The sequence below is a fragment of the Sinohyriopsis cumingii genome, chromosome 5, assembly GCF_028554795.1.
Source record: "Sinohyriopsis cumingii isolate HCF-2022 chromosome 5, ASM2855479v2, whole genome shotgun sequence".
NCBI classification, from domain to species: domain Eukaryota; kingdom Metazoa; phylum Mollusca; class Bivalvia; order Unionida; family Unionidae; genus Sinohyriopsis; species Sinohyriopsis cumingii.
In genome coordinates, this window is record NC_142965.1 from 62,319,982 (window position 1) to 62,608,339 (window position 288,358).

General features: G+C 36.7%; 5 protein-coding genes across 8 annotated transcripts; 2 read left to right on the forward strand and 3 right to left on the reverse strand.

The window, feature by feature from the left end:
* Positions 1-2,530: 2,530 nt before the first annotated feature.
* Positions 2,531-33,090, reverse strand: LOC149799298 (monocarboxylate transporter 13-like). 3 transcript variants are annotated; one of them, XM_089958605.1, is made up of 6 exons: positions 32,803-33,090; positions 13,149-13,214; positions 11,104-11,315; positions 7,993-8,136; positions 6,673-7,407; positions 2,531-6,320 (listed from the first exon to the last, which is right to left on the reverse strand). In XM_089958605.1, exons 3-6 carry the CDS (start codon positions 11,312-11,314, stop codon positions 6,067-6,069), a joined length of 1,344 nt encoding a protein of 447 aa, XP_089814731.1. In that variant the 5' UTR covers position 11,315; positions 13,149-13,214; positions 32,803-33,090; the 3' UTR covers positions 2,531-6,066. The 3 variants fall into 3 exon arrangements, with proteins under 3 accessions (XP_089814731.1, XP_089814732.1, XP_089814733.1); XM_089958606.1 differs by having other exon boundaries at positions 13,149-13,258; XM_089958607.1 differs by lacking the exon at positions 13,149-13,214.
* Positions 33,091-48,167: 15,077 nt separating this feature from the next.
* On the forward strand, positions 48,168-80,505 carry LOC149799299 (uncharacterized). Of its 2 annotated transcripts, none has more exons than XM_089957051.1 (5): positions 48,168-48,361; positions 52,876-53,038; positions 76,011-76,162; positions 78,891-78,987; positions 79,722-80,505. In XM_089957051.1, exons 1-5 carry the CDS (start codon positions 48,307-48,309, stop codon positions 79,930-79,932), a joined length of 678 nt encoding a protein of 225 aa, XP_089813177.1. In that variant the 5' UTR covers positions 48,168-48,306; the 3' UTR covers positions 79,933-80,505. The 2 variants fall into 2 exon arrangements, with proteins under 2 accessions (XP_089813177.1, XP_089813178.1); XM_089957052.1 differs by having other exon boundaries at positions 78,875-78,987; positions 79,722-79,856.
* Positions 80,506-87,567: 7,062 nt separating this feature from the next.
* Positions 87,568-176,604, reverse strand: LOC149799300 (cilium assembly protein DZIP1-like). Its single transcript, XM_089958609.1, has 23 exons — positions 176,495-176,604; positions 160,479-160,754; positions 157,965-158,036; positions 155,378-155,443; positions 153,065-153,202; positions 151,715-151,942; positions 149,379-149,465; positions 146,159-146,368; positions 141,143-141,250; positions 136,892-137,002; positions 128,626-128,691; positions 123,913-124,027; positions 123,309-123,369; positions 121,438-121,570; positions 117,154-117,231; positions 116,520-116,625; positions 115,778-116,124; positions 111,794-111,984; positions 106,080-106,266; positions 103,408-103,500; positions 102,436-102,503; positions 100,536-100,627; positions 87,568-96,933 (listed from the first exon to the last, which is right to left on the reverse strand). Exons 2-23 carry the CDS (start codon positions 160,752-160,754, stop codon positions 96,824-96,826), a joined length of 2,943 nt encoding a protein of 980 aa, XP_089814735.1. The 5' UTR covers positions 176,495-176,604; the 3' UTR covers positions 87,568-96,823.
* Positions 176,605-176,945: 341 nt separating this feature from the next.
* LOC149799301 (dnaJ homolog subfamily C member 3-like) lies at positions 176,946-210,503 on the forward strand. Its single transcript, XM_089958610.1, has 11 exons — positions 176,946-177,130; positions 182,392-182,499; positions 184,337-184,461; positions 185,727-185,801; positions 188,332-188,475; positions 190,265-190,446; positions 191,456-191,681; positions 195,940-196,060; positions 200,321-200,453; positions 203,341-203,486; positions 206,294-210,503. The coding sequence occupies exons 1-11, from the start codon at positions 177,046-177,048 to the stop codon at positions 206,428-206,430; spliced, it is 1,482 nt and encodes a 493-aa protein (XP_089814736.1). The 5' UTR covers positions 176,946-177,045; the 3' UTR covers positions 206,431-210,503.
* A 1,644-nt stretch (positions 210,504-212,147) lies between these two features.
* LOC149799302 (uncharacterized) lies at positions 212,148-228,274 on the reverse strand. Its single transcript, XM_089958611.1, has 5 exons — positions 228,005-228,274; positions 219,486-219,536; positions 218,349-218,418; positions 215,830-216,621; positions 212,148-214,402 (listed from the first exon to the last, which is right to left on the reverse strand). The coding sequence occupies exons 1-5, from the start codon at positions 228,041-228,043 to the stop codon at positions 214,260-214,262; spliced, it is 1,095 nt and encodes a 364-aa protein (XP_089814737.1). The 5' UTR covers positions 228,044-228,274; the 3' UTR covers positions 212,148-214,259.
* Between the last annotated feature and the right edge of the window lie 60,084 nt (positions 228,275-288,358).

The window sequence follows — 288,358 nt, forward strand, 5'->3', positions numbered from 1 at the left end:
CAAGCACTAATAAAGCATATTACTGACTTGATACAATCTACAAGCACTAATGAAGCATATTACTTGATACAATCTACAAGCACTAATAAAGCATATTACTTGATACAATCCACAAGCACTAATAAAGCATATTACTTGATACAATCTACAAGCACTAATAAAACATATTACTTTGTACAATCTACAAGCACTAATAAAGCATATTACTGACTTGATACAATCTACAAGCACTAATAAAGCATATTACTTGATACAATATACAAGCACTAATAAAGCATATTACTGACTTGATACAATCTACAAGCACTAATAAAGCTATCTTAATGATTAATGCTGGAAGGTAGAACATATTGACTTGATACAATATACAAAAACTAATAAAGCTACACATGATTCGTGAAGTAACCATGCATAGGTATAGTCTGTATCACCTATATATTGATACCACCATGCAGAGGTATAGTCTCGTATCACCTATGTATTGATACAACCATGCAGAGATATAGTCTCGTATCACCTATGTATTGATACAACCATGCAGAGGTATAGTCTCGTATCACCTATGTATTGATACAACCATGTAGTGGTATATCCTCGTATCACCTATGTATTGATACAACCATGCAGAGATATAGTCTCGTTTCACCTATGTATTGAAACATTCATGCAGAAGTATAGTCTCGTATCGCCTATGTATTGATACAACCATGCAGAGGTATTGTCTCGTATCACCTATGTATTGATACAACCATGCAGATGTATTGTCTCCCATCACCTATGTATTGATACAACCATGCAGAGATATAGTCTCGTATCGCCTATGTATTGAAACATTTATCCAGAGGTATAGTCTCGTATCGCCTATGTATTGATACAGCCATGCAGAGATATAGTCTCGTATCACCTATGTATTGATATAACCATGCAGAGGTATAGTCTTGTATCACCTATGTATTGATACAACCATGCAGAGGTATAGTCTCGTATCACCTATGTATTGATACAACCATGCAGATGTATTGTCTCGCATCACCTATGTATTGAAACAACCATGCAGAGGTATAGTCTCGTTTCGTCTATGTATTGATACAACAATGCAGAGGTACATTCTCGTATCGCCTATGTATTGAAACATTCATGCAGAGGTATAGTCTCGTATCGCCTATGTATTGATACAACCATGCAGAGATATAGTCTCGTATCACCTATGTATTGATATAACCATGCAGAGGTATAGTCTCGTATCACCTATGTATTGATACAACCATGCAGAGGTATAGTCTCGTATCACCTATGTATTGATACAACCATGCAGATGTATTGTCTCGCATCACCTATGTATTGAAACAACCATGCAGAGGTATAGTCTCGTTTCGCCTATGTATTGATACAACAATGCAGAGGTACATTCTCGTATCGCCTATGTATTGAAACATTCATGCAGAGGTATAGTCTCGTATCGCCTATGTATTGATACAACCATGCAGAGATATAGTCTCGTATCACCTATGTATTGATATAACCATGCAGAGGTATAGTCTTGTATCACCTATGTATTGATACAACCATGTAGTGGTATATCCTCGTATCACCTATGTATTGATACAACCATGCAGAGATATAGTCTCGTATCACCTATGTATTGACACAAAAATGCAGAGATATAGTCTCGTATCACCTATGTATTGATAGAACCATGCAGAGCTACTGTCTCGTAACACCTATGTATTAATAAAACCTGGCGCAAAACTTATAACATCAAAATATGTGCAAATAAAGCGATATACCGATACGTGCCATTTTTATTCTTGTTCCTTTCAGCGGCATATTTAGCACATTAGAGGCTGTACTATGCCAAGGAAATGGGAGTTAAATGCATTTCCTAAGTAAACATCGAGGCAGACGACCAGGGATGGTCTGGGCAGGTATAATCCACCTTGCAGTGGTTTGGTCTCATCTCACTTATTCACTTATGCAACCAGTCACAACTCAGATTAAATCAATATATATATATATATATATATATATATATATATATATATATATATATATATATATATATATATATATATATATGTCAAGATCCAGAAAGGGAATTGACATTAGCTCTTCGTGCTTCGCTCAGGATACACTTTGAAAAATTCATAATAATGAGTTTGGAAACATATTTCTTTCATGTTATTTTTTTTCGGTATTTCTCAAAGAGAAGATTTTGTGGGTATTGTTCTATTTTTGAAAGGGATGGGGATGTTCTGCTCATTCTTCAGCCAATTTGAAGGTAGGACATTCTGGCCTCTAACTTGGCTATACAGAACCAAAATATGAGAGTTTGTACGTATTGCATGTACTGTATATAGTCACAACCGTCCGGGTGCCAGAGTTGTCCGTCAGACAAAAAAGCAGTATGTAAAGGTAATGTCTGTGTGCTCTTAGTCGAATTGGACAGCGGTACGTTGGCATCAGCAATAAACAGTAATTGACTAAATGTTCTCTATAGGTCAATTAAGGAATCACAAGTCAGAACAAAATATATTCTTAAATACTGCATTTATTTAAGACAAAACTATATGGTAATGACAACAAGTGCAACTATGGTCTACTTACAAATCATACAAGAGTGCAACAATGGTCTACTTACAAATCATACAAGAGTGCATGATTGGTCTACTTACAAGTCGTACACGAGTGCATGACTGGTCTACTTACAAATCATACAAGAGTGCATGACTGGTCTACTTACAAGTCGCACACGAGTGCATGACTGGTCTACTTACATGTCGTACACGAGTGCATGACTGGTCTACTTACAATTCATACAAGAGTGCATGACTGGCCTACTTACAAATCATACAAGAGTGCATGACTGGTCTACTTACAAGTCGTACACGAGTGCAAGACTGGTCTACTTACAAGTCGTACACGAGTGCAAGACTGGTCTACTTATAACTCATGCAAGATTGCAAGACTCGTGTACAAGAAGTAAAATACCAATCTACATGCGTACGACAAAAAAGTAAGAAAATTCAACGGCTGCAACGATGAAAAATATATAAATATCAAGCTAATAATACTAATACTAATAATAATAATAACATTAGCAACAATAATAATAATCAAAACATAACCATTACAATACAATAATAAAATTCAACGACTGTTATGCATATTTTGAAATATGTCATTCTTCCATGATAAAAAATATCTCAATACCAATGTAATAATAATAATAATAATAATGATAATAAGTATTATTATTATTATTATTATTATTATTAACTACCATTACAAAACAGCAATGATACAATATATATATAATACAACAGTGATATATATATATTTCTTTTTCTTCAGCAATGATATTGTATCTCATCAACAATTTTCTAAATAAGAACCAACATATCTCAATAAATATATCAATCTTTAAAAACAAAACTTGTCAAATGAATGAGAAAAACATGGACGGTTTTTAAATATCTATGTAAGGGAAGATCAAAAGACAGGTTTTCTAATAATAACAACATTAGTACGTGGCGCACAAACTGATTCGAGACGGAATGAAAAGTGGCAGGCCCCCGTTTGACAAGGAAACTGCAAAGAAAATGCAAAAAAGACAGTCTGAAATAGCGTGGTGTTGGCTATTTATGTTTACAACGGTAAGGACTTCAAACTTTGTATTCCAGCTTTCGACTGAATTTGGTTTGACCACCGGATGCCGCCGATCAACATCGGATTAATTCGAAGACGTGAAAAATGGCAGGGTTTCTCACTTCTAGGGAGAAAATACATGGCTCATACTGAGATGAAACGTTGACATTATCTGGTTTTAATGGAACCCAACGATACCAAGAATCAATCTTTAAAAATTCAGTGTTCAGATGATTTGGCATATACGACTTTCTTGACATAACAGCGCATTGGGGCTTTAAACAGAGTGGTCTACATATATCATTGAAGATTTACTTTACTGTTATTTTGTTCTTCAGTTATGAAATAAACACATTATATTTTATTCAACAATTTACACACAATGCATATGCAACGCGCTTCCCGATTGGTCGATCGACCCATGCAACATACAGAATCTGAACTTGCTCAGCCTTTCCATAAACCTCGAATGTAAATGATGGCCTTATGCCAGTAGTTGTCATTATCTCATAATAACTTTATGACGTCACAATGACCATATGACTTGTCATCGCCAACACAACGTAAGCAACAGTTTCGGATTATTTAAACCGAATGTTTATTTTCATTAATCACACACTTGCAGGAATAACATTACAAATTAAAATCCATGTAGTTCGTTAACTGTTGAAACGTCGATTATTATTTTCAACACTTATCGTTTTAGAAAAAATCTTTTTTTTTACATCTTGCTTGCCCGTCCGCCAAAAACTTACAAATTACGGATGCATCACTGCCTCCAAGTATCTTTCAGATTATCGAAGTTAATTCGACTCGCATCAGAAAGAGATGAGAATATTCTGATTGGCGCATAGACCTAGTTTTTAAATATATAGGGAAACAACAAAATTGCTACAATGGACAATGTCAATTTATTTTAAAGGAGCTAAACCACCATATTTTCTAAGTTCAATAAATGTGAAGAAAAAAGTCCTTTCATGACAACAAAAAATTACAGCAATCCGTTTCTAGGTCCCATGGGAAGTAAATCTTGCGGCAATAAAGAAATACATTTCTAAGCATTTCCTAAATTTAACAAACAAATAAGCAAACAAAAACAATACTGAAGACCCATAATAGTCAGATTCCATATGCGGGAACGAGATATACATAGTCTGACGTGAAACGATCCAGGCGACATAGTATCTCAGAGTATATGTGATATATTTGGCTGTATATCGGCTGAATTTTCCAAAACATGGGGATTGGCGTTTTGCATTTGTTAATTTGACCTCTTATTATTGTCGTAAATATCCGTGTTACCAGCTATGTGATGTGTCACCGATGAAACTCAGTTTGCAAAATTAAAACGGCTATTGAAGTCATCAAATAATCAAACCACAAGGCCGTTATCTACTAAGTAACGAATCGAAATTGGAAATTCGTTCTAATTTTCGTTCCAGCAGACATCCGAAGGTCATACCCAAAAGTGTTAATAAGCTGAACCGGTGTCAATATGCAGAGACCACAAATAGCTCGATGTAGTTGGACTGTCAAGAGTGTTTTATGCACATTATTTTTTAAAACAAAAAATATCTTGTTTTTGATCATAAAAGCCCGGTCATCCGGGTACCTGTACCTGACTCTGTTAGGGGACTGAACATTGGTATGCCTCCAAAGTGTTGCCAGAAGTTGTAGAACGCTTCCGGATAACCTGTTTGTGCACCGTACCTGAGGTGTCCATCTACTCCATGACAACGCACGGCGCATAAATCCGTCGTCCCGACAGACTTTCCAAAGAAGCAAAACATCTTTACTTTTCCACATCTTATACATCCTTGATTTAGTCACATGTGATTTTCAGCTGAACCTCGTTTTCAGAGATTTGCTGAGGGGCCGACGATTCAAAAGCCACCATGCGGTTGAAAGCTGTTATCAAGTTTATAAACAACATATGAAAATGTGAATACCAAATCACTGAATGATTTGATAATGAAACTTTAGAAATTGTTTAGAGATGCATGGGGAGTGCTTTGTGGATTACACTAATGTACTGTTAACTAATAAATAACCTGACAGCGCACTAATATGTAAGACTTATTTTAAATACCTCTCCCGTGTCTTGTGCATTACCTAAACATTGACATAGGAATTAACTATGGCTACAAAACACCGGTATTAGTAAATCTCGAGTTCACAAAAGTACACTGTGTTTGCTTGGCCTTAACAAATGTGAAGTTACATGTAATGTATGTGATCAGCATAGTTTTCATTCAAGTGAAATACGGATAACTAGCTGGACAACCCACATGAATTTAGGAAACCGATAAAACGTTTTAAAAAGTATGTCAGGCCAATGTGTTGGAGAAAAACCTTTCTACTGTCTTTTAATGCATTAGTCCTACCCCCCTCCCCCCCTCTCTCTCTCTCTGTCACAACTGTTCATGCTGTCTGAAGCAGGCTTCCAGAGTTTACAGTATCTACTTTGTTGATTTCTTGTGACTTTTCGTTGGATTCATTCACCAGCATCAAGCTGCCATATTTCTCCATATTTTGTGTGATTTCAGGATCTTTTGTTTTAGAAGACGATCTGGATTCGATAATCGGATATATCATGGCGAGAGAGCTTAATAAACAGAATAGGCCGCCGATGTAGAAAGCCATCGAGTAGTCACCTGTTATGTCGAACATAGCGCCTGAAATATAAAGAAACAATTCACATTCCTTATCTTCAAATAACCTTTTTTCCCTTAATTTAAAATTTAGAACAAGTTCACATTCAACACGTTTGGAGCAAAAACAATCTAACTTACCCACTTAAACAAGGAGAAGCGATTAATTTGATATTCACGAGAAATACTATCTCAACAGATGCTTTTCACTTAACCACCCCACCCCCCCAAGTTTTTAGCGGATAATCCTGAAAATGTGAAATGATGTATCTCAACACACACCTATTTGTTTCGATCAAAGTTAGTACCTTCACGTTACTTCCTGAATGATAGTAGAAATGTATTATATTTAAAAGAAAAAGCTGTAACATCGTACCTGCTATTGGACCTCCTATCATTTGTCCAGCAGCCTCAAACAGCAAAAGGCATCCGTATCCATTGGCAAAACGGTGAAGTCCAAGGATTTCCACAAGAATTGAGACCAGAAGTGTTCCGAAACAGCCGCTGAATAATCCGAATAAGATAACCATGATCATCAGGCCTATGTATGACGTAATAGACGGAATGATGAAAAAGGTCACACCAGCCAATGCAAAAGAAACAGTATAGATCACAGTGTTATTCAGACGGTTGTAGTGTCCTACAATTCCGTAAAGAAGCCGACCAATCAGATTAGACACTCCCATAGCCGAGATCAAAAGAGCACTTCTATCTTCATCAATACCTATGTCCTCTGCATAGGCGCTGATATGTACGTAGATTGCAGAGATTCCGCAACAAAAGAGGAAATTGTTCACAGACAGCATCCAGTATCCCTTCTTCTTGAACGGTGTTACATCCAAAACTTTGGGTTTCTCTTTGCTATAGTCAAATGTGCTGACAGGACGTATTAATGCGCCACACACAATAATATTCAGATTTAAAGCCGAGAGAACGAGGATACTGGCACGCCAGTTATACAAGTTACTCAACCATCGGATCATGGCCGGAAACAGAAAGGTCCCGACACCCACACCTGAAGCAGCTATCCCTGCTGCCAACGTTCTTCGTTTATCAAAGTAGAGAGACACAGCTGTGATTGCGGGAATGAACACAAGTCCATATCCAGCACCTAATATAGAAAATTAAAGTTTGTTTTTTTATTTCGTTTAAAGAAAACTTATGTTATTCTAGCTTCTATGGACAAAGAAGGGTAATTCACGATCTTCAGGCGTTCAATGTTTTAAGACAGACTTCACAAAATCTATTCATACAAGTCCAAAATTACGTATTCAGAGATATTCGTACTAAACTGCATCGTCCACGTAATATAACTTATATTATACAATGCTACCCGAGGGATGATAATTTCAAATTAGTCTATGTTAAAATATAGTCTGGTTTGCTGATACATTTAAATAATGGATACATGAACGACCAACAAGCTCTAAAACTGTAGACTATCTAAATATTTTTTTGGGGGGACCGATCCTTCTCTCGGTTTTTGACAAGTCCAGCTAATTAATATAAACTCAAAGTATGCATTAGTATTTTGAAAGCTTATAAATGATTAATTCGCCGATTGAAGCATCATGATTATCAAATATATTCAGACAATTTCTCCTCGATACAGAAAACTAATTACCTTACCACAAAAGTGATAACTAGGTCAAATGAATTACAGTGTAACCAAGAGAACAAGCAAAACAAAATTTACCAGTTACGACTCCAAACGTGAAAAAGAGGACGTAGAGATTTGGTGAAAAATTACTTCCAAGGAGTCCGAGAGAGGAAATGATGCCTCCAAGAATTATGACGACCCGACAGCCGTATTTGTTTGTCAGCATGCTTGCTATTGGGCCTGTAAAAAAAAAAAAAAAGCCATTTTGCTTAGAAACGCATACGATGTAAATATAAAATATGCTACTAGGATAGACTGTTTAACTGAGATAACCATGCAATTAGGTCCTAGTCAAATATATATATATATATATATATATATATATATATATATATATATATATGCAAACAGGCAGACAGCAACTAGAAGGTAACAAAAGCATACATACATGGCATCTCTGGAAGAACCTCGAAAAGTTAATGGTTATTTCAAATGACCACCCAATGAAGAAAAATCATATTATTCGGTCATTAATCGTATAAGCTGGCGCTATCGGTAAAATAAAGCTAGTATCGAGAAAAGCATGGTTCCGGTTGTAAATGTTTATTGTTTTATCTTGTATGTTATATAGTATGTCTTCATTTTACTTCCACCACCCCTTATCACTAGTTTTCAGTCGAAACAAATATACTGAGTCGACTTTGTTTTTACACAGCGAAATGTGTTTTCAAAAAAGAAGTTCATATCTCTACACGCAAATGTTGGAAAAAAAGAATTATTCTCTCAAACCTGTCCATCTGTGTGTATGTATGGTAGTCCCACCCCATAACAAAATAAGCCATACAAGTATACCATGATACAGACAAGGGCGTTATATACTGATATATACTAGGCAAGTATTTTACACAAAATTGCACTCATCGGTAGAAATATATGTGTAACACAAAACTGAAACATTGCACCCATTTTGCTTTTGATCGATTTCCTCGAGGTTTATTTTGTCTTATTTGTTCCAATTAATTCTTTGTTATTCTAAAATCTCTAAAACAGTATGTTCAGCAGAAGTGTAATTCTCTTAAGACCGTATTTTATGCATGAATTCTTGTCCTTATTTTGTTTAACATTTCTGTTTATATGAAGCATATGAAATGTTTTGACCAAGAATTTCCATCAAAAGAGTATCTAGAAAAAACGAGTTTGATATGGTGCTTCATATACTTTCAAAACCTCCATCATATTCTAATGCAGGATATTGTAATTTTATTTTTTTATGCAGTTTTTATTTCATTTACATATCTAGTGTCTTGAAGAAGTCTGTTATTAAGTTTCCACAAAGTGTTACCTCTTATAAAGTCATTTGAACATGGTTTAATATTATTATAGAGTGGTCCGATATATAATTTGGGCATATTGTTCTATTTCTACTGTTTGGCATGACAGGCTCTATCATAAAAAAGAAATTAAATATAGCATGTTTCAAAGGATTTTTTTCTGCTCTATGTATATCTCTTTCAGTGAGGGTTTAGTTTTCTAAATGGGTCCGCAAGACCAAAGGTATCTTTTATACTCAAAATACTTTTCAAGATCTATGTTTAAAAGATTATAATTATAACAGTCTAGTTCAGGATTTTGGAACAAATTGAAATAATCACAAACTATAATGGAATCATTATCATACTCACTTATAATATTATTTACCATAATGTATCAATCTTGACAATCATTATTTGGCCCACAGATATTATTTGTGAGAAAATACATTTTTTTTTTTGGTCTTTATGTCAAGTGCAATCAAGTTGACATCAAGATCCTTTTTACAATCTTTATATTGTATTCAAAAGTATTTTTAAACAAAATGCACACTCCTCCTGAACTGGGCCAATAAAAGTTTAAGAAACATTCAAAACCCCGTTGAGCTCTGATATATTATATGTTATCTTTAGCGAAATGTGTATCCTGTAAGCAATATAAATGACACTGTTTTCTTTCAATGTAATCAAACACATCCTTGTATTTTTCACTATCTCCTAATCTCCCAATCTCCTAATACCCCACGGTTTTCAGATAATATTTTAAAGTTTGCAGTTTCCATTTGTTAATTTAAAACAGTGTAAACTCCTGACCAAGTAAACTATACATGTGTGTCTTACCACACACTACTTTTAATAACTGATGACTTTTTACAATAATTTCAGGCAAACCATCTATATCGTACGTACAAAAAAATACATAAATTCTATACACATAAAATAGAAATCACCCCTCTAACTCGAACACAAGAGTAAAATCTACAAAGAATGAAAAGAAAACACCACAAAATTTTTTTTTAAAAACACCTTTTGTTCAGATATAGGTTATTGTCAAAACAATTTTTTCTTTAAAATATGCATTTAATTTGACATTCATTATGCTCAGTGTTACTTCAATAGGTCAAAAGAAACATGAAATAAACAGCTTCCTACTAAATGTATGTAACCAATTTTGACCAAAATATAAAGATATCTCGGACCTGGATTTGGATATGGCCTGCCAGATGAACGATTCCATGTCCATCTGGGCTGCTGTATGTGTGTTGGAGACAAACAGACTGATGAAAGTTGGTGACGTGATGTACCTCGATGAATAAGTACTAAACGCGGGTTACAAAAGTATATCACTGTGATCTGTATTTCATGATTTGCTGATTTCCGCAATATTTTGTCTTTGAAGTTTATTTCCCAAGCTTTGTTTTTGATCGAATTATGAAACTAGATGATTAGTTTAATCTATATTAGTAAGATTTCCGTACCACAAAAGAATGTCACTGACCTATATTTCATATTTACTGTGTTTAGTCCACGACCAAAGAGGTTTATTTCAGCAGCCTGATACATACTGTTAAACAAAGACTCGTGAAATTTGTTGAGGGGATGTATCTTTATGCGTTCTACACCTTCATCACAAACGATGGTCACCGTCACCCATAATTCATGCTACACTACCTTCGGTTCAGTCGCAATCACTGCCATGCAATTATCGACCTAGAAGACTGTATGCATTCTTATTACTACTACACCCTTACAACAAAAGGCAATTGTGACCTACATTTAGCATTTTTAACTCTGATCGACAGCCATTGGGCCTCATCAACTTACACTGCCGAGGGTGAAATTACCAGGCAAATTATAGTTTCCTCTAATTAAAGGCAACTAAATAAGATGTACTTACCAATACCGTACATAACAGCTGTAGTCAGCGATCCCGCCCAGGCTGTTAGTGATTTGGTCTCCCTAAATTCATCTAGAAATATGGTGTTGTAGACACCCGTGCTCCATGCCATTCCGTAGGTCAGAGCGTGTAACACGAACGACGACGCTAACACCACCCACGCCCATCCTCGATCTACGTCACTGCATCTCTTTGTCATCAGCTTGCCCATTCTGTGGGAAAGAATTCTTACAGTGAAAGTTGCATTGTCTAACACTCCTTAAAAGCAAGATATGAAGATGATTAGTTAAATCAAAAAAATTATTCATTAACTTTATCGAAACACATCAACAGAAGTAAAACTATTAGAAAAGTTCAGATTGAATAGTTATTAAGTTTGCTAAGTTACACTGCATGTTAGGTTAGTGAAGTTGATTTATCAGTGCTCTTTGTTAAACTGACGTATTTCATCTGCTATCTTGGAGACCGAGTATTGTATCATGACAAGACACTGAAAATATTAGGACTGTTTTCAGCCTGTAAAAGTGACACAAAATGGCTGAAAATGATCTGGTGATTCGAGTATGCAGTATTTGCTAAGCTATCAATTCGTTGCGAACTTATTTCACAATTGTAAAATACAATACTGTTTAGACAATAAATCTAGCTACTTGAGCTAGAGGTGTTTATTTTATCCTCAAAAGTTGTATGGTAAGGAGATCTGGAACATAGCATCATTAAAGGCGTCCATGAACCTGACGACGCTCATTTTAAAGTAAATATTCAGCGTAAAGGAACAATTACTTCATAGCAGAAGTAAAGAGAAGAAATACATTTTCCCACACTACGTTTATTTATTTTGGGAGTAATAGACGTAATTGGCGTCTCTAGTGAAGAGATGCATCTTGATGAAAAGTACATAAAAACAAGAATACGTCAATGTGACCCACATATCATGCTACGTTGACTTGGGTTCGATCTCAAGAACTGTCTCAGAATCATCAAACTAAATGATAGTATGTATCTATATTTCAACAATAACCTGACAAGAAAAGGTAATTGTCACTTATGTTTCACATGTTCCTTTTGCTCATGATCATAAAGGTGTCCTTTGCATCCAGTATATATGCTGGTACACCTATATTTATGAAGCTTGGTAAGGGAAGACATCTTTGGGATTACTATGTCGTCATCACAAAAGTGGGTCAGTGAGGCATATTTCAGGCTTAACTGTCTGATTTAATTCTGAATTTTTACTTTTCTTTTTCAAGTTCTGTTCGTGCTAAAACTATCAACCTAAATGGCAATATGCACCTCCAGTAGTATCATACCATCAGCATAAAAGCGTCACCGTCACCTATATTTTATAATCTACTGACTTAGTTAAAGATTTTGCGTTTAGATCATAACCAAACTGGTTTTGGCACACTGTATAAGCATTGTTATACCTAGATTAATGGTGATGGGATGCATGTTGATGTGTTCTGCACCATCATTGCATAAGTACGTCAATGTGACCTTTATATAACATGTAAATGTGGTATTAGACACTGGAAAGGATGTTCTTTTTATCCTTTAACCATTCAAGTATCAATATTATTAAGGACAATAGTTACATATATACCATTTATGAATTTAAACAAGTTAACCATGAAGAAGTGAATAAAACAATAAGAAGTTTAAATTCAACAAAGCTACTGGAGGGTATCAAATTCCTGTTCAACTGTTAAAAGCTGGGGCACCAGTCCTTGTTAGCTAATTAACAAAACTATGCTATCAAATATTTTTCCTGATCGTCTGAAGGAAGCTCAAGTAGTTCCGATTTTCAGAAAAGAACAGTCCTCTTGATAAAAGTAACTAATGACACGTCAGCATTTTGCCCTTTATATCCAAATTGTTTGAGAAAACAAATGAGACACAGTTTGCATAAGTTTTAAAAATAATTTTACCAAATATCTGGTTGCTTTCCGTAAAGGTCATGGATGCCTGAAGACTGGAGGAAGACACTAAATGAAAACAAATATGTAGCAGCAAGGCTCGGACCGTCTCCTTCATGATATTCTTACCTTCAAGTTAAGTGCTTATGCTACGTCAGATGACTCAGTAAGGCTCTTGTTGAGCTATCCGTCAAACTGAAAGAAGGAAAGTAAGTTGCAGTTTGTCTTCAGTAGTTCGACTGAAATTCAAAATGGGGTTCCTCAGGGGTCGATCCTAGGACTATTACTTTTTAGTGTTTTATTAATGATATCTTCTATTTTATTAAATATGGATAGTGATATAACTATGCGGACGATAATCCGTTATCCTCACTATATTTGGACACTCTGATTAACATACTTAAAACAGGGTCCGGCATTCCGACTGACTGTTACAATGCTTTCAAAATGCAAGACAGTCCTAAAGAGTTTCAAGCACTGTCTGTGGGTAAAAAGATAATCGGTATGAAGCCTGTAAGACATATAAGGAGTGCTGTCATAAACTGTGAAGAAATTGTTAAACTGCTAGGAACTGACACTGACTATCAACTGAAATTCGATTCACATCTACAAATATCTGTAGGAAAGCTTCAATACAAGAATATATCTTGAAACATATTGACCAGAAGCTAAATAAACTCAACTGACAATCATGCATATCTTTATCCTCTCCGATTTCAATGTATGTCCCTTAGTCCGGCATTTCTGTAGTGATATGATTACTACTAAACTTTAAAAAATAAAATATAAAAGCGTGCTCTGAGATTTGTGAATGACTTCACAAGCAGCTTCATAAACTCTTACTTATGGCAAAAATGACAACTCTGAAGGTGCGCAGATTTCGTATTATGGCCCTCCAGTCTTTCTGAAGTGGCCTGTTCCCAGATATTGGGATGACTTAATATATTTTAAGCACAATAAATATAATTTTAGATATTCAAATATTTTCGATGTCCAGAGAATTAAAACAAACATTTAGCAAAAATGTCTTTTAGATACTCAGCTGTCAGTTTATGGAATGAGCTACCGAATAACTTTAGAGTGCAATCACATTTTAACGCATTCTGATTTTAATTATATCATGGAATTGTAAAGACTGTATATGTAATCTCTGTAAATAATACTCTCCCAACACCGTCGCCAAGAAGACGACAGTTAATATTTAATATTCTCGTTCTTTGTTTACCTGTCCTTGTTTATGTACTAACAAGCGTTACTGTCAGATCCTTTCTTTTTCAGCAAGGCATACTTTTGTAAACAATAATTTGGTACTACTACATTTAATATAAAATTCAACCTTTACCAATATTTCTTTTCATCCTAAATTGTGGTTTTAATTTATCTAGATACTAAATTTACTTTTAATCGCTGTCTTTTAAAATGCTTTGCTTGCTCATGTTTCATGTTGTGCACTGTGTGTTTTGTCTAATTGTATCTGTGTACACGTATAATGCTGTGATTTTATGTCTTGCAAATCATGCTTGTTGTAATGACTCATTTGTTTTATGCAATGTCGGTAAAAAACAACTCACTCGAGCTTATGTTGAATTGTTGTTTTGAATCATGAGGACATTAAATAAATCTTACCTTATCTTATATCTCCCTTTCTGATCAGTGCAGTTGGAAAAAAAGAGTATTTGTTGTTATGGGTTTAACGCCATTTTCAGCAAAAATTGTCTATACACTGACGCCAGAATAACTGGTGAATGAAGAACCCTGGGAAAACCCGATACAGAACCACTGGTCTACGACAAGCTAAGGGTAATATATAATTCAGTATAGGTGGGTGGGGGATGGTATTCTGAAGAATAAAAAATGACTAAAAACTAATGGTAATAGTTCAGTCCCATTTCTTTCAATTAATTATCCTGCAGCAGTTGGCAGTGAGTGTATGAAAATTTAACCTATAATTTAAAAAAATATCCATACCATTTTGTCCTCAAACTTTGATGCAGTGTACAGCAATATCGAGTCTGTATGTAGTTAAAAACGGATGCCACTGACAACTATGAATAATCAATTTAGTGGCTAGGAGAAGTGAATTTTCAAAAAGAATTTGGAGAAACTGAACATAAGCTGTTTTTTCTGCACCTACTGTTAATAAAATGGATTTCTGTTAGTCCTGAACAACTCTGACGATGGAACGTTCCAGAGAAAAGGTAGGAAGGCATGTATTGGCCATGAGTAGCATTTTATGATGAAAACAAGAACACAATTCTACATGTATTTTGGTAATAATAATGACAATATTTTAACAAGAACACAATTCTATATGTATTTTGGTAATAATAATGATAATATTTTCAGTCACAAACACTACGATGATGCCCAAAATGAACAATCTGGAACAGTTTCATATTCTCTGCTGACTTGACTTTATGTACATGCTGTATTATCTATTCCACCACAACTGGTAATTCACTTTTCTATACTTAATTATTTAGTCTTGATTCTAAATCTTTACCCACTTTATTGGTGTCATAGAAATGGGGTAAAGGCAAAATGTACAACACTTAACACTTTGGTTTAATATTTCCCATTTATGTAGACAGCATCCCAATTAAACCCCATCCTTGTATCCTGCTTTCTATTGCACCCTATCATCACATGTCTTTGCAAATGACTACACTGTACGATAGAAACTAATTTACCCAGTACTCAAAGGCCACGTAACTATATTAAAAATTATTTATCACAAATACCCAAAAATGTCATTAAACCACCACTAATATTTATGTAACTAATTGTACAAACTAGTGTCAACTCTTTACCTACAGGTGCCCTCTTCGACACGCCGAAGAATGCGCTGCAGAAAACGCATGGATATATCCATGTATATGTCATAGTCGACGTCACTAAGCTCGCTGCGCTATATTAGCAAGAACTGTATACAGTATCCTATTCGAAAATTTGCAACTGCTTATATTTCAAACCTGATCAATTTGTAATTTTATTAAAATTTGTCTTTTTCATAATTTGACCACACTCTTAATTTGCGGGAAAGTGCCTTCTCACATGCTAGCGGAAACATATACCACAATTCAATGGTTCTAATACTTGCACGCAAATACGTTACATATTCCATTTATGCACACACACACACACACACACACACACACATATATATATATATATATATATATATATATATATATATATATATATATATATATATATATATATATATATAATGTTTGTTGCGGATAAGTCGATAATGGCAAACAATGTTCATTATCGTTAAACGGATATTAAGAACAAAGGACTGATAATACCCGAAGATATAAACATCGGCAGAATATTTACAGAACTACATGCGGTGAAAGAAAAGATGGAAAAAAAAATTCAATGTAGACAAGTCAATCAGTGATTTCGTAGTATGTATTTCATGACTGTTTAGGGATATTCTTCACTAGTAACACTATTGCCCGCAACCGTCCTTTCAGTATGGACCGTTTGATAGCCATCAGGTTACAGGAATGCATGTAATACGCCTGTCAGTCAAGGGACCAAGTTGACTAGAAAAGGACCAATACAGCAGCCCCCAGCACATGTCGTCATGCTGTTTGCTATAAACATTGTAAGCAAGGCATGTAACGCTCTTTGCATCTTGCTTAGTCTCCATGCAACAAAATAGTTACAATGCAAAAGCTCAATAATATCTTAATGCCGTGATTTATTGCGCATAAAATGCAATAATGCAATATCAAGTCGCCTAATTTCAGCTCATATCAATACTTTTTCCACCTGCACATATAAATTACATGGGTATTTTAAGCTAATGATTTTTAGCTAATGATTTATAGCTTTTCACGTTTTGATATAGAGCCTATCTCGCGCATAGAACTGCCTTTGAACCCAAAACAACAACTCTGGTTTATGCAGCAGGTGCGAGGCCGGACCAGGATGAACTATTCTGACAAATGTTCGTTATGAGTTACAATGTGCTTCTCAATGTGGAGCTTCAGGTACACGAAAACTCTATTCAAAACCCAGAGTCATTTTGATTTCAAACTATATTAAAGAATTGTCAAAACGTAATTAATTTTTTTTCCGAGTACATTTTTTGCATGTTTCATTAAAAGTGCCGTAAAGTTTTGAGTACGTGGTGTCAAAACAGCTCTAATATGTGTACTTTACGTTGTGTGTGTGTGTGTGTATGTGTGTGTGTGATTTGGATTTTTAACGTAGCTTGCACACGTTTTCAGTCATATCGCTACGATATCTGCAGTTTAGCAGTTTACACTGATGTCTAGCACTGGGGCATCTAGTCCGAGTTTCCTCTGACCCTTGCCACGCCATTTTTGATATTTGCACATTTATGTTGGGGTGTAGGGTCAGAGTCCACTTCCTATCGAAAAGATGGAATTCACCGACACCATTCGGTGTCGGCATAGGGTAGCCGCTTTCTAGCCGGCCTAGTAAACTTGAACAACTTTTCATCGAGATGTACCTGCGTGAAATCGATAGGAATATGATTTATTTTCTCAAAATTCGCGAGCATAGCATTCGTCAGATTTTTAATCTGCTGGCAGACGAGATGAAAATACGTCGTTGCTGAAATGTGACCTGGATCTCGTTATTTGCATTCCAAGTCACATGACTATACAACTCTCGCAACCTACATGCCAATGACATCAGAGGTCATATAGTCATGTGACAGCACCACCAATAGATTATTTCTTTCTGAAGCTATTAGAATAAAGTGCCTTTCTTATGGACAAACCAGAGTAGCAAATCCCAATCTGACCCTGTGGTAAGATTCGAAACCGCACATCTTCAATTGCGAATCCGACGAACCTAATCGTAACCTGAAATGTATTTAAACGATACATATTAATGTACTGCCACGCTCCCAATCAAGCGACACGTCCAAAGATAGACCGCTCCGGTGGTCTTGTGGTTAAAGCGTCCGCCTCCTTTCCCCAAAATGGTCCAGCCTGTTGGGCAAAAGCCCATGCCACCTAACTTTAGAGTTCATGACCTTCCCAATGCTTCCTTTTTAACAAACGTAAGGGAAGAAGAATTTGCTAACTTAACGCGATTTTCTTCATGCAGCATCTGGAATGTTTAATATTGTGCAACACGTTAGCTAGAATACACGTGGAATCACGGTAATGTAGTTATGCATTATTAAACGTATTACGTCGCTCAATCACTACAAACTACACCTTTATTAAAATTGCATAAATTTGAGAAATAACAACAACAAAATTGAACTTATGAAAAATCTTAGAAAATTCAGTCGTAACAGGTGTAATTGGCAGAATAACACAGACCCTGATCTGTCGGCGCATAATGCAACGGCAAATTAGGGTCTGTTGTTTGCAGCTGGACACCGCTTCTAAGCAATTACCTACGCCCAACTCTTTTGATAACTACAGTTTACGCGTAACCAAGATCAAACCCAATTAACTCTCCCTAAGTGCAATTCATATAAGACTTGTTTGCAGTTTTATTAAGCCATGCGGTCAATACGTTTTACTGGTTCATGTAAATCGATTCTGTCTGTTGATAACGCGTAAATGATATATGGTAAAAACAGTACAAACGTCGAGCATGTTGCTAAGGTACAAGTACACTGTGGTGTGTTTTTAGCTCACCTCCACGAAATAGGGGATTTGTTTTTGTTCGTTTTAACGCATATCTTCTATATCATGCCGAGGTAATTTTAGGGAAACTGAAGTTCGGTGCTTTTGGAAAGGACACGCAGAGGCAGGCGACCTGCAAATCACGTTTTAAGTGTTCGTTTTCTAAGGTAATCGCTATTCAAGCTGAAATCTTAGAACTAATGATGATATGCATCACTGCCACTAGAACACACATATAACAGAATAATCTCATCGTTACCTTTATTACATATTTTATATGATTTGGTTGCATTTTGTTTCGTTTATGTAGCGTCGGACTCGTAATCCAGGGCTCGCTGGTGCAGGCCACTTCGTGTCGGCTTTTCCTTTGTGTCACTGTGATCGGCGTACGGTTCCTATTTCCTTGGCATGATATTGTCAATATTGTCTTAAAAAAAACCCCAGCAAAACAAGGTAGCATAAACATTTGTTTTTATTTGAGTTCACAACTTTTGTTTCTTTCGCATGTTATAAGTCACTGTGATCTGTACTACATGCTTCAACGACTTTACATAAAGTGTGTTTATTGTTCGGTATGTTGGAGTGTTCTTACGTCCTAATCAGGAATTCTGATAAATGAATGCATCGATTAGTACTATTATTTTACCCATGTAGCCAAATAATTTGAGGATTTTAAATTCCTTCTAACACCACCTGACCTAGTGTTTTGAGAAACTTTATTGTTTCAGAGATTTGAACCATGGCGTACTCTCTCTCTCTCTCTCTCTCTCTCACACACACACACACACACACACACACATGGACAAACAGTCAGACAAAGAATATACATGTTGCTAACACTCATCAAGAAAAAAAAGCGTTACTCAGATTACAAAATAATACATAAAAATACACATATCTATAATAGTTACATTGTTTAGAAGTGATGTTCTACAAGTTGTTAAAGTTTTTTTCAAATCATTTTTTATACACGTGTAAAAAAGGTTTTACATAGCTTTGATAAGTATTTTTCCACCATTTTCAGTAAGAAAACATTACTCTTGTAACTTTGAATGTATTGTCTTTTCTAAGGACAGTGAAACATATCCAATGAATTTGTTCCAATCACAAAGCAAAAAAATAAATAAACGGATCATTAAATTTCCGAAAAAGTCTCTCACTGAAATCTTAATACCTGGAATATTATATTCTAATCTATACAATAAATGATTTACAAAACTCTTAAACAAGACATTCATAAAATAAGTGTTCGACATTTTCGACTTCTTGTAAACGAAAAAATACGCGCTTCGTCTTCACTGAAATTATTTTTTTTAAAACTTTATTCTAACTCTGTGCACGAAATTAAACTGAAAGGCAAATAAATTTAATTATTCGTAAGGCTGCTTCCCTTGTCTATGTAAGTTTTAATTTTTCGTTTCCCGTGACCAAATATTTTTGAAGTAATTGAGAAGTATTCAATGAAATTATATAGCGTGAGACTTTTGACCTAGTGCTTCGATATATAAGTATGATCTTTAAATATCAAAAAAGATGTTGGACAATTGCTATTTCCATTTTACCGCCATTTGGTATAGAAAATGGAAGTTATTAATACCAGCAATATTAAGAATATTCTTTTACAAGTATTCCTTCACTTCTATAAAGTAAGTACAATACAGAGTTTCTACACACACGACGAAGATAAGAAAGAGACAAAGAAAACAATAAAATAAAATGCTGGTAAGGTCACTAATTTCAGTACATCCATTTGACATAACACATCATTTGTAGATAACATAATACTAATTCGATTAGACTTCATCCAACAATAGCATGCAGTTCTCAGGGTTTCTATTTGCTTAAACATATTTTATTATCCTGACTAATGGGGTCGGCCAAAAATTTAATGCAATTTACAATAGACCTTTTCCCTGCAATCTATTCGAAATGTTAGTTTAAACCATATTTATTTGAGAAAATGCAATTAAAAACACATGATTTGGGTAATTCAGTACAAAGCATCAGCTTATTAGCACCGTCTCCCCAACAAGAATTAAAATTTAACATCAAAGATCTCAAAGCCGGTACCAACGGTTTTACAGTAAATATGCATACACCGTCATACAAAGCATGACAATGAATAAAACTAATTAAATGCAATTCAAATGCTTGTGATTGCAGTCAGTTAATTAAATATCTTAGTCATCCTTAAATAATTTCTCATCGTTAAAAATATTTGTTAGTTTCTACAGTTAACGTAGGATTGACAAATAATAATGTTTCAATCGTAAGAGCCAAAGGAAGTGTGTATATGATTTGATCAATGTATTTGAACAGTCTAGAACAAAAGTGTTTTGCATTTTCAATTTTACCAAGAGCAATACTTATTAATAGATATATGATTCGTATATAAATCATAATTAAAATTACTGCAATTTGTTCTTAGCCTAGCATGCATGATCTGTGATATTCCATCACCAGCGTAGTAGTAACATGGAGTGGTTTCTTTATCGCGATTCAAATAGGCCTTACAATTATGTACTGAAGGGTTGTTTCTCACTTCAACAAGTAACAAGTTCCATATTCGATTTGTAGAAGGTAGGAATCAATTGTAAAATAAGGTCGTTCTTCACAATGGGGCCGAAGATCGTTCAAGGATCGAATGGAGTGGGTCTTATGTTCAGTGATAACGATCGAATCAAGTCTGGAAGATATGTGGGAGCTAGTCCGTGGTAAATTTTAAATAATTGAAGCAGTGTATGTTTGTAACGGCGATAGTTTAGGCTTTCCCACCTAGTTTTAGGATACGACTGTGACGGAGATGCACTATTGGTTGTACCCGTTATTATTCTCATCATCCCAACGGTTACTGTGTCTACGAGTTCTTTATCAAGCTTTGTACAATTGTCATAGATGTGGTCAGCATAGTAAAAAATTGAAATAATATATAATTTGTACATTTTTTCCAAGGATAATCGATCTAATTTGAATCTGAGACGTTTTAAACAACTTAATTTCCCTCAGGCTTTATCGCAAATGTAACTCATATGTGCTTGTCAAGTGGCATAACTGGATAATATAATGGCCAGATGTTTGTGCTGGGAATCCTCTTGTAGGGTTGTTTCGGCCATTCACAATATAGGATGATGGTTCTGGTTCCATTTTTGTGTTATTAGCATTTATTCTGTCTTGTCTGGATTAAATGTAACTAACCAGCGTCTGGATCATTCATGTATCTTTTAAATATCGGTGTTTAAGATTTCACCAGCTGTGATCTAGTTATCAACTATTATATATATATATATATATATATATATATATATATATATATATATATATATATATATATATATATATATATATATATACACACACACACTCACATAATAATGTTACTATTATATTAGCAGTATATAATACATGTTTCCACATGCATGAAATATTTTCACTGTTTACATTCTGTACATTTCACACTTCAGAGAGATTCATTAATTGATTGATATGTTTAAAACATACGAGTAATCGCAAAACTCGGTATAGGCAAAATGTGTGCATTCGCATATCAGATGTTCAACAATGATCTGCAATTAAAAACTGCGGGAAAATAAATTTACATAAAAAGTAACTGGTGAGAAACAAACTGAAATAAACCCCAAACACTTCAATGCCTCTAAGTCATTCCTGGAAAATGGTTATAATTAAGATTAGAAACTTATCACAATATAAAATAACGAATTTAAGATCATCACAAAAATCACAAAAAACCGCTGCGGTGGCCTAAGTGGCAAGAGCGTCCATCTCATATATGGGAGGTCGCGGGTTCCAACCTCGACCGAATCATACCAATGACTTGTAAAAATAATACTAGCAGTTACCTTGCGCTCAGCATTAAGAGGTTAGTGTTATGCCTGGTCGGCAGGGTGCCATGATAATGTGACAGTAGGATATGATGCTATACCATGTCTGTTAGCGTTATGACTGTTCGGCATGGTGCCAGGATAATGTGACAGTGGGACATGATGCTACAACATGTCTGCGGCATGATGTCCCGGTGCTAGACATCACTATAAATTGCCACTCTGCAGATGCCGTAGCGATATGACTGAAAAATTGTTAAAGCTACAGTAAAAATCCAAATCATACACACACACACACACACACACACACACACACACACACATTTTCCTTCCCAAGTTGGTTACTGACTTACGCTATATGTAATAAAACACAAGTATTATGTTACGTTACGGAGGTAATGTCCTTGGAAACAATTTCTTAAATAATTCATGTTACTGACTAATGACTTTACACATTTTTCATACAAAAGGTGTTGATGTGCTCTACGAAAACGCATGTAAGTATATATCTGGAATCGAGAATGAAATTTTGGCCGTTATGGAGGGACTTGTTTCTAGAATAGACGAAATTATCTTGTCAATTACATTCGTAAGACATTCGTTATTATGTGTCTGGGGAAAATAGCACGTTAGATGTTATTTGGCGACATTAAAGAAACGACAGTAGACCAAGATGGTACTGGTGCATTTAATATTCGCCTTTCTCCTACGAAGGAGGTGGCAGAGTTGTTTTTCGTACAGGAGTGTCCACAAGATGCAGATGAAATATTACAATAAAGGGTGCTGCCTATACACTCCAAAAAACAAGATTTTGTTAAGAACATTCCCTTCACCTGTTAACGCAGGTGTCTTGCAGGTAATTAATGAAAATATGCATGTGTGCACCGGGAATAAAGAGTGGGACTTAGATTTATATAACACATGCAACATACAACATACAGTTACTAACACTTATACAACTGACTAAACAAATTGTATGGGCAAAAAAAGCAAATCTTTTCGAAGCATATAAGTTGCCCTGAAAAGGGCCTTTGGGTTCTTTTATTTTCTCCAGTTGTTCCACCAGCTCCTCACTTTCCCAATGACTCATTTCTTCTTCTTCTTCTTCTTCTTCTTCTACTACTTCTACTTTTCAGTCTGTTGCATCCAGTCAGGATGTCCCATGACTCTAAATGTTTCCTGTACCTTCGTCCAGTTTTTATTTTGTTTGTCAAAGTCCTCTTTCTTCTTTCTGTTGTCTTGTTCCTTTCTCTCCTTTGTCCATGCATCTTTAATCTTCTTCCAGCACTTTTCTCATCATTTCCTCTGCTTTCTTGAGTTGGTCCATTCCGTATTTTACATAGGACCACTCTGTCCTATACAATGTGTCCTCTGGAAAGCACCTGATTTCGATTACATTATCAAATGCCTCCTTCAAGCGTTCCACTCTCACATATTCTGGTGTAATGAATTTTCTTAATTTCTTCACTTCCTCCTTCCTCTATCATACCTTCTACCAGGTCTTTGGCTACTTTTAGGCTGGTCACAAAGGCCAGACTGCCTAGAAACCTCCATTCCTTATTAAGCCTTTCCACCGAATAGGTGACATCCATCATCCAGAAATATCTGTGTCTCAAACTGTTAAACAAATGTGAGGCTGCTACCCATCCTCTTCTTTGGTTATTTAATGTTGAATGGCGCAAATCACGGACGCTTGAGTTTATATCTGTCAAGCACGGACGTGAAGGAAAACATCTCTTACACTCACTTCTCATATTATCAACTATCCACACATGGGAAGAAGAAAAGAAAAAAAAAACAAATCACAAATATAATATCCACACACGGAAACGAGCAAAAAACAAAACACAAATTACTATCCACACGGGGGTCCCGAGTGGCCGAGTGGTCTAAAGCGCTCTTCGTTATGGATCACTGCCATCTCACCTCTGTCTGCGTGGGTTCGAGTCTCGGATTCGGCTAATGTGGATGTGTGAGAAAGCTTGCCAGTAGCTTCCCATGGGTCGGTGGTTCTTTCCGGGGGTTTTTCGGGTTCTTCCTCCACCATTAATACTGGCCGCCATGTATAGCCTATCGTGTGCTGAAAAATGGCGTTAAACCCTACAATAACAGCAACAACAACAACAACAACAACTATCCACACACGGGAAAGAGCAAAAACAAATCACAAATATATTATTCACACGGAAGGAGCACAAAAAACCCTAACATACCATCCACACAGAAGGGAAGAAAAATACCACACACTCTACTGTTCACACAAACGAAACTGAATGATTACAAACCCAAAAAATTTACTATTCACATCAGACATTTATCGTGTTGAATTTGACTGGGATGATCGTTTTGAAATACATAGCAATCTTTCTTGATCAATTCCGTGATATTTCTGCCAGATGTTTGGCAAAACAGGAGACCAAATGTTGTTCTTGTTCTGGCCATCTGGATTTTATCACTATGTCCTTTTCGTCTTTGTCTTGCGGTTCTGTTTCCACGGTATACTCCCATGCAATTTCCATAGATTCTCCTCAATTCAAAGAGGGATTACAGTCTTGGTTACACATTTCGGCACAAGTACGGCACAAGGGAAACATCAGCTTTCCTTGACAATGGTGAGGTAACACGGGATGGTACAAGTCCGTGGAAGGCAAGACTTTGCACTTGATCAAGCCTTCGTATTGTCGAATGTAGTCCAAGTCAATATGTTCCGTCAGCAATTGCGGGTGCCCTGAAGGAAAGCGACAATATTTTCACACGTAAGGATACAGCGAACAAACGTCAAAGTATCTGATTTCTTCTCCTTTCTCTTCGTCGTCTTGGTACAACAAACAGGTGGCATTTGTCCTTCCTCCGTACAAACTATCCCGTGGGTTCAATGGGTCCATCAACCTGTAACTTTTCACGATGCGTTTAAACTAAGGATCGGTTTTCAAACGGTGATCTTACTCGAGTTCCCACATTTCCACCACTTGGTATCCTTGTTGTTCTAACTTCAAGTGCCGCTGACAAGTGGTCTCGTACAAGTCTTCCATGATCCGTTGTAAAAACTGACTTTTAGTACCACGTTCAGGGTAACAGAGGAGACATCTGTGAAATAAGCATCCGTTAAACTCGTACACAATCTTGGGGTTTTCTAAGTTTCAGCCATCCACGGAAAACGTTCCGATGGTCTTTTCGCCTCCTCCATTGCGCGTGTGCTGGATTCATTCGTCTTTTTTGTCACATAAGTAATGTAGCCAGCGTAGGGCTTTGACCGAGTACTGACGTTTGATAGTCGTTTGAGGGCTAATGACAGCCAGGGTGTTTTCAGACATGAATCGTTGGTGGTACACTAAGGAACACGCTTTGGCAATGGTGCAGGCTTCTTTCAAAGGATCTATTCCTCCGTGTTCCATGAACAGTTCTCGAAATTTTCCACAGCAATGTCGTAAAATGTCCACGTCGGAACGACAATACTTTAACATTTCTTCCTCAAAGTCGAAGGGGTCCGAAGCGTGAGCCTGGTACTAAGCGTAGAAAGCTTCTCGTTGTTATGTACGCATGTTGTCGGGGTCATAGTCGTGAGCCTCGTGCAAATGGGGTAAAACGGCGTGTTGATTGGCTTTGGTATTGAAAAAGTGCGAACAATAACCTTTGGCCATTTTTGTCATTCCAAACGTTTTAGGCATTCGACTCAATGGCATGGCCAAGTAACTCATCGAATCTTTAAACTGCACTTGTCCCACTTGCACGGAAATGGTTTTGGCTACGTTCAAAGTCACTTTCGGAAGTTCGCTGTCTTGTTCCTTATAGTATCTCAAAAGAAACTGTCCATCGTATCCCAAGAATTTGTGAGCTTTCACTGTGGCATGGCGATGACAATCTCCGTAACGTTCAATATCCTCTTGACTCCACGTTTCGTCGATGGGGTCAAATATCCATCGGGCGAAATCGGCCAGCGTGTTAGGTTCCCGAAAGATTTTTTCACGGCCTCCAGGAATTTTGCTGCAGTGAGGGCAATGACTAAAGATAGGCTCTTGGATGCACTTTTCGCACCTTCGATCAGCCACAGAGAAATTTGGAATGTGAATGCCAGTCTCTTGCGTGCATTCGAAATCGAAAAAGATGAAATCCCCTTTCTTCTGGTCATCGTTTTTCTCTTGTTTGGAATGGTAATTTTGAATGTAGCATTGGTGTTCCAATTTCACGATTTGGTGACAAATGTGACATCGTTTCTTTCCTGAGCATACGTGTGCCTTGGCATTATTGCTACGTATACCTTGTCCACAAGTAGGGCACAATCTCAGGAGTTGACAAGCACTTTTCTGCGGTGAACCTTGTATCTTCAGATGTTGTTAAAAGGTTGGAATAACAAAAGTACGTTGAGAAGCAGAGCAATGCGCTCGTTCGTGTCCTTCGTCCAGATAGGGTTGAGAGGCCAAACATCCTGAGCATTCGATCCACACTGCTTGTGTTGCTCTCGATTTTTATAGCCATAGTCACATTTCTCACAATAATAACCGTATCCCAAGAATGCGGTGATACTGGTAATGGTATCGAAATGTCCATCGTGATGATACACGTGAATGTATTTTCCGTCTTTTAAATATCTGCCTCGAAACAACAGAGGTCCGCGCACTTATTGAGGGTGCACTTTCAATGTGTAACGTGGAGCTAGGACATCTTGCAATTTTTGCATTTCAGGAATGCCACAGGGTGTGTCTTTGGATAGTCCCGCTTGCTGTAACATGAGTTCTGCTTATCTTCGTTGTTTGGCTCGGTCCGATCGTTAATTAGTTTTCCAGGCTCTTTTCCATTCTAACGTGTCGTTCCTGTCGGCATACGTTCGTCCCACCACGATGGCACGGGCTAAATACATCTGGTCTTGAGAATTGTTTATTCGGACGAGGCTCTTTTTGGTACTACGAAGGTCGTCCACCAAGAACACCTTTTTGCGTCCTGTCCCTTGGGGAAGAGACACGTGGGTCATGAACAGTGTCGCTTTTCCATCGGTGATATGAAACTTGTCGTTGGATTTGTTGCACGTGTTGAATCTTGTCGATAACTTTGGAAGGTGTCAGTTCTGCTGGACTGATAAACTCGATCCAAACTGAGGACTTCAAACTGTCATAATGAATGGAAAGTCTCAAGCGATCGTCTTTTTTGGCTCACATTATCATTTCTGTGTGGTTAACAAAGAATCCCACACCTCAGTGATGAAGCCCTCTGCTTTCTCCAGTGGTATATTGGACTTGAAATCTTTAAACTTCACCGTGTACGTGTAAGCCGTAGTTCAAAATTTTCTAGAGGAGCGCTTTTCCGTCTCTCGAATGTGATAGTAGTTTTCAGGGGTTACTAAACGTGGTGAACTTTGGTTGCGTGTAGAATCTCTAGGTCTGTATTCTGATTCACTCGTTTCATTTTCAAAATCACTGGCATGAATTTGTTCCAAGACTTCAGCTACTGTACGAGGCGATAAATCACGTTTTTGCCTATTACTTTCTTCTCCTTTCTCTGCGATACGACGCGATCGTTTCATCTTGATTGTAAAAAGTCAAATGACTACATTTTAAACGCTATGGGTCACTATATATCCATGTCAGACCAACGTATATATAAAGGGTGTGTGTCTTCGCTTCCAATATTCATTTCACTCTCAAACCGAGCAGAACGATGGAGGAGCCCACACAGATCGAACTTCTGATCAGAGCTTTGCGAGGTGTCATAAGAAAATTTTCTTCAGACAAACCGACAGACTACTCACCCTTCTTTCGAGATAAAAGTCAAGATACTTGCTATATCTGTAAGAAGAAAGGATATTGGTCTTCAGAGTGTATAGACCGTCAAAAAAGCAAAACAGGTGCTAGAAGAGACAAAAGTCAAGATACTTGTTATCGTTGTCAAGAAAAAGGACATTGGTATTCAGAGTGCCCGAGAAAACAACAGGAGCAAGAAGAAGAGAGGGATTCCGAACAGGAAGAAGAAGAGGTACCCGCCCCAAAGGAAGAAACCAGACACGTGCAGAAAGAGAAAAAAATGAGAAGAAATGAATAAGAGGAGAAAATAAGGAGGATGAGGAAAAAAAACTTGTGAAAATGACAAAATTAAAAAAACAGAGATAGTGAACACAGACACAGAAGAAATCTATGAACTTTTTAAAGTGTTGTGTTGTGCATTGGATTGTAAAATTTGCACCAGAATAGACCAGACAGAAAACGTAAGTGCCTTTTGGTTTTGATTTTTAGAATATGGACATACAGTCACGCACTCACACACGTACATCATGGGTAAAAAAAAAGACTTTTGAGTTTTAAATGATTTTGGCAACTGAAATAATATCTCTTTTCGAGCGAAGTGGATGGTCCTGAAAAGGACCGTTGGGTATTTATTTGTTTAAAAACAAACTCAGGAACGGGACGTTATCACCATTAACTGCCTTAAGCCTTTGCAACGGCCAAAGCCTACTTCTGGACTGGCTCCTGTCGATGATGATTTGGTAGAAATCACTAGGGGTGGTATCGCAGGCGTAGTAATAGGGCTGGGTTGTTTAGCTCGGGAAGGTCTTTTTCTCTTGGGTCGTAATAAAGAAGTCCGATACATCTGTTTCAGACTCCTTAACTCTGCTCAAATGTCTAAAAGTACCGTTACCGTGTGGCTTTCACTATTCTTCTTCTCTCCTAGACCTTGTTTCTTCTCTGCTGCTTCATCCTGTCGTTTCTTTCTTGCCTCTTCTTCTTCTCGCTGTTGTTGTTGAAGGTGAAACGCTTGTTCTACTTCCTTTTGCTGTTGTAAAAAGTTCTCCAATTCTTCTTTCTGTCTCTGTTTAAAATCCTCAACCTGTGGTAAAGAAGGAGAAGGTGGCGAAGGTACTTGTACCGGAACAAATTCTTGCGAAGAAAGAAAAATCCACTAAATCCCAATTAAAATCGACCTCTTCTGGACCTAAGCCTGTGTTGACTTTGGTAGCCACTGCTATACCATTGCTTCTCGTCTCCGTGCCTGGTGCACCACAATTCATTGTCTTCTTAGTTTCTGTCATGTTTGAAAACTGTGTCACATGGATTGACTGCGCACAGACGCTAGCGCCTCTATATAGAGAATGTCACGTCACAGGTCGCTCTCTTCGGATTGGAAGACTGGTTCCGTGTTGTGACTGAATATGTTTGGACTGGTGAATAAACTCAATCCGTTTCGATCCACCCTTCCCCTATAAATAACCGCAGTTCGCTGCATTCCCTTCCCCTGTTCTCGTCACAAGCTGTGGACATACGTAGAATCATCTACTCTCGTATCGTCAATGCTGTTCCGTACGGACTTACCCGTGTATGTGAAATCATGTTGGACAATTATCCGAATCACCGATACGAGTGTTTGGAAAAGAAGAATGTATGTGGAAAGACAAGGCTCTTTGAAGAGAGTCCTTAACTACAGACCAGCAGTCAGAAGAAGTTTGAGGAAACGAAGACCTATGCGATGCCCTCTATGTTAACGGAACAATGTTAACATAAAAACAAAGACCCTTTCAGGGCCACTCATAGGCCTCGAAAAGATTTGCCTTTTTGCCTATATTTAATTTTAGTCAGTTGTATAAGTGTTTGTGACTGTATGTTGTATGTGTTATATAAATCTAAGCCCCACTCTTTATTCACACCTGCACACCCGCTCTTTGCTCCCTATTGAAGTCGCCTCACATTGTTACCAATCTTCAGTACTGTGACGTCACCTCACCTGTTCCTATACCGCCATGTTGGCCTATTCTGCGCGTCTGGTAATTTTGCGCAACGATACGTCATTTCTGTAAACATTTGATACGTGCAATTTTGGGTCAAAAATCGATTTTGTATCCAGAAAGAAGAATCATACTTTAATTAAGAAAAGTGATATTCATAAAGTGTACAAAAATATCCCAAATTTAGACTCGAAATGCACCTAAAAATGTGATTTCTAAATGGCAACGTGAAGACCCACTCCATGACCTTCTTGAACCGGTAACCCAGAAAATTCGATTTACTATGCATATTTTAGTATCATACAAATAAATACATTGTATAAAAGATGGAAATGTGTACCTTAAAACAAAGCTATTTTAATCCAAGTTTCCAATTTTGCAAGAATTTATCCCACACGTACAAAACTGTCTGCTATCCAACGTGTCTACTTGCCGTTACAACATAAATTCTCAACAAATTACCCGGCGTATAGTCTGTTTCTAACTTCTGTAGTAATTGTTCCCCATCAACAAGTCGATGTAAACACATTACATCCTATTCATTGTTATTTCTCTTCCATGTAATAGCTTATTTTTCAGAAAATGTTGAACTTAACTAACTTTTTTACAAGATCGGTTTAGTTTGCTTAATATCTCTTGCCATTTATTGGCATTTTTACGTTGAATTTTGTAAAACTAGCTATACACCTGACCTAATTACTCGACTGAACTGCTGACAGAAATAGTCCAAAGTAATATATTTCATTCTATAGCAAGATGGATACACATTACATCTTTTTAAAGCTATGCGCAGAATAGGCGGACATATCGCGAGTCAGAAAAACAGGGGGGGTGGTATCCCCTGTGTCCAAAATTAATATTATTTTGAACAGAATACTCTGGTGACAATTGCATCATTTCAAATGGTAAGCATTGCTGTATTTTATTTTTGTCAATCGCTCGAATTCAGTATGCGTTTTGCTTCAATATTGGAAACGAAAATCTTAGCTTCGCAGAAATGCCCGATAGCAGTGTATTGTTGCAGCATTGTTACCAATCTCCCTTACCGCGACGTCAGACGCTATACAGACACAACTTTCCCTTGTCCATAAACAGCCCATATTCCCATGTTCAATTTGCCTTGTCGCTAGACAGTCCCATACGCTTGTCGCTAGACAGTCCCATTCTTTTTTGTCGCTCTATAGTCCCATCCATGTTAAATTTCCCCATGTAAAATTCCCCTTGTCGCCAGGGTACAACCCTCCTAGTTTAACATTAAAGTCACATTGTTGCTAGGGTATCCCACTTTACTACTGCCAACAGTCTTGATATATCGCACAGATATAATCAAACATGTCCTTGAATGAACTGACAATAATCCAAAAATAGTCTTTTAGTCCAAAAGTCAATAAGCACTTTAACTCAATGAATAATTTAAATAAATCGAGGTAGCAAACCAGGGCTACCCAGTGCGGGTAACGAACCCTCGGACCTTAGATTACCCGTGTCAAATTATACCAGCGAATCTACTGATGTTCTCTTCTCATCAGAATAGAACTTCCCTTCTCTGAACCGTAATGATATGAAGGGGTGAAAAAAAATAATTAAAAAATAATTAAATAATAATAATAATAATAATAATAACAAAACAGCAACAACAAAAAAAACTTGTCTCAAAAGCATTATGCAAACTTGTTCTCATTAATTTTAGGGATACATGTTACATTGTCTTAATTTGAGTGGTATATATATATATATATATATATATATATATATATATATATATAGTGGAAGTTTTTATTTGCGTCCGCCTTGGATGCAGGAGGTGGTGGGTTCGATCCCCGGCTGAGTCATACCTAAGGCTTGCAAAAATGGTACTAACAGCTGCCTCGCTTGGCGCTCAGCATTAAGAGGTTAATGTTAGAACTGGTCGGACTGGTGTCAGGATAGTGTGACTGGGTGGGGCATCATGCTGCATGTCTGATAGATATCACTATAAACTGCCAAACTGCAGAGATCGTAGCGATATGTCTGAACAATTGTGAAAGCTACGTTAAAAATCCAAATCACACACACACACACACGCGCGCACACACTCAAACACACAGATTTGCAATATCACTGAAACAAGTTAGGGATATAACCCAAACAGAATTATACAAGGCTTATTATGCCTTGCATTCTATTAGATTACAAAACTGAAGAAAAACGGCACAGTTCTGGTAGCTTAAATTACATGCTTTTGTTTTCTTTACCTAACTTCTGAGAGAAAAAAAAAACAATTTTAGAATAAAAATACAGCGCTGCCGGTTGTTCTTCCTTTGATATTATTATTATTATTATTATTATTATTATTTGCTGCTGTGCCGAGTGGCCGAGTGGTGTAAAGCGCTCACCGTTACGGGTCACTGCCATCTCACTTCTGTCTGAGTGAGTTCGAGTCTCTGGCTCGGCTAACGTAGGTACGTGAGAAAGCCTGCCAGTAGCTTCTCGTGTATCGGTGGTTCTTCCCGGAGTTTTCCAGGGTTCTTCCTCCACCAATTATACTGGCCGCCATGTATAGCCAATCCTGTGCTGAAAAATGGCGTTAAACCCTACAACAACAACAACAAATTGATGATGTGACTTACCTTAAAAACGAGTTGTCCCAGACAGCTGTGTGTCCTTTGAGGGTTTTCTCTCACGGACCGATTATAAACACTATTTAGGCCTAGTTCTATGCTCAAAAGCCACCAAGTTATGGATTGGTCCTGGGTAAGGCCAAGACTTAGAATGCCTTTCGCCATTGAAACCACTCCATTTCAAATGCACCATTACGCGAGACAGTCATCGCGTACGAAGCTGATATAACGTGTAAATTTGGCACGGTAGTAGAATGTTGTTTTTGTCAGTAATTCATCGATCCGTACATTCTGCATTAAGGCCGCTCACATGTTACGGAAGACCAATCATGCCAACATATTTGGTGGAAACTTCTTGTGCCCGAACACGAATAACCGGAGGAAAATACTGTTCATTTTTTGTTAATTTTTTTGCGTATATTAAATCACCAGGAAACGTTTGTATAAGCTACCCTCGTAGATTTCCATGAATTATATATTTAGCGCTAGGTAGACATTATGATCAGGATGTGCATTGTGTGATCATCACAGTTACGTCCCTTTACCCAAATCCTTGTAATAGAGGAGAATTGTTGACTTACGAACGCATTCGTAGCTTGATGGTAACTTTATACATTATATTATATATAAACTAAATAACCAGCTTTAGAGTTTTATTTCCTGCCAGTGTCCATCGGATTGACCCTAAAAACAATTCGAATCCATTTGAAAACAAAATATGGTACATCCGAAATAGAATCATATATGTGAATGTAAACTGGAAGATATACCTTTCAATGAATATTTATAAATGAAGCGAATTGTTTATGCAATCTACAGGTGATATTCATGTGATTATGTATAAATGTAACAGTACATCAGCAAAATCCTGACTATATAGTGCCGAGTAAATTTAGGTATAATAAAATACATAGCAAAAATAGATAATGGCAAACGAGGATAACATACTTAAATATTGTCATGTTTACCCCGACCCAGAGTAGCCCAGCTGAAACATGTATAATCAAGGTAATTCTTACAAGCTATTGTTTGATGTCAAACATTGCCGAAGGCTAGCACTAATCCGTTACGTAAGTTGTTGTTGTTGTTGTTGTTGTGGGGTTTAACGCCATTTTTCAGCACGATAGGCTATACATGGCGGCCAGTAGTAATGGTGGAGGAAGAACCCGGAAAACCCCGGAAAGAACCACCGACCCACGAGAAGCTACTGGCAGGCTTTCTCACATGCCCACATTGGCTGAATCTTAGACTCGAACCGGCGCAGACAGAGGTGAGACGTTACGTAAGATTGTTGTGGCTAGAATTGAAGAGCCGGACATCGGAGTTGCGAGGCCGCCCGATAGCCAATTATGAAGGCTAGCACTAATCCGTTACGTAAGATTGTTGTGGCTAGAATTGAAGAGCCGGACATCGGAGTTGCGAGGCCGCCCGATAGCCAATTATCACCTAGGTGTCGAAATGTTTTCCAAGATCAAAAGAAGTTGCCTGAAGAAGTGGGAGTGTCTTAACTTCTTTCCCTGCAAACAGACAGACAGGTTGAACTGGCCGCTAAGACGATTGGACAGGGGCACAGCGCCACCCAATCAGAATCGAGATGGGGGGAGACCTTGATTTGGGTAGAATGATATTCCCGCGTCTTCCGGCAAGAGTTAGTTCGCTGAGAGAAATTACCCAGAGAAGAGGTTAGCGTAACTCCGAATAGCCATTCGTTATTGGCGGGAAAATCTTAGAGCAGGAAATTCTAAGTAGAAAGCTTCAAATAAGGTCAGTAGGATATTTGTTCGGTCTTTGTGGAATGCGACTGCATTTTAATTGTAGGTCGTATGTATACTTTATTATTACTAGAATCGTAGTACGAAGAATTACTTTGTTTTGTTAATATGTTTGCATATTTTGAAGAAATGAGTTGATATTTGTAAAGAATTATATAGCTTGCTAGCCGTCGTAAGAGTTAATATTGTACTTTGCTATGTGGGTATTTTATAATAGACTAACACATATGTTCATATGATTATAGATTTTGCCATTGTTGAATATTTGTAATGTACAGACATACGTCTGATTGTTGTCAGATTGTAGTACGATGAGATTAAATATATATGTGTATATACTGACGTGACGCAATGTATTGATGTCTGTATAACAATTCGCTGATACCGTGTTATTACGCCATTGTTTGCCCTGCAAGAAATGTGTGGGAATTTCGATGTGTATGCATGCGTGACCGAAAGAGTGATAGCTATCTGATGATTAATTGTCGATATAGTGTGAGGTGAGATTCGATAAAACATATGTTAACGCCTTGTGGGTTTTCACAGGAAGCTTTGAGGGACAGACCAGTTATAGTTTGGTCCCGTAGTCTCAGATAGAGAGACGGAGGAAAAGAGAAGAAAAAAGAGAACTCAGGACAAGTTGAAGTCTAGGAGCGAGTTGGAGGAGGAGATAGTAGAGACGGAGGAAAGGAAAAGAAAGGAGAGAAGTCAGGAGAAGTTGAAGTCTGGGAGCGAAATTGTAGGAGGAGATAGTAGAGAGGGAAACGGAGACAAAGGAGGAGTTAGAGGAGCGGAAGCGGAAAGAAGGAAGGAATCAGCGGGAAAGAAATAGATGAGTAGATGCAAGGACAGGGGGAAAATCGAACTCACACTGTAAATCACGGGATGAATTAGGCTGTCACTTGGTCGAGGGAAAGACGAGTGATTGGAAGTTATCGTTTTAAATTATCACATTTATTAAATTGTTATTGATTGAGTTTCATCTTAGTGTTCTCTATAATTTAACCGTCGGCATTGCTCACTGGGGGCTCAGAGCTGTAAAACTACCTCGTCACTAATTTAACTTTCTAACCTCACGAGCCAGGGTGGAACTTTCATCATAATTTAATTAAATTATATTGGAAGAACCCCGCCCCAATACGTGCAAACGTCACAAATATACAGTCATATTTCTTACATTAACCGCACAAACACTTTTTAAAAAAATAAATATTCTCAGCTGTTAAATTATCACGGAACATATCCCAAGCACATAATAGTTTCCCGCCGTCAGTAACCTTTTGCGACTTGCAGGAGAGCTTATCCAGCATTTCTGAATCTCCGAGCCTGCAAGAGGGTCCAAAGATGATATAATATTTAACGCCAGGGTCTAAAGCAGCATCAGGTACCATGGTACCATCCTGGCGAAAAAAGAGGAATATTGACCTCTGACCATGACCTAGAATTATCGAATCTTGTTTGCTTCAGCTATATTTAAATATGATACATGGCTTGATTGCAGATCTAGCTTTTCCAACACTAATAACAACAACATCTATCTTTAAACCGGACTAGTCCTAACGTAGTTTTCATGTATTGCAGTGCATACAAGTTTTGCACACTTGTGTTCTGAACGGGTTTCCGTAGTGCATTTTTCCCCATAATTATTATACAATGTTGAAAACAAACTGGTGAGATCCAGTTATGCCCGTATTGAAGCAGGTTTGGTTATTCATCCGTGTCAAAGCTAGTTTACCTACGGACACAGAAAATGTATGCAGTTATTTCTGTTTATAGATATTTCATTGAAGGATTTTATTCAGAGTGCGTCCACAGCTAATGTTATACATTTGTTGAATCTAAGCTGCGATTGTTATGTTAACCAGTGACGTAGCAACCGTCCAAGCACACTCCGCAACAGCGGTGACGGAAAAGCAGCGGAATCTAGCTAGCTATCTATCCAAGAAATATGTTCTACGTGTAGGGAGAGCGGAATTTCTTGCTATGCAACTGACATTAACAATTGTTACAAATAGAAAGTGTGAAGTGTGTGTGTGATAGTAGTAGTAGCCGTTTCCAGCCCGTCGGCAAAATAGTGGATACACAGTGCAGCGTGTATATGCGGTACGGAAGAACTTAGAACGATAACAATGCTATCACCAGAAGTGCACACCTTCATTGGCAAATCGCTTTCATTTCTGAATTCAGTGTACGAAGTTGAAAGACATTCAAGAAATGTTTACGTCGTGCCTGACACGGAAAAATAACCCGTATCAAGAGTTGTGTTTGTATGCTATATTGATGATATCTACGTTTTTAGTTTATGCATGGCAATATTTCACATGGGTAGTAAAAACATTGTATTTTCACGAGGGTCGAAGCCACTCCAGACAATAAAAATGTTTCCACTGCACGAGCGAAACATAATATATGCTCACTTGGCATTGACGCTCCACGGACGCATGACAATAGAATAATCTCACTTGGCATAGTCAGCTGACCTAAAACTTATTCTGAGAAAATACGGTAAAAGTGCATGTTGTTTAAGGTGATGATGACGGTGACTTGGCAATACTGACTCTAAACTTACCGCTCAGTGTCTCCACCAACTTGCAGCTCCCTATTTAAGATATGAACTCGCCCGCGTTTCTAAAAGTGGACACGACTATCAATTTTCACCTTGTTAGTTTGCTTTGTTAAACGATGGCGTGACACAATTAATAGTTTTTAACAGTTGATCTGTTCAAAGAGGATAATGAAACTAATTGTGTAACCAAAAAAAATTAATAAAAAAAATACATGTTGCTTATTAACGGCACTCATTTTAGAGTACGAAATACTCCATTTTGATTTCGCTTGTGCCATATCAAACTCATCACTCAAACATTAAATATTTGTGTAGCTGCACATATTTTAATGGTGATGGAATATTCTGGGTCGGACATTTACCCTTACTAGAAATGACATTATAATATGTCCAGTCGTTAGTTTTTATCACGGTTCAGCGAATTCCATTTTCTGAACAGGGGATGCGCTCTAACCCCACCTCAAGATGTTATGAGGGTACTAGCCCCAGGTCAAAACCTCTGCAGACAGTGACCCCCTAGGACAATATACCTTCCCCGTACAAAAAACTAAAGGTCACTGACCTACTAGGACAATAACCCCAGAACGAAAACCCAATATCAAATATTGTAGCACGTCTCTGCTGGCAAACTTGCTAGCTTGACTTCGCTTGCGAAGATTTAGGAAGGGGGATCAGATGTCTATGTATATTACACACGGGCTGGTGCCTGATGAGCCCAATACGTGACAGGCGCATCCGTCCACAGAGGATGCAGGGTAATGTCTGGGTTTTGGTGGGTGTTGCCGTAGTGTGTGTGTGTGTTGTTGTTGTTGTTGTTGTAGAGTTTAGCGCCGTTTTTCAGCACACGAAAGGCTATACATGGCGGCCAGTATTAATGGTGGAGGAAGAACCCGGAAAGAACCACCGACCCACGAGAAGCTACTGGCAAGCTTTGTCACATAACCACATTAGCCGGATCAGAGACTCGAACCCCGTGTGTGTGTGTGTGTGTGTGTGATAGTAGTAGTAGTAGTGGTTTCCATCCCGTCAGCAAAATAGTGGATAGATAGTGCCAAGTATGTATGCGGTACAGAAGAAGAACTTTGAACAACAATATTGTGCGTGTTTTGGGATTTTAAACGTAGCTTGAACAACTGTAGTCATAACAATACGATGTATGCAGTGTGGCAGTTTATAGTGATGTCTAGCATTGGGACATCATGCCGCAGACATAAAGCATCATGTCGCATCCAATCTCATTGTTATCTTGACACCAGATGGACCAGTCCTAACACTAACCTCTTAATGTTGAGCGCCAAGCGAGGTGACTGCTAGTACCCTTTTTTTAATAAGTCTTTATTATGATTCGTCCCTGGTTCGAACCCTCGACCTCCTGCATCCGAGGCGGACGCACTAACCACTAGGCCAGCAGAATGATCAAAATGATAATAAAAAATTGTACCAAACTTTAGAAAGATAAAACCAATCCGAATAAATGTAAATATGAAGTATAGCAAGATAAAATATAAAACTTCATAACATTCTGTGACATGTATATAATATAAAAGATCGAAATAAGCGCGTGTAAACTTTTAAAAACCTGCGGTTAAAATTTGTTATATAAGGACTCGAAGGCTTTCTCGGGTGGTTCATCATAAAATTTCTTCAAAGAGTTCGCATGAAAATGTATGTCTCGCCGTGTGGTAGTGTACACACTCCACAAACAGGGGACACGGACATGTTTTACACTGTGGTCGATGTTCACTCTAGTGCAAGGTACATCTCTGGTCAATATACGCGATCGGCACAATGCCACCTCAGCTTTGCCATCTTGCTCCGTACGAATTTGCCCATCTTACACATGGACTCGTTTCAAACAAAATTAAAAGTATCTGTCAATGGCTTTCTGGCTGGAGAGGGGGTTACAAGTTGGACACCTTCCCACAAGTCCCCTATCCATTGACAGATACTCTTCGTCTTCTTTATAACGAGCCTCTCCAATAGCAGAGTTGATGTTCTGTGAAATTTTCATTCCACATGTTCCCATTTATGACGAACATGCTGTTTTATACAATATTTGAAGTCAGATATTACGGATAACAAAGAATGTGAAACAATGAGACTGTGATATATAAATCTGTAAGTTAAAGACAACATAATATGAATCATAATTAGATATAAATGCGTTACCTTACCTACTGTAAGTCCCCGCAGTGATGGATCTATTTTAATGTGTCATTTATGTTAATGGTCTTGCGTTTTGTAGGCACAAACCATTTTGCCAGAGGGTGAAGGTAGGGTTGGAATTTATTTATTTTTTATTAAAAAAAAACTATCGCAGTCTTATTTGCTGGATCTGTTTCCTCCATAATAAAATCAGATCTAAATTTTCGTATGACCTGACATGATTGTCTTGTTCATACTTGCAGGATGTCGGCAGCTTAGTTAAAATATAAAAGACATGCACATTTTAACCAATAAAACAGATGTGACCGTACTAAATAAGCGGACAGGTGATTCGTGTGATTCTTTAAGAGAAAATAAAAGAACAAAGTTTATTTGTCTGATTGTCATCTTGGATAACAAAATATTTAAAGTTAAAGTCATATTAAGATAAGTTGGAATCTTACGTACACTTGTACTTATTTTTCCACTCAAAGCTCTCGGCACCCTATTTATTTTGGGACTTAAATGGGATATGCATTTGTTTCAGTTAGAAAAATAATAAGTGGATTTCAGCGGGCCTTTACATGGGTAAGAAGAGACCTGTCAATGTAATTAAATTCGAGATCTCCAACATAATCAGTTATAAGTAGATAGTAGGTCACTGAGGCCAATATTTCAAGCTTTACCGTCTTGGGCTCAAGTGCGTGTTTTAAGTATATTTTTAAACACTGTACATGCTCGAATCATTCAACAAGATGATTGTAAGTATCTTTATTTGTACCACGTCCTCTCAATAAAGGAAGGTCAGTTTGACCTATATTTAACATTTAACTGGCTTTGATTGCGTTCTTTTTATTTAATTCCTGACCAGATAGTATCTTATGCATCCAAGACATATATTATTATGCCTGGAATCATCAACTAGGCGATGAGTAATATACCAGCATCACAAAACTAGGTCACTCAGACTGATATGTCATGATTCATTGGCCAAAATTCATTTTTGTTTTTATGTTCTCAAACACTTTTCACGCTATGTTCATCAAACTAGTTGATTATATGCATCTTTATTAGAACCACACCACTACGATCAAAGAAGGTAACTGTGACAAGCATTTCTTTTTACTGCTTATGTTAAGTTTTTGCATATAGGTCAAGAACACACAGGGGTGTGTTATCTGCATCATGTGTGCAGGTTGAATTACCTGGAATCACGAAACTTGATGAGGGGATGCATCTTGAGGAAAATTACAGGCTTTCCATAAAAGTAGGCAGCTGTGACCCATATTTCATACATCTCTGATTTTGGCTAAAGTTTGTGCTTTAACTGGTCATACGAGGATAATTGAGCTAGATGGTTGTATACGTCTGATACATGATCTTCTTTTCACATTTCACTGGCTGAACTTTCTCATTTAGCTCATGGTCTTTCCTGCCACCATCTATTGCCTATCTTGTGCTGAAAATGGTGTTACACCCTAAAACAATAACAGCAAAGATCATGGTTATGAATCTTGATGAGGAGATGCATGTCTCTTTACAAAATTAGGCCACTGTAGCCCATGTTTCACGTTGTTGACTATGGGGTGAATTTTATGGTAGATGTTTATTTTTCAGGCACTGTTCGTACTGTGGTTGTGCAGATGATGAGTATTTGCATCTATACTAGTACAACAGAGATAGTACAAACGTAGGGTTACTATATTTGAACTTTCAAAAAAGAGGACACTCCGGAAAGGAGATATATCTGTACCATATATCTATATAGATTTAAGGACTGAAAAGGATGACATGCTCGGGAAAGAGAGGATGTATGGCGACCCTAACAAAGAGGTAATACTGGCATGAAATTAAAATTTTACTTTGTTTTGTTTTGCTCCTGACAACTGGAGTTTTTTTGGCATGTTATGTGCATTCTTTCATACGTGGAATAATTTCTTAGTCTTCTATTCACCCGAACCCTTACCCTGGTCGTATTGAATGTGGCAAGGAGGAATCTGCTGAAGATTTTGGACTCGACCTTAATCCGGCATGTTTTCACATCCCATTACAGACAGACGTTTTGATTTTGAATACCCACTACCAGTAAGGTATGAACTAAGTGGATCAATAGGGAAACAATACTGTCAAGAGAAGTGCACATCTCCATTGGCAAATCACTTTCATTTTTGAATTCAGTGTACGAAGTGAAAAGACATTCAACAAATAATGTTTACGTCGTGCCTGACACAGAAAAAGAACCCGTATCAAGAGTTGTGTTTGTAAGATATATAGATGATATCTAAGTTTTTTTTTTACAGTTTATGTACGGAAATATTCCACAAGAGTAGTGAAAACATTGTATTTTCATGAGGGTCGAAACCACTCCAGACAACAAAAATGTTTCCACTTCACGAACGAAACATACCATATGTTCACTTGGCATTGATGCTCCACGGACGCACGACAATATAATAATATCACTTGGCATAGTCAGCTGACCTAAAAGCTATTCAAAGAAAATACGGTAAACGTGCATGTTGTTTAAGGTGGTGATGGATGGTGACTTGACAGTATTTAATCGAAAAGTACCGATCATTCGTCTCCACCAACCTGCAGCTCCCTACTTAAGATATAAACTCGACCGTGTTTCTAAACATGGACACGACTATCGATCTCCACCTTGTTAGTTTGCTTTGTTAAACGATGGCGTGACTCAATAGATTTTAACAGTTGATCTGTTCAGAGAAGATACTGAAACTAATTTACAAAAAAAACCCAACATGTTGCTTATTAACGGCACTCATTTTAGAGTACGAAATACTCCATTTTGATTTCGCTTGTGCCATATCAAACTAATCGCTCAAACATTAAATATGTGTGTAGGTGCACATAGTTTAATGGTGATGGAATATTCTGGATCGACATTTACCCTTACTAGAAATGACATTATAATATGTCCAGTCGTTAGTTTTTATCACGGTTCAGCAAATTCCAGTTTCTGAACAGGGGATGCGCTCTAACCCTACCTCAACATGGTATGAGAGTATTAGCCCCCAGGTCAAAAGCTCTGCAGGCAATGACCCTCTAGGACAATATTCCCTCTCGGTACACTAGGTAACTTACCTCCTGGGACCATAACCCCCAGAGCGAATACCCCAAATCAAATATTGTAGCATGTCTCTGCTGTCATACTTGTTGACTTGACTTAGCTTGCGAAGATTTAGGAAGGGGTGGTGTCCACGTCTATTGCACGCGAGCTCGTGCCTGACGAACACAATACGTGACAGGCACGTTCGTCTACAGAGGATGCAGGGTAATCTCTGGGTTGTGGTGGGTACTGCTGATGGTTCCCGCTTTTATATATCGTTCTAGGTGCCCCTCTATCACGGTGGTCAGTGGACAGCTCACCATACAGTGCGATATTAGGCAGGCGATGGTCCTTCATCCTGGACAGTCCTGCCCAGCTTAGCTGTATGTTCATGAGCGTTGCCGCGGGGCTGGTGAGACCTGCTTGTTTGAAAACTTCAGTATCGGTGACGAAGTCACTCCAGTGGATGTTCAGGGTGTTGCGGAGGCAGCGCTGATGAAAGCGTTCAAGGAGGCAGAAGTGGCGGCAGTAGGTGACCCAGGATTCGGCGCATATAGGAGAGTGGTCAGTATGACAGCTCTGAAGACACTGATCTTTGTATCTCTCTTGAGACTGGCATTGTACCACACTCGTTTAAGGAGTCTGCCGAAGGCGCTGATTGCCTTGGCCAGTCTGTTATCTATTGCTTTGTCGATTTTGGATTCAGACGAGATCACACAGTCCAAGTAGATGAACTGGCGAACTACATTCAGCTGTCTGGTGAATGAAGATGTTTGGTGGCCGGTACCTCAGTTTTCTTTAAGCTGACCTCAAGATCAAAGAGCTGACAAACTTCTGCAAAGCAGGATCTTACGCGCTTAAGGCGGCTTCCTTGTAAGCAACAAGGGTAGCGTCGTCTGAAAAGAGAAGTTCTCTAATCAGTTTTACCAAGGTCTTGGTGTAGGCCTGAAGTCGCCTTAAGTTGAAGAGGCTGCCATCAGTACGAAATAGGATATAGATGCCATCTTTGTCATCAAGTTCTTCTGCTGCTTTTTGGAGCATCATGCTGAAGAAGATTGAGAACAATGTATGGGATAAAACTCAGCCTTGTTTCACACCATTTACGACGGACAAGTCGTTATTGTTTCTGACTTGACCAAGCTGGTCTTCATATAGCTGGATGACCATGGTAAGAAACTTTGGAGGACAGCCGAGCTTTTCAAGGATTTGCCGCTGTCCAGTTCTGCTCACCGTGTCAAATGCGTCCGTCAGGGCCACAAATGTGACGTACAGTCCTTTGTTTTGTTCTCGGCATTTCTCCAGGATCTATCTCAGGACGAGTACCATGTCAGTTATACCCCTATTGGCTCTGAAGTCGCATTGACTCTCTGGAGCATGTTATTCTGCAACGGTGGGTACGAGCCTGTTCAGCGACACTCTAACAAGGAGTTTGCCTGCAATGGAGAGCAGAGTTATCCCACGGTAGTTTGAGCAGTCAGACTTTTCATCTTTGTTTGTTTACAAGGTGATAATGACTGCATCTCGGAGGTCTTATGGAAGTTTCCCTCGCTCCCAGCAGCAAATGAATAACTCATGGAGTTTGGTTTGCAATGCTGGGCCTCTCCTCTCTTCCATATCTCTGGTGGGATACCATCTTTTTCTGCAGCCTTTCTAGTCTACAACTGTTCTATGGCTTTTACAGTCTCTAGCAGCGTGGGTGCCTCTTCGAGTTCCATCTTTGGTGTATGTTGTGGTATGAGGCCAATAGCTGCCTTCTGGACTATGAGACTAGTGCTGAAGAGAGTGAGGAAATGCTCTGACCAGCCGTTCAGGATAGATTCCCTGTCAGTGAGTAGCTCTTGGCCATCTGCACTCCGTAGTGGGCTCTGTATTTGGAAGGAAAGACCATGCACTGCTTTCAACGATTATCAGAACCCATTGTTGTCACCAGTTTCAGCGTACAGCTGGGTTCTTTTTCAAGCTTTGTCCACCATTCATTTGTATGTCACGGAGCCTGCACTGGATGGAGCTGCAGATAAGGCGGACGGCTGCTTTATACTGTGGACAGGATGGCTGAGCGAGATGGGCATGGTACGCTGATCTCTTTTTGGCATGCAGATCTTGGATTACTTGGTTGTTTGCATCAAACCAGTCTTTATTTTTCTTAATGTTGAAACCACAGATTTCTTCTTAGTCTTGCAGAATTTCAGCCTTGATGTGATTCAACATCTCTTCCAGGAATGATTTCTTCTTGGAGGCAGACGTGAGAGATTTGGGAGATGGATGAGGGCCAGTGTGTCCGTCCACTCAGCGAATTCACCTGCCAGACAACAAAGGCACTACCTCTATTCAGAGCCCCCTGTAACTCTGGTTTCACCATCCCCCGTCTGTTTTCGTGGACATACTTAAAAATACAAAAACAAAACAAAACGAAATGTATACTTGCTTTTGCTAAACTTCAGAACATAGAACCACACACTTCCAGCCAGTATCGGCCGTAGCAAACGCGGAGACCTATATGGATCATTTTAGTGGGACCCCTGGATTTACGCGCGGAGTCCATGTGAGTACGACATTTGGAAAAGAAGAAAAAAACTTTAAACAAGTTTTATATGATATTAAACTTAAAATTTCCTTCCATACGAATAATCAGGGAGTTTGGGAAAAATCATGCCAAGACAAGGCAAGACAAAAAATGCAGTGTGTGCGATAGGGATGATATAGGTAATGAATTTTCCAATATATTTGTCTATCCTCTTACTGAAAAAGTATGTAAATTCTTACAATCTTATTATTGTACTAATCCTAATGTAATAAAGTTAGGAATTAATCACAGTCTAATAAAGTTTGGTACTAGTCCTAACGTAATAAAGTTTGTACAAATTCCAATGTAATAAAGTTTGGTCAACTCGTTTCATTCAGAAATTGCTTAGTATTAATAAGTCTTACTAAACTTATTGACATACAAATTAGATCGCCGACTGGATGTGCATATGCATATATATATGTGTGTATGTATGTATGTATGTATAATAATAATAATAACAATAATAATAATAATGAGGACTTTATATAGCGCCTGATCTTTAGAAGCTCTAAGCGCTTACAACATTAGACAACACCTGTAAGATAAAAAAAAAAAAACATATAATGATATGATCACAAAAACAAACACCATGAAATTGGAAAACATTACAAAAAAACATGTTGAGAATATTTAAGGTAGGAAACATTATTAGGTCTTTAAGTTTGTTCTTGCAGTCAAAATAAGTGAGTTTTGAGAGCCCTCTTGAATGTGATCACTGTGTCTTCGTGTCTACGTTCATGGGCAATTCATTCCACGTTGCTGGGCCCTGGTATGCAAAAGAACACTGTCCATGTGACTTAGTTTTCATAGTGGGAATAATAAGTATACGATTGTCAGAAGTGGAGCGTAAGTATCTTGCTGGTGTGTACACATGGGTGAGGTCGGATAGGTATATTGGACTAGAGTCCGACAGAGAAACGTAGCACAGAGAACAAATTTTGTGTTTGATTCTGGATCGAATGGATAGCCAGTGTAGGGTACAGAGCAGCGGGGAGGTGTGCTCTGATCGTGGTACTCAAGTATGATCCGAGCAGCTGTGCTTTGAACTTTTTGAAGTTTCTGGAGCAGATATTGAGATGAACCAGACAGAATTGAGTTACAATAGTCCAGTCTTGCAACTACTAATGAATACACAAGTGTTTTAGTGGCATAAACTGAAAGATATTTGCGAATTGAGCTGATGCGTCTCAGCTCAAGATATGCAGCCTTGCATATGTTCATGACATGTTGGTGCAATGTGAGAGTACTGTCCAGAGTAACACCTAAGTTTCGTACTAATTGTGTGAATTTAATCTTGGTGCTGCTGATATTTATTGTTTGAGGTAAAGGATGTGAAGGAGAAAGTCTTTGTGTTGTGATTGGAATGGCCTCAGTTTTATCATCATTCATCTGCAACTTGTTATGTGTCATCCATGATTTCACATCAGAAATACACCTCTCTACACCTTGGATGGTAGCATCAACTTCAGTTGAGTGGCTAGATTTGTATATTTGGGTGTCATCAGCGTACAATTGGCGAGACACTGGATGATGATCTATGACACTTGAGAGCTACGGAGTGTACAGAATGAAGAGAACATGTCCAAGAACAGACTCCTGTGGAACACCACAACATAGATCAACTGGGTTCTTCCTCCACCATTTATACTGGCCGCCATGTATATCCTATCTTGTGCTGAAAAATGGCTTTAAAGCCTATAACAGCAACAACTACGTTATGTTTTACATGATGCAATAGTAATTCACGCTCCATGTTGTCATATATCTTTTTTTACCTTAAAATATGTAATAACTATACATACTGCCATATAACATATCTAAGGATTACGTTATTCTTATAAGCCGCTTGTTTGTGGCTTGAGCTTTCAATATCAAATAAAGATTCTGTTCTGCTCTGTTCCCTTCTAAACTACAACAGTGGTCAGTATTGTGAAATTCTAAGCCTGATTGCTGATATCGCTACTTTTTTTGGTACACAAATAAAGACTCGAACGGCAATTTTGTATTTAAATATTTGCGAAAACTTATTTTGATTTAAATTTTTAGTGGTTCGTTTCAGTGCAAATGTTTAGAAGTACAATGACAATGACTTTTTGGGGGGAGGGAGGAGTATTCACAGCAAGTATTTATTTATTGCATGTTAATATCATTTATTTATTTAGAATTACTTGTATAAATACAACATTTGCAAACATTAAAAATATATCAACAACAAAATCATAATATGATTTTTAACATGGACAAAACTATTATTACAGGTTCTTTAAAGCACATTTCTGGTGGTCCTGGAAAGGGGGTAACTGAAAAAGACAAATCTAGCACAAATCTGAAACATGTGTAACACTTAAAACTTCTAACAACCTCAGGAAGAGTTGCTTCAGGACTCTGAGATAATAAAGAGTCATTATTTACATCTATGTAGCTATGAGAAGAGAAAGTTATTGACCTTAGAAAATGGCCTCTACCATAAACAGACACACAGACAGACATATAGAGTGATATATAGATAGATGTGTGTGTGTGTGTGTGTATTTTAAACATACCTTTACGACTTGAGTCAAATATCGGAACGACGTTTGCAGTGTGGCAGTTTATACTGATTGTCTAGCACTGGTGCATCATACTGTAGATGTGTAGGATCATGCACCACGTAGTCGCATTATCCTGAAACAAGGCCGGCCAGTCCTAACATTAACCTCTTAATTTTGAATTCCAAGCGAGGCAGCTACTAGTACCATTCTATAAGTCTTTTTATAAGTCTTTGATGTGACTAGGCCGGGGTTCAATACCGCGACCTCCCGCAGCCGAGGCGGACGCTCTTACCACCTAAGCCACTGGAGCGGTCTGATAGATAGATAATGGTGGAGGATATAAAAGAAATTAATGTTTTTTCTGATAGAATCTCTCCTGTTCACAAACCAAAAAGGGTATACTTAATTCCGTCAACTAATACAAGATTTTTTTTATCACTGACTTTATATAAATTATCTAATAAATATAATCAGCTCCTAATTAAGATGCATTTGTAGAAGATATGGCAATTTTATTTGTTGACAATATGTATATATTTGACCTGATTAAGAATAGATATGTAGATTTGTACATACGTACGTCCCTACATTGATACATCCGTTCGTTTACATCGATAACCATGCCTACCAAATTCTATCCAATCCACATTATTGAAACTAAATAAACTCAAGCGAATATAATATTCCACGACAGGTGTGCAGAACGCAAGGCTATCATCCGTTGTGAATTTTTGAAAAGACTGCACATTGGTTGACTAAGCAACTGTAACTTAAGGTGTCTTTCAAGTGCATGCCAGTACAGGATAAATCTTTAATTTTATTTGAATAATAACTTATATTCGTCTATTTGATGTACGTATTTTATGTACAGTCTGGTAAGAATGGGACTTATTCTTTGGTGTTGGATCATTCTTTGCGGTAAGTGACATATGCAGAAATCTACCCATACATTCCATTCAGTTAAGTATCTGTAACTAAACTTCACGTGACATACGTCAATAAATAGCACAGCGCTGTATTCTCCTTGTATTTGAAATCGGGAAGAAATTTGAAAAAGCAACCGGTAACAATGGGTCTTGGCCATTATTTGTTTTCATATTCCCCTACCGATCCACTGTTTGAAAATCGTTTAGAATTTGAAAGGATTCTAAACCCGTTGTTAGTTCATATTTATGCGATCAACGCATATTGGGCATCTAACAAACAAGAACATCAGTTGTCATATGATGAACCGGTATATCAGGAGTTACACCTCTTGCTTGTAATGATCAGTGTATACTGAGCTGCCAACACATTAGGTACGACCATTTCATTATTGGGGTGAAACAAGATGGTGGGGTAAGGGACTGGGGATGTTTAGTAACAGAACTTTCTGCTCCTCCCAAAAAACATTAACGTATCTATTGCAATAATTTAGGATACATACTATGACATTATTATTTCATCTTATAAAGTTAAAACAAGATTACGTGATTATTCACGCCGTTCTCACTCCTTTTTTTTTTTTTTTTTTTTTTTGAAGAGCGCAGGGGAAAATGACTATGACATTTCAGTAGGAGGTTCTACAAACTAGTGTAGATAGATATGCATTGCAATTTTTACCCAAGCAAGTAATGATAAAGAGAAAACTTTAAAAGATGGAAAATCTGTGCTACCAACCATCGTCCATTCCTCACCCCCATCCCGCTCCAATACCGGTAATAGGCCTAAACCAACTGAACTTTCCAGACTTTCTTTTATTTTTGTTCAGTTGTTGTTCATGCCTCGTAAATATACGCATGCGATAATATATACATTCATACTTTTACGGAGCAAACCTCTATCAACTGCCTGGTACCCCTAGGACAAGTTCACTATGTCACGGCTGGTGAATAAACAAAAGGAAAAAGAATACAGACTGAATGTTACAATTAGGAGGCATATATTTATCTATCCCACCCATCAACCTACTGGACTAGGTCAACGAATGGGTCGATGCACGTGTATACATTCAAGTTCTGATACTGACATAAATTATAATGGAGTGTCAATTTCAAGAATTTCAAACTTGAGACCCGAGACTAAACTTTAAATTATCAGGGTTTTATTTTCTGTATAATGGTCCAATTAAGAGCGCAAACAAGATGCGTGTGTGTTTATAATCCTGTACCAAATTTACTTTTAAGATTTTGTTTTAGTGATGTTGTGTATTTTTATATCTGTAAATGTGATTGGGTGACCTCTCGATTAGAAGTTAGTCTGTCAAAAGTGTTATAAACTAACTCTGTATCATAAATATATTTGTTTGAGGGGGAGGACCGTCATTACACAATGGCGTGTGGAGACAATTAATTGTCAACAATCCCCGATTGTATGGTGTTCAGTTTAGTGCAATGGTGACACGAGGAACCGAATATTTCTTTAGGCTACGTCCATATTAGTATTATAGGGCTAAATTTAGTTATTTCAGGTGCTATGGTATTTATATAAGTTTTAGAAGAGAAGATATATATTTGTGTTAAATTTTCTCTACATAAATTTAATAACAATATGTCTATAGTAGAGGAGTAACTCTACAGTCTGCTGTTAGATATAGAGGCAGAGATTTGGGGTCAATACTATGTTAGCAGCAGCTATTCAAATGATATGGTGTCAGGTTACAGTGCTGAGAAATTGAAACAAAGGAGTCAGTAGGACAGTTGGATGATGTGTTTGTAAAGCTAATTAAAATCAATTATAGCAAGTTTGCCTTAATACTTGAACATTAAAATTAGTGACCAGTTGAAGGGAAATTTGAATCTCTTTTAGTAGGTATAAAGTGCTTAAAATAGAGTTGAGTAGTCATAGTTTAATTTTGAATTAATTTGCTCAAATAGGATAAAGTTTACAAGTAATTTCCTACTCAAAATAATAGTTTTGGAAATTCTAACGTACAATATCAGTGTGAAAAGAGTGTGTATGGCTTTATTTAGTATTAGATAATTTAGATTCTGTGCATTTTGATATGTAGATTAGAGTTAGATAAAAGGACTGTAGTACCTAACACAATCAAACCAGAAGTTTAGTTCTGGAATAGGTCTTCAGGGAATGCTCTCTCTGAAGTCCCCTAGGATTGTTTAAAAAGCCATGTCAAACATAATGCAGTGAGTCAGCATGAAGAACTAGAGGTAACATAATTCCATTTAAAATAGAAAAGAAGAAACCCTCTTGCTTGTGACTAATTCCCCCATAGCGCAGTTACATCAAAAAGGCGCTACAACATTAGGCCGCAGAAGAGTTTCGGTTATGTGAAGATGAAGTTTATTGAAATGAAAGTGGGAAAGAATTAAGACAAGTCAAATGCTTTAATTTCAAGGATATTTTGGTTTGCTGAGTTTTCATTCTCGTGAACATGCTGAAAATGTTTACGGTAAGGAAACATTATTAGGTCTTCATTTGTATAGTGGGAATAATGAGAATACGAGTGTAAGAAGAGGAGCGTAAGTATCTTGCTTGTGTGTACACATGGGTGAGATCGGATAGGTACTAATATGTTGGACTGGAGTCTGTCAGTGAAACGTAGCACAGAGAACATATTTTGTGTCTGATTCTGAATCGAATGGATAACCAGTGCAGGGTACAGAGCGGGGAGGGGTATGCTCTGATCGTGGTACTCTAAGTATGATCCGAGAAGCCGTGTTTTGAACTTTGTGAAATTTCTCGAGTAGATATTGAGACGAACCATACATAATTTGAGTTACAATAGTCCAGTCTTGAAAGTACTAAGGAACACGCAAGTATTTTAGTGGTATCAACTGTAAGATAATTGCTAATGGAGCTGATGCGTCTCAGCTCAATATATGCAGCCTTGCATATGTTCATTGGTGCAATGCGAGGGTAATATCGAGAGTAACACTTAGGTTTTTCGTACTGACTGTGTGAATTTAATGTTGGTGTTGCTGATATCTATTGATTGAGATAAAGGATGTGAATGTGAAAGTCTTTATGTTGCAACCAGAATGGCTTCAGTTGTATCATCATTCATCTGCAGCTTGTTACATGTCATCCATGATTTCATATCGGAAATGTACCTCTCTACACCTTGGATTGCGGCATCAACTTGAATTGGGTGGGTATATATGTTTATTTGGGAGTCATCAGCGTACAATTAGTGAGACACTGGATGATGATCGATGACACTTGAGAGCGGTTGAGTGTACGGAATGAAGAGAACAGGTCCAAAAACAGTCCCCTGAGAAACACGAGAACATAGATTAACTGGGCTGGAGTGTATTCATTTACGGACACAATTTGTGTCCTGCTGATCAAGTAGGACTTGAACCACAGTAAGGCTGTATCATGAATGCCAAGTACATGCTGGAGACGGTGAAGTAATATATCATGGTCTATTTGTCAAATAAATACTGCAGACAAATCAAGGAGGGTGAGGACTGTACTCTTTCCGCTATCCAAAGCAGAGATAAGGTCATTAACTACTTTCAGAAGAGTAACTTTAGCACTGTGCAAGGGCGATGTGCAGAATGTACATTGCTAAAAAGACTTAGTTCAGATGAGATACAAGTTGGGACAAAACAACTTTTAAACTATCTTTCTTGTTTAAGTCATAAGCGTGTCTTGTATTTACGAAAAAAATAGAAGTTCAAAAAGTAAAAGAAGTAACATATCAATTAGCAAAGGAGAGTTCAATTTGTTTTGCAAAATGTTAAGAACTACGTAGCGGACACACTGGACAGGGCTGTGCAGAGTTCATTGATTCTGTCAAAAAACAGTTGCCCGTAGTCAGTCATAACTGAGTTGGAAATGAAAGTATATTTATTAGCATGTGACATAAATAAAATATATGTATAGTAAGTATGTACGCTGCATCTTTAATATATACTATCACTGTATAAACGTTTAAAGAAAAGGAAATTCGGCAAGCATAGTTTCCTTTTTAGGAAAAAATGTATACATTTTGTAGTATGTCAGTTATACAGCGTACATATTATATATATATATATATATATATATATATATATATATATATATATATATATATATATATAAGAAACATTAACTCATTAACTCTTTGGCTTCATTTTACCGGCTGTATTTATAATTTATATTTTAATCATCCATGAATTAAAATCATTCTACCTGACAAGATTCTGCTTTCTATATAATCGCACACAGTGTTAAAATACACGTTTGTAAGGGCTGGTCAATACACACTTAAGATAATCCTCTTCCCCCAATGTATACATTCTATTAAAATTTCAATGCAAAGAAGTCACCTTACGTGAATATAGTATACTATATCTGTATATGCTGTGCATTAAGTACATTCGTGAAAATAATGGCTAGCCAATACTTCCTTATGATACCATTTACATATATGACGATTTTAAATATACAAGGACAAGACAATGCAAAACATAGGCATATAGACAGATAGACTTTTATTTTTATTTCAGGGATGCAAGTGAAAATAATTTGGGCGACTGACTGCAATGACGAATATCACACGCAATGGATGACATGCCTAAAAAATTACACCTATTCTGTGGGGAAAATTATAGAGAACAATTCATCTATCATGTATCAACCGTTAAAATTATTTAACGAGTTTTGTCAAAGGTAAGTCGTTTTACATACTGGTAAGAAACACGGATTAATAAATATCGTCCATGATCCGGTAAAAAAATCAGGATTTTTATCATTTTCATGTTCTGCAGATTTAAATTGACATTGCTGCGCGGTGGATCAATTTCATCAAAACATTTAAATTAAAAATGACAAAAGTGTCACAAGTAAAGGAAGACCTATGGCAACATATGGGTACAACAAACATTCATGCGTTTGAAATAGGTTGCCGGTTATCATGGAAGAGTTGGACACTTAATTAAAATAAAGAAATATTTAAACCATCCGATTTATCTGTTTCTATTTCTAAAAACCTTTACTAATACATGCCCAGTCAAGATGCAGTATGTTTGATATTAGAGCACCACATTCTAAATTAAAAAGAAATTCTTTTCCACGGTATACTGTGTATTTCTTGTGTACGATCTGCTTTATAACATGAATTTGAAAACAATAAAATAATATTACAGTAACCAACCACAAAGGGGCTTGACCTGTAATACGTGGTGACATTGTTACATGTGGCAGACCTCAAATGGGGTTTGACCTGTAATACGTGGTGACATTGTTACATGTGGCAGACCTCAAATGGGGCTTGACCTGTAATACGTGGTGACATTGTTACATGTGGCAGATCTCAAATGGGGTTATGTGGGGTATCAATGTTGGACATTTTATGTTCACATCACTCGTAGGAAACATTATATATATTTAACATTGAAATGGTATTGATAATTTTTACATAAGGGCTACAACAGGTTTGGTTGCCAGATTCCGGTAGGTGAAAATTTGGGTTTACTATGAGCTTATTCTTGATCTTGCCTTCAAAATGAAACTGGAAAAATCTTGGGAACACATTTCAACATGCTAATGGTTATAAATATTTTGTTTCAAAACAAAAAATAGCATGCAGAAAGATTTTCGTCGCCATCAAAGACAAGGTCTTAAAGGATAATAAAAAAAACCCAGAGACAATCATTACTCGAAATAGTCAGATAGAGGTGTTTGATTGGTTGAATACCAGTGATTACGTCAGATTGAAATTATCAGTTATAATTAGTATCCGTGGTTTTAGCGCCATTTTACAGCTCATGGTAGACTATACATGGCAGCCAGTATAACTGGTGGAGGAATAACATAGGGAAATCCCGATAAGAGGTACCGACCAACGGGAAGCTACTGGCATGCTTTCTCACATATCCACATTTGCCGAGCCTGAGACGCCAAACCCACGCAGACAGATGTGAGATACAGTGATAGGTAAAGACCACTCGGCCACCCGCAGCCCTGACTAGTATTATAGCCACAAATCATTGAAAGATTGTAGCCTCAAATAAAAATTAACATTACGTCGTAGGTTTGAGACCATAGCGTTCCCCTCACGTTAACTTTGTTGTCTTAGAATTACTTATAAACACACACACACACACACACACACACACACACATGCACACACACGGGAATAGGTAAAAAGGGGTTTAAAGTCTTCGTTGTCACCAGCATAGGCAATTACAAGTACGTATGTAAACATACGTGCATCTCTCTTTTCTAGTGATCTGGATGACCCTGGAAAAGGCTGTTTGCTTTCTACAATGTCTTAGCATTGGTTGCACCTACCGAATCGGGTGCCGCAGGCTGCACATATTTTTGCCTATGAACTCTTTTTTGGAGACCACTAACCTACAACTAGGTTCATCGGCCTCCTTCCCCATGTCTTCCTTCTCCTCTTCTGACATCCAATCGGGATGTCCCTTCCGGCCAAATGTTTATTGGTTCTTCATCCAGTTTGTATTTAGTTTGTAAGATTTCCTCTCTCATCTCCTTCTCGTTTTTTCATTTTTACATTTCATTGTGTAGCATTATTTCAGATATGTGTTGTGGAGGCAGCACGCCAACTCATAAACCCGATCCAGGAGGTGGCACTCTCTCCATCAAGCTGATGGCCTCCATTACCCACCTTGCATGTTTGTTTTCCAATATTATTCTTCTTTGGATGGCACGAGTGTTTTAGGTTTTATGACAGGCTCGACAGTTGGTCATGTACGACTGGTTAACAAGTGTGCACACAGCGCACTATTTAATTAATTGCGAGGTTGTTATTCTCAATGTCCGTGTGAGGCCAATTTTGAGAAAGGACATATTCAAAGGCGCAAAGACGGAAGAAGAATACGAGTTGAATATTGGTGATTCATTTTTAATCCAAATCTTCCCATTTAACAGAGTCAGGCTGTCCCTAACGGCCAGGTATGTGGTAACCACACATTTATTGGATAATCATTGATATAGTTATATTGGCGTTGAGGGGTGTGTCATTTGAAAATATTTTAACAATGTTTTCAGGGGATTACAGCTCTTAGTAGTCTTCCACCCACTGCCTCATTTGCTTGTCGTTATCGTTAATAATCTCCCCTTGCTTGTCGTTATCGTTAATGTTCTCACCTTGCTTGTCGTTATCGTTAATGATCTCCCCTGTAGCTGATTGTCGGAAGATGTCTTTTTAAAATTGTACCTATTGCCTTCGTGATACCATCCTACACGCCATAACATATTTTTAATAGCTCCTGTGTCTGTTGGGCATTCCTGTAGGGCCACTGGTGTGGAGAGCTTGCTTGTTGCAGGTTTAATATTCTTTATGACGATAATGGCGACAACGACGCTCCTACCAGAAATTAAAGTTCGCTGTGTCATGAAATGACATAATGACCCAGACACATGTATCAAATAAAAGAATATTAATGTTTTGCCCGAATCCTCCTCCAAAATTATCGGCAATAGAACACGTATACTTACGAACTGAAATGCACTGGAATAGCGGAATCTTTTCACTTAAAATGTACAGTTAGCTGTAGATGATTGTTCTGTCAGATAATAATAATAATAATAATAATAATAACATTTTGAAACCACGCTTGATGGGCATGGGTACAAACGCTCACGTTGCGTGATGTCATGGATAGGTGATACAATGTGTCTTGTACGTGTAGGCCTACTTTGTTTAAAGACGTGGTCCAAGCTGGAATTTATTTTTGACGTTCCAACTGACATTATCGTTGTAATAATACTAAGAGCAAAAATCTTTGAGATTGTACAGTACATGCTGAATATATCTCATGACCAAGAAAATAATCTGTACTGAAGTTGAAGACCAATTACTCCTGTTTACATGTTCCATTCCGTAACACTGTTGACACAATACTATGGTATGAATTTTTTCATTCTTAGGGACCGACCATATATTTTTTAAAAACTAATATACTGGATATAGTAGAGACTTATCTTTTGGCATTGCAATAACTCAGAGCAAAGCTATATTTATCAGCAGTTTGAGAGCCGGACATTTGTGAGCGGATCACGCTTATGTTTTACATGCTAATCTGCAAACAAATTGTTAAGAAAACATAATGAAGATACTGAATCCTTTAAAATTACGAAAAACTTTTATATCGAGCATTTCATCCAAATATACCAGTTTACCGTTCCTGTCGTGAGCACGTTACTATGTTATCATGGAAATTTGAACAATAACAATTATCGTGTCATTCCATCGATACTGCGTGCACGTTTGAGATGGAAGTATTGCATCACTCACTTAAAGAGAGCCAGGTAACCAATGAAATTAAGGCATCCTGAAATACACTTAGTCTGAAGAATTTAAAAACAAACGTGTATAATATATGATGATTAAGACACAGTCTGGTATCGTAAGTTGATTCAGGCATAGTCTGGTATCATAAGTTGATTAAGACACAGTCTGGTATCATAAGTTGATTAAGACACAGTCTGGTATCATAAGTTGATTAATTGGCGTTGTTGTTGTTTTAGGGTTTAACGCCATTTTTCAGCACACGATAGGTTATACGTGGCGGCCAGTATTAACAGTGGAGGAAGAACCCGGGAAAACCACCGACCCACGAAAAGCTACTGGCAAGCTTTCTACATACCCACATTGGCTGAATCCGAGACTCGAACCCACTCAGACAGAGGTGAGATGGCAGTGATCCGTAACAGAGAGCGCTTTAAACCACTCAGCCACTCGGGGTCCCGATTATTTGGCGTTGTTCACAAAATACGCCATCGGATATAAAAAAGTAATGGAGAATAAAGAAGCCACGATTGGTTCCAGGGAGTTTAAAATCCATGCATTCAAATTTTGTTTAGAGTTCTGAAATAATAATAATAATAATAATAATAATAATAATAATTTATATCATGTGGTGAAAAAGAAGATACCCTTCCATAGTACATGTACTATGTCCTATTTAAGTCTTAAAATGTTGGGTTTCTCGAAGTGGTCGAGTAATTAAACTTTTAAGTATTTTGACACTGTAATGAAATAAATGACATTGAATATTCAATCCACCACTTTTTAAGCTATACCATTATCATCTCCTCCATGCATGAGAGCCAGGGATTGTATCATACTTATAGGTGCAAAGACACTTCTGTTCCGTGTAACATTCCTCCTCCACATCTGCTTTGCCAAGAAACAACCACAAAAGTGTTGGCAAAGTCTATGCCAGTGAGAAACGTCCACTGTACGTGGACATCACCTCACATCCAGCAGTCCGCTTGACTTCGAGAAGCAAAAATCTGGTTCGGCTCGTTACCAGAGGATATGACAGCTAATTCGGCGTGGAGTGTCGAGTGGTCTTCAACAGATGTAAATCACTCCCTCATAGCTGAGCCACATGTCTGCCGTCCTGGTTTCAACCTTCTACGTCATATGTGGACCACGCTGAACCGACTTCGGACAGGACAGGTAGCAGCAGGAGGGCTGAATCCCACAACTTTTAGAAGCCTCCAAATGCCGAAATAAGCCCTTTAAAAAAACGCGTTGACGCGATGACGAAGTCATCACTGTAAACGTAATTGGCTGCGTTTTGTTGTCGTTGCCGTCAGAAGGGGCTGAATCCCACAACTTTTTAGAAGCCTCCAAACACCGAAATGGAGGGCTAACCCTACGCCGTTGTTGTCGCCGTTGTTGCTGCGTTTTGTTGTCGTCAGCCCTCCTGCTGCTCTCTATCCGAAAATTTTATCTAACCCAGCCGAGGATATAAATTAAAAATTACTTATACGAAATAATGGTACACTCAGAATATTACACAGCCAGGCTGTCTAGGGAGCGAGAAGAAGCACTTAAAAAATATATCCCGGTGAAGGAAAAGTTTAAAAAGGATGTGCAATTACAACAACAAGCACAAGTTGAGTATGCAGCTGAAGCAAAAGAGTTATTTCAACCTGTTACTGCAATCACTGAAAAGGTTTTAACTGCTATTAGGGATCCCGAAGAATAAAGAAGTCTTACTCAAATATTGCGAGAAGAATCCGCGTTGCAACGTGTTAGACGAAAAATTATTGATCTCAAATCAAGATTTACCCCCGAGGGTATAAAAAAAAAATCGAGGAATTAGCAGCTGCTCACAGTAGAAAGTATAATTTTGGTAGGATTGCTGCCGAAAATTATCAGAGTAGAGCTCAATATTTAAAACCCGAGTATGTCAAGGGTGTAAAGCAAGATACTTGGGGTGATTGGTTGTATAAAATAGCTACAAACGATTATGCCATAAATAGAGAAGATATTGATTATCCATTTTTTGCTAGTGTGATGAAAGACTACAATACAGAACAAGAAACAGCGCGTCAGCAGCAACTGGCGGAAAAACAAGAAAAACAAAGGATAATACGAGAGCAAAATAAAAAGAAAAAGGAAGAAAACAAAAAATTAGCACAAGAGCAAAAAGAACGAGAAAAACAAGAGAAAAAACAACAAGGAAAGAAACGTCAAAAAGACCCTTCTCCGTTGCGAACAGAACACCTTTCACTTCGTGCGCCGTTGCAACAAACAGAGAAAAAAAAAACGAGGAAGACCCCAAAAAGCGCCAGAAAAAACATTAGTAGTACCACACGTAGATGTAGCTGATCCATCTTCGCCGTCGCTAGCTGATTGTTAAAACCTTGATCCCCCCCCCCCGGCGTTTGGAAAAATACACACCTGATCCATCTTCGCCAACTTATGATTTAATGTTTGGTCCGCAACAAACATTACCATCCCCCCCGCCCCCCGCTACTCATCCGACACAATCTGGAACAATTCAATTACCGGGTAAAAAATCTCAACCTATTCTTATTTCTACCTTGCAGGGACAACCACCGCCGACTGGCAGCGGTTATGGAATTCCTTGCCCTGATAATATTTTCAATGATGTGTCCCGGCTAGAAGTTCTTACCGGAGAAAGACGTGCCGGAAACAACTCCCGGGAAATAATTAATGAAGCCGCTGATATTTGTCGGCGATTATTTCAAGGTGGTGTTATGGATGCTTACATATATCAAGAACTCGTTGATGAGCTTGTTGAAAGCGATTAGATACATGACAATAAGCATAATATGGTTATGTACAACAGTCACTATGCACCTGTGCAAGTCAGAGCAGTAAATTCACGATTACCAATCTATAGAGCAGCTTACGGAGACGGACTTGGCGATACCGCTCAAAAATTATTTGCAGGTTTAGCACCAAAGTTGGGCCCTTTTGCAAAACAACTATCAATGAAGGCCATTAATGTTGTTGGTGAAAAAGCTCCTGGGGCAATTGTCAGCGCTGCTGGCAAAGCGCTCTCGGCAATCAAAGAAAGATTAGCGCGACTAATAAAACGTAAACCGGTGAAATTGCCAAGTACCGAAACTATGCCGCGGAAGTTAGTAAAATAATAAATCAAGCCGCAAATCAAAAACTAACGGCGTTGGAATCTGACGCGCAAAGAAATATCACATCAAATTTAATAGCAGGAAGCGGACTGTCATCCATTTGAAATCACGCGCAGTAGTATAAAATGTTTAAACCGATATCCGATACAGCATGTGCTATAGATGCGCCGGTCCCCAGAGACAAATCGGTGCATGATTATCAAGTTTATTCCTATGATGTAAGAGATCCAAATCAGCGAGGGTGTATTGAACTTCAAGTTCACGATACAAGTAGATATTTCTTGCCATCTGAGGCATTTATTGAAGTAGAAGGCAATCTTGTAAAGGCAGATGGTACTAACTATGATCCCAATGACCGAGTTGGTTTTGTCAACAACGGGATCATGGCATTGTTCGGCAGCGCCGCATACATGATTGATGGAAAAAATATCGAATCGATTGAGAATGATGTCGATGTTGCCACAACAATAATTGGTCTAGCAAGATATTCTGACGACTTTACAAGATCGTCCGGTCCATCAATGATGTTTGCCAAGGATATCACCGACAGCGCTGATCACATTCAGTATACTATGAGAATACAAAAAAAACCCTCAAACGCTGCTCAAGACGCAGATGTGGAGCCGGTAGTTTTTGGTACTAGCGCGACTTACAACCTGGGATTTGCAACCCGCCGAGCAATGCTGTCAGGAAATACCAGAGATTTTTCATGCGCGATTCCACTCTCTCACATCTTCGGATTTTGCAGAGATGTCAGAAAAGTCATCTTTGGAGCCAAACACACAGTTGTGCTTCATAGAAAAGCTGATGATAATGATGCGATCTGGCGAGGAGCTGGTGCTGCCAATCCTGGTATGGTAAGAATAACAAAATTTTCACTGTGGATGCCAGTGCTAACTCCATCGGTCACAGAAGAACCGCGACTGCTCTCTTTTATGAATCAAGGTGGTAAATCATTGCTATCATGGTTTACAGTAACCACAGACGCCATTCAGAGTCAAGTCAGGGATGTGTTTACTTGGCATATAGCATCACAACAAGGAGTTTCTGCGCCACGACATATCTTTATTGCGCTGCAGGATATTTCCCGGACGGGTAATCAGCCAAAGTCTCATATGATATTTGACAAACTTGACGTTACTTAGGTTTCGCTAAGAATAAACGGCCAACAAGACCCATCCGACGATATATCCCTGAGCTACACAAATAATCATGTGGCGCGCTCATATCATCGTTGGTTGACATTCCTGACGCGTAACCTAAATATAGATACTGGGACGCAAATATCACAGTTTGATTTTACAAACTTGTACCCGATTTATTACTTTTCACTGGAGCATCTTGACTTATCCATGCAGTCTGTTGTTGATATTCACTTTCGAGCTCGTGTCGGTACGTTGCCAATTCCCGATCCTACTGGTGCGGAAGGTGTTTTCGGTCCCTACAGAGCAATCGCTGTCATACTTTCCGATAAAGCAATGTTGCTTGAAGGTATTAGTGGTCGAATGAGAATCGTTGATGCACCAGTGGAAAATATGTAGCAGCAACGCAATTAGATCGATCACGTTAATTATAAAAATGTCATACAGTCACGTTAATGTCACTCTGACCCCTGGTCAGGCTAAGAAATTACAATCGAAAAACGCAAGCACATGTGGGGCAAAAATAACTTTAAAACACGATCAAATTACTGGAGGTCCAAACAAGTTATCGTTGACTAAAACACAATTTAATCATTTTAATAAAGCAAAGCAAGCGAAGACTGGAACCCAGCTTGATTTTTCTTCAGCCGCGATCAAGAACATGGTTAAAACCGGTGGTATATTTCCTCTTCTCGCAGCAATACCAGCATTGATAGCTGCTACTGCCCCCGCAGTCGCAAAAGCAGCCGCGTTAGGAGCTGTTGGAACAGCTGCTGGAATGGCACTGAAAAAGGCGACAGGGAAAGGATACAAAAAAGGGATGCGGGTTAAGACTTCCAGGAACTCCGCCATCGTGGTACCCAAAACGGTTTTGAAACCCACACCGATGTCCAATTTTGATTTTCTTGATGCTGTTAAATAATTAAATATAAAAAATTTCAGAGGCGTCTTTATGAGAGATCAACTACCACGACAACCGAATAATCCAGAAACCGGAATTATCAATCTCGATAACAGCGATGGTCCAGGAACTCAATGGGTTGCTTACGCGATCGATCCACGTGGAATCATCTATTTTGATTCGTATGGGTTAGCACCGCCAGTTGAATTTCTCGAATACACAAAAGACATCCCCTGTCAAAGACAGGGCACAAAAGTTTGGTACTCAACGCTACCAACACAAACATTGACCGATCCTCCGATATGTGGTCAACAAGTATTGAATGTTCTCGATGCGATATCAACGGCAACCAAACCACCTCACAAAGTTGTGCACGAGTAAACCACGGGTCGATTTAAACAGTTTCCTATTAAATAATGGTTGATATTTACGGAAGATCTCTCCTCAACAGAAAAGTGAAGCGCGCTGATAAAAATTTATCAAAATATGCAACCAAGGATGAAATCGATAATCTTTTAAGTCTGACCGGGATAGACCCAGATGAGGTTGTTATTTTTCAGGACCGACACGGAAAACTAAAAACCAGCGATATCAAATGGCATGAAATAATTCGTAGGGTTATTGGAGCTACTCCGGGTAACATCCCTGTCTTCACTGACAGCGGAAAAATCAGAGATTCGCTGATATCAGTTGCGGCGCTTCGAGATGATACGCAGAAAGCTGCAGGGGAACGTGTAAAAAAGACCGGTGATATAATGACAGGTGAACTCTGCATGAACGGCAACAAAATAGCTGTGTTAAGAGATCCAACATCCCCGGAAGATGCCGCAAACAAACAATATGTTGACGTCATTGAAGGTAAACTAACCACGTTGCGAGCCGAGTATGATGTTCATGTAAACGCGTTCACAGGACTTCGTAGAAACTTTCAAAAAACCGATGAGACTACAGATAAGTTCTTTGGAACTCCTCCTGTCATCGATATGAAGCTTTCTGATAACAAGACCAACATTGACACAATCAAACAAACACAGCAGGATATCGTAGCGGGGATTCTTGATGTCGTTAACAAAACCAGTTTGATTAAAGTCCCCACTGGAGTTACTCCCGGGCATATTGCCAACATAGTATACACAGTATCATCTGGATTTGCAACATGGTCTAAACAAAACAATACTATCCAATATACAGCAACAGTCACTGGAGTGTAGAGGTTGTCTGTGTTCAGTGCTGCTAAATTTGAAATCTTCACAACATATCCCTGGAGATATTCCACTGACAAATATTCCGGGGTTGTGAGTATCATATTAAACAAGGGAACCGAAGAAACATTTGTACTGGAATCCACCGACAAGAAATTAACCGCAACATCTTACTGGTGGTGTTTGGAATTTGTAGCTGAAACGCCTCAATTGGTTACTGCGTAAAATAATAAAATGGCGTTAAAAAATAAGTCAGCATCAATGACAACACTGGATGCTCAGCAATATAGGTACGATCAAGTACGCGAATGGCAGTCAGAGTTAAAAAAAATACCATCAACGAATGTACAGCAAAGGTAAAAAAAATACAAGCGGCGTGTAATCATCCTAGACACAATAGTGTATTCAGTATCCGCGATAGTTGCATCTATGGGAGAATTATTATCAGCGCTAACACCAGTGACAACTGCAATAGCGGTCACAATTACAGTTTTAACATCAACGACAATTGCAGGAGTTGCTAATATTTTCGCGAAAAAAATATCCTCGTGCGCGCTAACAAAATTGCACGAATATGAAAAGTTAAACAGCGCGGCCACGAGCACCTACTCGAAATTGTCGTCGCTGATATCATCCAGTCTCGATGATACAACAATATCAGATTCCGAATTCGCCGAAGTGGCAAAGATGTATGAAGACTACACCCAAAGTACAAAATACTTCGAGCTGAAACAACAAAAGATAAATAATGACGGAATTACTTCAAAAGATAGTCGCAAATATAAGCCCGGCGCGAACTTCAATGATAACAGTAACCTCAACTAAGCCAGAATTCAATATTAATTTTCCAACTGCGATTCCAGTAAACGAGATCGCGTTAGCACAATTGCGAGTATATCACAGTTTGCCCAATATCAGATCAAGATCGTTTGGTGGATTGCCAGGAAATAATTCGTTTGTGTTTGCATATAAAAATAAACCCGATGGCACTCCCGACTGGAACGTCATTGGGTTACCAACGGGTCTTATCAAATCGAAGAAATCAATGAAGAATTACAACGTCGAATAAAAAATATCACAACAAAGGGATCTAAGATAACTATAACTGTTCATGAGCCAACGCTGTCTTCTGCCATCGAAATAAGCACCCCAGACTACGCCGTGGATATATATCAGAGTTCGATCAGAACAGTGTTAGGATGGCCTGAAGTCGCTCCACCGGCGCCACCGATACTATCAGAACCTAAAAAGTCTGATTATATCACTGACAATAAGTCATATCACGATCGGTATCTTATACAAGAGTCAGCTTTGACTTTGATTGCTAGTACTCCAAAGTGGCTGCGGGATATAAGAAACACATTCGCCATCGATAGATTTTTTAATCACATTAGTCAGGGTTATAAACAACAACTTCAGCAATTACGGCAGCGCTTCCAAGAACATCTTTCTGATACAACAAGTTCACGCAGCGAGATCATCAAACGCGTAGAAATATTAAATCAGCTTGCACATGACATGGAATATATTAATATACGATTTATTCAAGCTGTATTAGACGCCAAAGAGGGCTTTGTTAGAACCGAGTTTGCAGATGTGCATAAAATACACGTAGAAGATATTTCAACATTTAAACTTCCCGGATATGTTTCTCCAGCAGAGAATAAAAAATCTGTCAATGATCTAATCAATGAGTCCTTTGATGACATATTTGCACAACACAGGCGAACACTACCGGAGCCAACTATCCTCAGACACAACAATAGCCCAACCGGAGAAGGCCGGCTTGTATCTCCGGGCATCGTAAATATAACCGAAGTGGTCGCGGTCAATCTTGTGTGTGATGTCATTGATGGCAGTTACAGCACGGACACGACAGTATCAAATCAAGCCCAGCAAGGATTTGTTCTTTATTCATTTACTCCGAAAGATGTACCACCTGGATTTCTGATTGTGCAAGAGCCGATCAATCCGGTCTATCTACGATGTCATAATCCGTGGCTGACCAGAATAAATTTCGCGCTGACAGACCAGCGTGGCCATTTTCTTGATTTTCGAGGTGAAACACTACATATTAGTCTACTTGTGAAATCCTAGGGATTTTTCAGTGAAAAATTAATTTTATTTTATATTTTCTGTAACGCTGACAAATTCACTGAATTTTATAGGGCAATTACTAGTAAAAATCACAGAAATCGACCAATTTCTCAATTTGGAAAGGTAATTTACTAGTAAAAAATCACAGACATCGACCAATTTCTCAATTTGGGAAGGTAATTTACTAGTAAAAATCATGCGAATTTAGTAAAAAAACAAAAAAAAAATATATGAAATAAAATATTTTTACTGTAAGACCGAAAATCATTTACGATTTCACAATTAATCAAGCAAGTATTATATAATGTATCACCGCGTGAAATGTTTCATGCATAACAAAGAACTTCTTGATGAAGCTGTCAGTGTTGGCAAAGTTACCCCGGAAAAAATGAATACGGCAATGACGATTTTATACTGACTGATACGCAACTACAGCGACTATAAAAAGATCATATTGTGATCGCGCATTGCAGTATACATCAAATTTTAGAATATATACGCGTATTTAGATCTTAGATTAGATATATATGTACCACCACGTAGATGTTTTCGTGTATGACAAACAAGCGCTCGAGCAAGCAGTTAGGGCTGCATTTGCACAAGAAGAAATTAACGTTAAATTCATTATTGGCGAATACGGAGACGAAGACTTCTTACTAACACAGCAACAGTTAGATAGTCTCAGACGCGAGCATATTATTTCAATTGTGTGCGACAGATATCAAATTCTCAATTATGCTCACTCTTGCATTAAACCCCACCGACTAAGAGCAATAACTCTTATATCTAACTCAGACTGATGCAAGTAAAAAAAAATATATCATTTATTTTACTTTCAATTTCACTTCCAAGTCCTTGATTTCATCAAGGTGACTTCATCAAGGTGAGGTATTTACTTCCTTGACGATCAAATCAAAATGAGATATTTACTTCCTTGATTTCGTCAGCCTTGATTTCGCCAGCCTTGATTTCAGCGGATATACAATTCTTTAATCTTCTTACACGAGTATTTATTATCTTCCTTGTTTCATATTCTTGAGCTAATTCCAACCTAATCTTTTCAATTGCACGATACAATGAAACAAATTTATTTATTTGTGCTTCTTCTACTGTAGCCAGTGATTTATACAAATTGGTCTGGATCGTCTTTATAAATCGGTACTGAGCAGGAAGAATATAACGCCCTGCGCATTTAGCTTCATGTAGTGATTCAAAATCAGGGTTTAGTGATATATTAAATCCGCGCTCTTCTAATTTTTTTTATAGCAACAATCACATCATTGATATTTTCGTAATTCATATATATAATATATTTAAAAGAAAAAAATAAACAGTAGCCTGATGAGCGGTTATCAATCATGGCCTATGTGTTTTACGAGGTCCTTTCAGACTGTCTTTTTTACTTCCTTGATTTTGTCTAGGTGATTTTTTCTCAGTCTTACAGAGCTTTTCTGATAGCTTCTCGGCATCCTCGACTTTTTGACCCATGTGACGTAGAACTTTCTGCATCCAAGGCTACTGTTTATTTTTGGGGGCTTCAAAGCGAAAATGAAACTGTTTGTGTACATACCCCCCCAAATCGAATTCCCAGGGGTGAAAAACACACCACCACGATTCGACGTGGAGGAGATATGTACACAAGGCCCCTGCTGGAACCCCCATTTTATTATAAAACCCCAAATGGGCACCGTCGACAGTATGTCCGTGACGAGGATTTGAACATGGCATCTGATAAAGTCGGGACGAGAGTCAAACGCGCTACCACTGTGCCACTGTCTAATCTGATAATACAAGGTTTAAAAATTCTTATATAGGTAACTACTGACAGTTAACAAGTTCTGAACTCAATTTAAATTCTGAACTGGAATTTAAACAGTGAATCTAAATTTTAACACAGAATTTATATTACTTATGAAAAATACCTGTACTCGTAAACGCGGAAGTGTTATAGACTGTAACGCAATTGTAAAAGAAATAATTGTATACCGCTCTTGGTATTGCACAATCTCAGGGAGTGTTGCGCAATCACCTTGACAAAGGGAGGGAACTAATTGCATGAGATATACTTAACGGAGTTATCTCCCATTTACAACTTCAGGATTTTAGTGAAGTAAATAATGAAAAACAATTTTTTCTTTATTTTTTTTTTGAAATGGCGGATTTGTATATTTTTTCTGCGACTTTTCGTACTGAGGGTTCACAAATATCAAAATACTTGGCAGCTGAGTTCATTGAGTGAAATATTTTTTCTTCACTGGTACTTATGTTGAAAGATTTAACTGCCATAGACTCTCTCTTTCCCCCAGCATTCCCACGTGCAACATTTCGGCGTTGTGTGATAGCCTGTAAATTTTGAAGAGAATTATCAAGTTTGTTGTTGTTAATATGATCAATTACAAGATCGTCTTTGATCTTTCCAAAGAAACACTCAAACACGAACCTGTGATTGTGATAATGTTTCTTTCCAACAGTAAATCTAAGATAACCAGCATTACTAACAGCACCAACTGGTTTTTTCAACCTACAATTTCTAACTATTCCCTCACGATTCGCTTCGTGATTCTTAATGATAGGATGTGGGACAAATTCTTGGCTCATTTATATATATAATATATTTGTCTAATTTATAATTTGTCTGAAAACTTAGTTAAATAATCACGCTCACATTTTAGCGCAACATCGTTATTTTTTTGGTTATAATATCTTTTAAGTTCACGGTATCTCTTTCCTTCGCAACTTGCACATAACTGTGTTTTTTTATTCTTGACCCCAACACCACATCGCAGACACGGTATTGGTCCTAAACTCCCCCTTCGGACGCTTTGGAAATGTCCCCCGCAGAATTCTTTTCTGCAGGATTTATTACAAGGAATTACGGATCCAACTTGAAGCCACTTGCATTTATTCATTATATATAATAGTTCTTATTTAAATGTTTATCTTAAATATAATATGGAGGAGTTTGAAAGATTATCTGCCATTGGCACCGGGAAAGCTTTTAGATTCGATCTTGACAGACGAACCCCTGACTCGCGGAGACGAGCCCTAACTGATCTGTTTGATATTATCAGAAATGCCAAAAAAGAATTTCGTAACGACGGTGCATCTCACGTGTGGTCCACATTTAAAATTATACGCGACACTAACTCTGTCAATGTTGACTCTGTCAAGAACGCTACAATGAATGATGCACGAGCGAAAACAATTATTGATTACCTTGATATTCATCAAGGTAATCAGAAATATTTTTCAGAATAAAATTTATTGTGCAAGTAGATTCCGATACGTGGATTATCCGTGACAAAAATGACCCTGTCCTTGCTAATGGAAAAACCATTCTGTTAAGTAAAGATTTCAAACCCGGAATGCTGACTGAGATTGATAGACCATATTACGCTCGAGCATATCATGTGACCGCGGTCATTTATGGAATCTATCCGATAAAAAACCAAAAATCAGTAAACTCACCCCGATGAGATTGTCAAGGCTGAATTGTGTAGCGAAGCGAGTAATGGAACATTTTAAAAATGCGATGCGCGGAAATGGTCTAACTGATCTAAGACGTTCCAAGATAGCAGCGTGGGCTGAAAAGGTCAAGGATACAGGAACGTCAATAAACGATGTTGCTGAGCTAGAAAAAGCATTAAGATTTCCCATAACCGTAACAACGATAACAGAGGAAGTATTATACAAATCGAAATATAATCGATACGGAGCTCCAATAAATATCATTGATCATAACGCTCACGCTTGGACTCACGCAGTTACGATATTTCCGCGGGATCGTGTTGTGAAATATTATTCGGGAAATATATTTGATTTTATTTATCAAATAAACAAAACCGACCCTGTGTCGATGTGGTTGTTTAAAAGTTCCGAAGATGGCGAGTATGATCAATTTGTAAGACCCAGCGGTGAATTATACCGGACGGAATCTCTCCAACAACAAATGAAAAACCTCGCAGAGAAGTATGTGAAACTCGAAGATTTTGAAAACACTGAGCAGTTATTAACTAATTGTTTTACAGTTCCAAGTGTTGCCGCTCATACCGCGCGAGAGAGAAATTCGTGGAGACCAACACGAAGTGAGTTTCTCGAAGACATACAATTGAGTTGTGTCAAGTATGGACACGGCGGTTTGCGGAATACCGAGTATGATCACAGCGAGATGATTTCCGTGGATATGATTGCGTGTTATCCGGGAAGCTTTCTTGGGATGGGCGAGTGTAACGAATACTTTAAAAGATTTGGACATCCCACGAACTCGATGACACGAGTTGCTATAAACGGTCCTTTACCCGATTTTCCCCTGACAGGATTTGCTCGTGTGACGTCGTTTGAATTTGCTGAAAAACTTCATCCGTGCTGTTATGTTTGGCTTGGCAGACACTTTAGTGAAAGGCGCTGGGCACCAATAGTGCTATTGCTACATATGCTTGACAGCCGAATCCTGGTATCGTTGACTGTTAGTGAAACAATCATATCATATCGACCGCAGAGTTTAGTTTGGTTACCAACACCGGAGCGTATCAGTCTCGATGAAGTCACTGAAGAGTATGCACGAGAGAGTCTAAATACTCCCATGGATGTCATTGTCGGTGAGGATCCTAAAGTTCTTAAGATTAAACTCAGCAATAGTGAAAAAACAGCAAAGGATCTCGATAGAAGAATAATCGGTAAATTTACTGAAGGTGGTGCATATGATCGTAAACGACATCACTCACGATTGATTATCGATGACGCTGAATTAAATTTTATAATTGCTGATGCCGCTGCGAGAAATATATTTTGTAATCGGGAGGACGCTTTCTTGTCCGACGGGAAAAAGTTAGGCACAATTGTAAGTTATATTAATGGAGAATCACCTCAATACATACATTTAAGATCTTCGATGCTGGATTATGTTTCTATAAACTTGCTATCAATGATAAATCGATTTCCTGACACTGCAGTTAGAGTTGCAACGGATTCATTTTATATCAATAAAAGATATTCAGAATCACTGGCTCGTTTTACAAGTAATGATGAATCATGGAGTTCGTGGAGAATAAAAAAGGAAATGTTACATGGATATTGTGAATCCGCTGATGTGGCTATCAAAGATAATTATTGTAAATCAGAATTATCAGAAATGTCTTCTGCACCATCTGTGAATGATCCAATCACCAGACACAAAACCGTTTATTTGAACGGACCGGGTGAGTCTGGTAAGACAACTCGAGCGATTGAATTATTTCGTGGAAAATCGAAGATTTTCGATTCAGATATGATTGTATTAACACCTACACACAGACTTGCCAGGGAGATGAAACAACGACGAGTCAATTCTTGTACCTATCACAGCTTTTTCAAATCCAGCGGCGGTGTATGGACTACTGAACGAATGGGAACAAAATATATTCCGCGGAATATTATTTGGGACGAAATAGACACAGTGTCGTTAGATATATTAAAATTGTTCCTGGATTGGTTGCTAACAAAAAATACAGGTGAGATAATGTGCGGCGATCACGGTCAGCCAAGACCTTTTGTTTGTCCATCTCCGCATTTGTGGTTAAAAGATTTTGTTGATTATTATGAAGAAGTGTCTGATGATCATAGAGCATTTGATGCAACGTTGAAGGAATTTAAAACATTAATCAGATTTCAACCGAATAAAATTCAATGTGAAATCATGCGCGAGATGATTCCTGAAACTTCAATGAGCGACTTTTGGAAAATGTGGAAACCAGACGATTTGATAGTGGCAAGTAGAAAGATAGTCAGAGACACACTTCAACAGCAGTTATTTCAATTACAACAAGAAAAGTTTCCAATGCTGTCAACGCCGCTGTGTTATAGACCAGCTGATACGCGGTTACAGAATATACATGTTGATATACCAGGACGGACCGAGAAACAGAATTTAGTATTGAATGATATTGTGCTAGTTGATGTCAATGTTGTCAAAGATGCACTAAGCATGAATAAATCCCCGTAGACGCTAGGATATGCAATTACGATACATTCATCTCAAGGACTGACTATCAGTGATACAACTGTCTGGATCGTTGATGATCGAATCGAGTGGTCAAATTTAGTTTACTTGGCTGTGTCCAGAGTCAGAAGAATATCTCAACTGCGAAGAATTGTCTTGGATGAGTCAAACGCTGATAATAATGAAAACAACAATGACATAATAAGAAAAAAATAGCTGGTTACAAACAGAGTGACAAAACAATAATCACGATTTCGACCTTGATGTTGAATTTATTAACGCGTTAAAACAACAGCAGAATAATCACTGTGCGAGCTGTAATTGTATAATGTTGTGGCAGTATTCGAGTAAACACCCAAAACAATTCACCGTAGACAGAAAAGATAACAGTCGCGGTCATACACGCGATAATGTGATGCTGGCCTGTCTTGAGTGTAATCGACGTCGGGGTGCAGGCACCCTTGGTGTTAGTTAAGTGATCGGGGTGGTAATTGTGTGTCCTCGGGAATTACTTGTAATTGCTCACGTGTGAATCCACGTTGAGGAGCAGTCGAATCCAGCCTGTAGATTGCTGGTCTACCAGTAGATCTAGTTATGTTAGATATATTGTGTGTGGTAATACTCCAAATGGGATCAGTCTTTTTTTACCACCTTCAAGTTCACCTGGTTCATATAAATATCTCACAGTGACATCACCCAGTATTGGTCGTGCTGAAAAACTACGTCTTTGTACAGGTATATGTTTTTTAGTGACCGCGATGGCAGGTTTCATGTTGGTTGTTCGAGTAATTTCATTATTTAATGCAGGTATCACGCTTGGTAATCTTGCAACCCATTCGCGCGATCTCTTGTCCGGAATGAATTCCTTCGCGTATTGATATCCAAATAACCGCTCAGCAAGTGTTCGATTAAATCGTTCAACAATTGCCTGATCACGATGAATTGCGGTATGTCCTCGTCTGATGGTGACGTTATGTTGCTTCATCAGCAATGATACTGCACCCTGAAATTCTTTACCAGGATCAACTTGTAATAGATTTGGCCATCGTAGAGGTCCTTGTTGATAAATTCGTTCAAACGCAGAAGCAACCTCAGATGCTGTTTTAGTCGTTAACGGTTCTGCATCTTTGTATTTACTTGCAACATCAACTACAGTTAACGCGTACTTGTATGTTCGACGACGAATGGTATCATGTGGCAGAAATAATATATCAGCTAGGTGAACTTCATTTGGCACACTAACATTAAAATGTGCAAAGTGAATTTGTTTAGGCGGTGGTTGGTAAATTTGCCATATTGCTTGTTTGGATAACCAATCCGCTGCAGTATCATGTGTGACTTTTGCTGCACTGGCAAGTTTACTAATTGCTGCGCTACCTCTCCAGTATCCTCTTGGGGAATAATAATTTGACTCCATTATAATTAATAACCAGCGCTTAATACAAGCTTAGATTTCATTGCAGATTTTATTAACCAGCTAGCTAACTTTTCTTTGAAAGATTTATCAGTGATGGCATTTAACGCGTGAATTAATTTCACATCCGCGAGATGTCGCTGTTGCAAATCCTTACTTCGGTAAGCTACATGATGAACATGGCGTGCTTTATCGATAGCATTTATCGGATACTCACCTGGATTGGACTGATTTAAGGCATCAAGCCTGATATCAAGTCTGGTTCCAGGACCACAGTAATTATATCCTGGGAGATGTTTTTCTCCTGGGTATTTAGCCCACGGAGCTCCTGGTAATTTTGCTAACTTGGCGGCAATATCACCTCCTTTTTTTTGTTTTCGGCGCTCCACTGGAAATAAATTTAAATTTCTTTGTACCACATCGTTCACACTTGCCTGTAAGCGCTTGTCGATTATTTTTTGTTGTAGTGGTTGTTATGTCTGCAGTTGGAGGACTTGCTCTACATTTCACACAATATAAATCCATATTCTTTTATAATATATCTAATGGAGATCACTGACTTTTCTGCTACAAGGAAACGAGAACCAGTTAAGCATAACGCAGCACTACCAAACTCTGTTCGTATGATTATAATTGGTCCATCTGGGAGTGGTAAGACGCAGTTGTTACTTAATTTAATAATGAAGTGGATGAAGTGGGACAAGTTGTATTTGGTAGCTCCATCTGTGGACGATCAGCGATGCTACGAAGTGTTAAAAGATTTTAATAAAAGTGCAAAATTGTTAAATGAAAATGGTGATGATGTTGTTAAATTTACAACTGACATTAATGAAGCACCATCTATAGATGATATTGATGGATTCATTAATAATTTAGTCGTGTACGACGATGTGATGCTGGACAAACAATCAAATCCTGCCAGGATATTTTCCAGAGGCAGGCACAAAACACTGATGTGATTTATGTAACCCAACGATATACTCAAATTCCTAAAGTGATCAGGGATAACTGTAATATTCTTGTTGTGTTTAACGGAGTTGATACACACACGTTACGAAATATACATCAGACTTGGTGCAGCGGTGATATGGACATAATTAAGTTTAGAAATTTATTTAGTCATGCCCAATCAACCCCGCACGGATTTATAACAATAAATTTACATGATCCTCGGACACGGTATTCGGTCGGGTTAAATAAAATTTTTGGATAGAGAGCAGCAGGAGGGCTGACGACAACAAAACGCAGCAACAACGGCGACAACAACGGCGTATGGTTAGCCCTCCATTTCGGCGTTTGGAGGCTTCTAAAAAGTTGTGGGATTCAGCCCCTTCTGACGGCAACGACAACAAAACGCAGCCAATTACGTTTACAGTGATGACTTCGTCATCGCGTCAACGCGTTTTTTTTAAAGGGCTTATTTCGGCATTTGGAGGCTTCTAAAAGTTGTGGGATTCAGCCGTCCTGCTGCTCAGGTTCGTTGTGTAGTCAACCTTGTCCGATGGGGCCAGGCCACTGACTCTTCGTGTTGCTGTGGAGCTCTACAGACCATGTCGCATATTGTGAACAACTGTCCACTGACAAAGTTCCCCGGTAGACTGCAGGCTATTACATTGCTGATGATTGCTTCAGTTAAATGGCCGAGCATGCACTGCACACGATAATAATAATAATAAAGTGCTAAAATAGAATGTCAGCGCATGGCCGTAGTTTTTGTGCTACACTCTTGCCCTGCGAGATCTTGGACCAAGGTGAACATAATGATCGTTTGTGATTGTTCATAAAAGTCGCTTTTATATTTTTACATGGGAGGTACTTTTTTACCCGTCATTTGCCGCTATATTATTTTTATTTATTTATTTATTTATTTTTTAAATTTTTGTTTTAAATTTTTTTTGTAGAGCTCGCTTCGGCATAAATTCAGCTTCACCACTATTAGATCTGTATAGGTCAATGTTTCAGGGTGGGTATCATAGCACTATATCTTCGCGAGGGGCTAAAGGAGTAACTTTGTACATACATTATTAATCAGGTATTTGTGTTAGCTCACGATTTCTGCAAACATTATACATACTGTTATACCTGTAATCTGTGGTGAGGAAATGCATTTTGAAACGTTCTACACCTTCATCACAAAAATAGGTAACTGTGACACATATTGCACGCTTCACTTGTATGTTATTAATTTGTTGTACATTTATTCTTCGAACTCGTGATAAAGGCATCAAACTTGATGATTATATTCCTCCCTATTAGAATAACACACTGACAACAAAAGAAAGTAAATGTTGCCGTAATTTTACATTTGACCTGCTTCTCTTAAATTTGAGCATTTAGCTAAAACAAATAGGTTTTCGCATGGTATGTATAAGCTAGTAAATCTAGAATTGGTATGATTTGTGATGACATGCATCTGACTTTATCATTTTGAAGGCCAATATTTTACGCTTTTCTGACTATGTTTTAAATTTGGCATGTTTGATGTTTGTCTCAAAGACAATGCAGATGTTGGAATCGTGAAATTGATGACGATCTGGATTTCTAGCTGTATCACATCCTTACAACAGGAGAAGCTCATTGTTACCAACGGTTCGTCATTTACCACCTTTGATTTGCGTTTTGCTATATATCCATGCTATCCTTCCTAGAATCACGAAACCTGGTGACTGATTACACACATGTTGTAAAAGAGGTTTACATTGCATATATGTTATGCTTCACTGACATGGTTGATAGTTTGTGTTTCAAGCTATTTTATTTATGCTTTTTCAGAACTGAATCATGAAACTTGATAATCGGACGCATTTCTGTTAATGTTACACCCTTTCATCAGAAAAAGGCCACTCTGACATATAATTTGCATTTCGCTTCCATCGGTTAAGTATTTCTGTTTAGCCCATGACAACTTAGACTTGTCCATGAACTACACAGAAAGCACCTTCCGACCAGTACAGTTGGAAGTATAAATAAGTAGGTTTCTCCTATGGTAAACGTTCCAAAAAATGAGTAGCCCCGGGCGGCCAAGTGGTCTAAGGCGCATGTCATTGCATATCATTGGCATCTCACTGCTGATTGTGCGAGCTGGAGCATTTGTTCAGCCAATGTTGCTATGTGAGAAAGCCTGCCAGACGGTTCACGTGGGTCGGTTGTTCTTCTCAAGGTTTTCCAGGCTTTTTCTCCACCAAATATACTAGCTGCCACGTATAGCCTATCATGAGCTGCAAAATGGCGTTAAACCTACAAACCCTGTCCGAGCACAGTAAGGATATATGCTATTTAAAGGTATGTCAGCACAGTGCTGGATACTTGGTGCCAGATTAAAAGTTAGGTTATAATGTAATGATGAAAAACTACAGACCCCCACCCTACCCCCACTCCAATGTTTGAAATGGGGCCAACATTTCGCAGTTCAGATCACATTAATCTCAGTTTATTGTCAACTAGATAAGTAATGTATAGGATTCTAGTACAAGTTTCGTAGATGTGAGCTCTGGAAACGTTTATTACGCTCTTTCTTTGTTTCAGGAATGACATCAAGAATTATTTAATTTGTTTTGCAAATGGAATTCAAGTGTGCGCTGAGAAGGTGACCGATCTGAATATTCCGCTGCATACATTGGAAGAGATGAAAAAATACAGCTTTACAAACATTAATTCTAGATGCTACCAACGTGAAGGTATTTATAAGTTTAAAGTAATATTTCCACTCATTTCACGACGAAAGTACTAAAAATACTATAAAGCTCTGGCCATCTAAGAGCTGGAAAATACGATAAGGCTTTGGCCATCTAAGAGTTGCAGAATGCTATAAGGATTTGGCCATCTAAGAGTTGCAGAATGCTCTAAGGCTTTGGCCATCTAAGAGTTGCAGAATGCTCTAAGGCTTTGGCCATCTAAGAGTTGCAGAATGCTCTAAGGCTTTGGCCATCTGAGAGTTGCAGAATGCGAAAAGACTTTGGCTATCTAAGAGTTGCAAAATAATATAAGACTTTGGTCATCTAAGAGTTGCAGAATGCTCCAAGGCTTTGGTCATCTAACAATTGCAGAATGCGAAAAAACTTAGGCCATCTAAGAGTTGCAAAATGCTATAAGGCTTTGGCCATCTAAGAGTTGCAACATGATCTGAGGCTTCGGCCATCTAGGAGTTGCAGAATGCTCCATGGTTTTGGCCATCAAAGACTTGCAAAATATTATAAGGCCAAATGCTATAAGGCTTTGGCCATCAAACAGTTGCAAAATACTATAAAGCTTTGGCCATCTTAGAGTGGCAGAATGTTATAAGGCTTTGGCCATCTAAGAGTTGCAAAATACTATAAGGCTTGGCCATCTAAGAGTTTTAGAATGATGTAAGGCTTTGTCCATCTAAGAGTTGCAAAATGCCTTAAGACTTTGACCATCTAAGAGTTTCAGAATGATGTAAGGCTTTTGCCATCTAAGAGTTGCAAAATACTATAAGGCTTTGGCCATCTAAGAGTTGCAAAAGACTTTAAGGCTTTGACCATGTAAGAGTTTCAGAATGATGTAAGGCTTTGGCTATCTAAGAGTTGCAAATTACTATAAGGCTTTGGCCATCTAAGAGTTGCGGAAGGCTATAAGGCTTTGACCATCTAAGAGTTGAAATATGCTCTAAGGTTTTGTCCATCTAAGAATTACAACATATGGCTGACTGCTTTAGAGACTAGTATTATTTTTCAGCTTCAAAATAAGTTTGATAAATTAATGAAATCTTTGAAAAATGGTTCATACCTTAGACACGTAAATGCTGTCAAACCTGTTCTGATATTTTCGCAAGAGAAACTTAAGTAAATTCAATTTTAAAACACCCCACACAAAGTTCCTAACTTATATCCGTTACTCAGAATGGTAAAATGGACAAAATATTCACATGACAAGGAATATCATAAACTTTATAACAATATAAATAATAGTTATTAAAAAAATTCAGACACTGGGTAGTCAGCGTGATGTTTTGTTTCTCTGTTTTGTTTGCTTGTTTGTTTTTCTTTTCTTTGGGGGGATTAGTATGCCATTGGTAAGATTAAAGTTTGTTCAAATCATTTTTGGAATTATTGTAAAAAGTGATCAGGCAAAGAATCCATTCCATTATGTTCAGCCTTCACATTGTTATCCTTTGTGGAGTAAATACTCATAATATGCGAAACCATGTTTGGTTTTTTAGGGTGTGTGGCTGACACATTTACTCTAATGCCTTTTGAAAAGGAGACATGAAACATGGTTACCTTCCACGTCAGCCAGGTAACTGCTCTCCTGTCACTAATGCCTTTTGAAAAGAAGACATGAAATTTGGTTACCTTCCATGTCAGCTTAATAACTACTGTTTTGTCACTAACGGTTTGAACAGGAGACATGAAAGTTGGTTTCCTTCCACGTCAGCCAAGTAACTAGTGTTTGTCAAAGGAAGCAAAGCCAGGTCTCATTATTTGAAGAGAAGTGCGGTGGTGTCAACGTGTTGTGGTGTCAAAGTGATGTGATGTCAACGTGCGGTGGCGTCAACGTAAATAATGTAAAATTTCAAACATTTGTGAACCTTGATGCTAAAGTCGTTTATTGATGCTTGAACACACACATTATTCTACTCTATGCTGTTAATTATGGTGTATTGATTTTAGTTTAAAGAGTGATTCGTATGCATTGATATTGGAGCAGCATGGAATAAGCGTAACGACTGAAAACCCCAAAGGATTCTTATGCATTTAACCCCAAGGATTAGTATACATTTATATAAGCAGTAGCATAGAATAATCTTAAGGACTGAAAACGCCAAGGCTTCGTATGTATTTATATAAGTAGCAGCATGGAATACGCTTAAAGATTGAAAACCTCATTGATTATTATGTATTTACATAGGCATTATAATCGAATAAGCTGCTCATGTGTTTTAGTTAAGGTATTCATATTGAATCGGGTTTAATAATGGTGTGGGTCAAAACCGCTAATCTCAGCCGGAGTATTCTCAAAATGTTTGGTGTTAGATTAACATACATATTCAAAGAAACCACTGAAAAACGAATTCCAAAAGCAGTATTTCCGTGAGTCACAATTAGTTCGCTGTGTTTCAAGTTAACGATTTTTACTTAATTTGAGTATGTTTACACTTTAATCACATTTTACACATATTTTTGTGATATATATTTTCCAAGTAATCACAATAAGGAGAAAGAACACAGACTCACTGTTGTCTCTTATCATTTAAAAAAAAATGTTTTCAGTTTCTAGAATTTGCTTTAAATTTAACATATATGTTATAATTGCTCTTTTCATGTACGAATTCTATTATCTTTACTTTAGAAGATTTTTGTTTATAGTAATTCAACCATGCATTAAAAAAGTATATTAAAAAATGTTTGATGGAAATACATTTATTTCAGACTTTGTATTTTGCAGTACTGGAGAAGGAGTGGCCATGTCTTACTTCCTACAGTTACAAGCCTTACTTTGTCTGTATGTCAAAGACCATCGTCATATCCATGCCATTCTGTAGGTAAGTAACAAGCTTTTTTTCAATCCCATAGCTACAGTCTTGTACGATCTCTTGTGCAAGTCCCGTTGTTGTCATTTGTTCTTATGGTAACTAATGACAACTTTTAGGTTATACAGCTTCGATCAAATTGTGAGATAAAATTTTACATTTGTGTAGGCAACAATGTCCTTGTTCTGAAATTTCTGCATTACTTTTGAGGAACACTACCAAGTCAAGTCTTTTGCGTTTAGTTTCCTGCTAGCATTATTTCTAGCATTTCTATTTGAATTCACTCTGATAAACTGTCCTCTCTTTCATTTCAAGAAGTTGAATAGGTGTGATCTTTATTTAAATTTGGCTCCATATTCATATAAATGTATTTCAGGTTTTATTACACAGGAAATAAAATCACCTTGTGGACTATGATGTAAGCATCACCTAAGCTCATTTGCATAAGAATATATTTTCATATATATTTAAAAATTATGTTTTACAGATATTTTACTTAAACTAAAAACATAAAAAGAATAATTATTAAATAAAGCTCAGAATACATTTCAGCTATATTTTCTGAGTTAATTGATCCCCATAAGTTTTCCGTATATTAGCTGTGTTATTCGGTTTGCAGCAATATTTCCCACAATTTTTCATCATATAATATTGAGGTCTTCCATTACCTGCAACTTGTATGTAATCCAATAATTAGATGTTAATTAATATTCATAAACATGTCGGAAAGTCAATTTTCACTACAGGTATTACATGGTGCAGCAGGAGTGTATCAGGAGTACGGTGGGGTCTACATGTGGACAAACAGCGGCGGATGCCTATGAGATGTGGTTATATTCCGATATGGACGTGCAGGATTGTCAAATAAAACCTGTTAACTACGTAGAAATTATAAATTATAAAATTGGCAATATAGTTGGGATATATTTCGTAATATGTATTATATTATATGATTGATAGTCTTTGCAGTTCCAATTTTAGTATACACAAAAGTATTACCGATAATTGTTTTAGATTAAATAAAATATAGTTCAAAAATGTTACTGATAGTACATACCACATGACCTTCCGTGTTTTAGTGGCCAGATTCTGACTCATTTTGGCAGAATGAATGCGACTGCAAGAATTGTTAACACCAATGATTCCGTTGTTCTGAATTGATAACTTCTTCCATTGCATGCCTCGGATGATCATTACCCAACTAAAAATAAATAAGTTTGGTTACAGACCAAGTTACAGTATATAATGTGATGATTCCAGTGTCTGTTTATATCAACATTCTTTTGTTAATATAACAACACGTGAATATTTTTCAGTAGATCACTTATATTTTAAAACGAATGAGTTGTTTAAAATGTCAATCGAATTTTTATATTGCATTAATTCTTGTTTAAAAGTTGTTTCTAACTGCAAAGAAATAGCATTTGGATCCGATACACAGCTGAAACTATTTAAATACAGATTTTCAGTAAAACTTTGAAGCCATACAAATTTTGTATTATTGAACAATGATTAAAATCTATGACTGTTTTTTTTTATATAAATGTAAAACATTTTCCAATCCCCATATACCCTGAAAAAACGTGCTCATGGTCCTGTTTGTAGGGGGAAAAATAAAAAATTGTATCCATAAAAAATATCCTGTTTGGAAAGACACCACGGGGAAAATTAAATGCTACTGCTCCAGACAAACAGTGATCTCACTTTCCTGGACAAATACTGGATTTCATCATTGATTCCTTGTCAAATGTCATGCCTACATTTCCCCTCCCCCAAATAATTCATCAAATTGTAAGACCGTGTGTCAATTCATAACATACATTTCTAAAGAGGCATGCCAAATCGGTAAACATTTCCCATCCCCTATGTAGATCATCACGTTGTCAGACCATGTGTATACCAATGCACCACTCAAATTCCTCTTAAAGTAGGCCCAATATGTACAACAGTCTGCTTCCTTATGCAGATGAAAACAGTGCATTTCACGTGAGGTATGCAAAATAGTAATCATGCTCTGTAAATGAATATACACTAAATAAACACCAAATCAAACAATATTGTCCCACTTTGTTTATTCCTTTCTGTATATAGTCGTACCAGGAGTTTCTTCTTCAAATACGTTACCCAACCATAATACATTAAGAGAACTACTACTACCTCGCGAATCCAGTCCTCTCAGATAAAAACATTTAGTTCAAAATACTCAACCTTTTCTGCCCACCTAGGTGGTTTTCAGTAAGAGTGATCTCCTCTTGCCACATGGATTTATGCCTAATCCCGTGAATATCCCAGTTACTATATTCGCTCGTCCAAAAGCAGCACGTTGTCAACAGTGGTCGAATAATTTCCAATTGCCAAGTTTCTGGACGCTTAACACTTAAAAGTTGGAGTAGTTTTCACTTTTAAAGGGAAGATTACGCCAGTTATTATTTCCAAATAATTTTTCTTTCTATGCCGGCAAAGTTCTACCTTTGCAAGTTGTCACTTTGCCGTCATCACACACTTACTATTATTTACGTACGTGCACGGGTACCCTATGCAACGCCTCACATACTTATGGCCATAGTTATATATTATATGTGCGTGCAAGTCTGTTGTGGGATATAGAAAACTCTTAGTATATGGATAATTCCGCTTAGATTGGGTACATACATTAAGTTTTCTGCACCAAAGTAAATTTCGCGTCCGTGAGCCAAACTTCACTGAATTTACATGTACAGACCGTCATTGAGCCTTGTAACAGGTTACATTATTAATTAATAATTCATTAGATCGTTTCCTAGATTCATCATATTCCAGATAAACATTTTATTTGGTATAGCTCTGCACCAACAGACTTTAAAAAAAACAAAAAAAAAACAGGTGCAGTACTATACATGTTTATACGTTCTGCTCTACGTGTGTTACAGATTAGACCCTGGTCAAAATCAGAAGTAAACTTCGCAAAAGCTGGAAGAATGTTACCGAGAATCTCCCCACTTGTGTAGTGTATTCCAGCTGTGAAGCTATTAATACATGCGAATTATGTTCGGCATGAACTGAATGTCAATGAAATACTGTACTTGCGGACGGCGTGAAGAACGAAGAGGCAATAAGTATACAAATCGACGTGGCGTCAGTACTGTAATTTCTTTCCGAATTTATATATATATATATATATATATATATATATATATATATATATATATATATATATATATATATATATATATATTTAATTCGGAAAGAAATATATATATATATACCCATGGTGCATCAGCAAAAGAGGAAATCCTTATTGGCGACACTGATGGGTTTTTCCATTTCAGAGTTCGACTCATATAAATTGATTAGGGGCTAGTCTAAGAGCACACCAAATAGCCTTATTACATCTTCGTACAGCAGATGCACGGACCGACTGCGCAGATCAAGCATTCCGCACTCCGTCCCAACAGCATGAATTGGACAACGTCATTCCCACAAAGATGGTCCACTTCTGTTACGACCAGATTAAGCCATATACACGGGATTACAATGGACTACGAGAATAACAGATAATGCATTATAAGCCACCAGAAGAGCACCTGTTGTCCAGTATTTAGAACCCTGTCTATACAGGCACTCACATGGATCACCCTAACCCATACAGTGTTTCTGGACACTTACTGCATACAGTGCCCAGCTTAGTACCTCAATATTCAACAGATGTCGCTTTGTAATATTCTCAAATCTTTGCCACTCAAAGGAACCTCTAATCAGCGACCTCTTGGAACTCACATTATCCAATTCAGGGCACTCCACAAGTGTAATGAGCAGTAGACCTTGACACTCACCCACAGCTAATTCACAGGTAACACAAAAGTCATACTCGCCACATGCAAACAAAGATGAGGATGCTTAGTTCCAAGTTCTTTCGTCGTTACTAGATTATATGATGACCCTGGAAGACTCAAGCTTTCATTGTTTCAATTTCCGGCTTTTACCATCGGAGTTCTGTCCTCCTACTCCCACTTCAACAACTACCTGGATCAGAGTCCCTGCATCATTTGATATTTTGACTTAGGAAGAAGAATCTAACTTTTGAATTACTTCCGTAGTCTGGCAAAGTTGCTGACATTTTGGATCGTCTGCAACGTCAGTTACAACACCCAAGCATCAACCGGCTATTTTTCTCGCAAATGCGCCTTCATTCGAATGTTCGCCGGCGGTTTTACAGTTCCCGTACCCCAATATTTCAGATGGACACCCTAGCATTCCACTGAGATATCGCAGCCTTGCGTATGATTGGATGTTTTTTATCGACTTAGTTGCTATGGCAATCTTTCAACTGGCCGAACACTGCTTATCTTCTCTCACACCGAACAACACAGGACATACGTGGGAGTCGATTTCCAGAATCCCTCGAGTATTAAATACAGCTACTCAACACACCTTAGTCAATGCCTTAACAGCAGTTGCGAACTTACAGATGGTGGAAACAGATGCAGTAATCTCTATCTCCGTCTTTCTTAAGGATTACCAAAAGGCCAAGCTATGTTCGCAACCTTTATATTCTAAATCGTCAGGTTGTCGAAATCCGTAAACACCAAGGAGTCCAATTTGCCTCCCCACAACATCAGCGTCAGCGTGGAGACATTCAGGGAAATCGACATGAGTCCAGGAATGCCCATAGGACACAGACCTCTGGGAGCAGTCCCACCTAAGTTAAACCCGTCGAAAACCACAATCATTGATAACAAAATTGAATAAGAGACACTGAGAGTGATTGTTGTCGCCAAAATTATCACCATGAGGCCCACAATTCTAAAAACAGACATAATCTTCACGCCGCCCTTACCATAGATCCCGGTAGGAGGAAGGCTCCAATGTTTTGCTACCGAATGGAAAAGATTTACCGCGACGATCAATGGACTCGACAAGTGGTTTTCGAAGGAATCATCATCACATTCAGCACACTTCCACTGTCCAGGGTCTCTTCAGCTACAAACGTCACCACAGACCCAATCAAAGCCACCACCATTCAGCAAGAAATGAGTGACCTCCTCCAAGAAAAGGAGACCACTATGGTGGACTAAGTGGTTAGATCATCCACCTAGGATGCGGTAGTTTGCCGGTTCAAACCAGAGCCAAGTCATACAAAATACATAAAAATGGTACTTTTAGCTGCCTAGCTTGACGCTCAGCATTAAGAGGTTAGTGTTTGGACTGGCTGGACTGATGTCAGGATAATGTGACTGGGTGGGACGTGATGCTACATGTCTGCGGCATGATGCTTCAGCGTTAGATATCGCTATAAATTGCCATACTGCATACATCGTAGTCATATGACTGGAAAATTGTTAAGGTATGTTAAAAATCTAAACCACAAATCAAACACACTAGAAACGGGTGGTAGAAATCATTCAAAATATAAGTTTATCTTTTTATTCAAGACTATTTTTGGTCCCAAAGGCAACCGGCCCTCTATGCCCTGTCATGGACCTAAGCGTCCTCTATCAGTTCATTCGTGCCCCTTGGTTTACGATGGAAACACCATGATGGGTTTTGAATACCTTTCCAGGAGGGAGACCTTGCAATCAGTGTTGACTTAAAAGACACACATGTTCACGTTCCCATTCACACGACTTCCAGGAAGTTCCTGAGATTCGACTACAAATACGTAGTGTATCAGTTCAGGGCGCTTCCATTTGGACCCAACGTCAGTCCCTGGGTCTCCACCCTCATCTCATCAACAGAGTAATGGCTCATATCCAGACCATATCTACGGTGACAACATCAAACTATCTTTACGACATTCTCCAAAAACATCGTTTGAGTTATATATTATAGCACGACATGATAACCCTCGTTATTTTGCTCCTTAATATGGGCTTTCTTGCGAACAACAGACAAATCCAATCTAGTTCCGTCTCAACAATTTGTTCACCTAGGTATGAAGTTCAACACGTGTAAACAGAATGTCTTCCTCAGGAACAGGCATTAAAAATATGTACCATGGTAGTTTCTTTACTTATAAAGAACACTAGCCGCTCGAGAATTCCTTCACCTACCAGGGCTGCTCAATGCGGCAGCACACCTCATCATCCTAGACTGCCTTTTTATGTTCTCATTACAAATGATTCTTTTATCACAATGGAGGCAGAAAGTTTGCCCACTGGACCAATCTTACGTTATCTGCACAAATATCAGGTACCGTCTCCAGAAATAAAGCAACCTCACTTGGCTCAAATTGGGCATACTTCTGCAAGTAAAACGCCAGAAATCAGTCTGTACAGATTAAGTCCAGAAGGGTGGGGAGCACACTTAATACCATATTTTCAGGAAGTCAGTCAATTGTTGTCTCCTCAAAAACGGCATTTACATATCAATATTCTAAAGCTCAAAGCCTTTCATTGGCGGCAGGAAAACTTAAATAGAAAGGGTGATTTCATTCTGTCCAAAAACTCCACGGTGGTGACCTATCTCAAACGGCAATGTGGAACCAAGTCCCCACACCTTGCATCATGGTGTGGGATTTTCTTAAGTGGTGTCTTCAGTGACAAATCTACGTCCATGTTCTTCACATTATGGGCTGATTAAACGTATTAGCAGATTCACTGTCCCGGAACAAACAACTAATATAGACAGAATGGTCTCTTCACCCCTCAGTTTTCACTCAGATATGTACCTGATGGGACAGACCATTTGTGAACGTTTTTGCAACAAGGTGGAATACCAAACTCCCAACCTTTGTCTCCCCAGTCCCAGATCTGAAAACTGGGCAGTCGATGCTCTTTCCATAGATCGGAATGGATTGGATGCATTTGCTTACCCTCCAACATCTCTGATTCCAAAGGTGATACAGAAAGCAAGATAATCAGAGTGTCACTTCATCTGGATTGCTACACTCAGATGAGAGAAGTCGTGGATCAACTCTCTCATCAATCACTCAACGAAAATTCCCATGAAAATCGAGATATTCCCTCATCTGCTCAAACAATCACAATGGCAGTCACTTCATCCCAATCCAGAGCTACTGAACCTGTACGTCTGGATTATATTAAACAAGGTCTCAAATATAAACAGTTCTCTCAACCAGTCATTGAAAGTATCTCTCAAGCAAGTTGTCTCTCAGCCAGTCATGGTAAGTATCTCTCATGCAAGTTGTCTCTCAGCCAGTCATAGAAAGAATGTCTAAAGCAAGTTGTCTCTCAACCAGTCATGGTAAGCATCTCTCAAGCAAGTTGTCTCTCCACTCTGAAAGCATATGAAAGGAAATGGCAATTTTTACACAGTGTTGTACAAAAACACATTATACCTCCACAGGCATCAATACATTGAATAGCCAACTTCCTCATCTGGGTCTTCAAAGAGAAAAAGTTAGCACCAAGTACAATCAAAGGTTACCACTACATGATCGCTGACACTTTGCACCATCATGGAAGAGAGGATATCAGACAAAACAAAGAATAATCCAACCTTCTCTCCAATTTTGGTTATACAAGGCCAAAAATGCTGGCTCTGTGCCCAAAGTGGAACATATCGTGGGTACTAACCTGGCTAAACAAGACACCATTTGAACCACTTTCAAGGGCATCATTAGTTCACCTTTCATTAAAGACCTGCTTTCTCACTGCATTAGTGATGGCAGGCAGTGGACCCAAACTACAAGATGGGTCAGTTTAACTTGTGAGGGCACCACATTTCATTGCCAAGAACAGGCTCCAGTCCAAAGGAAACCAGACTTTTGTAATTAATTCATTGTCTACTCTGTACCCTTCAGTTCAAGGCTACCTACATGGAGGGAAAAATTCTTAATCTTTCAAACATTCCCCCACATATGGAGTCTATTTTCCAGTCAAGTTATCTAAGAGCTGTCTTACATATCTTAGGGGACCAGATATAGTCTCTCCATGGTATGGAATACATCTCCCTCTACCTCTTACCTATTCTCCAATGGTATTATGATTGGGTATTCTAACTGAAAAAGAAACCAAGTTTTCTAGTAGATTTCTTTGATAATACTTACCCAAGCATAATAAACATAACCCTTCAGTCTCCCTGGAGTTACATCAATACAGAGAGCATGACTTTCACTCCAGTAGTAACTGAGATATTCACCAATCCCTGTACCAAGGGGAGATCATGCTTACTGACTGCCACCTAGGTGGACATAACTTTTGATGTCTTTAACTAAAGTTTTTATCTTGAAGGGCTGGATATGCAAAGTAGCAGTTATTCTCCTAAGGTATTATAAATTGGCAAGTATTATCGAAGAAGCATAATTTACTAGAAAAATTGGTTTCATCCTTTACTAATGTACCTTAATTTATTTACAATTTCACCAACACCACCTAACCCATTTGTCTACAGCACTACTCTCTCCTATTTAATCAGTGACAACAATTCCTGGAATTTGCTTTTTACATTGATCTTCAATAACTGGGCTCGATATCAACAGTAAAGCATGATATTTAATACAAATCTACCATTATAATATAAACTGACCCCAGGCATATTAAACATTTTTTTATATATGCTTTAAACATAATAATCAAGTAATCCATAAATAAGATATTCTCTGAACTGAATTACTATTAGGGTGTAAAAATAAAACAACATAATTTGCAACAATAAGCATTTCACATGAACTTTATTTAGTATCTATAAGATACAAATCTACAATCAGGAAATATATTGATTACCAGCCTATGACCTACATGTACAATGTCAATGAAATCAATGCTAAGACCTAAAATATCATTCTACATTAATACCACATACAACCTATCTGCTTTACAGTTCTACTGCAACTAATACTAAATAATAACAATCTGTAAATAAATATTAACTACATTTAAGATACATGTATTCTGGACAAGTTGCTTAGGAAATAAGTACATTCAATAGAAGCATATTTTGGACAAGCTAAACGTTCAACAGTAGCTTTTAAAAAAAACAACAATTTCCACATATTCAGTGGAAAAACAATTAATGATGAAGGCTTTAAATGTCTGCCCCCCCCCCCCCGCCAGAAACAACAACAAATTATCAGTTCAAGACTGAAAAATCGATATTGTAACTGGTTTTTTTTTTTACAATATTTATCATGGGCGGTAAATAAAGATAAGATTTATTAAAGAATAACTTAAAAGTCACTAATTTTGGTCTGCACTTTTTTCTTTATTTATATTTAGTGCTAATATATATATATATATATATATATATATATATATATATATATATATATATATATACACACACACACACACACAACAGATAGATACAGACTGACAGATGATCACCTACTTTTGATTAATTCATATTATTACTTACCATTTTCGATTACACGTAAGTCATAAGTTTAGTCGCATCACAGTCAAAGGTTTGAGTTCAATTTTTACATTTCAAAACATCTACTAATTTAGACAGAATCAAAAATATTATCAGGCCTTCACAATATTCTTTAGAAGCTGCTTTAAATGGAATCGACTCTACAGTATCATATAGGTTACTTCCCTTTCTCGCAAGGAATTACATCCCCAGTGTTGTTAGAGAAACAAAAAGACAGGTGATAAAACATTATGTGAAGCACTACATAGTTATATTTTTTCATTTATATATACAATTTTATGTCAACTGATCGAGAACTATTTTTCTTTATAATCATGTTCAACTCCAAAATATGTTCTTTATGCTAAATAATTTACAGTAAAATTCCATTTCTGGGGAGGCAAGCTATTACCAGAAGGGATGTAACTTGCACAATTCACAAAAGGAAAATGTGTACACTGAGAAGGTAATTTGACAAGCAAATAAATAAAATCACTGTCTCCAGTAATTAATAAGACACCAAACAGGAATCAATTCCCTGACCCTGGTATTAATTCTGTCAAAAATAACCATGCAAGATCATTAAAGCAGCTTGCCTGCAATGTAAACATTTATTTTTTATGTCTACTGTATTACACATAAAGTTCTCTCAAATAATATTCAGACTGGACAGTATATGAATGCAAAGGTGATCTGACATTTTTAAAGTGAATGCTGCTGTTTTCTAGAGCTGAAACGAATACAAAATTTTTCTATTAGAATATCTGTTGAATCCATTCAGAAAGAATTAGGCATAATTAAAATATTCATTGATATCAATCAAGTTATCATGTCTATGTTCTTCTTCTTTCGAATTTGGTCTACTTTCAGTTGTGGTTACATTCAATTTGGTCTACTTTCATTTGGTACTTAGGGCATAACCCCTAACTACCTGCTAAACTGCAATGAACACACTGAGCCATCTAAATGTAAGTGATGTTTGAGAGGTCTTGAGAAATAGTTTTGGTGGGGGGGGGGCAGAAACTTTTTCCCTGTTCAGATTCAAAATAAAGTATGATAAAGTGTTTGCTTACTGTTGAAGACAATTTATATGTAAAGAAGGGTGGTAATTTGTAATTGCTTCTAGAATGACACTGATTCAAGCTACCTTTTAAAACAGCACATGAAAAATTCAAGACTACTGTTATACACAGTGAATGACTGAATGTGCTATAAATAAAAGAATTAAATTTTGAAATATTTCTCAATAAAAATAAAGGCTTTATTGAGACTGATCTGGCTCCTGTTCTCTATCAAATTATATACTACACTTTATATTTTCAAGAGTGCCTGAAAGACAGTGAATAAAAATGGCAATATTGTGAGCAATACAACCATTTTGACATTATGACTACCTTGTGAATGAGTTTTAATTTCAGGCGATTTAGCAAGTTGTTCCTCTGATTTACAATAACACTGCATAGTTTATATTCTGCATCAACTCTTTTTTTTATAAAATGGTAGCAAACACCTCTATGGAGATCCATGGACAGCAATGCTGAATGCTTACAATGGATGCAGGTGCTAATAATCATTTGATAACAAACAAATATTCGAATGCTGATCCTGTTTTATTTTCAGCTCAACTGTTCACAATGACAATTACTTTTACTGAATATACTTGTTTAGAAGCTGAGTCAAAACTGCACATACCTGGATCTGCCATCACATAATGCTCAGGTAGATCTGGGTCTATGCAGTTTGCTAGTAGTAGTCAGAAGAACAAACAAAATATCTGATTACTTCAAACAAACTGCATAGACCCAGATCTACCTGTATATTATGTGACATCATATCTGGGTCTGTGCTGCTTGCAGTTGGACTCCACTTCTGAGTAAGTACCATACTTTGGGAAAAGTTCACAGCTGCTTTATTTTATGACCTCGTTGATAATACAAAAGTGCATTATTATAAGACATGGCATGTAAATCTAAGAATACATTATTATGGTACATCACAGATGGAAATGTATTCCACTATTTTGGACATGTGTGCAGCTAAGATGCAAGTATTTATTTCATACATGGTAATATCATCTATTCAATAATAAACAAAGAACTACTTGTATAAATAAAATGAGTTTCAAGTACAACAGCAAAAATTTAAAAATATGTCAACAACAATACCATAATATGATTTCTAACAGAAAAAATTATAATACAGGTTTCTAGAGCACAATTTGTGTGGTCTGGCAAAGAAAGGAAACTGAAAAAGATGAATCTAGCACAAATTTGAAACAATATGATACATCTATGTAGCTATGATGTATCGAACTCAAGTACAATTTACATCTGTGTAGCTATGATGTACTGAACTCAAGTACAATTTACATCTACGTAGCTACAATGTAATGAACTCAAGCACAATTTACATTTATGTAGCTATGAAAAGTATGGAACTCAAGTACAATTTACATCTATGTAGCTATAATGTATCAAACTCAAGTACAATTTACATCTATATAACTATGAAAAGTATCGAACTCAAGTACAATTAACATCTATATAGCTATGAAAAGTATCAAACTCAAGTACAATTTACATCTATGTATCTATGATGCATCGAACTCAAGTACAATTTACATCTATGTAGCTACGATGTAATGAACTCAAGCACAATTTACATTTATGTAGCTATGAAAAGTATCGAACTCAAGTACAATTTACATCTATGTAGCTATGATGTATCAAACTCGAGTACAATTTACATCTATATAACTATGAAAAGTATCGAACTCAAGTACAATTAACATCTATATAGCTATGATGTATCAAACTCAAGTACAATTTACATCTATATAACGATGAAAAGTATCGAACTCAAGCACAATTAACATCTATATAGCTATGAAAAGTATCAAACTCAAGTACAATTTACATCTATGTATCTATGATGCATCGAACTCAAGTACAATTTACATCTATGTAGCTACGATGTAATGAACTCAAGCACAATTTACATTTATGTAGCTATGAAAAGTATCGAACTCAAGTACAATTTACATCTATGTAGCTACGATGTATCAAACTCGAGTACAATTTACATCTATATAACTATGAAAAGTATCGAACTCAAGTACAATTAACATCTATATAGCTATGATGTATCAAACTCAAGTACAATTTACATCTATATAACGATGAAAAGTATCGAACTCAAGCACAATTAACATCTATATAGCTATGAAAAGTATCAAACTCAAGTACAATTTACATCTATGTATCTATGATGCATCGAACTCAAGTACAATTTACATCTATGTAGCTACGATGTAATGAACTCAAGCACAATTTACATTTATGTAGCTATGAAAAGTATCGAACTCAAGTACAATTTACATCTATGTAGCTACGATGTATCAAACTTGAGTACAATTTACATCTATGTAGCTATAATGTATCAAACTCAAGTACAATTTACATCTATGTAGCTACGATGTAACGAACTCAAGCACAATTTACGTGGTTATGAAAAGTATCGAACTCAAGTACAATCGACATCTATATAGCTATGAAAAGTATCAAACTCAAGTACAATTTATATCTATGTATCTATGATGTATCAAACTCAAGTATAATTTACATCTATGTAGCTATGATGTATTGAACTCAAATACAATTTACATTTATGTAGCTATGATGTATTGACGACATGAACAGTTAACTGTCAAATATTGAAGATTATTAAAAAATACACTGAACGATATACCCAGATATTCTATAAGAAACTAAATAGTTTATATTTTAATTTAGTTTTACAACAAGAAATATTAAACTTTACGATCTGGAACTTATCATATTTACATTTCTACCTAACACTTGATAACAAAATGCTTGGAAGTTCTCTTTGCAAATCATAAATGCATTTTTGTTATGTGAATTTTCTTCTTTTTTTAAAAATTACAAATCACAAAATTTGGGATAAAACTCAACAAAATGCTCACCCCAATCAAAAACGTTAGTGTCATAAGTGAATTATAAACAAAGCAAAAGAGCCAACTTAACTCCATGATTATAATTTAGATATTTAACTTCCAATATGCTTTAAGATACAAATGACTACTACTGTATATACTGGCTTACAAGTCATATTCAAATGCAAACAGCATAGATCCTGACTTGCTATTGCATAATGTGCTGGCAGATCAAAGTCTATGTTTGTTCTACTGATTACTCCAACCTAACTGCATAGACCCAGATCTAACAGTGCATTATGTGATGGTAGATTAGAGTCTGTGAAGTTCACAGCTGGATCTCACTTTTATGCAAGCACATGCAGTATATACAAAGGCAAATTCAAGATCAAATTACAGAAAATAAAACCAAAAACCTTTCCCATTAAACTCAAACTTCCAATGATTTGAATAGAAGCAAATAATAAAACATCCACAAAATCATTCAATGATTAAAAACTTGATAATATTTCAATGTTTTCTAAAATAAATCAGTCAATGTTTAACTGGGTTAGGGGAAATAGGTTACAACATGCAACATGCACTGTACATAAAGTTTTAAAATGGACGCCACTATTCTTAAATCTCAGATAAAGAGTAAAATAGTCTTTATTCACATCACAAATTTAGCATGTTCACAACTAAGATAATGAATATAAAGAAAAAAATGAACTTCTTGATATGTATTAATATGGACATCAATTAAAAGCTTTGTTAATCTCAGTGAGTTGATAAAATTAAGTGGAACTGTGCATTAAATTAAGTTCCAATTCTATGAAGTTAATCAATAAAAAATATCAAAATTTCAGTCAGGACGGAAGGTCAGAGAAAAACTGTATGGTAAAAATTTGAATACAGGCACAAAATGGTAACAAAGACATGCTATTAATTCTCGATATATCCAACCTGCTTGCATAACTTCCTGATATGTAAACAGAAAAAGACATCACAAAATAACCTCTCTAAATATAACACGGTGATCACATTCATTTTATAACTGGATTGTTAATTGCCACAAAAAGGATTATTAAGCAATATAAGAAAACTATATATATTTTACAAACAGTACTGAATGCATTCATTCAGATTTGAAATCTGTTCTTTAAAGGGACCATTTACACATTTTATTAAACCTTTTACATAGAAAACTAAATAAAAATAATGACCCAATTCTAAACATCATATAAAGTTATGAGTTTGTGTTAATTACACACTTATAAAGTGCACTGTGGCAAAGTTCTAGTGCTGATAAAATGAAAATTTTTTGTTCTGAATCGTGCTTGTGTCCGATGTAAATGCTGGAGTATGTTTTATTACCCCTGGTGCAGTCTAAGAAATCAAATAACTAGCATGTGAATCCATGACATGAAGAAATATTAACATTTATCTGTAACCAGGAAATGTGATAAAATTTTCCAACCTGAAAAGAGGAATTTCGATGGATACTAAATGACAGGTGTACAAAATGTCTTGTACATTTCCCTCGCTGATATTTATAATAACATACAGATAGCATGTATTGCATATCAGTTCATTGTTCATTTCCTTCCATGTAGGTACTGGAGAAAGCATCAACACTGACATTGGCTATCAGTAATGACAAAATACAGGTTACTTTTTTCAGTTGAATTGATTAGGTCTTCTCAATACCCTCTCTTTGCCATCGTGCACTTTAGTATGTGTAATTACAGAGAACTGATAACTTTGTTGGATCTATCTACAGCTAACAAGGGTCCCACAAGCTATGCCAGAGTTCTTTAAAAATACTTGACAAAAGTCCATTCAAAACCATTATAAGTCTATCTTCATCTTATTTACTTTTTATAAATATTAAAATTATTCCAGTGTAGTAGATTTGTTTCCTCTTTTCTTATTTTACAGCATACACTACTTCTAGCCAATGTATGTCGATGACTAGGTGAAAAAAAATCTCTTAAAACAGAAAGTTAAATAAGACACATCTGAATAATTGCAAACTTTTTTTCTTGCTGATCCATAAGATGCTACAATAAGAAAGTTTTTATTACAATATATTCTTGTTTACAAGTTGAATCAAACTACAAACTGCACAGACTCAGATCTGCATAATGAGCTGGCACATCTGGGTCCAAGTAATCAGTAGAACAGATAACACAGACCTTTATCTACTGGAACATAGTGCGACTGCAGATCATGATCTATAGTGTTTGCAATTGGACTCAACTTATATGCATGTATGAACAGTACTTATGTACATCTATGTACAGTACTTGTATACTGAAAATATTTTGCACCTATTCTTACTACACATAGTATAATGAATTAATCTGGGTATTTTACTACCTCTAACTTCTGAAACAGGTGTTTCTGTACACAAGTGTTTCTGTACACATTTCTATAACTATCTTCATTTAAACAGGTGTTTCTGTACACATTTCTAAAACTATCTTAATTTAAACAGGTGTTTCTGTACACATTTCTATAACTATCTTCATTTAAACAGGTGTTTCTGTATGCATTTCTATAACTGTCTTCATTTAATTGCTGGAAAAAACTGGAAATAAACAACCACATCATAAACAACTTCGAAACATACAAGACGGGAGAAGGAAGAACTTTGCAAAAATTACTTTCAGTATTCTTTCATTATAACTCTGCCTATGGGAATAATAGAGTATACTGCTGAATGTCATGACTGCCTTATAATGAAGTACAATTTACATTCAATTTTATGACAACCCAATGAAATGGGATCCATGACCATACAATTCTAATCATAGAAATCTGTGTTTTAATGAAGGACTTTACAGTAAGGGAAGGCTGTGTGTTGTACAAAAAAATGAGTTATAGCACACATGGCATATACAGTTTACAAAACAATATATCTCACAGAATGGCTTAAAATTGTATAGATATTAAGTTCAGACTATCTATCTACACTTACTGGCAAGAATACATGTGATATTATAATTATGACCAACTTTCACTTTCCTGATATACATACAGCCAAGAGCTCTTTGGGCAAATGCATGAATAACATTTTTGCCTAATTCACTTATTGATTGCAAAAATTATTATGTGATAAGACCATGCTAGAATTCATTTTTATTCAACTGTAATATATGGTGTTTCAAATTGTTTTCATTATATGTAATATTGGAAAATTAATTCTTGAAATAAATTAAACAAATTCTCATAACTAAATAGCAGTTGTACTTTATATGCAAAAATCTGATGTCTTACATGTTGCTGTATCTCATAGCCAATTTGCATTGATGTCCCACATTTCACTGTCTCTCATAGACCATTTGTGTTGATGTCCCACATTTCACTGTCTCTCATAGACCATTTGTGTTGATGTCCCACATTTCACTGTCTCTCATAGACCATTTGTGTTGATGTCCCACATTTCACTGTCTCTCATAGACCATTTGCATTGATATCACACATTTCACTCTCTCATAGACCATTTGCAGTGATGTCTTGCATGTTGCTGTCTCTCATAGTCCATCCGCACTGTTGTCTGATTGTCACTTTCTCTCAAAGCCCATTTGCATCGGACCACATGCTATAAATTATTGCATAGCATCCTGAGAAAGGTTTGTTTAAAAAAACATTTTGGAAAAGAATCATAAACAGTTTTTTTAAAATGTCTGATAAGAACTGAAATCAGCTGTATGCTTTCTTTGCTTTATGTAAATGTCCATGGTGCATGTTACCCTAAAGATATGCAGCCATAACATGGTCTACCGAGATTCAAATTAATATCAGTCAAAAGTTTTGGTATATCACACTATTTTGGTATGCTCTGGCTTGTACACAGTATGGCATGATGAATCCTCTGGCTTGTACACAGTATGGCATGATGAATCCTCTGGCTTTTACATGGTATAGCATGATGAATCCTCTGGCTTGTAGACAGTATGGGATGATGAATCGTCTGGCTTGTACACAGTATGGCATGATGAATCCTCTGGCTTGTACCAATTATATCATGATGAAATATTTTCCAGAATGCAAGTTTAAACCGTGAGGTCCAGGACTCCTCTGGGTGAGACACATCTTAACATGAGAACAATGTTCTTGCTATTTGAGATAAATGTTCTGGCAGTTTTCCTTGCCTCGATGTGGAAGAACTGTGTTAGTGAACAATGTTCTTCAACTAAGAACTTGTACCATCTCTGAAGCAGGAGTGGATAAGAACTAAGACAGTGGAAGATGTTGAGTTTGGTGCACCATATTTATTGTTTTGAGATTAACTCCAGCTGTTAAGGCAATTTTGAATGTGCACTTCCAAGAACATCTAAGAACATGAACTTGGCACTGGAGCAGTCCCAAAACCATTTTGTCCAAAGATGGTCTAGGATTTCAAAATCTTTCCTCAGTGTTCCAAAAATATTTCAAGCATGGCATCTCTGATTATTATTTTTCTATAATCCATCACCCCATCAATCACATGTTAATAACTATTGAAGAAGAAATTTTTCCTTAAAAATAAAACTATCTTCAATCAGTGTGTGAAATTTGAAAATTAAATCCAGCTGACATCATAAAATCATGACATGGATTAAGTACAAAATCTTTTATCTATATATTCTCCAAGTCCAGGTCTTCGTCATCACTGACATCTGTAACACTGACAAAAGAGCTTCTGTTAGAGGTACCTCTGGTCCCACCTGGATTGACAGTACTGGCCGCTGAAATACATATGAAACTTCTAAATAGCACCTTCTCACTACTTACTTTTAAGGTTTAGCTGGAAACACACAAATGGCTAGGTCATAAAACTGCCAAGGAGACAACTTTCTCAGAATGATTTACAAAAAGTATTAAATATGCTTTTAGAAATGATGGATCATGCCTATGTTTTATAAATTTATCTTTAATACAGACCAGTCTGAAAATGGAAATTCATGTGGTGTGACAAAGAAGATGTCCTGGCAGCATCATTAAGAGCACTGGTAAAACAAAGGGGTTTGCCAGGAAGCTGTAAAATACCCATTATGGCTGGAGAATCTATGTTGGGGTTTACACTGAGTCAAGGAATTCCTAGTCAAGGGGTTACATTACATGTTATAGGCATAGTCTTGTGGGGAGGCAAATGATGTAACCCTATGACTGGGATTTCCTTGTCTTGGTACAAACGCTGACATAGATGACTTTTCTCATCCAATCTTTTCCAATTAAATTAAAATAACCCTGTACTATTGCAATATAGTTAGCTGATTCAAAACAAAGTATTCATCAGATACCATTATTGCTTCCCACTCAATATAAATGTCATCAGGTTTAGCAGTCTTTATGAAAATCTTAATAGCTATCCAAGTAGAATCTAGCTGTATGTGACGCTCTTAGAAAAGGAAAAATAAATGAAGAAAAAAGTTATAATTAGGTGTTGGAAGTATTGCACAATCAGCGTCTCAAGCAACGTGCTACTGTTATTCATTTATAAAAATATGTTAATAAGGGCAATGGGGCGACTTGTCAACCCTAAGTAAAAAAGTTTTACATATAAGATAATAGAAACATAAAACCAATAGATATTATTACTGTAATATCACATTTAATCGATGGATGTCAATGAAAATGGCAATAAGTAATTAATATCTTTTATACAGAGAACTGTCAACTTCATCAGTTCTAATTGGGAAAAAGTGTTATGGTAGGCTGAGGTATGATATATTGCAATACTGGGTGCAGTCTACCATTCAGTTCTAACTAAGTGTATGGTGATGGAGGAGATTTCTAATTCATGATATTCTTGGAAGTTAATATTTTCTTTCGTGGAAAGATGACAAGTGTTGCTATTACTAGACTAATGATAAGCAACATGGAAATCTTTTGCAATAGTGTGTTGACTGATGAATGAACCACTCTGATTGGTAAATGCAGAAATTTTAATTTGTTTACAATGTTTGATTAAAATGGGGCTGTTTGGGGGTGTCTGACAAACCTTGAAGAACACAGGTCTGAAATAACACATTTCTCGTTTTTGCTGTTTTTCCAGTAGCTCTTGAGAGTTTTGATATTTAGCCAGTGATGTGTGTAGCCTGGGATGCATGTAGCCAGTGATGTGTGTAGCCTGTGTGTCTGAAACAGCCTCTATACAATTCATTCCTCATAGCATCGCAAATTTTATCCTACCTGTAGCTCAGTAAATTTTCATGTCAGCATCATTAAACGTAGCTAACAGTAATGAATTCGTTTCACGACACATTTAAAACTATGTACTTTTAGCAACATTTAATGATGCTGACCTAAAAATACACTGAGTTAGTCCTACAGATAAGGTAAAATACCAAATAGCTCGACTTCGTGTGCGTGTGTGTGTCTATCTGAAAATGTTTTGTATGGTGTGTTAACAAAGTTGGCAAGACCTTATTGTCATAAATTAGTGATGGATTAGATACCATATAGCAGGTTATTTTCCATGATTTAGAGCAGGAATATATTTGCTTGTAATCAGACTGGAATATTCTTACTTGTAATCAGACAAGAGTATTCTTGTATGTAACCAGGCATGGAGCATTGTTGTATGTAAGCAGGCTGGGAGTATTTTGTATGTAATCAGGCATGGAGTATTTTTTTGGGTAATCAAGCATAGAGTATTTTTGTTTGTAAGTAGACAGGGAGTATTTTTGCTTGTAATCAGACAAGAGTATTACTTTTTTGTAATCAGGCATGGAGTATTCTTGTTTGTAATCAGGCATGGAGTATTTTTGCTAGTAATTAGGCATGGAGTATTCTTGTTTGTAATCAGGCATGGAGTATTTTTGCTAGTATTCAGGCATGGAGTATTCTTGTTTGTAATCAGGCATAGTGTATTTGTGTATGCAATCAGACAGGAGTTTTTTGTTTGTAATCAGGCAATATCTTTGTTTGTGAGCAGGCAGTGAGTCTTCTTGTTTTTAATCAGAGAGTATTCTAATTTGAAACTGAACACAGTGGTATTCCTACTTGTAATCAGTCAGGGAGTATTCTTGTTTATAATAAGGCAGGAGTACTTTTGTTTGTAATCAGACAGGGAGTATTCTTGTTTATAATGAGGCAGGGAGTATTCCTGCTTGGAATCAGGCAGGGAGTGTTCTTGCGTTTAATCAGGTAGGGAGTATTTTTGTTTATAATCAGGTAGGGAGTATTCTTGTTTGTAATCAGACATGAAGTAGTATTCTTGTATTCAGGTTAAGTTGATACTATTGTTCCAATTTTAACAAAACACAATGATATTTTTCAGACAGCAAGCTGTGTTCTTGATGTTTCCTTTGCTCAATAACAGGTCAGCTATTCTGATCTGTCCTCAGTCAAGTTTTTGTGCAGAGAGATATTTATCATAGTATAAAATACAAACATTTTGCTAGCTGTAGAAAAATCTGCTGGTTGTCCTGCTAAAATACCCCAAAATCTGCAATCACAAAAAATAAAAGTTGCTGAAACTGAAAACTACTCCTTTTGGACAAAAGTGCCAAATGTCATATCTGTCCAAATAATCACCTATATAGTAAATACATCATACTTGTAACCTTTCATATGATTATTAATACACTGGACTTGCATGGCAGACAATTAAATAAATTCTTATTTAATTATACTTTCATTGCTAAATGTATAGCAAGTGATGTTTGTGTGGTTTTAAACTGGTGGTTTTAATTTAGTTATATTCATGATCTATCTGCCTTCCAAGAAATAAAGTATTCATGATTTTTAAAAAGAATAACAAAGTACAGGAAGGAATGTCTAATGAATGGCAACAGCAACAAAAAAAAATAGAAAATGAAAAGAAAACCCACTAACAAAACATTATTGAGATCAAAAGAAAGAAGATCTGGCATTAAAAGATACCCAGCTATTCTGTATGCAAGAATACAATTAGCTTCTTTACATGCTCACGTCTGAGATATAGAACAGAATTTAAATTTAGACTTTCTACAGTTTTAATCTGGTTCATTAGAGTTACAAACTAAACAATTTGGGTACCATCAAGCTGATCTTGAGTTTTGTGCTCACAAATTTTTATATACTATCAGACCAAAACTCAAGCCTCAAGTAAAAAATGACTTTCAGTAACTTTACTTCATGTAAAGTTAGAATTCAAGCTCAAAGTCCAAAGCAACTTTCTGTAACTTTACTCTGTTTAAGTTAAAACAAGAGGACTTCATCAATATAACTCTGCTTCTTCTCTTTGCCAAGAAAAATTTCCAAGAGAAAGATGTATCCAAAATACTGTGGCCAGGTATGGATGTTTCTTAGTATGAACTTCCAGAATACAGGGCCAGATATGTGACTTAAATGTCATTCTTACTTTTAGCAGATCCTCCCCACTGGCTTGAGCCATAGGTGTTTGTTGAGAAAGACGTACTGGCATGACTTCCACGGCTGGCAGGTGTTCCTTTTCTGGAATACAGGAAAATATACCATACAGCAAGCATTTTTGACATAAAATTTAGTGTAACAAGAGACCAAAGTGGGCTTGACCTTTGCCCACTTGGCTTACATAACATAACAGTTGACCATTTCAAACAGCAGACTTATGTAGTAATGTATTTTATGTAATTTTTTGTACTGTTTAATTTTTCTTACACTATCAAGTTATCAAAATAGCAATTCAACAAATGCATCATGTTTTTTCATACAAAGAGCTTTATATTTTTTTCAAATTCTTTACATTTTCACACAAAGAGGCTGTACTCAAAAGATTAACATTTGCAAAAAAGAACATATTCACATTTAAAAAAAGAGGTTATAATCATAAACAATTAAGGTGACATTTGCTGTTTTTTCTCTTTGTGTAACTTTTAACCTCATATTTTGATGTGTTTAAACTGAAGAGAGGTTCCCATATCATACAAGGTATATCAAAGTACAATTTAGATATGTCTAATGAACAAAGTTATGTATTGCCAAGTACAGGTTATAAATATTGATTAAAATTGGTTACATTATGAATTCAACTGCACCTGCCACACTCCTGCATTATTTTTTTCCCCCAAAAAAGATATTTTCATCAAAAAGAAATCGGGGAAAATTCATTTCATTTAACAAAAAACGTTTTGGAAATTCTCCAGCATGTAAGACCAGAAGTGCGCAGAAGTTCTTTGAAAAGCATGCAAAGTTGAATTCATATGTTTGGTGATCTCTTCTACATTGTCTAAAAGAAAGGAAGATTCAGAAGATGGAAAGTGAAAAAAATATAAAACTTCTTTCCAAGCTTCTTATAGCCTGGAATTTCCATGCCTGACTCATGGAAGTGTTAAATATATAGCATTTTGCAAGATGTGCAATCCATGTTTCTTTGTTGCCAGTGGCAGGCACGATTGTTGTCAACATCTCAAGTAAAAAAATTAAGTTTTTAATTGTACTGTTTATTTGTATGGCCTTAATTGTATGCTGCAAATTGTAATTTGAGTGCCAGCATGGAAATTATGATTATCTTTAGCAAAATTAGGATACACTGATAGATCGGTTAAATCAAGTACAGTTGAATAAATGACAATTTAATTGATACATTCAAGCAGATTATGGCCATGTTTGTAAAACCTTCTGCCATGATCTACAAGGACACAGAATCTGTTGACTTCTGGATTGGATACAACATCAAGAATGATGAAGAAATAATGATTGGTCAAGCAGCTTGGAGCTTCATGAAGGAATGTAAACTTCCTAAAGAAAAGGCTGACCCACCTTTACCTCTATAAAAGCTTTCTTTACAACAGCATGTAAATATCTAATTAAGCATGGAAATATTTCAGAATCTCATCTTAAAAATGCAGGGGGGACCCAGAGTGGCCGAGTGGTCTAAAGCGCTCTCCATTACGGATCACTGCCATCTCACCTCTGTCTGCATGGGTTTGAGTCTAGGATTCAGCTAACGTGGGTATGTGAGAAAGCTTGCCAGGAGCTTCACATGGGTCAGTGGTTCCTCCCGGGGTTTTCCCGGGTTCTTCCTCCACCATTAACATTGGCCGCCATGAATAGCCTATCGTGTGCTGAAATAAGGCATTAAGCCCCACAACAACAACAGTAAAAATGTGGTTGTAGCAGATGTGACAAAGAGGCCCTTCATCACCTTCACAATGCTGGAATTCTTTGTGAAGCGGTTGTATAACCAGGGGGTTTATAAGGAATTGTCACCATAAGTGGATTACTGGAATTAAATGCCAATATGTTGTACAAGAAATAAGACAAATTAATTTTATTACAACCTTTGTGCTGATTTATTTTCTTCCTCTTCCACTGGAGATACATCCCAATCACTGTCTGAGTCAAAATCCTGAAAGCATCAGAACAATTCATGTCAGTACCACAAAGAACAATTCATCTCATTACCACACAAACAATTCATGTCATTACCACACAGAACAGTTCATGTCATTACCACACAGAACAGTTCATGTCAGTACCACACAGAACAGTTCATGTCAGTACCACACAGAACAGTTCATGTCATTACCACACAGAACAGTTCATGTCATTACCACACAGAACAGTTCATGTCAGTACCACAGAGAACAGTTCATGTCAGTACCACACAGAACAATTTATGTCATTACCACACAAACAATTCATGTCAGTACCACAGAACAATTCATGTCAGTACCACACAGAATTAAAAATAGACATAAAAAACTAAGGTAAGGAGGCATGTTTTAGTATACCTTGTTTTTATCTAAAACTATGGCAGCATGTTTTAGTATACTTTGTTTTCATCTATATTTTTGTCTAGAGTTGATTATCCTTAAAACATTTTAAAAAAATTAATAGCAACTGATGTGCATTTGTATGTATCAATAGTGAGAAAAATGAGCCGACTGCTGAAAAATTTAAATTTTATTAATTTTGCATTGAAAATGTAACTATCCCAGACAAGTTCTACACAGTGCTCTCAACGGCGAAGATTTTAGCCTTGATTAGTCTTAGATTTTAAAATGGAAAAGAGCATCTGGGTACAACACAGACCTAAGACAAATGTTCCATACAATGGCATATGTTCAAGTCAATATATCAAACTCAGCAATCTTCTGAATACTACTTTTTAAATTTGTGAAAGATTTAAAATCTTTTAGACTTAAAATTCAGATTTTGTGCTGCCATACTTCTTTTATGGCAAGAAAAATATTATAAATGAACTCTCCAAAGAGGCTGACAAGTAGACATGAAGCTGCATAGAGACTGACCAGTATATCTCCTACTGGTACTTTCTTCTTGGCATCTGCTGCTGGACCCATCGTATCAACTCCTCCAACAGGTTTACCTCCTGCATTCCTTCCCTATAATTGAATACACAAATATTTACAGGTACACTGCAGTACAGATAAGCAGATATTCAGTAATTAAATTTACATTACATCAATTGCAATGATCACAGACACTAACATAGAAATAATGCAAAACATAGTCCTGAAACAATCCATATATTTGCACTAAATGACCTTATACCCTGATCTTATGATTGTCAACAAGGATCAGTAATGTCTTCTGATGAGGACAGTTTGATTATAACCCACTGATCACAATGCCTGAGGCAAAGAGATGATATAACCATTAAAAGAAAATTCAAGTAAAAACCTGTGCCCAGTGAGACAAAAAGAAAGATGGATGAACTGCTGGAATGCCTTTGCAGCTTTTGCCACAATGTCTTTACATGAGGAAAAAGACAACTTAGTGGCACACTGATGACCATGACACGAACAAATACAAACTGATGACTTGCAGGCATGTATGTCAGTGGTGTTCTCAATCAAGGTGTCTAGGCTGTGTTCAGATTTCTGAAATATGGCCATCCATACCAAAATGACCATGGAGCTAATTGGTACTGTAATGTGATGCAAGCCAATTGTTACATGTTGAGAAAAGATTTCTTGTCCATGCAAACAGATGCAGGTTTCAAGATTCCCAGGCATGTAATACGTCTGTTAATTGCCAGGAGTTTAGTACATGAAACCAATGTGTCTGTTGATTGCTAGGAGTCTGGTACAGGAAACTAATGTGTTGCTGACTGCAAGGGTTTCAGTATAGACAACCAATTTGTCTGTTGATTGCTAGGACTTTGGTATTGAAAACCAATGTGTCTGTTGATTGCTAGGACTTTGGTATTGAAAACCAATGTGTCTGTTGATTGCTAGGACTTTGGTATTGAAACACAAACTTAGTAAACCAATGCACCTGTTGACTGCTAGGAGTTTGGTATTCAAAAATAAACTCAGAAACCACAATGTGTCTGTTGATTGTTAGTACTTGGTAGAGAAAACTAATGTGTTGTTTGCTAGGACCTTGGTATGGAAAACCAATGTGTTGATTGCTAGGACTTTGGTATAGAAAACCAATGTGTCTGTTGATTGCTAGAACTTTGGTATTGAAAACCAATGTGTCTGTTGATTGCTAGGACTTTGGTATTGAATACCAATGGGTTCATTACTAAGACTTTGGTACAGAAAACCAATGTGTCTGTTGATTGCTAGGACTTCAGCATAGAAAACCAATGTGTCTCTTGATTGCTAGTACTTGGTATAGAAAACCAATGTGATGATTGCTAGGACTTTGGTATAGAAAACCAATGCGTCTGTTGATTGCTAGGACTTGGTATAGAAAACCAATGTGTTGATTGCACGGACTTTGGTATAGAAAAAAATGTGTCTGTTGATTGCTAGGACTTTGGTATTGAAAAACAAACTTAGAAAATCAATGTGTTTGCTGATTGCTAGTATTTGGTAGAGAAAACCAATGTCTTAATTGCTAGGACTTTGGTAAAGAAAACCAATGCGTTGATTGCTAGGACTTTGATATAGAAAACCAATATGTCTGTTAATTCAGCATACAAAACCAATGTGTCTGCTGATTGCTAGTACTTGGTATAAAAAGCCAGTGTGTTGATTGCTAGTACTTGGTATAGAAAACCAATGTGTCTGTTGATTGCTAGTATTTGGTTTAGAAAACCAATGTGTTGATTACTATGGTTAAAGTACAGAAAACCAATGTGTCTGTTAATTACTAGGACTTGGTAAAGAAAACCAATGTGTCTGTTGCTAGGACTTCAGCATAAAAAATCTATGTATTGTTGTTTACAAGTATTTCAGTACAGAAAACCAATGTGCTGTTGATTGCTAGGACATTGTTATAGAAAATGAAAATGTTGATTGCTGGGACTTCACTATAGAAAACACACTGAATTATGGTATAACAGCATACCAACACAATAATGGCTAAATGGTACTGATCAAAAGTAACTCTAAAAATGTTAATATATTGAATTGCACAAACCTTTAGGACCATAAAAAGTGCTTGCAAGAAAATATAACATATAAGTACAATAAAATAAAAGATTTAAAGGTATTTCTATTTTATTATGTAATGTCGGTCATATCTAATTATCAAATGGCATCATTTCAAGTGGTTAGAAGCCAACAACATGTCTGTTATACTAATTTAAAACTTGAAAACTGTTTTAAGTCATTACAAGGCAAAACATACACAAACACTGATAATCTGAGCTGTTGTAAGCAAAATATAAAAAGACAGTAAATCTGTCTTAATTATGCATGTTTATAATATTTTCTCCCACCTGTTAGTTATCATGACATTTCAATCCAACTGTTTTTCTATTTTTCCCAACAGATATAAAGCCAAATGTAAAAGCTAACTGCTGCAAAAGTAGACATAAAAAATGTCTTTTTAACTGATGTATCTAAAAGATCAATCTCATTATTTAAATGTTAGTTTTCGGATCTGTTGTGCTGATAAATGTCTAAACGTTATTAATTTAGCTGGCCATGTTACTTATACCAGCTGTTTTTTCAATACAAAGTCATGACAAGTTGTACATCTTTGCTCAGTAACATTTTATACTTACACGAAGCTGCAGCTCTATTGATCGAGACAGTTGTGCAACATTCTGACCTTTTGGTAGGGGTGCCGAGGTAGGCCTACCAATAGATCTGTTTACTGCCGGCTTTCCTGGACTGACCTCCATAGGTGTTGAGGTAGGCCTACCAATAGATCTGTTTATTGCAGGCTTTCCTGGACTGACCTCCATATCACTTAAATACACAAGATATGAAACATTTATTTTACGGCTGTTAAAAGCCTTGTCCAACATTTTGTTTTACTTAACTTCAGCATACCTTGGAGAAATAGAAGTGTTTCTTTTATGAACTTTTCCAAGAATCTTACCAAAGCAGCTGTGTTAAAATGATTTTGATCTAGAAATCTGTGCATATAAAAGATGTATTGATGCCCTTCCCAACACTGACATCCAACATGCAGCTTGAGTGCCTTGGGAAGGTCCTTGATGGTAATAACTGCTCCAGGGGCAAATGTCAGTGTGTAATGACTACCTGAGGGTCAAATATCAGCTGGGTAGGTCCCTGAGGGTAATGACTGAACCAGGGACAGTGTCAGTTGGTTAGATTCCAATGGGTAATGACTGTCCTAAGACAAATGTTAGTTGTGTGGGTTCCAATGGGCAATGACTGTTTTGGGGGCAGATATCAGTTGACAGGTCCCTTAGGGTCATCACTGCATCATGACCAAACATTAGTTGGTCATATACACTTGTCATGTTATGTTCATGAAGTATGGTTACTGGGAATGGATCTCAGTTTGTACATGGTTTTAGGGTGGGGATCTTAGTATGCATATGGTTATAGGGTTGGAAATCTCAGTATGCACAAGGTTATAGGGTGACCTCAGTAAGCATTTAAATATGGTTACAGGTGTCAGGATCTCAATAATTATGTACATAGTTACAGGGTGGGATATCAATAAGTCTGTACATGGTTATAGGGTGGATCTCAGTAAGTATGTACATGGTTATAGGGTGGGATTTCAGTATGCATGTATATAGCTATTGGGACGGGCATCTCAATAAGTACATGGCTATAGAGTGGTGACCTTGGTATGTATGTACATAGTTATAGGGTGGTGATATCAGTAAGTACTTGGTTACAGGGTGGGATCCCAGTAAGAATGTATATAGTTACTGGGATGGAGATCTCAGTAAGTACATGGTTACAGGGTGGGATCCCAGTATGTATGTATATAGCTATTGGGATGGGGATCTCAATAAGTACATGGCTATAGAGTGGTGACCTTGGTATGTATGTACATAGTTATAGGGTGGTGATCTCAATAAGTACTTGGTTACAGGGTGGGATCCCAGTAAGAATGTATATAGTTACTGGGATGGAGATCTCAATAAGTACATGATTGGTTATAGGGTGGAGATCTCAGTATGTACATGGTTACAGGGTGTGACCTCAGTAAGTATATACATACATATAAAGTGGTGATCTCAGTATTTACATGGTTATAAGGTGGGATCTCAGGATGCAAATAATTATTGGGATGGGGATGTCAGTATGTACATGGTTATAGGGTGTGATCTCAGTAAGTATATACATAGTTATAAGGTGGTGATCTCAGTATGTACACAGTTATAAGGTGGGATCTCACTGAATATATACATAGTTGTAAAGTGATGATCTAATAATATACTTGGTTATAAGGTGTAAACTCAATAAGCATGTAATAGGGCTGGGGATCTCAGTACACCGCTCCCTCGATAACTCGCACCCGGATAACTTGTGATCCTGTTTATAACGAGGTGTCCATCTTGGCTCCCGATTTTTTCCAGAGAAAATGTATTTAAAATATCTTTAAAATATGCTGAACATGAAAAAATTACGATAAGAATAGATAAATTAAACCTTGATGCATTGCTCGTTTTATCATCGAAAATGGTGATTAATGCCCGTAAAAATATAATCCATATTTTGAAATTGGCAAGTTCTAAAGAAGAATTAATTTCAGAGATCTCGAAAACGCTTAATTATGCGTATTTGGACGCCAATGTTTTGATCTGGGACACACAAAATCACTGAGGCAGGAGTCCTCCGTACGCATGTAATAGGTGCGCGGGAAAATTCAAAGATTTGCCGGTCCTGTTTCAGCCACCTGGTTTGTGGGAAAATGTGTTGATCACTTAACTGTGCTGATATTTACAATGACAGAATTCAGTGACTGAAAGACTCTTTGATGTATTGCTGCCATTTTATAAGAGTACATTAAAAAAAAAAAAGAACATAATGCAACAGCTAGGCGGCTAATTCAAAGGCTTTGACTGATGGCCGAGTGAGAAAATGTACTGATGTTTAGTAACTGAATTCAGAGGCAGAAAGACCCAGTTTTAAAATCCTAGCGAGACCTCTGTTTAAAGATATCATATATTATGTAAGTTTTTATGATAAATAGTTGTCAGTATACTGTAAATAAACAGTCTGGTGAAATAGCGATCAATGAAAACTTCTGGTAAATGCTAACAGGTGGCAACAGAGAATGAAATAAACACCAATTAAACGTCTTCCTGTGTGAAAGTCACGTTCTAATCCTTTAATTCAGTTTCAGTGTAAACATTATAATCACAACATATTCTGTTCATTGAAAACATGAAAAGAGTCAATCGACCGTCACATCGAAACCCATGAGTACTTCTGTGAGAACCTAATTACATGTACATGCCGGCTTTGTTTTGATCAACAACTCGGGGAAGTGTTTGTTGCATAAAAAAAAAATCGATTACAAGAGACCTCGGGTGCTGGATTAAGGGTCTTGGAGCTGCCTTTGACGTAAAGCAAAACAGTAATAGAGACAACGATGATGATAGTGACTTCGAATGTTTCAGTGAAACTGATATCATTAATGCCGAGGCTGTTTGGGAGAAATTCGTACAGACTCATGGTCCTGAGATGGGCATTTCTCTTGATGATATGGAGGAGTGGATTTGTGCTGACAATGATTGCCCCACAGCCGAATACATGTCAGATGAAACTATAATTATTTCTATAGTGAACAAATTTGCAGCAGAAGACGATTCTAACTGGAGTAACACAAGTGTTGAAAGTGATGCAGATGCAGATGTTGCACCCCCCACCCCTCTGCACAGGAAGCAATCAAATATTTTGATATTGTCATAAGGTGGCTGGAGACCCAAAATGTTGACTATGTAAAGCTCATGCAGTTGAGAAATCTGAGGGATTTTCTCGGCAGCAGAGAAATCAAGAAGTAACACACACAAAAAAAAATAACTGATTTTTTTCAAAAAGTGAATTGATAGTTGTCAAGCGTGGCACAAACGGCAAGTATTAACTTGTTCTAATTTACGTTGTTTTAAATTTGTAGACCAATTAAATATGTTCATACTGATTAACCCTTGTTTTTTTTGTTTTCCATTTTACTTCTATCGCATTCAAATCTATCTATCTATCGTTCAATCGACACTGTTTCTCGAAAAGAGTCAATCTTTTTGTATATAAAAAAACGTCTAATTTGGATCAAACAATAAAACTAGAATGTATCCAATTCAACATAAAAATTAGTGACGTAGTACACAATGTGTGAAGTGGTACACATGTTAAGCGAACGGAAACCACATGGAATAATGTTTTCGATGATTGCCTCAATACACTGTAATTTATCCTGAAATTAATGTTGTCCTATGAGGAAATAATAAAGTACACCGTTATGAAGAGATATTTATTAATAGTTAATCTCAGAATGATTATAAAGTGAGTATTCAACAGTATAATCTGCCTACCCCCCCCCTTATTTCTCCGTTATGTCATCAATCACTTTATTGGTTTGGGGCTTATTGTATAGGTCCCTCGATAACTCGCGCCTCACTTATAGTGCGATCGATGTTTCTGGACCCCGATGTGCGCGAGTTATCGAGGGAGTGGGTGTATGTACATGGTTACAGGGTGTGATCTCAGTAAGTATGTACATGATTATAATGTGGTGATTTCAGCAGTTTTCAAGTTATGAACCATGGGATAAATAGCCCTGGAGTGTCAAGAAGGACCCTGGAGAAAATGTCAATGGTCTTTACAAATTTTTCTTTTTATGCTTAGTAAGTGCACAGACCCTAAAAAAAATAATTTTATGAAATATGCATTTTACTGAAATTTCCAGTGATGTCTGTGTTTTATCTATCCTCTGACTTATTACCACTTATGGTCTCAGAAATGCCTTCTGACTCTGAATTGATTGCTTTCACCAATAAATTCCATATCATTTTCACTCTTTTGGAATGAATCAGAAATACATTTACTGAGGTCAGGTATTTTGTTTTCAAGAGTGTTAAAAGGAGAAAATGATACTTTCATAAACTGACTGATTAAAAAAGTGTGATTTATTGAAATAGACAATGCATAAAATGAACGAGACAGCCATCAAATTTACAACAAAAAATACAAGTAAATTAAGTAGAAAATTATAGCTGTTGAGTATTCAAAGGCAAATTCTATTTCTTATTTGGTTTCTTTAAGAAAAGATTGCACAGAAGTTTCTACATCATGGTCCAGGGGGTTGGGAAAATCTTAAGGACATAATGGGGGAGAAGAGGCAAGTGTAACATGTACTGACACATGGGTCACTAACCAAACATCTACACATTCTCAGGCATATCATACAACAACTCAGGAGTTATTTTGAACTTGTCTAAAATTGCCGCGCCCGTCCCCCCCCCCCCGAGGTGAGATTAAAATTCCATAAGTGCAGGCATAATATATACCCTTGTGCTATCTTTAACTCCAGTTTCATACTTCTAGCCTTAATGGTGTAGGAGAGTCCAAGATCATTACACATGTATAACCATATGCTTGCATATGAAGAAATGGGATAATTATATGATTATATAAAAAGGACTTGTTTTTTATTTACATAAAATGAAAGAAAAACTAATTACAGCATTAAACAAGAGTTCTTTTAAGAGAAAGACACTCTACTGGTAAAAAATAATTCAAGATAAAACCATTTCTTCTTTTTAATTGCTGACTATTGAAACCTCTGATATTTTTTACCAACTCAAGAATTCAAAATATGGTAACAAAACTATCTTATTCATGTGAGTTGACATGTTATTTTCCTCACTACTCTATCATAGTTGAATAATTCACTTTACTTGTCTGACTTTATCTTACGATACACATGTTAGTGCCATTTTAATTACCTGCCATGTCATCTATCAGAAATTATAAAAACTGTAGTCATTACCAGTGTGAGAAAACTTAAAATGCTCCAAAAGAGAAAAAGCACAAGTAAAACTCAGCTTTGTACATTCTCCAAAAAGAGTGTGCTCCCTAGCAACAAAAATGGATAGGAAAAAGAAATGAACAAATACAGCCAGAACTCGCATCCTACACACAGATCAATTTGATGATCCTGAACCATGCCCTAAAAGGATGTTTAAAAGGCATGTTAAATCCTTATATTTGAAAACAGCTCACATGTCACATTCCTCAAATTAGCAGGCAATGGCAGGACTATATAAAAATAAGCATTAATATTGGTGTTCTAACCAATAAATACCCATTTTGTGATAAAGGCACTTGCAGAATAAATAAAACAAGTTTTTATATCCTGATTCCACTGATCAACATAAAACATTCTGAATCATCTGGACTTCTGGACCAACCATAACCTCGTATCTAATTAAATACTGTACATCACTATCAACAACTCACCAATCAAAATCCATAATTCTGGAAAAGCATTATTTAAATATCTTACCTTAAAGAGTCATCCCAGTCATTGTCATCATCATCCTCATCGGCATTTTTACTTTTCAATGGCTTGGAGACAACTGTCTTGACTTGTGGTTGAGATCGAGGAATGGTTGAGGCTGAAGCATTCAAGTTGATTGACTGCCCCGAGAGCACTGACCTTGCAGGAGAGACTACCACTGGCCTGACCTGTGGGACCTGAATTGTATTTGTAAAATGGTCAATTTTGGTGTTTATGAACAGAAAAGCAATACTGAGCTCTAAGGTTCATTCCAAATACAGAATTATGGAACGACCATGGTAGGTATCATTCAAAGGGAAAAAATTTATACATTTTTTACATTCAAAAGTTAAAACTTTTGGGACTTGATTTAATTCCAGTTTTGAGATTTTTGGTTTACAGAGTGGATTGCAGACTGATGTAAATAAATATCTTTTCTTTATATATAAGTAGTTACACAAGCAGATCATTATCGATGCCACCTTAAATTTAGGATGAAAAAACAATATTTTTAAAACAAAATATTGTAATGTGATTAAAAGTAAATTTGTTAAAGTGTCCATGTGTGATAATTTGTAAGGAAAGCTCTTATGTGACTTGAAAGAGAGAATGTAATTATGATAGAATATCTGAGACTCTGTGCGTTCATGTGTAAGCAAGAGTACAAGAAATAAAAAAGCTATTTGCTGTTTTAACATTTAATAGAAAATTAGCTGAAAAACATACATTCCTTCTGAATAGTATTTTCTCAGTCTCTTCTGTCAAAGTAAAATTGATACTGCATGCCTGGTTGTTAAAACCTGGATACTTAACTATCTTTTTAATATCTCTTCTGAAACCTTAACATAAAGCCCCAACTTTTTTTCCCCACAACAATATAACATTTATATATAGACAATGACGAACCTGACATGACAAATGGTCATGTCATAAGAGGCATTACTATCTTATTTGTCATGCCAGAGCGGTTCCCAACAAAATTATAAAATGCTAGACTTGTCCTGTAATTTTCACAAGTTTTGAAGCCTTCATACAAATATACATACATATTCTCCTCTGGCATACATAAACACACATAATACAATTAATGTACATGCAAAGAGAATTAAAAAAATAAAAAATCGGTGAAAATTATGCAAAAGATCTGAGTATAATTGCTTGTAAGACTCGTAACATTTTAATTTTTTTCTAGTTTGCACATGAATATGCTTCATGTTTTTTGTTTAATAGATCAAAAAATGGTTCTTTAGGAATTTTGAATAAACAGGCAAGTGTGCTTTATTATTTCCCATCTATTTTTCTGTCTTTTCAAAACAACAGTCTCTCTCTCTCTCCTTCTTACAATTCAAATTACTACAAAAGTAAGTACCATTCTTGAAACAATGTGTTGAGTTGATAGTGAATATTGGAAAAGCATACAATGCTTATTAGTTCTGAGCAGGGACTACGAGACATATGGTGTAGTAAAAAGTAAATGCATATAACCCCAAAGTCTTGTTCTCTTTCACAATTACATTTTTATACCATGTTACTTATAATGATTGAATATAGTGTAGCATGTTATTTTCTAACATAGACAGAGGCATCACACTGTGCAAAAGATTCATGTAAATGTTTTGGTAGGGTAGCGACCAAAACATGGATGCAAATGAGAATCAATTTTTTGCAGAATACTTCGTTTTGGCAAATACATTCACTTTACTTTTTACCTTCATCTGTATGATTCATTTTATTCATGCTTCAAATTCCAGATGAGTCAAATATGGTAACTATAATTAGAGACATTTAAACACATTTGCAATGTGTATCCCTGATATAATAAACTACATACCTAAAAATGTTTATTTTGTGTCTTTCTAAACATCAGCCTTATAATCACCTATAACCATGTCTATCTTTTATGAATTCTCTCTCTTTCTCATACACAAGAATGAAATGCAGAATAAGTCCCTCACTGCAAACAAATAAACAAATCCAAAACATCTATACAGCTTGTTTAATCTCGTATAGTTTAATTACTTCAAATACAAAACAAATCACAACTTCAGACAAGTCAATCACTAATCGGTTTTTAGCAAACACTGAAGTAGCTGTCACATTCTTTGATAACCTTCATTTCTGAAAAGAATGTGAAAAGTTCTAATAAACATTTTACTTAAAAAGAAAAATCTCCCTGTATAAAATGTTAAGATTGAAATAGTTTCAATATTCTGTACATGCAGTAGTTTTCTTCTGATGGAAACAACTTAGGAAATCAAAATTCCTCCAGATTCATTTCAACATTTTATGATCACATCTGAAATGCATCCATTAATGCAGGGTTGAACTTAGTAAGTTTTGGCACTTTCCCCCAATAAAGTTGAAAAACGGAAGCCAATTGGAAAAAAGGGTATGATTGTGTCTTGGTTGGGGCCTCTCAATAAGGCATACAAAATATCCCCCCACCAAAAAAAAATAAAGCAGAACAAGACTGAGTGGTATGATGTATCCCTTTTTGAACTGTGGTAAAATATAAAAATGAAAATGTTCTCTTTCTTTAGCACATGTTTCAAAGTTTTTTTTCACACCTGCCAGTAAAGAAAATGTATCCAGTCCCCATTTCCAGCACAGTCAGCCATTCATGTGTCCATCCTTAAGTTTTGAAACAGCACTGAATTTTTTAACTTTTCTGTTGTATGAAAGTTCAAATGAAATGAAGAATCTCCAAACAACATCCAGTACGTATCTGTTCTTTGAAAGCATGACATGGAGTCAACATACAACATAATGCTTTACATCATGGATTATGTACAGTATTAATAACATTAGTGACTATGTCAATCATATGGAGTCAGCATACAACATCATAATGCTTTACATCATGGATTATGTACAGTATTAATAACATTAGTGACTATGTCAATCATATGGAGTCAACATACAACATAATGCTTTACATCATGGATTATGTACAGTATTAATAACATTAGTGACTATGTCAATCAATCAAATTCATCAACGGTGCAAAACAGCATAGTTTAAGATCTACTGATGCAAAATATAATGGCAGTCCAACAATATAAGCCATTGACCCTGATATGTATGGGGGGGGGGTGCATCTTAATGCGTAATAATCAATGCATTGGAGCTCTGATCCGAGAGCATCACCTAGACAAATGGAAGCCAAATTTTCAAAACAGCTTTATTCATACCACATTTATAGTGATGCCTTTTTCTTTGCTGAGTAGATTCAGGTACAATCTATTGGTTGCATTTTTCAAACTCTATTGGGGGCCCAGAGTGGCCAAGAGGTCTAAAGTGCTCTCCATTATGGTTCATTGCCATCTCACTTCTGTCTGCATGGGTTTGAGTCTCGGATTGGGCCAATGTGGGTATGTGAGAAAGCTTTCATGTAGCTTCTCGTGGGTTCTTTCCGGGGTTTTCCCAGGTTTTTCCTCCACCATTAATACTGGCCACCATGCATAGCCTATCGTGTGCTGAAAAATGGGGTTAAACCCTACAACAACAACAAACTCTATTGACTGCCATGATAGATCTTGCTGAAGAACTATAGTACCTATGAAATGCCATTTGAACTAGGGGTTCAATTTCATTAACAAACTGAATAAGTCTAATCACATTCAGCCTAATATGACTAGACACAATTTGCTTCATTAAAGAAATTTAAATCGTAATTCAATCCAATATGGCATTTCATGGCTACCATTACTCTTCAACCAAATGAAATAATGGTCCACAAAAGCAAAAGTGTACATGAGCAAAACGGGAAATTTTAAACAGATCTTGGTAATAAACTGCACAAGTCATGAAGATGTGTGCCCATGTATTACCCATGTATTACCCAAATGATCCCATTGACATATCACCCTCTGCAAGACAATCAAAAGATGATCTATTCTAAAACAAAAATCATTTATACAGGAACAAAAATTACACGAATGTTAAAGAACCTTTTTAATCTGAAATTTCTGTTTACCAAAGTTATCTGACCTTTTTAAAAGCTGGCTCATCATCAGAGTCCTCTTCATCATCATCTGAGTCCCACTGTGTACTTGTGTACTCTGCACTAGATCCCGTTTTACGGAGTGGGCTTTCTGCTCGACCTGGGCTAGCAATGCGAAGTTTAGGACTTTGAGAGCGAGGCACTGGTTTAGGAGGAGAGCTCTGAATGGTGCGTTTCTGTGGCTGTGCTGGTGAGGGACGGGGCTGGGGGCTGGGAGCTTCACGTTTAGGGGAGGAGCCTGCAGAGGGATTGGTTAGGTGTCCACTGCTACCAAAACCCGAGGTTGACATGGTCTGCTGACTACCTGAGACTGGCCTTATGGAAGGTGGGCGAGCTGAATTACACAAATTAACACAAGATATTACTAACATACTGTTTCAGTATCATCTCATTTTTTGCCAGCAATAAAATAACATGATATTGCAAGAAATATGAAGAAGAAAAAAATTCACTCCAGAAAATACCAGAGCCTAATCCACAAACAGCTCACAACTTCAAAACCATGCGCTGGAAGAGAAGCCACCAGGTGATTAAAAAACCAATGATATTAGGTAGTAAATTAGAAATTAATCTGTCTTTTGGTGGGAAAAAGAAATTTATATGAACTTCCTAAATTGATCAGCAAAAGACTGATATTAGGAAGGTCTTTCCATTACGTACATCCCCAAAAAAATCCATATATTTATTGATATTAGAATGACAAATTAAAAATGTTTCTAATAAACTTACCTGAAGCTGTAACTGGAGATTTCTTGAGAGCTTTCAATTTCTCTTTTGCCTGTTGAGCAGCATACTGATCAAACTGCTTTCGAAATTCAGGAAACACTGGATACTTCTGCAAAACAAATTATATACACACCAAAGCCTATTTTTATATCACAAATAAAGAAACAGTGCCAGCTTTTTAGTCATCTGTAATGTGTAAATAAAAAAAATCAATGTAAATTTCCCTGAATATTTAACATTGTTTGAATATTTAAAAATATGTGTCATAAATGCTTATTTTCCATAACAAAAATTGTCAGATTGGTTTGTCATCAGTGTCTGCATAAGAAATCAAAGAAGATGTTTCTGGGGTGTCAATGTTCTGAAATAACAACCACGTGACTGAAGAGCAATGATGAAACCAATAATGAATTGCCTAAAGCCAAACTGACAGGGATGCCAAACCCAATACAAACATCAAGATGAGTGAAATCTGGAACTAAATCTTGTCAAGAATGAACACAAGCATCATGAAAAACTGCTTTCTTTCTCTACTGAAAAGGATACTGAGCAAAAAAATGTAGCCACATATTTTAGAAAACATTAAATGTTTAGGTAAGAGTTGAATGTGTATAATCAAGTGTCAATCTGAACTAACCTGAATCAAAGTCTGTCTTCTATTATTCATATGTTCTAATTTGCTCTGCAGCACCTCATCTGGTATTCCTCTTGTACCCTAGATAAGAAAAACAGCATTGTCTATATTTAGGAATTAGTAAATCCTTCACTTGCGGACTTCAAAACAGCATTGTCTATATTTAGGAATTTGTAAATCCTTCACTTGCAGACTTCAAAACAGCATTGTCTATATTTAGGAATTTGTAAATCCTTCACTTGTGGACTTCAAAACAACATTGTCTATATTTAGGAATTTGTAAATCCTTCACTTGCAGACTTCAAAACAACATCGTCTATATTTAGGAATTAGTAAATCCTTCACTTGCGGACTTCAAAACAGCATTGTCTATATTTAGGAATTTGTAAATCCTTCACTTACGGACTTCAAAACAACATTGTCTATATTTAGAAATTAGTAAATCCTTCACTTGCGGACTTCAAAACAGCAATGTCTATATTTAGGAATTTGTAAATCCTTCACTTGCGGACTTCAAAACAAATACAAAGCTACTGATTACAACTAAACATTGTCAGAAATGTATGGTCATTAACAAAGATTATATCTTTATGTCAGTGTTTGATGTGCACAGAAATATATGGTCATTAACAAGGATTATATCTTTATGTCAGTGTTTGATGTGCACAGAAATGTATGGTCATTAACAAGGATTATATCTTTATGTCAGTGTTTGATGTGCACAGAAATGTATGGTCATTTACAAGGATTATATCTTTATGTCAGTGTTTGATGTGCACAGAAATGTATGGTCATTAACAAGGATTATATCTTTATGTCAGTGTTTGATGTGCACAGAAATGTATGGTCATTAACAAGGATTATATCTTTATGTCAGTGTTTGATGTGCACAGAAATGTATGGTCATTAACAAGGATTGTATCTTTATGTCAGTGTTTGATGTGCACAGAAATGTATGGTCATTTACAAGGATTATATCTTTATGTCAGTGTTTGATGTGCACAGAAATGTATGGTCATTAACAAGGATTATATCTTTATGTCAGTGTTTGATGTGCACAGAAATGTACGGTCATTAACAAGTATTATAGTGTGACCCCGCTATAACATGGTAGTTGGAACCCATAAAAAATTACATTATATTCCGAACCGTCAGCTGAAGAAAATGTACCCCTCCCAAGAAATAAAATTGGGGGGAGTGTGGGTAATAAATGTGGGCAGTAAAATACATGCTTTGTCGGAACAGTTACTATCTTGAATTGATGCATATTAAATGAGAAATACACCTGTAGTGAAAACAGAGAAGACATAATAATCTTTTTTATTTAGAGAATCATGAATGGTACATATACGTGAATCCTATTTATATATAAATGTCTAATGTATAGTACATGTTGCTCAACGCGAGCGAGATGTTGAGAAGAATAAAAATAATCTAAAGGAAAAAATCATACAGAGTGAAAAAATACCTTAGATTACCCCCATGACCCATTCTGACATAGGACCCTCTCTATCATAATATATATGTATATATTATAGAGAGGGTCCCATGTCAGAACGGGTCATGGGGGTAATCTAAGGTATTTTTGTCACTCTTTATAATTTTTTTCCTTCAGATTATTATATTTTTTTTCTCAGCATCAAGCTTGCGTCGAGCACCTGTGATGTATAGCATGAACAGACCATATACTCACCTGCGAACCTCATCATATATATTGAATCCACAATACACGTGATTCCATTAAAAATATGCACACACAGCTTTAAAATATTCATTAATTTTGTAACAGGTCATATTGGTCTGAATTCTGTGGAAAAACATAGCACAATCACCTAACGAATGACGAAGCACATTTACTTTAAAGTATGTTCCAAGTCGGTAAAAGTTAGTTTGCGTTTTAAGCCGCCGTTATAAACTCTTTTTCCTACAAAAAGAAAACTGTTACAGCACAGTTAACGTGTTCCAGTCACGTTGGAAAATGCAAAAATCCATCAGATTCCATCACTTTTATTTAAGTTTGGTACTGACTTCCTTTCAGGAAAAGTTCTTTGCTGTTATTGAAAGATTGTAGTCGGCTTTCTTTGATGAAGGGTGCATGCAATATTGAAGTCACCGCTAAAACAGCTTTGGAGAACCAAACAAATGCCCATTTCTTTTTTGTGGCGGCAACATCAAATAATTGTATTCCAAAATTGAGATGTATTTTTTCCATTTGCTGAGCATGTTTTCATAACAGTCGGTGCTTCAAAGGTAATCTGTTTCCTTTGAAATTTCAGCAAACTATTTTATCTGGGTACATTTTTAAAAAAGGAACTGGCCATCATTTCAACTAGTTAGTGTCCCTCCATGCCTGCTGAATAAACCAATAAGTATGATTTTTTTTGTTTTTTTGTTTTACATTTGTGGAGCAGTGTGATGCTGCCTTCCACGCATGCGTCTGAAAATTAGCAAAGTGTCAACGGGCGATAGAGAAGCAGGTGTTCTGATGAAAGGGATTTTTACAGAAAACGTGAGTGTTCTGAAGGATTTAATTATGAGTAAAGCAAAGAGGAATTTTACTTACCATCCACATACAAATGTCAGTCTTTGTAAATATATTAATTACCAGCGAGCAGCCAAAAATCCGATGAAAGATATATTATGAGACAATGCCTCGTCCGGTTGATCTCCGTTACCAGAAATGTCAACAACAAAAAAGTGGATATTTCACAACACACAGAACTCATGCCAGATGTCAGGATAAGCGGATTATGATATAACAATGCACTGTTTAGATGGTTTGTCAGTATGGACAAAGAATTTGTTTATGTAACAATAGATAAATTTCAGTGCATTTTATATCCAGTTTGTGGCTTCCTTTCATGGGGCCTCTGAATTTTTGCACTCAAAAACAAATGGTATAAAAAGTTTAAACAGCCAACAATGTCGCCAACAAATAAAAACAGCCATATGGCATGTTTTGCAGCCAATAAGGAAAAACAATCCAAGTTTGCGACATTGACGAAGACCTCTGCGATCCCAGAATAAACTTTTATGTGTTTTTTCTTCTTCTTACTTTTAAAAAGAAGAAAAATACTTTTTCGTGTACGAGACAAATACATATAAAATTTAAGGAGCAAAGCCATGATCGTCTTGCATTATTCATACGCGACCTCTTCCCCAAAATGATAAGCAACTTTTTACGTTTTTTTCATACTTTTTAAGAATTTATTTTGTGCACAAGAAAAATACATGTATATGAAATTTCGGGAGCCACGCCACGACCATGTTATATCCAAATTCATGTTATAACGGAGCACGCTATAGCGGGGGCACACTGTTATCTTTATGTCAGTGTTTGATGTGCACAGAAATCTATGGTCATTAACAAGGATTATATCTTTATGTCAGTGTTTGATGTGTACAGATTGACAATTGCTAATCAGAATTTCTTTTGAAAGTCTTATGAAATTAAGATATAATTAAGTTAAATATACATATAAAATTGCACATTTGGGCAGACACCTAATTGAATTTCCAAAAGACTGATGCTAATATTTGGCCAAATTACTACATGTCTGTGGCAATATCAGCATATCACACTCACAACCTGTAAATGATGTATCCACAACAAAACTTTTTAAAGCAATTACAATAAAATGCAACGCAGCTTATTTTTTAGAAAAAAGTTTCCTTTTTGGCTGCACAACATAACAATATGGGACTAATGAGACCATCTCATTTACATCCATTAGTACCTGTAGGCAACAGTGATACAATCAAAAAACGGTTTAGGTGCTTTTCTGAAAAATTACATCTTTTCTGTAACCCAGTCAGCAACAATTGTTTAAATACAGTATTTAATTTATGAACACACATAGGCTGGTTCCACAGCTCACAGATTAGTTGCATGTCACCATTAAATAAATAAAAAATTATGTGGTTTAAAAACTGATCATATATTTTCCCTAATTTTTAGCACTTCCTAATGTAACAATGTGATTATTATGTTGTCAGCATTTAAATATCAATGCTTAGATTTGCAAAAGATTTGCTCCTTTTTATATTTCTTCAACTCTCCTGTCAGTTGACATACATATGAAGTCCCATTGCCAATCTATGATAAATCCGGAATAATTGGCATGGACTGGTGCATGCTGTTTTTTGATGACCTTGGATGGTGAACAAATGATGTATTTTGATGCTGACAAGTGGAATAGATGACAACAGTATACATCTTCTTGGATGGCATGTACATATTTTACAAGTGTTACTATTTCAGTGATCCGTTTCACCCACTTCCCTTACCCTTGCAATGCCAATCTTTTCCAAGTTTTCCTCCAACACTTCTGCTAACTGATCTCTCATGATTTTCAGTGTTGGGTTCTTCCTCAGTTGGTCCAGGAATTGGGTTGTCTGTAGTGTCAACTCTCCACTAGTTCTGAAAAAGAAGATTGAACAATTTATTTTTCTGATGTTTTGATGCATATTAAATAAAAGGAAACCTTAATCAAAGAACCTTATTATATTCTCTAAAAACAAAAGTTAAATATAGATCCTGCAAAAGATGGACTTAAAAAAAAAAATCCTGCAAAAACACAGCTATATAAAAATGGACTGATCTCACAAGCAAAAAAAATTTGGAGAACCATGTCTCTTTGGAATACTACTCAAAGTCAGAAAAAAGTCTAACCATGAGTATAGCAAATGACACCAACCTCATGACTTTTCCTTAATAATGAAGCTAATATTTAAACTAGAGATTTGGCTATTATACGGTAAGGTGTTGACCTGGGTAAAGTTTCAGTAACATATCTGTAACCTTAACCTTCAAGCAGGGGTGTGATCTGAATATGCAAGATGTCAAGTTAAACACATTTGTGGAAATAGGTCACACATTTATATTTTACATTCCTGTGACCTTGATCTGACGCAGAGACTTGGCTATGGTATATGATGTACTGTCAGAGTATATAACTGGTCAAAGTTACAATAACATAATTTCATCAGTTCAAAAGGTGTTTCATTTAAATAATTTCAGCAGTTCAAAAGGTGTTTCATTCAAATAATTTCAGCAGTTCAAAAGGTGTTTCATTCAAATAATTTCAGAGCAGTTCAAAAGGTGTTTCATTCAAATAATTTTAGAGGTCCACCAGCTATATCCAGAACAAGGATACACAATACAAAATGAGATTTTTTCCTGCCATTATCCTGACCTTGTGACTGGGTGCTGGCCATGGCATGTGGCACACTGTCTAGCCATGCTATATACATGGACAAAGTGTACAGAACATTTTTTTCAACCACTACAAAGTTATGGACCAGACAAGCAAATATTATTGAATGGATTTAAAGATATTTACAAGGATAAACAGTGGCATCAAATAATATGCCAGACTCAAAATGGGTGTAAAAAATAGGATCCATACCAAATTAGGATAATTAATAAAAAATCTATTTATAATTTTTTTTTGATCAACCAAGAAGTTAAATAAATTGAACTTTACATAAGGATCAATGAATTGTCGGTAACACACTAACTTTACACCTCTGCATTTCCAAGTCTGATTTCCATTTCCAAAATATGTAACCTGCATAAGAATGGGGTTGCCTTTAAAAGGTCAGTGGTTTCCTGCAAATTATCTTTTTTTCCCCCTCAATTTTTTAAATGTGAATACAAGAATGATCAAAAACATGCTTAAAATCGTAAGAAAATGCAGTAGAATGGACGTTAAGTAAAAATTAAATTGATTCATTTGTGGGCTCAAATTAAATTGATGAATGAAATTAAACTTTAAATATGAAAAGAAAGTGAAAAATCCTAACAACTTAACAAAGTTCATGCAAAAGAAAAATATCAAAATGGACTAGTAAAAAACATCATAAACAGTCAGTTCACTTTTACCTGAAGAGAAAAATATTTTTGTGGATCTCCTAGATGCCACAGATATAAAGAACTTGTGAACAATGGTCATCTGTAAATACAACAGGATCTCCTTTCCCATTCACCAAAACCATAAATGTGATGAACAATAAAAAATTTATTTTCTGCAAATCCATAAAATTTGGCGTAATAATTTACATTTATATGATTGTGTAGAATTTAGAGACCATCATGTGGTAAGCATACAAATAAGAAATAACTCTTTAGGGAATCAATACAATGTAAAATTTCTTACCCAAGAGTGCTATAAGGTGTCCTAGGTCCAGTGAAACTTCCAGTACCTGTTCCTGTGCCCACTTTAAAAGAAACAAATTACATAAATATAATTTTTTTCCAAGTCCATAATGTTTGTAGAATCATGAAAAAACATAAAATGATGTAAAAAAACATAAACTGGTTTGTTAAATGTCCAATAAATTAAAGTTTCCCCTTCATCTGCAGAATTCGTTTATATCTATATAATATACATAAATTTGTCATACTATAATTACAAATTGATAATGGTGCTAAAACTTTTATGTAACTACTAATAGTAAAAGACAGAAAAAACAAATAACAAAGAATAACAAAGACAAAGATTTACATTTAGTAATGCTGTATAAATTTAACTAAAGTAATCACAAGCTGAAATATTAATCTTTATTGTCAGATTAAAGCAAAGATATCACCGCTCACAAATCTGTTAAAACGATTAACACCATTAATAAGACTTGTCTGAATGTTTTTCCAATAGTATTTGTAATCTATATCAATAACTGATGGCAGGCATGCTGAAATTATCAAATAAATAATGATAATTTATGGTTTTTATATGTGAAGAAAAATTTAGAAGACTGTACATGTTCCATCCTCTTCATCACTAGGTTCCATGGACAACATCTTAACCGATGTTTCAGCTTTGGTAACAGACTTGGCTCTGAGATCTGGCTCAGCTGCAGCAGTAGCTGAGGATTGCTGGAAACAAGATGAGAGATCTATACAGTTTTCTTTTAAGATAACTAGAGATGGCAGCAATGACAATTATGTAGACTTTCATCTCATCAATTCACCCCATCCCAGCCTTAAAGACCCCAGGGCTGCATCTATAATCCGGATCCTTCATCGTCCCATCAATCCACCCCATTCCAGTCCTAAAGACCCCAGAGCTGTATCTACAATCAAAATCTTTTATTGTCCCATCAATCCACCCTTTTCCAGCCCTAAAGACCCTAGAGCCCCAAACCTTCACTGTCTCATCAATCCACCCTATTCCAATCCTAAAGACCCTATAGCCCCAAACCTTCACTGTCTCATCAATCCACCCTTGAGCCCCAAACCTTCACTGTCTCATCAATCCACACTAAAGCTCCAAACCTTCACCCTATTCCAGCCCCAAAGACTATAGAGCTGCATCTATAATCCCAAACCTTCGCTGTCCAATCAATCCACCGAAGACCCTGCAGCTGCATCTATAATCCCAAAACTTCATTTTCATTGCTCTCTCAGTCAACCTTGATGTTGCATAAATAAATGACTGACATATAGAAGGGAAGACGAAACTGATGTTACAAAGAGATCTGTCTGACTAACAGACAGAATGAAAGATGGAATTCATGTTATAAAGAGAATTAACTGAAAGACAGATGGAAAGACATAAAATTAATGTTACAAAGAGAAATGACTGACAGATAGACGGAAAGATAACATTTATGTAGAGGAGTGACTGACAAACAGATGGAAGAATGGAGTTAATGTTATAAAGAGAACTGACTGACAAACAGAAGGAAAGAATTCATATTACAAAGAGAATGGGCTAACAGACATGAAGACAGAATTCATGCAACAAAAAGAACTGACTGAAAGACAGTAAGATGGAACTCATATTGCACATACAACTGACCAACAGACAGAAAGGAAGATGGAATTCATGTTACACAGACAACTGACTAACATACAGAAAGTTGGAATTCGTTACATAGACAACTGACTGACAGACAGAAAGTTGGAATTTGTTACATAGACAACTTAATGACAGACAGAAAGATGGAATTCATGTTACACAGAAAACTGACTGACAGACAGAAAGATGGAATTCATGTTACATAGACAACTGACTTAACAGACAGAAAGTTGGAATTCATGTTACTTAGACAACTGACTGACAGACAGAAAGAAAGATAGAATTCATGTTACACAGACAACTGACTAACATACAGAAAGTTGGAATTCGTTACATAGACAACTGACTGACAGACAGAAAGTTGGAATTCATGTTACTTAGACAACTGACTGACAGACAGAAAGATGGAATTCATGTTATCACAACTGTACTGTATTTACATAGGGATTATTCTAGGTTATCACAACCATACTTTATTTACATAAGGATTAGTCTAGCATACCACAACCATACTGTATTTACATAGGGATTATTCTAGGATATTACAACCATACTGTATTTACATAAGGATTAGTCTAGCATACCACAACCATACTGTATTTACATAGGGATTATTCTAGCATACCACAACCATACTGTATTTACATAAGGATTATTCTAGCATACCACAACCATACTGTATTTACATAGGGATTATTCTAGCTTATCACAACCATACTGTATTTACATAGGGATTATTCTAGCTTATCACAACCATACTGTATTTACATAGGGATTATTCTAGGTTATCACAACCATACTTTATTTACATAAGGATTAGTCTAGCATACCACAACCATACTGTATTTACATAGGGATTATTCTAGCATACCACAACTATACTGTATTTACATAAGGATTATTCTAGCATACCACAACCATACTGTATTTACATAGGGATTATTCTAGCTTATCACAACCATACTGTATTTACATAGGGATTATTCTAGGTTATCACAACCATACTTTATTTACATAAGGATTAGTCTAGCATACCACAACCATACTGTATTTACATAAGGATTATTCTAGCATACCACAACCATACTGTATTTACATAGGGATTATTCTAGCTTATCACAACCATACTGTATTTACATAGGGATTATTCTAGCTTATCACAACCATACTTTATTTAGATAAAGATTATTCTAGGATATCACTATTATACCGCATAGGAATTATTCTAGGATATCACAATCATACTGTATTTACATAGGGATTATTCCTGGAAATCACAATTATACTGTGTTAATAGTGATTATTCTAGGATACAAACTACTATTTAAAAAAAGGGAAACTAAAAAACAATAAACCGCTTAAAACTGTGAATTCTGCATGATGTTATATACATGTGGTATTATGGAACTACCTATTTTGGACTGGTGTATATATTCTGTTCTTGAGTAGCAGTAAATAATTTGTACTTACTAGATGGAATAACTAGATGATGTCTCCATTGTAAATCATCTATAAACCTTATACTCATATACAGAAACAATTGCAAATATATGCATACTTATATTTGTAGCCTTCTAACACAAATTGGTATTGAAAGACACTAAAAGTTGTCACTTTATTTTTAAGTATATCTGCTGTTTGTTTCAACATCTTTGTTAACTTTCTCAAGCAAATCCTGGTCAAATATGACTTGACTTCTGATTGGAAACCATTCAGTTGCTTTGTTATAAAAGAACTATCAGTGTATCCCCCAGTTGAGGGTAAAAGAAACCCATTGTCAAAACTGGAGGTCAAATAACAAGTGTGGAGGTCAAAAATGTACTGACAAATTTTCACCTCACCCATACTTTTTCATTGTACACATTTATCCAAAATCAAAAAAGCTAATGATTAATCTTCTTTCTAATAAGTTACATTTGAACTTTAAGATCTTTCTTTTATTGCAGCAAGTTAAAAACCAACAAAATCTGTAGTGACCCCCCCAAAACTTTGTAAGCCAAATAAGGCATTTGTCCCTGCAAGCTTACTGATTTCTTTGTTGTGAAAGAATGCCTTGGGTGACAATGTGTTCTCCAGATATCTTGTGGCGAACAAGGGCAGATTTTTTAAGAAAAATTCTTAAACCCTGCCATGAAAGGATTATTCACTTTTGCAGCCTCTGCAATCATGCGATCATAAGTCATACTGGTAATCCTAACGGATGTGCCATATTCCAGTCAAGAGAATTATTTTCTTCATTTTTCATTAAAGTCAGATCCACAGTTACTCTTCTGTGTTCTGCTTCTTTCACTTTCTTCGCTAATGATTCTTAGTCCACACTATTTTAATCTGGTGATCACTTTCTCGTGCAACAAGCATTGATGTTAAACATCTGGATGACATCTTGGTGAGCTTGATGGAATTGCGGAGAGCTTGCGAGGTTAGGGGAACCTACTCCATCATAACATTGGCTATGCTAGTCTGGTTCAATGTTTCATATGCTCCCTGTGTTGCACTCTGCTACATGAATAGTGGAGTGCAATGCAGGGAGGCATGGAACCAGACAATGCATATACTCAAAGTATACACGATGCCATCCCTCATCCAAAGCATTGGATATTAAATAAATCCTGATTGCATTATGTGAATCCTTTGCATAAAAAAATGCATGGCAACAAAACATGTGCATAAATTTTCTCCATTGCACACTGCTAATGCACAAATGTGCATAAAGGGAAACACTGACTTATGTATGCCTTATCAATGAGAATTATAACCAGACATTACAAGCATTTAAGCTATTTAGATTGACATCTGTGGCTCATGTTATGCATATAATATCATCTGACCAGAAAATCAGAATCTGACAGAAGTGAATATAATGGCTTAATTTGAAATCATAAATACATATAATTCCACTAACATCAAAATTGTTGGCATCTCTGCAATTGATAATTACCATCCCAAGCCCTACTAGTCTGAAGTACTGTATCTAAGCCCTACTAGTCTGAAGTACTGTATCTAAGCCCTACTAGTCTGAAGTACTGTATTTTAGCCCTCACAGTCTGAAGTACTGTCTTTTAGCCCTCCTAGTCTAATGTACTGTATTTTAGCACTACTAGTCTGAAGTACTGTATTTTAGCCCTCACAGTCTGAAGTACTGTATTTTAGCCCTCCTAGTCTAATGTACTGTATTTTAGCACTACTAGTCTGAAGTACTGTATTTTAGCCCTACTCGTCTGAAGTACTGTATTTTAGCACTACTAAAGTAATTTTAGCCTTAATAGTCTGAAGCATTGTATTTTACCCCTAACAGTGTCTGAAGTACTGTATAATAGCCCTTCTATTCTGAAGCACTGTATTTTAGCCCTAATAATTGCAAGTACTGAATTATAGCCCTACTAGCCTGAAATACTGTACTTTCGCTGAATTAGTCTGAAGTATTGTATTTACTTTAGATCTTCACACTGGTAGTCTATAAAAGTTAATTTGTTTCCTTATTTTTGTTCCAGACACCTTTTTCTGTCAAACATTTGCCAACTGCTAATACCAAAGAAAAATGATCATTAAGTTTTTTTTCTATAATATTTGTAACTTGACAAAAATTTATAAGAAATGTAAACAAAATTAAAACAACACTAAAATATCCAAGGTATAAACAATGCATGTACGGCACAAAAAAACTGCAACTTACAGGACGAATCAAATCTTTAATAGTTGATTCTTGACTCTTCAACATTATTTCTTGTTCTCTAGATTTCTGAAAATAGAGACACAAGTATCTGATCAAATATCTTCAGGTCCCATGTAAAACTCCAATTTTTTCAACATGTAGAATTAACAAGCATAATAAGTATACACCTCAAAGCAAACAAAATAGGATATTCTTAAATTTGGAAGTGTCCAACTCACATGATAGATCTATTAATATTTTCTTGCTACTACTGTTGATGTAATGTATCTTACCTTTGGATCCATCATTTGAGTTTCTTCTAAATGAGTACTTCAAAAAAGCAATTAATCATACCCCACAAGTGTCATGCTCTCTAAAATTAGCATACCTCATGACAGAAACAAAACTATATTGTATTCAATATAAATATACATGTAATTATGATGCAATAACAATTATACCATATCTAAACATCATCTTAATACCTTGGACTGTTTTCTGTTTGATAAAGATTCATCAAATGTTGTGTGTGTCCACATTTTACAGATCTAAACTTTACAAATAGTGTAACAGGTCAAATTAGTGTTGGGGGATCTTAGTTGAAATTTAAAGACTGATGACAGACTTATTATAACCAATGAACCACTGATTTTAATTGGCTGGAATGATTTTCAAATATTTTATGGACACTGTCATTGTCACATATTTGGTAATGATTAAGTTGTTATGTCAGTGCTGCTAAACAAAGAAAGGGTATATTATATGTAATTCATACATTTTTTACTTTTTAAAACCGGCTGTAGAGAAAAAAAAAATCTTCACCATTTAATATCTAATTATGGAAAACCACTGTATAATGCTTTGACATTCAACTGTATGACCAATCTTAAAATATTCTGACTAATAATCAACATCCAAGAAACATTAAATAACTGACCGAAATTAAAAACTGTAGAACCTTCCAATAAAAGGCAAATTTCAGGAAAATGTGAGTTAATAATTGGGTCGTTTTTTAAAATTCAGACTGCAAACATTATTATGTTAAATTTGTTTAATTTAAGATCATTATAAACAGGTTACATGTTGACAATGTGCTAAAAACAAAACAAAACTGACAAAAGCCATTTGCTGGATTTTTCAGCTGCTACGTATATTTGATTTAATTGTATTTGATTTAATATAAATTTATTTCAATTTAATTGTTTTTCACTTTTACATTTTTATTTTTTATTTTTCATTACATGATATTGTAAATAAATTTATTCACTAGAGATGATACTTTTATTTAGAAAATAGTTTGACCTTGGCTGAAATTTATAAACACCTGGTGTTGATCTAAATCCTGATCTTGTTTCAGAATTTTTAGCAACCTTCGTAAACAAGTTCTATTTTATTTTAAAATGATTGGTTGTTTCCAAGGTCATGATGGGACTTTGTCTTTAAGATGTAAACACAAGAATATCAATCCTCCATTTCATCATTATTTATTAGAAAGTAACTTTCTTATCCACGCAGTTTTGTGCAGATACTTGTTATTCTTCCTTGCAATTCTGTTGCATATATATACAGTCTCTGGAAAATAAAGTTTAGCTGTCTATTTCTCTTGAAAAAAGGACTAAAATTATCAGACAGTGATTTAAAGTTCATTGTGACAGTAAATGAAAACTATCCATGTTATCCCTTTTACAAATCAGACAAACAGATCCCCATTCTGGACTAAAATTGTCAATGCCATATTGTATGAAAACCAGAAAGTATGCTGAACCTTTTTCTAAATATACCATTTGATATGTATAACACACTTTTGATATCTATTTGCCATATTTTATTAGACAAGAATATCACAGCAATGAAGCTGACAACATGTCACATACATTCCTTGTAAAAAAATTACATTTCCTGAATTGTAGCTACATTGTTTAGCAAACTCAGTTTAGTCTTAAATAATGCCTACAGACCTTGATAGTCTTCTCTGACTATATATGTAAAACAAATGACTTCATTTTACATCACTGTTTAGTTTTCGTTTTATGATTCAACCAGAAATACTAAAAAAAAACAGGTAATTTGTTCATTACCTCTGTGCACAATACTGCCGTATGGTCAAATTTATTTATATCATGAAACTAAAGAATAAGACAATCTATTCAATTTGCAATTTGATTTTTGCAAAATAAACTTGTTTCTATACTCTTCTTCTCATCTTAAATCACAGTATTGAATACTTCTTTATGACCATACCATGCTCAATGACTCGGCATGGTTTTCTTGAAAAGGTATCTATGTCAGGTAAAGTTCTAATGTGCTGAACATAATTACAACAAAACTGGGTGGATGAATTCAAGATTAGACATTTAAAAGGTGTCACACTAGACTAAATAGGTGTATCTTGTGTTCAGTCTTGTATCTGAACAAATACTGAATGAGAAAATATAAATGCAAACCATGCAAGAAACTTCTAGATAACCATTATAGCTATCTACAAGTATTAAACACTGATCACAAAGAAGATAAATGGTCCAGAACTGTTTTATTGTAAACCAATCAAATATCATGTGCAAATGATGATCAGTGCATTAACCAAAATGGTGGAATACTGTTTCCTGATGAAAATGGAGTGAAATCTTCAAGATTTTTAAATGCAGAATATCAAATGCCTGATACATGGCAGAAATAATTTTTTTCACTTCAATGAAAAATCAGGGTGCACATTACAGACTATTGCATGTTATTCACAACAAATATACGTTTGAAGCTCAGGCAACCACACAACCTTGTTCTTTACTGTTCTCAAAATTTAAAATATGAAAACCATCACCTTGTTGTACAAGCCAAGGAACCAAATAATACTACTTTGTGTTGGACAATGTTTTAACATTAACCATCTGACTACCAAAGCCAAATGCTGAGCACTTAATTTGTGTTGGACTATATTTAACATTAACCACCTGACTACCAAAGCCAAATGCTGAACTGTGCTGAATTGTGTTCTAAACATCAAAACAGCTGACAACAAATAATCAGGTGCTGTTGTGAACACATGAATTCTACCGACCTCACCCATGTGGCCACTGTCACTGAGACTGCCTAAATCCAGACGGAGATCAGACTTTGATGTCTACAAAATGAGACATGCATGACGAGTAAATACATAGGCTCTTTCTCCATGTCAATTTTTAAATATCTTGTATGAGATGACAATAAGGGCTTAAGACAGGAATAGGAAGTGAATCAAGGTTTATAAAACTGCATAGCATACTATGCTACACTGTACAGTTGATATCACAAACCATCCAAAGTTCTTTTGTTCAAATTTTCAAATAGAACATGTTCTATTGTGAAAATCAATGTTTAAGATGATTGGTCATTCAGCTGATCTATAATCTGACCATAAATATTACAAATGCATTAACTTTGAAATGTCACAATGTCACAATGTCATGTAGTAACTGCCAGCAGCCAGAGAAAAAGGAGCTTAAAATTTACAAAGGATCAATATAAATATATATCATAAAATACCTGCAGGGTTGCACGAAGAGGCATTGTTGGGGCTAGGGGCAGAGGCAACCAAGTAAAGTGGGTTTATTATGATAAACTTCTGCACAGAAAAAGCCTAAATCCTTGTGCTGCCACTTATATATAATGCGCCAATATTGATTGCATGTACATTTTTATCATCCTAACATTGTGTAAATTTTTATACTTGTTTAAACTGTGTTACAGAAAAGCAACTGAAAACCTTAATGTGACTTTCATTTTTGCAATACTCACTGTATCAAATTAATTGCATAAATCTGTCCCCTGTCCCAAAATAATTTCATAAATCTGTTCCTTGTCACAAATTAATTGTACAGAACTGTCCTTTGTCCTAAATAATTGCATAAATCTGTCCTCGCTCCAAAAATGATTACACAGAACTGTCCTCTGTCCAAAAGAAATTGCATGCATCTGTCCTATCCAAAATAATTGCATAAATCTGTCCTGTCTCAAAATAACTGTATCCTTCTCCCTAACTAATGAAATAAAGAAAACTTTTAACTCTTTGCAGCCTCTACCCTTTGACTACCTGCATCCCCATCTTCTTTATTTCAATCACCCCTAACTATTGTTTCCTGCATCCTCTACCCCATTATTTCATTATAATGCTTTAACAGTCAAAGCAAAATGTTTGCTTTTGTGTCAGTTTTCACATGAAGAAGGAAGATGGAATGCTAGAAAGAAAGAAAAAATAAATTTTCATTCCATGTAGTCAGATTAGGTGTTAATTGGCTGATCATAATTGTCAGATATTACATTTCATCCAAACCTTTACACAAGACTCCTAAAAATAATGTTAAAAACTGAATCTATCTGAGCTCAACTGAAGTGAATAATGACTTGATAGATATATTCAGGTCAATTACTAAAAAGATTAATCATTTAATCCAATATTAAAGCCAATATGAAAAGATTACTGGTACTATGGGAAAAATGCCAATTTTCTAATATAGCCTATTTTCAGCATTGCTGTTTGAAACAATAGCTTTGTTACACACCATCGTGATGCAAAATAAGACCAATTTTAATATTTACAGAATTTTAATAGTATATTTTTATAGTACATTTTTTATATATTGCTTTATCCAATGTTTGTACCCATTTTCCTATATTTGTAACATTATATGAAAAGAGAAAATTAAGACTGATGATGACAACTATGAAAATTATGTTTTGAATTTCTACACAAACTTCTCACAATTTCTGCCAATTTCACTTACATTTTGGCTGGAGAGAGATCATTTTACACAAATATTCTAGTGTGGCCAAAGACATATATTACAATGAATACTGATTTAAATAGTTGAAGAAAAAAAAAGGTATTTCATTAGCATATTTCAACTTCATCACTTTGCCCATCGATTTCAGTTATAACTATCAAATGACCTCCCAGACACTGAAACGCTTACAGTTTAAAAGTGACGCAGGATGACTTAAACGGTTCGTCAAAATAAAACTTTTGTTATTTCAAATGGGTTTTGTAGTATTTACAGCTCATAAAAAGTACAATATCTTAACACAAGAAAATGAGAATGTGAATTAGTTTTGCAGACCAATTTTGAGGAAACAGACTCTGTGAAGTCAATTTGAGCCTATATATAAGCTTTGAAAGACATCTCCATTTTCCAGATTCAACAAAACTTTCAGTCCTTTGTTGAAATAATCTTTCCCCAAAAATAAAAAATAACAAATATACAAATTGTTTGGCTTTCTCATCAGAAGGTACAGTTTTTGCAGTATATTTAAAAATTTTGTAGGAATTGTACCACTGCACATTCTAGATGTAGTCCTGGACATGTGAACATCCTGCTGAATGTGCACTAATTATCTGTTTATATAATCAAGTGTATCTTAATTAGACTGAATGTACGAAGATATTTGGTCTGTAAGATATAAATATATGTATACTCTATTAAGAGTTTAGCAACACATCAGCACATTACTGGTTATATAGTGTGAGTTCAAAGTTTTAAGAGATGTACACATATACATGCATCTAAAATAGCTGGAAAGAACAAGGTGTAGGCATTGTTTATATGAAATTTTTTTTAGCAGAACATAGAAAAATTGTTTTCATCTAAACTTCACTGTATTAAAACATGTATTCACATATTTGGCAATGTTAATTCTGCAATTCTGTCTTATTTTGTGAAGCTTCTACCATTGACCAATTGTTTTATGGTGCCAATAAAAAACAAACAATTAACTACTTGTTTTTTTTCTCCAAAAGGCTCACATGAAAGACTAAATAACTTTAGTTTTCTCAAGAGAATTCATTACTTCTACAAATATACCCTGAAAATTTCATTCAGAATCATTACCATTGCTACACATATAGCTAAATAAATCTCATTAAAATTCATTACCACTTCTACATAATTTATACACCCCGAAAATATCAATAAAACTCACTGCCAATGCTACACAAATACCATATAAATCTCATAAAAAATTCATTACCACTGCTATACATACACCATTCAAATCTCATCAAAATATTCATTACCACTGCTATAATGCATACACCATTCAAATCTCATCAAAATATTCATTACCACTGCTATACATACACCATAAAAATCTCATGAAAAATTCATTACCACTGCTATACATACACCATAAAAATCTCATGAAAAAATCATTACCACTGCTATACATACACCATTCAAATCTCATCAAAATATTCATTACCACTGCTACACATACAGCATAAAAATCTCATGAAAAAATCATTACCACTGCTATAATACATACACCATAAAAATCTCATCAAAATATTCATTACCACTGCTATACATACACCATATAAATCTCATCAAAATATTCATTACCACTGCTATACATACACCATATAAATCTCATCAAAATATTCATTACCACTGCTATACATACACCATAAAAATCTCATGAAAAAATCATTACCACTGCTATACATACACCATAAAAATCTCATGAAAATATTACCACTGCTATACATACACCATAAAAATCTCATGAAAAAATCATTACCACTGCCATACATACACCATATAAATCTCATCAAAATATCCATTACCACTGCTATACATACACCATTCAAATCTCATCAAAATATTCATTACCGCTGCTATACATACACCATTCAAATTTCATCAAAATATTCATTATCACTGCTATAATACATACACCATTCAAATCTCATCAAAATATTCATTACCACTGCTATACATACACCATAAAAATCTCATTAAAAAATCATTACCACTGCTATAGATACACCATAAAAAATCTCATCAAAATATTCATTACCACTGCTATAATGCATACACCATTCAAATCTCATCAAAATATTCATTACCACTGCTATACATACACCATAAAAATCTCATGAAAAATTCATTACCACTGCTATACATACACCATAAAAATCTCATGAAAAAATCATTACCACTGTTATACAAACATCATTCAAGTCTCATGAAAATATTCATTACCACTGCTATACATACACCATAAAAATCTCAAGAAAAAATCATTACCACTGCTATACATACACCATTCAAATCTCATGAAAATATTCATTACCACTGCTATAAATACACCATAAAAATCTCATGAAAAAATCATTACCACTGCTATACACACACCATAAAAATCTCATCAAAATATTCATTACCACTGCTATACATACACCATAATAATCTCATGAAAAAATCATTACCACTGCTATACATACACCATTCAAATCTCATGAAAATATTCATTACCACTGCTATAATACATACACCATTCAAATCTCATCAAAATATTCATTACCACTGCTATACATACACCATTCAAATCTCATCAAAATATTCATTACCACTGCTATAATACATACACCATTCAAATCTCATCAAAATATTCATTACCACTGCTATACATACACCATAAAAATCTCATGAAAAAAATCATTACCACTGCTATACATACACCATTCAAATCTCATAAAAATATTCATTACCACTGCTATACATACACCATTCAAATCTCATCAAAATATTCATTACCACTGCTATAATACATACACCATTCAAATCTCATCAAAATATTCATTACCACTGCTATAATACATACACCATTCAAATCTCATCAAAATATTCATTACCACTGCTATACATACACCATAAAAATCTCATCAAAATATTCATTACCACTGCTATAAATACACCATACAAATCTCATCAAAAAATTCATTACCACTGCTATACATACACCATAAAAATCTCATCAAAATATTCATTACCACTGCTATAAATACACCATAAAAATCTCAAGCTGATGTTTCTCATCCATTGCAGCTGTGTTTTTTATACTGTGTAGTTTTATTATCAGGTAGGTGTATTTTAAAATTAAAAAAGTTTTGTTAGATTGTCTATGTAAAACCATTATTAAAATGCACATAACAAGAATCTGAAAATTCCTACCTGCTGATTCAGCAGTGATTCTCTCTCCCCACCCACCCCAGAACATATGAACCAGATATAATAATAAGCAACATCTGTTCCGAGACTGGCTCACAATGGAGAATAAAACTGGGGATTCTATTTTCAAGGTAGACTTATTTTTGAGTCCAGATTGACTTTCATAAATTTGACCAGACTAGAAAGCTTGTGTTGCTGCTAAAGAACTAAATACTTTGGAATGTAAGGGATATTTATGATTCACACACAGAATAAAAATATAACAAGAATCTAACAAATTATTTAATTTTCTCTTCATGATAACTTACTCTTATCAATTCCTCAACCTCTTCACTTTTCACTCTATCTAAACTGGACTGAGATTTACCACGTTTGGCAGCAGCCAACTCTACAGCTGTTTTTTCTAGTGCATCTGAAAGCTAAGACAGAAAAATATTTTCGACAATAAATGAATATAAAACAAATTTCATAGTAATTCATAAACACAGCACAATGGATAGAGCAAGATTATACCATAGGTTTTAACACTGTTCACTAGTTAGACCTACAGGGGACATAACTTAACAAAGAAGAAAACAGTGGCAAGTATGAACATCTTTGGTGAAAACTCATTTCCATGTCCAAATGGCAGTACAGTTTCTGTTTAATGCTCACTGTAACAACACAATAATTGTTCTTGCTGTCAGGATAACTACTGTATGGACATGCATTGATTATTTGATGGCACAATGTTAAATTTCATAGTGTTTGGTTTAAATTGCTTTCACCTGAACCAATTATATTTCCTTAAATTTTACAGAAAAAATGCTGTCATTTGAAATCTTCATAAAAATAATTGTATACATTAGAAAAGATACCAAAAAAAATTAATAAGCATAGCTTCTTGCTTGTATTCATCCCACGTCATGATGATATAAACCCATTTATGAACAATAACATATTCACTAACATGTTGACATATTCAGCCAATTATGCGCAAGAATCACATTGTTTTTAAATATGCATGGATCAATCGGTCTTACTTGCAACTGTACTCATGAAATGTCTAGGCAATTTACTCATGCAATGTCTAGGTGATTTACTCATGTAATGTCTAGGTGATTTACTCATGCAATATCTAGGTGATTTACTCATGCAATGTCTAGGTGATTTACTCATGCAATATCTAGGTGATTTACTCATGCAATATCTAGGTGATTTACTCATTCAATGTCTAGGTGACTTACTCATGCAATGTCTAGGTGATTTACTCATGCAATGTCTAGGTGATTTACTCATGCAATATCTAGGTGATTTACTCATGCAATGTCTAGGCGATTTACTCATGCAATGTCTAGGTGATTTACTCATGCAATGTCTAGGTGATTTACTCATGCAATGTCTAGGCGATTTACTCATGCAATATCTAGGTGATTTACTCATGCAATGTCTAGGTGACTTACTCATGCAATGTCTAGGTCATTTACTCATGCAATGCTCTGGTGATTTAAGGCATTTTTACCAAGTATGATAAAACAATTGGATCTGACGTAGTCACTGGAATGGTAACAAGTGCAACCAAACACATGTAAGATAACCTCAGTAATGTGCATGTATTGCATGCATTATGCAATTCATGTATTGCATGCATTATGGAATTCTTGTATTGCATGCATTATAGATTTCATGTATTGCATGCATTCTGAATTCATGTATTGCATCGATTATGGAATTCTTGTATTGCATGCATTAAGGAATTCATGTATTGCATGCATTATGGAAATCTCGTATTGCATGCATTGTGGAATTCTTGTATTGCATGCATTATGGAATTCATGTATTACATGCATTATTGAATTCTTGTATTGCATGCATTATGGAATTCATGTATTGCATGCATTGTGGAATTCTTGTATTGCATGCATTGTGGAATTCTTGTATTGCATGCATTATGGAATTCATGTATTGCATGCATTATGGAATTCTTGTATTGCATGCATTATGGAATTCATGTATTGCATGCATTATGGAGTTCATGTATTGTATGCATTATGGAATTCATAAGAGATCTTGATCAAATAACCATAATTTTGATGTTTGATAAAGATCAAATGAAAAATATGGCTTCCAAAATGACAAGTTCAGCCAATCAGATGCAAAATCACTTTGATAATATGCATGGATCATTATCATTATTAAATACATCCAAGATCTTGAAGACACTATTCCAAGTCTGATCAAAATCAACCAATATTAATGACTTTACAGGTATTTTACAAGCTCAAGTAACTAATACAAGATTATTCATTTTCTAAGTCTGATCAAAATAGAATAATAAATATGACTTTACCAGTATTTACAAGATCAGGAAACTAATGTTCTTATCCATATTCCAAGTCTTGTTCTTACTAATATGAATGGGGTTCTCACATATGAATTTGTCCAAAATCTTGAGAGTATAAGCATGTCTTTCAAGCTTGATCAAAGTCAGATCAGAAATATGGCCTCCTGTTGTAAAAAGTTATTTTTTGAAGCCATCTAGGGGTCTCCAATATTTTTTGAAGCCATCTAGGGGTCTTCAATATTTTTTTAAAACATCAAGGATCTTCAATACTTTTTAAGTCATCTAGGGGTCTTCAATACTTTTTCAAGCCATCAACAGGGTCTTCAATACTTTTTAAGCCATGTACGGGTCTTCAATACTTTTTCAAGCCATCTATGGGTCTTCAATACTTTTTCAAGCCATCTACGGGTCTTCAATACTTTTTCAAGCCATCTACGGGTCTTCAATACTTTTTCAAGCCATCTATGGGTCTTCAATACTTATTCAAGAAATCTATGGGTCTTCAATACTTTTTCAAGCCATCAACAAGTCTTCAATACTTTTTCAAGCCATCTACGGGTCTTCAATACTTTTTCAAGCCATCTACGGGTCTTCAATACTTTTTCAAGCCATCAACAAGTCTTCAATACTTTTTCAAGCCATCTACGGGTCTTCAATACTTATTCAAGAAATCTATGGGTCTTCAATACTTTTTCAAGCCATCAACAAGTCTTCAATACTTTTTCAAGCCATCTATGGGTCTTCAATACTTTTTCAAGCCATCTACGGGTCTTCAATACTTATTCAAGAAATCTATGGGTCTTCAATACTTTTTCAAGCCATCTATGGGTCTTCAATACTTTTTCAAGCCATCTACGGGTCTTCAATACTTTTTCAAGCCATCTACGGGTCTTCAATACTTTTTCAAGCCATCAACAGGTCTCCAATACTTTTCTCAAGCCATCTAAGGGTCTCCACCAATATTTTTTCAAGCCTTCTAGGGGTCTCCAATATTAAAAAAAAAATTAAATCCATCCAGGGGTCTCCATTACTTTTTCAAGCCATCTAGGGGTCTCCAAGATCATTTCAAGCCATCTAGGAGTCTCCAATACTTTTTCAAGCCATCTAGGGCTCTCCAATATGCTTTCAAGCCATCTATCAAGGGGTCTTCAATATTTCTTCAAGCCATCTAGGGGTCCCCAATATTTTCTCAAGACATCTAGGGGTTTTCAATACTTTTTCAAGCCATCAACAGGTCTCCAATACTTTTTCAAGCCATCTAGGGGTTTCCAATATTTTTTAAGCCATCTAGGGGTTCCAATATCTTTTCAAGCCATCTAGGGGTCTCCAATATTCCAACATTATTTCAAGCAATCTAGGGGTATCCAATATTTTTTCAAGCCATCTAGGGGTCTTCAATACTTTTTTCAAAACAATTTCCAGGCTCACCAACTGTGAAAGTTAAATGGTTGGCCCCTAATGCAGAAAATGAAGAAAATCATAGTGGCTCAGCAGATACCAAGCCAGATTCATGACCAAAAGGTTGTGGGTTCAAATTCTACCTCAGTCCATCCAATTACAATGGTGCATCCTTGGATAAGGCACTTTACTTCAATTGCCTCAGCACTATGTAACATACTTATGTTGCAGTGCCATAAAACACCGAACCAAACCAAACCAAGAGAAACATATGACTTACTTCTAGTCTCTAGATATCCTATTTCATGAATTACTGATAATTAATTACAATTTTAACAATGTATTAAAAGTAGCCTTTTTGCAAGATAACTGGTTGACATAATCTTCATATATACTACCATGCAACTTTGAATTGTATTATGATCTTTCTCAAAGAAGGAGGAACTGAAGAAAGTAAATTGGGGATTTGGGGTCCAGAGCCACATCAGAGCATAAACCTGAATAAATCAACAGTATCTCTTCCCTCTAGTTACAATAATAACATTTTGGGAGTAAATTAAGTTGCCCTTATAAATATTTTCAAAAACTTGTAAGCTAAGTTATATGTTACAAATGACAGTTATATATACTGGATATTTTTTAAATTTATATATTTTGTGATTTGTTTAAAAACTGAATTTTAATTTTAGTTACATTTTAGCTACTGCTGATCAAGAGAGATGTATATATTTTGGTGGCGATTTTTCTGTGTGATTTTACACTAAGGTAAGAAACTTTCTACAATGTTTGCACCGCTAAGAATTCATGCCAAATGGCATCCCCTTATAAACAAAATTACCTCTTTTAGATCCCCAGCATGTTGTTGCTTTAGTTTCTGCACCTTCTTGTTCCACTTCATATCCTGGCTGTTTAACTTGGAATTCACCATATCCTCAACTTTGCTCAACTATAAATATGGAAAGGTAATAGAGAAAAAATTAAAGAAGAACAATGGACCCAGAAATCTCAAGATTTGTGGGACTGAGTTTGAGCTCAAGATTGTTTGTATTCAGCAGCCAAGAACTCCAAAATGTACACATTAATTGTCAATCAGTCAATGTAAATGTTAATTATCAAGCAGTTGTTGTTGTTGTTGTTGTTGTGGGGTTTAACGCCATTTTTCAGCACACGATTGGCTATTCATGGCGGCCAGTATTAATGGTGGAGGAAGAACCCGGGAAAACCCCAGAAAGAACCACCGACCCACGAGAAGCTACTGGCAAGCTTTCTCACATACCCGCATTAGCTGAATCCGAGACTCGAACCATCAAGCAGTTAATGTAAATATTAATTATCAAGTAATCAGTATTAACAATAATTATTAAGCAGTCAATGTAAATATTAATTATCAAACAGACAGTATAAACATTAATTATCAAGCAGTCAATGTAAATATTAATTATCAAGCAGTCAATGTAAACATAATTATCAAGCAGTCAATATAAATGTTAATTATCAAGTAATGTAAATATTAATTATCAATCAGTCAATATAAACATTAATTATCAGTCAATGTAAATATTAATTATCAAGTAGTCAATGTAAATATTAATTATCAAGCAGTCAATGTAAATATTAATTATCAAGCAGTCAGTATAAACAATAATTATCAAGCAGTCAATGTAAATATTAATTATCAAACAGACAGTATAAACATTAATTATCAAGCAGCCAATGTAAATATTAATTATCAATTAGTCAATATAAACATTAATTATCAATCAGTCAATGTAAATATTAATTATCAAGCATTCAATGTAAATATTAATTATCAAGCAGTCAGTGTAAATATTAATTATCAAGCAGTCAGTATAAACAATAATTATCAAGCAGTCAATGTAAACATTAATTATCAAGCAATGTAAATATTAATTATCAAGGAATCAATGTAAACATTAATTATCAAGGAATCAATGTAAACATTAATTATCAAGTAGTCCATGTAAACATTAATTATCAAGCAATCAATGTAAACATTAATTATCAAACAGTCAATGTAAACGTTAATTATCAAGGAATCAATGTAAACATTAATTATCAAGTCCATATAAACATTAATTATCAAGCAAAAAATCAATGTAAACATTAATCATCAAGCAGTCAATGTAAACATTAATTATCAAGGAATCAATGTAAACATTAATTATGAAGGAATCAATGTAAACATTAATTATCAAGGAATCAATGTAAACATTAATTATCAAGTAGTCAATGTAAACATTAATTATCAAACAGTCAATGTAAACATTAATTATCAAGGAATCAATGTAAACATTACTTATCAAGTAGTCAATGTAAACATTAATTATGAAGGAATCAATGTAAACATTAATTATCAAGGAATCAATGTAAACATTAATTATCAAGTAGTCAATGTAAACATTAATTATCAAACAGTCAATGTAAACATTAATTATCAAGGAATCAATGTAAACATTAATTATCAAGGAATCAATGTAAACATTAATTATCAAGTAGTCAATGTAATCATTAATTATCAAACAGTCAATGTAAACATTAATTATCAAGGAATCAATGTAAACATTAACTATCAAGTAGTCCATGTAAACATTATTATCAAGCAGTCAATGTAAACATTAATTATCAAGGAATCAATGTAAACATTAATTATCAAACAGTCAATGTAAACATTAATTATCAAGGAATCAATGTAAACATTACTTATCAAGTAGTCCATGTAAACATTATTATCAAGCAGTCAATGTAAACATTAATTATCAAGCAGTCAATGTAAATATTAATTATCAAGCAGTCAATGTAAACATCAATTATCAAACAGTCAATGTAAACATTAATTATCAAGGAATCAATGTAAACATTACCTATCAAGTAGTCCATGTAAACATTATTATCAAGCAGTCAATGTAAACGTTAATTATCAAGCAGTCAATGTAAATATTAATTATCAAGCAGTCAATGTAAACATTAATTATCAAACAGTCAATGTAAACATTAATTATCAAGGAATCAATGTAAACATTAATTATGAAGGAATCAATGTAAACATTAATTATCAAGGAATCAATGTAAACATTAATTATCAAGTAGTCAATGTAAACATTAATTATCAAACAGTCAATGTAAACATTAATTATCAAGGAATCAATGTAAACATTAATTATCAAGGAATCAATGTAAACATTAATTATCAAGTAGTCAATGTAAACATTAATTATCAAACAGTCAATGTAAACATTAATTATCAAGGAATCAATGTAAACATTACTTATCAAGTAGTCAATGTAAACATTAATTATGAAGGAATCAATGTAAACATTAATTATCAAGGAATCAATGTAAACATTAATTATCAAGTAGTCAATGTAAACATTAATTATCAAACAGTCAATGTAAACATTAATTATCAAGGAATCAATGTAAACATTAATTATCAAGGAATCAATGTAAACATTAATTATCAAGTAGTCAATGTAAACATTAATTATCAAACAGTCAATGTAAACATTAATTATCAAGGAATCAATGTAAACATTACCTATCAAGTAGTCCATGTAAACATTATTATCAAGCAGTCAATGTAAACATTAATTATCAAGGAATCAATGTAAACATTAATTATCAAACAGTCAATGTAAACATTAATTATCAAGGAATCAATGTAAACATTACTTATCAAGTAGTCCATGTAAACATTATTATCAAGCAGTCAATGTAAACATTAATTATCAAGCAGTCAATGTAAATATTAATTATCAAGCAGTCAATGTAAACATTAATTATCAAACAGTCAATGTAAACATTAATTATCAAGGAATCAATGTAAACATTACCTATCAAGTAGTCCATGTAAACATTATTATCAAGCAGTCAATGTAAACATTAATTATCAAGCAGTCAATGTAAATATTAATTATCAAGCAGTCAATGTAAACATTAATTATCAAACAGTCAATGTAAACATTAATTATCAAGGAATCAATGTAAACATTAATTATCAAGTAGTCCATGTAAACATTATTATCAAGCAATCAATGTAAACATTAATTATCAAGGAATCAATGTAAACATTAATTATCAAGTAGTCCATGTAGAAATTAATTATCAAGCAATCAATGTAAACATTATCAAAATTGTGAACCATGGTCTGGAGGTCCTCCCCCAGCAGACGCTAAGGGGCAGCAACCATGATCAGGAGATCCTAGAGTCTTTAGTGCTCAAGCCTAAATGCATTTTATACTTAGGAAGCATACAAAACTGCTCCTGGTAAACCTTATTATCATATGTTGAAAAGTTGTTACTTCATTCCAATAACCAAATCATCCGGAAAATAACAAAACTTACCCAATTGTAAGCAATAATTAAAGAATTTCAGAATGTTCATTGTCACATCAACTTGTTCTAAAATAATATTAGTGCTTAATTTATTAATGTGCATATCAGTGTTTGCACAGTAATTCATTCACAATAATTTGTTAATTTTTGCAACATATTACATGTATATCACAATTTTCTCATTAACTAATCTCTTTCCTTTCCCCTTTCACTGTAAGGATTTTTAATTATCTACATCAACTGTACAAAAATATTGACATAAGTTCACTTTTTTCTTCTCCCATTGGACACAACCTGTGCATACAGATGCGCTAATCTTGCTTTTTTGCAGCCTTTTGGCAAATATTTCTTTTGCTTTCCTTTTGGAGCCACTGTTTTTATGGGCACAATGTTCAAATTTTCCTTTTCATTCTCAACAAGAGTTTTATTCCTTTTAAGCTCCTCCTTGTATTGTCTGCATGCAGTATGCATATCACATATTCTAACAAAGGGCTGCATCTGCCCTCTCATGTAAGAAATCTCTCTTAAAATACCGTATTGCACTTTTTGCTGATGCCTTTAGACCTTATTTTATGTTCTGTACTGAGTTGCAGGTTTCTATGTTTATCTGCCTTGATTTGGAATCACTGATCTCATTCATGACACCAAAAGATGGCTTTACTTGTGTGGCATAAAATAATTTGTGAAGACATGACCATCTTTAACAGGCACAGGTATCTGGCAACAGTATCATTACTTCCCCACCTGTGATCTATACACTGTTCCTTTTTAAATTCTGGAAGGGAATCAGTTTGGAATCTTCTAACTTCCAAATCATATTGGTCCAGCTCTTTATTACACAGATTAGATGTAGAGTTGGTAATAGTAGTTCAATAAAGATCACAAATTACAAATTGATCAACTACATTCCCATTGGCTTTGCGTTCAAGCCATTCCCATTTTATTGATAATGAGCGATGCCATATTTGGCATCATGCTTATTTCCTTCTGTTTCTAAAACACAGATATTCACTGGAGGAGTATAAACTTTTGACCAATCAGAATGCTCTTTACAATGATTGTCTGTTAAGTAACATGAAATAAATATTATTACAAGAATCATCTTTATACAGTTAAATTATTGTGGAATGGGGTTGGACAGACCATTATATAAAAACTGGATTGGAGATGACAAAAACAAATCAAATCAAGGAAAATAAGGTTCAGGTCAAGAGAAACATGCTTTAAAATGGAAAACACGATCATCACTGTTCATCCAAGTTCAAAGATGTGAGAAAATGCATCACAATAAATGAGTTGACTTTGTTTTGAATAATGAGACATAACTAGAATGAAGACAATAAATAAAGGGCTATGTAACATAAAAAAACCAAAATATTTCCAAACTTTTTAACAAAACTGCTGACAATGACTGCCATGTCATGCTTTTCTATTAATGCGAGCTTGACAATAAAAGTCATCATTCCAGTTTTTTTCTGAACATTGGAATTTTAAGACAAACCTGGTCCTTCAGCTGTTCTCGTATCATTGCCACCTCTTCCCGCTGTTTCTGCAGCAGTTCCTTCTCATTATCCACATCATCCTGAAGCTCTCCAAGGTTAGACCGTCTCCCATATTTTATCTCAGCAATTACTTGCTCTGAAGCTTGTAGCTTCTCTGACATCTCTTTTATCTCCTTCATGAACATCGCTGTTGTTTTCTCTTTGTCAGTCTAAAACAGAATTCAAAATTTATTGCGATTTGTCTCTATCCTTGATGTTCAGCACATGTCTAATCAAAAGTATGAAATACAATATACTTTTTCAAATATCTTCAGAAATTGTGAACAAGCAATCATGTTCTTGATATTATTAAAAGAAAACTAAATAATAAATTAAATTGGAGTCTATCTGGTCATTCAAATAAATTTTAAATTAAAAATAAAACAAATATTTCTCCCTACATTAATACTCAAGTTAAACAGGTGCAACAGATCTGTCGGATATTACTGGGAAATAAAGGAAATTGGAGTCTAATATTGGCGATTCCATTTAAATATACATGGTACCCAGCGATGGCAATTTTTAAAACGTGTGCTAGGCTACTCTGATTACTCAGGGAGTTCATAAGTAAATGATACAAAATTCTACATCTACAGGTGACTATTCCACACTGAAAGTACCTTCCCTGGGTCCCACTCTGATTACTCAAGGACTTCATATCAAGTCCCAGGTATATTTTATAGGAACGGACTTAATCATAATGTTGGTAATATAAAACTCTGAATCAAAAAGAATCTGACATTCAACACCTTTCATATCCATTGTGATATTGTTATGCAAACTCTTTTAACAAATCACCAATTCAAGAAAGTTTACATTCTGTCATTTAAACTTTATGTAAAAAAAGTTATTTGTCAACTGCACACTGAAATTTACTTTTTGATATAACTAGTCATGAAATAAAAGAAAAAGAAAATTATGAAGCATGGACAAAAATAATTGCTTTTCTCATATGATAAGAATAATACTTCTTTTCTGTTTTAATTTAAATGCAGTAAAAAAGAAATTGCTTTAGTTTTTAATGTGAAACCTGTCAAGACCAAACTCCATCAAGTCAATATTTACAATTTTGTGGAATTGTTTATTTACCAGTTTCTTTACATTTATCTAAAAATGAGAGATGTGATTATGTGCCCTCTCACACACATGGTAAATGTTTATATATCTATTTTAATAACCCACCTAAAGACAGGTAACTTTTACAACTGATATCTGTGAAGATTAAGACTAAAACGTATTACCATGTGTTTCTATTTTGGGTTTTATTTTACTCAACCTGGCTAAGGCTGGTTAAAGACCACTGGCCAATCACATGCACTAATTAAATTTTGGAATTTTTTTGGGGTCATTTGGTGTTTAAAGACCACTGGCCAATTACATGCACTAATCAAATTTTGGAATTTTTTGGGGTCATTTGGTGTTTAAAGACCACTGGCCAATTACATGCACTAATCAAATTTTGGAATTTTTTGGGGTCATTTGGTGTTTAAAGACCACTGGCCAATTACATGCACTAATCAAATTTTGGAATTTTTTGGGGGTCATTTGGTGTTTAAAGACCACTGGCCAATTACATGCTCTAATTAAATTTTGGAATTTTTTGGGGTCATTTGGTGTTTAAAGACCACTGGCCAATTACATGCACTAATCAAATTTTGGAATTTTTTGGGGGTCATTTGGTGTTTAAAGACCACTGGCCAATTACATGCACTAATCAAATTTTGGAATTTTTTGGGGGTCATTTGGTGTTTAAAGACCACTGGCCAATTACATGCACTAATCAAATTTTGGAATTTTTTGGGGTCATTTGGTGTTTAAAGACCACTGGCCAATTACATGCACTAATCAAATTTTGGAATTTGTTGGGGGTCATTTGGTGTTTAAAGACCACTGGCCAATTACATGCACTAATCAAATTTTGGAATTTGTTGGGGGTCATTTGGTGTTTAAAGACCACTGGCCAATTACATGCACTAATCAAATTTTGGAATTTTTTGGGGTCATTTGGTGTTTAAAGACCACTGGCCAATTACATGCACTAATCAAATTTTGGAATTTGTTGGGGGTCATTTGGTGTTTAAAGACCACTGGCCAATTACATGCACTAATCAAATTCTGGAATTTTTTTGGGGTCATTTGGTGTTTAAAGACCACTGGCCAATTACATGCTCTAATTAAGTTTTGGTTTTATGGGGGCTCATTTTGGTGAGGACTGATGTCAAACTGACATTTGAGCCCAAACATTTCTTGTGGTTTTCAGAGTAAACTAGTTTCAGATGTTGGAGTTAAGGTCCATTACAACTAAAAAAGTATATAAAAAGTCAGGACTAAAAGAATGATTCAGTTTTTAGATTTTGGTTTCCTGAGATTAAAGTATTTAAAGGTTTCACAATGTTTTATCCCTAGACAAAGTAATTCTGTGTAGTATCACTGTGAATGTCTGTTTTATCCTTAGACAAAGTAATTCTTTGTAGTATCACTGTGAATGTCTGTTTTATCCTTAGACAAAGTAATTCTTTGTAGTATCACTGTGAATGTCTGTTTTATCCTTAGACAAAGTAATTCTTTGTAGTATCACTGTGAATTCTGTTTTATCCTTATACAAAGTAATTCTTTGTAGTATCACTGTGAATGTCTGTTTTATCCTTAGACAAAGTAATTCTTTGTAGTATCACTGTGAATGTCTGTTTTATCCTTAGACAAAGTAATTCTTTGTAGTATCACTGTGAATGTCTGTTTTATCCTTAGACAAAGTAATTCTTTGTAGTATCACTGTGAATGTCTGTTTTATCCTTAGACAAAGTAATTCTTTGTAGTATCACTGTGAATGTCTGTTTTATCCTTAGACAAAGTAATTCTTTGTAGTATCACTGTGAATGTCTGTTTTATCCTTAGACATAGTAATTCTTTGTAGTATCACTGTGAATGTCTGTTTTATCCTTAGACAATGTAATTCTTTGTAGTATCACTGTGAATGTCTGTTTTATCCTTAGACAAAGTAATGCTGTGTAGTGTCATTGTGAATGTCTGTTTTATCCTTAGACAATGTAATGCTGTGTAGTGTCACTGTGAATGTCTGTTTTATTTTTTTTGTGGCTGAACATGACACAACAAACAGTAAAAAATTAGGAAGTGATAAAACTAACTGTAACTTGCCATGTCCATACATATATCTTATACCTTTTCCTCTCCATGCACTCTGACAACAGGTGTCTCTTCCTCCTTCTGTACAACTTCTTGTCTGGTTCTTTCATCTACATCAGGGCTCTGCATTGAAAAAAATAAAATAAAACTAACAAATAATTTCATTTCAAAGTAATCAATTTTTATTATTCTAAAAAAAAAACAACAATCATTTGAGGGGTACTACAATAGCCGAGCAGTTGAAAATGTATGTAGCTGGCATCAGCTTATATGGCAATGTAGGTATAATCATGCCAGTTTCAAGCAACCAGAAGGACCTTGAAAAGTGTCTGTTTAAGAGAGGTTATTCATAATACAAGTGAAATTTAAAGCAGACTGGACTTTATAATCAAATAATACATCTAAATACAGCATAAAGTCTGACACGATCTAATGCTCATTTAAATTTTTTTATCAAAACAATATCACTGGCCACGTCTCTTACTGCTTTTATTACTTTCTTATTGCTCCCTCTCATATGTCTTGATATAAGTTAAAGAACTTAACATAAAACATGAATTTTAAAACAAACAACCTAAATTTAGGATAGTTATATATCTGCTTCACCCTGGAGTGGAAAGAAAACAAATATATGTTCCAGCTTCAATGTGTAACATTATAACATAGTCAGTGTCTATCCAGTCATTATAACTTTGACCTATTGTCTCAAGGAACACATATGTCATATCCTATTTATACAAGTTAGATGTCGACGACAGAGACTAGGAGTAGTTGTACCAGTTTCCAAAACCTTCAATGTGGATTCAACATAAAATGACTGGAAACAGACACAATGTAAATTAATAAAAACTGACACAATGTAAAATGACTGGAAACAGACACAATGTAAATTGCTGAAAACACACAATGTAGAATGACTGGAAACAGACACAAAAAACCTACTAGCCAAAGTAAATGCTTATTTATGTAAAATGAATAGAAACAGACTAAATGTAAAATGACAAAAAACAGACACAAAAAACCTTTTAGCCAAACTGAATGCTTATTCAATGAAAACAGACTGGAAACAAAAAAAGTTCTAGCCAAAGTGGATGCTTATTCAAAATAAAATGACTGAAAACAGACACAAAAAGCCTTTCAGCCAAGCTGGATACTTATGCAATGTAAAATGACTGGAAAGAGGCACAAAAAAAATGACAACAGTCTGTGATACTTATCATATGCAGTTATTTCTGGATTACTGAATAAATTAAGAACAAGGATTCCAAGCATGTGACATGACCTTGAGAAAACGGAAGGCAATGCCTTTGAATTGATGTTGCCAGAAATGACATACCTGCCATTGCAGACAAAGCTTGAAATGGTTCCAGAGCACATAGATGCCCCCACCAATATGTGGCAATTGATTGGAAAAATTTAATGTCAAACAGTAGCCAAAACTCAAATAATTTTTGTCAAAAAAAGGTGAATATTGAACCTGACCCAGGTCTCTTCTGAGTGAATCCATATGCCATATTTTATTTTAATCAATGAAATCCTTCAAAAGTTACTGAGAGCAGAAACAAAATTTGCAACCAATGGAACATGATGTAATATAATACAGAAATGGGTAACACTACATGGCTCACAGCAGATTTGGTGGGGACATAACAAAACTAAAGTCATAAAATAGCGACCCAAAAGGGCCTGATATCACTCACCTTATGCTTCATATATGTCAACCTCACACACATATTAAAACTCTAATGGAGAAAGAAAAACTCAGCACATAGTTGATACATTGTCTGCTAATGCAGATATTATCTTCTTTCAAAGACCATACATATAGGAATAATATCTTGCCATGAAATGACATGTCATTTACACAACCAGTATTTTCCCCTTGATCTCTCACTGCCTTGGGATTAAGCCCTGATTCATAACTTAGAAATTGTTCATTGCACCATTCATACACATATTCATTTGACATGATAAGGGCAGTTGATCTGTGCAGTCAGCATGATTATTTGGCCCCTCCTTGCCCCATGCTATAGAATTGTAGTTTGGAACCCACTGAGATCCTGGTAAGTGGATGTTGCTCAGTAATACAGACTTGCATACCAGATCAGATAAAAAATGTGGCCTCTACGGCATTCACAAGTTCAGATCACCTCAGTAATATGCACTGACGTTGCTCATGAGTAAATTCATATGCAGTCTTGATAATTTAAGCTTACATACCAAACCTAATAAAAAATGAAGCCTCCAGAATCATCACAGTCAAGTGTTTACAGACAGATGGAGAATAGATGATGTATAACAGACAAAAGACTACATTAAATGCTCATCTGACCTTTCCTTTGTGAGCTAATAAAATAAGTTGCTATATGCACCCTTCTCTGCTCTGATCTCCTTGCCCTCCTTTCCTCTTGGAGCTGAGATTCTCTCATCTTTAGTTTTTCCTTAACCTCCTGAAGCTCTGCTTCAAGCTCTCTGTTAGGTGAAAACTCTCTTTGGTCTGAGGATGGAGAAATGTGACTACCAAAATATTCGGCATGTCTTCGGTTTATGTGTGAAGTTAGGAAGGAACTGTTGAGGAAGGCTTTTGTACAATATGGACACTGCAATGAAAATATCATTAATACATACCCATTTGTACAAGATGGACACTGCAATGAAAATATCATTACTACATACACATTCATACAATATGGACACTACAATGAAAATATCATTACTACATACCCATTTGTACAATATGGACACTGCAATGAAAATATCATTAATACATACCCATTTGTACAATATGGACAATAGAACGAAAATATCATTACTACATACCCATTTGTACAATATGGACATTGGAATGAAATATCATTATTATATGCCCATTTAATATTAAATGACTGATTTGCCATTGGATATGAATGTTTAATCAATATTTCCATATCACACTCACAGATTGGAACTGGTTAAGCATATCACAGACTTCTGTGTGCTGACATTCTTTTATGTGCAAATGGAATGTTCATAAATCCCATTTTATCTGTAATTCCATTCACTCTGTTTAATATCTAAAAATGTTTCCGAAGCATTCAAAAGGAAGGTAAATAAATACAGAACCCAAATAAGTGATTTGTTTAAAGTCAGGAAAAAACGTGTTTGATATGGTGAATGAATAAACCTTTGCCTGTTGGCCAAGAAATATCCCTACACCAAATCAAGCTTGCTCTTTCTGCTAACTCCAAACAAAACATGCATGTTCTTTCATGCACATATCAAACAGTAGTCTTAAAGTGCAAATTTATGTTATATATCTTCAAGTTAAAAATTCATCTTTCTAGAAGACTATTGTTAAGATATAACACACACACACACACACACACACACACACACACACACATATATATATATACACACACACACACATACACATACACAAACATATACACCAAATTACTGGCTGAAGAAGTGACACATGGGCTTCAGTGGTGATAGCCATGATAGGGGAGGAACCCATTACTTCTTTTCTTCTTTGTATTCTAATTATTTCAGGTGAAAATTAAACTAAAACAAACTCTGAAACAGTGAACTAATTCATAAACACTATGTTTATTACAGGATGTGTGATTGCACATTATATATTTTTCTTTAAGGTTACAGCATAACCTAATATTAACAAGCAATATTGTATTAATAACTCATTAAAAAAGTTTTCTTAGTTAGTGACTATCTTCACAGACCTTATTATAACTTCCTGAGCCAGCATGAATTAGTTGCTGTTGGGCAATCAATAACTTCTTTCTCTTGTGGCTTTCTTTCTTCACTTCTGTCAACTCTCTGTTGAGGTCTTCCACAGTCTTTTTGGTCTTTTCATGATCCTAAAATAAACAGCCAGAAATGAGATATTTTCTTTCTGAATAATTGCCTGTGTGGTACTATAATTTTGCTTCTGTAATTATCACACACTTCTCAATATATCCAACAGACTGATGCCTGGGACCCCTCTAATTTAGATCAGGACCCTCTCGTATTATCAGCAAGGTGACCATCAGGCTTGAAGAAAAAAAAATTGCCCAAGAAAACTTAAATCGCACTGATGAATTGTGGAAATTTATTATACAGATGTTGAAAGACTAGGAAGTTATTAATATTTATTCCCATTTATGCCCCTTACCCTTATAAAGACTATCTACTTATCATACTTCTATCAAACGCATACAACTTTGTGTACAAAGCGAAGCATGTAACCTATGATGGAGGAACAGAGTACCTGGGTTATAATTATTGTTCATTTGGCTTTAACATACTAACAGAGGTTGGACAAAATACTGTTTTGCATTACAGAAACCAGCAGAATCAGTCTAGTGGGTACCAGAACTATTCCCGCAGTCATTGCAACCATTGCAATGACATGTGTCCTAGTAATGAAATTAAGGCTAGCATGTATAAGAAACAAGCAGTAAATGGAATACTGTATTGTCGTAATCTGGAGAGTTTAGGCCAAATTCAGGATGTTTTTCGAGGTATTAAAGTAAAAGAATTAGCAAATGTCGATTATGATGGCTTTTGAGTCTTTGATTATAAATTCTTTTGATGTAGATGAGCTAGAAAGAAAAACTGACTAAGAAATACTTATTAGTATTTTGATTTCTTTGTCATGTTTAACTGCTATTGTGTTGTTCAAGAAGTTTCAAGTTCAAGCTTAATGAATAATAACTGACCTGTCCCATGTTCATGCTTACAGTAGTGTAATGCAACACTGTACAAACATATTAGGCAGTACCAATGAACAACATCAAAAGTGTAAAGAGGAGGTGAATGAAAACATTGATTGACATAAAATATATTGAGATACAGATAAACACACAAGTCAATTTAATATAATTTTGTTTTTATCTTTTCACATTTTAAGTAATTGCAATGTTGTGTGACAAATAAGTAAAAAGAAGAGGGTAATTTTGGGCATATGGAAGTTTGAGTCTTGCCTTGCGAAATTTGAGTCTGAGCTTGTGAGTTTTTAAAAATCATTAGCCCTGGTCCTCTGCTTAAAAATGTCATTTTTCTTGAGCACTGTCACAACAAAAATACACTAATCTGTTACTCAGACTTTTTTGTAACTGATTCGATATTACATGTACACAATATGAGCAGCTGTTAACCTCTATAAGAAAATGCCAGAGTCCCCTTGATTGGGATAAATTACGCAGAAGTGAGTTACAAACCTCAATGCATTATGATTTTCTAAATGTTTGTGATATACATATGTTTGTACTATCGTGCAAATATGTAAGGTGTGTTTATTTTGAAGACAAATCTACATATGAAAAGTTTAGCAAAAGAGCATGTCTCACCATGAACATTACTAGTGATGCTACTGTAAGCCTCAAGCTGTATTGTGATATTCTCTAGTGATGCTAGCGCAGGCCCAAAGGTGTATGGTGATATTAACTCTAGTAATGCTAGTACAGGCCTCAAGCTGTACTGTGATATTCTATAGTGATGCTGGTGCAGGCCCAAAGGTGTATAGTGATATTGACTCTAGTGATACTAGTGCAAGCCTAGAGGTGTATGGTGATATTAACTCTAATGATGATAATGCAGGCCTAAAGGTGCATGGTAATATTGACTCTAGTGATGCTAGTGCAGGCCTAAAGGTGTATGGTGATATTGACTCTAGTGATGCTAGTGCAGGCCTAAAGGTGTATGGTGATATTGACTCTAGCGATGTTAGTGCAGGCCTAAAGGTGTATGACTCTAGTGATGCTAGTCATGGATTCCATTTATGGCATGAACGTAGCTTTGCTCTTGAACCTACCTTGGTACAAGACAATGCTGCTTATAATGCAACACACATTTATGGCTGTCAGAACAGCAATAGAGAGAACACCACTGCTCATAATGAAAACGAAAGTGATAGCCATGTCACACCATGTCCTAACATAAGTGAGATGAACATGAACTAGGACCAATGCTAATCAATGGATTCTGAATGTGGTTAAGAATTATTATCTCATATCTTTCTCCACCAAACCCAGAGAGTAGTCACCATGTACCTCATTAGCTGTTTTCACTTTATCCTCCAGAGCAGTCAGCTTCAATGTGAGAAATTCTTGGGAATGCTGAAAAAAAGATAATTTATTAGACCACTATCCATTTCCGCTTTCACGTCATAAACAATTCCACAAGAAGAACTTGATAATTCAGTAAGATTTTTTCCCATCTAAAATGTCTTGCATTTCTCTGAATCTGTTATGTTTTTAAAAACATAAGATGCAACTTTATATCTTTCCAGTTACTGACAGGCATATAATTCCTGTCACACAAATGTACATAATTATCTAAAATAAAAATCATTTTTTTAATATAAAGGCTGCAGTTACATGTACTTCCACTCTCTCTCAAGTTTACATTTGTTATGATGTGACAGTCCTAATTTATCATAGATGTACTTTGACAAACTAATGTATGTACCAGAAACACATCCCCTAACAGAAGTATTTGAAAAGGGATCAAAAGCAATTGATGGATAAAGGGTATGCACTGTAAATCATCATTCACACAACAAATTAGAGTTAGTGCAGAATAAATTCACATACCTAAAAAAGTATCATATTTACATTTGTTGCAAAGATATGTAAAATCACTTAATACAACAAAGTGATTATGGGAATCCTCACAAGACTGATATAAACTTATACCACTGTACAGCTCTTCTTTGTTCAGACATGAAAGACTGAAATAATGAAAAAGGCAAAAATAGACCAGGTGTCCCGGGGCCAGCTAGACCCTAATATGGGGTCCATGGACAAGCCTCTGGTGGGAGAAGTGTGGGATTGCGGTGGCGAACATCTTTGAGTCTTCTCCATTAATTTTAACTCTTCATTCCATTCTTAATCTGTCCCATGTAAATTCCCGTTTTACATCCTGTTCTTTTTCTTCAATCAAAGAGCATCCAGTCATCTTCAAATTTTATGTTATGTAACACTAAATACAGGCAAACAATCAATTATATTGGCCAATTAATTGATATTAACCAATCAAATGAGTACTTTGTAAAGAAACAGAGTTATTACTGAGGTCGATTTGATAGAACTAATCTGACTGCTTCAACCAATCAAAGGAGCATATCAAATCTTTCTTTGCAAATTTAGTCAAGACAGGTCTAAGTTTTGTTCCTAAGCAAAACCACTCAAATATGGTGGTACTCTTTTATATATTTATATAAAGATGCAACATTACCATATCTACTCACTAATAACCTGGTTCCAACTGCACACAATACTGACCCTGAACTGTTGTCACATAATACAATACCAGATCAGGGTCTATATTGTTTTGTTCTAATGATTACTTCTAACAGACTGAATATACCTAGATATGCGCATTATACACTAGCAGATCTGGGTCTATTCAGTTTGCAGTTGGTCCTAGTTTAGAAGCTACTCTGGAGTAAAAACTACATCAACCATTCTTAATTGTTCTTTAAATATTTTTAAATGCAAAAATACATGGTCATAGCAGTATTAAAGCCACACATACAGACTTAGGCAACCTTGCAAGTAGGCTGAAAACTTCACAACCCTCACACTGGAAGGTTGGGTCTGGACCTTTTTATGAATGTTCTGGAAGTTCAATAAATTAACCAGTTCACAATAAAGTTTTAAAACTAACCATACATATTTGTTTTTTATGGACTGACCCAAAGCTGATATGGCAAGTTCAATCCTATCTTTTGGATGTTCTGCACCTTAAATGTCATCAAAAGTCTTCCAGATAAATATTATTTATTACTCTGGACTTTTATAATGGTGGCCAGGTACTAAACTGGGTCAAGAAAAGAGGATGTTGGGTCAATCTTAACAAATAACAGGGTAAAACAAAATTGTTTTTAACATGAGCAAATTCATTTTGACATCACAGCACATTACATTTAATCCAGTTTGTACTGGATCACACATTTAGATTGAGCTCCATGTACTTTATTATTGATTTTGCCATTTTTTGATAACGAGTAAATAATATCCGTCCAAAGGAATATGGATGTAGGTGGATCCAAATAAAGTGAATAAATGTCATTTAAAAGTTATGTATAATCAAATTCTAAAATGTAACATCCATTATTGAAATTGTCAGTTCTGAATGCCTACATCACCTCTATAACTTTTTCTAAAATTTGTTCATTTATCATCAAAAATTCAACAAAGATACAAGTATTTTCATTAGACATTTCTCACAGGACATTTTGTAACAGTTCACAGTTAAATGGCTGCAAATCAGGTGATGTTTTCATGAAACTTCAAGCACAAAGCAAAGTGCAACAAAAGAGTAATGGCTATTTCCCACATTGCTATGTTTTTTATCCAAAGTAAATGAATTAACACCATCTTAATTTGCCACAGATAAGTGATTCTCAAACATATTTTTAAAAATAAATTCCCAGTAAAAAACAATTATTGGCTGGAAAATATACACAGAGTTGCTTAAATGTACAAGTCACAAACTATGGATGTGGGAAAAATAAATACTGATTCCTTCCACTTCATCTCTTGGAACAAATGAAGGCGCAGTTAGCAAAAATTATGGTAGATAAGATCATCAGACCAGTGAGTCAAGTCTACAAAATGCAACTGTAAAATTTACCAATAAATATTCGATTGTCAGCTGAGCTAACTTGAAAAGCTTCACAAAGTTTGGATCCACAAATCTTGTATCCTGTAATAGACAAACCATACAAATTTAAATAAAAGTGAATCTGAAACTTATTTTTTTAAGATAAAAAGAGCTTAACATAAACAGCTAATTGTAAGTTAATGACAAGCCTTAAAAAAAAGTTCAGAAGACTACTAACATATGGAACAAACTAAAGTCACAAAAAGATCAAATTTTAACATATTAGATCTTATTAATCTAACTCTATTTGGAGAGAAATATTAGAATCTACTGAAGCAATCATTAGCAAGAAACAGATATTCTGTTTGGCAACATTCTGTCAACATAACTTAGAAATATCACTGTGACATAAGATCCATGCTGAATTGTACAAATGACAAATGTAGTCTAAACCAAAAAGAGCAAAATATATTTAGACTCCCTGCATGTCTGTAAGATTGAAAACTGGGTGATGATAGAAAAGAGAATGAAAAAGGGCAGAAGGATGACAAGACAGCTACACTAATGGCAACAAGATAGAACCATTAAAGTACAATGTAAAAGCTAACTATTCTTAATCAATCAAATAATTATAATTTGTGTCTGGGTTTAAAACCATTGTTCAGCACATGATAGGCTATATATATGGAAGCCAGTATATAAGGTGGAGGAAAAATCTGAGAAAACCTTGGGAAGAATTACTGACCCATGGTAAGCCACTGGTAAGCTTTCTCACTTTTCAACAATGGCCAACCTGAGACTCAAACCCATGCAGAAAAAGGTGAGATGTATTATAAATTGGTGAATATAACATGGGTCCAAGTATAACATGCCTTCATTTATTACCTGCAGTATTATGTTGTGTGTAAAAAATATCTTAGATTAGCCTGGATGTACATAACCCGCAGGGTTTCATAAAGAATAATAAACTACCAAATTCTGTGTTGGCTTGTTTGCATTATAATCATTCTCTTTGTTTACCATTGAAACACTAAAGTTCAATCATTGTGTGATAAAGAGACATACTGTCTAAAGTTCAATCCTTGCTTGATAAAAGGACATACTGAGCAGAGTTGTGAATCAACCAAATTTCATAAATTCAAAATTAGTTTCCTCACTATAAGCCATCACAAACATTCACGATGACACCACATGCACATTTTTTAAATGCTGGAACAAAGAGGCACCTATCCATTAATTCAAAATCAATATAATAATCACCTGCATGTAAATGATTGCCTTCTAATTTTACAATAAACATTTTAGCTCATCAATTAAGGCATGGCAACTTGGGCAAGAATAACACAGCTTGGGTAAGAATAACACCATGACAATTCACAATGGATTCCGTAAATGGGAAATTTTTCTGGAAGTCAACTTGTATAGCTCTGAATCTGACTAAGACAGTGAGTCAGACACATCATCACAGACTTCAACCTGTCAATAAAGCATGCCTAGTCAAGATAATGGATGCTTTTTAAGACAGGGAATATGCCGAAATTCTAATTAACAATATTTTTATCATGCATTTTTTAATATTACTGACACTAATAAACTGAAGTTCATATTCAAAATTATATCAATGGCAGTTTAAGATTTTGGTAAACACAACAACACTGCAGCTCTTCATAAATTAGTAAGTTATTAAATTGAAGATGCTGATTTTATTATGTTGATTTTGTCTTCTTGTTATTATATTGACTAAAGCAGAACAATTTAGATGAAATGAAATACATAACCATATAATTATCATTAGACTCATTTACTATTTCAAATTTGCTGCATTGTTTCAAATAGGAAATGAGTTTCATTAAAATAATATTACAACGTGGCAATACAAGTAAAAATCAAATTGTATGATACACGGACAATGTATACCCTGCAGGGGGAGAGTGTGTGTGTGTGTGTGTGTGTGTGTGTGTGTGTGTGTGTGTGTGTGTGTGTGTGTGTGTGTGTGTGTGTGTGTGTGTGTGTGTGTGTGTGTGTGTGTGTGTGTGTGTGTGTGTGTGTGTGTGTGTGTGTGTGTGTGTGTGTGTGTGTATGTGTGTGTGTGTGTGATTAGGATTTTTAACGTAGCTTTAACAATTTTTCAGTCATATCACTATGATATCTGCAGTGTGGCAGTTTATAGTGATGTCTAGCGCTGCGGCATCATGCTGCAGACATGTAGCATCATGTCCCACCCAGACACATTATCCTGACATCAGGCCGACCAGTCCTAACACTAACCTCTTAATGCTGAGCACCTAGTGAGGCAGCTGTTAGTACCATTTTTGTAAGTCTCTGGTATGGCTCGGCTGGGGTTTGAACCCATGATCTCCCGCTTCTGAGACGGACACTCTAACCACTAGCCACTGAAGCAGTTGCAGCAGGGGGAGTGTGTGATAGGGAAAAACTTGGAAAACGTGTATGTTACATTCACTAACTTACTGTAAGTGATTTGTAAAGGTGAGCACCTTAGACACATCCACCCAAGACCCCCCAATCAATCAATGAAATGCTTACCAGTTCTGCCTCTATGTTACAAAATGTAATATTTATTATATTCTCTTGCAGAGAATTGAAGTCAAGTGTTCTAGACACATTATCAATGTCTAAGGATGCAATCTTTCTCCAGTCCACTCTCTCATATCTCTTTCTAAAGGCAAAACTTTTTCCATTGGTGCCAGGGGCAACAGGAGGCTGACTGGCATAACTGTTGGGATAGCTGCTTTCCCCTCCATAGTACTGAGATGGTCCCCCAAAATGCATCATTGGAGGCTGCATGTACTGTGTAGACATCTGAAAGTATGTATAGTTGATGTAAGGTAGTGAAAAATCTTGTAATACGGAAAAAGATGAATGACATGCAAACATTACTAGTTGTAAGACAGTACTGTTTACTTGTTACATATAAAGTAAAATTTGCCTTGAAAGACCACTTTAGTAAAAGAGCACCTGTCAAGAGAGACCAATCTCAATGCTCAGATTTGAATTATAGTGTAAGGATCTGTCTTGGGAGACAGTACAGTTTCTCAATATACAAGTTTATTAATTATACAGAATTAAGATCTGTCATGAGATCACCTGTCTTGAGAGATCAGCCTCAGTGCACAGATTTGTCAATTACTGTTTTGAGACCTGTCTTGAGAGACCACCTGTCTTGACAAGGCTACATATTTTCAAAACACAGATTATTGATTATATAGACAGAGTAACAACCTGTCATGAGACCACATGTATTGAGAGATAGTGTGCTTTGGACAGATGAAGTGGCCTTTATGACAGGTTCTACTTTGTAATCAGTAATGACTTGTGTCCTTAGTTGATTTACTTTGTACCAAAGATTTAACAAATTGCAATTCTGAAATGAATATCTGTAAGTACAGTATTATAAGTTCTTAATATGCTGTATCTGCAATTAGACTGGAACAATTTTTAAATAAAAATGGTCATGTTCCAAGCAGCAGACTCTTCCATAGTTAGTACCACATATACTTTGCTGGTATTTATTGATAAGATACAAATACACTAAAGTATGGTATCTCTTACAGTCTAATATGGAAATTTGCTTCCTCTAAATGATCTGCTCTGACAGAAGTCAAACCTCATTAATTGATCACTTTTGCCAAAACACTATTGATCAAAATAAAATTAACCAGACAATGGAAGCTTAATGGATGAGATCAATCAGCTAAATGAGTGACTTTGTTTGGTCATCTTTATTACCATGATAGATATGATTGCTGCACTGCCCCTCCTGAGCACCCCTGATAAGTAGCCACATGTAATTTATGGCCAGAATCCCTCTCCATCAATGATATTACTGGTATGGTCAAATTTACCCTTCTCGGACAGCAACTCCTTTAACAGGGTCAGCATACTACAAAAATAATGTTAAATTTCTGCCCCTCAGTGTTTGGGGACAGTATACCAGTGTGATGACTGTTATCATCAGTAATGAAATCAATGCTTGGGACCAATATACCATTGAAAAGACTGTTTACAGTGTTTGGGTCCAGTATACCAGTGTAAAGACTGTTTACTGTACTTGGGGCCAGTATACAAGTGTGAAGACTGTTTAAGCACTTACCAGTTTGTACAGTGAGCATTTATTCTACCTCATCAACTGTTGGATGTTGATAGGTACTGAACGCAATAAATAAACACATCAATTAACCTTTAACAAGATAATGACCCACGTATTTTTACATCTGACACAAGACTACTTGTTAACTGTTTTGATAATGAAGAGCAGTAATGGATTACCAACAGCAGGATTTTTAGTGCTCCATCAGAAAATCACTAACTGTGGGTTAGTGTTAACTTAAATCATTGATTCCAGTACATGATAAAGGATACATGGTACTAAGAGTATATATGGGTCTGGATGGCCAGGATTGGTTGATAATGAAAGTTATTTTGTAGGAAAATGAATCTTTTGAGAGCCTATCTTAGTTGTAACTGAAAAAAATAGAGACATTGTTCTCTGGATGGAATTTCAGTCCTTTAACAGTCTTGAACTTCAAACACTCACTACATGTACTGAAATTAGCACCTGACTTTTTGGTGTGGAATTGAAAACACATATTTCAAACTCAGGTTGGTCCAGAAAATGCAGCAGCTAATATCCTTTTCTCTACAAAGAAGCCGTCATCCAGGCTTCATCTATACTGATAAAATATATATAGGTCTTATCAAGAGCACTCAGAAATTTAAAGTATTTGAATTTTTAATATCATGGAGTTTGCATAGGTTTATTATGAGAACTGAATTAGTACAGTAAGTCCTAAAGGACTTAACTCTAATCCATACAAAGTGTCAAGCTACAAATTTGGTTATCCAAACTGCTATACATTCCTTAATGGTCAGGTTCTGACATGTTAATAATTACTGACTCTATTCAAGTCTCTTATTATCAAGATGACAAATGCTAATGAAGGAGAAAAACAGATTTGTTCAGGTTAACAGCACTCTTAAGTTGTGACTAAAATGTCTGCATTTGTAACTCAAAATTCAGGATTGGTCAGAGAAAATTGTCAACTGGTCTAGCTTTACAACCATAATGGATCAACCAGGAAATTACATCTACACATCTCATTATGAGTACATATCATATTAAAAACAGACGAAAATGAGTTCACAGGCTGAGCCATTTTCGATTTTGAGATTGCCTTTTTGACATGTGACTAGTTTGTTGTTGTTGTTTTGGGTTTAACGCCATTTCTCAGCACAAGATAATCTTTATATGGCAGCCAAAATCTATCCTTCATTCAGAATGCTCAAGCATCTAATTTTTCATAACTACATGTAGTTTACTTGACACATACTGTGCATGTCTTGATATGTTTTAGTAGGCATGCATACATGCAATTCATTATATAAGAACTGTAGATATGAAAAATACAAAACTATCATACCAAAGTTTCAAATAATTCAAAAGTAATTATCCTTTACCCACACATATTCCACAGCACAAAATACTTATGACATGGCAATTACAGTGCAATACTTTAAAGTTTAGCCTGTTCTCAGTTCTTATTTAATTCTCATTTCTTATTTAATTCTCAGTTCTTATTTAATTCGGAAAATTTGGCTGCTACAGTTTTGGGTGGTGTCTTCATTTTTTTCTTTTCTCCAGTGACTAACAACCCTTGCAAATGGGAAAATTGAATGGATAGTCCAAAGGCAATTATTATCAGTCATATCATGACACTGTTCTTGCATCAGTAGACTCATAAACTTCAAAATAATTTTATTTATAAAAAATGTTTTATAGAAAATCTAGTATTATCACTGTTAAGAACATTTTTTTATGCCCTCATACTTGTTCAAGAAAACCTTCCAATTAGAAACCTGCACATCTTTAGCAAAGACATTTGATGTTTTTGTGGTATGGGAGCAAAACTTTGTGGAGTCATTATCAATTTCCAGCTAATGAAAGTATTATGTTTGATTTGAAAATCACTGCTTATAACTGTATTTAGAATTTGCATCATCCACATTTCCTTTTTTAGCCACTTTTTTTTTAACATACTGCAAATAAATGATCATCATGTTCAAACTACTATTAGCCCCAATTATGTAAACTGATTGACAGAACAATATAATTTAATTTAAATATATCCTCACCAGCTAGTTGATACTTTTTACTCTGACAAAATCATGAAAAGCAAATATTTATAGTTATTTGTTTCTCAAAGAATGAATACCCAATCACATTAACATTAGGAATATAAATCAGTTACCTCCCGAATTCAGTCCAACTAAAAGCTGAACATTTGTCTTTTCTAAGTAGATCATATAGACAAGGGGCAGCAAGTTTTGCCCATCACCTCCCCTAGACATGGCTTGGTGTTGCCATGTTTAAGCTGAGAAAGCTACCGATAAGGATGCTTGCATTGTGTGGTGGTTGTCTTCAAGTAATATTGTCTGGTAAGTATTCTTGGAGAAACATATTTACTATTTGCTTTCTCCTTTGAATATATTCCCTGATCACATTAACATTAGATTAAGAATTGGTAATAGGTGGTTATAATGACTTAACATCCCTCATATCCTTCTAGGGAAGAAAGACTGGATTCCCTATGTGAATAATTCCCCATTCTCTTCTTTAAAGTAACACAGTCTATGGTCATGTTATCCATGACAGTGCTTTATCAGGTTAAGAAGATGATTCTTTTAATCTTCTTACCATCAAAATTAACTGATGCATCCAGTGAAGCTAAGAGGTTGTGTTAGTTAGTTTAATTGGTTCTGGTAGTCATCTTGGTGGTAGCCATGTGACCGACCAGATTGAGGCTTTAACTCTGCAAAGCTAACCCTTGAGATCAAAACTTAAGAAGACTGACTCTGCATGCCTGCCAACAACTTCTATGTATTTGATCAAAACTGCATAAGTTGAAACCCACGAGTTAATTTTGATCCTTTGAGATGTTAGAGTATGACAAACATAATAACCCACCTTATCCATGAAGACTGGGCTTGAGAGATGATATCATGCTTTTATGGCTTTAGGGGGAAAACAAGTCTTTTGTGATTACCGCATCTGCAGCTTTGGTTGTTCAAGATGATTGACTATGCTGTAATCTTCCTGGCAAGGTCTATCAAAAGTTAAGTAAATTTATTGCCCAAGCGCCTGGGTCTGGGACTGGTATGACAAAAAGTGGACAGTTTGTGGTTTCACCTTGATACAAACAGGCTGATCATCAGACGCCCCACAATGTGACAAAAAAACTGATGGATGAATGGACCATTACGTAAAAATTAAATGACCTTTTCTGGACTGAACACTGAGTCAGGAATGTGCCTGATTTACTTGTCATTCTTAAGAGCTAACACTAAGAGAGTGGCCTGAAAAATGGGTGCCAAAGATATTTGTAATGGGGGCATATAATGGTAGCAGGGATGGTCCTGGCTTTTAAAAAGCTGTCGCCAAAAAAATCGCCAACCTCAATATTTTGTCACCAATTTTCAAAAAGTGTCACCAAAAAAAGTAGTGTACATTTTTCCAAGTGTTAATTTAGTCTATTAATGTAATAGGCAATGAAAATTACAAAAGATGGATTAGTTAATACTTTAATTACAACAAGCATTAACAAAATGTTACAAAGTGTTACATGAAGATCCGTCGCGATTTTAGGGCTGCCCACTTGTTGAATGCAGTTTCAAAGTCTAATTTTTCACATCTGTACATGCTGATTCTCATTAACTTCTCGAGAGATGAGATGCAGAGCTTATTTCTGATGTCAGTTTTTATGAGGTTCATCTTACTGAATCCACGTTCACAGTCCTCAGTGCTGACAGGTGACACCAGTAGTCTCTCAGCAGCCCCCCCATGGCTAGCTTCACAAAGCTTGTAGCGAATTGCTTCCTAAATCCCAAGAATGATCACTGAATGCTGTATAAATTTTCTTGACAAGAAAAATAGGATCTCCATTCTCATGAATGAAACTTACACGAGTCAACACCTGGCAATATTGGACCATATATATAAGCATAAATTCAGACCCAATTTAGGGATTCTTTCACTCCCGTATTTTGAGAAATAAATAATTATTATTAATTATGCAAAACTGTTTTTTTTGCTATTTCTTGTTGCGGAGTTTAAGTCTCTACAGCCATAACACAGGACTGATGGCAAAAGGAAAAGATCAATGAGTAAAATGCTGCACTGGCGACAGATGTAATTGTGATTTAGATTTTTTCCATTTGCTTTGTATTTATACACAGTAGTTGGTACTTCAAAGCTTATCAGTTTTCTATGAATGTTCAGCAAAACTATTGTATTGGTATATGTATAAAAAAAACAGAAGGATTAGCCATACAATTAATTGTATCTGTTCTATTCGCATCTTCAGAAGTCGGTCAGTTGTAGGTATAGTGTGGTAGCATGATTGACTGTATCGCAGCATACAGTACTCAGCTCAGATGTCATCATAAGCAGATTATGATGTAACAATGCACTGTAAAGATGGTGTTGTCAATAAGAACAAAGGATCGTTTGTGTAACAGACTGATTCCAATGCATTGCTTAGTCAAGTTTGTGGCTTCCTTTCGTTCTGCCTTTTAATTTATCCATTCCAAATCCATGATTGTATGTACAAATTAAATAACCAAAAAGTATGTTGCCAAAAAAATCGCCAGATGGGATATTTTTGTTGCCAATAAGGAAAAAAATCGCAATTTGCGACATTGGCGAAGCCCAGGACGATCCCTGTGGTAGCCAAGTGACATCAGAATCACAGGCACATTGTGTAACTTGAGTTGTTGGAAATGGACTCTACAATTTCAACGATCCACAAGGATGAAGACATGAAGAAGATGGACAAGACTGAGATTGGTTATAAATTCCCTACCCAGGTGGACAAAACATGGGGATCGATAAAGGTCGGACTTGTCACCAGTTCACTTGGAAACTGAGACGATTCCTTGAGAAGAAATCACTAACAATATGCCTTTGGAGGAAATCATCCAGATACATCACCTTTGATGTAGAGGGACAGGAACAGAGTGACAAAGAAATCCATAATTTCAGTGAAGACCCAAGGGATGATATTTAGGCAGAAGGGAATGATATAAAATTGGTCAACTTTGTTGTGTTGAGTGGAAAGAAGAAACTTTTATGATGCAGGGTGAATAGGGACATAGCATCTGTGAAATCATGACCAATGGTATACTTGTCTGTTTGGATGGAGAGTCAGACAGACCTTGGTTTCTCCACCTTGAACTTTGGTGTAAGAATGAATTCATTCAGACAACTTAGGTCTATGATCACATCACCTTGCCATTGGCCCATTTTCATAAAAATAGCCATGAACAGAACCCTGGAGATCATCTTCACCACCCATTTGCTGTCAAGTGACTGAAATCATGATCAAAGATATGGTCCTGTGCACAATCTGACAGCACATCTATTGGAAGGGGAGAAATAGAAAGAGTTGGGGGCTGGATAAACAAAATCTGAAGCCATCTGGTCACATATATATTCTGACAACCGACTGTTAATCTACTTGAATTTTGCAACTTGAAGAAGCATCCAGAAAGAAGGAGATTCTTCCTCATCATGGATGTCAACAAATGCTTTGACTTGTATAGTCATGCATGGTGGCAGCTGGTATATCTCCTTGATGGCTGCCATAAAACTAACATCCATCCTCTCCATGGCTGGAAAGGAGAAGGGCTGTTGCTCTGAAGTATCTGCACACTCACTGTATAAACACTCTGTCCTTGTCTGTTTCCATTTCTTTCATAAAGAACCCCAAATTAAGACTGGGTTGGGATGGCTCAACAACCAGAATGACTCTGGACTGAGAGACAGTACTACATACTGGACCCAGGACTCTTCTGACTTGGACCTCAGATGTCCTTTTTTCTGGGAGTCCATGGTATGAACTTGCAAGTCCCTCACTTTCAAAAGAATAGAAAGAAAAATGATCCTGGTTTGCTTGTCAAGAAAAAATCTACAACATTCAGTGATTATTCTTGGGATTTAGGAAGCAATTCACTACAAACAGAGCATGTAAAGTGCGGCAAAAATAAATTTCTGAACTCCTGGTTTATGGAGATGTACTTTATAAAGCTAGCCATGGGGGGGGGGGGATTTAATTCCTGAATGCATGAAATCGACAGTTTCATTATACGTCACTTATCTTATATTGCAAGGTAAGATCATAGGGTTTTAGTGTTGAAATGTCATTAACTAAAGTTCCTTACAAAACTAATATAGATAACATAGATTTGCTAAATACCTGATGTTTCTATTAAAATAGAGAGATTGTAGATGTCAGGAAAGTAGATATTTTACATTTGATAATGCATTTATTTCAGGTGACAACAGTCATACCTATGCAATAATAGTGATGTGGGATGCAAAGGCCATGGAAGCAGTGCAAAACAGTCATGTAATGATTTATTTTGTAATATTATGGCTGTATTGCTTGCTGTCAATAAAGAAATAAATATCCCATCTTTTCAAATTTCCTTTTCATTTTACATTAATAGACTTGGAAAAAATATTCACTACTTGTTCTGGTGACATTTTTTGAAAATTGGCGACAAAATACTGAGGTTGGTAATTTTTGGGGCAACAACTTTTTAAAAGCCAGGACCATCACTGATTATGGCATATTAATGATTTGATTAGCATCCAACTAAATTCATGAAAAGCTTTGATTACTTTCACAATTTATATATGCATCATCACCAATTAAACATGGCTAAAACAACAACAGAAGTCATCATTTATATGCCAAACAACAGAAGTCATCATTTATATGCTGAACAACTGAAGTCATCATTTATATGCCAAACAACTGCAGATGCTTACATACAGATTAGAAGATTTCTGTGACAAAGAATACAGTTTTTATTGTGTTGAGATAGGTTAAACTGTAAAGACAGACAGTAGGAAACGCCTGGCTTGTTAGCATTTTAAAACTGGAATATCCAGTTGTCTCTTTTTGTTAGTGTCCACATCTCTTCTAATCACTATAGTTGTGGAGGAATTAAACAGATGTGCTGATGAACTTCTGTAGAATTCATTGAATTTCTCTGTGGTTTTGGGATCTGTCAGATTGGTATCCTGTAGAGTGTCACCTTTGCTTCTGATAAAATATTAATTGTTAGAAAGTGATGACTGAAAGGATGTGGAGGCTACCCTCCCATCTGCTGGGGGTGGGGAATCTAGTCACAACAAATTATCAACCATATCAATTCCCTATAGTGAGTTACAATAGTACTGAAACCCATCAGGGATCAGGAGTAACTAGATCGTCCTAGCTGATGGAAAGACTCCATATCCTTCCAGTTGTCACTTTCTAAGCTAAAGAACAATTTTCCAAGTACTCACGTTTGAGTTGAAATAGATACTCGTCCACATCCTTACTTTACTCAACACAATACACAAAACCATAACACTATTAAAACTACACAGATATATCATGTAAGATTCAAATGGATCCAAAACACAATGGAAATAGTATTTTCAAAGTATATGATGGCAACTTTTATACACCTCTAATTCATGGCCCCTTATATAAATGTATTTAAAAAAACACCAGGTTTGTAACCTGACAGATAGCAGCTTCACACCATTGATTTCTTAATGGTTTAACATATATTTATTGTGACACTTTACCCAGCAATAACAAATATTTGTAAGTTAGACATATGAGTAGCTAAGAGGCAGAAAACATAAAAATATCAAATGTGTTGACTTTTTTTGTGTCAAATAGTGTCACAATCATCCCAGGAGGGCATCAGTGAGTATTATCAAGACAGTAGAGCAATACTGATACACAATAAAACCAAACTGCCTACCTTACATATGATCAAAGAAGAATTCCAAGCATCATATGCAACTTACTTTAGAGTAAGAATTCCAAGCATCTATGTAACTTACTTCAGTTAAACCTCCATGCCTAGAGAAATACTCAAGGGAACTTACCAAGGGAAGATTCCAGTGTGTCTAAAGGACTTGAAAGGTTATTACATTATGATTACTATTAAATTACTACCAATCAGCATTATCAACTTTAAAATGAATTATAACTGCATGCACTGTGTGAAAATTGATGGAAATCAGTAGTGATACTTAAAATACTTCTTTAATATAAGTGAGGAACATTGTTTTTCTTTATTTTAAATAAGTAATTCATGTCTTCACCAGCAGTGACAATGTAACAATAAAGCTGCAGTCATAAATGTACAAGTGACCTTGGGTGAGGATACCTACCTGTTTAATCTGATGAAAAATCACAAAATTATGCTCCTAACCACTCACAGATCACAATCAGTGATGCACATAGAATGTAGGATCCAGGGTTGCCCACAATGTTTCATCCTAGGTCCCCCAAATTATCACCTTCGGTACTGTCCATTGAGTATGTACACATGGATGGGGGAGGGGTGGTACCCCAAATGCATACGTTTGTGTATGAGGGGGTCTACTGATAATGTACATATGCATAGGAAACAAGGGGAAGGGGGTGAAACCTCAGCAATAATTTCTTAATATGTAACCTGTTTGACTGGGTTCAGTCAGCATTTGAATTATAGAGAACACTAGACAAACTTTCCTTTGATGCAGCCAGACATTCAATGTCAGTGGTCTAGCTGTTTTATTAAACCCATTAATATTACTAATCCTTGATCATTTCTGCATGGATTAAATATAGGCTGTTCTACAGAATTTGGGGAGCGTGTGTGTGTGCATCAAGTATACGTACATATGCAGGGCGTGTGTAAAAAGCCATGTGTAGAGGGAGGGGGAGGGGTCAAGTTTCGCCAGATTTCTGTGCATGTACTAAATGGATGGCCCTTTAAGCAATCACCTGAGAGTGTTTTTTGTTTAGAAAAAAACAAAATACAGCTATATTTCTTTAGTGGATTTCTATCTACACCTATGCTGACACTGGCAATGGCCCAAGTCATTATAGCTGATAAATATTTTAAGATGGCAATAAAATTCCATTTAAATTAATGTATCAGGCAATACAAGATTCAAGGTTGACTGAGTTGCAATGACATGTTAGCTAGTGCATCATATTTTTGTGGTTAAAATCACAAATACAGTAATACTGGTACAGTATCATTTATTTTGCGGTTGAATAAATTATTCAAAAGATTCTAAATTTATGCAATACACAACCAGTCATTTAATGAAAGATTTTTTAACTTTAAAACAAAAGTGTAACCGGAATAATATAAGATTTCTGGCCAATATTGAGTGAACCCTGAAGTTAAATGAGATGAAGATCGGAAACAGAAAATTTCATAGCCTGTCAGGTTAATAATATTCAAACATATTTTCATGATCTACTTGAGAACATTATAAAGCATTTACTGATATAATGTAAGTGTCAAAGAAAAATATGATTGTGCAATAGAACTGACTCATTTCTTAGTGCTACTAGTGCAGTACATACTACTATTTTTCTCTATCCATTTAAAATTCTGTGTGTCCCACTGTGACCATGAGATCCTATATGCAACACTGTTGAATGATAAAGCCTAGCGGAAAAGAAAATTTCTCCACATTGAAATGATGCCTAGATAACTGAAAAGTATAACTGTTAATGCAAATGCCATGAAGAAATCCAAGGTTAGATGCTGAACTGCAGTTTCTTGATTTAGTATATAAACTCTTTATCATATATAGATACAGCCTACGCATTTGATGGTCTATAAACTATAAATACACCAACATCAATAGCACACATAATTCAAGTACAAATCACATAAATCAAAGTTTATTTTGCTTTCCGTCATTATTTAAAGAAAGACAACTGATAATACATTCATCTTCATGATTATTTTGGTAAAGGTATATGTATTTTGTTGTATTTCATTTGGTTGCGTGTGTTTGAGTCTTTCTAGTAAACTGCTGTAAAAATGCTGTCTTAATATTTGCATGATTTTGGATCCATTTTAGCACCAAGTTGGACTCAACCTTTCTGGACTGAAAACAGATAGGCAAAAATAACAAATAATTGATGCACACCATATGCTAACTGGTCTCCCTAAACACAGTAACGTACAGTAATGGACAGTAATGGAGACGAAACTTCTATAATGTAAGAGAAATTACAGGAATGGAGTAAATTACTGGAACAAATTTATAAGATTTATATGCAGAAATTGATTATTATTTTTGATCCATCACAATTGTTATTTATAATTTTACATTCCAGACCATATGAATTACTATCCCTCTGACTTTATCATTCTTTCATCCCTCATTTAATTCTATTTATGTATGTCAACTGTCTTGACTTTTTTTGAGACCTCAAGCATGTGTGTTCATTAATGATGCTTATAATGGAGTAAAACTGGTAAGTTGAAAAACTTATGACCAATCCATATGCTCTGTATACACACGTGATCTTCTGGGGGAATCAAATATGTATAACAAAACAAAATATATATGTTGGCACTTGTAAATGGTATATACTAATCTATGTTATCAAATAATAATAATATCCAGTAGACATTTATTCCTTATATAAGAAGGTTGCAGTCAAACCAAAAAACAGTTTTCTATTCACCATGTTAAAATTTTCAATTTTGTGGACGTTGTGATATCTTGGATATTATCAGAATGTAAAATGAAAGAGCAAGAAACAGTTTCCTTGTGGTGACTGTAAGAAAGCTTGTGAGTCGGGCTGGCTTTTATGTGAGGTATGTCATCTTCTGAATTGCTTATATATTATTTAGTTTCCATTTCATGATCTTTAATATATATCATTATTATTATATCATCCCTGCAAATTGTTTGAGCTGTCAGTACAATCATTCATTTGAATATGCAAACCTCCTGTTATCTGTGTTTAACATTAAATAGTATCTACATAAATTACATAACTGCCAATAAAATGTATCAGTTGTTGCCATTTATAATAAACTGAGTGCTTCAATAATATACTTTCAAATGTGAAAAGGAAAGATGAAGAAAGTGATTAGAATTATAAATAATATGTTCCTAAGCATATATATGTCCTGTTTATGTAATGTTAACATCATCACATGTAAATAATTAATTAATAACAGTACATTTCTTAAATTCAGTTAAACTTGGTAAAGTAGATGTTTTTCAATATTAATTACATTTTATCATTAACTTTATTATTGGATTGATTATTGTATATCACTGATCGCAAAATGATGATTTTTTGTCTTTAAATTAGCATTCTATCTTTCCCTCTTATAACTGAGTCTTTGATAAGAAAATCTGACCAATTCGATTTTATTTGTTGCTGATTGTATACTGGTATGTATCTTGAAAGTGGTCAATGTAATGTAGTAAAATCAATTTAAAAGAAGAAAATGTACTGAACGTCATAATAACATTTTCCATTACCTCAATAATACATTCTCTCTCTCTAGTAATGGGGGTCCCAAGTGGCCAATGTGGGTATGTGAGAAAGCTTGCCAGCAGCTCCTCGTGGGTCATTGGTTCTTTCCGGGGTTTTCCCAGGTTATTCCACCACCATTAATACTGGCTGCCATGTATAGCCTGTGCTGAAAAATGCTGTTAAACCCCACAACAACAACAACTCTCTCGTAATGGTATTCATACATCTCAGCAACTTTATTATCAGATGATACATGATAACCATATTTGATATTTTACTGCAGTAATGTATTATGCTGTTTCTGTAATTTTTTTGCAAATCATCCATGTTGTAATGACTCAAGTCTTTTTTAAATGATGTCAGTAATATGCTCCCTTGAATTATTGTTGAATTGTTGTTTTTAATCAGGCCATTAAATAAATCATATTTTATCTTTCTCATAGACTATTATATTTAAACTCCCAAAATTATCCACTGGAAATATTACAAGAAAAGATTATCTATCTTCTCATTTATTCTTTCTGTATATCTATATTATGTATATTATTTTCAACATACTTGATTCTTTTAAGAGCCCACATCACAAATTACTTTTTTGTGTTTATGTCAAATCTTAAACCATCTAATATATCTAAATTAGATACACCCACGACCTTCCAAGAACTAATTGTATTAGAATCATAAAATAAAGTTATCATTATTATTATTATTTTACATACATATAAACATTTATAGTTTACCCATTTCAATTTGTGACTAACAGCAGTTTGCATCTATACATTTTGATTTAGGTATGTGATTTTTGGTTCCACTCTACATGCGAAGTGATAACAAGCAAAGACTTTAAGACCTGGTCTTCCATTGATACATCTGTCGTCAGTGTCGTTCGCTAGGAGGCAAATGTGATTACCTGATGGGTATCACACCACTTCAAAAACTAATGAATTATTTTATAAGGATTTAATTGTTTATTTTCTAAGCTATTCGATAAGTTTCTCCCAAACATTTAATAATGGTCCTGTTATAAGGCTTGTAATTATATAACCTCGATTTCAATTTCTTGCAACTTTTCAGGAGACCAGATATATTTTTGATTGTAATGATCTGTAATTTTAGGAATCTGTAAAGTTACTGAGACTTACTGAAATTTGATTTTTAGTCTATGTGTTTGCTTACTTAAATGTAGTTATATGTGTACATGTCTTGTATTTATTATTGTGGAATACATGTTGGATTGTTTCATTATAATCAATATATATATATATATATATATATATATATATATATATATATATATATATATATATACTGTTTAAAAATGATAAAATTACCAGTATATTAGATATATGGTTGACATGAACTATTTCATTTTTATTGGTACATTTATTATATTTCACTTTGATCTTTAAATAAATATCCTCTCAAGAAATTCATGGTAGAAAACCTATGATTGAAATACGTATTCTACAAAATTATAAATGTTTATAATATTATATTTTTCTTTTTATCATTACAATAGGCTGCTAAGATTGGACTTGAAAAACTCAAAGCTTTAGTTGAGCGGGAGGCTTTGTTGATTGATGAAAGGTACTGTTCTTGCGAGTATGCTGAACACCCCAGTCTACCAGTAGATGCAATTGCTGTTGACATCTTGTTCCGGTACCATGATGAGAAAGGAATACCATTAAGAACAACTGGGGACGGATACTGTCTTTTCAATGACATCTCAATCCTAAACACCCTTTTCGGTGATGAAGGAATTACACAGGCCAATAATTCTGTAGTATTAGAAGCAAGAATAAAACATGCAACAGATGTCATTTCAGAAAAAGCATCAGGTATCCAGCTATACTTTGAAAAACAAATGCTACCAATACGGAAAGATCATGTTAACTATCCTGCAAGGGTAAAAAAAATTGACTCTCACTGGACAAATAATAATGCAGAGTCTGCGAATAATATCATGAAGATTGGAACCAATTGGAAGCAAAAAATATATCCGATCTGATAGAAGTACTACAATTGATTGTCAGGCACAGGCATAAAGATGCTGAAAGATCATTGATTGGAAGTGGCAATTCCAAGCTGGCATCCAATTATATGCATCACAGAGTTTCTATTGACGTGTGGTGTCAAGAAACAGAAACTGAACGAGAAACAATATTTTGAAAGTTTCTCAGACAAGGGTACAAATAAGTTAACAGTAAGGTCAACAAATGGTAAAATCACTATACCAAAGACACCTTCAGGAGGAAAAAAACCTCACCAGAGAAAAAGGATGAGAGCTGAGCGGAGTCAGACTAGAACAAAATAAAAAAGGTGGACAGTCTTAGTAAAGAATATATATATATATATATATATATATATATATATATATAGAGAGAGAGAGAGAGAGAGAGAGAGAGAGAGAGAGAGAGAGAAAGAGAGAGAGAGTTGTTCAAGTTTTGGCAATATTTTAATTAAAGCGTATTATGTGCTCTAATAAAACAATATCATAACCACATTTGCTATTTATGATTTATGTATTTAAGTCAATACAATAAAAATTATAATATTTACTGTACATAGTTATAATTTCTTTTGCAATATTCTATTTTTGTCCCCATTACTGTCCATTACTGTACATTATTGTGATTAGGGAGACCCTATGCTAACTACTGTTCAACTTGTCTTCACTTGTAAAGGGCAAAGAACTAACAAAATTTAATCTTCAGGTGCGACCTACATCTACTCGGCTGAGTCAAGTTTTCGTCAATGTAAAGCACAACCCTGAATCAATGGCATACGATTGATGGATAAATTCCAGCATTACCGTACTATTTAATATAAATTATTATATATACCCTACTTTAAATTAATATATACTCGACTGAGTCTCCGAAAACACGTACCTTTTTCCACTCTGAACATGTCAAGACATGATTACAAAATAACAGTTATGGCGGTTCATACGAACTATAACTAAAGCATGATCGTATCAAACTCATATTTACATCATAAATACAATTTACATCCATGACACCATGCTTCATTCAAAATGAACATGTCAACACTGAATGGAAAATACAGTTTTACAAATGGAATCCTATCAACCAAGAACATTCAAGGAGGCTACCTTGGATACTGACTAAAAATGCTTACAGATAAATAGAATAAGAAAAAATAATCAAATATTAATATATGACTTACATTTCTTTTGACAACAAAGTTGTCTCCTGAATACAGCTATGTTTTAAACGCTGAAACAATTACAAACTTCATTTTATTCCTCATACTGAAACAAAATCTTTTAACTGTCTGCCTCCATGATGGAATTTATTGACTGGTAGCCTAAAGATGAAAGTTTATAAAATTTTATCAAAATCTGAAAAATCTTTGAAGACCAGTCTAAATGCGTTTTGGACTGTATATAGACATCTATCGTACAACTAATGTAGTTCATAAAACTCAAATCTATTACTGATTGAGGAAGAAACAAGTCTGACTTTAAAACTTTTTCAGATTTTAGAAGTATATTCTTAATCAGCTATATGTTTTCCTCTTTTCATTTTGAAAGATGAAAATATATTGTATTAAAAATATGATAGCTGTTTAATATAACTTATGTCTAATTTTAGATAACCCGGAAGTACAAGTCTGTCCAATCCATTTTCCCCACGAGTACAATAATGTTGTTAATAGTCAAAGAAAAGGTCTAAAACATTGCAACTTGTGAGGTGGACATTTAACAGAAGATACAAATGGCATCAAACAATTATATCAATCTACTTAAGGCGATAAGATCACTTGTTATTCTTTCACTTTCATTAGACATTCATTTCGATGGTAAGTTTGACTTTCATTAAGATGGTAAGTGTGACTAGAAATAGCATATAACGTTACTACTAGGTTGTGTTTACTTTTTTATGGATCGTATCATCTATATCATAATGATTTAGAGGAAAAGAGTAAACTTTATCTGACTCAAACTCCTGTAGGTAAAATTTGAAATGGAGGTGCCAGATTTCGAATTTAGATTTTTTTAAAAATATACTGGTTAGTATATAGTATTATAGTCTGATAACACAAACCCGTTTGTTTGTACCCCCCTACCGATTTCAAAAACGAGAACGTTTAATATGATAAAAAGTGCACAGAACTAAGTCAATCGAATCATTGATTTATAATTTCTAACCAGACTGACCAGAATGGTACTAATGCTGGCATCCCCTGCACCATTTCATGCTTAACGGACTTTCCATACTATCACGGCGCCATATTGCGTACACTATAGGCTAGTTTATTTCCATCAGACAACATAATGACGTAGTTCATCCTGTATGGCAAATGCTGAATAACTGCGTAAATTACATAACGTTGAGAGTTTGGAATTATATCCCTCTGCATACATGAACATAGAAATTAAACCGCTTGCTAAATCCACATGAAAATCGCAGTTGTCATTTTCCTATGCTTGATTCGACATTGTAAATATTGGAAGCAGATGACTTGTGCATGTACATCTGTAGTCGTGATACACCCTTTTGCTGAAAATGGACTTGTCCAGAAACTGGAAACGGATCTGAGCATGTCCATCTATTGCACTGAAAACTTCCGTTAAGCATGAAACGTGTAAGATAACGCTGTTAGGGCCACTATACTCAGAGTCATGTTAGAAACTATAAATCAGTGAATGAATTGATTATGTTCCTTGCACTTTTTTATCACATTAAAGGTTTCCGTTATTTAAATACATAGGGGGGTACAAACAAACGGGTTTGTATTATCAGACTGTAGTCAGAATGGATTGATGCTGTAGTCGCATTTACTTAAATTAAATATTAATTATTGTTCTAAATTTTAATCCTAGTTTTATTAAAGTCTTTACAATTCAGATTGTTGAATGCTTTGCACCTTAAATCTCATTTGAACATGTTTCAGATGAAAACTATTCATAGCTATTGACTTGTACATATAGTCCTACAATGTAAGACATACTATACTTAATGTGTTGTTTTTATCCTGGTGGAATCAAAATCTGACACTAGCAAATAGATGCAGTTTTATCTGTTGATATACATTTGAATTTGTTGAAATGCAACGGTACTCGAGGTATGGTGAAGTAGGTTCATGTGGGTGATATGTTTATTGAATGAAATGAAACATTCCTTACAATTCCAATAGGCATAATACATTTTTATTCATTTCATTATAGAATAATATTTCAACTTAACCCAGTTTTGGCATTCCCTACTTTCATTGCTTTCCAGCCAAGAAAACTTGAGCAGATCCATTACTTTTGTGAATATTTAGAATTTATTAGAGAAAAGACATCAGAGTAAGTAAAGTCAGTCAAAAACATTATGACTTTACTTTGTAGAAAAGCGTCATTATTTTAGTTGCCAGTTGTGTGAGATATTCCAGAAAATGTGATTTTCGTTACAATGTTAGTCGACATCAAAACACACCACACAGTGCTGTTAGTTAGGCAGTAAGACCCTGATGCCCAAAACATAAATATTAGTATCAAGGCCTTACATATAGGACTATTGTACATACATTGGTGGACAGGTACTACACTGGCTTAAGAAAAGATGTGAATCATTCAGAGCTACCTTGACTATTTCTGTGGGGTTTTATCTGATGAATGTTGGCACAGTAATTTTACAGAAAAATAATACATTTTGTTCACAGGAAATATCAGAAATAAAATGTCAATCTATTTGGATGACCTTGGTTGTTCCTGCTGTTTAATTGGCTGTATTATTGAGAGGATGTTATGAGTGAGAAATAGTTCAATCATTTTGATTCAAAATTGCTTGAGGCACCTTCCCTTTCTTATTGTTCTGTTTCGCAAATTTTCAATATCATAGCCCTATCTACACCTTGGCGTATCAAGCAGATCTTTCTTTGTTTTGGGTCTGTAAAATTCATTGGATGCAGTGGCAAGCTACCACATCCAATCAAAATTAAGTTTTCCAGATTTGAATACTGTTCCTACATGGTCAAGACAAGGGGAGCACACAACTTGAATGGACTGATAAATAAGTAATTTTCCACTGCCCATCCATATTTGTACAGATACTTTTAACTTGGATACACCTGTAATGACTTTCTGTGGTGCATGTACATATTTTGATGTTAAACTTAGCAAAGTGTCCTTTTTAAGTAAATTTGTCTCCACCATTTTTGTTTGATTTCAATACACCACTGTTAGACACTATTGGTTAATTGGAATTATATATTAAGGGAGGCAACTCACAAAATCCAATCTCACCTTATCAGTCACAAGCCCTCCATTTCTGTTTGCTGCTAAGAGAAGCCTCCATATGATGATTTGAACCCATCTAATGCATGACATCCATAAAAACCTAACATTTATTTTGTTTAGTACTTTCAGTGTGTTTGTTTCTGTAATCTTGTTATCATATATTTTTGTTACCTAATATTGTAAAGCACTTAGAGCTTCTAAAGATTAGGCAATTTACTAAGTCCACATTATTATTATTATAATTATTTGTAATATAGTTTCATTAATAGCCAGAAAGACTTTGAATGGGAATTATGGACATATATTTGAGGTTTGATCTGCAATATTGACTTTGAAGTTGCAGATGCAGCTTTCATTGCGACATCATAGTACTCACAGTTCATTCTTGGTTTGTACTGGATAACACTGTTAGGTTGACTAGTCCAAAATGTCAACTAACATTATTATGTACTTTGCTGTATGTATTTCTTCTGTGATGACCTCTAAAGGAATATATTAGGATCAAAATAAAGTGCATAATCACCATTTAATGGCACATGTAATATAATTCTTAAACAAGACACACGTTGCTGAAATAGCACTGAACACCTACATGACATGTATGTACTGTAGTTTTATCCCCATAATTCATATATTGGAGTTGCAGTCAAGGCTTGGAATAAGATAATCCTCAATGCGGGTGTGGAGAATCTTATGGAGTTAAGCCATGGACAAGGAAAGTTTTTTAAAGTAGGGATTGTGAAAACCATACCACTAAATGGTCTTGTCATGAATTCCAAGAATTTTTTCTTGCCCAGTCGATTGTTTGTCTTTATCATAATGATCTTTAAAGAAATATGATGTGAATAAGATGATCAAAATAAAGTCCTTAATCACTAAAGATGCCATCTGGTGCCTGGTTGCTTGGGTAACCCAGCATTGATAATAAAATGTACAACTGGGTACCTCTTAAAGAAAGTTTCCATGTTCAGATTGAGACAAAGAATAACAGTTATAGTTTGAGACTCATGTCATGTGCACATTTATTCATCATCACAGGGGCTTGTATGGCTGCTTACAATTTACTTGTCATACATGTACTGTACATGTAAGCTAACCATTATGCTTTTGGCATAATCATTATACTTTTTTTCACCACATTACATTGGCATGTATATATAGTACATGTATGATGTACTGCACCTATTTACAACTTATTTTTTTATTATTATATAGTAGTACATATATGACTGACCATTAAACTGGAAAAAACTATATGAGCCCCTGTGTTCACTGTTGGGCCTAATTTCCTTATTTTTTATTTATAGTATGTGCGTGAAACAGTTCCAAGAAAACATGAGGTTTTTTTAATGTGAAACCATGTGTTACAGATTCATTCTATTTGATTCCACATGTGTAGCGAACCAGTCTGAATTGAAAATTAATGGTGTCAGATTTTGAAATAAATGTGTTTTATTGATGTGACTGATGGATTTTATATGACTGAAAAATGTTAGAGGAGAGTGATTTTGTTAAACTTAAGAACATGTTGCATCCAGAAAACGACAAATTAATGGCCCTTAAAAAAAATTTGAAATAAGTATTTGACAGTAATGTAATAAAACACAGGCATTGATTGTGGACTTTACGACTATTTGCAATAAATGACTGTAGACATTAGATTAGTTTAAATGAGTGTTACACATAATTTAATAATTTATCAATTTCTTTTATGTCTATGCTCTTCTATTAACTAATAATCCACATGGTTTAGAAGATATTTTTGACAAAAAATTTATCAGCAGATCCAGGTAAGTAGCAGAAATAAATGTATGATAAATACATTAAATATGTACATTATTTGTACATTTTTCTGTAAATTATAGCATGTAATATATAGATTGCTCTTCTTTTGCTCAGATTATGCTTTTTTAGCAATAATTCATGCGTTTACTTCATTGGGGGCTGGCATGTGTGAACCTACAACAAAGCAGTTCAGGTTCACATTTAATACAATTTCCCTTTGATCGGGTATCCAGGTAACCAGTTGTTAGGACTGACAGGTACCCAGTTGAAATTTCACAAAATTTTGACCCCTATAACTGACCTTTAATTGTGGACATGACTTGCTGATCCTGACCTTTTGATTGTGGACTTGCTGATCCTGACCTTTTGATTGTGGGCTTGACTTGCTGATCCTGACCTTTTGATTGTGGACTTGACTTGCTGATCCTGACCTTTTGATTGTGAGCTTGACTTGCTGATCCGGACCTTTTAATTGTAGACTTGACTTGCTGATCCTGACCCTTTAATTGTGGACATGACTTGCTGATCCTGACCGTTTAATTGTGGACATGACTTGCTGATCCTGACCTTTTAATTGTGAGCTTGACTTGCTGATCCTGACCTTTTAATTGTGGGCATGACTTGCTGATCCTGACCTTTTAATTGTGGACTTGACTTGCTGAACCTGACCCTTTAATTGTGAACTTGACTTGCTGATCCTGACCCTTTAATTGTGGACTTGACATGCTGACCCTGACCCTTTAATTGTGGACTTGACATGCTGACCCTGACCCTTTAATTGTGGACTTGACATGCTGACCCTGACCCATTAATTGTGGACTTGACTTGCTGATCCTGACCCTTTAATTGTGGCTTGACTTGCTGGTCGTGACCATTTTGATATCAATTTGCAACATCAGTGTATTTTAATAATTATTGTACTAAACACCTATAATAACACCTATGTATTTGGTATGGAATAACCTTTGAAGTTTTGATTGTTGAAGAACTTTACCTTGATTCTGATACACATCTACCATACTTTCTGACTAGAAATATTTCTAAATTTCAGTAATATCAGCCAGTAGTGCCGAAGTAGAACAACATCTGGAGCTGGGAAAGAAACTCCTTTCTGCAGGACAGCTAGCTGATGCCTTGTCTCACTTTCATGCAGCTGTTGGTGAGTAACATCATCCCAAGATTAAATCTTGTATTCTCTAATCTCAGTGGGAATCACTTAAAATTCATAGGGTATGACTTTTTGTCATTTTCTTGGGGCATAATGCACTAATTTAGAGTAACAATGTATTATGTACCAGTATGTGCTCCTTCCTCCAACATATCTGATACTAAAGCATCACTAGTTTATGTGCTTGTTTTATTTAATATCGGTGATATTGATAGGGCTGAGAAATACATGTACTGATTTTTGTTTGCCAGTCTTGCAAGGATCGTGTTCATCTGCAGCCTTGTGCATAACATGAGACAAATTATATAATTTGTGATCAAAAAGTACACAAATGACAATCACTTCAAAACAAAGGTAAATCTCTAAATAACGCCAAAAACAGGCAGGTCTTATGACAGTTAATGATGATTTGCATTCCCCTGACAAACAAAATTAGTTTCAGAATCTTGGCACTAATTTTGTAAATATGGTATACATTAAACTGCACGTTTTTAAACATCGCATAAGGACTTGTACTATGATGGATTAAAACTATATAGAGTAATGTTTATCAATGTCAGGTGTGTAATTGGTCTTCTTTGATCAAAATGATCAAGAAACAATTAACAAATGTCTTAATCTCACTGTCTGCTAAGAAGTAATCCATGCGAGTTCACCTAATTGCATTACATTCACTTGAAGGTGCATAGAGAGGGCTTAGCTGTCAAAATTTTCATACATCCAAAAATGACAAGTATGCATACTTGTATACATATTTGGCATTTAGTGAACCCTGATTTTTCTCCTTGAAATTAAGCAACAATAAATGGAAAGCTTTAAAATCTACTGATCACTCTGTTTCTTTATAACATTATTTCTCATTAGTCAAACTTTGTAAATTTCAAGCTTAAGCTTGAGTTGTTTACAATAAATCATTGCTAATAAAATATCTTGACCCACACTTCGTTGACCTTTATCCAAGTGTTCCCAGGTCATGATCAGTTTGACTGCCCATCTTGTCAAAATTAATGATCCTTTACTATCAAAACCCGAATACAGTACCCTGGACTCTATAATTTTAGTTCTACTGGTCATAGATTAGGAGTACTTAAGATATGGTCTATTTTCCATTGTCCATCCATTGGCACAATTTTTTTATTGCTGTTCCTCTTAAACTGCTTGGACGATTACCATAAAACTTTAAACAACATATTTATCCTGTAGTCTACTTGGTAAATAAGAACACATGATCAATGATCATCAATACAGAACATAAAGAACTAAGGATATGGTTGTTCAAAAGAAACCTTTCTGCTTTTACTTATTTGCAGCATACAAGGAGGAAAATATTTAGGCTTGATCTCAAAATAAAATTCTAGATGGGAAAGGTTTCTTAAGAATGAGGAATAAAGTTCCTTGTATGGAAGGACAGAGGCAGGGAAAACTGATGATGAAATATGTTTGAATTTTCTTAAATAAACAACACCCACCCATCCTTATGGATATTTGTGACCCTTTTTCTTCTGAGTGATCCTACTTTTTAACCTGGTAGGGACAACTGAGTCGAGCCTTTTCCATTTCTTGAATATAGACTGTTATTGAAATTTCAGCAACAACTTTTTTCATATGTTACATTTCCAAAATTATATGCTTGTTAATATTATGTGATTGACAGTATTTAGCCAGTGAATTCCATGTACAGTGAAGGATAAGTGAATAAGGAGGTGGGTGGGCTATATGTACATTTTTTGTACTATTTGTTTATTTACATATTTATGGAATTTTATCTTTTACACAAGTATTTGTGGTAGTGATCAATTTCATTCATTCATTTTGTTTCGACTTACAGAGGGAGATCCAGATAACTACCTAACCTACTTCCGGAGGGCCACAGTCTATTTAGCACTAGGGAAGTCCAAGTCAGCTTTACCAGATCTTGATCGAGTTTTAGAACTTAAACAAGACTTCACAGCAGTATGTACAATTTATACATCTAAAATGTTATGATGGATATTAAGACATCATTAAGCATGTACATGCAATAGTCATTGACAGTTGTCCATTGCTAAAGTTTATAATGCATTACAGAATTTTTGTATATACCAAATATATGCAACTTCAGTGGTGAAATGGAATTTGTAATAAATGATAAAAAATCTTTATTGACACAGCTATTTACTGCAGCATAGAAAATTCATTGTCTTTATATATAAATTTGATGTTGATTATTGGTTAGTAACAAAAGTCTGATTTCAGGTGCACATATTTCCATTTTTTTTATTATTGATGTTGCATGTTCTCTGAATGTATTACAAAACTCCAAAATGGATAATAACAAAAATGAAAAAAAAAAGTACTTCAGTTAATTTTTAAATACATTGAGAATTTATTGCCTTTGCACATTCCATTCACTCTGCATTTTGCCTGTCATCATGTCATTTTTTTCTGCTGTCTTAGAAATGTATTACAAATTTTATTATTTTCTTTCATCTTTGTTACTTGGAAACCAAACTGAAATGCATTTACTAGAAGTAAGGGATGATTTCGAGGGTTATTGTGTTTGGATCTTATTAAAAGAATGCCTTATTGAAATAAAAAATACATAAAATAAAAGAGAGAGCAATGAATTTAGGTAGGATAAATAAAAATATAATAGCAACACTGCAGTAAATGTAAAGCTACAGTGTATATATGTTGTACAGATACCAGCACCAGTGATGATGTCATCACGTTAGTGATAGTTCTCATGTCCTTCTCTGTCACTTTTTGGGCACATTGATTGGGTATATGTTCTTTGAGCACATTTCTTGTTCACAAACTTTAGAACGTGTGTTCATATTATTTCACTCAATATATAAAATTTATTTAACAAAGAATCAGACTGTGAGAGATAGAATATCATTATCTGTTTCATTGTCAGATGAGTTTTATACTTGCCAGAAGTTTGTAATAATTTTTGCTCATTGTTATATAAAGTGTGACTTAAAAAGATGTGTCAAGGAAGCAAATAAATAAAAAAGTTAATAGTGCTGAAAGACCTCGATTGGCAATATTCCATGTTTTTTTACCAAGCCAGAGCACAGTCTTAAAGCAAATAAATAAAAAAGTTAATAGTGCTGAAAGACTTTGATTGACAATATTCCATATTTTTTACTAGGCCAGAGTACAGAGTTTTAAAGCAAATAAATAAAAAAGTTTTTAAAAAAAACTTGATTGACCTTGATGGCTTTTTTTACTAGGCCAGAGCACAGAGAGCCAATGTTTTATTAAAACAGGGGAGGTTAAAAGAAGCGAAGATGGACTATGAACTTGTGGTAAGTAAATTTCCTCCATATCCATAACAACATTTGAATTTTGTTGCAGTTATGTTATTACAATTTGATGTAGCTAATGATATTACAGTTTGATGTAGTTATGATATTACAATTTGTAAAATGTTGGATGCATGATGGAAAGCTTGTGTGTTTGCTACCCACCCAGGCCAACCCAGGTTAGTATTGAAAAACAAAATTCTGGAATGTCATGATTGAGTTAGAATTTTATGCACAAAACACTTAATAACTATTGAGTATGGAGTTTGCGACTCATATTCCTTTGAATGCTCAATTGCTTATGAAGCTTATTTAGACTTGATGTTCATAATTGAAGATAACATATTTTAAATCAATTAGATTTTTATTTCATAAAGAAAATTAAGAACAGAGTCCTCTTCAAGAACTAATCATTGTAGACAGTCAGAAGAGCCCTGGACCACTAATGCTGCACTTTCAGTGACTAGCACATGAGACCTAGTTTCTGATTCCCAAAAGTTTAAAAGAACAAATACACTAGTTGGCAGAAATGAATCAAATGAGCATAGAGGGTAGATTAAAGTAAAAAACTTAGGATATGATTTGGGCTTGCTCTAATAATTTAGCACTAGGGAAGTCCAAGTCAGCTTTACCCCACCATCATCTTCAATGGCTATAAGGCTATGTTGATGTGGATGGTGGCATGGAAGAAATGGGTGTAAATATAAACTAGCTGAAATGTCTGTTGTGAGGCATATAGTAAGTTTCTTAATAGATTCTTTCCTAAATCCATTAGTCTGTCCACCAGGAATAAACATTTAGGTGAGGGTTTTGCATTTTTCTTGTTTTCTCAGATATTTTCCTCAAGCTGGTATTTAGATCCATCATGTGGTGTATGCCTTTCAATGAAAATTAGGTCACTTTGACTCATGTCTTATGGTCCATTGATTTGGTTTACTTTGGATCATTTTCTCATGGACTATTGCATGTGAAGTTACATAATTTGGTATATTGTTATGTCATGAGGAGTGTTTCAACTGGCAGTGAAATTATATCATTGTGGCATATATTTCATAGTTAAATTATTTGTAGTTTGGTCAGTTTCTCTTGGTTAGGGTTTCTGTTTGAGGTACATACATACATACATACATACATACATACATACATACATACATACATATATGTTTGTGTGTGTGTGCGTATAGAGAGAGGGAGGGAGACCACTTCTTTGTAGGTCAAAGAGAACATGTTATGTTCCTGCAATCATCAGGTATCATTGTGTATTGTCTATCAATAATTGCTTGTTACTACCTTGGAGTCCATATTTCTGGTTTGATTTTGATAACTTTGAATATAGGCTTATGTCATCAAAATTTCAGGTGACTTAAATTCATGAGATAGATCCTCGTACATTGAACAAATGAAATTTACATCTGATTGGCTAAGCTTGTCACTCTGGTAGCCATAATGCAGATCAGAATTGGAATATGATCTTATTATGATCTTGATTGAGCTCAATAATGAGGAAGATCTGCTGATTTTGATTGCCTGAGTTTGTCACCATTCTGGAGGTCATATTTGTTTATCAGATTGTTGTTATCAAATTTAGGCTTATATGATCTAGATCTCGCATGATTGCAATAATTTCTAGCATCCACACATATTATTGAGGTGAACCTGCATCTGATTGGCTCAGTTTGTTGCCATTCTGAAAATAATATTTGGTAAATGTGTTGTATTATGAGGTCATTGCATACTAAAGAAATGACCTTGCAAACAATTGTCTGAGCTTCTTGACACTTTGGAGACTATTACTGGCTCCATTTGTATCACACTTGGTATACAGTCTAATATTGTGTTGGGTAATGTTTATGAGTCAAGACCATTGCATATTTATGAGATGGTTATATGTCTTATTGACTCTTTCCACTATATAGACTGTATTTTTGATAGGATTTGAGTTGACTTGGCAAATAGGTCTTTGTCATCAAGATCTTGGTTGAGTAGGATTATGAGTGAAGTTCAGACATATTAATGATTGGACTTTTCATCTAATTGGCTTTCATGTCATTGCTGTGATTGGCTTGCTTATCAGCAGTATGGCAGCATCGGATCAGTTAGCATGTTGTTGCATCTGATTGACTAGTATGTCATTTGATCTGATTGGCTAGCTCATCAGCATTCTGGCAGCATCTGATTGGCTAGCATATCATTGCATCTGATTGGGTAGCATGTCACTAATCTGGCAGTATGTCATTGGATCTGATTGGCTAGATCATCATCATTCTGGCATCGATTGGTTAGCATATCATTGCATCTTATTGGCTGGCATGTCAGCATTCTGGAAGCTATATTTATGATCAGATTTTAATCCGACTGTTAAGTTCTCTCAGATTATTTTGATGTTGGGTGATTGTGAGCAAGATCTATGCATATTAAGGAGGTAGTCTTTTATTTACGTTGCTTATGCATGGAAGATTTTTTTCTTTGCGGGTGATTATTACTGTACACATGTGTTTTCTGCTGAAATTTATCAGAAACTTATTTTTTGCAGGTGAAACGAGATGCAGAACATATAGATGCACGAGAAGCATTAATGACAATAGAACCTTTAGAAAATGATATACAAATAGCAAAACAGTTGTACGAAAGGAGAGATTATGAAGGTGCAATAGCATTATTAACAAAAGCTATAGAGGTAAGATATTGTCTAGATTGATGGTAATTAAGACATTGTCTGGATTGATGGTAATTATGATATTGTCTAGATTGATGGTAATTAAGATTTTGTCCAGAATGGTGGTGATTAAGATATTGTCTAGATTGATGGTAATTAAGATATTGTCTAGAATGATGGTAATTGTGATATTGTCTAGATTGATGGTAATTAATATATTGTCTAGATTGATGGTAATTAAGACATTGTCTGGATTGATGGTAATTATAATATTGTCTGGATTGATGGTAATTATGATATTGCCTGGATTGATGGTAATTATGATATTGTCAGGATTGATGGTAATTAAGATATTGTCCAGAATGATGGTAATTGTGATATTGTCTGGATTTACGGCAATTATGATATTGTCTAGATTCATGGCAATTAAGATATTGTCTAGATTGATGGTAATTAAGATATTGTCTAGATTCATGATAATTATGATATTGTCTGGATTGATGGCAATTAAGACATTGTCTGGATTGATGGTAATTAAGATATTGTCTAGATTGATGGCAATTAAGATATTGTCTAGATTGATGGTAATTAAGATATTGTCTAGATTGATGGCAATTATGATGTTGTTTAGATTCATGGCAATTAAGATTTTGTCTAGATTGATGGCAATTGAGATATTGTCTTGAATGATGGTAATTATGATATTGTCTGGACTGATGGTAATTATGATATTGTCTGGATTGATGGCAATTATGATATTGTCTAGATTCATGGCAATTAAGATATTGTCTAGAATGATGGTAATTAAGATATTGTGCAGATTGATGGTAATTATGATATTGTCTGGATTGATGGTAATTAAGATTTTATCTAGATTGATGGTAATTAAGATATTGTCTAGATTGATGGTAATTAATATATTGTCTAGATTGATGGTAATTATGATATTATCTAGATTGATGGTAATTATGATATTGTCTGGATTGATGGCAATTAAGATATTGTCTAGATTCATGGCAATTAAGAAATTGTCTAGATTGATGGCAATTAAGATATTGTCTAGAATGATGGTAATTATGATATTGTCTGGATTGATGGCAATTATGATATTGTCTAGATTCGTGGCAATTAAGATATTGTCTAGATTCATGGCAATTAAGATATTGTCTAGATTCATGGCAATTAAGATATTGTCTAGATTGATGGTAATTATAATATTATCTGGATTGATGGTAATTATAATATTGTCTAGATTGATGGCAATTATGATATTGTCTAGATTGATGGTAGTTATAATATTGTCTTGATTGATGACAATTATGCTATTGTCTACACTGATGGTAATTACGATATTGTCTACATTTATGGTAATTTAAGATTATCTTCATTGATGGTGTGTGTGTATATATATATATGTCTTTATCTGTAATGGTAGTTTACTTTTTAAAAACTTTAATTTTCTGCAGAATTTCACAGAATGTATGTTTTTAACATCCAGCTATAGATCGCATGGAACAGTGGGAAAGTTTCAAAGGACAAGTAATCTAATATATTCAAGGGAGGTAATGATATTCAGACTGTGCATTGCCAAAGCAGAGAATAAATAGGGTGACATTATTTATATTGTCTGATGCCTTTGTATTTGTAATTATACCTCTGATAATGTTGCAGTAATAGTCATGTGTAGTCTTCAAAAAAGTCCAGACTCTTTCTGTGTTGACAGAGTAATCTTTGATCTCTTTTAAATTTCTGTTTAATTTGTACTCCATATAAGTAATTGTGACATTACCTTGACTTCTATTTTTCATAGGTATGCCCCTGGGATCCTGAATTAAGAGAAATAAGGGCAGAATGTTACATAGCTCAGGGAGATTTTTTTAAAGCAGTGGGTGATATTCGTCCAACAACAAAGTTGAGGAGTGATAACACAAAGGGATTTAATAAACTTAGTTTATTACATTACAAAATGGGAGAGGCAGATGAGTCATTGACGTAAGTCTTTGATTTCTTTCCACCTAAGAATTAAGTCCTTTTTTGCAATTTATATTTCACTCATTTTGCATTTCCAGTGGTTTTCACTAAGTCACCTTGTAAAAACAGGTATAAATGAACAGAGTTGGTCCTTAGATTATCAAATTATTTACATTGGTCAGATGTGAATGTCAAACATTTCTCAGCAATTGTTGTGAATGTTTGAAGAAAAATATTGAAAGAATCTACAATAATCTCATAGGCATAATCAGCTAATTGTATGCAAAGTTCAGACCTGTCAAAAGAGTCATCTGTGACAAGTATCCATCTAAACCATTCTTTCTAATCCTTCATACCCATTTTTATTGCCTGAAAATGTCATAGTTGTTGGCTTGGAGAGATTTTAGTTCCTCTGTACTGGAATTTGATTCCTGGCATATCTGATGGTGACTTTGTCCATGTCTACATTAAGATTTATTGTGAAAATTTTGAATTCAAGGATTTTGTAATCAAATAAAGGGTGGGGTATCATTGCACAGGTCACAACTGAAACACCTTATTCTTTAGAACTTTTGTGTGCTTTTGGAAGTGTATATAAAACTAAGAAATACTCAAGATTCTGATTGACTTTGGTCATGATTTTTCAAGGATATAATTAATCTTTGCACATTCTTTAGTTATTTCAGTTTAACATTATCATGAATCAATGTTGTATAAAATTCTTTTGATTCAGTTACTTTCATGAGTATCAGTTTTTGTAGGTTTATAATAAATTCAAGATTTGGAAAATAAGTTTTCTTCATCCGTCTGAAAAATCTTTGTTGTGTCTTTAAAAAATTTGTGGGGGGTATCTTGCAAAAAATATTTGATTCTCTGTTTTCAAAAGATCTGGGGCAGTATGAATTTATGGTGCATTTATTGAATTCTATTTGTTTTCTAAATGTTGCATCAGCTGCAAAAGAAACTGGTTAAGTACTAGTCAGTGATCTCACTGAAATTTAAGTTTATTAGACAGCGACTTCCATTCCAGGCAAGTCAAAGAGTGTTTGAAGCTTGACCCTGACCATAAGGAATGTTTTCCTCACTACAAGAAGGTAAAAAAGTTGGTGAAACTGATGCAGGAAGCTCAGGAGGCCTCCAATCAGGAGAAGTGGGCTGACTGTATTCAGAAAGCAGAACAGATCCTGAAGACAGAAAATACAGTACACCCATATGTCCATAAGGCCAAGTCTCACACTTGTCACTGTGAAGCAATGGTATGTTGCATTTGAATATTTCACTTTTTAATAGTGGGAATTGAACAAGTCCTCAACCTGACATTGTTGTGGAAAGTTAACACCCATTGTAAATACTGCCACATTATCTTTACGATCTGCCGTAATGACCTTTTTCTGAAATATTGGTTCGTTGGATTTTAATGGCACTTTTAGAACTTTATTAACTTTATCATGACAAGGAAATGGGAGATGCTGTCTTCACAAGAATACACTAATGTAGCTGGCCTGGAGTGGCTGTGGTAGGTATCAAACCTACAATCCTTGGATTACAAAACCTGATGCACTACCAGCTGGACTGCAATAAGAGCTGTGATTTTATGTACATAAAGCAATTTAAAAAAAAATCTTTTACACTGTAAACACAAGAAATTAAAAAAAAAACTAAATTCATTTATTTTCCAGGTTTCATGAACAATGACATTTTTGTCTGGTAAATGAAGTTACAGATTGAGGTTTGCATTTTATTGTTTTCTGAGAAGGATCATTGTTTCTTGGAAATAACAACCTGTTTCTATCATTTCATTAAACCTTAGCACATATATGCTGTATACTTTTTATCACATAAAATTGGAACTCATAACAATACTGTCTACAAATGAATCTTCATGCCAGAAGTCCATAAGCCCAAACTTTGCAAAGAAGTTCCTTCACTTTAATTGTTTAACACATTGGTATTTTATATTTCAAGGATTTGGTATGACTATTGTAAACTGGGCAATTGTAAGGCGACACTCACCTGGAGTAATGTTTCTTACAGCACAGACTTGCAATAGTCTTGATTGTAAACTGAAGAAAATTGAGTTTGGTTTATCTTGGTCCTTAGAGTCTGATGAGCAAATTTTTTGCCTACTTTTACAATTTTGAAATGCCTGGATTGAATGAATTCTGTCCATCTTGTACAAGTTCTTTAGCTGGCAGCCAGCTTAATTAAGAGTGAAAAAGGATTGGGTAGCTGCTTAGTGTCTGACAAAAAGTTACATTAAATTTAGTTTTAAGTAGAAATAGGAAGCTTTAGCTGTAAAGATTGCTTGTGCTCCACATCTGTTCTTGATAACTAGGGAAGTAAATCCAATTCAAATGAAAAAGCATCCATCTGCATACTTATATGGACATACTGATATGTTCAGTGTCGTTTTTAAAAATAAATTTGGAAGTGCTTTAATTTTAGGACCTGTTTTACCTATTAGCACTCTGGTGGCAATAGGGATGAATTGTGAGATGAATGTCTGTATGGATGCATTGTAAGATGAATGGCAAATAGGGATGAATTGTAAGATGATTGGCATTAGGGATGAATGAAAAGATGAATGTCTGTATGGATGCATTGTAAGATGAATGGCAATAGGGATGAATTGTAAGATGATTGGCATTAGGGATGAATGAAAAGATGAATGTCTGTATGGATGCATTGTAAGATGAATGGCAATAGGGATGAATTGTAAGATGATTGGCATTAGGGATGAATGAAAAGATGAATGTCTGTATGGATGCATTGTAAGATGAATGGCATTAGGGATGAATTGTAAGATGATTGGCATTAGGGATGAATTGTAAGATGATTGACATTAGGGATGAATTTTAAGATGATTGACATTAGGGATGAATTGTAAGATGAATGGCATTAGGGATAAATTGTAATGTGATTGTCATTAGGGATAAATTGTAAGATGAATGGCATTAGGGATGAATTGTAAGATGAATGGAATTAGGGATGAATTGTAAGATGATTGACATTAGGGATGAATGAAAAGATGAATGTCTGTATGGATGCATTGTAAGATGAATGGCATTAGGGATGAATTGTAAGATGATTGTCATTAGGGATGAATGGAAAGATGAATGGCATTAGGGATGAATTGTAAGATGATTGGCATTAGGGATGAATGAAAAGATGAATGGCATTAGGGATGAATTGTAAGATGAATGGCAGTAGGGATGAATTGTAAGATGAATGGCATTAGGGATAAATTGTAAGATGAATGGCATTAGGGATAAATTGTAATATGATTGTCATTAGGGATGAATTGTAAGATGAATGGCATTAGGGATGAATTGTAAGATGAATGGCATTAGGGATGAATTGTAAGATGAATGGCATTAGGGATAAATTTGTAATATGATTGTCATTAGGGATGAATTGTAAGATGAATGGCATTAGGGATGAATTGTAAGATGAATGGCATTAGGGATGAATTGTAAGATGATTGACATTAGGGATGAATGAAAAGATGAATGTCTGTATGGATGCATTGTAAGATGAATGGCATTAGGGATGAATTGTAAGGTGATTGGCATTAGGGATGAATGGAAAGATGAATGGCATTAGGGATGAATTGTAAGATGATTGGCATTAGGGATGAATGAAAAGATGAATGGCATTAGGGATGAATTGTAAGATGAATGGCATTAGGGATGAATGAAAAGATGAATGTCTGTATGGATGCATTGTAAGATGAATGTCTGTATGGATGCATTGTAAGATGAATGGCATTAGGGATGAATTGTAAGATGATTGGCATTAGGGATGAATGGAAAGATGAATGGCATTAGGGATGAATTGTAAGATGATTGGCATTAGGGATGAATGAAAAGATGAATGGCATTAGGGATGAATTGTAAGATGAATGGCATTAGGGATGAATTGTAAGATGAATGGCATTAGGGATAAATTGTAAGATGAATGGCATTAGGGATAAATTGTAATATGATTGTCATTAGGGATGAATTGTAAGATGAATGGCATTAGGGATGAATTGTAAGATGATTGGCATTAGGGATGAATGAAAAGATGAATGGCAGTAGGGATGAATTGTAAGATGATTGACATTAGGGATGAATGAAAAGATGAATGGCATTAGGGATGAATGAAAAGATGAATGTATGGATGCATTGTAAGATGAATGGCATTAGGGATGAATTGTAAGATGATTGGCATTAGGGATGAATTGTAAGATGAATGGCATTAGGGATGCATTGTAAGATGATTGGCATTAGGGATGCATTGTAAGATTATTGACATTAGGGATGAATGAAAAGATGAATGGCATTAGGGATGAATTGTAAGATGATTGGCATTAGGGATGAATTGTAAGATGATTGACATTAGGGATGAATGAAAAGATGAATGTCTGTATGGATGCATTGTAAGATGATTGACATTAGGGATAAATTGTAGGTGAATGGCAGTGGGGATGAATCTAAAGATTAATGGCAATATGGATAGATCATAAGATTAACAGCAGTAATAGGGATGAATGGCAATATGGATAGATCATAAGATTAACAGCAGTAATAGGGATGAATGGCAATAAGGATAGATCATAAGATTAACAGCAGTAATAGGGATGAATGGCAATATGGATAGATCATAAGATTAACAGCAGTAATAGGGATGAATGGCAATATGGATAGATCATAAGATTAACAGCAGTAATAGGGATGAATGGCAATATGGATAGATCATAAGATTAACAGCAGTAATAGGGATGAATGGCAATATGGATAGATCATAAGATTAACAGCAGTAATAGGGATGAATGGCAATATGGATAGATCATAAGATTAACAGCAGTAATAGGGATGAATGGCAATAAGGATAGATCATAAGATTAATAGCAGTAATAGGGATGAATGGCAATATGGATAGATCATAAGATTAACAGCAGTAATAGGGATGAATGGCAATAAGGATAGATCATAAGATTAACAGCAGTAATAGGGATGAATGGCAATATGGATAGATCATAAGATTAACAGCAGTAATAGGGATGAATGGCAATATGGATAGATCATAAGATTAACAGCAGTAATAGGGATGAATGGCAATATGGATAGGTCATAAGATTAACAGCAGTAATAGGGATGAATGGCAATATGGATAGGTCACAAGATTAACAGCAGTAATAGGGATGAATGGCAATATGGATTGGTCATAAGATTAACAGCAGTAATAGGGATGAATGGCAATAAGGATGAATTGTACGATGAATGGCAATAAGGATGAATTGTACGATGAATGGCAATAAGGATGAATTGTACGATGAATGCTAGTAGGGATCATAAAATAAGTATATGCTATGGCAACACACTTCAGTCACTGGAACTTGCTTTCAGAGTTTTTATGGAAATTGCCTTAGGTATCATTTGTATGATAGAAGACGTGATTTTTATTTGCTTGGTTCTCAACACAAAGATCTCTAGTTCCTTATTTTTGACCATTGACTCTGTGTCTTTGCAGGGTGGGAAGTCAATGGAAGCATTAAAGTCCTGTAATGAATTACTAGACATGGACCCAGAAAATATAGAAGCTTTATGTGATAGAGCTGAGGCTTATATAGCCAACGAACAGTATGAAGAAGGTATTTACACTGTTTATTTGTGTTTTAAGGCTGTTCATTTCAGTGTTGTATAGCTCAGCAGCACAAGTAGGTGATTTAGTGGCAAGTATAAAGTTCCTAAGACAAAAAAACTAGATTCAGTTTTCAAATTTTGGATTGACCTATCATTGAATGTTGGATCATTTTAGATTTAAAGTACATGAATGAATTTTCAGCTTCCTGATGCGTAATTTCCCAAATCCCCACTAAAATGAACACTTAATTAGGTTGTAATTAATACTCCAAAATGCAGATGTGATGGTAGGTTGACACTTTTAACATCTGAATACAAGATGGAACTAAAACATGAATTTCACTTGACAAAACTTATTTGTTTTTTTTTTTTCCTTAAAGTGCTGCAACCAGTAAGCATTATTGATGTTTAATGGATTGAAATATTTAATACTTTCATGAATAGTGTAGTTTTTTTATTATTTATTTTTAAAGAAAATGTAGCAATATATATGACTTCTTTTTAAAAGTTGGATATTTCATGGTGATTCAGATTACTGTGCTGTCATTTTTATCAAAGTTTCATTTAGCACTGTCATTGCAATCAACAATAATGCTGTTTTGATTATTGATAATAATCGATCATCAGTTGGTTGATCAAACCAATAATATAACAGATTGTGAAACTCCATAATTAATTGTGGGTAAAGGAAGACTTCATTTTAGTTGCATGCAAAACACAAACGTTAGTAGAACTACTGTGTAAATGGTAAACTAAATAGGGCTTCCAATCCACTAAAGTTGATCTGAATAATTTAGTCCCTTCATGACTTACAAATATAAAACCGTACCATATTCCATGGGTACAGACTTTCATAATTAGGAACCTGTAGTCATGATTACATGATTAAGCTGTTAAATTGTCGAGTTAATAAACTTAAACACATTTTGATGCTGTTTCAGGTCAGGTGTAAAATTCTTTGTATTATTTGTAAATAATGACAAACAAGAAAACTATGTCCTTCTGTATTTTAAAATATAGACACATCATATGAATGAAATAATTTTGGGGGATTGCAGCAACATTACAGTTACATAAGACTGATCAGCAATAAAAAATTGCTTTCTTTTAACAAAGTTGTAGAACAAAACTTATGCAACACAATAGAAAAAAGGTAATATTTTTATCACGTTAATCAGGTATACATGTTGTTAAAAGAAATTACTCTTGTACATTTATTAACATTTTGAACTCTTGAACAAAGATATAACTGTATAACAAACAATAATTCAAATTTGCTTTTAGCTACTGTTTATATTTGATTATCAGTTAGTTAAGTTAAACCAATTATCACTTATAAAATCTGACAAATTCCCATTGCTATTCAATAAATAAGGGCCAACTCTTTTTATTTTCTAGTTAAAATTGGATCAACACCTGATTACACACTATAAATAGGTTTGCGAGTTGTCCAGTCTCAATTTTAGTGATGTCAGAATTTTAGGAACTTTCTACTGGGTACCCGTCAATTTTAACAATAATTTACCCAGGTACCTGATCAAATGGAAATTATATTAAATGTGAACCTGAACTGCGTTGTTGTAGGTTCACACAAGCCAACCCCCAAGAGAGGTATAAGCATAATTTATTACTAATATAAGTGGCATAAAGCATAATCTGAGCATAAAAAGAGCAATCTATATATTACATGCTCATAATTACAGAAAACTATGAAAAATGTACATATTTATTGTATTTAACGTACATTTAGTTTTGCTACTTACCTGGATTTGCAGTTAAATTTTTTGTCACAAATGAGCTAAACCCATGTGGATTAGTAGTTAATACAACAGTATAGACATAAGAGAAATGGATAAATTATTTATGCATAACAGTCTACACATCTACACTAACTTTCCTAAACTCCACAAATGATGACTACTAGTATCCTTGACCTGCTATGGTTCATCCCTTAACAATGGTCATTGACCTGCCATGGTTCATCCCTTAATAATGGTCCAGTGCTACAAGTTTTTATGTTTAACAAAATCACTCTCTAACATTTTTCAGTCACATAACTTCCAACAGTCTCATTGATACAGTCCGTTTTTATGATTTCTGGCACCATTTATTTTCAATTTACATTGGTCGCTATGTATGTAGTATCAAAATAGAATAAATTTATCACAAGTGGTTTCACATTCAAGTATTCTGTCTGTTTTCTTGGAACAGTTTCAAGTAAAATTAATGCAAAAATTACCATATTTACACACTTCGTCAATTTTGTTTAGATTTTTTTCAGTGTTGTTAAATAACAAAGATTTCCATTATAATTAAATATTTCAGTGAAAAATTTCATTCTGTATAGTTGTCCATTTCATTAATTTTTTCCTAACATGGTAAAAGAAGTGCATGTTACACTAACCTAGTTTTCTTCTTGCCTTCGCCATTACAAAAATATCTGCCTTGGGTGTCCTGCTAATAAAAGGAGTCCAGTAAACAAACTTGTGAACAGCAGCCCAGACTTGAACAGCTAATACTCGCTCCAGGGCCACAAACTTGAGGCAAAAGGGCATTAGTTAAACTGGACATTTACATCATGCTTTCTTTTTATTTGAATTGCAGTACTATTTTAATTTTATTTTGTTGAATATTTCTTAATCAGTACTTACTGTCACTGTTGTTGAAAGGTATTGATCTAGTAAATGTCACCAGAATCTCAAAACAAGTGCATTTAAGTTAAATGGTGCATGAACCATGGACAGGCATGAAGTTAAGACGGTCTGGCTTTAAATATTAGCATTGATTCTTAAATAGGTCATGTGAGAAAGGAGAAAAGTGTCCTTTGTATTATTATAGAGCACATGTATGACAAGTAAATTGTAATCAGCCATATGAGCCCCTGTGATGTACACAGACATGAACCTCAAACTGTAATCGTTATTCTGTGTCTCGATCTGAACTTTGAATACTTTTTTTTAAACGGGTACCCATTTGCTCATTTTATTACCTTGGTTATTATTAACAGGCAGGTACCCGGTACCCATTGGCATCTTTACTTGAGTTATTGAAGGTGGGGGGACTGTATGTATATGTGTGCGATGATCTTGCATCTGATGGGATGAGCTTATTACTTATTACCATTCTTGGGGCAGCAATTCAGATCTGATTTTGATCAGACTTGGAATATATATCATTGAAATGAGTTTCAATATTAGCACGATCCACACAAGCTGCATATGATGGGATGAGCTTCTTAGTACAGCAGCTATTTCAGATCAGATCTTGATGAAATTTGAAATATTTGTATATGTTATCAAGGTTTTTTATGCATCTGATAATGAATGATCTGTACATAATGATAAGGCAGTTGATACCACACTAAAGGGTATATTTCTGATCTGATTTTGATCAAGCTTTGAATGTAGGCTTATGTCATCAAGATCATATAGCAGTTTTGAAAATGAGCAGCATATATGCATACTAATTAGGTGATAATACTCATGATTAGCTGAGCTTGTTACTACTCTTGAGGCTGTGCTTGTCCAATTTTGATAAAATGTGTATTATAAGATGATCTCGTCGAGATCTTGGACCATTTCAATTATAAAGAAGATGCATCGGTACTAATGAGGTAATCTTCCACCTGAACGGCTGAACTTGATGCCATTCTGGAACCCATATTTCTGATCCATATTTTCATGAGTCTTAACGTACAGGCTTATGTCTTAAAAATCACTAATGTATGTAATCCAGTTTCTATCAAATTTGGAAAATATGCTTATATCATCAGGACTGTCATCAGTTTTGGCAATAAGTAACATCCATAAAAACTGATTGTACAAAGGCTTGGGAAACAAACCTTTCCATATAAATGCAAAACATGAAGTGCTACAACAGAGGTGGGCAAACTTTCTAGTGTAAGTGCCACATACACAAATTTACACCTTGTCGCAGGTCGCATAGTTCATTAAGTAAAATAATTAATATTTGAAATAGCAAAACCAAAAGGTTTTTCTAAATAACATCATAATTAATTTTCAGTTGTTAATATGTTGTTAATATTTGAAAACTTAAACTTCGAAAGAAGCACATTTATTTGATAAACAGAGTAACATAAACAGAGTCAATGCAAATGATGAATTGTTCCTATGCCGCATGAAAGCCCTTGGCGGGCCACATGAAAACCCTTGGCAGGCCACATGAAAGCCCTTGGCAGGCCACATGAAAGCCCTTGGCGGGCAAATTGGTTATAATATTGATATAATTGAGGTGCTTCATTATTTCAGCCAAAATGGATTTCCAGAAGGCACATGGTATAGATCAGCAAAACAGGCGAGCGGGAGAAGGATTAGACAGAATACAGAAATTGATTAAAAATTCACAGAAGAGGGATTATTATAAGATTCTGGGTGTAAAAAGGTAAAAAAAATATTTAAATGTCAGTGCCAGTTTAAAAAAGAAAAAATCTTGTGCAAATCAATCATCCTTGAAGAAGAAGACCTAAGATTTAGATTCATTAATAATCTAAAAGGTATTTCTTATGTGTCTTTTTTCAGAATCTTGACTGACTTGGGTTATGGAACAAACTGACTTGTGAAACCAATAACTTGAACAAATAAGAATGAATTTTGTTTGACAACTTTTGAAATGTGGGTATTTCTTTAACCCACTGCTCATGGAAGCGCCTTCGGATGCCTCTATCCCATTCTTATGGAAGCGCCTTCGGACACCTCTACACCATTATCATGGAAGTGCATTTAGATGCCGGCTGTAAACATTGGTATTTTTTAGCTGGTTTCATAGTGCCAACTTTGACGAAAATCCCCTGTTTGGTGCTACATTCATTGATGTGAATGACCGTTATGTCAGATCATGTGCTCGCACCAATTAAACTCGAGTTGTAATCTGCTATTTAAAGTAACTAGGTCAGATTCTCCACTCTCCAAAATGGAGGCCACGGATGTTGTTCATTACTTTCTGGAATTTTCAAGATTAGAATCACAACTATGAAAGCGTCAACTGAAATCTTGATATGCCTGTTCATCTTGGCCACCTTTTGGACAAGTTTGATGTTTGTAATTGTGCAAACATTCACTAAATGTCAGTTAAGATTACTAATTTCTTTATAAATGGCTTATTGAACCATATCTTAAAGAAATGAAGTTCATATTGATGATCCTTTTTATCATTTTATATCTCAGTTTAAATGTATATGGTCAGGGTTTTATTTTATATATAGCCATTATACTCAATGAAAAAATGTAGAATTATAAATTTTTATCTGTTGATGACAACATGTTGAAAATGCCTTCCCTGCATTTTATGTTTTACTGGAATAGCTCTCAACTTTATTATCACAAGAAACTTTAATAATTCTATGTCATCAACTTTTTGTGTTGGGCCCCGGGTTGTCCAAGTGGTCAAAGGGGATCATCTTGATGGATCACCAACATCACAGCTCAGTCCATGTGGGTTTGAGTCTCAGGTCTGCCAATGTGGGTATGTGAGAAAGCTTGTCAGTAGCCTCCTGTGGATCGATGGTTCTTCACAGGGTTTTCCGGGTTCTTCCTGAACTAGATATACTGACTTTCATGTGATGAAAAGGGTGTTGAACCCATAGCAACCAACATCAACCCTGCTATCTAAATCAAAGGCATTAACATCTATTTTATGTTACTGATTGTGTGTAAAAGTGTTACAGCTAACAAATATGGATTGTTTGTAATTGTTTCAAGAAAATCTAGAAAGGGTTAAATAGTCAGCAATTTAGGGTCCATGGTTAAATGCTATAACTTGGTTTATGAACTATAAGAGCATGTCAGCATTGCAAAGCAAAATAGATTCTTATTAAGTGTGTTTGTGGGTATCATATGAATGCTTATGCATTCAGTGACCTTGGGTCAAAAGTCAAAGGTCATAACATGGGCTTGTCAACTATAAGAACATTTCAGGTACCTGTAAAGTTTCAGTTGCAGTAGGTAGATCAGCTTTAACATTTTATTGGTCATTTCAAATTCTAGGTTGTGAGCATGTGAAATTTGGCCTCCTTACTTTTTCAGAGCAGAGATTAGTTGAGTTGAGAATGAATGAAAGATGATGACAAAAGTTATGGTTTTGTTAATACATTAAACTAAGGTTACTTTTAATCTGTGCTTCGATCTGTCTGACAGCTGTCAATAATGATCAGCTGATTGAAGCTGAGGCCAGCCATTAAAATTCGTACTATTCTGAGTTCTCATTAACCATATTTTTAATATTGCCTGGCCTCAAATTCACTGCTAGAGGGCCACAACTTCATTTTCTTCGTTTTCTTGTGATGATAGTTTATAATAATAAAGCCTTAGTCTTATCCACATTTATGATACATCAACTAAAAGTAATTTTACTGCCAAATATTTTACATATTTGTCTCCATACCTGCATTAATTCTGATCTGTGTCATTAGCTGAGGTAACATACATGTAAAGATGGCAGTTTGATATGGGAACTGGTAGTCTCACAATCAAATATCAATTATGCTCTAAATTAAATTGCATCTACCAAATGTATTTGCATAAAACATGGTATATACTTGAAATAAGAAAGTGTTGTCATTTTCTAGCCGCTGCATTATTATTATGTGAGTCTGCTGAAAGGGACCTTTTGATAATTTAAACTTAGTCATGACTTTTGAGTTGTACAACTTCTTGTACACATAATAATTTAAATTAATGGCACATTTTGATTTAACTTATCACAAATTATTAATTAATTAAATTTGTGCAGAGTTCTGAAGACACTCAAAACTGCCATTTGTTCCCAAGTGGCTCATATCATGCAGAACGCTCTGGAATTTAAGGAAAGCAGTCATTTGACAGTATTGAAAGCTATGTTTTGCTTTCATCTAAGATTGATAAACATACTATTAATACTATTATATGGCCCCAGGAAGTCTGCGTCGATTAAATTGCTCACCTTTACCAATCACTGCCATCTCACCTCTATCTGCATTGGTTCAGGTCTCAGACTTGGCCATCATGGGTTTGTGAGAAATTTTGCCCCTACCTTCCCATGGATCTGTGGTTCTTACCTCCATTATATCATGTTGTGTGCTAAAAATGGTGTTAAACCCACAAGAACATTCTATTTTACTGACAGCTGTTAATATCTTAGTAATTAAATCTTTGTGATCTTGGTGAAGCCTTCTATTTTAAGACATGTAGTCCGACAAAATGCTTTAGAATTTGAATTTTTGTTCGGAAAATCTTGGTAGCTACATGTATCTTGTTAGTAATGTGCTTGTAACTGTTGTCTTTTTTCTCCACAGAAATGCAAAGAAAAAGGAGATACTAAAAGCCTATAGAAAATTAGCAATCATCTGGCACCCAGACAAATATGAGGGAAATGATAAAGAAAAGGCCAAGAAAATGTTTTTAGATATTGCAGCAGCTAAAGAAGTTCTTACAGACAAAGGTATTGTGCACAAATTCTCTCTCTCTCACACACACACACAGATGTACACATTCATGCAAGCATGCATGCCAAAATTTATGATTTCATTACCAGTCCCTGCCAAACAACTTCACATTTATAGTATCTATATTTTCTTCATTATTTGGGAGTGAACAACAATCACAGTATTTGTTTATACATGTGTTATTTTTTCCAAGTTTACATTTCTTAGAAAACGAGAAGAGAAAGACAGAAATCCTATCTATACAATCAAGGAATCCCATCTGGTTTTAAATTCATCCATGCCCTTGGCTTTGGTAAACACCTCTTTCAAGTGATGCAGTCATTGACAAAACTAATTTGTTAGTTTGCTCCTAAAGTGTTTACAAGCAGAAATAAATATAAGTATTCCCTCACTATAATATAAAGGGTCATACTATTTTGCTTTTTTATAAGGAAGTTTGCTCTATACTGAGGTGATTTCAATATCAAAACTAATGCCAGAAATAGGATACATTGTGATTGTTGTTGCCATTCAACCACACATGAAGGCTGTAAATAGCAGCCATGTTATCTGGTGGAGAAAGAACCTAGAAAGACCCATGGAATAACCACCAACTCATGGGAAGCTACTGGTTTGACTCAAACCCATGCTGACAGAAGTGAGATGTCATTGATCTGTAAAGGCGAGTGCCTTATACCACTTGGCCACCAGCGGCCCCAGATTCATGGTCAAATCTATGATATATGAGGGAACAAGATATATTGACATGGTTTATAGTAACTGTGAAAAAATGGGATACATGACAAGATATTGAGAGTGAGATAACTGTAATGATGTGATCTTGCATCTGATTGGCTAATCATGTTGGAAGCTATATTTCTGATTTTAATCACCAGAGGAATGTGCACTTGTATGATCAAGCTCTTGCAGGAGTTCAGTGATGAGCGTGATTCGTGCACATTCACTGTTGCAAAGCGCATGCAGTTTTGTCGATTTCAAGCAATTTTTGGTCGTTTGTTCCCCAAAACTCAGCTCCTGGGCATACTTCCTTGGCAGAGAAAAATTTAAAAGTCTGCCCAATTTTCTTTAATGCACATCTGTTCACGTATTTGTTGGTGCTAGCAATGGCCAGAGTCATCAAAGGTGATAACAACTCTCAGATGACAATTGATTTCCTTTTGGAAATTTTGTTGTCAATCAAACCATTCATGGCTTGTAGCAGTCTGTCAAGTTAAATTTGAAAATTACTTAACAGCCACTAAGGTAATGAACTTTTGAGGTTGAATTAATAACAAAAGGTACTATACTTCTGGGGGGTGAATAGCTTTCAGAAATGCATAGTTTGGCATTTAATTACTAATTTTAAAGAAAATTTAAAGAAAACTAATTCAGAAAAGTTATATTTGGATGATGGGGGGAATAGTCCCATGCCCTTGGTACCCTAGGTACAACACGGCATATTACTGAGGTGATCTTGCATCGGGAGGCCATATTTCTGATAAAATTTTATTCAGACTTGGAATATAGACTTATGTGATAAAGCTCTAGGATGAATTTGATATTGTGCAAGCATCCACTTATGTTAGTTTAGGTGATCTTCTGCCTGATTGATTAAACTTGCTACCACTTTCAAAACTGTTTTAGTCCCATTTTGAGTAAACTTGCTACCACTTTCAAAACTGTTTTAGTCCCATTCTGAGTAAACTTGCTAACACTCTAGTTCATTACAATTAGAAGAATAATTTTCAAATCTTATGTAATGTAATCAGTTGTTTTTACCTTTATTAATACTAGTCTTGACTCTAAAGAAATACGGGAAAGGAAATAATCCATGATATTGACTATTGAGAATCACAAGTTTGGGTTGCACAAAGTTATTTCCCTTGCCAAAATTTTTACAAACTAAATTAAAGCAAATAAATTCATATTTGAATACAATATAAATAAATTTCATTAAAATAATTCAATGTAAATTTGCAGAATAATACAAATATGGAATTAAAATGGATAATTTTTAATTTATAAGTAATACAAATTATAAAATAGATATTTTGTTATAGATAATGTACAGTTGTGAACCTGCAGAAACTAAATGCAGTGTTTTAATTAGGGATGATAATTTCTTCACACAATTATAGTCATTTGTTTGCAAGTAATCATCTTTTTGTCTAATATTATGGTACAGTAACAATGTATTTCTTGTAAATACTGTGTCAGAGTTTGCAAATTTATTTGCAGAGAATTATTTCTAAGACCTTTGCCACATTTGAAATTCTTAAATATTTTGAAGCAAGTTGATTTGTTTGGTAAAATAAAGTTTGTTGGTAGTATTGCCATGCTAAAGTGCTTACAGTGTTTGTCAGTAGATTTTTTATTATTATTTTCTTTTAATTAATAAAATACTGCAGCATACATTTCTCATGAAACACTTTCAGCTTTAATTACCAGTATTAAAGAAACCCATGGCCTTCAAAAACATGCAGACATATGCACACACCAGGAATTATAATTTCAATATGTGTGAGAGCCAAATGACTGTGTAGACCGCAAGTTAAAGCTTCGTCTGTAAACATCATTATTAAAGCTTTGGAACAATATTTTTTTTAGACTTTTGTAAAATCAAGATATAAAATTTGGGAGGGGTTTTGTTCTTACATTACTACATGGGGTGCATAAGCAAGCTTAGTTTAATGGTCAGCTGTTAAGTTATGCAAGTGAAGTGAGCAATGTTAGGCCCACGTTGTCCTCTTGCTTTGCATTAAACATGCTAAGCTATCAGACAATGACTAGAGATTAAATTAACAAATTTACTTGTGTTTTCCAGAGAAAAGACAAAAGTATGACCTTGGAGAGGATCCACTAGACCCAGAACAACAGGGTGGCGGTGGTGGTCCTTTCTGGCATCAGGGATTCAATCCATTTGGAGCAGGGGGATTCCAGTTCAAATTCCACTTCAACTGAATATGTGCATGTGTGTGTGTGTGTATGTGTGGTTTTTTAAAATATGTTGATGTGTATTGACAGCCATGAAAGTATGAAAGTAATTTGATATTAGTGGTGCATGCTGGGTTATGCAGTGAACATGATACATTTCATTAAAAGAGCTCCATGTTTCATTTGCATCAGACAGTGTTGTGGTTGATTTAAATAATGAATACTTATAGTTTGTTTTGAGAAAAGATTCCTTATCAAGTATCACCAGTTTTTGATAACATGGAAATATGGCACCTGATTTACCAGAGCTACTCCAGTAATAACTGTACATGTAAATGGAATCAGAAGAAGGTTTTTATAGGGCTCATAGTTAAAGTCAAAGTGGCACTGAATTTTTTTAATGAGCATGGTGAAAATAAAGTGTAAATCTCAAAGGCATAAACAGTATTGATAGTTTCATCAGTCTGTCAAACAGTTCTTGAGATTTAAAAATGTTGATGGAGACAAATTAGTATTTAAGATTTGATGGTGTCAAAGTCAAGAAAAGAATATTGCTAAGACAATAAGTATCTCTTTTAAGACAAGTTAAATGTAATATTGTTTCCTTATTGAAATGAAAAAATATGTAAAATAATAATAATGCACCTTTGCGTCATAAATGGCATAATGAAAGTACATAGATTTTGGCAAATTTGATACAATGTAAATGTCTTAAAATCGTATTCAAATTTAATTTGACAGATAGTTCTCATATTTCATTAACTACTCTAAAATTGTTGTGCTTAAAATGGACATTCCCAAACAGGAGAATCACTTTGTACCTCTCTCCAAGATTTTCTGCTGTTAAAACAATCCTTTCAATTATTCAGTAATATTGATTAGTTTTATATCTTTGTAAAAAATGTGTTCATCAGTATATAATACATTTATTATAAAACAAAAAAATATTTCCATTTCTTTTAATATTACAATTATTTTAACTTTTTTCTAATCCATAATGTTATAAACATAAGGAACAGGTAATAAATTTACAATAAGTTATTCCCCAATGAAGTAACTTGAAATTCTCACAACATTAAAGCTATCGGACAGATTTTGCTCAAATATTCACGGTATTTCAGTATGCCCCATTTATTTCTTTTGCTTAATTTAGAGTTTAATGTCGTTTCATGTGTTTGAATGTGTGTAAAACACAAGATAATGAACTGTACTGCTTTAATATTATTATAACAAGCATTTTATGCTAATTGGCAGTTCTTGTCTTAAGGGTTACTGATTGTAATTCCTGTGCACTGATTATGAAGTTTTGTAGTAATGTACCAGTCTCCCAGTTTAACATGAATTCATGCCAACAGCAGAATTCTGTTAATGAAGATTTTGCACTGTGACAAACAGTGAAAGAGAGTTACCTTTCCTGTTTGTGTCTGATATTCAGCTGACACGGCTTATTGACATTACTAAAGCAAATATACATCTGTTACGTACTTATTAAAATTGATTGATATTTAGTGAAAAAGATATAACTTCATCAAGAGTACATGGTCCAAATAAGTTTTCAATAATGATCTAGGAGCAGAGGTGGCTTAGTGGTTAGCATGCAGGACTTGCAACCAAAAGAATGCAGGTTCAAATCCTGCCTAAGCAGGGATGGCTGCTATGGCATGTCTCTTATTTTATAGATATTTAGTCCAAGAAAATAGTGTAATTTTTTTAGACAATGTACAGCATATGTCAGAACGTTTACCACATTTTTTACCATTATAGAACTAATTTTTCCAGGATAATACAAGGTGCTTTGCAGGTTTTTCTTTGGTAAATTGCCAGTACTTAATGCAACAAACATCAGCAGTGAAAAACATTGTCCTCCTTATTTCTATACTGAATGTAAGTCAGTGTCATTTTTAAGTCAGTGTCATTTTTAAGTCAGTGTCATTTTACTGATAATCATTAATATAGTTACAGACATTGAAGGTTTGAAGATCCATTTTAAGAAAATTTTATGTAAACATTGATCTTGTCCCGTATGAAATCTTTTCTACTGTTTTTTATATATCTGTATATCAAGTCCAATTTACCCGAGATGAAATCCATAAACTATGCATGCTCTTCAATGTATTCTTGGCATTTATTTGTATTATATGCTCAAACAAATGCAGATCTGTAGACAAAGGTTGATTATTGATTTGGGCGAATCTTTAAACCGTGTTACATTTATTCTTTATGTTGCTCTAATTTTGCATTGCCATGCTAGTCCATCAGTGAGGTTTAAATTTAATTCAGTATATCTTGTAATCTGGGAAAATTTCTTTAAACTCTGAAGCAGTTGTTGACCTGAGCTTGATAATAAGTAATTTTAGGGCTGCTAATCACATTGTGAAGTAAAATATTAAGAAGTGACTATTACATTACCATATGTGCTCACTTACAAGTCAAGTCAAATTGCACACAGCAAAGATCCTGATCTGCCATATCATAATGTGCCTGCAGATTGGGGTCTGTGTTGTTTGTTCTACTGATTACTCTTAGCAAACTGCACAGAACCAGATCTGCTGGCATGTTATGTGATGACAGATCTGGGTCTGTGCAGTTTTGCAGCTGGACTCGTCTTATAAGTGAGTACATACAGTATGCACTATTATTGGTTTGTGTTAATGTAACAAGATTGATTTGTATTATGAATCCAGTCTTACACGACAGGTGGTCTTTTGGAATAATGTTCTTAAATGATTTGACTGAATACAGTACTTTATGTACTTGCATAAAAGTTGGATTAAACTGCAAACAGAATACACCCTGATGTGACATCATATAATTTGCTAGCAGATCAGGGTATAAATTTTTCTTTTGACTAGTCCTAAAAAAAAACTGCCAGGTCTACTGGCATCTTATTCAATGGCAAATCAGGGCATACACTGTTGCAGTTGGATCGCATGTAAATGCTGTTGTATATGGTACTCACAACAAAAAAACATTATTTCTTGAGCTGAATGTGTATGGTGTAGTTTTGGAGGACAATCAAAACTGAAACAGGATGGATTGAAATCATATGTTCACTGACATATCATTTTATTATTGTTTGTATTTTCATGAAAATTTTTTAGTTTATAAAAAAAATTAAATTGAGCATAAATCGTGCCTTAAAGCTGGAAGATATTATCACTGTTTCATTCCTGCTACAGGTAGTCAGTTTTATTATACTTTCTTGACAAATTTACATGACATGGAACATGTGATTTCAATGAAGCTCATTATGCAGTGAAATTACCATTTACTTGCAATCTCTTGGCTAATTGCTTACTAGCTGGATCTCCATTATGAGATGTTGCAAGGATAATAAAAAATATCTGCCCTTTTTACTAAAACTTTATTACAAATCTCTCCTGTCAACAAAAATTCCAATTACACAAAGCAAAAAGTTCCAGTTACACAAAGCAAAATTCAGATGAATAAAAAAACGGTACTTATATTTCGTATGAGAAGAGAATTTTATATTATAACAGTCTTAACCAAGCTGCACTTTATTTAATAATTCTTTATAATGCAAGTAACATGTGCAAAGCTAAACAGAAGTGTAATTAGAACTTTATAATTTTGGGCAACCAGATAGTAGTGTTTGGCAGCCAGACCCACTAGACAACCAAGATTTTCAAATAATATTCTGCCCATGGCAAGAACAAAATAAACTTGTATGTAACAAACATGTTGACTGTTTGAGTTAAGGGTGAGTTGAATTGATTAATGCAAGTTATGTTTTTACCTTTAAGCCATTACATGTTTTCCTATGTAGACTTTAGAGCTTTAGGGTAAAGTAACCAATATAGAGCAAGACTGCTGTCTGTAATAAGCTACAGGATAAATGAATGAATCTTGTATGATGTCATCATTCAGGTGTACTTGATTGTCTTAAGCTACAGGATAAATGAATGAATCTTGTTATCATTCAGGTGTACTTGATTGTGTAGTTTGTTTGCAATTGACCTAAACACAATGTTTGTTTTATTGATTATTTCTACAATGATGTCCATCTCATTTATTAACATTATATTGTTATGGTTCACATTTATTGGTCAGAGAAAAAAAATGTTATTTATTGAATACAATTTCTTTACTTGTTTTTTTTTAAACCCTCCTTGGTGTAGAAATTGTGGGAATTAAGCATACTCAAATATACCCAATATAACAGTATTATATTTCTGTTAAGAACTTACCATTTTATTTTCATGGGGGTGGGCTTAGAATCTATTTTAACCAATTTTTGATCCTCAGATAGCTTGAAAATATATTCTTGCTCTGATCTATTGGAAAAAGCCCCAATTATATCCATTTTATTAGCTGAAAGAAAATGAATTATCATGAGACAAAAGATAAGATGATATCATGGATCAGAGGATAGTTCCAGATGCCCTCCCACCCAAGTGAAATAAAATGGTCAGACTGTTCGACTGTGCATTCTCCTGTAGTGTTGCACAGTGGGTATAATGCCCAACCAAAAGGTGAGGACACCTGTACTTAACCAGACACAGACATTTACCAAAAGGACTAAGCAATAATAGTCTTAGTATTTCCAGTGATGTAGTATGATGTCTTTTCATGTTGGCTTGTGGCAATAATCTCACTAGATCAGGTGTAATGACTAGGGGTGAAACGATTCGTCGATATATCGATGCATCAATACTTTTGCTTAACGATACACACATTGATACAAGAGATGGAGAGTCAATACAAAACAATACTTAGCATAAGTTATTTTAGTCTTCAGCAGTCATGAATCATTATTATTAGTTTGCCTTTAAAATATAGAATTCATCTGAAACTGCATTTGCCATTTGCAGTCATAGGCACTCATTTTTATTAGTACAAACAAAAAAGACATTGAGAACACTCGCTCACCATCTTCAAATTAAAACAAAGTTACTTTGTTCGTAATCTACCCCCCTCCATGCTAATTATTATAACCCAGCAGCATGTTCAGCATATGGGATACATTCCAAACGTGTCCCACATGTATAATGAAGTACTTTACTCATCATTTAATAACCAATTTTACACGAAATTTCTATGTTGAAATTTTATCTTGTCTACTTTGGTTGATTTGAAAGCTTGGAGACAGTGATGCACGAGAATTCCCGCAAATTAGTTGAAGATCTGGCATATGAAAATGTGCTTGGCGAAGGGTACAGTTTTTATTTAACCATTCTTGTTGTGACATCTGTTTTTTGTGTGGGCAAATGTCTACACATTTGGATTCTTCAAGCATGACATGAATGGTTATTAAACTAATTTGTTTGGCACATTGTGCCCTGGAATAAGCATTATGGCATAGTTGGAAGCTTCCATGAAGGAAGTTTTACAAATGCATGTTTGATTCCCAGTGAAGTTGATTACGTTTTCATAATAATTTGTAAAGTTATTAAGTATATTGGATTATTGGAGCTGGGAAATTGTTAATGGAGATACCAGTGAATGATTTTGAGCCAGAAAATGGTGTTAAATACACAAGTCATATGTACATGTTGGATGGACAAAAATAGACCACATGACGGTCAATCTCCCTTTCAACAGTATTTTAAAATTAAAAGTAGAAACGGCAGAATACTGAGCCTAATTAAAATACAGACAATTTAAAATCAGAATGCAATTCATTTTTTTCTAATAAGTAAATATAGCCCTGTGGACCAAATGCTACAAAACCATATATCAATATCAGGGATAATATAAACTGAATAAATAAGGATGAAATGAAATTGAGAAGTATAGATATTTATTTAAAAACCTGTCTGCACTAGCAGACTGTGGCACTGATGGAATAAAAATCCTGATACATCATTATAGAACAGCTAAGAACTCTGGCATGGTGGTCAATAAACTATTGATTCAAGTAAGTAAGTTTATGTTAATGAAAACCCCAATTTGGGAGCAGATGTATCCAAAATATAATGTCTGAGCTCTGGAAAATTGTAAATAACAGTCACAATTCCCCAACATCTTCAAGATGATAAAGCTAGCTATGCATATGCCTTTTGGAAGGAAGCACAGAAAAATGTTAATACACAGATAAATAACAGAGTATGCTCAGAAATAATGAACAGATTAATATTTATACAGCTAGAGGTGACATCTATTAAAGATTTTGATTTCAGTAGAGCTCTAAAAAAAAGGGGAGCAGGAAGAAAGAAAAACATATTGAAGTATTAGGTAATAATTGAACTATGACCGTTTCCTCCTCCCCCTCTTTCTACTCTCCTCTTCATTCATTGTCCCTCTTAAGAGAAAATCCTGGCAGCATCTCTCCTTAAATTGTACATGGGGGAACAAATTTGGAATTTCTGTTTTCATGAAGAGATATTTAACCAGTGAATGAAGGTGCTGGTGGCATAAATTAGCACAGAACCAGCAAGGGGGCAAGTTTAAACTGCTAAAGTTTATTACCTTCTGTAAAAAAATAAATAAAAATATAGAATAGGACTGGGTGTTGTCAATTGTTTTCCTTCTTCACTAACAAATACAAGTACCTTTGGCCACATCAGTCATTTACATCTGTAGGAAGTACAATGTGATAGATTTTGTTGGTATTCATCTTTATTCCCATGCCTGGATTTGTTCTAGATAAGTTTCTTTGCACGAGGAAATTGCTTTATTTGTTCTGTTTTGAAGATAAGATCGTAATGTCTTCCAAAATTCGTGTGAGACATGAAATTGGTAATAATGTTTTCAGAGCATTCATTCCTTGCAAAAGAAAGGTCCTGGTGGCTAAAGTGAGTTAAATGGAGCCACCATTAAATGCCCTAAAGCGTTGAATAAAACTTACTGACAACCAACATGAAATCTGAAAGTAGTTTTGTTTTCTTGTCATCGATGAGAATCGGATATAAATATATGATAACTATATTTCTATCTGTAATCTGCATACTGGAAATACAACCAGTATGTCAACATACATAAAGGGGCACCACCTACCCTCTGAAGATTGAAAGACCATAAAGTTCATATGTGTATCAATATGTGCCGTATCACAGGCTGTGTATCAAGAATCATATATATACGTGGCACAGGTGTATCATTTCACCCCTAGTAATGACCTTTGCCAAGTATAGTATCCCATGGTCAAGAGTAAATGCATACTGTCCTGAAATAAATCTAGTTTACCAATCAGAACTCAAGAATGTGACGTGATTTACCAAAGTGTCCTTATGTGCTGTAAAGTCTTAATTATAACTTCTATCATCTAAAATGCAGGAAGGCTGTAGTATAATGCTGGTATCATGGTCAGTTTCATTGTGTTGCCATCATGAAAATGCAGGAAGGCTGTAGTATAATGCTGGTATCATGGTCAGTTTCATTGTGTTGCCAGCATGAAAATGCAGGAAGGCTGTAGTATAATGCTGGTATCATGGTCACTTTCATTGTGTTGCCAGCATGAAAATGCAGGAAGGCTGTAGCATAATGCTGGTATCATGGTCAGTTTCATTATGTTGCCATCATGAAAATGCAGGAAGGCTGTAGTATAATGCTGGTGTCATGGTCAGTTTCATTGTGTTGCCAGCATGAAAATGCAGGAAGGCTGTAGTATAATGCTGGTATCATGGTCAGTTTCATTAAGTTGCCAGCATGAAAATGCAGGAAGGCTGTAGTATAATGCTGGTATCATGGTCAGTTTCATTGTGTTGCCAGTGTGAAAATGCAGCAGGGCTGTGCTATGGTGTTTTTATCATGGTCAGTTTAATTGATGTCATCTCAATTGGAAATTTGTTGATGTTTATGGTCAACATCAACTATAATAAATACATGTGTAAATGCCTTTGCACCCAAAAGAAGGTGACATTAAGGAATTAGATATTGCTATCACAAATAGCACATTATTGGCATATTTGTCCACACACTGTTGAAGAGCAGAGTTCTTGACCAGGGCATTCTGCGTGCTGGGTACAGGGACGAACACCTTGACATTGCGGATCGGTCACTCGAGTTTGCTCTCCTATTTGGGATGTTGCTGTAGCCCCTATTGATGAAGAAGTTAAAAGTGAATAAAGACAATTATTTTAAGGCATTGCTATGTATAGTTTTAACATCATTTCATTGGTTACAGATTTATTAATAATTTACAGATTTATAACTGGTAATTGACCAATATTTTTGGGATCACGTATTTGTACATCAGAATTGTCTGTTAGCTTGCATGACTAAAACCTAGTATGGTCATGTGTCATCCATCCATCCATCCATAAGTGTTTGCTGTTATCAGTCAGAAGCCATGTTTTTGGTCCGATTATGATCATACTTGGAAATCATACTTCTTATAACATCACTTTTTTGGACGAGTTTGAATATGAGCGAGATCAATGGACATTAATGAGTTGATCATGCGTCTGGTTGACTGAACTTGTTACCATTCAGTAGGCCATCTTTCTGATCTGACGTTTTTAAATATATTAAGCTCATTATATCATCAAGATTTCAGACAAATCAATAATGACCAAGATCCACACATATTAATGAGGTTATCTTGCACCTGATTGGTTGAGCTCACTAGTACTCTGGAGCCTATTTCTCAAAATATATTCTTGAATTATCAAGAGCTTAGCCAAGGTTAGCAATACGAACTATATTCTACCCTACTTTCGTTTCACGTAGGACTCTGATTACAATTATTACTCCCGGTTCAGTACTCACGAGCGTAGACCCAGTATATTTTTAGAGCATTGTTTCCCTCTTATTTTGGTGTTGATACAAGAGATCGATTTAGGCATTCTTGGTATTGATTTAATGGTAATTGTTTATTCTTTAGAATATGAACATTATGGTGTGGCTGTATATTTTAACAACAATGCAGAGTGATGCATTGACGGTGAAATTTTTGGCTCATTAACATTGCTTTGCATACAGCCCAGTCTCCAGATAAATGCCATATAATCTATGACAAGAACCTTACCGTGAGTTCAGTTTTGAAGGTCCTTTAGATTAACTTATGATTTATTAGGATTTAGACACAGTGGAAAATTCAGTATTTAGAAACAAGTGTAGAGACTGTATAGGAAAAATAATTTTGATCGGAGTCTACATGGCACAATATGAGAGCAGAAGGAGACAAAGTCACACTTGAAATAATCGCGTCCTTTGCTACTAGAGGCGAATCTCCAAACATAAAATTGATGTGTACTCCTACAACTACATCCGAGGTTATTTTACGCCATGACGGAAATCGCCGTGCGATGTTCCAATCCTGTATAGTCATTCATTCCCCGCGAGCATAACAGACAGTTGTTATACCTCAGGAACGAAAATGGCTACCACCTTCCCAGTCAGAATATACCATCAAGCGGGGGATTCATGAGTTAATTATATCTGTCATGTGACCTATTAAAACCCAAAATCAGAAAGAGTTCTAATATTTAGGAAGTAATTAATGTGTAATATAGAAAAACATACCTTGGTTTTGTCCCTGGGTCTGACCAGGGGCCGCCCGCCTTTCAGCTAGCTCTCTCGCCCTTTGCCTAGCTAAGGCTGTTTCTACATTTTGTTCTGTGCATGTCAGAGAACAACCGCTTGGACAGCACTTCAAGTTACGTGGACACTGTTCATCACTATAACATAGATTCAAACAAAAGTTTGCTTCCGTTGTACTAATTCTTTGCCTGCAGTATCCAGACTTTGTTATATTAACCCGTATGCCATTCTCAGCATTATTGGGATGAAATATATAAAAGGTTCCAAAGAAGTCTCTTAAAATGTTGCTTGTGCTTCCAGTACGATCTGCCCTCGGAGTCATTACCAATGTAAAATTGTTGTTTGTCCCTGCACCTACAGGGGTATTAGGGTTTTGCGCGTTTACCTGCTGGTTTCCCTGACTAGGGTTCAGTGTGAGACTTCCTAAGGGATCAACTACAGCAGCCCCAAAACCTTGTTGGTCCCTAAAGGAAACTGGTTGAGATCCTGTTTGCTGTTGTCCGCTTCCTCGACCAGTCCAGGCCATGCCAACTCCTCCCTGATCGACTGGACCTTGCCCCGGGACACCTTGGTCTCGTATATCCAGTGGCCAGATTGGGTTAGTACCTGGATTAAACAAAGAACCAGCCTGGCTTCCAAACTGCTGCTGCTGTCCTAGTTGCTGAAACCTAAAACTTGGGTCCTGTGGAGCTGTGGGTCCAAAATCGCCTTGCCCCGGCCAACCTAGGCTTGATCCGGGAACGTCACCACCTTGCTGTCCAAAGGATGCGGCTGCTAGGAAAGCAAAATGTTTTTAAGCGAATTAGGTCTTGTTAAAAGATGTTTTCGTGATTTATACTTAAAACTTGTATTAAATAAACACGAAAATACGGACGACTCTGTACCAAATATTCAGTCTATACCCAGTTATGTAGGTCCGTACGTATGTATGTATGTATGTATGTATGTATGTATGTATGTATGTATGTACGTATGTACGTACGTACGTATGTATGTATGTAGGTCCGTATGTATGTATGTACGTACGTATGTATGTATATATGTAGGTCCGTACGTATGCATGTATGTATGCATGCCCTTGTGTGTGTGTGTGTGACTTGGATTTTAACGTTCCTTTAACAATTTTTCATCCATATCGCTACAATGTCTACAGTGTGGCAGTTTATAGTGATGTTTAGCACTGAGGCATCATGCCACAGACATGTATCATGATGTTCTACCCAGTCACCTTATCCTGACACCAGGCCGACCAGTCCAAACACTAACCTCTTAATGCTGAGCGCCAAGCGAGGGAGCTGTTAGTGCCATTTTTGTAAGTCTTTGGTATGACTCGGCCGGGGATCGAACCCACGACCTCCCGCATCCGAGACGGACACACTAACCACTAGGCTACCGGAGCGGTGTATGTATGTAAGTATGTGACATGTATGTTGTTGTTGTTGTTGTTGTAGGGTTTAACGCCATTTTTCAGCACACGATAGGCTATACATGTACAGTATTAATGGTGGAGGAAGAAACCGGGAAAACTCCGGAAAGAACCACCGACCCACGAGAAGCTACTGGCAAGCTTTCTCACATACCCACATTAGCCGAATCCGAGATTCTAACCCACGCAGACAGAGGTGAGATGGCAGTGATCCGTAACGGAGAGCGCTTTAGACCACTCGGCCACTCGGGGCCCCGTGACATGTATGTATGTATGTATGTATGTATGTATGTATGTATGTATGTATGTATGTATGTATGTATGTATGTATGTATATAAATGTGTGTATTTATATATGAATGTATGTATATATGCATGTATATATATTTGAATGTATGTATATATGCATGTATATATATTTGAATGTATGTATATATGCATGTATATATATTTGAATGTATGTATATATGCATGTATGTATATATGAATGTATATATACGAATATATGTATATATGCATGTATGTATACATGTGAATGTATATATATATATATATATATATATATATATATATATATATATATATATATATATATATATATATATATCAATGTAAATCCAACTCTTTCTAAAAGAAATCCAAGTCCGCTTAAACACCATCTCTGGACGCATCCCAGAGCAAATGAAGTGTCTAAATACAGTCAACATATCTCACCGACTGCACTCGAGAATTACCTGGATATATTGTTTACGTTAATTTACTAGTGAAGTAGCAAAGACAGGTGGATGAGTAATGTACACCTTGTCATTCTGGATAGGTACATGTTAATTATAAGCAAGACAAAGTAAGCATTGTCTTAACACTCCTCGAATGATTATAAAGTGATTAGAAATAGAGGTTTTCATGAACAATTTCAGTCCCAATAAAAGCATTTGTCAATTTCGTTCAAGAGTCTCACATAAGGCTTCAAAACGTTTACAACATGGAGAGAGAGAGAGAGAGAGAGAGTGTGTGTGTGTGTGTGTGTGTGTGTGTGTGTGTGATATGTATGTTATTATTAAGACTTGCGACTTACCAACACATGTCGGCTCAGCTGGACATTGGGTACATGTTCTAATCAGTGTACACGTCTCTCCCAGTCGACACTGAAATTTATATTGCCATTAAGAGCATCGAAGAATTAAGTCAGGAAAATGAAATGGTCATCTTCGAGAGCCAAGATTTTCGAAATGCTAACCTTAAGTGCAGATAGATTAACATATCAGACCCGTGACTTGCGAAGATGGGGAAAAGGATCTAAGGTCTTTGGTTAATCGCACATATGGATGCTTTCCTTTTACCACGGATATTTTACTCAAAACGAACGGATGTATTAAGGGACATTTTCGTGAATTCAATCAAAGGCGGAGAGCTTTAGAGCAATTATATTTTAACATCCACAAATTACACAAAAGCCCCCCCACCTCCACCCCCCAAACAAATACACAGTAATAACAAGGCTTTTCAACTTATTTTTAGTTACTATTTTAAGAACTTTCTCTATAGCTGGGGTAAAATAAAAGTGCACTTATTGGATACTAATTATATTGTATATATGATCTGTCATATCTACTGGATACTGATTATGCTTCATACGTGATCTGTCATATATATTAAATACTGATTATATTGCATACATCATCTGTCGCATCTATTGAATACTGATTATGTTGCATGCATCATATGTCAAATCTATTGAATACTGATTATGCTTCATACATGATCTGTAATATCTATCGGATACTAAATATGCTTCATACGTGATATGTCATATATGTTGGATACTGATTATACTGCATGCATCATCTGTCGTCTCTATGGGATGCTGATTATGTTTCATACGTATCTCTCGCTTATTGGATAATAATTATGTTGCATGCATTATCTGTCATATCTATTGGATACTGATTATACTGCATACATCATCTTTCATTTGTTGAAGTATGTATTGAGTATACTACTTTGTACACAATATACATGTGTAGCTTTTTTATATATATTCCTCACGTCATTTATGACCTAGGATAGATACAATTGTTATTCTATTAAGAAAATTCGCTGTGATATTTATTGAACCTACTAAAATGAACTTATGAAATTATTTTTTATCTGACCCCACCCCCCAAGTCTGTTTCTTAATGAAGTAAAGTTGTAACAGAATTCGATGACTTACCTGACAAAACTGACCTTGTGAAAAGCTCTCAGCTATCAACTGCAAGCAGACCTACAAATACAGTATATATCTATATACCAAGATAAATAAATGCTTACAATTAGATTTTTGTATACCTACAACGAAATTACATGAAATATAAGTAACATATTTTCATTGACCATATCCTTTTAAATCTGCCTCACGCATACTAGAAAATGTTTTAATGGACACAAAGTCTATTGATATTTCTCTAAAAATATCTCCTTACTGGTCATACCACTGACCACTTACGGTCATATCGTTGGCCACTTGTTGTATCACAGACAACTTACGGATCATGTTTTTATCCAAGATATCTTCTATTTTATTAGATATGGCCCCTTATATAATCATGCCGACAATAACACTTTGTCCTTTTCTTCACTGGATTTTGACACTGATTAACACACTTGAAAGAGTCCAACGTTCTGATTGACTGGTTCTCTGCGAACAAACTGAAAGCCAACCCGCAAAAGTTTCAAACACTAGCTTTCTGTAAAAAGATATTCGGTATGAAACCTGTAGTAAATATAAGCAGTATTGTTATAAATTGTGAAGATATAGTTAAACTGCTTGGAATAGGCATTGACTTTCAACTGCAATTCGATTCACATGTAAAACAAAATCTCCGTAGGAAACTTTCATGTCAACTGTCTTGAAACGTGTTGATCATAAGCTAACTAGACTCAGCAAACCAACGACCATATTTACATTTATCGTTTCCAATTTCAAATTATCCCTTAGCCTGGCATTTCTGTATCGACATGAACACTGCTAAACTTGAAAATAAAATGCAGGAGCGGGCTCTGGGGTTTATATATGATGATTTCATAAGCAGCAATCATAAACTGTTACTTGCGGCAAAAATACAAACCCTAAAGGTGCGCAGACGTCGGATTACGGCTCAAGAGACTTTAAAAACATTGAAATATTTTGACGATTTAATACGTATTGTAAACACAATAAATATAATTGTAGATATACAAATATTTTAGATGTCTCAAGATTGAACACCTCAACATTTCCCACCCACCCACCCCCAAAAATAAAAAATAATATTTTAAATATGCAGCTGCCACTCTATGGAATTAGCTAACGAACAACTACAGATCTTTATCTCATTTAGATCTTGACGTCTGTCCTGGAATGGTAAAGATTGTAAGTATAATATTTGTAAATAATACAACTTCCACCGCCATCATGACAGCCAACGTTTGCGTTAGTGTTCGTTGTTTATCTGTCCTTCTTTTATATATTGATCTAGTGCTCTATTGTTAATTCCTTTCATTTTAAGTAACATACATGCTGCATCGCAGCACTCGCTTGTAGTCCTAGTTTGGTGCTTCTGCGTTTATTTTAAATTTAAATTCTGGTCAATATTTTTTTTCTTCAAATCATAAAATCTTTGTTTTTAAAAACAAATTAATCCAGTTACTAAAGTCACTTTCACCCACTAATTTTGTAATGCTTTGCTTTCACATGTCACAAGTCACGCGTTGTGTGTTTTGCCCAATTTGTATTTATGTATTATTATGTGTTCAGGATGTCTTGCTAATCATGCATGTTGTAATGTCTTATTTGGTTTATATAATGTCCGTAAAAGATCATTAGAGCTTACGTTTAATTATTCTTTCGAATCACGCCAACATTAAATAAATCCTATCTTATCCATCTTATCGTATCATCTCACGGACGTCTTACTGGTTATATCTGATGCGTATTTTTCTGTCTTTTCTTTTAGATTACTCTCTGTGTATTTGCAATTAGATGATACTGTAAGGAAGCACCTGCTTTTCAGCTCCAATATAGTTTCTATATATATTATTCCACACGTTGCTGTAGTGAAATAATAGTGATATGAATAAGAAAGGGGTGCAAATAAAACATGTCTCACTCACAATTTTCGGTTTTTACGGGCAACACAAAAGTATAAATTTTGATTAATTGATTAATATCTGAGATATTGAATGAATACGTTTTAAATTTGTCAGCTACTGGAGCAAAGCGTTTTCGAAGGTAGAGACAAAAATCTCACTGTTTCAAGATTTCGTCATGCGTGTGAGAGAAACAAAATGATTGATAAGCACTGAAAAGCATATCAACGCATGCAAGGTATTATTATGCCTTGGCCACTGGAAACAATCGCCTTTTCTACAGACACACCATGGTGGTCGACAGGGCCTTGTGTAGGCACGAAAAACTGAGCCACCCACGGTTACCAGATATAAATCAAATGCTGTGCTATTTGTTTGAGTCTTATGCTCAGATTTATCACTGCCTCCTGTGGATGTAAGGAAGTACAATTTATGTTTTTCACACATTTGATTTCAAAGCAAGACGTATAATCTGCCTGAGGATGAAGAACAATCATTCTCTCCAAGAACAAAAACATAACCTGTTGAAAAAGCATCTGACTGAAATAATTCTCACCCATAGTCCTGTCATCCATCAATAGTGTCATAAATTTGGAGTATACACATTTGTTTATAGTGATCGGTTTAAGGATTTCGTAGATGTTTGTGATTACTTGTTTGATTATGGAAAGTCGGTCCTGGGTAAATATTCCTCACACCGAAATAATTAGCCATTTACTAGGAGCAAACGTCACGGAGTGAAGTGTTGGTTAATTTCCATGATGCCATGTTTTACTTTTGGTGAATTCAGGTCAGAGCCGCATGATTGTCTCTGACGTTCAATAGCCCCTGTTAAAATCTAGTTGTAAGCATTGCTTGTATGACTCCATGTGCAGTATTTATTATTGAAGACTGGTAAATTACATAATGGAATAAGCGGGAAGGGATTGCTCCGTCGTCGGCAGGTGCCGTTTAATGTTGTCATGGTGGTAAATGTGATGCAAACTTATAGACGAAATGGGGCTTAAAACCGTGATTTGACCATCCTCAGGAGGCGTAGTAAAAATAGTTCCCTATTTTCCCTAGTTCATCTATACAGTTGTGCGGTTGATAGACAATTGGAACATTGTTAGATCTGTGGTCTTGTATTGATTAGAGTAACATTTTTTTTTTTTTATATCTAATGGATACGTCGGACTTTCCAGTTTACAACAGTAGTTGTATAGAGGTCTTTGGAATCAGGAGAAACGTATGACTTCTAGCGGAATCGCGCCAGGGTTTGACATCGCTTGGTCAAGTAACCCCTTTTCTTGTTACAGGGAATAACTATCTGGTGGCAGTGGTGGGATTTTTGAATAGTTATGGGATAGTTGTAAGTGATTTGGATTGATTATGTTTTGTACAGATTATTCTTTCACAACTAGAAAGACAGACGTGTCATTTAGTGTGCTAACGTAAATATATTTATTTTCTTTAAGAAAAATTGTTTAATGTGGTTAGGACTTGTATCTTGTTTACAATATAAAGGCGAAATGGTTTCCAATTTGTTATGTTTAAATTCAAATTCATTTTAAAGAAATGTAACATTACCCCTCCAATGATCCATATTCATAGAGATATGAAATGCGTATTACGGATAGCATTAAGAGTTCACATGCATGCCGTTGACACAAACATTACGGTCATATGGACAGCGTTCTTTTGCATACCAGGGCCCAGCAACGTGGAATGAATTGCCCACTGAACGTAGACACAAAGACACAGTGATCCCATTCAATAGTGCTCTAAATACTCACTTATTTCGAATGCAAGAACAAACTTAAAGACCTAATAATGTTTCCTACCTTAAATATTCTCAGCATGTTTTTTACGTTTTCTAATTTCATGGTGTTTGTTTTTGTAATCATATCATTATATGTTTCTTATCTTACAGGTGTTGCCTAATGTTGTAAAGCTCTTAGAGCTTCTAAAGATTAGGCCCTATACAAAGTCCTCAATATTATTATTATTATTATTATTATTATTGTTATTATTATTATTATTATGTGACATCGAAATTAATCGACGAGATGTTTCTTTGATGTACCATTTTTTATACTGTATCCAGTTTTCAAACTTTAAAACATTTATATAAAATCTTGCCAACATTTGCCTGTCACTGAAGCTAGTTGCTTCAGATTATTTCCTCCTAGTCCGGCAATTGATTGCAGGAGGCAAATCATGTATTATCCCCATAGTCATGAATATCTACCGTCATGAAATCGTCATGATTACCTGATGTAAAAGGTGGAGATAAAAGGACTCTTATTCGATAAGCATCCATTATCCGTTAATATCTTACATGTCAAAGAGAGACAGACGGACAGACTAAGACATAGTACTAGTATCCTAAGACATCGAACTTGAAAGAAGACAGTTCCTTCGAGTAATATGTCCGGGTTAAGATCATTGAAATAAAAAATAAAGATATATCAGAAGGACACTTTTGAAAGGACAAAATATATCATCAACTGCATGATCTCAGAAAGTTACATGTTCTTGAAACTTATGTAGATTTAATTTAAATGGTATCATTACATACAATAAAAAGAAATACGCTTTAAATGATGCAATCCTTTCAAGGAATTATTCGAAATTGTTGATGATGTAGTGTGAACGGGTTCCTCAAGAAAGTTTCATTAAAATATTAAAGTGACCCTTTAGTTCAGAAATTTCTGATACTTTTCGTTGGCCAAAATTATCAGAAGACGCAAGTTCGCAAACTGCTGACCTTTGTTATGAAAAGTTGGACTGGGTATTGAATATTGCAACAGAATAATATTTGCAATGGATAAACTAACTAGATATGCTACATATCAATCTTTGTAGCTTTTTGCAATATTTAGTTTTTGAAGATTGAAGAAAAACAAACAAAATATTGCAATGCTTCTATCTTCTACTACATGTGAGCGCATGCATGCTCATCATTCTCTGAACGTTTTTAAAACATATGATACTGTCATATTGCATTATTAGTCCAGCCAAGACAATTGAAAAGCAATCGTTCACTATGGCAAAATGGAATTTAAATCTAGCTAAAACAAATTATTATAATATATCTGAATATAAACATTTTTTTAGTCCAGTAAATATATGATGCATATATTTTAAAAGGAGAGCAAGAAGAATTACTCTCAACAAGAATTTGACACAAAATAGTTGGGGAACATAGAAGGGATGATAAAACACAGGTGTGGACCTTACCTATCAACTGTTTAGGACTGCCCCTAACAATCGGACCGAAAAACAACAGTTTTGGACCTAACTTCTCACATGATCAAAATCTTTGTGGACCTTCCCTATCACATATGGAAAAAAAACTGATATTAACCCCTTCTTTCACACACAGCAAAATAAACCGTTGTGGACCCTCCTTATCACATGCGGAAATGCAAACTACTGTGTACCTTCCCTATCACATGCGGAAACGCAAACTGCAAACGCAAACTACTGCGTACCTTCCCTACCACACGCGGAAACGCAAACTACTGTGTACCTCCCCTATCACATATGGCAAAACAAACCGCTTTGGACCTTCCTTATCACATGTGGAAAAAATAAACCGCCGTGGACCCTTCTTAATACAAGTGATAACAGCTGCGTTAATGCAGTTAAATTAATCAAAGTAACTTAAAAAGATTATAAACAACAGCATAAACAACAATTATACAAATCACAATGATAATAATAATTGAAATAACTGATACTATTACTACTTTGGTTGATAGTACAAGACTTAAAACATTCACGTTAAATAATATTAATATTAATTCATTTAGATGTGCGAAGTGTATGACATGAAAGATACGCCCGTCAAGAACTGATAGATCACACACACAAGCCTTTAGAGACAATGGGATCAAGACAAGCAATCAATCAGTTCAAATCCTACTCCAGTTCAGCGGGTTGAATTCTCATAAAATGTTGTCCCAACAAATTAATTTCACGAAAGACGCGCGCGCGCGCGCGCGTGTGTGTGTGTGTGTGAGAGAGAGAGAGAGAGAGAGAGAGAGAGAGAGAGAGATATTTGTAATTTTAAGGTAATTTAAACAATTTTTTCAGTCATATCGCTACGATGTCTACAGTGTGATAGCTTATAGTGATGTCTAGCACTGGTGCATCATGCCGCAGACATGTAGCATGATGTCCCGTCCAGTTACATTATCCTGACACCAGGCCGACCAGTCCTAACACTAACCTCTTAATGCTCTTTAGTACGAACTCGGCCATGGTTCGAACCCGCGACCTCCTGCATTCGAGGCTGACGCTCTAACCATTAGGCCCCGGAGCGGCTTAAGTCAAATCAGATGTGTCTACCGATTAAGTCAGTGCAAGACATGATCCATATTTTTATTGTTGTTAGTAATACATCTGCTATTGCCGTCGTCATCGTTGTTGTCTTCTTAGAAGTAGTAGTGCCGTTATTATTATTATTATTATTATTATTATTATTATTATTATTTTATTACTACTACTACAACTACTAGTAGTAGTAGTAGTAGTAGTAGTTGTTGTTGTTTTTGCAAGTGTTTTGAATTCCCTATTGTTGTCATGATGATATATATCATTAATATACATATTTATCGTCCTTCCTTATCATGTACAATAAATCAGGCCATATGCTGGAGTTTTGACAGACTTTCACCTCAATACATCATAAATGTAATTAATTCATGAATGACAACGAAGATAGGTTATAACATTACTACAGTTTGGAAGCAATGGTTCAAAGCCGGTAGCTTATTTACCAACTTGGTCTAATTGTTTGGTGTATTTTGAATGAATTGGCTTTTACTTCAGTGTTGAAACAGAAAAAGTCTTATCAGAATCGAAAGAATATACGAATGTTTGCGATTCTGTAATGAATGTCTCTTCAGTTTGACTTTTCCTATATCCTGTACCTCAAACAGTGATTTTGCAAAAACGTCTCGCTCATGTGGTTACATTTATTCCACAAAACGGCTCGTGTCGTGTCGTAGACATGTCCGATAGATCATTTGTAGAAACAGGTCGGCTTTAGAAGGACATGTACCTGTTACTACAACATGTTGCAGATCTGACAAAGAATTAGAAATATGCCGTTAGATGCTAGGAAGAGAAGTATATTTATGAAAGGCAGAATTACTATCGCTAACTCATGTGATGTATTTGTACACGGTGTCTGTAAACCATTAATTTAATCACTTATTCAATTCGTGTTCATTTTCTTAATCGAATAAGCGTGCGCTCAGGTGTGTGTGTGCGTGTGAGTGTGTGTGTATTTGAGTTGGATTTGAAACTTAGCTATAACAGTTTTTCAGTCATATCACTACGATTTCTGCAGAGTGGCAGTTTATAGTGATGTCTAGCACTGGGTCATGATGCCGCAGACATGTATCATTATGTCCCACCCAATCACATTATCCTGACACCAGGCCGACCAGTCCTAACTTTAACCTCCTAATGCTGAACGCCAAGAGAGGCAGCTGTTATTACCATTTTTATAAATCTTTGAAATGACCCTGCCAAGGTACAAACTGAACTTCCCGCATCTGAGGTGGACGCTTGAACCACTTAGGACACCGGAACAGTCCGTATAATCATTTATATGCTTGTATAGTATATTGTACAGATATTACTTGATTATAATATGTCATACGTACAACTTTGGATAGAAATTCTACAATGATATTTTGGGTGGGAAGGGTCAAACAAAACTATGCGCGACAGAAAAAAGATGTAGGTGTTACGCGATTCTTCTTAATGGTGATACAATCAGCAGGGTAGGGTTTGTACTCATTTATTGGGCACGATGCACATAAAAGCTATTTTCGATCCCACCCCAGCAAACCATCATCACGTTCCTTGGGGTATAAATTATCAATCTGATACCAATTCAAATATCTATGCACATATTCCGTTGGCAACAAAACGCCAAATTGTGAAATCTATATATAACTATTGTAGGAGGATCGCATGACGTTTCACAAAAATGTTTACGCGTATGTAGATAAATTATCATCCCTTTTATTTCATGACTTCGATGGGCCAGCGGTTAAATATTGTAATGATATAAGTGATACATCTGTTTAATATTCAGTCGGTCTGTTGAAAAGTGTTACCTCCGTTTAATAATGAACAGACCAATTTAAATAATTTCAGTCCGTTGTTTAAAGTACATAGAAATATGGATATGGTAATCCCTTGTATCATCGATGAACCATCGTTTATTGAATCTTTACATTCGTAGCTTGTACCAAGGGCGAATGACATGAAAAACAATTGGATTGACAATAAATAATGAACCTAAATCGGTGAGCACTTTTTTTACCATCACAGGAGCGAATCCGAAATGGGAGAGATGAGAGGGTTGTGAGAAAGAATAACATCCTAGTCCAAGAATATTAGTATGCACATATTAAACCATAAACAGAAAAAGAAAAAAAAAATCACTACATGTATAAAAATATGTACCAATCACCAATCTAAGTATAAAGTGAGCATCATGTAAAATATGTGAAGAAAATATTATGAGAGCAAGAGAAACTTGTATGTGTGTGTTTGAGACAGAGAGAGAGAGAGAGAGAGAGGGACAGAGAGAGTACTTGTATTTTCGTGAATACTTACTACCAGTGCCCATATTAGCCTTGTCATGATGACGTACATCCACACACAAGTCTATCACAGTTAAACTGAAGACAGCTGTGTTCCTTGACGAAATATATAGTGGTACCTGAGCCAGGTTGGGAAACAATACCGTCTTTACCTGTAAGTACGGACAGCTGAGAACAGTAATTTTGCGAGACTTGCACAACCTGGTCCGAATCGCTGCTGTTTTAGCGAACAATAAATCCAGATCTGCCGGCACATTACTGGATGTTAGGTAAAGAGTTTGGTGAATTTTATATAAGGACAGTTCGGTATATAGAATGACATCACTATTATAGATGTCATCAATATCATTCATGTTGTGTGTTCTGTTATCACCCAATCGCCTTGTTTCTCAGCGGAGAATGAAGGTGATTGGATGATCTGTTATTTACGTAATAATGATATGTCACTGAAGAGTTGTGCACGTTACTTAACATGTGTACATGCAAAATGCTCAAGAGTGTACGGCAGGTGGATAGAATATTTGCATTTAAAATAGATACTATTCAGTCACTGACAAATCAAGTAAAACTTAAATCCCTCTTCGCATGATGTGCGTACTTATGTAACATATCCTTGCCTAAAAGGTCAAGACACACCCTTCCCATGACGATAACTAACTTACGCTGATTTTCAAACAATCTCTCTCTCTCTCTGTCTCTCTCTCTTACACTGTCTTTGGAATTTTGTAAATGACCCTCAAGTAATACGAAGATTAATATTTAAGATTAAACGAAACAAGAACTTTGAATAAAGAACTAAAAATAAAAAAGCAGAAAATGTTGGGGGTTGGGGGGTTGGAGGGAGAATTACGGAATCTTTGTCATATTTGACGAGTCAAATAAAATTGACATATAGTAATTTAAAGTGATTATCTACAATTTTCATACAAAATGAATATCTTCTCTTCCAGATTTTCTAGTAATAAAGCAAGACGTTAAAATTATCATCGTTGAATCGAAACAAGAACGTTTGAGTTGAATTGCAAACGATTTTACCAGTACGCCATGATATTATGTATTAGAAGACATTATACCGTTTTATGCGATGTTCTGCTAAGAACGAACATAATGTCTTCCTATTTCATGAAAACCATGTGACGATTACTTTTAATATACCACTGTGATTTCAGCATGTTTCATATTTCCTGGTACGAGTATGGGTGCGGTGTAGTTGATACGCTACTTGTATTGTGACATATCTTCTCCGAAACCATAATGCATCCACAGACTCACGTGACTTGAATCTTAACAATATGTGTGTGTGTGTGTGTGTGTGTGTGTGTGTGTGTGTGTATTACAATAAAGTTGCCAACATTTCAGGGATGCGTCAGCCTCCAATTTTACCTTCTTTCTGGTGAAGGCCATCCACTTCTATTCATGGTCACGTTGAATCTAGTTGGTATTCGTTGCATTCAAACAACAGTATTGGCCAATTTGTGACACAAATACCATAGCCTTTAACATTATGAAGAAAATAATAGTTGAGTTCATCCGCCAGTTCGTTTGACATTTTGTTTGTTTTCGAGACAATCTATCAAACCCACCCAGAACTCATTTAAAAAATCACGTTAAAATGTGACGAGGGCAACTGAGCAAGGCTTAATTCTTGCGAACTCAATGGGATCGTACTCCTGAATGTGAACTCAGTGGGATCGTATTCCTGAATGTGAACTCAGTGGGATCGTACCCCTCAGTGTGTACTCCATGGGATCGTACCCCTGAATGTGAACTCCATGGGATCGTACTCCTGAATGTGAACTTAATGGGATCGTAACCCTGAATGTGAACCAGGGGGATCGTATTCCTGAATGTGAACTCAATGGGATCGTACCCCTGAATGTGTACTCCATGGGATCGTACTCCTGAATGTGAAGTCCATCGGATCGTACTCCTGAGTAGTGTTAAGGCTCATCGGATTTTACCCCATGAATAGTTTCAGTGCTCAAATGCAAATGATACAATATGGCTATTAAAATGCACATTATAACTGGTACAACTATTAATGTACATTCTCTACTTGTACTGAAAGAAAATTGTAATAAATGTAACGAATTTAAAGTTTGATTACTTTGTATCTAATATATATATATCTGTCTGTCTATCCACCCATCCATCCATCCATCTATTGATCCATCCATCCATCCATCCATCCATCTCCAGACTACATGCCTTTCTGTCTATCATGTTTTCATCTTTTAAATCAACTTACATGCCTCTTAAGAGAACCTATAGATATTTATATAAAGAACACTTTCAACTCGTCCTGTAAGTGGTCGTTAAAAGCAGGGTTGATTATAATATATTTGAGACATTTACGCTATAATAGGAGTTTATCGCTATGAATAGTATTTCATTGCTATTGAAAACTAAGAAATTGCTATGCATGTGCGCGTGTATTCGCATCCACGAACAGACTACCACCTTCATGGAAATAATAGAAATTGAGGGTTGCAGAATTTATGAAATTTGTTAGATTCTCCTGAATCACGTGTAGGATTACTCAGCTTTTCGAACCAATCAACCTTTAAACATATGATAAAAGTATTGAATACAGTAATCACAAACCTTTGACTACAGGTGAAAAAATTAAAAATCCAAAAGAGTGTGGGTATTTGATTTGCTTTGTAAACAATGGCCTACTCAGATGGACCTTATCAGACAAAATTGGTTTCGGAAGTATTTATTTACAAAAAAGAACAAATGTATTTTAAGTATTCATGTCAATAATTTAAAAATTCTAAGCTGTCATCGACGTTTATGAGATTTTCAAAAGTTGCAATTTGTTTGCAACCACTCACTGCGCATACGAAAAAGGCTTAACATTTTCTAAGATAATATTAGACGATGACAAGACAAACTAGTTTTTGCCAGAACCGTGCATGGCTGAAAAATGACAAAAACATTAAATTAAGTCCGACCTTTAGTGTTTTAGCTTCCAGCATTGGTGAATTGAACAATACTTCCGCGAGAAAGTCCGCAAAAAAGTCCGTAAATAGAGTCAGGTCAACCAGCACGTCGTCACTGACATATGCCCGTTATATGGTTCTGCTGTGGTTTAATATTAACCTGCATATGATAAAGTTCTCCTTTGATAGGCGTTGCACAACGATATATTAAACGTAAACAATAGTTAATTTTGCATATAAGCCACAAAAGAATAGTTATCATCATTTTCTTGACAAGGCTTTGATGGATTACGATGAGTTTAACATTTACTGCCATTAGGTAAAGGTGAAATTTTATCACGAATCACTGAGGGTTATAATCTAGAAAAAAATACGGTGAAGCTGTCCGGGCGTGAAATGTACAACTAAATATAGAATTAGTGACGACGGTATCAGCCATAAATGTTCCTAACCAGGATATGACGCAGTAACATCAAGAAATAGTATGGTTTTGCCGGTGAAGATATTTCTTAAATGTTGCGATAATCCTCAGCATTTGGAAATCTAAAGATTCCAGTTACGTAATAATATAAATTCGTTTAAAGAGTTTGAAAAAGCAAATCCTATTTGAAATACATGTATAGGTATACATTATTTCACACATAATAAACTGGGTGTGGTGTCTGCTGTTAGTTTCTTGCATTATATGAGCTGTAAACAGCATTATACAACATAAAGACAGAATGTTTTGAACATTCTAAATTCTGACCTCTCTACACCACTTACGTCTTACTAATTTGCAATCTCTCAAAAGTTTAGGAACGTTGTATGCGCCGAAACCTTTGACAAAGATTCGTTTAACATTTTATCGACAGTGATACAGACGCGCATTTTGGTACATTATTGGCATAAGAGATCGAAAATAGTTGAGTACAGAAATGTAAAAAAAATGATGTATTGACTATCCTTTTGCTTATTCGGTCATCGGGTGGCCGAGTGGTCTAAAATCCGCGTGGCCGAGTGTTATAAGACTCAATATAGCCAAGCGATCTAAACCTCTCGTCTTTAGGGATCACTGACATCTGACCTCTGTCCGTGTGGGATCGAGTCTCGGCTCGGCCAACGTGGGTATGTAAGGAAGCTTACCATAATTTTTCAGTGGGTAGGTGGTTCTTCCAGGGATTTCCCGGGTTCTTCCGTAACCAAATATGCTGGACGCCATGGATAGCATATCATGTCCTGAAAAAACGGCGTTATTCCCGTACACATGAAAATGAAACCATTTTCCTCTTGTATGCAAATAGCAAGGACGATCTGAAGCAGTTCATGGATAATATTACAGTGAAAACTGCTTAAGAGTTCATTCCAATGGGTAAATAACCTCTCATCAAACAACATTTTTTTTTTTACATATATTGTTTGCTGTTTAGCATCATTAGAGTAGTAAATAACATCTATTTTCACTGTGGCACTTGGCCTCAGAACTGTTTTGAATGTGGCACTTGGCCTTAGGCCAGTTTTGATAGTGGCACTTGGCCTCAGGCCTGTTTGGATAGTGGCACTTGGCCTCAGGTCTGTTTTGATAGTGTCACTCGGCCTTGGGCCTGTTTTGATAGTGTCACTTGGCCTTGGGCCTGTTTTGATAGTGGCACTTGGCCTCAGACCTGTTCTGATAGTGACACTTGGCCTCAGATCTGGTTCGACCGTGACACTTGGCCTCAGACCTGTTTTGATAGTGGCACCTGGCCTTAGACTAGTTTTGATAGTGACACATGGCCTCAGACCGGTTTTGATAGTGACACTCGGCTTTGGGCCTGTTTTGATAGTGACACTTGGCCTCAGATCTGGTTTGACTGTGACACTTGGCCTTAGACCTGTTTTGATAGTGGCACCTGGGTTTAGACTAGTTTTGGTAGTGACACTTGGCCTCAGACCTGTTTGATAGTGACACGTAGCCTCAAATCTGTTTTGATAGCGGCACTTGGCCTCAGATCTGTTTTGATAGTGACACGTGATCTCAGATCCGTTTTGATAGTGACACTTGGCCTTATGCCTGTTTGCGTAATGACACTTGGCCTCAGATCTGTTTTGATAATGACACTTGGTCCATGGGCTGTTTGGATAATGGCACTTGTTCTCAGACCTGTTTTGATAGTGACACGTGGCCTTAGGCCTGTTCGGATAGTGACACTTGACCTCATACCTGTTTTGATAGTGACACTTGGCCTCAGTAATGGCATTTGGTCTCAGACCTATTTTGATAGTGCCACTTGGCATCAGATCTGTTTTGATAGTAACATTTGGCCTCAGCTCTGTTTTGACAGTGACACTTGGACTTAAACCTGTTTTGGTAATGGCATTTGACAGAATTGTTTTGATAGTAACATTTGGTAGACCCCTGTTTTAATAGTGGTACTTGGCCTTAGGCCAGTTTAGATAGTGACCCTTGGGTTTAGACTTGTTTTATTAGTGGCGCTTGGTAGACCTGTTTTGATAGTGGCACTTGGCAAATCTGGTTTGATAGTGGCACTTGGCCTTAGGCCTGTTTGAATAGATGTACTTGACCTTACATCTGTTTCGATAGTGGCACTTGGCCTAAGACCTGTTTTGATAGTAACACTTGGCTTCAGACCTGTTTTGATAGTGGCACTTGGCAGGCTTGGTTTGATAACAGCACTTAGCAAATCTTTTAGCACATGGCCTTAGGCCGGTTTGAATAGTGGCACTTGGCCTCAGACCTGTTTTGAAACACGACTGCGCCTCAGATCTAGTTTGGTAGTAGCACTTATCCTCAGACCTGTTTTAATGTTAGCACTTAACCTAATTTCTTTTTTTAAATGTGGAACCCGGCCTTAGATTTGTTTTGATAGTGACACTTAACCTTAAATCTGTTTTGATTGTGGAAATAGGCCTTATATCTGTTTGGATAGTAGGAAATGGCATTATGTCTGTTTTGGATAATGGCACGTGACCTTAGATCTTTTTTGATAGTGGCACTTGGTCTCAGACCTGTTTTGATAGTGACACTTGGCCCCAGACCTGTTTTGATAGTGGAACTTGGTAGACCTGTTTTGATAGTGACACTTGGCAGATCTGTATGGACAGTGGACATTGGCCTTAGGCCTGTTTGGATAGTGGCACTTGACATTACACTTATTTTGATAGTGGCACTTAGCCACATACCTGTCTTGATAGTGATATTTGACAGAACTGTTTTGATATATGCACTTGGCAGATTTGTTTTGATAGTAGCACTTGGCCTTTGGCCTGTTTGGATAGTATCACTTGACCTTAAATCTGTTTTGATAGTGTCACCTGGCCTCAGACCTGTTTTGATAGTGACACTTGTCCTTAGGCCTGTTTGGATAGTGGCACGTGACCTTAGGTCTGTTTTGACAGTGGCACTTGGCCTCAGACCTGTTTTTGTAGAGAAACTTTGCCTCAGTCCTCTTTTGGTAGTGGCACATGGTATACCTGTTTTGAAAGTGGCACTTGGCAAATCTGAGTTGATAGTAACACCTGGCCTTAGACCTATTTGAATAGTGGCACTTGACCTTAGATCTGTTTTGACAGTGGCACCTGGCCTCAGACCTAATTTAATTGAGGCACTTGGCCTAATACCTGTTTTGACAGAGACACTTGGCCTCATACCTGCTTTTATAGTTGCACTTGGCAGACCTGCTTTGATAGTGGCCCTTGGCAGATCTATTTGGACAGTGGCACTTGGCCTCAGACACGTTTGGATAGTGGCACGTGGCCTTAGTTCTGTTTTGATAGTGGCATTTGGCAAACCTGTTTGGGTAGTGAAACATGACCTCATACCTGTTGGGATAGTGGCAATTGACCTTAAATCTGTTTTGATAGCGGTACGTGGCCTCAGACCTGTTTTGAGAGTGGCACATAGCAGATCTGTTTGGGCACTTATACTTAGCCTAAGACCTGTTATGATAGTGGCATTTGGTAGGCATGTTTTGATAATGGCATCTGGCAGATCTGTTTTGATAGTGGCACTTGGCATTAGGCCTGTGTGGATAGTGGCACTTGACCTTAGATTTGTTTTGATAGTGGCACGTGACCTCAGACCTGTTTTGATAGTGACATTTGGCCTCAGACCTTTTTGGATAGTGACACTTGGAAGACCTGCTATGATAGTGGCACTTGGCAGATCTGTTTTGATAGTGGCACTTAACCATATATCTGTTTCGATAGTGACCATAGGCCTTAGGTCTGTTTAGATAGTGGCACTTGGCCTCAGGCATGTTTTAATAGTGGCATTTAGCAGACCTGTTTCGATAATAGTTCTTGGCAGATCTGTTTTGATAGTGGCACTTGGCCTAAGACCTGTTTTAATACTGGCACTTAACCTAATATATATTTTGATTGTGGAACTCTGCCATAGATTTGTGTTGATAGTGGCACTTAACCTTAGATCTGTTTTGATAGTGGAAATCGGCCTATGATCATTTTGGATAGTTGCACTTGGCCTTAGGCCTGTTTCGAAAATGGCACTTGACCTTAGATCTGTTTTGATAGTGGCACCTGACCTCAGTTTTTTTAAAGTGCCATTTGGCAGACCTGTTTTGATATTGTCAATTGACATATTCGTTTTGATAGTAACACTTGGCCTCATACCTGTTTTAATATTGTCACTTAACCTTATATTTGTTTTGATTGTGGGGAACTCTGCCTTATATTTGTTTTGAAAGTGGCTCTTAACCTTAGATCTGTTTTGGTAGTGGAAATCGTCCTTAGATCTGTTTGACAGTTGCACTCGGCATTAGTGTGATTTGATTTAGTTAAATTTTTCAAAGCTTGTTGTTTTCCATCTTTCTTGTGTTACTGTTTATTAGATCCTAAACACGTAACATGACTTCGTCATAAGTATTAAACGCATTTCTAGGGGTGATCTGACTGGTAGGTATGTTCCTGTCTGAAACAACAACTTTTCATTAAGAATTATTTAGGACTTTGTTGGTTGAAGATTATATTTTGAATAAAGTTCCTTCCTTGTGTTAGAGCTACATCTTTTAAAGTATGCAATCCTTGAGTGATCATCGTTTCTAAAACTGGTGTTTCACTACAAAAGCTGTTTCTAAAATATCTCCTAAAAGTTGTGCTCGTTGTCGAGCGATACTTTAGTACACATGATACATTTGTTACAATTCAGTGAGGAATCGTTTTCGAAAATGTAGTTTATGGTAATTTTTACTTTAGATATCCGTTGTTACTATTATTCATACTACTATCAAAATCAACAGAAAGATAATGAGGACGTAAATTATTTTCGTGAACGCTATACGTGTTTCCTCTTCATTGTTAGCAGCCATGACAGAACCCAACTAGAACAGAATGACTGTTAGCAACAGAACAGCTATGTTTCCTACGACGTTCTACTTGACGACCAGGTATATCTAAATCTCGAATATATGCATATAGCCACTGGACAGCAGACACGACGAGTTGGTGGTATAATGTGGAGTGTTTGATAGTTGATGACTGGGTGTTGATCACTACACATGGCGTGTTGGATAGTGTATGCGAGATATTGGTCGCTATGTACGGCGCGTTGATGGCATAATGTGTTGATAGTAGATGAATGGGTGTTTGGCACTTGACACTGAGTGATGGATAGTAAATTTAGGGTAGTCGACACGGAGTTTTTTTACTCGATACATTTTCGACCCCATACATTTTCCTTATGCTAAAAGTCCTGTCTGACCCTATTAAGGTTTCGCCATGTTAAATTCCAATATGACTCCAACCTGTTTCCCACGTGTAATTTCACGGAAGCGTATATACTTATCATTTGACCCCTAACCGTTGCCACATAAACCATCGAGCGCATATATAATTAGCATATGGCCCCCAAGTATCCCGCAAATTGTTGTCAGAAAGCAGCGGAAATTGAAACTAACCAAGTGCTTAAAATACAGCGTAATCACAGAGTTATTTAAATCCACGGAGTCCTTCAATAGTTCGGTTGGTGACCACACAAATTCCTCATCCAGAAACTGGCAGCGTATGGATTTTCAGGTTGAGCAGTAAACGCTGTGGCAGATTATTCTCGAACACAGAAAACAACTTTTCCAAATATAAACCTAAACTAGTTCTCATATATATTTGAGGTGGGTAGATGAAGATTAGTCAATGGTATCACTTTATATTTTATGCTTACTTTAATCTTCAAATTACTATGGAAAAGTTCCTAAACAATTAAATGTGTTAAAACGAGTTAGAAATTACCGCTGGAGGAAGGCTATCAGCATTTCACTCGCAGAAAGAGGCGAAGATGTTCCTGTACGGTTACCCGACCTGCTTTGGCTTTTATCACTATGCAACGAACGGCCAGACCAGCGCTCGGGAAAAACGAATAGAAACTAACTAACTAAACATTCCCTAACAACTGCATCACAATGTTTGGGTGCTTCAGTGCGTTGTGAGTTTGACTATGAGCATATTTTCTTTGTAGATACAGCCTTGGCTGGTTGAGGCTAAGGCGTTCATTAAGATGGTCACGTGGACACCTTTACTGACTTTAAATAAAAGAAGAATTCTACTTTTTACTGTTAAAAAATACTAATATAGTTTAACCAAAACTCGTTCATTACGGATTTTTCAGTGATCTGAACCGTACGTTTTCGTCACAAAACTTTTAGACAAAAATTATTTGATCGTTATGAACTTTTGCAAAAGGACTGATGTTTCAACTTTGTTATAGAGGAAAAAATCACAATTGTTTCTTATGAACATTTGTGACAGCAAAGAGCGACATTTAATTCATCTGACAGGGGTTCACTACTAGTCTAGTCCAAACATTACGTTGCTTGTGTGGATTAGGGAAACAATGCTTGTTCAAATTAGCCTTTGTGAAATACGGTTTACAGTGACTTGATGATCTTTCATTGCCTGATGTTTAATAATTTCAACCGAGGCAAAGTGAGAAAACCTGACACAAGGATAACAAAACCCTGCTTCTTTATGTAAGAGGAATTGGCATAATTGATCTACCAGTATTTGGACTGAACCCAAAACAACACGTTTATGTATTGTTACCGGTAATTTTAAAACAAAAATCAGAGGTGGGCAAACTACGGCCAGAGACCTGGTTTTATCCTTTATTTACATCATAGCTGTCTCTTTTAAGACATCACTTATCCTGCCCGCGCCGTGGAAGAAGCTGCCCATAACTGTAAATACAGATCAAATTTCGAACTTCAGTTAATCCTATTTGAGGGTTGATATCGGAATATAAAGGAAGTGTTGGGATAGAAGAACAAAGCATACAAACGAATCAAAATTAAAAGAAAGAAAAACTATTATTTTCTGAATATGCTTAATGCTTTGAATCATCTCGTGATTTAAAATACAGTCATCTGCAATCAAAGCATGAACCCATGGTCGTTAGGACCATTATCAGTAGTTAAGTGGGGCACCCTAGCGACAATGGGAATTAGCATTAAAAAACACCCTGGGCAACTCTAGTGACAAGGGAAATTTAACATTAACCACCCTGGGCCTGTCTAGCGACAAGGGAAATTTAACATGGGCAAAAATTCCTGGGTCTGTCTAGCGACAAGGGGAATTAACATGGGGAATATATTTTGGGCCTGTCTAGCGACAAGGGGGAATTAACATGGGGAATAGAGTTTGGGCCTGTCTAGCGATAAGGGGGAATTAACATAGGGAATATATTTTGGGCCTGTCTAGCGACAAGGGGGAATTAACATAGGGAATATATTGTGGGGCTTGTATAGGGACAATGGGAATAAATCGTGGGCCTGTATAGTGACAAGTGGAAATTAACATGGGATTTTTTTTTTTTTTTTTAAAATTTTAAAAAAGGGTAGGCAATGGAAAGTCAATCTCTTTTCGAGACCTATGAATGGCCCTGAAAAGGGCCTTTGGGTTTCTTCTTCTTCTTCTTCTTCTAACTCCTCCACTTCTTTATCCATCCCCTTATTTTTTCCATCATTCCTTTCTTCTTCTTCTTTTCTGTTTCTGGTATCCAGTCCGGGTGACCCATGGATCGAAACTTCTGTTGGATTTTTATCCAGTTAGCGTTCAGTTTCTCTAGTTCCTCCTTTTTCTTTCTATTTTCTTCTTCTTTTCTATCTTTTGCCCACCTGTCCTTTATTTTCTCCACTTCTTCATCTATCACCTTTCTCATCTTTTCTTCCCCTTTTTTCAATCTTTCAACACTCCTTTTGACAAAGGGCCACTGTGACCTTTTTTCTATCTCTTCCAAAAAGCTTCTTACTTCTTCTACCTTCTCCAGGGCCTCTTTTAATGTTCCTACTCTGACATAAGGGGGATTTATTAGCCCTCTCAGTCTCTTCACTTCTTCTTCAATTAATCCTTCTATCATCTCCCTGGCTAATTTTAGTTCGTTCACGTAGTGCACACTGGTTCTTAACCTCCAATTTACAATTCTGGTATTCATTGTCTTGTTAACGAATGAACAGGGTAGCTAGACTGCCGAGCGAGTTTCAATTTATACTAAAAGCGCGGACGTGAAGGAAAACATCCCCCTAAAACAAAATTGATCTTACCAGATCATGACCAAACAAACGCGCGGACCTAAAAGAAACACTCACTCACTTTTTTATACTGCCCATCACTATTCTAAAAAATTTTATTAAACAAATAATATACTATTCACATACGCAAAGCAATCCAATCAAACCCCCAAATCTACTCTCCCCACACCTCAAACAGCCAAAAAAAAAATAAAAAAAAATAAAACACGATCTTAATCTACTATCCACACCAACGTACATGAGCACTTACAAACACACAGTCTTATACACAAACACATACCCTCACACTATAAAAAAGAGTTAGTGTTTATATTCACACTACTCTACCTACACACTTTGGCAAATGGATTGTTATTTCTTTTCTAGAGTATTGGGTAGCCCTGAAAAGGGCTGTTTTTTTTGTTTGCTATGGCAATCTTTTAGTTTCTAAGAATGCGACGTCCTCTGAGGATAAACTTTCTGACGATAGGTCTGCTTCTTCGGAAAGAGAAGAAGAACTCTTTGGTGTCGATACGACAATCGACAAAGCCTCTGTCAGGTTCAGGGTTCTTGCTGCTGCTGCTGCTGTTGTTGTTGTTGCTGTTGCTGCTGTCTCTGAAGTCTGTACTTCTCTGTCCATTCTTCTTTCTCCCTGTTCACTTCTTCTCTGAAGAGCTCTTCTATCAGGTCTTCAGTGACTTTTAGCATTCTCACATTCTCTATCTCTTCAGGCTTCGGTATCAGACTGTCTGACCCTATGCAAATTCACGTAGGCTTCGTTTAGCTTAGCTAGTTTGGAGCACATCTTCGTAGGAGGATGAGTCGACAATGGATGGTTTGACTGGAAACTGCCCCGGTTCTTAAAGTCAAAGCGCGGACGTGAAGGAAAACATCCCTCTACGGTTTTCGAGCCGCAACGTTCAATGAGTGTCATGAGAGGGATAGTAAGAAGTCAAAGAGCATAAATCAACATTCTTATACCCAAACAAACCACAAAGGCATTTTTTTTTCAAAACACAACATTTTTTTAATTCAAAATCACTTAACACTAACCAACAACTCTAACATTTTTTAACAATAATCCAACCATATAACATCAAACATTTTTTTTTCAAATCACAAACATTTTTTTTCAATTCACACTCTACTTTAAACAGGGCTGACAACGTTGTGAATGAAATCGTGATTTCCACTGTTGGAAGTCATTAGGCCATTGATGGACACTACGTTTCCTAGCTTGAGACAAAAGATAAGCATAATGGTCACAAAACCATCGATCTACTTTCACATCGTTTCTTGAAGAAGAACGAGGATCAAAATGAGTCACTAAATGTTCTAAGGAATGACCCAGGCTGCGATGATGCAGAAAATACACACAGTACTGTCCACACACCAAGGAATCTGTGCCTTGTAATTTCACATTTTTGAATCGGGTGGTCTGAGCATTTCTTCTCATAAAGTCAATGATATCGTCTTCCAAAGGGGGCAATCCGTACAAATCAAAATATTCCACACATCCTTCTTGAGGAAAGTAGACGGCTACCCAGTGGGTTCCTGGGAGATGACTGTCGTCCGTGTTGATGACATAAGCTAGATGGTCTTGAGGTTTGCAATGAGGGAGTTCATCTTTAGCACAGACGACAGGATTCCAAGAAGCCGTATACGAACTGTGGTTCAAAAGGTAATAAAGTTCCCAGGTATCCATTTGTGTGGTTTTTTCTTCTTCTTCACAGGTAATAATATGTCATCAATTCGATTCTGACTTTTTGCTTGAAAATGTCTGACAAATAACCGTTTCTTCGCTTCGTCTCCCCACTCTGATTCAGGAGAGCTTCGATACGATGGATCTCTTGAGTGGTTAATGGTGGACAAGAATGTTCACGCAAGTCTTTATACCACTGATGCAACACGACTTCGTCCGAGATGAGACTCCAAGCTTCGTCCAGATACTCGTCCAATTTTTCTTCTTGACTCAGCATCAGGCATTTATCGTGTTGAATTTGACTGGGACGATCGTTTTTGACATCCATAGCAATTTTTCTTGATCAATTCCGTCATTTTTTCGACCAAGTGCTTGGCAAAACAGGAGACTAAATGAGCTTCTTGTTCTGGCCATCTTGACTTCATCATGATCACTTCTTCTTCTTTCACAGTTTCCTCACATTCCATTTCTAAAGTTTCTCCACTTTGTAAAGATAGATAACAGTCTTCCATGGTTTCTAATAGTCTAGAATGACTTCTCTCAAACTGTTGATTTCTATCGTATTATCAAATTCTGCATACAGGATGACGTTCACCGTTTCATCAGGGTCTCGTTTTGCAAACTGAATTTCCACACGAATCTGACCGGATTTTATAGGGTGGAAATGTCCCTCGTCGCTGCCTTGGTCTGGAGTGAAATCGAAAGCCCACAAAGCATAGCCTCCTGCATAATCTTCGTACGTAATGCCGTGACTGGTATTGGTTCCTAACTGTCCGGTAGCTTCGTACAAGGACAAGTACGATCTCAAGTAATTCTTCTTGTTAAAGTCAGGTTCAAAAGGTCGGGTACACAAGGTCTTGCCATCGCGACTGACTTCGATCTTGGACACGCCAAAGTGTCGAAAGTAGAAAGGATTTTTAGTGATAGCTCCGTTGAAGGCTTCATTCTCGACGATACCAACGATCAAACGTTTGGGTAACTGTCCTTGGAACAGATGATCTTCGATCATGGATCTTTGCCCCTTGGGAATGGTGAAGGTTTTCACTTCCACGCGTCGGATCGGATACTTGGCGGTCGTTCTGCTCAACGTCTGACTGATGTCGTTTCCCACTTTAGGTAACACTTCCACACGGCGTACGTAGAGTCTGGCTTCTTGGATTTTGGTTTTGTAATCGTCAGTATCAGCCAATAAATGGAAAGCGGTACTGATACGATTCAGTCTCAGGCGAACATCCATCCCGTTCAGCAAATATTTTTCTTGCAACCACATGTCCAAATGCAAACGATCCATCAGTTCTAAACTTTTGTTGGGTCCCATGATTCTGTTTCTTCGTTCTACAAATCCCTCATTGTATTCTTTCTTTTTATCAGTTGTATCAGTTTCCAATAATTCAAAGTGGCCTGCTTCGTCAGCTTCCCATACCAAACAGGCATTGAGATGAGTGTTCTTGGCGTCTATTCCGTACGTCAAGAGATTTTCCAGGTACGCACGCTAAGGGTAAGTATCCATGCTGCTACTGACTAGTTTGTTATTCAAGTACAAGTCCACTCCACTGAACAAGGAATGCATGAAATTGTTGACGGGAGCTACTAAATCAGTGTCTATATCACCTCCTGTCTTATCTAGAACTTTGACTTTCAGGTACAAGTAACTGCTATTCAGATCGATGTAATCTTCGGGTTGTCCTTTGATTTCAAACTCGATGGGAGCGGAATCGGTCAATGAGGAGACGGGATGAAATTCCACCCACTGGGATTCTTGTATGGTCATCATGGTGGGCGGCATGGCAAACAGATCCAGTTCCGACTTGGAACAAGCGCAAGATTCTCGGTGCATCATTTTTTTCTGCGTCTCAATACTTTAATAATCGAAGACGTCTAAGTCTCGAACGGTTCTTCTTTTCTTTGCCTTTCTCGCTTTAGAAGTGCGAAGTCTGGTGAAAGGGTGTTTTCTTCGTCGTCTCTTTCTGCCTTGTCCTTGCCGAATGCCTGACTCGGTAGTGTGCAGGGCATTTATAGGTGTTTTTCGGCGGACCAAAAGGTCTTTCCCCGTTTGCAGCAAGACATTTTTGCCTGCCCTCATGAAGGCTTCTTTAGGGTTTTGTTTGTCGATGATGATATTTTGGAGAAATTCTTTGCCTTGCGTCAGTGCCGCATCTTTCAAGGCGTGCAATCCTTGTGTCACCATCGGTTTCAAGACTGAGGCCACCGAACGAAAGGCCGATTTCAGCATATCTCCTAAACCGTGTCCTCGCTGTCGAGCAACCCCTCGGTACACTGGACACATGACTTACGAGAACCGTTTTCGAAAATGGAGTTTCACCGTGACTTTTCCTTTGGTGAATGGGAGATTTTGTCCCAAATCTCCTTTTATAGCAATGTTGACCGTGTCCAAATACGACTTGCTGACAGGCAAATAATGAGGATGTACAAATTCCCGGTGAACGTGGTAAGTGTTTCCACCTTCCTCGTCATTGGTCGTGGTACTATCAACTTTGAAAGGAATGACACGCAGTAACGGTACGGAGGTGTGTCCCACCACATCGGAGTACACGAAGATCAAATTCAGTCCTTGGTTCAGTTCTACCGGGTTTCCAAAAGCTCTGTAAAAATCAATATTACTGTTGATCTTGGGGCTCAAATTGTTTGCGACCTTTTATGCATGTCCACCCAAAATTTCAAACAAACTACCATTGAACCTGAGGAACAATGTGTCCGTATCTTGATCATGAGACTATGAGCCACTTTATGGTACTCAATCTTCACACTTTTTTTGATTCTGTTCAGGGCTTTGCCAAAGGCTAACTCGAACCTGGAAGCAATGGTGTCCACCAAATGTTCACCACTAAAATAAAACCCTGACGGAATTTTCAAGATATAGATACTTAAGGCTGGATTGCTGGATGGTCTTGTGATCCCTGAAAACCCGATGTTATTCATGGCTTGTTGCAATTGTTCGCTCAGGATTTCCACCTCAAAAGTGTTTTGCTTTTCAGTGATGTTTTGGATTTGTGTAGGGTGAATCATTTCCACTAAAGCCACTTCCCAATGGGCTTCGTGATCTAACTGGATGGCCTGAGGTAATTTGGCCGTGTAACAGCACAACGTGTCGATCCAAGAATCAAAACTGGGTGGATATCCTTTCCAACGTACTTTGACTTCTTTGACACCTCGTTTGCCCACTTTACGGGTTCTGCGTTCGAGAATGCTTTCGATGTCGTACACGTCGTCTTCTTTTTTGGTGACACGTTGTAACTCGGGCAAATAAAACGTTCCTTTGAGCACTTCTCCGTTCATGTCTTCCAATTTATAGACGGCAGGATGACGGCCATGCACTCGTCCAGTGACACGAAACAATTCGGTCGTCCAGTTAGGTAAGTAACCTTTGTCGAAAGTGCGTTTAGTTTTGCCAATGCGCACCCAATCTCCTACGGTCAACTCTCCACTTTTCTTGGGGACAGCCCTCGTCGGGGACGTACCAAACAGGCGCTCAAACACCAGCACTTCGTTGTCGGGAGTCACTTCTTGCGGAGCACGTCCGATGCTTCGATGGTAAGATTGGTTGTACGCTTGCACCAGGTGCGGTAAGATGTCGATGTACTTCAGAGTGTGGTGATGCGTAAAATATTTCCACATGCGTTCTTTCAAAGTGCGTTGAAAACGTTCCACGATGCTGGCTTTGGTTTCAGGATTCTCGGTGGTAAAAAAATGAATGTCACGTTTCTTTAATTCTTTTTGGAATGCTTGGTTCAGAAATTCGGTACCTTTGTCCGTTTGCCATGGAAGAGGGTGACGACCACTTTGTTTCAACACCCGTTGCAGGGCTCGCACTAACTCTCTGCTCGATTTGGAAGTCAAGGGTACGACCCAGGCAAATTTGGAAAAGACGTTGATGACACAAAATAGATATTTGTAGCCACGATTGTAGCTGGCCAAATGAGAGACATCGGCTAAATCGGCTTGCCATTGATGATCGATGCCTTCCACTCGGGTGCGACTTCTGGCAAACTTGCGTCGAATGGGTTTGTGTAAAGTGTAGGTAGCTTGTTCTTGTAACCATCGTTGCACTTGAGGTAAACGGAGACTTTTCAGTCGCATTTTGGCAGCACGATACAATTTTTGAACTCCTGCGTAACCTGCAGGATGCGAGGGATCGTAGTAAATGCTGGCTAACACTTTTTCCATTTTTTGTGTTTGTGTGTTAATAAGACACCCACTCTTGGAGGATGCTACTCTTTTTCTCTTGGGGTACTTTCTTGGATTGCAATGCTTTGCGTGTGCGACCAGCAATAGGTGTCGAGGAGGATGTGTGAACAGGGGATATCGGTTCTTGTTTCACTTCTGTCTTCACTTCTGTCTTCACTTTCTTTTTCTCTTGTGATGAAGAAGGGGTGGTCATCATCTTTTTAATCCATCCAATTCTGGAGGTAGGTGGTGTTGTTAACTTGCGTACTTTTGCTGGTGGAGTTTGAAACCCTTCTTCTTCTTCTTCTCCTTTTTCTATCTTGGTCACTGGCAGTGTCGGTGGTGGTAGTGATGATGGTGCTGGACTTTTCATCAAGGTCTTAAAATCTTTTAGAGTGGGTAGAGCTGTTTCGTCTAAAGCATTCTGGTGAAAGAGTTGCAGTCGTTGCAAGAGTTGACCGTACTTTTGCGATTTTTCTGTTTCGGACAAATCTTGGCGATCCATCAAGGACTGCAATTCGTGTTGTAACTGGGACATTTCGCTCAAATGGTGATTGGGAGGTAAATGCGGGGTGCGTTGTTCTTGCCAACGATGGTATTCCATCCATCATTTGTAAGGCACTAAAGCTAGTTTTCGTCCTTCCATGGAGTTGTCAGGGGTCGATTCTGAGATCTTGGGACTTCCGAGGGCCTTTTTATCTTGCTCCCACCAGTCCTCCCAACATGGTTCCCAAGACTCCTTTCAGTAAGGGACCTAACAAGAGGGGTAAAATGCCTCCACGTTGGACCAACATCTTCTTTTGACGAATGGGAATTTTCTTTTGAATCATTTGGCGAAGAACGTGACGATGTTTGCCTAAGCATTGTTTCTGGTGTTTGGACAAAGGGATCGTGCCTTTCAAGACCTTCAAGCAACATTCGCACATGGTATCGATGACCTCTTTGGAGGCTGATTGAATGAGTTTTTTTCGTAGAGGTGGAGAAGCTTTGGACAGGACAGATAACATGTCTCCATGTTTGACTAAACGAGGAGGCAGTCCTTTTCTTTTCTTTCCTTGGGGTTTTCTGGAGGGTGACATCTTTGAGTCTTCAGGAGCACCAAAAACACTGATACCCCCGACTTAGTCACAGGCCTTTTTTATACTGGAACGCGTCGCCACTGATTGTCTTTACGTCGTATGAGTTTGAGGACAGGCATGACACGTCGTGCAGGGGTACGCAACGGACTAAATCGAGCCAGTTCTTGCTTCTACAAATCCAGTAAACTTTGTAACATGCCCGATCTTTCTTGGACTTTGATTTTGGGAGAAGGTACTTTGTGAGCAGCAGCCACTGCCGCTAAATTGGAGGGTCCTGCCACTGGGGAAGTTCTTCTTGGGGTCAATAACGGAGAAGTTCTTGGTATGATCAACGTCTCCAAGTACTCTTCAGTTCTTGGTGTCATCAACGGAGAAGTGGATGAACGTGAGGCTGCCGGAGATGAAGGTAGGTGGTTTGCGAGTGTAAGGTTGCGCCCTGGCCGAAGTGCCTCTCTTGCGACTAGTTTTCTTCTGTGGACTTTTCTTTTTCTGGGGGCTTCTTTTCTTTTTCCGGGGTGGTGGTGTCTGGTAAGAGGAGGGTCCCGCCACTGGAGAAGTTCTCCTTGGGGGTCTGGTCTTTTTCTTCTTCTTGGAGCTTCGTTTGACTTTTTTCTTGGGGAGAAGTTTGGGGGCATTAGGATCCCATCTTAAGAGAGAGCGAATGATGACCCCTCCTAGAGTACCGCTCCCTCCAGGTTTCAAAATGATTTGTTTTTTGGTTTGAGTGTCGATGCGGGGATCGGCCAGTTGGGTCAAAGCGACTTTGTTTCGATCGAAAAAGCGTTTGGTTTGATGAGGAATCTGAATGATTCCTTGGAGTAATTGACGTGCCGTCACCGTGAACCATCGTAAGACTTCTTTGAGACTAGCTTCTAAGAAACGAGCTCGTATTTGTGGATTTTTTTCTCGACTGATGCCATACAAGGCACGAATCAATTTGACGGGAAGATGCGACTGAAGGGACGTCATGTTCAAAATGTGTGTGAGACAGACGAAAAGGGTCTGAGGTTTTTATAGTTTTTTTTGTGGAGTGAAATTAAGTCGAGGACGGAGACGTGTACAGGACAGTCCCTCCGTCTTGGCCCCAGGGGTGAAACAAGTTGGTACGAAATCGCAAATCCTCGGGAGTCGTAGGTTTCAAATCGCCCAGTAAATAGGCGTGTGGAGTTTGAGTGGCATCGTCGTACGCCTGAGTCAGCCAAGGCGTTCCTAACTGTTTGGCTAAGACTTGTACTTGCGATTTATCTCGAGGGCTTTTAAACAAGACCACGTAATGCGCATTGAGACTGATGGTGCGATGGGCTTTACTTTGTTGAAACAAATTTTGAGTGATGTAAACGACACTGGCATTACGGTGATGCCCTTTGCGCGTGAACCAAAGTTTAATTTCTTCTTCGTCTTCTCCTAACATGTCGTCAAAAATGACCAAATGGGTTTGACGGGAGTCAGAGACGATGCCGTCGTCTTCTTCAGGAATGCCTTCCACAAACACGATGGAATCGCCTTGACTTTCTCGCAAGAGGCTGTACGCCGACTGCCACTCTTTGTAACACCACACGATCCGCTGAGGTGGCCGATCGATCAAATGATGTTTATGTTCGATCAAACGTTTGACGAATTCGGTTTTGCTTGAACCGCTAGGTCCAGCAATGAGCATGTTAAAGGGATGGCGAAGATGCAAAGCCTCCCAACTGGCACGATCTAAGTGTTCGTCGATGACTTTGACAGTAGAGGAAGAGGGAGCAGAGACAGCAGAGGTAGCCATAGTGTCAGGGATGTCACTTGTGACACGAAAACAAACAAGACGAGAGTTTATATAATTTTTTTCAGAACACGTTTATTGAATGTTTCAAACATGAATACGAAAGACAAAAATACATAAAAGCCAAAGGCTTAAGTACAAGGATAAAAGGCACATGATAACCATTAACGTGGAATAAACACAAGTGTCTGTACAACATGTTTTGGGTAAAGTTCTGACCAGTTCTACGGGGGTAAGGTCACACAAGTGTCCTCCCGAAAGGGTCTTTCAGGCCTGTCCACGACAGTCCCGTCCTGGGTGACGTGTTCTTCTGGCACCGTCACTAACACAGGTTGAAAAGTAACTTTTTTCCTTGAACAACTCTCGTGCATACTAGGCCACTTCTTGGGTCCAAGCCTCAAAATCCCATTCTTTCCAGGCACGGACGTCTGTCCAATGGGGATGTAAGTCACAAGCTATACACACATCGTCATACACGTCTTGGGTAGCTAAAAGTTGACGAATCTTTTTTTCCCGTAGAGGTCGAGAAGTATCCAGATGAAACCGCAAGGCTTTGAGCAAAAGGAGTTTTTCGTGACCATTTAAGGCCATGGGGGTATGGTAAGTACTGATCGTAAAGAGTCCACAAGGAATCGGCTGGTAAACGAAATCCTAGAAAACAAGTCACTAAGACACACACCACTTGTCGACCCAAATTGAATGGATACAGTTCTTGTAATAATCGATGGTAATGATCCACGGTTTGAATATGGTCATTGAGTTCCTTCCACGGAATCTGTTCAATCACTTGTGACATAAGCCGTGGCATGGATTCCTGTTTTTATGCTCTCTTTTTTTCGGAAGCAATACACGTACATTCTACCCAGACATCTTCGTTCTCCAGTAGGAAATCTATAATACTGTATCCTACAGTTCAAACTTCGATTAGATGTTTACTCTTCCACTAAGCAGATTCCACGTAACATATGTTGGTAATCCTTTAACTCGTCTTCCTCAATGCGTTGCTCTAGGCGAATCTCGAAGTAACCAAAATGATGAACATTTCGTTCATTCACTAACTCACTAACAAGGTCTGACCACTGAAACAATTTCTGACGAATCAGTTCTTTTATACCATTCAGGTACCAGTGGTTAAAGATCTATTGACGTAACGGATGCAACTGTTCTTTACGTTTGACTTGTATTTTCACCAGTTCTCGGTAAATCCTTTCTCTCAACTCCACTGGCAAACCCAAAATGTTCTCTTGTAAAGTATCCATAAGTATATACATTGTTTTTGGAATCCTTGGGTGGTGGCCAATAGCCTCGTTTACCTTTGTGCCTGATGTAATATCCACTCATAATCAGTCTTCTTATACTTTGGAACAGAGCATAATTTAAAAACGGATGAATAACTTTGCGTTTGCGTTTCACTTGTATTTTGATCAGTTCTCGGTAAATACGTTCTCTCAACTCCACAGGCAAAGAACGAATGTTCTCTTGTAAAGTATCCATGAACAGATTATGGTAAGTTACTTCAATGTCTCGGTCCCACTAAGGGTAAGTAATGACAATTCGGTGACCATCGAGCATGTTCTACGTAGGCCTAATCTTGCGGTTCCCAGTGGTGAAGTGACACACCGCAACTGAAGCACTTGACTTTACCTCCTTCGCCCAAGTAGAAAAATCCGGCTCTGGCTAATTCTTCGGGGGTCGGTCCTCCCAGATACTTAGGCCATTTTCCTTTGAACGATTGAAGACGATTTTCAAAGTCGCAGTATTCCGACAAACGCACAGGAAACGAATATTCGTCTTTCACAGGTTGGTTTCGATGAGGGTTGGGTGACATGGACAGGAGTTTGCTCAGGGCTGGATGACATCCGTAGGGGGGTAGACGTGAAGGTGAACATCCCCCTTCAAAACGAAACCCAGTAAAATGTCCAAGAGGACGAGCGGCATCGCTTTCGCATCCCTCAGGTTTGACACGCACAGCATCCCTTTTGCATGATAGGGGTAGTGAGAACAAAGTTCCCATGATGCTTTACGGCATCGCTAAGGTCACAACGTAGAGCATCGTACCCATCGCAAGGCTCACAATCGCATTCCATTTCAGAAGCCCCACACTTGAATTGTGTCTTTCTAAACTTGTTTTGTGTTTCTCTGAAAGTATTCATCTTGTTCGCTCGGTCTTGGTACTCACAATGAAATATTGATCTTGCCTAGGGTTCCTTTTTATATACAGACCAATACCGACGTGTCCCTACGGTAAGGTGAAATGATTGGGAAGTCGCACTCGGATTTGATAGACTTTTTCCAAGGGTCGACTGACGATGTGGTGAGTGGGTAAACGTACAATATTGTTCGGTTGATAGGTGGTCACTTTAAAGTTTCCATCCTGTCCAGACTGCAAGGCTTCTTTCTGTACGCCAAAGTTGACCACTCGACTGGAACGATAATTCAGAGTCAATCCTTTCACTTTGCACTGCGTGTGCACTTCTCCTTGTTTGTCCCGGTATTCGTAACCGTAATTTTTTGGACCGCACCTGGCGAAACTTAGAATCTTGTCGTCGGGATGCTCGTCTGTCCAGGCTCCTAAACGGTCTCCTTCGATGTTAGGGTGCTGTTGACTCGGGTGATGGATGTAAATGCAACTGTCCGTGTCAAAGTACAGGACGCGTTCCCCTAACAGTTCTAAAGCATCGTACAATTTTAAGCGAGCATGGGCTGTCACGTAAGCCGCAATGATGACATTTCCAAAAGGGTCGTCTTGTACAAAGTCCAGATCTTCTTCGTAATTGACCAAGATCAAATCCTCACGAACGACGTCCACGTGTTTCATGTATTTGGATTTGTCGTGAATCATCTGGAAGTAGCGGGAAGGTTCTGTCAAATATTCCGTCTTGGGTAAACACGGTCTTTGTGCCATTTTACCCCACAAGCAATTTAACATCACTTTGGCAAACGATCGCCTGCCTTCGTTTTTCTCGATGTGGTCTAAAGAGATGCCTTCTTGTTCATAGTATTTCTCTTTGAATGTCTTTTCGTCTTCGGGAGTGTGACACCAGGAAGGATAGCCGCTGGCTTCTTGCTTCAGTTTCAAAAAGGCATCCACGTAGTCGGTGAAAATGCCTTTCTGCGTGGGGTCACCCTTGTGGTATTGTTGTGTCTTGGGAAAGTGACAAATTTCGTACACTTCTAACAGTTGGTATCTCATGTCCAGAGCTTTGAACAATTCTACGCTGACCCAGGTTCCCGTCAAGGCCCGTTCTTCCTGGGTGTGCTGATAAGGCTGATCTTGGTTGCACGTTTCGGCACAAGTACGGCACAAGGGAAACATCAGTTTGCCTTGGCAATGGTGAGGTAACACAGGATGGTACAAGTCCTTGGGAGGCAAAACTTTACACTTGATCAGACCTTCGTATTGTCGAATGTTTTTCAGGTCGAAATGTTCCGTCAACAATTGTGTTTGCCCTACAGGAAAGCGACAATATTTGCACACGTAGGGATACAGCGAACACACGTCCAAGTCTTTGATTTCTTCTCCTTTCTCTTCGTCGGCTTGGTACAGCAAACAGGTGGCATTGGTTCTTCCTCCGTACAAACTATCCCTCGGGTTCAGCGGGTCCATGAACTGGTAACTTTCCACGAGGCGTTTAAACTCGGGATCGGTTTTCAAACGGTGATCGTACTCGTGTTCCCACATTTCCACCACTTGGTATCCTTCCTCTTCTAACTTTAGGCGTCGCTGACAAGTGTCCTGGTACAAATCTTCCATGGTTCGTTGTAAAAACTGATTTTTAGTGTCACGATCAGGGTAACAGACGGGACATCCGTGAAATAAGCAACCATTAAACTCGTACACGATCTTGGGGTTTTCTAAGTCTCAGCCATCGCCCGAATGCGTTCCGATGGTCTTTTCACCTCCTCCGTTGCGGGCATGCTGAATCCATTTGTCTTCCTTGTCGCACAAGTAATGTAACCAGCGTAGAGCTTTGACCGAGTATTGACGTTTGACATAGTGGGTCGTTTGAGGACTGATGACAGCCACGGTGTTTTCAGGCATGAATCGTTGCCGGTACACTAAGGAACACGCTTTGGCAATGGTACAAGCTTCTTTCAAAGGATCGACCCCTCCGTGTTCCATGAACAGTTCTCGAAATTTTCCACAGCAACGCCGTAAAATGTCCACGTCGGAACGACAATACTTTAACATTTCTTCCTGAAAGTCGAAAGGGTCCGAGGCGTGAGCCTGGTACCAAGCGTAGAATGCTTCTCGTTGTTCGGTACGCATGTTGTCAGGGTCGTAATAGTGAGCCTCAGGCAAATGGGGTAGAACGGCGTGTTGATTGGCTTCCGTATTGAAAAAGTGTGGAAAGTACCCTTTAGCCATTTCTGTCATTCCAAACGTTTTAGGCATTCGGCTCAAAGGCATGGCCAAGTAACTCATCGAATCTTTAAACTGTACTTGTCCCACTTGCATGAAAATGATTTTGGCTCCGTTCAAAGTCACTTTAGGACGCTCGGTGCCATGTTCGGTATAGTATCTCAAAAGAAACTGTCCATCGTATCCGGATAAATTGTGAGCCATCACCGTGGCATGACGATGACAATCTCCGTAACGTTCGATGTCCTCTTGGCTCCACGTCTTGTCGATGGGGTCTAAGACCCATTGGGCAAAATCGGCTAACGTGTTCGGTCCTCGAAAGATTTTTTCACGACCTCCGGGAATCTTGCTGCAGTGAGGGCAATGACTGAAGATAGGTTCTTGAATGCACTTCTCGCATGCTCGATGAGCCACGCAAAAATTAGGAATGTGAATGCCGGTCTCTTGCATGCATTCGAAATCGAAAAAGATGAAATTGCCTTTCTTCTTGTGACCGTCCTCTTTCTCTGGTGGGGGTTTGTATTTTTGCACGTAGCATTGGTGTTCCAAGTCCACGATGTGGTAACAAATGTGACATTTTTTCTTTCCTGAACATACGTGTGCCTTGGCATTATTGGTGCGTAGCCCTTGTCCACACGTAGGACACAATCTCAGCAGTTGACAAGCACATTTCTGCTGTGAACCTTGCGTCTTCAGATGTTGTTGGTAACAGGCAGGGCTGACAAACGTGCGCAGACAAGCAGGACAATGTACTCTTTCTTGTCCTTCGCTCAGACAGGGTGGAGAGGCCAAACATCCTGAGCATTTCAATCCGCAATGTTTGTGTTGCTCTCGATTATTATAGCCATAGTCACATTTCTCACAGTAATAACTGTATCCCAGGAATACAGTGATACTGGTAATGGTATCGAAATGTTCATCGTGATAATAGACATGAATGTATTTTCCGTCCTTAAAGTCTTGGCCTCGAAACAACAGAGGTCCGCGCACTTCTTGAGGGTACACTTTCAAGGTGTATCATGAAGCTAGGGCATCTTGCAATTTTTGCATCTCAGGAATGCCACAGGGTGTGTCTTTGGACAGGCCAGCTTGTTGTAACAGGAGTTCTGCTTCATTTCGTTGTTTGGCGCGGTCGGATCGTTGAATAGTTTTCCAGGTTCTTTTCCATTCTATCGTGTCGTTCTTGTTGGCATAGGTTCGTCCCACCACGATGGCACGGGCTAAACACATCTGGTCTTGAGGGTTGTTAATTAGGACGAGACTTGTTTTGGTGTTGCAAAGGTCGTTCACCAATAACACCTTATTGCGTGCAGTCCCTTGAGGAGGAGAGACGTGGGTCATGTCCAGTGTGGCTTTTCCATCGGTGATGTCAAACTGGTCATTAGATTGTTGCACGTGTTGAATCTTGTCCATGACTTTGGAATCAGTTAGTTCTGCGGGTCTGCTAAACTCGATCCAAACAGGGGATTTGAAACCGTCGTGTTGTATGGAAAGTCTCAAACGATCGTCTTCTTTGGGTTGATATTGTCGCTTGAGTGGTGAGCAAAGAATCCCACACTCCGGTGATGAACCCTTCTGCTTTCTCTAACGGCACTTCAGCCTTGAAATCTTTAAACTTCACCGTGTATTTGTAAGCCGTAGTTCTAAATTTTCTAGGGGAGCGCTTTTCGGTCTCTCGAATGGAATAGTACTTTTCAGGGTTGACTAAGGGTGGTGAACTTTGTTTAGAGGGTTCGAATTCTGGTTCACTCATGTCCTCTTCAAAATCACTGGCATGAATTTGTGCCAAGACTTCAGCCCTGGTACGAGGCGATAGATCACGTTTCTGCCTCTTACTTTCTTCTTCTTTCTTCTCGAATGAATAAGATCGTTTCATCTTGAGTGCAAAACATCAAATGACTCAAGTTTAAACACCATAGACTAATTTATAGTCATGGCAAACCAGCGTGTATAAAAGGGTGTGTGTCTTGTCCTTTCAATATTCATTTCACTCTCTAACCTAGCACAGCGATGGAAGAGACTAGCCAAATCGAACGTTTCATCAGAGCTTTGCGAGGGGTCATTAGAAAATTCTCTTGAGACCAGCCGACGGACTACTCTCCTTCCTTTCAAGATAAAAGTGAAAATACTTGCTATATCTGTCAAAAGAAAGGGCATTGGTCTTCAGAGTGTCCAGACCGTCAAAAAAGAAATAAAAACAGGGGCTAGAAAAGACAAATGTCAAGATACCTGTTATTATTGTCAAGAAAAAGGACATTGGTCTCCAGACTGCCCAAAAAAGAAACAAGAGGAGTCAGAAGAAAAGAGGGATTCTTCAGAAGAAGAGAGGGATTCTTCGGAGGAAGAAAGCAGCCAGGTGAAGAAAAAGAAACAGGAGAAGAAAAGAAGAAGAGAAGAAAGTGAGGAGGAAGAAGAGGAAAAGACTGTAACGGTGAAGAAATTTAAACAACAGAGAGACTAAACAATGAGACAGAAGAAGTGTATGAACTTTTTAAAGTGCTCTGTTGTGAATTGGATTGTAACTATGGACAAAAGAATAAATTAATTATATAAGATAAGTGTCTTTGAGTTTTGATTTTAAAATAAGAAGCTACACTCACGCACTCATATACACATACTATAGGGGTAAAATGTTTTTTTTTTGTTGAGTTATTGGCAAATTGAAAGGCTATCTCTTTTCGAGAGACGTGGGTGGCCCTGAAAAGGGCCTTTGGTTTTTGGTGTAGGGGTGAGTTTAAGCAATCAACTTTAACTGTCTTAAGCCTTTGCCACGGCCAAGGCCTACTTCTGATGATGATGATTTGGTTGAAATCACTAAGGGTGGTACGGTAGGCTTAGTCACAGGGTTAGCGTGTTTAGCTCTGGAAAGTCGTATTCTCTTCGGTCGTGATAAAGAAGTCTGATACATTTGTTTCAGACTTCTTAACTCCGCTAAAATGTCCAACAGTACCGTGACCGTTTGATTTTCACCCTCTTGTTTCTTTGCTGCTGCTACTTCTTCTTGTTGTTGTTTTTTTCTTACCTCTTCTTCTGGCTGCTGTTGCTGTAGGAGAAAAGCTTGTTCCGCTTCCTTTTGTCGTTGTATAAATTTCTCCAATTCTTCTTTCTGTCTCTGTCTAAAATTCTCCAATTGCGGTAATGAAGGTGACGAAGGTTCCGGAACAAATTCTTGCGAGGTAAGAAAATCCACAAAATCCCAATTTACCTCTTCTGAAAGTAAGTCCGGTTCCCTTGGGTGGTCTCCACTGCTGGTGCAGCGTAGTTAATCGTTTTCTGAGTTTCCGTCATGTTGAATCACTGTTGCATAGATTGACTGCACACAGGCGCTAGCGAAACTATATAGACCAAGTGACATCACAGACTGCTCTCTTCGGATTGGATGCGGGCTGACTGAATTTTGTAAGGCGTGTTTGGATTCCCGAGCTAAACACGCTAACCCTGTGACTAATCCTACCGTTCCACCCTTAGTGATTTCAACCCAATCATCATCAACATTACGCAGTCCAGAAGTAGGCCTTGGCCGTGACAAAGGCTTAAGGCAGTTAAAGTTGATTGCTTAAACTCACCCCTACACCAAAAAAGGCCCTTTTCAGGGCCACCCACATTTCTCGAAAAGATATAGCCTTTCAATTTGCCAATAACTTAAAAAACAAAACAAAAAAACAACCCATTTTACCCCCTTTAGTACGTGTCTCTGTATGAGTGCGTGAGTGTACGTTCTTATTTTAAAATCAAAACTCAAAGACACTTACCTTATATAATTAATTTATTCTTTTATCCATTCTTACAATCCAATTCACAATTCACAACAGAACACTTTAATATAAAGTTCATTGACTTCTTCTTTCTGCTTGTTTAGACTCTCTGTTTTTTGAATTTCTTCACCGTCTTTTCCTCTCCTTTCTCCTCATTTTCTTCCCTTCTTCTTTTCTTCTCCTGTTTCTTTGCCTCTTGTAAGTAGAATTGTCTTCTTTCTTCATCTTCGTCCTCTGAAGAATCCCTCTTTTCCTCTGAAGAATCCCTCTCTTCTTCTGAAGAATTCCTCTTTTCTTCTAACTTCTCTTGTTTCTTTTTTGGGCAATCTGGAGACCAATGTCCTTTTTCTTGACAATAATGACAGGTATCTTTACTTTTGTCTTTTTTAGCCCTTTTTTTCCTTTTTTGACGGTCTGGACACTCTGAAGACCAATGCCCTTTCTTCTGACAGATATAGCAAGTATCTTGACTTTTATCTCGAAAGGAAGGAGAGTAGTCCGTCGGCTGGTCTCAAGAGAATTTTCTAATGACCCCTCGCAAAGCTCTGACGAAACGTTCGATTTGGCTAGTCTCTTCCATCGTTGTGCTCGGCTTGAGAGTGAAATGAATAGTGAAAGGACAAGACACACACCCTTTTATATACGCTGGTCTGCCATGTCTATAAATTAGTCTATGTTGTTTAAACTTGAGTCATTTGACGTTTTTCACTCAAGATGAAACGATCCTATTCATTCGAGAAGAAAGAAGAAGAAAGTAAGAGGCAGAAACGTGATCTATCGCCTCGTACCAGGGCTGAAATCTTGGCACAAATTCATGCCAGTGATTTTGAAGAGGACATGAGTGAACCAGAATCCGAACCCTCTAAACCAAGTTCACCACCCTTAGTCAACCCTGAAAAATACTATTCCATTCGAGAGACCGAAAAGCGCTCCTCTAGAAAATTTAGAACCACGGCTTACAAATATACAGTGAAGTTTAAAGATTTCAAGGCTGAAGTGCCGTTAGAGAAAGCAGAAGTGTTTATCACTGGGGTGTGGGATTCTTTGCTCACCACACTCAAGCGACAATGTCAACCCAAAGAAGACGATCGCTTGAGACTTTCCATACAACACGACGGTTTCAAATCCCCTGTTTGGATCGAGTTTAGCACCCCTGCAGAATTGACCGCTTCCAAAGTCATGGACAAGATTCAACACGTGCAACAATCTAATGACCAGTTTGACATCACCGATGGAAAAGCCACACTGGACATGACCCACGTCTCTCCTCCTCAAGGGACTGCACGCAAAAAGATGTTATTGGCGGACGACCTTCGCAACACCAAAACAAGTCTCGTCCGAATTAACAACCCTTAAGACCAGATGTGTTTAGCCCGTGCCATCGTGGTGGGACGAACCTATGCCAACAAGAACGACACGGTAGAATGGAAAAGAACCTGGGAGAACATTCGAAAATCGAACCGAGCCAAACAACGAAACGAAGCAGAACTCCTGTTACAACAAGCCGGACTGTACAAAGACATACCCTGTGGCATTCCTGAGATGCAAAAATTGCAAGATGCCCTAGCTCCACGATACACCTTGAAAGTGCACCCGCAAGAAATGCGTGGGTCTCTGTTGTTTCGAGGCCAAGATTTTAAGGACGGAAAATACATTCATGTCTATTATCACGATGAACATTTCGATACCATTACCAGTATCACTGCATTCCTGGGATACAGATATTACTGTGAGAAATGTGATTATGGTTTTAATAATCGAGAGCAACACAAGCATTGTGGATGGAAATGCTCAGGATGTTTGGCCTCTCCACCCTGTCTGAGCGAAGAACCAGTGCCTTCTTCAACTTGTCTGCGCACGTTTGTCAGCCCTACCTGTTACCAACAACATTTGAAGACGCAAGGTTCACAGAAGAAATTTGCTTGTCAACTGCTGAGATTGTGCCCTACGTGTGGACAAGGCATACTTACCAATAATGCCAAGGCACACGTATGTCGAGGAAAGAAAAAATGTCACATTTGTCACCACATCGTGGACTTGGAACACCAATGCTACGTGCAAAAATACCAACCCCCACCAGAGAAAGAGGACGGTCACAAGAAGAAAGGCAATTTCATCTTTTTCGATTTCGAATGAATGCAAGAGACTGGCATTCACATTCCTAATTTCTGCGTGGCTCATCGAGCGTGCGAGAAGTGCATTCAAGAACCTATCTTCAGTCATTGCCCTCACTGCAGCAAGATTCCTAGAGGACGTGAAAAAATCTTTCGGGGACCAAACACGCTAGCCGATTTCGCTCGATGGGTCTTAGACTCCATCGACAAGACGTGGAGCCAAGAGGACATCGAACGTTACGGAGATTGTCATCGTCATGCCACGGTGATGGCTCACAATTTATCCGGATACGATGGACAGTTTCTTCTCAGATACTATACGGAACAAGGCATCGAACGTCCTAAAGTGACTTTGAACGGAGCCAAAATCATTTTGATGCAAGTGGGACAAGTACAGTTTAAAGATTCGATGAGCTATTTGGCCATGCCTTTGAGTCGAATGCCTAAAACATTTGGAATGACAGAAATGGCTAAAGGGTACTTTCCACACTTTTTCAATACGGAAGCCAATCAGCACGCCGTTCTACCCCATTTACCTGAGGCTCACTATTACGACCCCGACAACATGCGTACCGAACAACGAGAAGCTTTCTACGCTTGGTACCAGGCTCACGCCTCGGACCCTTTCGACTTTCAGGAAGAAATGCTAAAGTATTGTCGTTCCGACGTGGACATTTTACGGCGTTGCTGTGGAAAATTTCGAGAACTGTTCATGGAACACGGAGGGGTCGATCCTTTGAAAGAAGCTTGCACCATTGCCAAAGCGTGCTCCTTAGTGTATCGACAACGATTCATGCCTGAAAACACCGTGGCTGTCATCAGTCCTCAAACGACCCACTATGTCAAACGTCAATACTCGGTCAAAGCCCTACGCTGGTTACATTACATGTGCGACAAGGAAGACAAATGGATTCAGCATGCCCGCAACGGAGGGGGTGAAAAGACCATCGGAACGTATTCGGTAGATGGCTGGGACTTAGAAAACCGAAAGATCGTGTACGAGTTTAACGGTTGCTTATTTCACGGATGTCCCGTCTGTTACCCTGATCGTGACACTAAAAATCAGTTTTTACAACGAACCATGGAAGACTTGTACCAGGACACTTGTCAGCGACGCCTACAGTTGGAACAGGAAGGATACCAAGTGGTGGAAATGTGGGAACACGAGTACGATCACCGTTTGAAAACCGATCCCGAGTTTAAACGCCTCGTGGAAAGTTACCAGTTCATGGACCCGCTGAACCCGAGGGATAGTTTGTACGGAGGAAGAACCAATGCCACCTGTTTGCTGTACCAAGCCGACGAAGAGAAAGGAGAAGAAATCAAAGACTTGGACGTGTGTTCGCTGTATCCCTACGTGTGCAAATATTGTCGCTTTCCTGTAGGGCACCCGCAATTGTTAACGGAACACATCGACCTGAAAAACATTCGACAATACGAAGGCTTGATCAAGTGTAAAGTTTTGCCTCCCACGGACTTGTACCATCCCGTCTTACCTCACCATTGTCAAGGCAAACTGATGTTTCCATTGTGCCGTACTTGTGCCGAAACGTGCAACCAAGACCAACCTTATCAGCACACCCAGGAAGAACGGGCCTTGACGGGAACCTGGGTCAGCGTAGAATTGTTCAAAGCTCTGGACATGGGATACCAACTGTTAGAAGTGTACGAAATTTGCCACTTTCCCAAGACACAACAATACCACAAGGGTGATCCCAGTCAGAAAGACATTTTCGCTGACTACGTGGATGCCTTTTTGAAACTGAAGCAAGAAGCCAGCGGCTATCCGTCCTGGTGTCACACTCCGGAAGACCAAAAGACATTCAAAGAGAAATACTATGAACAAGAAGGGATCACTTTAGACCACATCGAGAAAAACGAAGGCAGGCGATCGTTTGCCAAAGTGATGTTAAATTGCTTGTGGGGTAAAATGGCACAACAACCGTGTTTACCTAAGACGGAATATTTGACAGAACCTTCCCGCTACTTCCAGATGATTCACGACAAAACCAAATACATGAAACACGTGGACGTCGTTCGCGAGGATTTGATCTTGGTCAGTTACGAAGAAGATCTGGACTTTGTACAAGACGACCCTTTTGGAAATGTCATCATTGCGGCTTACGTGACAGCCCATGCTCGCTTAAAATTGTACGAAGCTTTAGAACTGTTAGGGGAACGCGTCCTGTACTTTGACACGGACAGTTGCATTTACATCCATCACCCGAGTCAACAGCACCCTAACATCGATGGAGACCGTTTAGGAGCCTGGACACACGAGCATCCCGACGACAAGATTCTAAGTTTCGTCAGTGGTGGTCCCAAAAATTACGGCTACGAATACCGGGACCCACAAGGAGAAGTACACACGACGTGCAAAGTGAAAGGACTGACTCTGAATTATCGTACCAGTCGTGTGGTGAACTTTGGGGTATTGAAAGAAGCCTTGCAATCGGGAGAGGATGCAAACTTTAAAGTGACCACCTATGAACCGAACAAGATTGTACGTTTACCCACTCACCACACTGTCAGTCGGCCCTTGGAAAAAGTCTATGAGATCGTGTACCAGAAGCGAGTTCGACTTCCCAATCATTTCACCTTACCGTAGGGACACGTCGGTATTGGTCTGTATATAAAAAGGAACCCTAGGCAAGATCGATAGTTCATTGTGACTACCAAGACCAAGCGAACAAGATGAATACTTTGAAAGAGACATCGTTCCAGTTTGGGGATTGTAAAAAAGTTGTATCTTCCTCTAGTGTGACTAATATTGGATGGATAAGACCCATGCATTGCGACGGAAAATGTCCGGAGGGAAACTGCGATTGTCCATGTGGTTACCATTGTAATTGCGTAACGGAGTTTGCAGACGTGTGCGATTGTGAGCCTTGCGATGGGTACGATGCTGTACGTTGTGACCTTAGCGATGCCGTAAAGCATCATGGGAACTTTGTTCTCACTACCCCTATCATGCAAAGTGATGGTGTGCGTGTCAAACCTGAGGTATGCGAAAGTGATGCCGCTCGTCCTCTTGGACATTTTACTGGGTTTCGTTTTAAAGGGGGATGTTCACCTTCACGTCTACCCCCCTACGGATGTCATCCAGCCCTGAGCAAACTCCTGCCCATGTCACTCAACCCTCATCGAAACGAACCTGTGAAAGACGAATATTCGTTTCCTGTGCGTTTGTCGGAATACTGCGACTTTGAAAATCGTCTTCAATCGTTCAAAGGAAAATGGCCTAAGTATCTGGGAGGACCGACCCCCGAAGAATTAGCCAGAGCCGGATTTTTCTACTTGGGCGAAGGAGGTAAAGTCAAGCGCTTCAGTTGCGGTGTGTCACTTCACCACTGGGAACCGCAAGATTCGGCCTACGTAGAACATGCTCGATGGTCACCGAATTGTCATTACTTACCCTTAGTGGGACCGAGACATTGAAGTAACTTACCATAATCTGTTCATGGATACTTTATAAGAGAACATTCGTTCTTTGCCTGTGGAGTAGAGAGAACGTATTTACCGAGAACTGGTCAAAATACAAGTGAAACGTAAAGAACAATTGCATCCGTTACGTCACCGGTGTTTGAACCACTGGTACCTGAAGGCTATACAAGGACTGATTCAATTGAAAGTGTTCCATTGGACAGACATTGATCAACGATCCCCTGGTTTTAGAAAGGATTCTTTTGTTATGGACGATTCTATCTACTACATCATTGTAAACTTACTGCATTGAATTCCAGAGGAAGAGTTAACGAATTACCAACATCTTGAACACAATGTCAACTTAGTGAAAGAGGAAACTTCTGAACGAATTGTAATGTGTAAATTAGTGACTAAACGATTTAAATTCGACACTGAAGTAAAACCATGTCTGTGCAAAGAGTACATTTCTTGTGTCAGACCAAAGAGGATTTAGTATGACCTATTCATGGATACTTTGCTAGAGAACATTCATGCTTTGCCTGTGGAGTTGAGAGAACGCATTTACCGAGAACTGAACCGTTTTTAAATTATGCTCTGTTCCAAAGTATAAAAAGACTGATTATGAGTGGATATTACATCAGGCACAAAGGTAAACAAGGCTATTGGCCACCACCCAAGGATTCCAAAAACAGTGTATATACTTATGGATACTTTACAAGAGAACATTTTGGGTTTGCCTGAGGAGTTGAGAGAAAGGATTTACCGAGAGCTGGTCAAAATACAAGTCAAACGTAAAGAACAATTGCATCCGTTACGTCACCAGATCTTTAACCACTGGTACCTGAATGGTATAAGAAGACTGATTCGTCAGAAATTGTTTCAGTGGTCAGACCTTGTTAGTGAGTTAGTGAATGAACGAAATGTTCATCATTTTGGTTACTTCGAGATTCATCTAGAGCAACGCATTGAGGAAGAGGAAGACGAGTTAAAGGATTACCAACATATGTTACATGGAATCTACTTAGTGGAAGAGAAAACTTCAAATCGAAGTTTGAACTGTAGGTTACAGTATTCTAGATTTCCTTCTGGAGAACGAAGATGTCTCGGTAGAATGTACGTGTATTGCTTCCGAAAAAAAAAAAGAGTACAAAAACAGGAATCCATGCCACGGCTTATGTCACAAGTGAGTGAACAGATTCCGTGGAAGGAACTCAATGACCATATTCAAACCGTGGATCATTACCATCGATTATTACAAGAACTGTATCCATTCAATTTGGGTCGACAAGTGGTGCGTGTCTTAGTGACTTGTTTTCTGGGATTTCGTTTACCAGCCAATTCTTTGTGGACTCTTTACGATCAGTACTTACCACCTCAATGGCCTTAAATGGTCACGAAAAACTCCTTTTGCTCAAAGCCTTGCGTTTTCATCTGGATACTTCTCGACCTCAACAGGAAAAAAGATTCGTCAACTTTTAGCTACCCAAGACGTGTATGACGATGTGTGTGTAGCTTGTGACTTACATCCCCATTGGACAGATGTCCGTGCCTGGAAAGAATGGGATTTTGAGTCTTGGACCAAAGAAGTGGCCCAGTATGCACGAGAGTTGTTGAAGGAAAAAAGTTACTTTTCAACCCGTGTTAGTGACGGTGCCAGAAGAACCCGTCACCCAGGACAGGACTGTCGTGGACAGTCCTGAAAGACCCTTTCGGGAGGACACTTGTGTGACCTTACCCCCTACTATAGAACTTGTTAGAACATTACCCAAAACATGTTGTACAGACACTTGTGTTTATTCCACGTTAATGGTTATCATGTGCCTTTTATCCTTGTACTTAAGCCTTTGGCTTTTATGTATTTTTGTCTTTCGTATTCATGTTTGAAACATTCAATAAACGTGTTCGGAAAAAAGTATATAAACCCTTGTCTTGTTTGTTTTCGTGTCACAAGTGACATTTCTCACACTATGGCTACCTCTGCTGTCTCTGCTCCCTCTTCCTCTACTGTCAAAGTCATCGACGAACACTTAGATCGTGCCAGTTGGGAGGCTTTGTATCTTCGCCATCCTTTTAACATGCTCATTGCTGGACCTAGCGGTTCAGGCAAAACCGAATTCGTCAAACGTTTGATCGAACATAAACATCATTTGATCGATCGGCCACCTCAGCGGATCGTGTGGTGTTACAAAGAGTGGCAATCGGCGTACAGCCTCTTGCGAGAAAGTCGAGGCGATTCCATCGTGTTTGTGGAAGGCATTCCTGAAGAAGACGACGGCATCGTCTCTGACTCCCGTCAAACCCATTTGGTCATTTTTGACGACATGTTAGGAGAAGACGAAGAAGAAATTAAACTGTGGTTCACGCGCAAAGGGCATCACCGTAATGCCAGTGTCGTTTACATCACTCAAAATTTGTTTCAACAAAGTAAAGCCCATCGCACCATCAGTCTCAATGCGCATTACGTGGTCTTGTTTAAAAGCCCTCGAGATAAATCGCAAGTGCAAGTCTTAGCCAAACAGTTAGGAACGCCTTGGCTGACTCAGGCGTACGACGATGCCACTCAAACACCACACGCCTATTTACTCGTCGATTTGAAACCTACGACCCCCGAGGATTTGCGATTTCGTACCAACTTGTTTCACCACTGGTGCCAAGACGGAGGGCCTGTCCTGTATACGTCTCCGTCCTCGACTTAATTTCACTCCACATAAAAAAATCTATAAAAACCTCAGACCCTTTTTCGTCTGTCTCACACAACGTCAACATGACGTCCCTTCAGTCGCATCTTCCCGTCAAATTGATTCGTGCCTTGTATGGCATCAGTCGAGAAAAAAATCCACAAATACGAGCTCGTTTCTTAGAAGCTAGTCTCAAAGAAGTCTTACGATGGTTCACGGTGACGGCACGTCAATTACTCCAAGGAATCATTCAGATTCCTCATCAAACCAAACGCTTTTTCGATCGAAACAAAGTCGCTTTGACCCAACTGGCCGATCCCCGCATCGACACTCAAACCAAAAAACAAATCATTTTGAAACCTGGAGGGAGCGGTACTCTAGGAGGGGTCATCATTCGCTCTCTCTTAAGATGGGATCCTAATGCCCCCAAAGTTATACCCAAGAAAAAAGTCCAACGAAGCCCCAAGAAGAAAAAGAAAAAGACCAGGTCCCCAAGGAGAACTTCTCCAGTGGCGGGACCCTCCTCTTACCAGACACCACCCCGGAAAAAGAAAAGAAGCCCCCAGAAAAAGAAACAGAGAAAAAGTGCCCGGAAAAAGAAAAGTCCACAGAAGAAAACTAGTCGCAAGAGAGGCACTTCGGCCAGGACGGAACTTTACACTCGCAAACCACGACCTGCCACGGCAGTGACTGCGTCTACGGCATCCTCACGTTCATCCACTTCTCCGTTGATGACACCAAGAACTGAAGAGTACTTGGAGACGTTGATCACACCAAGAACTTCTCCGTTATTGACCCCAAGAAGAACTTCCCCAGTGGCAGGACCCTCCAATTTAGCGTCAGTGGCTGCTGCTCACAAAGTACCTTCTCCCAAAATCAAAGTCCAAGAAAGATCGGGCATGTTACAAAGTTTACTGGATTTGTCCAAGCAAGAACTGGCTCGATTTAGTCCGTTACGTACCCCTGCACGACGTGTCATGCCTGTCCTCAAACTAATACGACGTAAAGACAATCAGTGGCGACGCGTTCCAGTATAAAAAAAGGTGTGTGACCAAGGAGGGTATCAGTGTTTTTTGGTGCTCCTGAACACTCAAAGATGTCACCCTCCAGAAAACCCCAAGGAAAGAAAAGGAAAGGACTACCACCACGTTTAGTCAAACATGGGGACATGTTATCTGTCCTGTCCAAAACTTCTCCACCTCTACGAAAAAAACTCATTCAATCGGCCTCCAAAGAGGTCATCGATACCATGTGCGAATGTTGTTTGAACGTTTTGAAAGGCACGATCCCTTTGTCCAAACACCAGAAACAATGCTTAAGCAAGCATCGTCACGTTCTTCGCCAAATGGTTCAAAAGAAAATTCCCATTCGTCAAAAGAAGAAGATGTTGGTTCAACGTGGAGGCATTTTACCTCTCTTGTTAGGCCCCATACTGAAAGGAGTCTTGGGAACCATGTTGGGAGGACTGGTGGGAGCAAGATAAAAAGGCCCTCGGAAGTCCCAAGATCTCAGAATCGACCCCTGACAACCCCATGGAAGGACGAAAACTAGCTTTAGTGCCTTACAAATGATGGATGGAATACCATCGGTGGCAAGAACAACGCACCCCGCATTTACCTCCCAATCCCAATTTGAGCGAGATGTCCCAGTTACAACACGAATTGCAGTCCTTGATGGATCGCCAAGATTTGTCCGAAACAGAAAAATCGCAAAAGTACGGTCAACTCTTGCAACGACTGCAACTCTTTCACCAAAAACCTTTAGACGAAACAGCTCTACCCACTCTAAAAGATTTTAAGACCTTGATGAAAAGTCCAGCACCATCATCACTACCACCACCACCACCACCACCACTACTACCATCCCCAGGGGTCACCAGAGATGCTACCCCACGAAGACCTGAGGAAGAAGAGATGCGAGAAGTGTTTCAAACACCGTCAGCAGCTCCCATTTCGAGTAAGATTGCAGCATCCTTGTTGACCCCGTCCCCCACACCCCAACGAGAAGAAATGAAAGCTTGGGTTAAAAAGATGATGTCCACTCCTCCTTCGACAGAAGTGAAAAAGAAAGAAGGGAAACCAGAAGTGAAAAAAGAAAAGAAAACCAAAGCCATTCCATTGCCACCTCCACCACCACTACCTTCGACTTCTACTCCCGTAGCCCATCGGACACGTAAATCCGTTTCTAAACCACCCTTTCGACCCACCCAAAGTAGCATCACCGATGAGTGGGTGACTTATTAACACACAAACAAACACAAAAAGAAATAAAAAAAGTCTTAGCCAGCATTTACTACGATCCCTCCCATCCTGCAGGTTACGCAGGGGTTCAAAAATGGTATCGTGCTGCCAACACTCGACTAAAAAGTCTCCGTTTACCTCAAGTGCAACGATGGTTACAAGAACAAGCTACCTACATTTTACACAAACCCATTCGACGCAAGTTTGCCAGAAGTCGCACCCGAGTGGAAGGCATCGATCATCAATGGCAAGCCGATTTAGCCGATGTCTCTCATTTGGCCAGCTACAATCGTGGCTACAAATATTTGTTTTGTGTCATCGACGTCTTTTCCAAATTTGCCTGGGTCGTGCCCTTGACTTCCAAATCGAGCAGCGAGTTAGTGCGAGCCCTGCAACGGGTGTTGAAACAAAGCGGTCGTCACCCTCTTCGATGGCAAACGGACAAAGGTACCGAATTTCTGAACCAAGCTTTCCAAAAAGAATTAAAGAAACGTGACATTCATTTTTTTACCACCGAGAATCCCGAAACCAAAGCCAGCATCGTGGAGCGTTTTCAACGCACTTTGAAAGAACGCATGTGGAAATATTTTACGCATCACCACACTCTGAAGTACATCGACATCTTACCGCACCTGGTGCAAGCGTACAACCAATCTTACCATCGAAGCATCGGACGTGCTCCGCAAGAAGTGACTTCCTACAACGAAGTGCTGGTGTTTGAGCGCCTGTTTGGTACGTCCCCGACGAGGGCTGTCCCCAAGAAAAGTGGAGAGTTGGTCGTAGGAGGTTGGGTGCGCATTGGCAAAACCAAACGCACTTTCGACAAAGGTTACTTACCTAACTGGACGACCGAATTGTTTCGCGTCACTGGACGAGTGCATGGCCGTCATCCTGCCGTCTATAAATTGGAAGACATGAACGGAGAAGTGCTCAAAGGAACGTTTAATTTGCCCGAGTTACAACGTGTCACCAAAAAAGAAGACGACGTGTACGATATCGAAAGCATTCTCGAACGCAGAACCCGTAAAGTGGGCAAACGAGGTGTCAAAGAAGTCAAAGTACGTTGGAAAGGATATCCACCCAGTTTTGATTCTTGGATCGACGCTTCGCAAGTCATCGACTATAAAAAGAAGTGACCATCATGCCCTTTCACACAGACGCAGCTACGTCCACCACTCCTTCACCTAGTTCTTCTGTGCAAGATTTACAAAAACAACCCTTGTGGTTGTGGTGTGGAGAAAGTGTGCCTAAAACGCAAATCGTCTTTTTATGTCAAATCTTCGTGGTGTATTGTGTCATCGGGACAGCCATTGCCAATTTGAGTTTGCAACAAGGAGACAAACAATTGTGGACCATTTTATTGAGCAGTTGCATCGGTTACCTGCTTCCCAATCCCTCCCTGAAATTCTCCTCGAACGGGAACCACGGGAACCTTGTGTCCAGTGTCAGTGCCAGTCACTACTCCAACAACAACAACCACAACAACCCTATTTTGGGCGGAGACACGCCTCTGACGTCCAGTAACCCCTCGGACAGCCACAGAACTCTGGAATTATGAGTCACCAAAACCAATTTTACTTAACCTTACCCAGCGACAGTTCCATGGAGGTGTTTCCCAACAACACGTTGTGCTGTTACACGGCCAAATTACCTCAGGCCATCCCCTTAGATCACGAAGCCCATTGGGAAGTGGCTTTAGTGGAAATCATTCACCCGACCCAAGTCCTCAATGTCCTTCCCAATCAATATTTTTTTAAGGTGGAAGTTCATGACGAGCAAATGCAAAAGTACTTGAATTCCCCCAATGTCAAATATGACAATAAAACCTATGATGACAAAACTCAAACGTGGACCTACAACTTGTTTATTCCCCCAGGCTATTATTTTAGTGGTGAACATTTGGTCAGCACCATAAGTTTCAGGTTTAATGTCGTGTTTCTGAAAGCTTTGGAGTATGCCCAAGAAAGTGTCACCATGGAGTACCACAAAGCAGCTCGTCGCTTCTTGATGAAATTTGAGCGGAGTAAAATCGTGTCCATTTTATTTTGTCCTGAATTGTTTGACATGTTGAGCGGAGACATGGACATGAGAATGACCATGCTCAAGAAAAACGAATTACCAGTCATTTACGACAACGAGTCTTTTACCAAGTTATTTCGTGCCCCGGTAGAACTGAATCAAGGACTGAATTTGATGTTCGTGTATTCCGATGTGGTGGAGTACAACGTGGTGGGACACACCTCCGTACCGTTACTGCGTGTCATTCCTTTCAAAGTGGATTCTGCCACGAACGCTGACGAGGAAGGTGGAAACACTTACCACGTCCACCGCGAATTTGTCCATCCTCACTATTTGCCTGTCAGCAAGTCGTATTTGGACACTGTCAACATTGCTATAAAAGGAGATCTGAACCAAAATATTCCATTCACCAAAGGAAAAGTCACGGTGAAACTCCATTTTCGAAAACGGTTCTCTCACGACTCGTAAGTCATGTATCCAGTGTACCGAGGGGTTGCTCGACAGCGAGGACACGGTTTAGGAGATATGCTGAAATCGGCTTTTTGTTCGGTGGCCCCAGTCTTGAAACCGATGGTGACACGCGGATTGCACGCCTTGAAAGATGCGGCACTGATACAAGGCAAAGAATTTCTCCAAAATGTCATCATCGACAAACAAAACCCTAAAGAAGCCTTCATGAGGGCAGGCAAAAATGTCTTGCTGCAAACGGGCAAAGACCTTTTGGGCCGCCGAGAAACACCTATAAATGCCCTGCACGCTACTGAGTCAGGCATTCAGCAAGGACAAGGCAGAAAGAGACGACGAAGAAAACACCCTTTCACCAGATTTCAAGCTAGAAAGGCCAAGAAAAGAAGAACCGTTCGAGACTTAGACGTTTTCGATTATTGAGACACAGAAAAAAATGATGCACCGAGAGTCCTGTGCTTGTTCCAAGTCGGAACTGGATCTGTTTGCCATGCCCCCCACCATGATGACCATGCAAGAATCCCAGTGGGTCGAATTTCATCCCGTCTCCTCTTTGACGGATTCCGCTCCCATCGAGTTTGAAATCAAAGGACAGCCCGAAGATTACATCGATCTGAATAGCAGTAACCTGTACTTGAAAGTGAAAGTGATCAAAACGGACAACACCAATCCAGGAGGCGATGCTAGAGTAGCTCCTGTCAATAATTTCATGCATTCCTTGTTCAGCGAAGTGGACTTGTACTTGAATAACAAACTAGTCAGCAGCAGCATGGATACTTACCCTTATCGCGCCTACCTGGAAAATCTCTTGACGTACGGAAAAGAAGCCAAGAATACTCATCTGGATGCTTGCGTAGTATGGAAACCTGACACGTCAGGTGTAGTAGGCACGTTTAACGACCTAGCTATTGCACCAGAAGATGACAATCCTCACAATGCGGGATATATGGCTCGACGACAGAAAATTCTGCAAGGGCGAAGTTTAGAACTGATGGATCGTTTGCATTTGGACATGTGGTTACAAGAAAAGTGTTTGCTCAACGGGGTGGATATCCGTCTGAGATTGAATCGTAGCAGTGCCGCTTTCCATTTGATGGCCCATGCCAACGAATACAAAACCATCATTCAAGAAGCCCGACTTTACGTGTGTCGTGTGGAAGTGTTACCTAAAGTGGGAAACGACGTCAGTCAGACGTTGAGCAGAACGACCGCCAAGTATCCGATACGACGCGTGGAAGTGAAAACGTTCACCATTCCTTCTGGACAGCGATCCATGATCGAAGATCATCTGTTCCAAGGACAGTTACCCAAGCGTTTAATCCTTGGTATCGTCAAGAATTCAGCCTTCAACGGAGCCTACGCTGAAAATCCTTTTGAGTTTAAGCATTACAATGTGTCCAAGATCGAAGTCAGTCGCGATGGCAAGACCTTGTGTACCCGACCTTTCGAGCCTAACTTTGCCCAGAAGAATTACTTGAGATCGTACTTGTCCCTGTACGAAGCCACGGGACAGTTAGGAACCAACACCAGTCACGGTATTACGTACGATGATTATGACGGAGGTTACGCTTTGTGGGCTTTCGATTTCACTCCTGACCAAGGCAGCGACGAGGGACATTTCCACCCTATAAAATCCGGTCAGATTCGTGTGGAAATTCAGTTTGCGAGTGCACTGGATGTAGGGCACACAGTGAACGTCATCCTGTATGCAGAATTTGATAATACGATAGAAATCAACAGTTTGAGAGAAGTCATTCTTGATTACTAAAAGCCATGGAAGACTGTTATCCCTCTTTACCTAGTGGAGAAACTTTGGAGATGGAATGTGAGGAGACCGTGGAAAAAGAAGAAGTGATCATGATGAAGTTAAGATGGCCAGAACAAGAAGCTCATTTAATCTCCTGTTTTGCCAAACACTTGGTCGAAAAAATGACGGAATTGATCAAGAAAAATTGCTATGGATGTCAAAACGATCATCCCAGTCAAATTCAACACGATAAATGCCTGATGTTGAGTCAAGAAGAAAAATTGGACGAGTATCTGGACGATGCTTGGAGTCTCATCTCGGACGAAGACGTGTTGCACCAGTGGTATAAAGACTTGCGTGAACATTCTTGTCCACCATTAACCACTCAAGAGATCCATCGTATTGAAGCTCTCCTGAATCAGAGTGAGGAGACGAAACGAAGAAACTGTTATTTGTCAGACATTTTCAAGCAAAAGGTCAGGATCGAATTGATGACTTATTATTACCTGTGAAGAAGAAGAAAAAAACCACACAAAACATGGATACCTGGGAACTTTATTACCTTTTGAACCACAGTTCGTATACGGCTTCTTGGAATCCTGTCGTCTGTGCTAAAGATGAACTCCCTCATCGCAAACCTCAAGACCATCAAGCTTACGTGATCAACACGGACGACAGTCATCTCCCAGGAACCCACTGGGTAGCCGTTTACTTTCCTCAAGAAGGATGTGTGGAATATTTCGATTCGTACGGATTGCCCCCTTTGGAAGACGATATCATCGACTTTATGAGAAGAAATGCTCAGACCACCCGATTCAATAATGTGAAATTACAAGGCACAGATTCCTTGGTGTGTGGCCAATATTGTGTGTATTTTCTGCATCATCGCAGCCTGGGCTATTCCTTAGAACATTTAGTGACTCATTTTGATCCTCGTTCTTCTTCAAGAAATGATGTGAAAGTAGATCGATGGTTCTGTGACCATTATGCTTATCTTTTGTCTCAAGCTAGGAAAGTAGTGAAGTGGGGCACCCTACGGACAATGGGAATTAGCATTACAGGGACCTCTGGGTCAATCTACGGACAATGGAAATTTAACATGGCGAAAAATCGTGGGTCAATCTACGGACAAGGGGAATTTAACATGGGAATAAATCGTGGGTCACTCTACGGACAAGGGGAATTTAACATGGGATTTTTTTTAAATTTTAAAAAAAATTTAAATTTAAAAAAGGGGTAGGCAATTCAAAGACTATCTCTTTTCGAGAAATATGGCTGGCCCTGAAAAGGGCCTTTGGGTTTTCTTCTTCTTCTTCTAATTTCTTCTTTTTCTCCACCAAGTTCTTATTTTATCTCCTACACTCTTTTTCTTCTTTTTTTCTCCTCCTCTTGTTTCTTCTCTTCCTCTTCTTTCTTCTCTTCCTCCTCCTCTTCTTTCTTCCTCTTCTCATTTTCTTCTTCTTTTTCAATTTTTTCGCTCCATTTTGTGACGATCGTCGATAAATACCTATGTATCTATAATCAGCTGAAATTCCTATGAAATCCCACTATCTATTTATAGCTCCAACTTGTGGGTTTTTCCTTTGGAAAATCCCACTATCTTTTTATAGCCTCAGCTTGAGTGACGTTCCTGTTTATCAATTCTAGTATATATGTATAGCTACAAAATGTGGAAATCCCCAAGTCGATATTTATAGTCTCGAAATTTCCAGCGTCAGTGACGTCACTGTACTGAACACTAGGGATAAAATATCAACAGTGTTGCAAGTGGCTGACCTGAATACGCGCTACTGTAGGTAGGTAGGTAGAGTGTATCTGATAGGGATAAAGTGAGTTTTATACGGACAAACAGAGACCAATAGACACACACAACGTACGCGCGCAGACACACACACACACACACAAACACACAAACACACACACACAACGTACGCGCGCCGACATACTCACACACACACACACATACTCTCTCTCTTACACACGCACACACACACACACAGAAACACACAACGTACGCGCAGACATACTCACACACACACATAAACACACACACTATAAAATAGATAAAATTAGTAACTACTTACAATATCAACTTCTGTGACGATCGTCGATAAATACCTATGTATCTATAATCAGCTGAAATTCCTATGAAATCCCACTATCTATTTATAGCTCCAACTTGTGGGTTTTTCCTTTGGAAAATCCCACTATCTTTTTATAGCCTCAGCTTGAGTGACGTTCCTGTTTATGAATTCTAGTATATATGTATAGCTACAAAATGTGGAAATCCCCAAGTCGATATTTATAGTCTCGAAATTTCCAGCGTCAGTGACGTCACTGTACTGAACACTAGGGATAAAATATCAACGGTGTTGCAAGTGGCTGACCTGAATACGCGCTACTGCAGGTAGGTAGGTAGAGTGTATCTGATAGGGATAAAGTGAGTTTTATACGGACAAACAGAGACCAATAGACACACACAACGTACGCGCGCAGACACACACACACACACACAAACACACAAACACACACACACAACGTACGCGCGCCGACATACTCACACACACACACACATACTCTCTCTCTCACACACACACACACACACACACACAGAAACACACAACGTACGCGCGCAGACATACTCACACACACACATAAACACACACACACTATAAAACAGATAAAATTAGTAACTACTTACAATATCAACTTCTGTGACGATCGTCGATAAATACCTATGTATCTATAATCAGCTGAAATTCCTATGAAATCCCACTATCTATTTATAGCTCCAACTTGTGGGTTTTTCCTTTGGAAAATCCCACTATCTTTTTATAGCCTCAGCTTGAGTGACGTTCTTGTTTATGAATTCTAGTATATATGTATAGCTACAAAATGTGGAAATCCCCAAGTCGATATTTATAGTCTCGAAATTTCCAGCGTCAGTGACGTCACTGTACTGAACACTAGGGATAAAATATCAACGGTGTTGCAAGTGGCTGACCTGAATACGCGCTACTGCAGGTAGGTAGGTAGAGTGTATCTGATAGGGATAAAGTGAGTTTTATACGGACAAACAGAGACCAATAGACACACACAACGTACGCGCGCAGACACACACACACACACACACAAACACACAAACACACACACACAACGTACGCGCGCCGACATACTCACACACACACACACACATACTCTCTCTCTCACACACACACACACACACAGAAACACACAACGTACGCGCGCAGACATACTCACACACACACACACATAAACACACACACACTATAAAATAGATAAAATTAGTAACTACTTACAATATCAACTTCTGTGACGATCGTCGATAAATACCTATGTATCTATAATCAGCTGAAATTCCTATGAAATCCCACTATCTATTTATAGCTCCAACTTGTGGGTTTTTCCTTTGGAAAATCCCACTATCTTTTTATAGCCTCAGCTTGAGTGACGTTCCTGTTTATGAATTCTAGTATATATGTATAGCTACAAAATGTGGAAATCCCCAAGTCGATATTTATAGTCTCGAAATTTCCAGCGTCAGTGACGTCACTGTACTGAACACTAGGGATAAAATATCAACGGTGTTGCAAGTGGCTGACCTGAATACGCGCTACTGCAGGTAGGTAGGTAGAGTGTATCTGATAGGGATAAAGTGAGTTTTATACGGACAAACAGAGACCAATAGACACACACAACGTACGCGCGCAGACACACACACACACACACACAAACACACAAACACACACACACAACGTACGCGCGCCGACATACTCACACACACACACACACATACTCTCTCTCTCACACACACACACACACACACAGAAACACACAACGTACGCGCGCAGACATACTCACACACACACATAAACACACACACTATAAAATAGATAAAATTAGTAACTACTTACAATATCAACTTCTGTGACGATCGTCGATAAATACCTATGTATCTATAATCAGCTGAAATTCCTATGAAATCCCACTATCTATTTATAGCTCCAACTTGTGGGTTTTTCCTTTGGAAATCCCACTATCTTTTTATAGCCTCAGCTTGAGTGACGTTCCTGTTTATGAATTCTAGTATATATGTATAGCTACAAAATGTGGAAATCCCCAAGTCGATATTTATAGTCTCGAAATTTCCAGCGTCAGTGACGTCACTGTACTGAACACTAGGGATAAAATATCAACGGTGTTGCAAGTGGCTGACCTGAATACGCGCTACTGCAGGTAGGTAGGTAGAGTGTATCTGATAGGGATAAAGTGAGTTTTATACGGACAAACAGAGACCAATAGACACACACAACGTACGCGCGCAGACACACACACACACACACAAACACACACACACACACACAACGTACGCGCGCCGACATACTCACACACACACACATACTCTCTCTCTCTCACACACACACACACACACACAGAAACACACAACGTACGCGCTCAGACATACTCACACACACACACACATAAACACACACACACTATAAAATAGATAAAATTAGTAACTACTTACAATATCAACTTCTGTGACGATCGTCGATAAATACCTATGTATCTATAATCAGCTGAAATTCCTATGAAATCCCACTATCTATTTATAGCTCCAACTTGTGGGTTTTTCCTTTGGAAAATCCCACTATCTTTTTATAGCCTCAGCTTGAGTGACGTTCCTGTTTATGAATTCTAGTATATATGTATAGCTACAAAATGTGGAAATCCCCAAGTCGATATTTATAGTCTCGAAATTTCCAGCGTCAGTGACGTCACTGTACTGAACACTAGGGATAAAATATCAACGGTGTTGCAAGTGGCTGACCTGAATACGCGCTACTGTAGGTAGGTAGGTAGAGTGTATCTGATAGGGATAAAGTGAGTTTTATACGGACAAACAGAGACCAATAGACACACACAACGTACGCGCGCAGACACACACACACGCACACACACACAAACACACAAACACACACACACACACACAACGTACGCGCGCCGACATACACACACACACACATACTCTCTCTCTCTCTCTCACACACACACACACACAGAAACACACAACGTACGCGCGCAGACATACTCACACACACACATAAACACACACACGATAAAATAGATAAAATTAGTAACTACTTACAATATCAACTTCTGTGACGATCGTCGATAAATACCTATGTATCTATAATCAGCTGAAATTCCTATGAAATCCCACTATCTATTTATAGCTCCAACTTGTGGGTTTTTCCTTTGGAAAATCCCACTATCGTTTTATAGCCTCAGCTTGAGTGACGTTCCTGTTTATCAATTCTAGTATATATGTATAGCTACAAAATGTGGAAATCCCCAAGTCGATATTTATAGTCTCGAAATTTCCAGCGTCAGTGACGTCACTGTACTGAACACTAGGGATAAAATATCAACAGTGTTGCAAGTGGCTGACCTGAATACGCGCTACTGCAGGTAGGTAGGTAGAGTGTATCTGATAGGGATAAAGTGAGTTTTATACGGACAAACAGAGACCAATAGACACACACAACGTACGCGCGCAGACACACACACACACACACACACACAAACACACAAACACACACACACACACAACGTACGCGCGCCGACATACTCACACACACACACATACTCACACACACACACACACACACACAGAAACACACAACGTACGTGCGCAGACATACTCACACACACACACATAAACACACACACTATAAAATAGATAAAATTAGTAACTACTTACAATATCAACTTCTGTGACGATCGTCGATAAATACCTATGTATCTATAATCAGCTGAAATTCCTATGAAATCCCACTATCTATTTATAGCTCCAACTTGTGGGTTTTTCCTTTGGAAAATCCCACTATCTTTTTATAGCCTCAGCTTGAGTGACGTTCCTGTTTATGAATTCTAGTATATATGTATAGCTACAAAATGTGGAAATCCCCAAGTCGATATTTATAGTCTCGAAATTTCCAGCGTCAGTGACGTCACTGTACTGAACACTAGGGATAAATATCAACGGTGTTGCAAGTGGCTGACCTGAATGCACGCTACTGCAGGTAGGTAGGTAGAGTGTATCTGATAGGGATAAAGTGAGTTTTATACGGACAAACAGAGACCAATACACACACCCACACAACGTACGCGCGCAGACACACACACACACACACACACACACACACACAGAGGGAAGAGGAAAAAACAAACCCCAAATATACTATCAACACAGAAGGGAGATGATACAAACCCCAAATAAACTATCCACACAAACGTACGCGAACGCATACAAACCCCAAATATACTATCAACACAGAAGGGAGATGATACAAACCCCAAATAAACTATCCACACAAACGTACGCGAACGCATACAAACCCAAAATATACTATCAACACAGAAGGGAGATGATACAAACCCCAAATAAATTATCCACACAAACGTACGCGAACGCATACAAACCCCAAATATATATCAACACAGATTGAAGAAGTAAAAGTTTTTTGAAAGCACCTAAGCCCTCACCTGCAATGACCAACTCTGCCAAACACCTACACCCCACCCCATCCCACCCCCCACTCCCAACACTACAAAACCCATTTAACCCGTTATTTTATGGCATCAGTGTGTGATTTAGGAAACATCAAGACACAAAATAATGGAGGAATAGACTGACTATTGTTTACCGACTTGCATGCCTAAAGAGCGTGCGTGAAGGAAAACATCCTTCCATTTCAATTCTAACTAAAACATGATCCAGAGGGATAGAGATAGGTGAAAGGGCACAATTTCATAAAGTGTGAGTAGAAAACAAAACACGCCATCCTTATTATACAATGTCAAGACCAAGAGACACGTACGTGTTCTTTCTGGTCTATTCTCTTTTAGAAGGTAGTATGAAATTTCACATCAGGGCCAACGCATCGGCTCACATTGTCAATTTTTCCATTTCCATGTCTTTACTGGCACAAGTTCTTCATCATCTTCAATTTCTTCTTCTTCTGAATCCCTCTTCTCTGTTTCGTTTTGTTTTTGTTTCTTCTCTTTTCTCGTAGGGCACTCTGAATTCCAGTGTCCTTTCTCCTGACAACGATATTAGGTATCTTGACTTTTGTCTCTCTTTCTTAGACGAAGCAGGTATTCTGGAGACAAATACCCATTTACCTTTGCAGATATAGCAAACTTCATTAGCACTTACACACTTTCGTATGACTCTCATCAAATCAACGATCAAAAGAGTAAGTTTTGTTGCCACTTTCGCATGTGAATTATGCTTTCGTATGACTTTTAGCAAATATTTGACCAGCAGGTCGATCTGTGCTGACTCTTCCATCTTCTTGATCGTTTGAGAGCGGAATGAATACTCTGACGCTAAGACACTCTCCTTATATACAGGGACATGCTGCGTATGAAACCTAGTCAAATGTAATTTTGCAATAAGATGAAACGATTTCATTGAGGAAGTAAAAAGCAATGATGTACCGTATCGCCTCACACAAAACCTGAAGTGTTAGTTCAAATCCGTGTCAGCGATTTCGAAGACGACATAACTGAGCTTTAATCAATGCTCTCCAATTATGCCACAAAACCACGAGTCCTGATTCACGCCAAAAGAAATTTCGTTCGGTCCATAAAAAATAGTATCATATCTGAGAAACGCAAAAAGGAACTTCCAGAAAACTGAGAAAGACGGCTTACACCTACAACGTAAATGTATGAGTTCAAGTAGTGCGTAAAACTTAGTCAAATTAAATTTTTATAGTCAAGACGAAACGATCTCTTTTCGAACAAGAAAGCAGACACCAAGCGACAATGGCAATCCGTGTCACACAACACTTTTCAAAATGTATATTATCAGAGGTTTGTTCTAGCGATCTGCACGGTTAAATTAAATGTTGATGTATTTTGCAATAAGACGGACACAATTTCCATGGGATCGCCCATGGTACGAATGTTCGTGCATTAGTTTAATTTTTAAAAATATTTTTTTTATATAAATCGCCTATAGGATAGACCCAGTAAAGCATGGCCATTCTCGTCACTGTCTGAATAGCTACTCAAGTCAATTCGAAGCGAACGCGGTAAGAAAATAAGTATAGCCAATGAAATGGCTTACAACGGGTGATGCATTGTTTTGTTCTAGGACTGTGTGGCATAATAATCCCTATGTTCTTACGTTGTTACCATTACAGTGCAGACAGACTGAAATGTGAACTTACAAGCCCTCTTTGTGTGTGTTGTACCATTTCCTCTTACCACATCAAAATACTGAGCGTCACAGTATTGGTTCGCGTTTTCAAACTGACCATTTTTTTTATATCTCACTTAAACATTTCGACATAAACACTCACACTCACATCGGTAGAGTCAGAACAGACGTGTTACAGTATTGAGGGGCATGTTATCTTTTCGTTTTCAAACTAATAAATTTGGGGCTTGTATGAAGTAAAGAACCGAAAGTACAGTGAAACTCAAGGATGATGACCCAATCTGTCTGTCTATTGATGCGTGTATTTACTTAAGAAGAAATATGACCTCTAAAACACAAAGAGATACGGCAAGCATGATTAGATCAAACACAACGATGTTTTCCTTCACGCCCGTGTAATTTAGAGTTTCAATCGTCTTTGAAGACAAACTTGGTCTCCTTTTGTAGGGCTTGAAATAATAAAAGAAACTGAAAAATCTTAAGCACTTTGCTATAGATAATTTCATCAACAGACTAAACAACATAAATACCGTTACAACAATAGAAAGCCTTAAATCTTCTATCAAAAAGAAATGCATGAAAAAAATTAAAGATTAACGATAACTAACCAATGAAACCGAATTTAACAAAGGCAATGACATGTGAACAAATGCCTCTCACTTTGGAAAGGTAGGCGAATGTACTCTGTCATGCACCATCAACTTGAAAAAAATTATAAACAGAGAGAAACCTGAATTCAAAATTCAGTTGTTTCTTTTTCTTCAAAATTGTTTCGTTTCTTTTTTCTTTTTTTGGAACAAATCTAAGCACTAATATAGAGTGGAAAAGGGAAAATGCACATACAAGCTTTGATATTTCTGAAAAAATGAGGGGATATTCCTAACGTTCATAACCACCTATATATGCTTGGACTTGTCTGTGACTTATCCACAAAACAAGATGTACATATTTCTGGTCAAGCTGCAAGTGTGTGCGTGTTTTTGAAAATGGTAAAAATGGGATATACAATTTTCTCGTGACACTTATAAAGTGAAGAGTCTGTGCAAGTGTCAAAAGCCGAGGTCATATAAGTTTTGTATTTTGTACGGATTGTAAAGATTTCCACTTTAGAAAATGTGAAGTATCACAAGTTATTATCACAAACAGAAGTGGAACATAGGGGCTTGCAAGAAAGAAAATAACCCAGACAGTTGGTGTCATCAAGAGTGCTAGAGACGGTACCCGAACTTGCTTGCTTGCTTACTTGAATTAAAGTGATTTTCGCTCTAATGGAGCATGTATCACGGGTTTAATAACGCACCGCGTGATTTTTAATTACTCCTGGGGAAGGAAAGAGAGCCTCATCCCCCCAGGCTTTTATGTACTCACAGACTACTTTTAAATTTAGCCAATCAGGTGTAGGACTAACTAGTCCTTAACAACCTGACTGAAAGGCTTTAAACATGAGTGGGAATTGTCTCACCACACACTCATTTTTCTGTCCGAGCGTGGTAAAGGAGGAAAAAGGTGCTCAGCAAGACAGCCATGGATGTTAAGTACTCACCAAAACGCTAGCCCGTACTTATTTCAAATCAAGTCGTGTCACCAAAAAAGACGACGTGTACGACATCAAAGGCATTGTCAAACGCAGAATACCTCAGTGCTAACTGGCTAGGTCTGCATTTCTTGCTCCCGCTGCTGTTGCGTATATTTCTTCCCTCCACACCGAGTTCTGGGCCTAATTCTTTAAATTTCGTTGTACCCGAACTTACATTATCCATATTATCACCAACAAAAAAAAAACAAAAAAAAAAAAAAAAAACGCACAGACCTAAAAGAAACACTCACTCACTTTTTACAGAACATTACTATTTTTAAAATTTTGATAAGCGACGGAAACGAACAACTTAGAGTCACACTTTCTAACCAAGATAAAGAAATCATGTGCTGATAGACTCACTTCTGTATTTTTTCTTCTAACTGACTAACATATCATAGGCAATGGAATGTTATTTCTTTTCGAGAGTATGGGGTAGCCCTAAAAATTTTTTGGGGAACTTGAGGCTATGGCTATTTTTAGGGCTACCCCATACTCTCGAAAAGAAATAACATTCCATTGCCTATGATATGTTAGTCAGTTAGAAGAAAAAATACAGAAGTGAGTCTATCAGCACATGATTTCTTTATCTTGGTTAGAAAGTGTGACTCTAAGTTGTTCGTTTCCGTCGCTTATCAAAATTTTAAAAATAGTAATGTTCTGTAAAAAGTGAGTGAGTGTTTCTTTTAGGTCTGTGCGTTTTTTTTTTTTTTTTTGTTTTTTTTTTGTTGGTGATAATATGGATAATGTAAGTTCGGGTACAACGAAATTTAAAGAATTAGGCCCAGAACTCGGTGTGGAGGGAAGAAATATACGCAACAGCAGCGGGAGCAAGAAATGCAGACCTAGCCAGTTAGCACTGAGGTATTCTGCGTTTGACAATGCCTTTGATGTCGTACACGTCGTCTTTTTTGGTGACACGACTTGATTTGAAATAAGTACGGGCTAGCGTTTTGGTGAGTACTTAACATCCATGGCTGTCTTGCTGAGCACCTTTTTCCTCCTTTACCACGCTCGGACAGAAAAATGAGTGTGTGGTGAGACAATTCCCACTCATGTTTAAAGCCTTTCAGTCAGGTTGTTAAGGACTAGTTAGTCCTACACCTGATTGGCTAAATTTAAAAGTAGTCTGTGAGTACATAAAAGCCTGGGGGGATGAGGCTCTCTTTCCTTCCCCAGGAGTAATTAAAAATCACGCGGTGCGTTATTAAACCCGTGATACATGCTCCATTAGAGCGAAAATCACTTTAATTCAAGTAAGCAAGCAAGCAAGTTCGGGTACCGTCTCTAGCACTCTTGATGACACCAACTGTCTGGGTTATTTTCTTTCTTGCAAGCCCCTATGTTCCACTTCTGTTTGTGATAATAACTTGTGATACTTCACATTTTCTAAAGTGGAAATCTTTACAATCCGTACAAAATACAAAACTTATATGACCTCGGCTTTTGACACTTGCACAGACTCTTCACTTTATAAGTGTCACGAGAAAATTGTATATCCCATTTTTACCATTTTCAAAAACACGCACACACTTGCAGCTTGACCAGAAATATGTACATCTTGTTTTGTGGATAAGTCACAGACAAGTCCAAGCATATATAGGTGGTTATGAACGTTAGGAATATCCCCTCATTTTTTCAGAAATATCAAAGCTTGTATGTGCATTTTCCCTTTTCCACTCTATATTAGTGCTTAGATTTGTTCCAAAAAAAGAAAAAAGAAACGAAACAATTTTGAAGAAAAAGAAACAACTGAATTTTGAATTCAGGTTTCTCTCTGTTTATAATTTTTTTCAAGTTGATGGTGCATGACAGAGTACATTCGCCTACCTTTCCAAAGTGAGAGGCATTTGTTCACATGTCATTGCCTTTGTTAAATTCGGTTTCATTGGTTAGTTATCGTTAATCTTTAATTTTTTTCATGCATTTCTTTTTGATAGAAGATTTAAGGCTTTCTATTGTTGTAACGGTATTTATGTTGTTTAGTCTGTTGATGAAATTATCTATAGCAAAGTGCTTAAGATTTTTCAGTTTCTTTTATTATTTCAAGCCCTACAAAAGGAGACCAAGTTTGTCTTCAAAGACGATTGAAACTCTAAATTACACGGGCGTGAAGGAAAACATCGTTGTGTTTGATCTAATCATGCTTGCCGTATCTCTTTGTGTTTTAGAGGTCATATTTCTTCTTAAGTAAATACACGCATCAATAGACAGACAGATTGGGTCATCATCCTTGAGTTTCACTGTACTTTCGGTTCTTTACTTCATACAAGCCCCAAATTTATTAGTTTGAAAACGAAAAGATAACATGCCCCTCAATACTGTAACACGTCTGTTCTGACTCTACCGATGTGAGTGTGAGTGTTTATGTCGAAATGTTTAAGTGAGATATAAAAAAAATGGTCAGTTTGAAAACGCGAACCAATACTGTGACGCTCAGTATTTTGATGTGGTAAGAGGAAATGGTACAACACACACAAAGAGGGCTTGTAAGTTCACATTTCAGTCTGTCTGCACTGTAATGGTAACAACGTAAGAACATAGGGATTATTATGCCACACAGTCCTAGAACAAAACAATGCATCACCCGTTGTAAGCCATTTCATTGGCTATACTTATTTTCTTACCGCGTTCGCTTCGAATTGACTTGAGTAGCTATTCAGACAGTGACGAGAATGGCCATGCTTTACTGGGTCTATCCTATAGGCGATTTATATAAAAAAAATATTTTTAAAAATTAAACTAATGCACGAACATTCGTACCATGGGCGATCCCATGGAAATTGTGTCCGTCTTATTGCAAAATACATCAACATTTAATTTAACCGTGCAGATCGCTAGAACAAACCTCTGATAATATACATTTTGAAAAGTGTTGTGTGACACGGATTGCCATTGTCGCTTGGTGTCTGCTTTCTTGTTCGAAAAGAGATCGTTTCGTCTTGACTATAAAAATTTAATTTGACTAAGTTTTACGCACTACTTGAACTCATACATTTACGTTGTAGGTGTAAGCCGTCTTTCTCAGTTTTCTGGAAGTTCCTTTTTGCGTTTCTCAGATATGATACTATTTTTTATGGACCGAACGAAATTTCTTTTGGCGTGAATCAGGACTCGTGGTTTTGTGGCATAATTGGAGAGCATTGATTAAAGCTCAGTTATGTCGTCTTCGAAATCGCTGACACGGATTTGAACTAACACTTCAGGTTTTGTGTGAGGCGATACGGTACATCATTGCTTTTTACTTCCTCAATGAAATCGTTTCATCTTATTGCAAAATTACATTTGACTAGGTTTCATACGCAGCATGTCCCTGTATATAAGGAGAGTGTCTTAGCGTCAGAGTATTCATTCCGCTCTCAAACGATCAAGAAGATGGAAGAGTCAGCACAGATCGACCTGCTGGTCAAATATTTGCTAAAAGTCATACGAAAGCATAATTCACATGCGAAAGTGGCAACAAAACTTACTCTTTTGATCGTTGATTTGATGAGAGTCATACGAAAGTGTGTAAGTGCTAATGAAGTTTGCTATATCTGCAAAGGTAAATGGGTATTTGTCTCCAGAATACCTGCTTCGTCTAAGAAAGAGAGACAAAAGTCAAGATACCTAATATCGTTGTCAGGAGAAAGGACACTGGAATTCAGAGTGCCCTACGAGAAAAGAGAAGAAACAAAAACAAAACGAAACAGAGAAGAGGGATTCAGAAGAAGAAGAAATTGAAGATGATGAAGAACTTGTGCCAGTAAAGACATGGAAATGGAAAAATTGACAATGTGAGCCGATGCGTTGGCCCTGATGTGAAATTTCATACTACCTTCTAAAAGAGAATAGACCAGAAAGAACACGTACGTGTCTCTTGGTCTTGACATTGTATAATAAGGATGGCGTGTTTTGTTTTCTACTCACACTTTATGAAATTGTGCCCTTTCACCTATCTCTATCCCTCTGGATCATGTTTTAGTTAGAATTGAAATGGAAGGATGTTTTCCTTCACGCACGCTCTTTAGGCATGCAAGTCGGTAAACAATAGTCAGTCTATTCCTCCATTATTTTGTGTCTTGATGTTTCCTAAATCACACACTGATGCCATAAAATAACGGGTTAAATGGGTTTTGTAGTGTTGGGAGTGGGGGGTGGGATGGGGTGGGGTGTAGGTGTTTGGCAGAGTTGGTCATTGCAGGTGAGGGCTTAGGTGCTTTCAAAAAACTTTTACTTCTTCAATCTGTGTTGATATATATTTGGGGTTTGTATGCGTTCGCGTACGTTTGTGTGGATAATTTATTTGGGGTTTGTATCATCTCCCTTCTGTGTTGATAGTATATTTTGGGTTTGTATGCGTTCGCGTACGTTTGTGTGGATAGTTTATTTGGGGTTTGTATCATCTCCCTTCTGTGTTGATAGTATATTTGGGGTTTGTATGCGTTCGCGTACGTTTGTGTGGATAGTTTATTTGGGGTTTGTATCATCTCCCTTCTGTGTTGATAGTATATTTGGGGTTTGTTTTTTCCTCTTCCCTCTGTGTGTGTGTGTGTGTGTGTGTGTGTGTGTGTGTGTCTGCGCGCGTACGTTGTGTGGGTGTGTGTATTGGTCTCTGTTTGTCCGTATAAAACTCACTTTATCCCTATCAGATACACTCTACCTACCTACCTGCAGTAGCGTGCATTCAGGTCAGCCACTTGCAACACCGTTGATATTTATCCCTAGTGTTCAGTACAGTGACGTCACTGACGCTGGAAATTTCGAGACTATAAATATCGACTTGGGGATTTCCACATTTTGTAGCTATACATATATACTAGAATTCATAAACAGGAACGTCACTCAAGCTGAGGCTATAAAAAGATAGTGGGATTTTCCAAAGGAAAAACCCACAAGTTGGAGCTATAAATAGATAGTGGGATTTCATAGGAATTTCAGCTGATTATAGATACATAGGTATTTATCGACGATCGTCACAGAAGTTGATATTGTAAGTAGTTACTAATTTTATCTATTTTATAGTGTGTGTGTTTATGTGTGTGTGTGTGAGTATGTCTGCGCACGTACGTTGTGTGTTTCTGTGTGTGTGTGTGTGTGTGTGTGAGTATGTGTGTGTGTGTGAGTATGTCGGCGCGCGTACGTTGTGTGTGTGTGTGTGTTTGTGTGTTTGTGTGTGTGTGTGTGTGTGTGTGTCTGCGCGCGTACGTTGTGTGTGTCTATTGGTCTCTGTTTGTCCGTATAAAACTCACTTTATCCCTATCAGATACACTCTACCTACCTACCTGCAGTAGCGTGCATTCAGGTCAGCCACTTGCAACACCGTTGATATTTATCCCTAGTGTTCAGTACAGTGACGTCACTGACGCTGGAAATTTCGAGACTATAAATATCGACTTGGGGATTTCCACATTTTGTAGCTATACATATATACTAGAATTCATAAACAGGAACGTCACTCAAGCTGAGGCTATAAAAAGATAGTGGGATTTTCCAAAGGAAAAACCCACAAGTTGGAGCTATAAATAGATAGTGGGATTTCATAGGAATTTCAGCTGATTATAGATACATAGGTATTTATCGACGATCGTCACAGAAGTTGATATTGTAAGTAGTTACTAATTTTATCTATTTTATAGTGTGTGTGTTTATGTGTGTGTGTGTGAGTATGTCTGCGCACGTACGTTGTGTGTTTCTGTGTGTGTGTGTGTGTGTGTGTGAGTATGTGTGTGTGTGTGAGTATGTCGGCGCGCGTACGTTGTGTGTGTGTGTGTGTTTGTGTGTTTGTGTGTGTGTGTGTGTGTGTGTGTCTGCGCGCGTACGTTGTGTGTGTCTATTGGTCTCTGTTTGTCCGTATAAAACTCACTTTATCCCTATCAGATACACTCTACCTACCTACCTGCAGTAGCGCGTATTCAGGTCAGCCACTTGCAACACCGTTGATATTTTATCCCTAGTGTTCAGTACAGTGACGTCACTGACGCTGGAAATTTCGAGACTATAAATATCGACTTGGGGATTTCCACATTTTGTAGCTATACATATATACTAGAATTCATAAACAGGAACGTCACTCAAGCTGAGGCTATAAAAAGATAGTGGGATTTTCCAAAGGAAAAACCCACAAGTTGGAGCTATAAATAGATAGTGGGATTTCATAGGAATTTCAGCTGATTATAGATACATAGGTATTTATCGACGATCGTCACAGAAGTTGATATTGTAAGTAGTTACTAATTTTATCTATTTTATAGTGTGTGTGTGTTTATGTGTGTGTGTGTGTGAGTATGTCTGCGCGCGTACGTTGTGTGTTTCTGTGTGTGTGTGTGTGTGTGTGAGAGAGAGAGTATGTGTGTGTGTGTGTGTGAGTATGTCGGCGCGCGTACGTTGTGTGTGTGTGTTTGTGTGTTTGTGTGTGTGTGTGTGTGTGTGTCTGCGCGCGTACGTTGTGTGTGTCTATTGGTCTCTGTTTGTCCGTATAAAACTCACTTTATCCCTATCAGATACACTCTACCTACCTACCTGCAGTAGCGCGTATTCAGGTCAGCCACTTGCAACACCGTTGATATTTTATCCCTAGTGTTCAGTACAGTGACGTCACTGACGCTGGAAATTTCGAGACTATAAATATCGACTTGGGGATTTCCACATTTTGTAGCTATACATATATACTAGAATTCATAAACAGGAACGTCACTCAAGCTGAGGCTATAAAAAGATAGTGGGATTTTCCAAAGGAAAAACCCACAAGTTGGAGCTATAAATAGATAGTGGGATTTCATAGGAATTTCAGCTGATTATAGATACATAGGTATTTATCGACGATCGTCACAAAATGGAACGAAAAAATTGAAAAAGAAGAAGAAAATGAGAAGAGGAAGAAAGAAGAGGAGGAGGAAGAGAAGAAAGAAGAGGAAGAGAAGAAACAAGAGGAGGAGAAAAAAAGAAGAAAAAGAGTGTAGGAGATAAAATAAGAACTTGGTGGAGAAAAAGAAGAAATTAGAAGAAGAAGAAGAAAACCCAAAGGCCCTTTTCAGGGCCAGCCATATTTCTCGAAAAGAGATAGTCTTTGAATTGCCTACCCCTTTTTTAAATTTAAATTTTTTTTAAAATTTAAAAAAAATCCCATGTTAAATTCCCCTTGTCCGTAGAGTGACCCACGATTTATTCCCATGTTAAATTCCCCTTGTCCGTAGATTGACCCACGATTTTTCGCCATGTTAAATTTCCATTGTCCGTAGATTGACCCAGAGGTCCCTGTAATGCTAATTCCCATTGTCCGTAGGGTGCCCCACTTCACTACTTAGGAAACGTAGTGTCCATCAATGGCCTAATGACTTCCAACAGTGGAAATTACAATTTCATTCACAACGTTGTCAGCCCTGTTTAAAGTAGATTGTGAACTGAGAAAAAAATGTTTGTCATTAGAAAAAAATGTTTGATGTTATAATGTTGGATTATTGTTAAAAATGTTAGAGTTGTTGTTGGTTAGTGTTAAGTGATTTTTTTGAACAAAAAATATTGTGTTTTGAAAAAATGCCTTTGTCGTTTGTTTTGCTATAAGAATGTTAATTCATGCTCTT

Excerpts from the sequence above, each read along its gene's own strand:
- LOC149799299 (XM_089957051.1), top strand. The coding sequence starts at position 48,307 with ATGTACAGTCTGGTAAGAATGGGACTTATTCTTTGGTGTTGGATCATT. Across the intron at positions 48,362-52,875 it reads GTGTTGGATCATTCTTTGCG|GGATGCAAGTGAAAATAATT; the intron begins GTAAGTGACATA and ends TTTTTATTTCAG. Across the intron at positions 53,039-76,010 it reads TTTAACGAGTTTTGTCAAAG|GAATGACATCAAGAATTATT; the intron begins GTAAGTCGTTTT and ends TCTTTGTTTCAG.
- LOC149799301 (XM_089958610.1), top strand. The coding sequence starts at position 177,046 with ATGGCATCAAACAATTATATCAATCTACTTAAGGCGATAAGATCACTT. Across the intron at positions 200,454-203,340 it reads AAGATTCTGGGTGTAAAAAG|AAATGCAAAGAAAAAGGAGA; the intron begins GTAAAAAAAATA and ends TTTTCTCCACAG. Across the intron at positions 203,487-206,293 it reads AGAAGTTCTTACAGACAAAG|AGAAAAGACAAAAGTATGAC; the intron begins GTATTGTGCACA and ends TGTGTTTTCCAG.
- LOC149799300 (XM_089958609.1), bottom strand. The coding sequence starts at position 160,754 with ATGTCTACACAGTACATGCAGCCTCCAATGATGCATTTTGGGGGACCA. Across the intron at positions 149,466-151,714 it reads GGAGATCAGAGCAGAGAAGG|AGCCCTGATGTAGATGAAAG; the intron begins GTGCATATAGCA and ends TTTTCAATGCAG. Across the intron at positions 103,501-106,079 it reads CAATAGAGCTGCAGCTTCGT|GGAAGGAATGCAGGAGGTAA; the intron begins GTAAGTATAAAA and ends ATTCAATTATAG.
- LOC149799298 (XM_089958607.1), bottom strand. The coding sequence starts at position 11,314 with ATGGGCAAGCTGATGACAAAGAGATGCAGTGACGTAGATCGAGGATGG. Across the intron at positions 7,408-7,992 it reads CACGTTTGGAGTCGTAACTG|GTGCTGGATATGGACTTGTG; the intron begins GTAAATTTTGTT and ends TTTCTATATTAG. Across the intron at positions 6,321-6,672 it reads GATAGGAGGTCCAATAGCAG|GCGCTATGTTCGACATAACA; the intron begins GTACGATGTTAC and ends TTTATATTTCAG.
- LOC149799302 (XM_089958611.1), bottom strand. The coding sequence starts at position 228,043 with ATGTACGTCATCATGACAAGGCTAATATGGGCACTGGTA. Across the intron at positions 216,622-218,348 it reads AGCTGAGCCGACATGTGTTG|CAGCCGCATCCTTTGGACAG; the intron begins GTAAGTCGCAAG and ends TTGCTTTCCTAG. Across the intron at positions 214,403-215,829 it reads GACCCAGGGACAAAACCAAG|GGGCTACAGCAACATCCCAA; the intron begins GTATGTTTTTCT and ends CTTCATCAATAG.